Genomic DNA, 288,358 nt, shown 5'->3' with positions numbered 1-288,358 from the left:
GCAATCTCAAAAACAAATGATCTCTGTTTGTTTCCAAGGCAAACCATTGAATATCACGGTAATCCAAACCTATGTCCCAACCAGTAACACTGAAGACGCTGAGGTTGAATGGTTCTATGAAGACCTACAAGACCTTTTAGAACTAACACCCAAAAAGATGTCTTTTTCATTATAGGGGACTGGAATGCAAAAGTAGGAAGTCAAGAAACACCTGGGGTAACAGGCAAATTTGGCCTTGGAATACGGAATGAAGCAGGGCAAAGACTAATAGAGTTTCACCAAGAGAACGCACTGGTCATAGCAAACACCCTCTCCCAAAAACACGGGAGAAGACTCTACACATGGACATCACCAGATGGTCAACACTGAAATCAGATTGATTATATTCTTTGCAGCCAAAGATGGAGAAGCTCTATACAGTCAGCAAAAACAAGACTGGGAGCTGACTGTGGCTCAGATCATGAACTCCTTATTGCCAAATTCAGACTTAAATTGAAGAAAGTGCAGAAAACCACTAGACCTTTCAGGTATGACCTAAATCAAATCCCTTATGATTATACAGTGGAAGTGAGAAATAGATTTAAGGGCCTAGATCTGATAGATAGAGTGCCTGATGAACTATGGAATGAGGTTCATGACATTGTACAGGAGACAGGGATCAAGACCATCCCCATGGAAAAGAAATGCAAAAAAGCAAAATGGCTATCTGGGGAGGCCTTACAAATAGCTGTGAAAAGAAGAGAAGCAAAAAGCAAAGGAGAAAAGGAAAGATATAAGCATCTGAATGCAGAGTTCCAAAGAATAGCAAGGAGAGATAAGACAGCCTTTGTCAGCAATCAATGCAAAGGAATAGAGGAAAACAACAGAATGGGAAAGACTAGAGATCTCTTCAAGAAAATCAGAGATACCAAAGGAACATTTCTTGCAAAGATGGGCTCGATAAAGGACAGAAATGGTATGGACCTAACAGAAGCAGAAGATATTAAGAAGAGGTGGCAAGAAGACATAGAAGAACTGTACAAAAAAGATCTTCATGACCAAGATAATCACGATAGTGTGATCACTCACCTAGAGTCAAACATCCTGGAATGTGAAGTCAAGTGGGCCTTAGAAAGCATCACTATGTACAAAGCTAGTGGAGGTGATGGAATTCCAGTGGAGCTATTTCAAATCCTGAAAGATGATGCTGTGAAAGTGCTGCACTCAATATGCCAACAAATTTGGAAAACTCAGCAGTGGCCACAGGACTAGAAAAGGTCAGTTTTCATTCCAGTTCCAAAGAAAGGCAATGCCAAAGAATGCTCAAACTACTGCACAATTGCACTCATCTCACACGCTAGTAAAGTAATGCTCAAAATTCTCCAAGCCAGGCTTCAGGAATATGTGAATCGTGAACTTCCTGATGTTCAAGTTGGTTTTAGAAAAGGCAGGGGAACCAGAGATCAAATTGCCAACATCTGCTGGATCATGGAAAAAGCAAGAGAGTTCCAGAAAAACATCTATTTCTGCTTTATTGACTATGCCAAAGCCTTTGACTGTGTGGATCACAATAAACTGTGGAAAATTCTGAAAGAGATGGGAATACCAGACCACCTGACTTGCCTCTTGAGAAACCTATATGCAGGTCAGGAAGCAACAGAATTGGACATGGAACAACAGACAGGTTCCAAAAAGGAAAAGGAGTACGTCAAGGCTGTATATTGCCACCCTGCTTATTTAACCTATATGCAGAGTACATCATGAGAAAGGCTGGGCTGGAAGAAGCACAAGCTGGAATCAAGATTTCTGGGAGAAATATCAATAACCTCAGATGTGCAGATGACATCACCCTTATGGCAGAAAGTGAAGAGGAACTAAAAAGCCTCTTGATGAAAGTGAAAGTGGAGAGTGAAAAAGTTGGCTTAAAGCTCAACATTCAGAAAACGAAGATCATGGCATCTGGTCCCATCACTTCACGGGAAATAGATGAGGAAACAGGGGAAACAGTGTCAGACTTTATTTTTTTGGGCTCCAAAATCACTGCAGATGGTGATTGCAGCCATGAAATTAACAGATGCTTACTCCTTGGAAGGAAAGTTATGACCAACCTAGATAGCATATTCAAAAGCAGACATTACTTTGCCAACAAAGGTTTATCTAGTCAAGGCTATGGTTTTTCCTATGGTCATGTATGGATGTGAGAGTTGGACTGTGAAGAAAGCTGATCGCCAAAGAATTGATGCTTTTGAACTGTGGTGTTGGAGAAGACTCTTGAGAGTCCCTTGGACTGCAAGGAGATCCAACCAGTCCATCCTAAAGGAGATCAGTCCTGGGGGTTCATTAGAAGGACTGATGCTGAAGCTGAAACTCCAGTACTTTGGCTACCTCATGTGAAGAGTTGACTCATTGGAAAAGACTCTGATGCTGGGAGGGATTGGGGGCAGGAGGAGAAGGGGACGACAGAGAATGAGATGGCTGGATGGCATCACTGACTCGATGGACATGTTTGAGTGAACTCTGGGAATTTGTGATGGACAGGGAGGCCTGGTGTGCTGTGATTCATGAGGTCGCAAAGAGTTGGACATGACTGAGTGACTGAACTAACTAATGGGACCATGATCTTAGTTTTTTTAATGTTAAGTTTTAAGCCAGCTTTTTCACTCTCCTCTTTCACTTTCATCAAGAGGCTCTTTAGTTCTTCTTCACTTTCTGCCATAAGGGTGGTGTCATCTGCATATCTGAGGTATGATATTTCTCCTGGCAATCTTGATTCCAACTTGTACTTCATCCAACCCAACATTTCACATGATGTTCTCTGCATATAAGTTAAATAAGCAAGGTGATAATATACAGCCTTGATGTTCTCCTTTCCCAATTTGGAACCAGTTCATTGTTCTATTTCTAGTTCTAACTGTTGCATCTTTTTTTTTTTTTAACTGTTGCATCTTGACCTGCATACAGGTTTCAAAGGAGGCCAGTAAGGTGGACTGGTGTCCCATCTCTTGAAGAATTTTCCAGTTTGTTGTGACCCACACAGTCAAGGCTTTAGCAAAGTCAATGAAGCAGTAGTAGATATTTTTCTGGACTTCTCTTGCTTTTTCTATGATCCAACAGATATTGGCAATTTGATCTCTGGTTCATCTGCCTTTTTTAAACTCAACTTGTACATCTGGAAGTTCTTGGTTCATGTACTATTCAAGCCTAGTTTGTAGGATTTTGAGCATTACCTTTCTAGAATGTGAAATGAGTGCAATTGTGTGCTAGTTTGAACATTCTTTGGCAATGCCCTTCTTTGGGATTGGAAAAAAATTGACCTTTTCCAGTCCTGTGGCCACTGCTGTGTTTTCCAAATTTGCTAGCATATTGAGTGCAACACTTTAATAGCATTATCTTTTACAATTAAATGTTTAATAAGAGTTTTGGTAACAAATATTGATGCCTTTGTACTGTGGTATTGGAGAAGACTCTTGAGAGTCCCTTGGACTGCAAGGAGATCCAGCCAGTCCATTCTGAAGGAAATCAGCCCTGGGATTTCTTTGGAAGGAATGATGCTAAAGCTGAAACTCCAGTAGTTTGGCCACCTCATGCGAAGAGTTGACTCATTGGAAAAGACTCTGATGCTGGGAGGGATTGGGGGCAGGAGGAGAAGGGGACGACAGAGGATGAGATGGCTGGATGGCATCACTGACTCTATGCACGTGAGTCTGGGTGAACTCTGGGAGTTGGTGATGGACAGGGAGGCCTGACGTGCTGCGATTCATGGGTCGCAAAGAGTCGGACACGACTGAGCGACTGAACTGAACTGAACTGAACTGATCCTTGTCTTATCTCTGACCTTACACAAAAAATCTTTCAATATTTTATCAACAAATGTGAAGTTGCTAGGTGTTTGTAGTTATCCTTTACTGGATTGTAGAAGATATTTTCTGTTATGAATTCTCTGAGAATTCTGTTTATAATTAGTGAGTGACAAATTTTTTTCAAATATTTGTGTATGTATGAGGTGATCATATAGTTTTTCTTATTTATTCTCTTAATATAGTGAATGATATTGATTGATTTTCATATGATAAGCCAACCTTGTGATTCTGGGATAAACCACCACCTGGATAGTGATGTGTGATCTTTGGAATATATCAATAGATGTTATGTGTTAATATTTAATTCAGTATTCTCTCGTCTGTGTTTTCCATGTTTTCTTGTAGTTTGATTTGATTTTCTTATAATTTTCTAGTCAAATATTGGTATCAGTGTAATTCTAGCCTTATAAAACAAGTTTGGAATTAATTTCCCTTTCTTTTTTCTATTGTCTGGAATTTGCACAAGTTACATGTTATTTCAGTCTTAATTATTGGGGATAATTCACAAATAAAGATTTCTGGACTGAAATTTTTCTTTATGGAAGGTTTAAATTATAGATTCAACTTCATTAATACATATAAAATGATTTAGGCTTTAAATTTCTTCTTATGTCAAAGTTTTTTATTGTGTTTTGCAAGAATGTGACCAATTTACCTAATTTGTTAAATTTACTTGGCAAGATATTCACATACCTTTTATTTTTAGAGTTTCTATAGGATCCACAGTGAGTTGAGAAAGAAGGAGGAGAGGAAGAACAGTTTTTGACATAAATCATCAAAAGATAAATAAGGCAAAAGAAAAAAGCAAAAGTAAACAAATGTGACTTAATTAAATTTAAAGACTTTCATGCAACAAAAGAAACTATTGAAAAAACAAAAAGAAAACCTACTGAATCAGAGAATATATTTGCAAATGATATGACTGATAATGGGTTAATATTCAAAATTTCTAAACAGTTCATATAATTCAATAATAAACAAACAAATAACTCAGTTCAAAAAAACTTAGAAGATCCAAATACACATCTTTCCAAAGAAGATATACATATAGCCAGCAAGTACATGAAAAGATGCTAAACATCACTAATCATCAGAGAAATGCAAATCAAAACCACAATGAGATACCCATCATGCGTGTCAGAATGGCCATCATCAAAAAGACCACAGATATCAATGTTGATGAGGATGTGGAGAAAAGGGAACTCTTGTACACTATCGGTGGACGTGTAAATTGGATTGGTCACTATGAAAAACAGTGTGGAAGCTCCTCAAAAGCTAAAAGTAAAACTACCGTATGATCCAGCAATTCCTCTCCTGGCTATATATCCATAAAAAATTAAAACATTAATTTGAAAAAATACACACACCTCAGTGTTCAGAAGAGCATTATTTACAATAGCTAAGATATAGAAGCAACTTCAACAAAGGAATGGATAAAGAACACACACACAGACACACACTGAACAATTACTCAGCCATAAAAAAGGAAATTTTGCCTTTGGCAACAATATGGATGGATCCAGGGGTATTATACTTAGTGAAATAAGTCAGAGAAAGACAAATACTGTATACTTTCGCTTATATGTGGAATCTAAAAAAAATAAAATGAATAAATATAATAAAACAGAAACTAACTCACTAATATACAAAACAAACTAGTTACCAGTGGTGAGAGGGAAGGGGATAGGGGAAAGACAGGAGTAGGGAATTAAGAGGTATAAAATACTGATTCTACATGTAAGATAAAAAAGCTACAAGAAGATACTGTATGGCATAGAGAATATAGCCAATATTTTATAATAATTTAAATCGTGTATAATCTATAGAAATATTGATTCACTGTGTCATACATCTGAAACTATTATAAATCAACTATACTTAAATCAAAATAAATAAGTAAGCTCCATACTTACTTTTATTTATTTATTTTTTTAAATTTTATTTTATTTTTAAACTTTACAATATTGTATTGGTTTTGCCAAATATCAAAATGAATCCGCCACAGGTATACATGTGTTCCCCATCCTGAACCCTCCTCCCGCATTTTGTTACTGTACATGAAAACCTCAATATTGTTAAAATCAAGTAATCCACATACTTAATTTTTATTGTATCAGATAGCAGAGATGAAATATTAATGTACCTCGAATAAACTATCTAATTTTTTATAAATGTAAGTATAAATAATTTTTATTCTTTAATGGTATGTGCTGATGTGCTCTGGAGAAGGCAATGGCACCCCACTCCAGCATTCTTGCCTGGAAAATCCCATGGACAGAGGAGCCTGGTAGGCTGCAGTCCACAGGGTCCCTAAGAGTCGGACACGACTGAGCGACTTCCCTTTCACTTTCCACTTTCATGCATTGGAGAAGGAAATGGCAACCCACTCCAGTGTTCTTGCCTGGAGAATCCCAGGGATGGAGGAGCCTGGTGGGCTGCTGTCTATGGGGTCACTAAGAGTCGGACACGACTGAAGCGACTTAGCAGCAGCAGCAGCAGCTGATGTGCTTAGTTGTGGCCAACTCTTGGCGACCCCATGGAATGTAACCCACCAGGCTCCTCTGTCCATAGAATTCTCCAGGCAAGAATGGGTAGGTTGCCATTTCCTTCTCCATGTTAATGGTATAAACTGTGTTAAGTAGAAAAAAATATAATTTCTTAAATATACAGATACATTTTAGTTGAATATTTGCTTTATATGAAAATCATAAAAGCAAACCAATTGATAGGTCATAAAATCTCTGCCTTAAATTTTCTATAACTTTTTAAGGGTGTCAAGCACTGTTACAAAATTTTTAAAAATAAGTGAAATCTTCTATTACTTATAGTTTTCTTGGGGAAGGAAAAAAAAATCACATGAAAAAAATCTTAAGCAAACCTTGTTGTCGCTCAGTTGCCCAGTTGTATCTGACTCTTTTGTGACCCCATGGATTGGGATTTTGCAGGCAGGAACACTAGAGTCTCGCCATTTCCTTCTCCAGGGGACCTTCTGGACCCAGGGATCAAACCTGCGTCTCCAGTCCACCTCTCATGCATTGCAGGCAAATTCTTTACCTCTGAGCCACTAGGGAAGCCCCAAGCAAGTTAAAAGCAACATAAATTGCAGTAGAAATTAATATATTGTAGATGAACTAGAAATACAGTTAAGAAGACTGAGTAATAATTAGCATTTTATAGATTACAAAGCATTTTCACCTACGTCTTCTCATACATTTAACCTATCTCCCAAATACAATGACTACTTATCCATGGTGGGCTTTAGCTGTGGTAGGAGGCATGATCCAAAGAATAAAACTCAAGTGGGACCTGTTTTCATGGAGCTTATGAATCATGAGGGAGGCAGAAAATAACTCAAACAGTCAGAATACACAGTGATAAAGTCTGTGATGGTGGCAGTGAGAGGTGATATGAAAAATGAAGGGGACCTAAATCAGATCTGGAAGACAGATGATCAGAGAATTCTTTTCTATAGAAAGAAAACTCTAAGAAGGATGAAGTAAAACCCAGAGGTAGGAAAGGAGAGCTTGTGTGAGATGGGGAAAGGAGAATGTCGTGGCTGGAATATAGACATAAGGGTCTGCTGGCTGTGACGAGGCTGGACATTTTGAGGTCTGTATTGGTACTTTATACTATAGAGTTAGTAAAAGAGTACTACCGATTATTTTAAGTATTTAAGAGATTTATAGGAATGCTAGCAAGCATATTTGATTGTATTAATGGATTGGAGTTCTCAAAGCAGATTTAATTTCTAATTATAAGCTTATTGATAAAAATTCTAAAAGGACTGTTCTACTCATGTTTTGGAGGCACTGCAGAGATTAGCAGAGACCTACCTGGTTCTTCAGAGAAGGCAATGGCAACCCACTCCAGTACTCTTGCCTAGAAAATCCCATGGATAGAGGATCCTGGTAGGCTGCAGTCCATGGGGTCACTAAGAGTCGGACACGACTAAGTGACTTCACTTTCACTTTTCACTTTCATGCATTAGAGAAGGAAATGGCAATCCACTCCAATGTTCTTGCCTGGAGAGTCCCAGGGATGGGGGAGCCTGGTGGCTTGCTGTCTATGGGGTTGCACAGAGTCAGACACGACTGAAGCAACTTAGCAGCAGCAGCAGCAACCTGGTTCTTAATACATATTTGTGAGGTTGAATTATCAGAAATTAATTCTAAATGAATGCCAGAAGTATAAGATGAAACATATCATGCACTGTAGGAAGGCCAAGTGAAACTCAGAATTAGAACCACAGGCAAGTTTGGGGCATGTACCGCATTCCTGTGATTCCCAGGTGGTACTAGTGGTAAAAAATCTGCCTGCCAAGATAGGAGACACAAGAGACAAGGGTTTGATTCTAGGGTCAGAAAGATCCCCTTGAAGAGGAAATGGTAACCCGCTCCAGTATTCTTGCCTGAAAAGTCCCATGGACAGAGGAGTCTGGTGCGCTACAGTCCATGAGGTCACAAAGCCGTGGACACAACTGCGCAACGAAATATTCATGCACCACATTTCAAGAACCCTGTCTCAATCAGTTAACAGGAAGTTAACCAAGAAAGCATTAAAACTTTAATTCCACAAAACAAGACTGAAGTTGGAAAAATTAATAACAGACTAGTACACTTGGACCACACAGGAAGACAGATGTTGAAACAAGGAAGGCTTTCAGATGCTATGCCTCTTTGCAGTGAAACTACACAATCCCCAAACACCTGGGTAAATCCTTTTGTGAGATCCCTTAGGATTCAAAGAGGAATCTGGCTTCTCTCAGTCAAGGGCTTACACTTGGAATGTAGACCTTCTTTCAGCCACAAAATGTGCAAAGGCGTTCTTGATAATTTTCAGTCATGTTGCCAGACCAGAAAACTCTTCTGGGAAAAATGTATTCCCAGGAGCAAAATAATCCCTTCATTAGGCAGCTGTGGGAATTCGCTGCACTTTAGGATCTCATCAAGGTGGAAATTTGGAGGAGCAAGCAGAGTTTTGTGAAAGGAGATGCTTTTCCTGAAAAAGGGAAAGGAGAGCATCGGCCAAGCCCATGTTATATATCCTGTTCATTTACTTTACCTCGTAATCTATTATGTTTTTACATTGCTGAACAGGGCTCACCTGATGCTCCAGGTTCCTTCCTGGAAATTTGTACCAAGGGTCTTCTATTGTCATCCTTGTGGCTCCCAGCATGGGTGCAGTGTCACTATTAACAGGCATTTCATTCCATTCTAAAGACTTACCTTAAATGTTACTTCTGGAATTTGCTGCTGAATTAACGTGTTTCTTCGGTTTAGAAAGCACAACCTATTTGAATACATACAATTTTGGATCTCTAATTTCAGGTCCTGAAGACGATTTTACTAAGTCAAGATAATAAATATTTTCCAAAATTTTATTTTAGCCTCACACCCATGACTTGATAAATCCTTCTCACTTATAGTCACGCAATATTGTGGTTACATCTTCAAAGGAATCAGGATAGTTCTAAAAAGGATAATAAGCTAATGCAGCAGTGGAGATATTGAAGGTCTGGTGTGCATGTGTGCTCAGTCATTAATTGTGTCCAACTCTTTTTTTATGACCGCATAGATTGCAGCCCATCAGGGTCTTCTGTCCATGGAATTTTTCAGGCAAGAATACTGGAGTGGATTGCCATTTCCTTCTCCAGGGGATCTTCCTGACCCAGGGATCAAACCCATGTCCCTTGTGTCTCCTGCATTGGCAGGCAGATTCTTTACTACTAGCACCATCTGGGAAGTCCGAAGGTCTATTACAACCTTTTAATTCCTTCTGAATTGGCTTTCACAATGAGGAGGTTGTAAGCATTCAAGTTGCATAATATCATGAACCCAAATTGGTAAAAGACTGGTGAGTTCATTCCTCTATTGTTGATTGACTTCGTTGTTCCATTTTTAAATCTTTTTAAAGCTCTCTTGTCTATATGGAGGTTCTCAGTGCATCTCCTTTGGCAAGTTACTATTCCTGGACATAGGCGATGTGACCTCAGGAGCACAGTCAAGCATCTTGGCTCAAATTCTCTGAGATTGCTGACCTAATGTTGTTCCTTAGCCTCCCTCCTCCATTGGATCATTCTAGTGTAGAAGCAGCATGGAGTCAGACAGATCAGATCTGAGCCCTAGCTCTGCCACTTTTTAGCAGATAAATTACTTCACCTCTAGGACTTTCAGTTACTTCATCTGTGAAATTAATAATAGCACTATCAGAGTGCCTTGCTGAATACCGAGTAGATTCATTGAGATGTTTGTGAATGCTCTAACAAACTGTTTGGTACAAAATAGACAGTACATATTATTTTTTTCTGTCAATGGCTGAAATCTACAACCTAATATATTTTCTTAATGCTGTCTCTACCTGCCTTGCCTTAAAGAAAACAATCACTCCCCAAAGCCATCACTCAAGTGTTTATTCCTCCTTGTTCTCATGTGGTCAGGTAAGAAGAGGCTATTTTTTAAAAAGAAGAGGTGATTTTCTCACCTGTTTTCTGGCTCTTCCAGACCTTCCTCTTCTACCTTCCCTTGAGGATCTTTCTTTCCATAACTTCACCCTCTCCCTCTCCATTGATTCGTTTCCTTCACCTATGGTTATATTCAAACACTTTTCATCTTAAAAATAATACCTAAACAAATAAAAAGTATCTGCTTTAATTCTGTGCCCCATTGTTATTACTATAACAATCTCTTTCTTGACATAAAAGGCAAGTGAACGTGAAATGAGTAAGTCAGAACTCTTGCTCCGAGTTTGTTCATGGTACTGGAAATAATACATCTCCATTATCAAATTTAGTGCATGATAGTGTGGTTCTGTTTCCTCATTTGTAAACAGGAGATAATAAAAGTTAATTTTTTGCTCATGCAAATCTGATGTGGAACTGGCAGCCTTCCACAGATTTCATGACCAAGGAAGAGAAAGCTTCATCATTCTACGGAAAGTTTTGAAGGACCTAGCCTACCACTAGCTTACATTGCTTATAAGCAATTGTTCACATCCAATTGACCGGAAGTAAGTCACATGTTCCCAAACTAATGGCAAGTACAAGGCAGCTGTGCGTGCTCACTCCTGTTGACGCTTTGTGACCCTATGTACTGTAGCCCACCAGGCTCCTCTCTCCATGGAATTTTACAGGCAAGAACACTCACGTGGGTTGCCATTCCCTACTCCAGGGGAATCTTCCCAACCCAGGGGTTGAACTCGAGTCTCTTGTGTCTCCTTCATTGGCAGGCCGATTCTTTACCACTGCTCTCTCTGGCACATATAAGGAACCTGAAAACACAGTTTTTATGCATTCCCAGGAAGAAAAACTATGGTGAACGTACAGTGTTATCTCTGCCCAACATTAATATCATCTTTTTAGTTACTGTTTCTTTCACTAGAATGTAATTTCCTCGGGGAAATGTACTCAATGTTTCTCTTTTTGCTTCTCTACAGTACATGGCAAGCACTCAGTAAGTGTTTGTGAAATGACAGAGTCATTGACTGAATGAGCAACCCACTGAGAATGAAAGGATGGCTGATGACCTGAAGTTTGTTATTGGTTAAAACTAGAACACAATATCACAGATAGTCCTACTGGAAGACGATTCACTATGGGTCTTTGACATTTCTGTACATCTTGCAAATAGTCATTGGCTGCCTCTTGTTCTAGACTACAATTTCAAGGATGTTCACCTACCAATCTGCCTTAGAAGACAGAGATAATGTCTCCCACTAGAGCTAAGAGGAGTTTTGTTCACAGCCTTTTAAGATGGAGATGATGCTCTGAAACAAAGGACAGATGTAACTATAATTCAGTAAAATAATGTCTAACTCCAAAGCAAAAGGAAAGCATGCTTCAGTTCAGTTCAGTCACTCAGTTGTGTCCGACTCTTTGCGACCCCGTGAATTGCAGTATGCCAGGCCTCCCTGTCCATCACCAACTCCTGGAGTTTACTCAAACTCATATCCATTGAGTCAGTGATACCATCCAGCCATCTCATCCAGCCTGTCGTCCCCTTCTCCTCCTGCCCCCAATCCCTCCCAGCATCAGGGTCTTTTCCAATGAGTCAACTCTTCACATGAGGTAGCCAAAGTATTGGAGTTTCAGCTTTAGCATCAGTCCTTCCAAAGAACACCCAGGGCTGATCTCCTTTAGAATGGACTGGTTGGATCTCCTTGCAGTCCAAGGGACTCTCAAGAGTCTTCTCCAACACCACAGTTCAAAAGCATCAATTCTTCGGCACTCAGCTTTCTTCACAGTCCAACTCTCACATCCATACATGACCACTGGAAAAACCATAGCCTTGACGGACCTTTGTTGGCAAAGTAATGTCTCTGCTTTTGAATATGCTATCTAGGTTGGTCATAACTTTCCTTCCAAGGAGTAAGCATCTTTTAATTTCATGGCTGCAACCACCGTCTGCAGTGATTTTGGGGCCCAAAAAAATACAGTCTGACACTGCTTCCACCGTTTCCCCATCTACTTCCCATGAAGCAATGGGACCAGATGGCGTGATCTTAGTTTTCTGAATGTTGAGCTTTAAGCCAACTTTTTCCCTCTCCTTTTTCATTTTCATCAAGAGGCTTTTTAGTTCCTCTTCACTTTCTGCCATAAGGGTGGTGTCATCTGCATATCTGGAGTTATTGATATTTCTCCCGGCAATCTTGATTCCAGCTTCTTCCAGCCCAGCGTTTCTCATGATGTACTCTGCATAGAAGTTAAATAAGCAGGGTGACAATATACAGCCTTGACGTACTCTTCCTATTCGGAACCCGTCTGCTGTTCCATGTCCGGTTCTAACTGTTGCTTCCTGACCTGCCTGTTACTGCCCTTTATCCAAGATTCGAGTGTCAGGCACCCAAAGCTCAGAATCCCTCTCCCACCAGGCAGCCCGCTGCCCACGCGGGTGTCATTTGGCCCTGTCCACATCACCCTGTGGGAACAGCCTCAGAAAATCAACACCAAAATGCAGATACTCTGGCCACTGCTATTGCTGTGAGTAATAAATAGGCCTTCGCCTCTCACCCAGGAGTCTCAGTTCTTCTAGAAGCATCCATGAAACTGCATCAGGTTAACTTGTTAGTTTGTAAGTAGTGTAAGATCTCAGACCTTTCGGAGTTTTAGACAACTCCTTCCACTAGAAATTTGCATTGTTTTATGTTCATTTCACTTGTAGCTTGCTTTGTTTTGCACGACCTTTGTACATAAAGTGAAGAATCTAGCCCCCCGCCCCCGACAAAATGTTTTGCATATCTTTGCTTGTTTTGGTGCTTGTTTGCAGATAAATGTAAAAGCAGTTTCCTGTATTTATTTACCAAAAAATAGCCATTTTGTTACTGATGTAAAAAAATTGCCATGCTGCTGACAATTATATATTTTTGAAGTCCAGTGAAAGCTGTTGAGGTCATTACTCCCCCTCACTAAAGTTACAAAGATTCCTGTTCACAAAAGGCATTAGCAGACTTTGTGATTAGAATCATCTAACACACAAGAGGGTCTGTTAATCCATGGCATGTTCCAAGGAATTCGGAACATTTCAGAATGTCTTTCCGCCTCCCCTTTGTTCCGGTGGACACAATCTTTGCAAGAGTGCAGGTGTGTTCTTGAGGTGGTTGTACTTGAAGGGAGCAAGCACTGTGCCAGAAGCCAGTGGAAACATTTTCCCAGTTTCCCGTAGGAAAAAATTGAATGGAATGGTAAACCATTTGTGAAGCCAGATGAAAGCAAGGCATTAATGCATGGATTTGTGCCGTTCCTTGTTCTCCGAGACGCCCACTAGTTTGTCTTGCTGTAAATGGCCCACTGGAGTCAAAAGAGAATTCATACACATTTCTTAAGAATCGAATGAGTTTTCCGTTGGCTGACATTGATGAATCCTCAGTCTCTAAAGAGTTCTTCAAACTCGGTTCTTCAACATTGATTCTCTTGGAATCTTATGGAATAACCTGTAGTCTTACTCAGAGTGGAAAAATTCAAGCTGCTTCCTGAAACAGAGGTAGAGGAGTGATGTCCTCTCTAAACCATTGGTAAGGAAGACTAAAAGCACAGTGATTTATGCTTTAGTAATTTGTAATAGAATAATTTCCTCCTGCTTAACAGGAGATTCTTAATGGATTGTTATTTATTCGTTTCTAGCAAGTACACGTTTGTTTTCCTATAGGGATTCATCTCTGAATTTGGTTTTTAAAAACCGATCAAGACTAACACGCTAAGTTGCTTTAGTCATGTCCGACTCTGTGCGACCCCACAGACGGCTGTCCACCAGGCTCCTCTGTCCCTGGGATTCTCCAGGCAAGAATATTGGAGTGGGTTGCCATTTCCTTCTCCAAGGCTAACATATATCTATACTTATATTGATTTGTTCATGGCAGGAACCCATCACAAGCTCTCCTCCAGGTTCTTGCTTTCAGATTTGGACCAGGCTACCAGAAAAGCTGTCTAGTTCCTTACTTAGTGCTAGAAGACAGTAGTACTTTTATGTTACTCAAGCATGAGACTTAGAAAAAAAAATTGCAACATTGTGTTAAGATGTCTAAGTGAAATTCTTTCACTGCTTCTGGCACAGTGCTTGTCCCCTCTGAGGATGACCACCTGAGGAATATACCTTCAAATCTAACAAAGATTACATTCACCAGAACAAAAGGAAGTAGAAAGACATTCTGAAACATTCCAAACTGCTTGGAACAAGACATGTATTAACAGACCCTCTTGTCCAGTAAGTCATTCTAATAACAATGTCTGCTAATGACAGGAAGAGGAACCTCATGTAAAATCAGAATGAGATCAGTGAGTGATCCTTTCCACTCAACTGTTTGTACAAATGCACCCCTTGCAAACTGACTGGACATGGGTATTACTATGTGATAAGGAGTGGGGATGAGGACATTGAGATCTTTTCAGATATTCTACTAAGGCCCAGATAATATAGCCAACTGCTCCCTGGTTGTTTTTGTTCTTTATAGATATAGCTTGAAACAAGCTATTTTGGGGTCTTAATTTGTTTGCTCATACAACTAAGAAACATTTACTGTAGTGTGACAAGAACACCTAGAAAAACAAAAATACCTAGCACCCACTCCAGTCACTTGATTACTCTGCCAGCATAGATGGCTACTGTTGGCATAGGAGTGTCTAGTTGGTTTGGGCTGCTGTAACAGAATACAGCAGATTGGGTAGGTAGTAGACAACAGAAATTGATTTCTCACAGTTCTGGAGGTTGGAAGTCTAAGATCAGGATGCCAGCATAGTTGGGTTCTATTGAGGGTCCTCTTCTTGGTTGCACATGACCATTTCTCACTGTATGCTTACACAGTATTAATAGAAGGAGCACAGGAGCTCTCTGGAGTCTCTTTGTAAGGGTGCTAATCCCATTCAGGAAGCCCCCCCCCCCCCCCACACACACACACTATAATCTAGTCACCTCCCAAAGGTCTTACCTCTTAATACCATCACATCTGGTATTAGGCTTCAGTTTTGGAGGTACACATTCAGTCCCTAGCAAAGATAAGCTAGCAAAGATAATCAAATCTTTACGTGTCTACAGCTACAGAGTGTCTACAGCTACAGACTCTAGAAAATTCTAGGCCCCTCTAGAAAAATTTCATGCTTTCCTACTGATTTTTCTTCTGATTTTCCTTTCCCCTTTTCTTTCCTCAGACCCTCAGGAGCAAAGGGGAGGGATGCCAGGGAATTGTCATCCTGACGACTATGTAGGAAGAATCGCTTTCACTGTCATCCTTGCTGTAGCCCCACTGGTTCAGAAGTCTGCCCTTCACCATGGATCCAGGCTGGACGTGAGAGGACTAGGCTTCTATCTGGTTAAGTGAATGGACATTCCCCTGTCACTTTTATAGGTTCCAGATTTCCCTCTGCCCAGAGATTTGGTAGAGTAAAAGCCCACCTTATATAAATGACTGAAATTCAAGAATTTGCTTTCTGCCTCAAATTCCGTCCTGTTAAAGGTGGGCAGACAGGTCTGTACCAAGTGATAAACCAACCAATGTGTTTCATAGCCAGTTTGACTCAGAGCAGATGGCAGTGCCAGACAGGAGAGATGAAGAGGTTGAACTAACCCCCTCTGGCCTTTGGGTTATATTCAAGTGAAGCTTGTCTTCCCTTCATGATGTTCATTCTAAAGCCAGGTGTCTGCACCTGATTCTAAAACATCAGCTTTGTGAACCTCACCCTTATTTTTACTTTTTAAAAAATTATTATGGTAAAAGTCATACAATATAAAACACACTAGTTTAACCATATTTAACTATACAGTTCATTGGAACTAAGTACATTCATACTGTTGTGCAACTCTCACCATCATCAATCTCCCAAATTTTTTGCTTTTTTATACTGAAACTTGGGCTTCCAGGTAGCACAGTGGTAAAGAGTCCTCCTGCTAATGCAGAAGCCAGAGGAGATGCAGGTTCAATCCCTGGGTCAGGAAGATCCCCTGGAGTAGGAAATGGAAACCCCCTCCAGTATTCTTGCCTGGAAAATTCCATGGACAGAGGAGTCTGGCGGGCAACAATCCATGGGGTCACAAGGAGTTGGACACGACTGAGTGACTTGAGCACGCAAACTGAAGCTCTGTTCCTGTTAAACACTAACTCCCCGCCTGCCTTGCTCTCTTGCTACCCTTTCAACACACTCATTTCTCATTCCGTACTCCTTCAGGGGACATTTTTTTTTTCAGTTTGAATAACTGAACCAGGAATTTCTGTCTAGCATTCAAAGCCAGGAAATCAATTTGGTTTAGGACAAGCTGAACTAGAGTCTGCAGCACTTTTCACTGCTACACTGTGGGTCTGCATTTTCCATTAAAGCACACACCACAGTGGATTTGCCTGTTTAAAAAAATGTTTCCTGGCCAGGCATCCCAACTTGCAGCACCACTGACCTCTGACCAAAGACCTGCAGTCCTTTCCTCTTTGCTTCTGTCTTTTTGATTTCCTCTTCAGTGCCAGTATAACTTACCTAGCAAAGTTGACTTGTCTTGATTTATCTTTACAAAGCAGCAGTAGCAAAGTTAATGACTTAGCCCTGCCCCACCTCATCATAAGCTTTTCCTTGGAGTAGCTCCTATTATACTGGCATAGTTACTATGCCAGGAAGGTAGTAGGTTATGCCAGGAAGTCAGAGTCATGGACGGAGTCATCTGTCACTTTGATGCCAGAGTCACTGCAGGAATCACGTGCTGTTTTTTCTTACTAGCAGTGAAAGTAAAGTGGTCACACTCTATGCTTCAGTATTATTTTAAGAAAAATTCATTACAATCTACAAATCCTTCATATCGAACATGGTCTCATCTACAGAAAAGGTATGATCTGTCTTTGTTGATGCTTCCACCAACATGCTTATTTCTGCAACAACAGGTCTTTTTAAAATAACTTTTTATTTTGTATTGGGGTATACAATGAGAAGAAGAGGTGGCAAGAATACACAGAAGAACTGTACAAAAAAGATCTTCACAACCAAGATAATCACAATGGTGTGATCATTGACCTAGAGCCAGACATCCTGGAATGTGAAGTCAGGTGGGCCTTAGAAAGCATCACTACCAACAAAGCTAGTGGAGGTGATGGCATTCCAGGTGAGCTATTTCAAATCCTGAAAGATGATGCTGTGAAAGTGCTGCACTCAATTTGCCAGCAAATTTGGAAAACTCAGCAGTGGCCACAGGACTGGAAAAGGTAGGTTTTCATTCCAATCCCAGAGAAAGGCAATGCCAAAGAATGCTCAAACTACCGCACAATTGCACTCATCTCACACACTAGTAAAGTAATGCTCACAATTCTCCAAGCCAGGCTTCAGCAACGTGAACTGTGAACTTCCAGATATTCAAGCTGGTTTTAGGAAAGGCAGAAGAACCAGGGATCAAATTGCCAACATCCGCTGGATCATGGAAAAAGCAAGAGAGTTCCAGAAAAACATCTATTTCTGCTTTATTGACTATGCCAAAGCCTTTGACTGTGTGGATCACAATAAACTGTGGAAAATTCTGAAAGAGGTGGGAATACCAGACCACCTGACCTGCCTCTTGGGAAACCTGTATGCAAGTCAGGAAACAACAGTTAGAACTGGACATAGAACGACATACTGGTTCCAAATGGAAAAGGAGTACGTGAAGGCTGTATATTGTCACCCTGTTTATTTAACTTATATGCAGAGTACATCAGAGAAATGCAGGGCTGGAAGAAGCACAAGCTGGAATCAAGATTGCTAGGAGAAATATCAATAACCTCAGATATGCAGATGACACCACCCTTATGGCAGAAAGTGAAGAGGAACTAAAAAGCCTCTTGATGAAAGTGAAAGAGGAGAGTGAAAAAGTTGGCTTAAAGTTCAACATTCAGAAAACGAAGATCATGGCATCCGCTCCCATCACTTCATGGGAAATAGATGGGGAAACAGTGGAAACAGTGTCAGACTTTATTTTTGGGGGCTCCAAAATCACTGCAGATGGTGACTGCAGCCATGAAATTAAAGGACTCTTACTCCTTGGAAGGAAAGTTATGATCAACCTAGATAGCATATTCAAAAGCAGAGACATTACTTTGCCAACAAAGGTTCATCTAGTCAAGGCTATGGTTTTTCCTGTGGTCATGTATGGATGCGAGAGTTGGACTGCGAAGCAAGCTGAGCACTGAAGAATTGATGCTTTTGAACTGTGGTATTGGAGAAGACTCTTGAGAGTCCCTTGGACTGCAAGGAGATCCAACCAGTCCATTCTGAAGGAGATCAGCCCTGGGATTTCTTTGGAAGGAATGATGCTAAAGCTGAAACTCCAGTACTTTGGCCACCTCATGCGAAGAGTTGACTCATTGGAAAAGACTGATGCTGGGAGGGATTGAGGGCAGGAGAAGAAGGGGACGACAGAGGATGAGATAGCTGGATGGCATCACTGACTCTATGGACGTGAGTCTGAGTGAACTCCTGGAGTTGGTGATGGACAGGGAGGCCTGGCCTGCTTCGATTCAGCACTGATCTGAACTGAACTGATACAATGATAACAATGTTTATTGTTAATCAAAATTTATTAACACTGATTACCAATGTTGTGACCGTTTCAGGTGAATGGCGAAGGGACTCAGCCATATACATGTATCCATTCTCCCCCAAACTCCCCTCCCATCCAGGCTGCCACATAACATTGAGCAGAGTTCCCTGTCCCATACAGTAGGTCATTGTTGGTTCAGTTCAGTTCAGTTGCTCAGTTGTGTCCGACTCCTTGCAACCCCATGAATCGAGCTATTTAGATTGGTCATAACTTTTCTTCCAAGGAGTAAACGTCTTTTAATTTCATGGCTGCAGTCACCATCTGCAGTGATTTTGGAGCCCCCAAAAATAAAGTCTGACACTGTTTCCACTGTTTCCCCATCTATTTCCCATGAAGTGATGGGACCGGATGCCATGATCTTCGTTTTCTGAATGTTGAACTTTAAGCCAACTTTTTCACTCTCCTCTTTCACTTTCATCAAGAGGCTTTTTAGTTCCTCTTCACTTTCTGCCATAAGGGTGGTGTCATCTGCATATCTGAGGTTATTGATATTTCTCCCGGCAATCTTGATTCCATCTTGTGCTTCTTCCAGCCCTACGTTTCTCTGATGTACTCTGCATATAGGTTAAATAAGCAGGGTGGCAATATACAGCCTTGACGTACTCCTTTTCCTATTTGGAACCAGTCTGTTGTTCCATGTCCAGTTCTAACTGTTGCTTCCTGACCTGCATACAAATTTCTCAAGAGGCAGGTCAGGTGGTTTGGTATTCCCATCTCTTTCAGAAATTTCCACAGTTTATTGTGATCCACACAAAGGCTTTGGCATAGTCAATAAAGCAGAAGCAGATGTTTTTCTATTGGAAATCGCCAACATTCTTGTTGGTTATCCATTATAAATACAGCAGTATGTGCACATCTATCCCAACCTCCCTAACTGCCTTCCCTCCATCCTTCCCCCAGCAGCTATAAGTTCGTTCTCCAAGTCTGTGAGTCTGTTTCCATTTTCCTACAACAATAGGTCTTAGTTACACTTGTACATCATGATCCTAAAAACTATCATCAAAACTAGTGGAATTTTCAGGGTGTTTAAAGAGTGTTCCAGAATGTAACTATTTCACATAAATCCTGAAACAGATTGGAAACAAACAAGCCCAGATTCAGATATTAGCTCTGCCATTTACTAGTGCTTAGACCTTGGGCAAGCTTCAGATACAATTCCCACATCTGTGAAACGGCGGTGAAGAAAGCAGTCCCAGGGACAAGCAGTGTTGCCTCTCATGCACTATGCTGAGTGTTTTACAGCCATCATGTCGTTTAATCCTCACAACCAGCCTGTGAGTTGCACAGTGCTCATACCCATTTTAGATGGGGGAACACTGAGGCTCCGAAAGGGTAAGTGTCCTCACCGTGTTGATGTGGGGATGAACTGAGGAGAACCACGTGGGGGGCTTCACACACGGGAACATTTACTGCTGCTGCTGCTCCTCATCACTCTGGGTCCCCTTCTCAAATGTGTCCTTTTAATGCTTTAGTCCGATTGTGTGCTCATTTCTTGGAACACACTCTGGTTGATTGTCAGTCTTTTCCTTCCTGTCTCACAGCCATCACTCTATAAGTTTTTCATTTCCCGTTCTTTCTACTTTCCTTAACTTGTTGGAAGTGAGATGATCAGGTCTGTGGAACAAAAAAACGTAACTTGTATTCTTCAGTTTCACATTCTTCAAATTAGAGGCACCTTCTCTCTTAACCGAACATATGGTGAATACTTACGCTGCTGTGTTTTATGTTATTTTGATTTATGGATCCACCAGATAAGTTTCCACTTTAGGCAAACTTTGGAGTTCCCTTGAGTTTTATTATTTATTTTTCTGATTGCTCAAAGTATACAAAATTCAAACACTATAGAAATAATTAAGTTTAAAAAGGAATAAAGTCCTCCTCACCAAAAATTTCAGAGATGGCCACAGTTAACAGAATGAAACATGTCCCTCCATCTTTTTTCTCTCTGCATACTAATCTATTATTTCTATTATTTATTTACACACAAATAGGTATGTATAAATGTATCTCATTCTTTTCAATGACTCTTTAGTATTTTGTTGTATGAATATACCTAATAATTCATGTAATTCTCATACTTTGCCTCTCAGGAAGTCAAGCATCTAAGGAGCACACACCCATACATATATGCACACACAGATGAAATAACTCCCATAAGCCTGTTTCTGCTCCTGGGAAATTCTTTCATTGCTTCTTTGCTATTGAAATACTTTATTTCTAGATGTGTTTTAGTCTATTCCAATCCTGGTACCCTGAGTTGGTACTTCATTAAATGATTAACACTTGGAGCTTGGTGCCTGGATAAATTGAGGGGGAAGGAGCAGAAAGTGAAAATGAAGATACAAAAGAAAAACTTTTACCATTATGGTTGTTTTCTGAATGGTTGTTTTCACAGGGCCCGGATAGTTGCCTGGAGTCAGAATGCAAAAGAATGACCACGAAGAAGCATAAAGTAACTTTTTGGGGTGATTATAAGCATGTTAATTATATGTGTTATATGTGTAGTTATACATTTGTCAAAACTTATCTAACTGCTGGGTTCCCTGATAGCTCAGTTGGTAAATAATCTACCTGCAGTGCAGGAGACTCTGGTTCAATTCCTGGGTGGGAAAATCCCCTGGAGAAGGAAAAGGCTACCCACTCCAGTATTCTTGGGCTTCCCTTGTGGCTCAGCTGGTAAAGAATCTGCCTGCAGTGTGGGAGACCTGCATTTGATCCTTGGGTTGGGAAGATCCCCTGGAGAAGGGAAAGGCTAGCCACTCCAGTATTCTGGCCTGGCGAATTCCATGGATTGTATAGACCATGGGGTAACAAAGAGTCAGACATGATTGAGCGACTTTCACTTATCTAACTATGCTTAAAATGGATGCATTTTTTTTCATGTAAGTTATATCTTAATAAAATTTTGTTTAATGTTATGTGTTATCTATTATTTTCTCATTATCACGGATTCATCTTGTCTTTGTGTTCTGTAACTCTATAAATTATAAAACTTTATAATCTTTTCTGAGTCTCTTCCATCTCCTACTTGGCAGGCAGATTCTTTCCCACTAACTGCACATGCTCAGTCACAGGCATTAGTACACTTATTATATTGCCAATTAGGCAGCATATCCCATTTAAAAGAAGTGTATCTTTCTCTGTTTGGTGGAGAAGTTGTATGTGTTTTTTTCCAGGCTTTATGAATATTTAGAGTTTGGTCTTGGTGATTAACGCTCTGTGACTTTAATTGAGATTAACTTAAATTTATCAATTTATTCAGGAAAAATTGTCAATTTTTCAGTTTCAGTTTTTATTTAGGTTTCCTATTAGAAACATGCTAAGTATCTCTTCTCAAGCTGTTTTATTTGACTCAGGGATTTTTCACTAGCTTTCTTGAGTATTTTCTTAAATATTTCTAACTATTTTATATTTCTTATGCTATTATATGGTTGCATGCTCTTTATGAGAACCTAATGCCTTATGGTCTGATTCTGCATTAGGGTGAGTTGTATAATTATTTCGTTATATATCAGACTGTAATAATAATAGAAATAAAAAGCACAGTGAATGTAATACACTTGAATCATCCTGAAACCATCTTCCCCACAACCCTAGAAAAATTGTCTTCCACACAACCAGTCCCTGGTACTAAAATGGTTGGGGACCACTGGTCTATAAGACCTGAAGAGTTCTTGTCATCAACAAACACTTCAACCTTATCTCTCCCTTTGGCTCTGATGTATTAACTCAGGCCTTATTGTCTTTCGGTTCATACACACGCCAAGTTTTTTCTTAACTCAGGGCTTTTGCACCTACTATTCTCTTTGCCTAAAGAAAATTACTTCCAGATTATTTCATACCTGAACCTTTCTTTTCACTTAGATTATATCTCAAATATCCTCTCCTTAGAAACATCCAGTATAAAGAAATTATACAAACTCTGGTCCCTCTCTAACATATCTACCTTTATTTACACTTGGCACAATCTGATATTATCTTATGTACATGCATAATTTTTCTGTCCCAGTTACCTCCCGACTAGAAGATAAGCTCCATGAGAATAGTCTTGTCCAGGATTTTGCAAAAGTTTTATAGAAATGGTCAGATAGTAAATTTTTGTTTGCAGTATGGGCCATATTGTGTGTATTGCATTTAGATGGGAAGATCCCCTGGAGAAGGAAATGGCAACCCACTCCAGTACTCTCGCCTGGAAAATTCCATGGACGAGAAGCCTGGTAGGCTACAGTCCATGGGGTCGCAAAGAGTTGGACATGACTGAGCGACTTCATTTCACTTCACTTCACTTCACTCTTCCCTTATGGGAAGTCCAGGTGACTCAGTGGTAAAGAATCCGCCTGCCAATGCAGGAGCCACAGGAGACATGGGTTCAATCCCTGGAGCAGGAAGATCCCAAGAGGAAGAAATGGCAACCCACTCCAGTGTCCTTGCTGGAATAGTCCCTTAAACAGAAGAGCCTGGTGAGCTACAGTCCGTGGAATTGCATAGAGTCAGACACAACTGAAGTGACTGAACATGCACGCACTCTGCCCTTATAACATAAAAGAAACTATACACAGTAACCTAAATGAATGGTCATGGCTATGCTCCAATAAAACTTTATTTAAAAAAACAGATAGCAGAACAAATTTGCCTCAGGCACCATATTTGCCAGCTCCTGTCTTATCAGTCTTGTTCTTTGCTTTATCCTCAATGCCTAGAAAAGTATCTGGCTCATAGCAGGTAGTCAATAATATTTATGGAAAGCATGAATGGTCATCAAAATTTTATATTTTGATATACTTAATCTTGCAGAATCTGATGTATTTATCATTTTTACTTTTAATTAATTTCATTTTTTAAAGTATAATTTAAATATATTTTACTTGAAAATTTTTCTTTTTATTCTTAAAATACATACTTTATACTTAATTACAATCAGAGCTCTTTAAATTCAAGTAGGGTTGATTTAAATATTGAATCACAAAGATTCAGGTGTGCAATATAATGATTTAATATGTTTATAGATTATACTCCATTTACAGTTATTATAAAGTGTTGGGTATATTCCCTTTGCTACACAACATATCCTTGTAGCTTATTTATTTCATACACAGAGTTTGTACCTTGTAATCTTTTGGGAGCCGTCTCTGGCATGATGCAGTATCTGAGTGGAGAGAGGACAGCCATTGATTGCACTTAAAGAGACAGTGGGTTGGGAGAAGTCCAGAACTGTCACTGGAGCCAGGACCACCCCAGTCTGTACCACAACCCACGCTGAACACCTACTCCAGCCCATCTGGCCCCAGAACTGCTTCCCTGGAGGGCAAGGGTGCAGGTGCTGGAAGCAGGCATTGCTAGCTCAGACCTGACCCACAGGCTTCTGTTCCAGCAACTTAGGGCCTGACTTTGCCCTCCAGTAGGATGGTGTTGGCCGCTGAACAGAGGAAACGCCAGGGTTCATACCTGGCTCTGGCTCTAGCCCCATCCATCCATCTCCAGCCCCACCTCCTACCAAGTGATAGCTGCCAACTTACCCTAGGGAAAGATATGATTCTAGCTCACTTCAGATACTGTTCTCCCACCAAAGCCCCTAGGCAGACTGTATGGGATACTGCCACACAAGGACACTTCTTTAAGACTGGGAAAGGTAACTCTTTCATCTAATTTCACTGAGGCAGAGAGAATAAGGCAAAAATGAAATGGCAGAGAAATTTGTTTCAAATGAAATAACAAGGAAATAATTCTGAAAAAGCAACTAATGAAACAGATAAATAATTTACCAACTAAAGAGTTCAATCAAGACTTCTAAAAAATGATGCTTCTGTGCTGAGAAAACTTGATAAAAGCATTGTTTAAAAGTGTTTAAGCATCTATCAGTGTTTAGCTGTACAGAATTGTGCAAAATCACTAACACAGTACTTTTGAAAGAAGACAACAATAATAAAATTGTTATTATTATTTGTTAACTATAATAATTAGAGCTTAAAATAGTTTATTATTCTCTTTGTGTTACACTTTGTACTGAGCAATTAACAAATCTATCATTTTATTATAATTTGTTAAAAATTCCTAAGAAATAAGAATTTAATTTGATAGATGCATCCCAGAGCGGATTTCATAATTTTCAAGTAGTGTCTTCTTTCAAGTATTACTCTTATAAATATAGTTGAAATGATCTCTACTCTCATAATTATTGAAGAACAAAAAATAAACTATAAATCAGTACGAAAGTTAACTGTCCTATTGTTGCGATTTTGTAAACGTTAAATATACAAGTGGTCATTAGACTCTATACAGACAGACAACTGAGAGTGCAGTTTGTGGATTATCTGGGTCCATTAAGCCCTCCCTTCCTTTCTTCTTTCTTTCCTTCACTCCATTCTTCCTCCTGACCTCTCTCTCATCCTCCTTCTTTGTCTTCCCCAGTCTCTCTCCTCTCCATCTCTCTCTCTTATTTGGTTGCTGGAACTGATCAGAAGATATAAGCCATGTGAAGGTAATATCGGAAATCTGTCAATATCTTGGTAGTGCAGAATACAGTTGGTAAGCAAAAGAACAGTAAGACCTAATATAAGATTTTATTGGTGTGTATTCCCATTATTTAATATGCATTTCAGTTACCTAAGTTGACTCCCTCTATTCAGAGTGAATGAATAGATATGAATTGGCATCTATTGCCAGAAAGAAAGGAAAGTATATAGTAGTGTAACAAACAAATATGAAAATGATATATTTTATTTAAAATTTTGTTTTACATTTTAATCCTGAAATTTATCAAGACAAAAAATAAAATGCTGTTAGTAGACAAATCTAACCCGGCCAACCTTCTTAATGTGACCAAAAAAAAAAAAAAAAAAAGTGGGTATGAGTAGTATTATTTAGATAAGTTACTAAGGAAGTTTTAAAAAATTCTTTAAAGTAACTTAAGAACATATTATCTCTGCAGATGGTGACTGCAGCCATGAAATTAAAAAATGCTTGCTCCTTGGAAGGAAAGTTATGACTAACCTAGACAGCATATTAAAAAGCAGAGACATTACTTTGCCAACAAAGGTCTGTCTAGTCAAAGCTATGGTTTTTCCAGTAGTCACGTATGGATGTGAGAATTGGACTATAAAGAAAGCTGAGCGCCAAAGAATTGATGCTTTTGAACTGTGGTGTTGGAGAAGACTCTTGAGAGTCCCTTGGACTGCCAGGAGATCCAACCAGCCATCCTAAAAGAAATCAGTCCTGAATATTCATCGGAAGGACTGATGCTGAAGCTGAAACTCCAATACTTTGGCCACCTGATGTGAAGAACTGACTCATTGGAAAAGACCCTGATGCTGGGAAAGATTGAAGGCTGGAGGAGAAGGGGATGACAGAGGATGAGATGGTTGGATGGCATCACTGACTCAATGGACATGAGTTTGAGTAAACCCTGGGGGTTGGTGATGGACAGGGAGGCCTGGCATGCTGCAGTCCATGAGGTCGCAAAAAGTTGGACATGACTGAGTGACTGAACTGAACTGAAGAAAATATAGTTTATTATACAATATTCATATATGTATTTCACAAATTTTTCCTCTAAAGCAATTCTTATACATTTATATGACCAGCAATCCTCCTCCTAGTTGCTTACTTAAGAAAAGTGAAAACTTGTGCTTTCATACAAAAATGTGTATTTGAATATTTATGGTGACTTTATTCATAATTACCAAAAACTAGAAACAACTGAAATGGCTTTCAGTTGGTAAATGACGAATGGATAAAGAAACAGTTATAGCCACAAAACAGAACACCGCTTAGCAATTAAAACAAGTGAGTTTCTAATACACTCAACAACAAATACATTGCAAATGCATTATGCTAAGTGAAAAAGCCAAATTCAAAAGGATAGATATTATATGGTTCCATTTATATGAGAAAAATACAGGGACATAGATTCAATGGAATCTTGATCAGAATCCTGCCACGTTAATTTGTGTGTATCAACAAGCTGATTCTACAGCTTATATGGAGAGGCTAAAGACCCAGCACAGCCAATGTGATACTGAAGGAAAGAAGAAAGAATAACCAAGTCGGAGAACTGACACTATCGGACTTTAAGACTTAACTATAATGCTATGGTAATCAAGACAGTCTGGAATCAGTGATAAAATAGAAAAATAGATCAATGGAACATAATATAGAGCCCAGAAACGGACCCCAGGAATATAGAAAACATCTTAGATGAAGGAGCAAAGGCAATACAATGAGGTGAAGATAGTCTCTTCAACAAATAATTCAGGAGCAAGTTCAAAAAATGAATATAGACACAGACCTTAGACCCTTTACAAAAATTCACTCAAAATGAATCACAAACCTAAATGTAAAATGTTGAGCTGAAAGACTCCTAGTTGATAACATAGAAAAAAATGTTAATAACCTTGGGTATTACCTTCAGGTGAAAACAAAAAAAGACACAACTCATGGAAGAAATAATTGATAAACCAGACTTCATTAAAATTAAAACTTCTGCTCCACAAAAGAAAATGTCAAGAGAATGATAGGTAAGACAAGCCACAGTTGGAGAAAATACATGTGAAAAGCACATAAGATAAAAGACTGTGATTCAAAGTATACATCAATACTTAAAACTCAATACTAAGGGAACAAATATTTAACTGAAAAATTAGCTAAAAACTTTACCAGAAAACTCACCAAAGAAGATGTGCAGATGGTAAATAAGCATATGAAAGATACTCTGCATTATATGTCATCAGGCAAATGCAAATTGAAACACTAATAAAATATTAATAAAATATCACTATTATTATTCAGTCGCTAAGTCGTGTCTGACTCTTTGAGACCCCATGGACTGCAACACACCAGGCTCCCCTGTCCATCACCAACTCCCAGAGCTTGCTCAAGCTTATGTCCATCGAGCTGGTGATGCCATCTTTTCCAGTCCTGTGGCCACTGCTGAGTTTTCCAAATTTGCTGATACACTTAACAGCATCATTTGCTGCATGTAAATTAGCCCCAATAAAACTGAATGATAAAAAGAAATAAGGTAATAAAAGAAGACCTTTCTTTCATATATTATTTATAACTTTGAGAATCAAAGACTATCAGAGTTTTTACTTGTTTAATTTTTGGTACTAACTAATAGTGGAGGACAGAGGAATCTGGTGTGCTGCAGTCCATGGGGTTGCAGAGTCAGACACGACTTAGCTATGGAACAACAAAACAAATGTCTGCAATTTCTAAACTGCTTAGTAACCAGTATAAATTATATTTTAAAAAATAAAATATATTTTCTCAGCCAATATAATGGCATAAAATTTAAAAATGAAGCAGGCAAAAATACTGGAGTGAGGTGCCATTCCCTCCCTCTAAGGGATTTTTCCCAACCCAGGAATCACACTTGGGTCTCCCACATTGCAGATAGGTTCTTTACTATCTGAGCCACCAGGGAAGCTCATATAATGGCATAGAACTCAGAATATGGTCTATTTAGCTAAGATCTGAGGAATAAAATGAAAAAGTATTTCAAACATTAATTATAATAAATAAGTGGTTTTGATTTGTCTTCTCCCAAAGATGAATGTTAATGCTTCCCTCTGTGTATCAGCATTATCCCTCAGGGCTTCTGGTCCTGAATACAATTCGTGGCAGTTCTCCCAGGAGAAACCTCCCCAGAGACACAGCAGAAAGAAAAGCTGAGGAAACTACTTTTAGCAGAGCAGGTTGCTGATGCTTTTTCAATACCAAGTATATTCTGAATCAATAATTCTAACTACAACTGTATACCTTGGCAATATGTACATACATTTGTTATCATCACAGCCACTTGATATAATCACTTTGATTCAGTTTTATCTTCCTACCCCTCGTCCAAGGTAAGGACCATTGGCTACACTTTGCTGGAGCAGCCATGAAGAGATACCCCACGGCCAAGGTAAGAGAAACCCAAGAAAGATGGTAGGTGTTGCAAGAGGGCATCAGAGGGCAGACACAATGAAACCATACTCATAGAAAACTAGTCAATCTAATCACACTAGGACCACAGCCTTGTACAACTCAATGAAACTAAGCCATGCCCATGGGGCCACCCAAGATGGGCGGGTCATGGTGGAGAGATCTGACAGAATGTGGTCCACTTGAGAACGGAATGGCAAACCACTTCAGTATTCTTGCCTTGAGAACCCCATGAACAGTATGAAAAGGCAGAATGATAGGATACTGAAATAGAAACTCCCCAGGTCAGTAGGTGCCCGATATGCTACTGGAGATCAGTGGAGAAATAACTCCAGAAAGAATGAAGGGATGGAGCCAAAGCAAAAAGAATACCCAGCTGTGGATGTGACTGGTGATAGAAGCAAGGTCTGATGCTGTAAAGAGCAATATTGCATAGGAACCTGGAATGTCAGGTCCATGAATCAAGGCAAATTGGAAGTGGTCAAACAAGAGATGGCAAGAGTGAATGTCGACATTCTAGGAATCAGCGAACTAAAATGGACTGGAATGGGTGAATTTAACTCAGATGACCATTATATCTACTACTGCGGGCAGGAATCCCTCAGAAGTAATGGAGTAGCCATCATGGTCAACAAGAGTCCGAAATGCAGTACTTGGATGCAATCTCAAAAATGACAGAATGATCTCTGTTTGTTTCCAAGGCAAACCATTCAATATCACAGTAATCCAAGTCTATGCCCCAACCAGTAATGCTGAAGAAGCTGAAGTTGAACGGTTCTATGAAGACCTACTAGACCTTTTAGAACTAACACCCAAAAAAGATGTCCTTTTCATTATAGGGCACTGGAATGCAAAAGTAGGAAGTCAAGAAACACCTGAAGTAACAGGCAAATTTGACCTTGGAATATGGAATGAAGCAGTGCAAAGACTAATAGAGTTTTGCCAAGAAAATGCACTGGTCATAGCAAACACCCTCTTCCAACAACACAAGAGAAGACTTTATACATGGACATCACCAGATGGTCAACACCGAAACCAGATTGATTATATTCTTTGCAGCCAAAGATGGAGAAGCTCTATACAGTCAGCAAAAACAAGACCAGGAGCTGACTGTGGCTCAGACCATGAACTCCTTATTGCCAAATTCAGACTTAAATTGAAGAAAGTAGGGAAAACCACTAGACCATTCAGGTATGACCTAAATCAAATCCCTTATGATTATACAGTGGAAGTGAGAAATAGATTTAAGGGCCTAGATCTGATAGATAGAGTGCCTGGTGAACTATGGAATGAGGTTCGTGACATTGTATGGGAGACAGGGATCAAGACCATCCCCATGGAAAAGAAATGCAAAAAAGCAAAATGGCTATCTGGGGAGGCCTTACAAATAGCTGTGAAAAGAAGAGAAGTGAAAAGCAAAGGAGAAAAGGAAAGATATAAACATCTGAATGCAGAGTTCCAAAGAATAGCAAGAAGAGATAAGAAAGCCTTCTTTAGCGATCAGTGCAAAGAAAAGAGGAAAACAACAGAATGGGAAAGACTAGAGATCTCTTCAAGAAAATCAGAGATACCAAGGGAACACTTCATGCAAAGATGGGCTCGATAAAGGACAGAAATGGTATGGACCTAACAGAGGCAGAAGATATTAAGAAGAGATGGCAAGAATACACAGAAGAACTGTACAAAAAAGAGCTTCATGACCCAGATAATCATGATGGTGTGATCACTGACCTAGAGCCAGACATCCTGGAAAGTGAAGTCAAGTGGGCCTTAGAAAGCGTCACTAAGAACAAAGCTAGTGGAGGTGATGGAATTCCAGTTGAGCTATTCCAAATCCTGAAAGATGATGCTGTGAAAGTGCTGCACTCAATATGCCAGCAAATTTGGAAAACTCAGCAGTGGTCACAGGACTGGAAAAGGTCAGTTTTCATTCCAATCTCAAAGAAAGGCAATGCCAAAGAATGCTCAAACTACCGCACAATTGCACTCATCTCACATGCTAGTAAAGTAATGCTCAAAATTCTCCAAGCCAGGCTTCAGCAATATGTGAACCATGAACTTCCTGATGTTCAAGCTGGTTTTAGAAAAGGCAGAGGAACCAGAGATCAAATTTCCAACATCCACTGGATCATGGAAAAAGCAAGAGAGTTCCAGAAAAACACCTATTTCTGCTTTATTGACTATGCCAAAGCCTTTGACTGTGTGGATCACAATAAACTGTGGAAAATCCTGAAAGAGATGGGAATACCAGACCACCTGATCTGCCTCTTGAGAAATTTGTATGCAGGTCAGGAAGCAACAGTTAGAACTGGACATGGAACAACAGACTGGTTCCAAATAGGAAAAGGAGTACGTCAAGGCTGTATATTGTCACCCTGCTTATTTAACTTATATGCAGAGTACATCATGAGAAACGCTGGACTGGAAGAAACACAAGCTGGAATCAAGATTGCCGGGAGAAATATCGATAACCTCAGATATGCAGATGACACCCCCCTTATGGCAGAAAGTGAAGAGCAACTAAAAAGCTTCTTGATGAAGGTGAAAGTGGAGAGTGAAAAAGTTGGTGTAAAACTCAACATTCAGAAAACGAAGATCATGGCATCCGGTCCCATCACTTCATGGGAAATAGATGGGGAACAGTGGAAACAGTGTCAGACTTTATTTTTCTGGGCTCCAAAATCACTGCAGATGGTGACTGCAGCCATGAAATTAAAAGACGCTTACTCCTTGGAAGGAAAGTTATGACCAACCTAGATAGCATATTCAAAAGCAGAGACTTTACTTTGCCAACAAAGGTTCATCTAGTCAAGGCTATGGTTTTTCCAGTAGTCATGTATGGATGACTGAGCGCCAGCCAGTCTGAGCGCCAAAGAATTGATGCTTTTGAACTGTGGTGTTGGAGAAGACTCTTGAGAGTCCCTTGGACTGCAAGGAGATCCAACCAGTCCATTCTGAAGTAGATTAGCCCTGGGATTTCTTTGGAAGGAATGATAAAGCTGAAACTCCAGTACTTTGGCCACATCATGTGAAGAGTTGACTCATTGGAAAAGACTCTGATGCTGGGAGGGATTCAGGGCAAGAGGAGAAGGGAACAACAGAGGATGAGATGGCTGGATGGCATCACTGACTCGATGGACGTGAGTCTGAGTGAACTCTGGGAGTTGGTGATGGACAGGGAGGCCAGGCCTGCTGCTGTTCATGGGATCGCAAAGAGTTGGACACAACTGAGTGACTGATCTTATCTGATCTGATCTGATAGTTAAAATTGCTAGTATTGTGGGATTTCTCTCAAGTCATAGAGACTCAGTATAAAACCAGTTGAACCCTAGCTTACACTTTCACAGCATCAATGACTTTTTTGTCTAAATGTTGTGGAGCTGTGGTGGCTCCATGATATTTCTTCAGTCTTCTTTTTATTATACTGGATAGTCCTATTTCTGTTGCAGTGAGAAAATTTTAAATGCTTTGATATCATATGTGGCATGTTTTAATTAAGCATATATTGGCTGTATTGTAAATTTCTTCCAATACCATCAAGGGAAAGAATTTCTGAATAAAATCATTTGTGTCTTCCAAAAAATACAGAGAGCTGTGGTTCTGAGATAATGTTTTTTTTTTTTTTTTTTTTGGGTTCAAACAGGGCTGGGTCTTTATTTTTTTTATTTTTTATTTTTTTTAAATTTTATTTTATTTTTAAACTTTACATAATTGAGATAATGTTTTTAATTCAATAGATATATTTGTCTTCATTAGTACATTTACATTATAATGTCTGACCAGTTGTCAGGTTTTTTTTTTTTTTTTAAGGAAGAGCAAAGCCAACTATGTCTTTAATACATGACACCAAAGCCAGTTTCATAAGTGAGCTGAACTAAGTATCACTTAAATGTAGAACAAGTGCTTACAGATTGATGCAGCATATGGCAGCAGGAAAAAAAAAAATGCCACTTGGCTCATAGTAAGCATCCAGAGGACAAAGGAGTATGACCAATTCATCAGGCATGAACTAGGGCAGTAACCACTTATATTAAAAGTAGCACAGGCATGGTTAGACTGAAAATACGCACAATGCTGCATCACATGAGTATCGAAATGGGAGTCTAAAAATGCAAAATATTGACCTTAAATCATGCCCAACAAGGGGCTCCCTTATAAACAATAGCTTACTGGAGATCCTTTTAACTGTTTCACACCATGTTGCTCATGGCTCTGAATGTTGATTTGCAATGGCTCCTAGAGATCCAGATTTTGTTATCCTAAATTGCTCTTATGAACTGTTAAGATGTTGAAAAAATGTTGCAAAGTAACTCATATGTTTATAATCTTAATTTCTATTTTATATTTCCAGACTCATAGTATGTGAGATAATAATTTAGGTCAATTTTTGTTACCTGTTTCAATTTATTCAATAAGAGTGTCTTTATGATGACAATGAAGAAATGAAAACCCATTTTAGGGATGTTTCACACATCTCATTTTTTTATGGTCACTCAGTAAGAAAGTTCTACTGGAGATTCAGAATGCATGTTATAATGACAAAAAATTAAAGTGATAAAAATAACTAGAAATAATCAATGGACTGACTGAAAATATAGTGGAAATTAACCAAAAAAAAAAAAAAAAAAAACACTTTAGTAACATATTCGGAGAAGGCAATGGCACCCCACTCCAGTACTCTTGCCTGGAAAATCCCATGGATGGAGGAGCCTGGTGGGCTGCAGTCCATGGGGTCGCTAAGAGTGGGACACGACTGCGTGACTTCACTTTCACTTTTCACTTTCATGCATTGGAGAAGGAAATGGCAACCCACTCCAGTGTTCTTGCCTGGAGAATCCCAGGGACGGGGGAGTCTGATGGGCTGCCGTTTATGGGGTCCCACAGAGTCAGACACAACTGAAGTGACTTAGCAGTAGCAGTTAGTAACATATTGGTTAATAAATATCAACTTTTGCAACATGCTGATTGAGACCTTTTTTCTTTCAGCTACTTCATAAAAATATCTTATGGTGGTGTATCTTTCACTAAACAGAATGAAAGCTAACAAGGATCATGCTGGGTTATCTTGAATAGTAACACAAGCTGGAATCAAGATTTCCAGGAGAAATATCAATAACCTCAGATATGCAGATGACACCACCCTTATGGCAGAAAGTGAAGAGCAACTAAAAAGCCTCTTGATGAAAGTGAAAGAGGAGGGTGAAAAAGTTGGCTTAAAGCTCAACGTTCAGAAAACAAAGATCATGGCATCCAGTCCCATCACTTCATGGGAAATAGATGGTGAAACAGTGGAAACAGTGTCAGACTTTATTTTTCTGGGCTCTAAAGTCACTGTATATGGTGACTGCAGCCATGAAATTAAAAGATGCTTACTCCTTGGAAGGAAAGTTATGACCAACCTAGATAGCATATTCAAAAGCAGAGACATTACTTTGCCAACAAAGGTTCGTCTAGTCAAGGTTATGGTTTTTCCTGTGGTCATGTATGGATGTGAGAGTTGGACTGTGAAGAAGGCTGAGCGCCAAAGAATTGATGCTTTTGAACTGTGGTGTTGGAGAAGACTCTTGAGAGTCCCTTGGACTGCAAGGAGATCCAACCAGTCCTTTCTGAAGGAGATCAGCCCTGGGATTTCTTTGGAAGGAATGATGCTAAAGCTGAAACTCCAGTACTTTGGCTACCTCATGTGAAGAGTTGACTCATTGGAAAAGACTCTGATGCTGGGAGGGACTGGGTGCAAGAGGAGAAGGGGATGACAGAGGATGAGATGGCTGGATGGCATCACTGACTCGATGGATGTGAGTCTGAGTGAACTCCAGGAGTTGGTGATGGACAGGGAGGCCTGGTGTGCTGCGATTCATGGGGTCGCAAAGAGCTGGCCACGACTGAGCGACTGATCTGATCTGATCTGAACAAAGAATTTACTTGTTGATTTGTGTAAGAGGTGGCATGTTTATACTCTAGCCAAGTTAAAATGAAATAGCTTTTCCAAACTTTATCTAGGATCAGGGTTTCAGGGTTAAAATTTTGTCGTATACAACAATTTCTCAGCAAAATCTAATAGTTTATTCAGAACACAACACAGAAGGCATGAGAAAGGACTGAAAACCATCCACTAGGTAAATATTTAAGTAGGAGCCAAGTTTACGTCATCGTGGGTGAGGCATATTTCCACGTGGTCTTGGCAACCTTCATGTATGATGTAGGCAAAGAATGACCCCCTAGGAGTCCATGTGGAAGTAGTAGCAGTTTTCTTCTGGAGAAAGACAGCAGTGGGGAACCCAAAATGGAGGAAAAGAGAAACTTATCTTTGTGAACTTGGCTAACAGCAAGGCTCCAACTTAGGTCGTGGATGCGGGAACACTGAAAATAAAACAGAAACCTTGCATTTCAAAGAATTTGGGCAGTTAGAAGGGAGATTGGCAGTTGCCTGCAAAGTGGAGAATAATAAAGGGTGCCAGTGATGAGCTCCAGGCCAGTCTCTCTGTGACAGGTTAATGGGCAAGATGCGATAGGCTGAGTTTATTCTGTACAAAAACTCTGCTTCTATTTGGTGCATAGTCAAGGACATTATGATATAATGAAAAGAGCAGAGACTGTGTAGGCTGAAAACTTGGGCTCAAATTCTGAGTCTTCTATCTATAGATTATGACAAAAGCTGCTGGCTCTTCACCAAAATGTTATCTCTTTTTTTCCCAGACACCCAGTGAGGTTGCATTTCTCAGCTTCTCTCACAATTAATCATATCACACATGACTGGGTTCTAGCTAGTAGAATGACAACAAAAATGATGTTGGTGTGATTTTGACAAAAACAAAGATGCTTAGGAGTTGTCCTCGAGGGTAATTAGGCATTTGCCAGGTGGTCTATCTTAGAGCATGTGCTGTGCACATACTCAAAAAGTAAAAATGGAAGAACCCTCCTGGTTCTCCAGAACTCTGTTCTTATTCAAGAACAAACTGAGTCCATGCTGCTAGTCCTCTTTTCACCATGAAAAGAAAAGAGAGAAGGTTTTTTATGTACTAAAAATGAGCTTCATTAACTAATAAAAGATATTTACAAAATTTCAAGAGTAAGCATCACACTTAATATTTGATGAAAATCAGAAATATTTTTCTCTGCTATCACTTAATTAAAACACTGTAATGGTGCATTTTGCCAGAGCACTAAGACAATAAATGAAAAACATTTTTAAAACCCTGTAAAAGAGAAATTAAAATATGCCAGACATTGTTTAAGGAAATCATAAAATTATCCAGAATGATAGAAATAATAAAATGAAGAAATGAAGAAATTCATTATAATTCTCAAAAAAACAGTCTTAAACTTAGTGTAATCCAAATCCAAATTCCAACAGGATTTTTGAAGGGATTTGACAGGCTGATTCACAATATCATGTAGGAGGTCTTAACTATAAGAATATCCGAGACATTTTTGACAAAGAAGAAAAAAGTGTATTATGAAAGCATATCTAAACAACTTACAGAAATTAAGCTGGCTAGGATCACAATAGGGCTTCCCTGATATCTCAGTTGGTAAAGAATCTACCTGCAGTGTGCGAGACCTGGGTTTGATCCCTGGGTTGGGAAGATTCCCTGGAGAAGGGATAGGCTACCCACTCCAGTATTTTTGGGCTTCCCTAGTGGTTCAGCTGGTAAAGAATCTGCCTGCAATGTGGGAGACCTGGGTTTGATCCCTGGATTGGGAAGATCCCCTGGAGAAGGGAAAGGCTACCCACTCCAGTATTCTGGCCTGGAGAATTCCATGGACTGTATAGTCTATGGGGCAAAGATTTGGACGCAACTGAGCAACTTAATAAAAAAAAGAAGAAAAAAAGGGATCACAATAAGAATAGCATATCAATCAATCAAAACAAAGAATCAAGAAACAGACACATTAATGAATGTAGATTTTGTAAATAATCTACACCAACATTAAAGTTGGTGTTTGTAAACCTCTAAGGAAATGATACATTATTCAATAAATAGGGTTGGAGCAGTTGACTATTAATTCTAAAAAATGGTAAAGTTAAGACTCTACCTCACAGAAATCACAAAATGGTTCTAAATTAATTCAACATATAAGTCTAAGGAGAAGGAAATGGCAACCCACTCCAGTACTCTTGCCTGGAAAATCCCATGGATAGAAAAGCCCGGTAGGCTATAGTCCATGGGGTCACAAAGAGTTGGACACAACTGAGTGACTTCACTTTAACTTCCACTTTCATAAGTCTAAGGCAAATTTTAAGATAATTATGAATAATATATCTATAAGCCTGGAATAAGTGATATCATCACTTAAAAACAAAATATTAAAGATGTAATAAATTTGACTACATCAAAATTAAGGCCTTACTATGATAAATGTGACCGTAAAATTTTTTAAACCAAACAATAGAAAAGGGAAATAAATTTGAAATCTCTATCACAAGAAAATAGTTAATGTCCAGCCATATAAAAACACAACTCTTACAAATTAAAATTTTAATGCTCTACAAAAATAAGGAAAGAATATAAATTGGCGATTCCAACAGGGAAGACCAAACAGCCAGTAAACAAGACACGCAGCCTCATGGGTCAGGGAGGAAATGGGAATTAAAGCAACCACGTGATGCCATTTTTTAAAAAACAATCTAATTAGGGGGAAAATGCTATAATATCAAAAGCTATTGAGCCTAAAGGTGAAAAGAACTCTCCAAAGCTGCTAGTAGTAAATTGGTGCCATCACTTGGGAAAGCAATTTTGTTAGATTTGTTTTTTAATTAGAGGATAATTGCTTTACAATGTTGTGTTTGTTTCTGCTGTATAACAACAAGAATCGGCTATATGCATACATATATCCCCTCCCTCCTACATTTACAACCTCATCCCACTCCTCCAGGTCATCACAGAGCACCAGGCTGAGCTCCCTGTGCTATGCAGCAGCTTCCCACTGGCTATCTACTCCACTCATGGTAGTGTCTACATGCCAGTGCTATTCTTCCAGTTTGTTCCACCATCCTCTTCTCTGCTGTGTCCACAAGTCCATTCTCTATGTCCGTGTCTCTATTCCTGCCCTGCAAATAGGTTCATTGGTACCATTTTTCCAGACTCCATATGTACGCATTAATATACAATATTTGTGCTCACTTTCTGACTTACTTCATTCTATATGACAGATTCTGGGTTCATCCACATCACTGAAAATGACCCAATTTCATTCCTTTTTTTGACCAATATTCATATATATACATACAAACACAAGAACTTCTTGAAGCACATCTCCTACGTCTTGCCACTTCCAGCCCTAGAGATCTCTAGAGAACCATTCTAGTAGTGTGCCTAGAGAGACATGTATGAGGTATTGTTGCAATTTTAAGTAGTTAAAATTGCTTGTTTAAAGAAAGAGAAATAAGCATATATATCAACAAAATGATTATACTCCAACATATTATATCCTTTTTCTGAACTTTTAGCATCTTATGGGAAAATGTTATTTGGATATGGAAATATACATTATCATTTATGTCTTTAAAAAATAATACTATGTACCATTTTTGTATAGAGACATTTGTTTATGCAAATATACAGAAAGGCCTCATAGCGTATATGATATTCATTGATAGTAATGGCTACTTGAGCACTTCCCTGGTGGTCTAGTGGTTAAGAATCCACCATGCAAGGCAGGGGGCTGGATTCAATCCCTAGCCAAGGAACTAAGATCCCACAAGCTGTGGAGCAGCTAAGCCTGTGGGTGGCAACTGCTGAGCCCGCTCTCCAGAGACCAAGTGCCACTGCTAGGGAGTCTGTGCCCCACATGAATGATCCTGCATGACAATGAAGACCTGATGCAGCCAAATAAATAATAATGGTCACCAGAAGGGAAGGGCCTGGACATTAAATGTGATGGTGAAGTAAGACTTGGGGTTAGCATAATATTTTTGCATATATGACAATGAGAATACATTTATGCATTCATTATTAAATGTGTAATATAATAAAACTTAAAAATATTTTGGCATGTTTAGACTCCGCTGGAATGGGTTTCAGGAGCTATCTATATCCAGCAGCTTAGTGTGGCAGACAGAATAATGGTCCCCCCCAAAATGTGCATGTCCTAATCCTTGGAACATGTGCATATGTCACCTCACATTGAAATGGAGACTTTACTGATGTGTTAAAGACCTTGAGTTGTGAAATTATCCTGGAATATCTGGGCGGATCCAATGCCGTCACAAAGGTCCTTATAAGAGGGAGGCAGCAGGGTCAATCAAAAGCTGATGTGACAATGGAAGCAGAGAAAGAGAGATTGGGTGATACCACATTGACTGCAGGCTTTGAAGATGGAGGAAGGGACCACAAGCCAAGGATTGCAGGTGGCCGAGCCTGGTGGGCTACAGTCCATGGGGTCGTAAGAGGTGGACACAACTTAGTGACAATCCAAAAGCTAGAAAAGAAAAGCAACCCGATTCTCCCTCAGAATCTCCAGGGGGAACGCAGACCTGCTGATCCGTTTTGAACTTCTGACTTCTAGATTGGAATGTAATAAACTTTTGCTGCTGCTGCTGCTAAGTCGCTTCAGTTGTGTCCAACTCTGTGAGACTCCATAGACGGCAACCCACCAGGCTCCCCCATCCTGGGATTCTCCAGGCAAGAACACTCCGAATAAACCTTTGAGTTTGTGGCAATTTGTTACTATAGCAATAGGAAACCAACAAGACTAGCTATAACAATAATTTGTGAGTCAGTAAATAGATAAGGCAGGCGACCTTGATTATTAAATAGCTTCTACTTTATTGTTGTTGTTCAGATGCCCAGTTATGTCCAACTCTTTGCGACCCCATGGGCTGCAGCAGGCCAGGCCTCTCTGTCCATCATCATCTCCAGAAGTTTGCCCAAGTTCATGTCCATTGCATCAGTCTCATACAAAACAAGTGTTAATTTCAGGATATGTTTAATAAAAGTTCCTAAATACAGAGATAGTATATCAAAATTCAGATAAAAGAGTAAATATAAATTATTAAAACCAGTGACTATTTTTCATTAAAAATGATGTTTATCACTTTTTTATTCCTGTCAAGGACATTTTTAGTGATGTTATCTTGCTTCTGGGTCAAGTTGTGGATATATTTTTAGTACTGTCTATGAATAATTTCTCAGTTTCAACAAATATATATCTTAATTACCAGCTTGTTCATCTTTTTAATCAGATATTGGTCTTACCTGAGATACAGAGCAAAGGTTTTAGAGCTCTTCCACAGGCAGAAACCAGCCTTATAGACAGGCTGTGACCATTAGAATGCATCTATACCAGAGAGGGAGTTTTTCATCAGCAAACTTTGCAGGTCACTCTAAGCTGCTTTATCTTCTAAAATAATAGAAGAGAAACATATATTTTTAAATTAATTTTTATTGGAGCATAGTTGCTTTACAATGCTGTGTTAGTTTCTATAGCAAAAAAAAAAAAAAAATCAGCTATACACAGACATATCCCCTCCCTTTTGGACTCTTCCTTCACCTTCAGGTCACCAAAAAAACCCTACATTTTTGTAAAATCTATTTTTAGAGTAGTTTAAGATTCACAGCAAAATTGAGAAGAAGGTACAGAGATTTCTCATATACTCTCTGTCTCCACAAAGGCACAGCCTCTCTCGTTATCAACATCCCCCACCACATACTACTGAACATAACAAAGAAGAAACAGACTCACAGATATAGAGAACAGACTAGTGGGTTACCAGTGGGGAGGGAAGAGGGGGGTGCAAGATTGGGACAGGAGTTAAAAGGTACAAACGATTATGTACAAAATAAATAAGCTACAAAGCTGTATTGCACAATGCAGGGAATATAGGCAGTATCTTGTAGTAGCTATAGGTGGAATATAGCATTTAAAAATTATGAATCACTATGTCGTACACCTGTAATTTACATAATATTGTACATCAACTGCACTTCAATTTTAAAAAATGAAAAAGACAATCCCCCATCAGAGTGGTGCCTTTGTTACAGCTGATAAACCTACACAGACACATCATTATTTCCCAAAGTCCACAGGTTACATTGGGGTTCACTACTGGTAGTTTATATCCTAAGGGTTTTGACAGATGGAGAATGTCATATACCCATCATTATAGTATTTTCACTCCTTTAAAAATCCAATAGGCTCTACTTACTTATTCCTCCTTCCACTCGAGCCCCTGGCAACCACTGATCTTTTTACTGTCTCCATAGTTCTGCTGAGTAAAAGTTTTTTAAAAAGACTAACAAAGAGTGTTTTTAAATTCTTGTTTGATTTTCCCTTCTGTTAAAATCAAACTGATCAAACTCATTCACCAATTGCATTTTCCACTGACAGCATTTTTCCATAAAGTTGTCTCCTTATTTATTTTTCAGTGTCAAAAAGCACTTAAAATATCAATGACCCTCTCCAGAACAAGTTCATGGATGAAAGCCCTTGACTGGCTACTGATGGATCAAGTTTATAGTCTACCTCTTAAAAAAAAAAAAAATTATCTCCAAATCCAAGAATTTAAAAAAGACTACTTTTTAGAGAATACTTTGGAAAGTCTAGAGTGAGAGATGCTATTTTGGGGAGAGGAGTGGGATGAGGAGAAAAGAGGTTTAAGATAAACTTTCCCATTGATGGGATTAGTCTATTATCTTGAAATTGAAACATAAGACAAATTGCCCTCCTTTCCACTTCTGCTATTAATGTCATCTTTTCAATTGACAGTGTCTTATGGCTCTTGAGAAAGTTGCTCTGCTAACAGTGTCTCAGGTTATGAGGATGATCGAACACACAGTAGCATGTATGAACCAAGCACTGAGGAAGAATTTTTTTCAATTGGAACCGGTCATATTATTTCCTATTTTCAAGACAATTCAATTTAATCATTTTATGGAGCTCCCTCAAGTAGATGTGATTTTGTCTTTTTCAATAGCCTCAGCATAAGCAGATCAAGATAGAATCTGAAATCGAGAGAATCAGATTTTGAATTACATCTCTGCCAGTTCAGCCTCTTCCCTAGGTTAGTTTCCATACAGTGCTTTCAGATTTGGTTTCCTCATCTATTCAGTGGAAATGGGAATACCTCCTTCACTTGACTGTCATGAGTACTGAGTGAGATAGAAGCCTCTTTGCACCATGTCAGCACATACTAAGGATTCAGTAGACAACAAATGTTCTTGTTTGATTTGTATATTTTAAATCATGGTGATAATCAGGAAAATTTATTGCTATGACTAATAAAATCCATCCACTTCTTTTAAGCCAATTTCTTCTTGCTTAAATCTTTGCAGTCCTAGACTGAACACATACCGTGCAGCTGCTGCTAAGTCGCTTCAGTCGTGTCCGACTCTGTGCGACCCCATAGATGGCAGCCCACCAGGCTCCCCCGTCCCTGGGATTCTCCAGGCAAGAACACTGGAGTGGGTTGCCATTTCCTTCTCCAATGCATGAAAGTGAAAAGTGATGACATCTACTTAATTATGCTAATTGGGCAAGAAGTAATTTAATACATAAGGTCAGGCTAATCCACTTATTGATGGAATGGACTAGAACAATTATGTTGGGTTAGATAATAAATCTGAAGCAGATATCCTTTATATATCACATTTCTCCAGTAATGGAATACCCCAACTTAATTTCTATCAAGACTACAGATTGAGAAAGTAACATTAAATTCTGTTACTTGAGGAACCCTCTGTTCCCTGAGACATTTATCCTCAAAAAGGAGAATGAACCAAAAGGGGCACTATGCTGAAAGGCTCCAGGTTAGAGTGTGGGTCCATGAATAATTAGTCTCATTTATTCATTTAATCAATACGTATATTTTGAACACCTACTAGTCAGGCATAGTTCTAGGAGCTAGAAATAGAATAGAGAATGAAACAAAGTCCAGATAAATGTCTAGGTCATATTCCTGTCTATTAATATCAAAAATAATGCAAGACAGGGTTGACAAGGGGTGCCAGCTTGGTAGTGGGAGTTGGGGAGTCAGAGATAGCCTTTCTGAAAAGATGATAATTGGGCAGAGGTATGAAGGAGTGTGCCATGCAGGTATCTAGGTGTAGAATGTTTCTGGCAAGGATTCTCATACTAACAATACACATTATATCTAGTGGCTTAATGGCAGTGACTAGGTCTCAACTAAAAATCTTCCGGAAAGAGTAAAACAACATTCTGAATTTGTATAATTAATGACTTTAAAAATATTTTTTTCAGTTTTACAATTCAATGACATAACAAAGTCAGCAAGAATGGAATCTTAGAATGTGTATAATTTTCCAGTACTTTGGTAAAACCAGTCCACACTGGTGAGTCTGCAAAGAATCAGATGCAGAGCAATGTCCAATGAGCTGTTTTGTTGACTGAGAGGGAGGTGATTCCAAACTGGAAAACAGGAAAGTGCTTTACCACAGCATGTGGATAAATGAGAAGTACAGTGGTGATGGGCTTCCCAAGTGGCGCTAGTGATAAAGAGCCTGTCTGGGAGTTCTATCCCTGGATCAGGAAGATTCCCTGGAGGAGGGCATGGTAACCCACTCCAGTGTTCTTGCCTGGAGAATCCCATGGACACAGGACTTGCAGGGCTACAATCTATACGGTTTCAGAAGAGTCAGACACAACTGAAGTGACTTAGCGTGTGTGCACCATGGTGACAGGATGCTTGGTGCCAGCCATAAGAGGTGGAATTGTTCTGTTAGAGAAAAATTTCCACGCCAACAAAAAGGCAAAATTCCTAAGTAGTCTCAGCATCCTTAGACAGGAGCCACAGTTGTTCACCAACAGATGTACCTAACACGCGTTCAATGAGAAAAGACACAGATGAACGAACAAACAGCAGCTTCTTCTAAAAAGACAATGATGCAAAAATGCCCTTTCTCGATGCCCAAGCAAACACACAAGTTTATTCCATTTCATATGTCTTGGTCACACACATAATAGGCATTCAGTTCTCAATGCTATAAGACGCTGCATGGTATGAAAATATTACACTTAAAGTAGAAGAAACAATTTAGCCTTACTCACCAAGCAGTTTTATGATGGGGAGTCTTGTTCTGAATCATAAAAAACCTGTCTTAATATTCTCTGCCATCATTTGGCTTGAGAAGACCTCTGTGTCAGTTTCGCCTTGGGCTTAGATCTCATATTTATATGGGTTGCATTTTCAAAAAATGCAGGTGGCTGCCAACATATCTGACACATGCTGATCAAGCAACTATACCTCAAGCAATCTGCTAATGCAAAATTTAATAATGTGATTGCAAAACTTGCACATGTTCATGCTAGAGAAGCTTTTGCCTCTCTGATTCTGTATCTACTTTCCAGGACTGATAACTGTCTTGACCCTTCTCCTCGGTTTCTTCCTATTCAGTATCACAGACTCCTGGGCTTCTTGGGAAGGTTGTCGGAGCTCATTCAGAATAGAGGAGTCATGAAACACATGTCAGATGTTTCATGTTTGCTGTGGATTATCAGTTGCTGAGAGTAGTGCCATACTGTATAAAGCAGAAGCTATGAGGCAATTTTTACATGACAATCACATTATTAAATTTAAAGAGCCAGGCTCTGTGCTACATAAAGAACAAAGTGAGATAAAAAAGTGTTTCTAATCATAGGGTGACTGTAGTGATTTAAACATTTTAATAGATTCTAACTTGTCATTTATATTCTAAATGGAAGTTTAGATAATTGCATTTTAAAAAACTAGAACAGTATAGATTCGAATATAATAAAGATACCGAACTGAAGATGAACGAAAAGATGAACAGAATAAGGACCAGGCTAACATGGTATGAAACTATAAGATCATTACCAATTTCAGATTGTATCCCTCGATCAGATTTCATAGCCATATCACACTAAATGATGAACAAAAGTTATCACGAAGGCAATCTGCCATTAAATGCAGTTTATTATAGACCTGAACATTGTGCTTGAAATTATGGAGTTTCTATAAATTAGCCGAGCATTGGAAAGCCCTGAAATGGATGGGAAAATAGAGAAAGATGGGGGTACAGGACAGATCATCAATTAATGACAACTTGTAAAACTTGAGAGAACCAAAAATTAGTGCTTTTAAAACACTAAAATTTCCCTTCAAATTTAGAGAACTTGAGCACCTGAAGTAAACAAGATGGGACATGTTTGAGTGATCAATTATAGAACACTTCTGATTGCCAAAGCCAAGATATAATTGCACCTGGAGAATTAATTGATCATTAAGACATGGGAAATAGATGGGGAAACAGTGGCAGACTTTATTTTTTTTCTGGGCTCCAAAATCACTGCAGATGGTGACTGCAACCATGAAATTAAAAGACGCTTACTCTTTGGAAGGAAAGTTATGACCAACCTAGGTAGCGTATTCAAAAGCAGAGACATTACTTTGCCAACAAATGTCCATCTAGTCAAGGCTATGGTTTTTCCTGTGGTCATGTATGGATGTGAGAGTTGGACTGTGAAGAAGGCTGAGCGCCGAAGAATTGATGCTTTTGAACTGTGGTGTTGGGGAAGACTCTTGAGGGCCCCTTGGACTGCAAGGAGAGCCAACCAGTCCATTCTGAAGGAGATCAGCCCTGGGATTTCTTTGGAAGGAATGATGCTAAAGCTGAAACTCCAGTACTTTGGCCACCTCATGCAAAGAGTTGACTCATTGGAAAAGACTCTGATGCTGGGAGGGATTGGGGGGCAGGAGAAGAAGGGGATGACAGAGGATGAGATGGCTGGATGGCATCACTGACTCGATGGATGTGAGTCTGAGTGAACTCCGGGAGTTGGTGATGGACAGGGAGGCCTGGTGTGCTGTGGTTCACGGGGTCGCAAAGAGTCGGACACAACTGAGCGACTGAACTGAACTGAACTGAAGACATGTATGATCAATTTATTTCAACATGGATTTTTTTATTCATTGAGGTCCTTGGAATTGTGAAAATCTGTAAATAAAGTCTAGTGTGATTAAGTCCTACAGGATAGAATCAGTTAAATATAGAAGTTGAGAAAATATACTTCTAAACCAACATTTCGTTTTCTGGCAAAGATGGTAAAGTGAATTTTAAACATACAAACACACATACACATCAAACCATTCTTTATGTTTCTTCATTCTATCCATTGGCTTGAATCATTTTTCTTAATTTAATGCTAGTCCATATTTAAAGTGACTTCACAACCCTAGAAGGTTAAGGGTTGGTAACCTAATTTGGTAAGGTCATACCAAATTAGTAGTGCTAAAGGCTTTATCTAGAGCATCTCAATTAATCCTCACCATAACCCTGTAAGACATCACCATATCAGTCCTGTCAGATGGGTTATTCAGTGAAAACACATGTGACCTCAAGAGCGTGATTACTGAGTGTGACAAAGCATGACAAAGCATGTTAGACTGAGCAGATGGCCTCTTGTATCCAGCAAGGAGCCCTCCCTAGACAATAGCATAGCTCTTATTTTTACAGTTCACACCTTGGCAAGGACAGCATGTTTCAGCAGTCAGTTATTTTCTTGACTTTTTTGGAAATGCATAAATTTAAGCACCAATGTTCAAAACATTAAATATAGACCAGGGAAAAATCCAGAAATGTAAACAAGAAAGCCTAAGTTCAAGGAAGGCAGGGATTCACCGATATCTTCCAGATGTCTAGGAGAATACCTGACACATACACGGTAGATACATAATAATATTTGTTTAATAAATGGCCGTATGGATTCAAATATATTGTTTGGATGCAAAGTTTTAGGTTGTGCGTACCCATGTTTGGGGTCAAGGGTCCGTACTTCTCATCAGATTCTCAAAATGGTCTGTGGAATGAGTTATGATCCACAGCTGGAAGAAAGGGATCTATGCATTGTGCAGCAAGTAGGACTAGATGACCTCTAAAGACTTTTCAACTCTAACATTTGACCTCAAAATACTTATATAATGTTAGTATGTTTACACATCAATTGCATCAGTCTTTAAAGCCCAACTTCTACTCATGAGATTGAAATTGCTCTTCTTAGAAAGAAGCTAAAAATTGTATTGAACCAGAGGGGAGCCTGATGGAATTCTAGAAACCTGTGATATAGGGCACCTCCAGAGCTGCTATTAATATTAAAGGAAGCGCTACCCTTCTGTCTTTTTTTCTATCAAGATGAGGCCACCATAAGTGCCTCAGCACAATCCACATGTTGTGAATTTCCAGCAGTGGGAGTAGATTTAATTTATGGCAACCACATTTTCTATTGTTTCATATAACTAATTACGCTACTATGTATACTTTCTAAACAACTAATTAGTGCCTAGAGTCCATAAATATTTGTCTGACTTGTGTTTATATAGAAAGTCTCATATTGTCTTAAAAATATAATAGCAAATCCTCTTTACTTGAAGAATGGATTTGTGGTAATCATAACTTCTAAACCCGACATTTGGGACACAAAGCCAACATTTTTGATCCTTAAATTTATTATTCTAAACCCACATAAAACTCTACAGGAAAACCATATTAAATAATACTTTTGGTATGTGTGTCTTATGGTTCACAGGTAAAGATGAGAAATTATGAATTTTGTATACTTATAGCCTCAGATTATCATCATGTGCCTGATTCCAATTTCAATATTCTATAAAGGTTAAGAAGAAAGAGCAAAAATTCAGGAAGTTGAGATTTCCCTGAAATTTGGATTGAAAAAAAAAAGCAGAATAAAAACCAGGACAAGAGGGAGGTCTGGGAAGGGGATGCGGGCATGGTTATGCTAAATGAGCAAGAATTTCTCTGAATCCTCTGGCTCTAAGTTCACTTCCTCCCTCACAAATCTGTCCTGATCTCCACCGTCTCCTAATCGATTCCCTTCCCTCCTTCTGCATTTTCCCCACTTTGTTCTTAAGGAAATTCTTCTAACATGGGGTAAGGATCTCCATTCACAGTGCAAGCTTGGTACATGCTGTTCAACTAAACAAACTTGATACCATTTTAATCCTATTACGCAGTCCTAGGCTAAAGTTATTACAAAGCTTGTATTATTCCCACAGCGAGCAGAGTGCTATCCTTGAACTTGGAGCTGCATAGAAGAAAATCAGGTGGAACTATTATGTCTCTCTGAGTGCCTCATTATCTCCGCCAAGGAAAAGAATGTTTCCTGACTCTTCTCTGTTGTTCTCCAGCATGAAGCCTGGATCTTGTATTTATTGACACTTTTATAGTTGACCGTCAAGCTGCTTGACAGATTTCAACAGTGATGTTTAACAATGAGAAATAAATCACTCTTCCCTACCAACACTGTGCTGTTGACAGCTCCTGCTCCTCGCTTTCTTAGCTCTATTATTTATTATCATCTCCTAATATAAATAAAGAACCAAAGTGGATTCATATAGTGTTGGCCTATGAACTACATTAGGAAAAGTGTAGCTTACTCAATATCGTTGAAAAATAGAGCAAAACGCTAAGGATAAGAAAATGTCTTTCTCAAAGAATAAGGTTTGAAGCAGATGCTTTTGAGTCATTTTGTATTTACAAATCCTGGCAGATATGGACCAATGTTTATAAATACAGACTTTTCTATGCGATTTATTTTGTCATTTTTCAGAAAATGCAAATATAGTGAACAGGTCAAATTTTACTTCTCTTGTTGTAATATCCAGGTTCTTCCAATTTAATACGTTGTATGTGCTCAGGTTTTGGTCGCTTCAGTTGTGTCTGGCTCTTTGTGACCTCATGGACTGTGGCCTCCCCAGTCATCCCCTCAGGGGATCTTCTCAACCCAGGGATAAAACCCATGTTTCCTGCATCTCCTCCACTGCAGGCAAATTCTTTACCACTGAGCCACCAGGGAAGCCCCAACATATTCTATATGGATATACGAAATATACATGTGTGTATCATTTTTAACTGTTTATTTATATCTAGTTGTATATATCAAATTTACATACATTATTTTAGGGTATTTGTTATTTTTAGAAGACTTACAGAAATGTAAATGCTTAAGACAGTTTAAAACTACATTGAAAACCATAAAAATGTTATTTAAAACTTGAACTGAAGGAAGTGGTCTTTGAAAACAGCAAAAAGCTAAGAGCATTTCAAGTATTTTGAATTTCATCATTCCCTATGATCATAATATTCTGTTAATAAACATATTCATATGGAAGATAATATAATCTAGACTGCACTTGGGCTTCCCCAGTAGTTCAATGGTAAAGCATTTGCCTGCAGGAGACGTGAGTTTGATCCCTGGTTCAGGAAGATGCCCTAGAGAAGGAAATAGCAACCTACTCCAGGATTCTTGCCTGGAGAATCCAGTGGACAGAGGAGACTGGATTCATGATAGAGTCAGATACGACGACTAAATACACACACAGATGGCACTTCAATTCAGTTCAGTCGCTCAGTCACTCTTTGCGACCCCATGGACTGCAGCATGCCAGGCTTCCATGACCATCACCAACTCCCAGAGTTTACTCAAACCCACGTCTGTAGACTCGGTGATGGCATCCAACCATCTCTTCTTCTGTCGTCCCCTTCTCCTCCCACCTTCAATCTTTCCAAGCATCAGGGTCTTTTCCAATGAGTCAGTTCTCATCAGGTGGCCAAAGTATTAGAGTTTTAGCTTCACCATCAGTCCTTCCAATAAATATTCAGGATTGATTTCTTTTAGGATTGACTGATTTGATCTTCTTGCAGTCCAAGGGACTCTCAAGATTGCACTTACACACCAATAAAAATGAAATTAAAATAATGAATTAAAACATTTGATAAAAGCATGGATACCATGGCCTCTGAGCATTTTGCCAGAAGGAACCAGAGAGCTGAAGAAAGTATGTGATTTGAAAATTCATCTAAAATGATCTAAATGTTAAAAAGGAGGAGGAATGTGAGAGACTTGAATGTCATGAAAGAAACTTAAAACTAGCTTGAACTATCAGGTTTTAGCTATGCAGTTTCAGTAAAAAAAAAAAAAAAAAAAATCAGTCAGGTGTGTGTGTTTTTTCTATTCAATGCCAGAGACAATTTATACAAAAGCACTTTGAAAAACTGTATGTCTGTGACTAAACAGAACTTCGCTAATTGTAAAAAATTTTAGACTTTGGAACAGGCTGCTAAGATAAAAAGAGTGGAATTTTCTTCCCTGGATACTGTTAATGCAGAGTAAAGAGTTGTCTGGTCTCCTTCCTGCACAACATTTTAGGGTTCTTTTCATTTTGCCGTTTTATAAAATTTTCTAAGGCTACAGGATTAATACTGGCATTCTGCAAGCTCCCTTGACTTTGAACTTTTATTTCCATTTTCTTTAGCAAGGAAGAATCCAATCTGGGTAGTAAATGATGGCTTCGAGCTTTAGTACTTCAAGATTTTCTCCTACTTCTTGTTTGCTGTAAAATACGTAGCAATGCCTCATAGAAGGAAGCTGTGAGCTTTCTATGGTATTTCTGGAACAAATGAATCTTGCATGCTGTCCTTGGTCCTCCCTTGATTGTTGCCCACATATCAAATCCTGCTTCATCAGAGCATTACATTGATAATCCTCATAAATTCAGTATAACTGTGATGGACAGCCATGTAACCCAAATGTTCATGGGTTCACTGATCATGATGTGGTGAAGCCTAGCCATTGTACTCTCTGCACAGACATGATCTATGGATGTGGTCTCACTAGGTTAATTAACATAAAGCCATTTCACACATTAACCATCATTTTAATGCGGGTCAGAAAAATTTCGAGAATAATGACCTACCTGACTGTGTATTTGGTCAGTTAGATAAGCATGACCATATAATCTATTGTCCAATTTAGGACACTTTTGAAAGCAAAGCAAAGGATGGGGGAGTCATCAGTAACAAGCCTGGGACCACATATATGTAGATGGGGACCATCCTAGGAAACCTGGGGAATGTGGCTGCCCTGCTCTGAATCTGAGCACTAACAAACAAGAATGCTGTCCTGTCTGAGGCACAATATTAGAGAAGTTTATCACTCCTGGTTATTTACTGAAAAGGAAGACTGCTAAGTGGGAAGACATAGAACAAGGGCATCTACCACTTTTCTTGTGCACTATAACCTCTTCAGTATTTTTACAAGATGCATATTATTAAAATTTAATTTCAGTGATGTCTATCTTTTGTACAATGAAGGTATTTGTTTTTATTTTAAGGGTTTTGATTTAGGTGGCTCCAGTTCTAACATTTTGCATAATAACCTCCCTGAACATAGTAGCATAAAGCAGAAGCAATTGTTTCTTATCTCTTCCAATTCTGGTAGTTGACTGGGCATAAAGTAGTTTTTATTCCATGGACTTTCTTGAAGTTGCAGTCAAATGATGTCTGGTTTCATCTCAGAGTCTTCCCTCTTGACATGACAGGTAGTCATTGCTGACTATCAATCAGGACTTCAGATGGGCTTGTCAGCCAGAACCCCTCACAGCCATTAACAATAGAAGATAAATACAGAATAAATACAAAATAAAAAGTTAAAAAGAAAAACATAAAGATGTTCTTGAAAGAGAGAGAGATTCCTGAAGGTGATAAGAGTTCATCTTGCTCAGGAAAACTCACAGAAACAATACAGTAATGCATGAGAGTTGGAACTCATTTTAGTCTGCTCTAGGGTAAACTTTGATTATAACAATGAACTCTAGGTCTTACAAGAACTTGTTTAACCATTTAACTCTTTGGGGGTGCAGAAGAGCATCCTTAAATGTATTGAAATTGATCCCTTTCTCAATAATTCGTGTTATTGAAACTGCACTTGTAGTCATCAGAGTTTAATTTTCAAAGAATAACTTACAATTGTGATCTTCCAAAAGCATTTATGTAAAACACTCATTCTACACACCATACTAAAACTTAAGTGCAAGGTCAGAGTGACAAGAGGAAGGCAAAGTTGATAGAGATGGTGATAAAGATGACACAGCTGGGGAAATGGCTTGAGACATCGCATTAAAACAGCTACTTTGATGTCTCAGGTCAGAGAGGCTCGGAGCAGAGAGAATAGGCTGGAAATCATGGACCCCTAAGACCCACAGGGCTGAATGAGAAAACATGCCTGGAAATGTCTGGTCTGTAAACCCACAGTAATTCTGTCTCACTCCTTGAGGATATATGAAAATAGTTAGAAAAATTTTGTCTTGAAGCCAATTGTTCTGCTTCCTGAATTCTGTCTAATTTGATTCAAATTGTTCACTGATGTTATGAATTTTCCAATGCAGCATTCCCTTTCACCATAAGCTCGGAAAGAAACTATTTGGAAATTAAGTCATAGTGCATTTTTCTTTAACTATTTCAAAATAATGGAAAGATCATCATCTAAATGTAAATACCTGGTCAGATATCTTTCCACTCTATCAGCATTAATTTAAATAAATGCCTGTAAAATTTGTTTGGTCTTCTATTATTGTTTTCAGTATAATAATGTTTGCAATTTTATTTCTGGAATAAATCATTCATGTTTTAATTATAAGCAGTACGTGCGTGTGCATGCGTGCTCAGTCAATTCAGTCATGTCCAGCTCTTTGCCACCCCATGGACCAGAGCCCGCCAAGCTCCTCTTTCCATGGGATTCTCCAGGCAAGAATACTGGAGTGGCTTGCCAAGGGATTGAATCTGCATTTCCTATGTCTTCTGCATTGCAGGTAGACTCTACCTGCTAAACTACCTGGGAAGCCCTGTAAGCAGATATAGTACTGGGGAAAAAGAGCTTCCCAGGTGCCTCAGTGACGAAGGGTCTACTTGTCAATGCAGGAGATGTGGATTTGATCCCTGGGTCAGGAAAGTTTCCTGGAGAAAGAAATGGCAACCCACTCCAATATTCTTTCCTGGGAAATCCCACAGACAGAGAAGCTTGGAGGGCTACAGTCCATAGGGTTGCAAAAGATTCAGACACTACTTACAGACTAAACAACGGCACAACAAGAACTAAGAGGAAAAGTGAGGGTTAGAATTCTGAATCTACAACTTACTAAATGTGTTACTTTGGATAAATTATTTAACTTTTCTGAGTTTCCATTTTTTCACCTATAAAAACAGGATAGTATAGTGTATAGTAGTATTCAAAGTGGTAACTATGGTTCCCTGGTGGCTTAGATGGTAAAGAATCCGCCTGCAATGAGGAAGACCTGGGTTTGATCCCTGGGTTGGGAAGATCCCCTGGAGGAGGGCATGGCAACCCACTCTAGTATTCTTACCTGGAGAATCACATGGACAGAGGAGCCTGGTGGGCTACAGTCCATGGGGTCGCACAGAGTCAGACATGACTGAGTGACTAAGCACAGCACAGTACATTCATGTGGGATCTTACCACAGATCACATCAGAATCAAAAACAATCATATTCTACCCGTAAAATCCGGAGTGGTTTGTTCTTGCAGTGACAAGCAGAAGCCACAGGAATTGTTGTTTTCTGATAAATCTGTAAACTCAAAGCTCTTGTTAACCATTTCCCTATCAGGACACCACTGAGCGACTATCACTCACTTAATCACTATCAGAGACTACACCCACAGATATTTTTTCACACCAAACGTTTAACTCCTGAACTCTAATCACTCAAAATGCTCTCAGAAAATGACTAGTCCTTTGTTCTAAAGATAACCCTCCTTTTTAGAGAAGGAAGAAAGGAAAATTCAAACGTGAAAAGAAAGGACTTCTTTTAAAGAAGTCTATTTAATATGCGATACTTGTGATTCCTAGACTTTCCATAAAGGAAAAAAAAATGAGTTATTTTAGTTACTCTTTGCTCGGATAATATCCAAGAGGGGCAGAGGAAATGATCGAGGTGTCTGATTCTACTTTCCTGTGAGTAGCTTCTGGTTGTTCTGAGGCAATTGAAGCTAATCTCTTTCTACTCTGGTACAATGACTGATAGACCTTTTCATTCAACATAATAGATGGAAGTCATGAATTGATTCAGAATAATATGAAGAACTGTCCATCAATAATTTAGTTATCAATTTTTCCAAGTACATTAGGGCTAGATTTCTGGAACATATTTAGCCTGTGGCAAAGAATGTCATATAGTAATTTGTTTGGAGTAGGGTGGGTCCGAGATCTGAAGTAGAACACAGAAGATACCAAAATGTTCCTTCTGCTTCTTCAAAAAAAAAAAATCCACTTAGAGCAGTATAAATGTAAAGGAGGACACAGGATAAACAGGAGAAAAGGGAAATAAAGACAGCAAATGATCACTAGACAATATTTTAAAGGTTGGAATGTATGAGTTTGCAATGGAATGAATGTTTGATTTTTACCTATGGATCCCTCCATTTCCTTTCCTTAACCGAATCTGGATTCTTTGAGGATATTGCTTTTTCTGCAATTCCGTTCATGTGAAACTCTTTCCTCACTTGTGCCCAGGCACTGCAGTGTCCAAATGCATGGTGAACACCCTGTTAGTTTATCTGGCGGCCCACACTCATTGCTGCTCTCATTTCGTTTCGTTTTCACCTTCATTTGAACCCTCCTCCCTCCGTTAGAGTTCATGATGTTTGATTACACCAAAAGCTAGCTGTATTTCTACTGGTAGTGTTCTACCCGGCCTGGAGGCCATCAGGGAAGATTCGCATTCTCCTGGCTCCTCACTGCAGTTTCCAGGCCTCTGGTGACTGTCCTCATTTCACAGAAGCTCCTTATTTGGACCTCATCCCTCTAGTTTAGTTTAATTGCCCACGTTTCTAGGCTGTTTCTGTTTAACAAGGATATTAGCAGCAGGTTCACTGTTTTCCTCTCTAGACTGGCTCCTTCTGTCATCCAAAGACATCTGACTAGCTCAAGGTTTCTGTATCATAGCTCTCCAATCCACTCTACTATAATGATAGTAATAATTTGTATCTAATTTTATAGCCCAATACAAATATTAGTTCGATCTATAGATGAGAAAACAGATAAAGGTTAATTTTTTTTTTTCATTTGCACAGGAGCTAAGCAAGAGAATTAAATATACATCCAGCTCTGTCTGATCTCAAAAGCTGAGTTTTTGGCAATTGAGTTCTGCTGCCTCCTAGTGATCCTCATCTCGATTCGGGTTTCTTTCCTCAATTCTAAGTTCTTTTAGCATGAATTGCATCATGTCCAATTTGATTCACTTTTGAAATACTGAACTATGAAACCTCCAGTTATAACTACCAACTTCTTGCATTCCATGTCTCACTCTTTCTGACTAAACCCTCCTTTACAAGCTCACCACAACTTTAAATTTCTAGATAACTCCCTGTTTTCTCAATTACCCTGCACCTCCCTCTTTGTCATGCTGAATTCCACTGGTAGAATAATCCAGCTCTCTTTTCAGCGGTTTCCCTCCCTTGCCTTGCCACAACAAGTTTGCCAGCTATACTTTTTCACTCCAGACCCAGGGTGTTGCTGAAAGGGGTATTAACTAATTTTGTGCATATTTAACAGACATGGCAGCCAATATGATAGGATGAAGATATACAACCCAACCTCAAAGAACACATAATCTGGAGGAAAATGGCATGCAAATAGTTAAGCACAATAAATGTTATTTAAACAGTTTGCATTCAGTGAATATAGATAAAGTCCATTTAAATCCAGGAAATAAAAAGTACTGTTGGATGGTTGTCTACGTGAAAATTGAGGTCTCCTAGACAACAGGCAGAACTTTGGGATAGAAGAAGAAAAAACAGTGTGTCCTTTGTCAAAAGTTCTACATTATTTTATTAGTGAATAAAAAAGGGGCAGTTAGGAGGTTCAGTGTTGCAGTTGAAGTATTGGTGAAAATAAGAACTATCACTTCTCTTCTCCTTTTGACAACAATCTTGATTTCCCTTTGGGAATTCACCCTTCCACCTCTCTATGTCTGAGGTTGGCCCAAATACAGTGAATAAGAGAACTTTGGCAAGAGCTACCAAAAAAAGATACTCTCTCTTTAGAACTGAATTTGAGCTCGAGCTACTGCAGACATCTGACCACCATGTAAAGTTTGAGAGTGAAACCAACCTGTCAAAGGCAGCATAAAGTAGAAAGACAGAAAGTCACATCTCTGATGGAACTGTTAGAGACTGAAATTAGGCTACACCTGAAACCAGCTCTACTCCTGGATAAGTTTTCAAGTTCATGAACCATTAAATTTCCATTTTTATTCTCAAGAGATTTGGATTGCATTTTTCCATTACCCGCAACTGGAAAGAACAGATAGACCATACATAATAAGGAAGGTAAATGGAGCCAGACCTAAATAAAATGTATATGTTTCTTGTACATACAAAAAAAAGATCAGAAAAAAGGCTAATAAATTACATTCTTACAAGCAGACTGCCTGTATCTAAATCCCAGATTTGCTGCTCATTCAATGTGTAACTTTGGGCAAGTTACTTAACTTCTCCATACTTTCATAGGTAAAGTGAGAATAACAATAGTTCCCATCTCATAAATTTGTTATGAAGATAGAGGAATCAAACTCTTAGAATGATCTCGGTGCTATTTGTCAGATCGGGATAATCTGAGAAAGGTAAGGCGAGTAGGAGAAGTGGAGAAGAGGAATTGCAGCAGAAAAAGTGAAAATTTACATTTAGAAAAATCAAACAGTGGCATATGGAAAGCAAAAAGAAAGAAAGTGTAAGTGTTAGTCACTCAGTTGTAGTCAACTCTTTGCGACCCGTGGACTGTAGCCAGACAGACTCTTCTGTCCGTGGAATTCTCCAGGCAAGGATACTGGAATCGGTAGCCATTTCCTTCTCCAGAGGATCTTCCTGACCCAGGGACCGTACCTGCGTCTCTTGCATTGCAGGCGGATTCTTCACCATCTGAGCCACCAGGGAAGCCCAAGCTGAAGAAAAATCCAAGATCCCAAACAGGCTGATGTCAAAGAGAGTTTTGGAGGGAGAATGAAGTTTCAAGGTCGGAGGCCTATGAGGGTAAGAGGAATGGGGAAAAAAGATTTTAAGAAGGGAAAAGATTTTCAAAAGGGTTAGAGTAGTTTATAAATTGGTCTTTTACAAATCAAAGAGATGAGGCAACAAAAGTTGTTTTAACAGTACCCTGCTCTAAGCCTGGGCCAAGAAAAACCCCAGCTCATAGCTGGTTTATGTATTCTTTGACAACATCACTGGTTTAAAAGCAAGATAAGACAAGGACAGAAAAGTGGAAGCAAAGTTGAGAAAAGATTGAGGAGCAGGTGGAGGTTTTCAAAGGCTTTCTCGTGTCTAGTGGTAGAGGAGTAAATTGATTTGCATGATAAAGGGATCCTATTTCTTTAAAAAATGGAAACGAACAGTTTCCCTGTTTAGCCGTGGTACTGTCTCCTGTGGGGAAAAGGAGGTGTTTACACATACATGTGTTAAGTGCCAAAACACTGCTGACTGAATAATATATGTACCATCTCATTACTGACTTCAAATCCCATCTCCTGTTGTTCCCATGTATAAAAAAAGGAGAGAAAAAAAAAATACAGTCCACCTCACCTGCTGCTGATTCATAGACACTATCAAGATTTGTAATACGATTAAAATATTTGAGGGAAGTCTATGCATAAAATATCCAGGGTATGACCACCTTTGTGCTCAGTCATGTCCAACTCTGTGGCCCCATGAACTATGGCCTGCCAGGCTCCTCTGTCCATGGAATTCTCCAGGCAAGAAGACTGGAGCAGGTTATGCATGCCACCTGGGAAGCCCATCGAAGGCATGGTCTGTCTGTGTTTGAACAGTAGCAAGAATTACTCAAGATTTTAAAATTAATGACCTACTTACCCAAGTGTAACAACCTATGCAGACAAAGATGTTTTCCACGAATTACCTGACACTAAAAAACTGGAAGCAATCTAAATGCCCATGAATATGGAATGGTTAGATTAATTACAGCATAATAAGTACATTTTTGTGTTGCTTAAATGTGTTACAAGTGTGAATCAATTTCATTATTAGAAAATTTTAATGTCAAATTATATAAAAACTATAATGTGTGATGTAGCTGCTTAAAAGAGTAAGGTGGGTATGTATGCACTTACATGGGAAACATTTATGATATAACATTTTTAAATTTAAAAAAGCTACAAATTATAGTAGAATCTCACTTTTTAAATGAATGATTAAAATTCAACTATTATCGGTGCTATTTGTGTATCCTTAGAGAGAATTATACAAGGTTACATATCAAACTGTTATCAATGGTTATCTATTGAGATTGGCAAACAGAAGATTGTAATTGTTTAACATATAGCTTTTCTATTATCTGGATTTTTAATAATTACATATTTATTTTATTTAGTATAAAACAAAACAATAAACTGTAAATAATCAAATATTTTGAAGGATATTTTAAAAAGCAGCTTTTAAAAAATTATTTTAAATCATGTAAAGAGCTCTTTTTCAAGATCTTGAAATATCATTAGCTTGATGCTTTTTCTGTGAATACAATAAAGGAAAATGAAATCCTTGTATGTGGGAAATAAAGTTATATGTAAGATTCAGAGGAATATAATAAAACTTGTGTAACTGAGAATCAGAATTCATGCTTATTAACTGTCAAGAACATGATCTGGATCTTTGCTACAATCTAGAGACTAAACGAACTAGAATATTTATATGCCACCCCACTATTTCAGTTAAGTTCAGTTCAGTCATTCAGTCATGTCCGACTCTTTGTAACCCCATGGACTGCAGCACGCCAGGCTTCCCTGTATACTACCAACTCCCAGAGCTTACTCAAACTCATGTCCATCGAGTCAGTGATGCCACCCAACCACCTCATCCTCTGTCATCCCCTTCTCCTCCTGCCTTCAATCTTTCCCAGCATCAGGGTCTTTTCCAAGGTGTCAGTTCTTCTCATCAAGCGGCCCAAGTATCGGAGTTTCAGCTTCAGCATCAGTCGTTCCAATGAATATTAAGGACTGATTTCCTTTAGGATTGACTGGTTTAATCTTCTTGCAGTCCAAGCAACTCCCTAGAGTCTTCTCCAACATCATATTTCAAAAGCATCAGTTCTTTGGTGCTCAGCTTTCTTTATAGTCCAACTCTCACATCCATACATGACTACTGGAAAAACCATAGCTTTGACTAGATGGACCTTTGTTGGTAAAGTAATGTCTCTGCTTTTTAATATGCTGTCTAGGTTTGTCATAGCTTTACTTCCAAGGAGCAAACATCATTTAATTTCACAGCTGCAGTCATCATCTGCAGTGATTTTGGAGCACAAAAAAGTAAAGTCTCTCATGGTTTCCGCTGTTTCCCCATATATTTGCCATGAAGTTATGGGACCAGATGCCATTATCTTCGTTTTCTGAATGTTGAGTTTTAAGCCAACTCTTTCACTCTCCTTTTTCATGTTCATCAAGAGGTCGTTTAGTTCTTCTTCGCTTTCTGCCACAAGAGTGGTGTCATCTGCATATCTGAGGTTATTGATATTTCTTCTGGAAATCTTGATTCCAACTTGTGCTTCATCCAGCCTGGCATTTTGCATGATGTACTCTGCATAGAAGTAAAATAAGCAAGGTGACAGTATACAGCCTGATATACTCCTTTCCCAGTTTGGAACCAGTCTATTGTCCCATCTCAAGTTCAGTTGCTTCTTGATCTGCATACAGATTTTTCAGGAGACAGGTAGAGCGGTCTGATATTCCCATCTCTTGAAGAATCTTCCACCATTTGTTGTGATTTACACAAAGGCTTTGGTGTAATCAATAAAGCAGAAGTAGGCGTTTTTCTGGTATTCTCTTGCTTTTTTGATGGTCCAGTGGAAATTGGTAATTTGATCTCTGGTTCCTTTGCCTTTTCTAAATTCAGCTTGAACATCTGGAAGTTCATGATTCACATACAGTTGAAGCCTGGCTTGGAGAATTTTGAGCATTACTTTGCTAGCATGTGAGATGAGTGCAATTGTGCAGTAGTTTGAGCATCCTTTGGCATTGCCTTTCTTTGGGATTGGAATGAAAACTGACTTTTTCCAGTCCCATGACCACTGCTGAGTTTTCCAAATTTGCTGGCATATTGAGTGCAGCACTTTCACAGTGTCATCTTTTAGGATTTGAAATAGCTCAACTGGAATTCCATCACCTCCACTAGCTTTGTTCATAGTGATGCTTCCTAAGGCCCACTTGACTTCACATTCCAGGATGTCTGGCTCTAGGTGACACTCCTCCACTACTTAGCCATCTATCATTTCCTCCTGTTATGCAACCACTGTTTGCAAAATCTAATCTACTGTTTTGCTCTGGAGAATAGATAAAGACAAAAATTTAAATAGTGTCTGTAAGCAGATAATTGCATACATGAATTCTTTAATATGGTATTTATTATTTATTTTTAAATAAATTTTTAAAGAGACTGTTTTCTCCTGCTAAAGTCCAAATGAGTTGCCTTTTCATTACTTATCAAATTGGTAATTCTTCCAGCAATGTTTATGGAATGCATTGATATTAGTAAAAGTCTGTATTTTCATAGCAAATCAATACAGGAAGTCTAAATAATTATGGTAGTATTATAATAAAAAATTTCTCTTTATGATTATAGCTTTAGTCAGAGTTCTGTTTAATTATTAGACTATTTCCTTACTTCTGACTCTCCTTCCGAAGGGCTTAAAATTCAACAGATGTGACATATAAAGTGAAAATTCATAAAGAATTATAAACAAAATAAAATATTTTGTCAGTTACTTTATTCTTTTTGACTCTGGGGTGAACTTGTCAGAAAGTTTTATTTAAAAAGAATTATGGGGTAAATTATTTTGTTCTAAGCTGTTAATATTTTTTACATTCAAAATCATTTTTATCTATAGAAGAGCTTCCAAAATATTTTTAGTGAATATTATCTTCATAAATATAGATATTTCCTTCAGAAAATGAAGATGAGACACTAAAGTACAGAGCAGTAAATGATATATAGTGAAATTTTATGACATAGATTTTTTGACTAATGCATTTTGCAATATAATGTGTTTGTATATTTATACAGCTTGACCAAGTTGCAATAATGAAACTTCCTTGGGATTGAGAATGAGGGTTCCATTTATTGTCAAAAAAGGAAGCTTATGTTAGTAATAAAAGCATGCTGTCCAAATAATCACCTCAAATTATAGAGAATTAAATTGGTTGTGATGCAACATTGGGGAAAAAACTGGTAAAAAAAATCTGATTATAGTTTGAGTGTTGTTTTGATGCCAGAGAGTATTTTTTTCCTCTATTGCAACATTATTATACTGTGACTATAAGGAAAAATATTAGAAAGGAGTATCATAAATATTAGTCTTTTTGTTTCTTCTCAATAGAGAACTTACTCTATGTTTTGAAAATGGTCCACTTTTGAATCTTTGTTTTCTCTTGAATATAGAAATTAAGAAGGCAATAAGGTTGTCAGATTTAACACAAGATGCCCAGCTAAATTTAAATTTCACATATACAGAAAATAAATTTTCAGTAAAAGTATGCTCAACAAGGATAAGCCTCCAAATTTGCTACCCTAGAAGACAAGATCTTGCTTTCCCAGTCTCCTATGGAGTCAGGATGTGACACAGAATGGTCCTGTGACCTAAGATTAATCAATTAGATGCACTAGATCGACCAGATCTTGAATCAGAAGAAGCAGGCACAGTGGGGACTCCATTTAGTCACTGGCCTGGCGGAAGCCACAGCAGCAGTGTCAAGTTTCCATGGTAACAAGGACACTTGTGATGCAGTGGTGCCCAGCAATGAAATCTTTGGCATACTGTGTCCAGTAGCAGCGGCAGAAACAACAGTATCTCCACTGGTCTGATTCAAGGGCGTGGTTTGGCTCCTTAGCGTCTCTTCTTCCAAAACATTACCAAGTTCAATTCTTTGGAATTCTTGATGATTATTTGATCTATCCAACATCCTTTCAAACCTAGATAGCATATTGGAAAGCAGAGACATTGCTTTGCCAACAAAGGTCTGTCTAGTCAAAGCTATGGTTTTTCCAGTAGTCATGTATGGATGTGAGAGTTGGACTATAAAGAAAGCTGAGTGCTGAAGAATTGATGCTTTTGAACTGTGGTGTTGGAGAAGACTCTTGAGTGTCCTTTGAGCTGAAAAGAGATCCAACCAGTCAATCCTAAAGGAAATCAGTCCTGGGTGTTCATTGGAAGGACTTATGCTGATGCTGAAGCTGAAGCTTCAATACTTTGGCCACCTGATGCAGAGAACTGACTTGTTGGAAAAGACCCTGATGCTGGGAAAGATTGAAAGCAGGAGAAGAAGGGGACAACAGTGGATGAGATGGTTGGATGGCATCATGGACTTGATGGACATGAGTTTGAGCAAGCTCCAGGAGTTGGTGATGGACAGGGAGGCCTGGTGTGCTACAGTCCATGGGGTCGCAAAGAGTCGGACATGACTGAGCAACTGAACTGAACCGAACTGAACATCCTTTCAACAAATTCCTTTTCTGTTGAAATAGTCCAGAATCACTTTTGTTCTTATATAAAAAGTGAAAGTCATTCATTCAGTCATGGCTGACTATTTATGACCCCATGGACTGTATAGTCCCCATGGAATTCTCCAGGCCAGAATACTGGAGTGGGTAGCCTTTCCCTTCTCCAGGGGATCTTCCCAACCTAGGGATCAAACCTGCATTGCAGGTGGATTCTTTACCAGCTGAGCCATCAGGGAAGTATAAGAGAGTGATTTGTGGAGGGAGAAAAAAAAGAATGTAAGCCTTCAAACACAATACATTTCCAGTCATTCTCTTGAAGACAGTAAAATCTTCACTCCCAAGAACAACAGAGCAGTGTGAGAACGTAGGTGCTGGAGCAATGGCCCCTGGGTCCACAGCCCAACTCTGCCACTTACTACCTAAGGAACATTGAGCATGTTGCTTATTTTTTCTGTGGTTCAGAAAAGTTTGTTTCCACACCTGTAAAATGAGCACAGGAATGGTTTCCATCTTATAGAATTGTCTTAAATTTCAAATGGTTAATATTTAGAACAGGTACTTGTATATAATGGGGCTTCTCTGATGACTCAAATAGTAAAGAGTTGCCTGCAATGCAGGAGATCCTGATTCAGTTCCTGGGTTGAGAAGATCCCCTGGAGAAGAAAATAGCAACCCATTCCAGTATTCTTGCCTGGGAAATCTCATAGACAGAGCAGCCTGGTGGGCTACAGTCCATGGGGATGCAAATAGTCAAACACGACTGAGTGACTAACACCTACACTTTAATTTTCACTGGTATATAAAAAGCACTATATACATGTCTAAAAAACAACAACAGCAGCAAAAACCCAATCACCATTCACAATTTTGAGCTGTATTCAGGGGCAAAAACAGTCAATCATAGTTAGCATATTGACTCTCTCCTCCAGGTGCTAGAAAAGGGCTTCAGAGGAGACTTTCATGTGATAAACTATTTCATTACTCATACATGTTTGAACAAGCAAAACAGTCTTAATATTAGTACCAGACCTCTAGCATCATGATAAAAAACTAGTGAGGTAGGTGGTCTTAGTTGAAAGTGAAATAGGTGAGATTTAAGAGGAAGTATAAAAACATATATAAAAACATCCATATACCAACAACATCACCCCCTACCCCCCACCGCCAGCTTGCTGTGGTTTTAGAGAGTTATTATCAATGGGCTAAACAGAAAAGGTGCATTTGGAGTGATCGAATAGCTAAAAAATCAATAGCAGATCATAAAGGAGAATGGATTTGATTAATTAATTGATATTATAGGTCCTGGAGTTACATCATACAGGACGTGGAATTTTTAGTACAGTCCATGATGAGAAGCAAGAGAGGGGAATTTTATCACCTCTTGATGAAAAGAGAGGGATGTGTGAGTTGAGGTCAAGAGCGGGACAGAACAATAGACCAAATGTCAGGAATCTGAATGGGTATGAGAAAGGAGACGGTGGGAGAATGACATCTCCAACTGACAAATGGCCCTTTATTGACTCATTTAACAAATACTTATTAAGTGCCTCCCCTCTACCAGACATAATTTTATCTAGACTCTGAGACAAAAAAATAAGGCATAAAATATATCATTAATGAGATAAGGTTAAGCTTAGAGTCAGTGCTGATTCTGCTTGTATTTCCTTAATCAATGGGCTGAAAAGGCAATAGACACCAAAAATCATTTGGCACAAACTAGAATCTTGCCTGGAAAATCCCAGGGATGGGGTGGGGCGGGGGGGGGGGTGCTGGTGGGCTGCAGTCCATGGGGTCGCTAAGAGTTGGACACGACTGAGTGACTTCACTTTCATTTTTCACTTTGATGCGCTGGAGAAGGAAATGGCAACCCACTCCAGTGTTCTTGCCTGGAGAATCCCAGGGACAGGGGAGCCTGGTGAGCTGCCGTCTATGGGGTTGCACAGAGTTGGACATGACTAAAGTGACTTAGCAGCAGCAGCAGAATCAAAAGGAACCACAGAAATAGATAGCATTTATTCCAAAGCCAGAAACATGTGTAAGAAATGGAAACAGATTTCTTTTCTTGGCAATTAGTTCTGGAAATTCTTTTAAGAAAATACTGAATGTATTCTTTAAAAACTATGTTGATAAACATTTTGGCAGGATGGGGAGGTCCCAGGGGACATAGTCAAGAGAACAGAAACACAGGTAGTACATTCTTTGTAGGGCTCCATTAAACTTAGTACACTGCCCAGTACCCAGGATAAAAATTATTCTTCTGAGTGTTTGGTAAACTGATTTTGCTTTAAGCTCTCCAACTTATTAATGGTTGAATTTAAGCGGGATGTCAAAACAACTTTCACAGTTTTTCAAATACTCCATTTAGGGCAGAGGGGTCTGTAATTGCACAGATTTAGGCCATGTTGTTATAATTTCTTTGAAAATTCTTATTTATCTTCAATTTTTTGGCTTAGTTGGTGTCCCTAACATTAGACCTCTAGCAAAAAGTAAATAAAGCAATCCATTCACATAATTTTAACGGCTCAAAATTCCTCCTTAAAGAGAAGTTGAGAAGTACCTTGTCACTGAGAAAGGTGGTAATGAACAACCTTCTTACCAATGTTCACATTTTAAGAAATACCTGTGTTTGGTGACAACAAAAATTGGAAGATGAATTTAGAATCCAGAAATGAAGAGATTATTGCATCAGATCAAACCTGACAAGAATTATTTTGGTATTTATTGTATGTCAAGCACCGTTTTAGCATCTCTCAAATGCACTACCTTAATTTTCAGAAGAATATTGTTAGTGTTAATCTTACTTCTCAGATAAAGAAGCAGGTTATAAAAATATTATTTGGGGGAGCAAAAGTACCATAAAGCTAGAATAGCGTATTCTAATCCTACAGATTTGGGTACCAAAATACAATGAGTTTGTTACTTAAAGTCATTCATCAAATCCAAATATAAAGCTGATCTTCTGCTCCATTATTTTTGGAATACTCACAGTTCCTTAAGCTTTCTAGAGCACTTGTATTTTTAAAAGTGATAAATCACCCACTGCATTTGGAGGGAAGATCACGCTACTTAATACATGTGGGACACTTGGAACCGTGCCTGACAAAGATAGGCACTCAGTAAATAGCACAAACTGTTACTATTCATAATATTAATGCCAGAGTTTGAGCTTCTAACAATACGAAAACACTTGGGGATGGGAGAAAGATATCTGGAACAAGACACTAAACAAATGGTCAGGATAATGTGGTTTAAAATTTGACCCTGAAATAAGCCGCTATCTAGACCAAATTTTTTCTGTTAAATCAAGCAGCATTTATTAAGCGTCTACCTGAAGTACAGCATTATGTCAGGTACTCTGGGGAACATAGAAATGAATGAAACAGTCAGTGTAAAACAAAGCATAAAGGGACAAGGCCCATGTGAAAGTAATTCATTACCATGGCAATACAGAACAAATCCTTTCAAATAAGGCTGTGAGCAAGAAGTAGCATCTGAGGCAGATAATCAACACGGAAGCTATTCAAAGAAAACGAATATCTCAAACACAGGGACAGCATGAGCAAAGGCATAGAACAAGAAAAGAACAGGACTCATTCATTATCCATTCACTCATTCACCAAATTATTATGAGCCAGACACTGTCTGAGGTCCTAGAGACATAGAAATGAATTAAAAAAAAAAAAAAAAAAACCACTTCCTATACTTAAAGGCTTTGTCATCAATTGGGAGAATACAGGGAAGCAAGTAAGAGTCACACATTATTAGAGATACCATAAAAAAAAATATATAATAAGGGCAACTAGGCAGGAATATCTGGTTACAGAGGCAAGTTTATAGAGTTTTAAATACTTCACAGGAAAGTGTCTGACCAGTCGGTAGTGGTTTATGGCAAAAAGGGAACAATTACTGAAACTAAACAAGAAGTGATGTCTCGTAGGGATAAAAAATAAACCACCTACCTAACTAAAGATTTCTGATAATCCCAGGTAGTCTAGAGTCTGCAACTCAATGACCACAAAAATATAGAGGTATGACTAGATAGAAGTTAAAATGAGACAGCTACATGAAGCTGGTGTACCCAGAGATATGCCACAGTCGATGTAAGATCCAGGTAAACTGCAGCCACAAAGAAAGTGACTTCCAGTCTCAGATTTGGCTCTGGGTAGACTGGAGTTGAAAAGAAAAATGTCTTCCTTAAAAGTCATAAACCACTGGGTGATATTCATGTGACACAAATTTCATGAATGTGGCCCAAAAAACTGAAAGTCAAAAGTTTAGCCTGGAGTAGATTCAGGTTGACAATCCTCACAGGTTGCTATTAAATAGCTCGCCAGATATCATTTTTATTATTGTTGCCAGTGACAAGTCGGCTGTCAAGTTAGTCACCACTTTTTGCAGACACTGGGATGCACCACAAGCCTGATCAGAATAAGCATTGTTCAATTCCCAAGGAAACAATTCATAGAAAAACCACAAGTGTAGAGTATACATCTTGCATAAATGTACTTGGCAGCCCTCAAAATTTCTTTTCTACTTTATAGTTTCTTTGGTACTTTTTATAGTCTTGTTTGTCTTTGAGGTTCTCAATTTCACTGCAGAAAATCTATATATAGACTTCTTTTTTCTTATTCTACTTGGGTTCATTTGGGTCCTTAAATATAAATTGTGATGCTTTTTTTTTTTTTTAAATTCTGAGAAAAATCTCAGCCATTCTTTCTTCCCATGTTGCTTTCCCCGACTCATTCTTTTCTTTTGTTCAGAATATTCTTTTTCTTCTATTTTTTATTTCTCTCACTCTCTCTTTAATTTGCTTTATTTTATCTTTCTATGTTAGATTTTGTGTAGTATCTTAAGATCATCCTCCAATTCCCTAATTTTTTCCTCGGTTTTGTCTAATCTTCAATTTAGCATGCTTAACAAATTTTTTCAATTTTTCCAATTATTTATTTATAAAAGTACTTTCTTGGTATTTGCTTTGTTAATTTTTATGGCCCCTTTTAATTTCACCATACTTGAAATTCTTAAATATATCAAGTATATCCTGTATCTAAGAATTTTAATACTTTTGTCTGATTTTCAGTTTGAATATCTGCTAATCTTGCTTATGGTGACTTGTTTCTCATGTGTTTAGTGAATTTACAAATTGTGAGCTTATGTTTCTTCTATATTTGTTGAAATTTTTAAGATCTACTATTGTAGATAGATAAAATATTTGAAATGCTAAGATAAAATAATGTTCAATGTAAAAATTTGTATCCAAAGAAACTATCTCCCAATATCAAGCCTGAAATAAAGAGGTTTTCCAAAAATTGGTAAATAAAAACTGAACAAGATTACCTCAAAGATGCTTCACTAAGAATCTTCAAAGAATGAATGAATGAAGAAGGATGATCAAAGAAGGTCAAATATTCCACTCATATTATGAGCCAAAAAAAGAAATGCTAAACTTGAGTAAATTGAACAAGTAGGCTATACAAAACAATAATAGAAATGTTCAATATGTGGGACAAATTTTTAGATGATAATGTCATGAATTGAGAGAAGCATCATTTGGGATACAGAATTTTAAGTTCTTTTTATTGATTGACAGGATGGTGAAAAATATTAGTTGACTATAGAAATTTGCCTAAAGTTGACTATAGAATGGAGAAAAGGAAAGATATAAACATCTGAATGCAGTGTTCCAAAGAATAGCAAGAAGACATAAGAAAGCCTTCTTCAGCGATCAATGCAAAGAAATAGAGGGAAACAACAGAATGGGAAAGACTAGAGATCTCTTCAAGAAAATCAGAGATACCAAAGGAACATTTCATACAAAGATGGGCTCAATAAAGGACAGAAATGGTATGGACCTAACAGAAGCAGAAGATATTAAGAAGAGATGGCAAGAATACACAGAAGAACTGTACAAAAAAGAGCTTCATGACCCAGATAATCACGATGGTGTGATCACTCACCTAGAGTCAAACATCCTGGAATGTGAAGTCAAGTGGGCCTTAGAAAGCATCACTACCAACAAAGCTAGTGGAGGTGATAGAATTCCAGTTGAGCTATTCCAAATCCTGAAAGATGATGCTGTGAAAGTGCTGCACTCAATATGCCAGCAAATTTGGAAAACTCAGCAGTGGCCACAGGACTGGAAAAGTTCAGTTTTCATTCCAATCCCAAAGAAAGGCAATGCCAAAGAATGCTCAAAGTACCGCACAGTTGCACTCATCTCACACGCTAGTAAAGTAATGCTCAAAATTCTCCAAGCCAGGCTTCAGCAATATGTGAACCATGAACTTCCTGATGTTTAAGCTGGTTTTAAAAAAGGCAGAGGAACCAGAGATCAAATTGCCAACGTCTGCTGGATCATGGAAAAAGCAAGAAAGTTCCAGAAAAACATCTATTTCTGCTTTATTGACTATGCCAAAGCCTTTGACTGTGTGGATCACAATAAACTGTGGAAAATTCTGAAAGAGATGGGAATACCAGATCACCTGACCTACCTCTTGAGAAATTTGTATGCAGGTCAGGAAGCAACAGTTAGAACTGGACATGGAACAACAGACTAGTTCCAAATAGGAAAAGGAGTATGTCAAGGCTGTATATTGTCACCCTGTTTATTTAACTTCTATGCAGAGTACATCATGAGAAACGCTGGACTGGAAGAAACACAAGCTAGCATCAAGATTGCTGGGAGAAATATCAATAACCTCAGCTATGCAGATGACACCACCCTTATGGTAGAAAGGGAAGAGGAACTAAAAAGCCTCTTGATGAAAGTGAAAGTGGAGAGTGAGAAAGTTGTCTTAAAGCTCAACATTCAGAAAACGAAGATCATGGCATCTGGTCCCATCACTTCGTGGGAAATAGATGGGGAAACAGTGTAAGACTTTATTTTTCTGGGCTCCAAAATCACTGCAGATGGTGACTGCAGCCATGAAATTAAAAGACACTTACTCCTTGAAAAGAAAGTTATGACCAACCTAGATAGCATATTCAAAAGCTGAGACATTACTTTGCCAACAAATGTTCGTCTAGTCAAGGTTATGGTTTTTCAAGAATTGATGCTTTTGAACTGTGGTGTTGGAGAAGACTCTTGAGAGTCCCTTGGACTACAGGGAGTTCCAACCAGTCCATTCTGAAGGAGATCAGCCCTGGGATTTCTTTGGAAGGAATGATGCTAAAGCTGAAACTCCAGTAGTTTGGCCACCTCATGCGAAGAGTTGACTCATTGGAAAAGACTCTGATGCTGGGAGGGATTGGGGGCAGGAGGAGAAGGGGACGACAGAGGATGAGATGGCTGGATGGCATCACTGACTCGATGGACGTGAGTCTGAGTAAACTCCAGGAGTTGGTGATGGACAGGAAGGCCTGGTGCAGTTCATGGGGTTGCAAAGAGTCAGACACGACTGAGCGACTGGTCTGATCTGATCTGATATAAATTTGCTAACTATATCAGCAAATATTAAAAGAATAAAATTACAAAAGTGTAACTCTCAAATTAGCAGAAAGAACAAAATTGGAGAAAAAAGAATTTTAAAAACACAGAAAGAAACAAATAGAATGCACTAAATAAAATGGAAGAAATAAAACCTAAGACCTCAATAAACATAACCAATTTGAATAGACTAACTTCTCCAGGAAAAAAAAAATAATAATTGTGAAACTAGACTGTTAAAAACACAAGATATATTCTACTTAAAAGAAATGCTCCTGAAACATCAAGATACAGTTTTCAGTAAATTTCTAACATAAAAATATATACAAGTGCTAACCAAAGAAAGCTGACATGACAAAAACAAACATATAGATGCGAGAAACAGAAGAAAGAGCCCAGAAATAAACCCACAGGCCTACGGTCAATTAATCTCCAGCAAAGGAGACACGAATATACCATGGAAGAAAGACAGTCTCTTCAACAAATGGTGTTGGGACACCAGGATAGCCTCATGTAAATCAAAGAAATTAGAATCTTCCCTCACACCATATATGGAAATAAACTAAAAAAAAATGGCTTAAAGACTTAAAGATAAGATTCAAGAGCCAGAATCCCTGGTTTGAGTTTGAATTTCTGCCACTTGGTAGCTTTGTAATATGGAGCTACTTATTTTTCTAAGAAAAGTAAATTATATACCTATATCCCTGATAGCTCAGTTGTTAAAGAATCTACCTGCAATGCAGGAGACCCGGGTTCAATTCCTGGGTCGGGAAGATCTACTGGAGAAGGGATAGGCTACCCACTCCAGCATTCTTGGGCTTCCCTGGTGGCCCAGCTGGTGAAGAATCCACCTGCAATGTGGGAGACCTGGGTTTGATCCCTGGGTTGGGAAGATCCCCTGGAGAAGAGAAATGCTACCCACTCCTGTATTCTGGCCTGGAGAATTCCATGGACTGTATAGTCCATGGGGTCGCAAAGATTCAGACACGACTGAGAAACCCTCACTTTCAAGAAATGTTCAGTTTACAAAAGTTAGATTATCTTTTCACTTTCCATATTTCATCATTCATAAAGTGCACCTTTTTTCAAATTTTAACATCTTAAAAATTGACATCTTATAATCACTGGTGTCTCAGCATCACTGTCACCGATGTTGAAATTGTGATGTGTCTATCATTGGCTGTGAATCTACAAACACGACTGTTTAATTCCTGGTAATACGACTAATTGCAACCCCTTGATGTTTTGGTAAGTAAACCAAACAAGAATCTTTTGCGGAAGGAATATAAACTCTTACTGGCATCTAAAAATTTAGATGGAATTGACACTGTAATTAAGAATATTAATTCTTATGAATATTCTGAGTATCTAATGTACAGCATAGTCACTAGAGGCTATTATAGTGTACTTGAAATTTGCTAACAGGGTAGATTGTAAGTGTTCTCACTGAATACAAGCAAACAGGGCTTCAGTGGTAAAGAATCTGCCTGCCAATGCAGGAGACAACAGTTTGATCCCCAGTCCGGGAAGATCCCACTTGCCCCCTGGCAACTAAGCCCCTCTACAACTACTGAACCTGTACTCTAGAGCCTGGGAGCCAAAACTAATGAAGCCCTGTGCCCTGGATCCCTTCTCTGCAACAAGAGAAATCATCACAGTGAGAAGCCCATGCTCGCTGCATCTAGAGAAAGCCTGTGTGCAGCAACAAAGACCCAGGACAGCCAAAAATATATAAATAAATAAAATCATTTAAAAAATAAAGTGGGAAGAGAGATGATTTTTTAAAAAGCAAGCAAACAAAAAAAGTTAAAAGGTTAGTATGTGAAGTGAAAGATGTGTTAATTAACTTGATTGCAGTCGTTTCCCAATGTATATCAAATCATCCCATTGTACCCTTCAAATATATTACAATTTTAATTGTCAATTATGCCTCCATAAAGCTGGTGGGAAGATCCTAATCTAATCCTCACCTGCCCTCCTGACCTGATATGTCATCCTAGGTATGAGCTGCACGGGGCATCCATCGCCTCCATCCAATATACACTTTACATTCTTTGCCTCAAACACCCTGAAGTCATTGCAGCCCCAGGCCTTAATACTGGTTGTTGATTCTGCTTAGAATTTCATCCCCCACAAATTCCTGCAATTGCTTCTTCCTACTCTTTAGGTTTTCAGTGAAATTATATTTCCTCTGAGAAAATATCCATGGTCACATGATCCAAAATAACCCCCACTCCACTTCTCTATTTTATCTTGCCCTCATGTTCGTGTTTCTATGTCACTTGCTTCTGTTTAAATTTGTTTGTTAAATGTCTGCTTCTCCCCCTAGCCCACATAGACACTTAAATTGGGTATAACTCCAAGAGGGCAGTGTTCTTACCCATCTTTGCAACTGCAGCTTCGGTTCTAAATTTGTTCCTGGCTTCCAGTGGGATCTTTAGCTTGAACAAGTGAATGATCACAGCCACCTAATGCAGTGGGTAATGGCGTTCTTGTTTTACAATTGGAAATTCAGGCTTGGAACACTTGGCTCAAACACTCAGCTGTTAAGTAAACAAGATTCCAAATCCAGGCCTGTTGTTCACAACACTTGACTCTCCTCCTAGGCCAGGATGTGACTCTTCTTAAGCAACAGGAAATTGAGGAGACATTCCACTCCAATGCATAGTGGGAGTCTATTAAGATATTTGCAACTCAAGATCCTTGGTTAGTAGGAGAAACAAAAGATAGTTTTAAGACATTTTTTCATGTGATTTCCATTTGGCACAACTTGCCTTTTGCACGTTTGTAATATTCTTCCCTCTTCTCTTTGGCTAACTTCTACTTCTCCTTCACGCCCCTCTTTGATGCCATCTCCTCTTGGATATATATTCTGACTTTTTAGACCTGGGCTGGATGCCCATATTATGGTCACCTAGAGCACCTTGGAAATGAATCATCTTATTACCCTGTATGTAATTAACTGTTTACTTGCCCAAAGTCCTCGAAGGGACTTGGTCTTGATCACCGCTATCGTACACCTGCTACTGTGTCTAGCATATACGGTCTGTGTGCAAAACTTACTCAGTTGAATACGTCATGGTCCTTCAATGGCAATGGGAAGAAAAAAACTGTCCACACTTTTAGCAAAATAATCACAATTCCATCCATAAATATTTACTATTCTGGTCACTGAGGTTACGAAAGGGGACAAGGCAAGCTGCCATCTTGGAATGTGCTGAAAATCAACCAAATATATAGTGTCTACACTGTATCATCTGCGTCTGCATGCATGCTCAGTCATGTCTGACTCTTTGTGACCCCATAGACTGTAGCCCCGCCAGGTGCCTTTGTCTATGGGATTATCCTGGCATGAATACTGGAGTAGGTTGCCATTTCTTCCTCCAAGGGATCTTCCTGATCCAGGGATCAAACCCGCGTCTCCAGCTTCTCCTGCATTGGCAGGCAGATTCTTCGCCACTGAGCCACTTGAGGAGTCCACACTATATAGTACATTATGTCAAATGGTGATGAGCCCTATGGAGAAAAATAATCTAAGAGCAGCAGGCAGTAGCCCACAGTCGCTACTTTGCACACTGTGATGGTATCCTCAAGTGGGGAAGACTAAGTAAGCAAGTATCCGAGTGAGAAAAAATCCAGTCAAAGAAAAGGATGAGCAAAGGTCCTGATATGAGAGAGGACCTGGTAAGTTTCCCAACTGCATGGCTGAAGGGGAACATTTACAGGAGAAAAAAAAAAAATCATAGGAAATGAGGTTAAAAAAGTAGCCCAGTCATGCGGTGGCTTTTAGCCATCAGGTATTGTTCCAAACGCAATAGAAGCCATTGGAGAAGTATCTCTTGGGTGCTTGACAAAGCAAATTGGGACACACTGACCTTTTCTACCCCACTGGGGTATCTTTTGGTTGAATTTCCTGAGGAAGTCATTCTTCTAGCTGCTTCACCCTCTAGCAAGCCCGTATGTCTTCCTGTCCAGATTGTTCTAGATTTTTCCCAGTTACCACTGCTTATTCTTCTTCCAGATAATTCATGGACAGTCTCCGGTGGGGGAAAAATTTTGAACATCTTATTGTTGGGGACATGTGGGTCACATCTGGATGTAATGGATTCCAATGGTTGAACTATAATAAGATCCTCAGTTAATATTTGTTGCTTGGGTTTATCTTCTCTCAGCTAAGGCTACCATTTTGTTTCTCTGCCTGATAAGTCATACTTTCAACGTCTCAAGTTGTAGCACATTATGGCAGCACACCTCTGGGAATGAAGTCACCTGGGAACTAAGTCTTCTGTTTGATACGCGAGATTTTGTGGGGAGTGTTAATTAAGCAACTTCCCTCAAGCAGGTGGTTTGTTGGAATGTCACTGAGTTTGTTCTTTCATTACTAAGTTGTGTTGTGTGGGAGCACACACACACTGTTACACAATCAAAACCAAGAAGCTATAGGGTTTTGCGAATTTGATGCTACAATGTTAAGATAATAATTTTTTTTTGCTTTTCAATTGTATGGGATTACTGTATTAATCTCTATGAAACCTTGTAATAAAGGATTACAATACTTAAGAATATGTAAGAAAAGACAATGAATTCCCCGGGAATAACATGGCACCGCATTGACCAGCACAATTTACTGACAAAATGTGAATTGAAAAGTCATAAGTAAGTAAAGAGTGCCACAGCATGGTTATAGTACCTATTTCATATAAGCTTGACCAAAACATTTTTTGAAGCTAAAATAGGATTACTTTGTTGCTATTAAAATTTCTTCCATAACTGCACATTAAAATAAAAAATTTAAATCTATCAGTTGTTTAGCTTAAAGATTCTCTTAAAATAGACACATATGATGATTTGTTATTATTAATTAAAGGCCAAAAGTCACCCTACTGGTAAATGGATGAGCGGTACTAATATGAATAGGAGAATGTGGCTCAGACGGTAAAGCGTCTGTCTACAATGCGGGAGACCTGGGTTCTATCCCTGGGTTGGGAAGATCCCCTGCAGAAGGAAATAGCAATCCACTCCAAGACTATTGTCTGGAAAATCCCATGGACAGAGGAGCCTGGTAGGCTACAGTCCATGGGATCCCAAAGAGTTGGACATGACTGAGCAACTTCACTCACTCACTCACTCAATTTTACTTTTATCTGATTTCAAGTTCTATGCTTTCAATAATCTATGATGTAAGCAAATGCCTGTATAACCTAAAAGATATCCTCCACCTCACCCCATCACCACTGCAATAACTAATGATCTTGGCTTCACAGGCCTACAGGATCAATTACTACACATATTTTTCAGAAATCACAATACCTCAAATAGGACTTACCAGGTTGGAGGGACTTTATAGTAATCTTGTCAAACAGAATAGATAGGTAGTAATATTCATTTTTCTTCAACCAAGGAGAATAAAATTCAAACTCTATAGGTACTAATGTTTATATGGCCTTAAGTGACAGAAATCAGAGTGGGGTTTCTGGCTTGCAGTCAGTACATTTGGATGATTATGAGAACACGTGGGGTCAGAGGTTAGGAGACCAGGACTGCAAGCTAATCTCTATCTGATTAGTTGTACAGTGGTAAGCAAGTCACTTAAATCCATGAGTTTCTAGTTCTTTTTTTGTAAATAAATCAATCCTACTCCCCTTGCTTGTCTTTAGAGACTCTCTTATCAATCAAATGAAATAGTATATTAAACACCTTTTACAGACTGTGAAGAACTATGCATGTTAGCTGTTTTATTATTTTCTTTCTACCACCACAACATAAGAATGCTTCAATAACGTGGTGAAGTTTAATCACTGTTTTTCAAAATAAACCGATAACTGTAACCTAAGCTAAAATGTCCATTTTAAATTACTCATTCAACATTAAGATTTTTATACCAGTCTGGAAAAATGCATAATCATCCAATTCTTACTGATAGCCTATCATTTAGGGATGCAATGTTATTGGCTTAGTAAAGAGTCTGCACTAAGTACAGCATATGTATTACATGTAGTAAAACAGATCTGGAGTTACAGAAGGTGAGCTAATAATTGTGATAGTAATTCTGATATTAGATAAACCTTCAAAAAATCCAAACACTGTACACAAAGCAGATTAATCTAACTCATATCTCACAGGACCTAACATGGTAATAAATTTAGATTTTTGCTCTTTAAAATTGGCTAGAAGACCATCCGGAGAAGGCAATGGCACCCCACTCCAGTACTCTTGCCTGGAAAATCCCATGGACGGAGGAACCTGGTGGGCTGCCGTCCGTGGGGTCGCTAAGAGTCGGACACGACTGAGCGACTTCACTTTCACTTTTCCCTTTCATGCATTGGAGAAGGAAATGGCAACCCACTCCAGTGTTCTTGCCTGGAGAATCCCAGGGACGGGGGAGCCTGGTGGGCTGCCGTCTATGGGGTCGCACGGGGTCGGACACGACTGAATCGACTTAGCAGCAGCAGCAGAAGACCATCTCCTTGAGCAGCAGGTGACAGCAGTAATTTCATAAAAGTTTCTTGAAAGTGTTGCCAAGGAGCCAAGGGGTATATTTCCTTTATGTGGTTCAGACCTGTTCAAATTCTGTAACTCCAGGTTATCTGTTTTTATTCATATCATTAGTTATTAGTCATACAATGAGTTCAAGCAAGTTCTGAAATAAGGTTATCTACATCCTTTTATATTACAACATTGTTATAAAATTAACATAACGGCTTTGAAGAGCATTTCCACATTCACAAAACAATGTAAGAAATTCTGGCTTTTACAACTCTGTTGTTGTACAGTCACTGAGTCATCTAAAGACACTCATCTATAGGGGAGTGCTACAGTGCTGATAAGCACAGGCCACAGGCCGTGCGGGTGAAGGAAAGCACACAGAGGAGAAATGGGTCTTTTTCGCCCTTAGGATGAAGGCCAGGAAAAAAGTTGAGAGCAATTAGCACCTGGAAAAGCTAGGATTTTGCAGAAATTCCAAGCCCAGGGACAATATGTATAAAGGCATGGTTGAGAATGTGTTAAAAATGGGAAGGTGATTCTCTGAGTTGGGTAGATCATCCACTTATATGTTTTCATTATGTCTTTCTCATTAATCCATTTTATTCCTGGGTATCTTTAAATTATCTACAGTAGCAAACAAAATGAACAAATCTACCACCTTGGTAGAATCATTTTTTAAAATATGTGTTACACTATTGTAATCCAATTACATAATATTACATAATGTTATCATGTTTTCTACGGGCAGGATATGCTCTGAAGTTCTATTTCTCATTAGAGAAATGTAACTATATTTGCATTAACAGACCTATTGATGTGCCAGTGTTAGTCACTCAACCGCGTCGGACTCTTTGCAACCCCACGGACTGTACCCCACCAGGCTCCTCTGTCCATGGGATTCCCAGGCAATACTGGATTGGGTTGCCAAGCCCTCCTCCAGGGACCTTTCCTAGCCAGAGATCCAACCCAGGTCTCCCGCATTGCAGGCGGATTCTTTATAGTATGAAGACGCGCTAATGTAGAACAATTTTGGAGGAATGCTTCCATCTAGTGGTCAAACTGAAAATTTCAGTCAGTTCAGTCGCTGAGTCATGATGGACTCTGCGACCCCATGGACTGCAGCACGCAGGGCCTCCCTGTTCATCACCATCCCCGGGAGCTTGCTCAAACTCATGTGTATTGAGTCGGTGATGCCATCCAACTATCTCATCCTCTGTCGTCCCCTTCTCCTCCTGCTTTCAATCTTTCCCAGCATCAGGGTCTTTTCAAATGAGTCAGTTCTTTACATTAGGTGCCTCCAGCACCATAGTTCAAAAGCATCAATTCTTCGGCACTCAGCTTTCTTGATAGTCCAACTCTCACATCCATACATGACCACTGGAAAAACCGTAGCCTTGACTAGACGGACCTTTGTTGGCAAAGTAATGTCTCTGCTTTTGAATATGCTGTCTAGGTTGGTCATAGCTTTTCTTCCAAGGAGTAAGCGTCTCTTAATTTCAAGGCTGCAGTCACCATCTGCAGTGATTTTGGAGCCCCCCAAAATAAAGTCTGTCATGGTTTCCATTTTTCCCAATTTATTTGCCATGAATTGATTCACTTACATGCAAATATATTTCTCAGTGTTTCTTATGAGTTTTATATACTGATCAAATATCTTGTTATTCATTAATATTTAATAATTTCTTATTTATTTTCAGTTATTGAGGGTGCTAACAATTAAGCCTTGTACCTGGTCTCTTGATTCTCGAGGAAATATCTTCTGTAAAGAAAAAATAAGTCGTCAAAGAAGACCTTGTATTTGTTAAAGGTTTGTTGTTGTCAATTCTTAATTAATTTTAATTGGAGGATAATTGCTTTACAATGTTGTGATGGTTTTTGCTATACATCAACATGAATCAGCAACAGGTATACATGCGTCCCCTCCATCCTGAACCCCGCTCCCACCTCCCTCCCTACCCCATCTGTCTGGGTTGTCCCAGAGCACTGGCTTTGGGTGCTCTGCTTCATGTATCGAAATTGCACTGGTCATCTATTTTACATATGGTAATGTACACATTTCAGTGCTGTTCTTTCAAATCATCCATTCTTGCCTTCTCCAGTGAGTCCAAATCTTAATTTGGACTCCCTTGCTGCCATGAATGTAGGACCATCGGAACGATTTTTCTAAATTCCATATATATGCGTTAATGTGCAGTATTTGTCCTTCTCTTTCTGACTTACTTCACTCTGAATAATAGACTCCAGGTTCATCCACCTCATTAGAACTGACTCAAATGTGTTCCTTTTTATAGCTGAGTAATATTCCATTGTGTAAATGTACCACAACTTCCTTATCTATTCATCTGCTGATGGACATCTAGGTTTGCTTCCGTGTCCTAGCTATTGTAAATACTGTTGCAATGAATGTTGGGATACATGTGCCTCTTTCAATTCTGGTTTCCTCAGGGTGTATGCCCAGCAGGAGGATTGCTGGGTCAGATGGCAGTTCTATTCCCAGTTTTTAAAGAAATCTCCACACTGTTCTCCATAGTGGCTGTACCGGTTTGCATTCCTACCAATGTAAGACGGTTCCCTTTTCTCCACACTCCCTCCAGCATTTATTGCTTGCAGTCTTTTTGATGTGACCAGTGTGAGATGGTATCTCATTGTGGTTTTGATTTGCATTTCTCTGATAATGAGTGATGTTGAGCATCTTTTCACATGTTTGTTAGCCATCTGCGTGTCTTCTTTGGAGAAATGTCTATTTAGGTCTTTTGCCCACTTTTTGATTGGGTTGTTCTTTTTTCTGGAATTGAGCTGCATGTGTTGCTTGTACATTTTGGAGATTAATTAAAATTTTTATACACCCTTTATCATTTGATACTCATAGTCATCTTATGAGAATATAAAAGTATTTAATTTTATTCCCCCTTTTATAGATGAGCAAACAAAAACGTAACAGAGTAAGAAATTTACCCCAAGGGCGTCATGCAAAAAACTGACTCATATCAGGACAATTCAGTTTGAATGTTTCATTTTCTTGATGCATTACAGACTTGTTTCATCATTAACTCTCTTGGTAAAGCTGTGAATCCTTTATGTGATGTGAATCATATTGATTTTGTAAGTCTGGAATTTGGAAGATGTGAAGTATTGTAATGTAACGTATTAGTCGGTATAGGCTACTTAATCCAGCATAATGACTCCTAGATCTCAGGAATTTCACACAAGAAAGTAGTATTTCTCATCTTGATTCAGCAATAACTTGTATCACATCTGCTTGCAATTCACCAGGGAAATGAATGGGAGCAAATTACCGGTTTGAGGAGGATAACTTTCTACCACAGGAGCTCTACTCCATTTTCTCATTTATTAATGGGTATATAAAGTAAGGCTCTTGGATCATTGGGCTTGCAAAGCATTACTGTGTTTTTGCTATTATTTCTGTTTTGTTTTGTTCCCATAAAGGACTTCAAGATCACAGAATTGTTTTCATCTTAATCCTTAGTTCATGGCATTTTTATGATTGGTCCATGTACGCATGTATGTGTCCAAGTCACTTCAATCATGTCCGACTCTGTGCGGCTCTATGGACTGTAACCTGCCAGCTCCTCTGTCCTTGGGAGTCTCCAGGCAAGAATACCGGAGTGGGTTGCCATGCCCTCCTCCAGGGGATCTTCCCCACCCAGGGAGTGAACCCACATCTCTTATGTTTCCTGCATTAGCAGGTGGCTACCACTAGTGCCACCTGGGAAGCCCGGTCCATGTATAGTTCTCTTCTAATATGTATATGTGCCTGCGTGCGTGTGTGTTTATCTAATATGTATATGTGCCTGCGTGCGTGTGTGTTTATCTAATATGTACATGTGCCTGCGTGTGTGTGTTTATCTAATATGTACATGTGCCTGCGTGTGTGTATTTATCTAATATGTACATGTGCCTGCGTGTGTGTATTTATCTAATATGTACATGTGCCTGCGTGTGTGTATTTATCTAATATGTATATATGCCTGTGTGTGTGTGTATTTATCTAATATGTACATATGCCTGCGTGTGTGTATTTATCTAATATGTATATATGCCTGTGTGTGTGTATTTATCTAATATGTACATGTGCCTATGTGTGTGTATTTATCTAATATGTATATATGCCCGCATGTGTGTTTATCTAATATGTATATATGCCTGTGTGTGTTTATCTAATATGTACATGTGCCTGCGTGTGTGTTTATCTAATATGTACATGTGCCTGCGTGTGTGTTTATCTAATATGTACATGTGCCTGCGTGTGTGTGTTTATCTAATATGTACATGTGCCTGCGTGTGTGTATTTATCTAATATGTACATGTGCCTGCGTGTGTGTATTTATCTAATATGTATATATGCCTGCGTGTGTGTGTTTATCTAATATATATATATGCCCGCGAGTGTATTTATCTAATATGTATATATGCCCGCGTGTGTGTGTTTATCTAATATGCATATATGCCCGCGTGTGTGTGTTAATCTAATATGTATATATGCCCGCGTGTGTGTGTTTATCTAATATGTATATATGCCCACGTGTGTGTGTTTATCTAATATGTATATATGCCCACGTGTGTGTGTTTATCTAATATGTATATATGCCTGCGTCTGTATTTATCTAATATGTATATATGCCCGCGTGTGTGTGTTTATCTAATATGTATATATGCCTGTGTGTGTGTGTATTTATCTAATATGTACATGTGCCTGTGTGTGTGTATTTATCTAATATGTATATATGCCTGTGTGTGTTTATCTAATATGTACATGTGCCTGCGTGTGTGTATTTATCTAATATGTACATATGCCCGCGTGTGTGTGTTTATCTAATATGTATATATGCCCGTGTGTGTTTATCTAATATGTACATGTGCCTGCGTGTGTGTATTTATCTAATATGTACATATGCCCGCGTGTGTGTGTTTATCTAATATGTATATATGCCCGTGTGTGTTTATCTAATATGTACATATGCCTGCGTGTGTGTATTTATCTAATATGTATATATGCCCGCGTGTGTGTGTTTATCTAATATGCATATATGCCCGCGTGTGTATTTATCTACTATGTATATATGCCCGCGTGTGTGTTTATCTAATATGCATATATGCCCGCGTGTGTGTGTTTATCTAATATGTATATATGCCCGCGTGTGTGTGTTTATCTAGTATGTATATATGCCTGCGTCTGTATTTATCTAATATGTATATATGCCCGCATGTGTGTTTATCTAATATGTATATATGCCTGTGTGTGTGTGTATTTATCTAATATGTACATGTGCCTGTGTGTGTGTATTTATCTAATATGTACATATGCCTGCGTGTGTGTATTTATCTAATATGTATATATGCCCGCGTGTGTGTGTTTATCTAATATGTATATACGCCCGCGTGTGTATTTATCTAATATGTATATATGCCCGCGTGTGTGTGTTTATCTAATATGCATATATGCCTGCGTGTGTGTGTTTATCTAATATGCATATATGCCCGCGTGTGTGTGTTTATCTAATATGCATATATGCCCGCGTGTGTGTGTTTATCTAATATGTATATATGCCCGCGTGTGTGTGTTTATCTAGTATGTATATATGCCTGCGTCTGTATTTATCTAATATGTATATATGCCCGCGTGTGTGTGTTTATCTAATATGTATATATGCCTGTGTGTGTGTGTATTTATCTAATATGTACATGTGCCTGTGTGTGTGTATTTATCTAATATGTACATATGCCTGCGTGTGTGTATTTATCTAATATGTATATATGCCCGCGTGTGTGTGTTTATCTAATATGTATATACGCCCGCGTGTGTATTTATCTAATATGCATATACGCCCGCGTGTGTGTGTTTATCTAATATGCATATATGCCCGCGTGTGTGTGTTTATCTAATATGCATATATGCCCGCGTGTGTGTGTTTATCTAATATGCATATATGCCCGCGTGTGTGTGTTTATCTAATATGTATATATGCCCGCGTGTGTGTGTTTATCTAGTATGTATATATGCCTGCGTCTGTATTTATCTAATATGTATATATGCCCGCGTGTGTGTGTTTATCTAATATGTATATACGCCCACGTGTGTATTTATCTAATATGTATATATGCCCGCGTGTGTGTGTTTATCTAATATGCATATATGCCCGCGTGTGTGTGTTTATCTAATATGTATATATGCCCGCGTGTGTGTGTTTATCTAATATGTATATATGCCCGCGTGTGTGTGTTTATCTAATATGTATATATGCCTGCGTCTGTATTTATCTAATATGTATATATGCCCGCATGTGTGTTTATCTAATATGTATATATGCCTGTGTGTGTGTGTATTTATCTAATATGTATGTATGCCTGTGTGTGTTTATCTAATATGTACATGTGCCCACGTGTGTGTATTTATCTAATATGTACATATGCCTGCATGTGTGTATTTATCTAATATGTATATATGCCCGCGTGTGTGTTTATCTAATATGCATATATGCCCGCGTGTGTGTGTTTATCTAATATGCATATATGCCCACGTGTGTGTGTTAATCTAATATGTATATATGCCCGCGTGTGTGTGTTTATCTAATATGTATATATGCCCGCATGTGTGTGTTTATCTAATATGTATATATGCCTGCATCTGTATTTATCTAATATGTATATATGCCTGCATGTGTGTTTATCTAATATGTATATATGCCTGTGTGTGTGTGTTTAATAATGTAATAAGCACCTCTGGACATAACAGCGAACAGGAAATTTCAGACTTTGGCAGTAAGTTACATCTAGTTGTGTGGTCCCCACTCCGTCCACCTGCTGATCAACACACACCCACTAAGCCAGGAGTGAGTTACCTCATAGCTGACAAATGGGCCAAGCTCAGTCTCATCTCTGCACCTCAGTTCATGCAGTGACTCAGACTTAGAACCTTCCCCTAACTTCTCATGGCTTCATGAACCCACCTGTAAATGCCGAAGTCCATATTCTTCTTGCCCTTCCCAAAACGTACATGATAACTAGCACATAATTCAGAAATCCTAAAGGTATTTCATATTTGTTTCTTTTTTCACTCAACAAAAATATCATAAATTCCTTAATGACAAGGGTCTTCATTTCATATGTGTCCTTCAAAATGAATTTATTTTGTTTACCATGCATTATCCCATCAGCAAAAAATACTGTGCCAATCCCTAAAATGTGCTCTCCCAGGTACAGTCACCAGACAAAATAAGTGGTGTGATTACTCTTTTAAAAATAAGTAGCCTTTAAACACTTCTGATCATTATTGTTGTTGTTTAGTTGCTGAGTCCTATCCAACTCTTTTGGGACCCCATGGACTGTAGCCCACCAGGCTCCTCTGTCCATGGGATTCTCCAGGCAAGAATACTGGAGTGGGTTGCCATTTCCTCCTTCAGGGGATCTTCCCAACCCAAGGATCGAACCTGGGTCTCCTGCATTGGCAGATGGATTCTTCCTCACTGAGGAAGCCCATGAAAACACACAGACCATGACTAACACAAATTATGCCCATTGAATGAGGAAGTTGTATGAGTTTGGATGGCCCATTTGAAATGGGCAAGTTTGAAATGTCAGGAAGCAGTATGATCAGGCTTCCTTGGGTTGTGTTTCAGACAGGTAGAACATGTGAGGCAGGCACGCTTTTGGCCTTGTTAGTGTTCCCACCCCGCCCCCACCCCCAGCACCGATTCAGGAGTCCTCTCACTTGTAAATACATCAAGGTTTTGATGCATTTACAGTGGGGGAGGGGTGGGTTTTAGCACCTCTAGTAGGGGTAGGTTATTATTTGATCCGAACCAATATTTCTCTCTTTCTGTTTTTTCAAACCAGTATTTTTTGACTTTCCAATCTCATTTTTCGTTTTCTGAGACCAATAACTTGGCTTTTCTAGCCAATTTTTCTTAAGTTATCATTTGAGGACATAGCCTTTCAGACCATGACAGAGATCTGGCCGCTGATGGTTCCTTGAAAGGCAGCAATCCTGTAGAAAGGTTAGCAAGGTGGTTTCCTCTAGCTTCCGGAAAGTCAAGTGTAGAATGCCCCAGAATCTCACTAAGAGCTAAAATGGCAGGTAATAGTATCATATTCAATAATTCCTGGCCACAAAGGCCATTTTAAATTTTATTTCTGCTGGAAGTAAGGAAGACATGTTACTTCCACGACATTCCAAAATCATGAACTACTTCAAAATATGTCCACTGTCAGTGAAAATATTGGCAATTTTGCCCTTGGTTAAAGTACAAACTCATGTAAGAGTATATAATTCATCCTGTTGGGTCAACATGGTCATAGGTAAGTATGCTGCCTCAACAACATCAACAGGATTGCAATAGCATATCCAGCACAATATTTGCCACTGTAACCCTTTAAATAGAACCATCATGTAAACCTGTGGCGGATTCATTTTGATATTTGGCAAAACTAATACAATTATGTAAAGTTTAAAAAATAAAATAAAAATAAATAGAACCATCAGTGAACCATGAGAAGTCAGTGTTACTCAGAGACTTTTCCTGCAGATGATCCCAAGGAGTCTGGAGGAGATCTGTCAGCATTAAGTAGATATAGATAAGGATGCTGATACTTTCCGTTTCAACCTAACGCTTCCAAATACATTCTGGTTTTCATTTTCATATTTGTTGAGAATTTCATTCTTCCTCTGAGATGAGAAACCTGGCTTCCGTTACATTGAGCTCATTTAATTAATCTCCAGGCATGTAACCCATTCACACCGTGAGTGCTCTTCCTCTACCTGGATGTCTTCTGACACTGTGCTTATTCTGATGTCTCACTTTGATTCATGGTGGCCCCATGACCATCACCATCTCTGCCTACCTGTCTCTGCCCCACCTGATGGCTTTAGGATGAAATAGTCTAAGAATTAGAAAGAGAGGAGGAGGAAAAGGAAGAGGAGCAATTGCCAACCTTTTTAATGAAGGTTTTCAATATCAGAATAAAGCACTTGTGTCTAAAGTTGTCTCTTTCAGAGAAATGAAATATGTATCTAGGTATACACACACACACACACTTACACATGCACACACACTAAACTTTATCTTAGTGTTTTTATTATGTAACACACACACAAAAAAAGTTACCTAAAATTTGTCAGCCTGTACTGGGTGAAGTAAAGTAGGATCCTGGCCAAGAACATGACCAACAAGCAGATGCTTATGTCAAAAAGCAAAGAACTAAGCCAAAATTACTGGTGCATGTGGACAGTTTGCAGGAAGACAGAGGACATCTCATTTATCAGTCATTCATTGAGTCAGAGATAGGATGAAAAAACACACTTATAGATTTAATTTGCCATCAAAGTGTGTTTTTATAAAATCAGAACTCTAGCAAATTTATAAATGAACAAATTCTTAACACTGAACGAGTTAAGGAGCCTCTGTAATGGCATTTAAGAAACTGAAAGCCTGTGAATGAAGACAAAGCAAGGATCCTAGATCATTCCAGTTTTATAATCACTAGTCTTTAAAGTTTCCATCTAATTAATTTCTTGGAAGCACCATCAGTTATGATATAAATTCCATGAGGTCAAGGGTATGGGACACCAGCTCAGACATTAGTAACCTTGGACAAGTCTCTTAAGCTCTCTGGTGGCAGTTTGATCGCTAAGTTGTGTCCAACTCTTGCGATCCCATGGACTGTAGCCCGCCAGGCTCCTCTGTCCATTGGATTCTCCAGGCAAGAATACTGGAGTAAGTTAGCCATTTCCTTCTTCAGGGAATCTTCCCGACCCAGGAATTGAATTCACGTCTCCTGCATTGCAGGCAGATTCTTTACCGACTGAGCTACAAGGGAAGCTTTCTGGTCTTGTTATTTCCCAGGGGGTATTTAGAAAGATAAATGAAATACAAACAGTATTGCCACATCTTGAAAAAAAATAGGTGAAGATTAATTTTTTACATTTCCCACTCTGTTCTGGGCACATTGGTCTTTTTCTTATTCCTGGAATATGCTTGGTGCTCTACCTGAGAGCATATGCATCTGCTATCCCCTCTGCTGGCTATGTTCTTCCCTTAAATATCCACAGGTCCTGCCCACTCATTCTTGCCTGGGAAATCCCATGGATGGAGGAGGCTGGCGGGCTACAGTCAATGAGGCTGCAAAAGAGTTGGACACAACTTAGCGACTAAACAGCAACAACAGCCATCTCACTGTGATCTTCCCTAGGGCTAACATTCTAGGAACTTATTTGTACAGATTATTGTTGGTCCTCTCCATTAGAAAGTAAGGTCCTTAGAAGTGTGAAAGTGATTGAAGCTGGGTCTCCTGCGTTGCAGGCAGTCTTTGCCGCCTGAGCCACCAGGGAAGCCCAAGGTTCTTGGAGGTAGGCACTTTGGTCATTGTTACCCAATGCTGTGTCCCCAGACCCTGCAACACGCCTGTTGGCCTGTAGAGGGCACTCATTTGCCATGTGCATGGATCAACCAATGAATGCACTCTCAGGGGTTCCCTTCCTGTCACATCTTGTCTTTCCTCACAGGTAGAAATGTGAATGGAAGGTGAGAGGGAAAAAGACACATGAACAGAGAGATTAAAGAATGGTAGACTCAGAGCAAGAAGAGGAAGCCCTTCTATTTGGGATACTAACTCTGAACCTTAGTGGTTCAATAGTAACAAACCACAGTCATGCAATACAGACTGTCCCTAAGACAAGTCTTACAGATCCAGCACTTGTCACTTTCCTGGGTTTTTCTCTGAGGTAACTGCTGTCTGTCGCACAAATGGGATAGTATCAGCAAAGTAAACTAGAAGGGGTTACATTTTTCCCCCTATATTCTGAATAAATATACACCATTTGCTCAAAAACACATACTTTCTCTTCTAAGAAAAATCACCATGATTTAAAATGTTGTTTCACATTTGAGTTTAAGGTTAACAATTTTTGGGTCTGAAAGCCATGAATCTGAGCATCTGTCATAGCCACAGTGCAATAGTTCATTAAAGATAACAAACAAAAACTCAGTTACCTCTTGCTCATTTGTAACAGATGTATTTATTTCATGTATGCATATATAAATAAAAACTAGTGTTGTCTCATGGCATGAATAAATCCAGTCAGTGAATTACACTCACACACAATACAAAGTCTTTTAAAGATTGAACTGTTAAATATTCTAAAAAAGGAACCACCTTTTAAAAAAGAGGACACACAGATAGTTGGTGAGGAATGTCTAAAAAATACAGTATATGTCCCTACATTTGCATCAGGAAATTCATACTGAAATTCATAATAGAAAATGTAGCTGAGCTATATTTTTACAAAATTGACATCATCTGTCAATCTAGCAAAGTTTTACAAGTATTGTTCTCATGCAGCTAAGTAACTGCAACTTTGAGTATCAACCAGTCTCTTAAGATCAGTGCTAATACCTGTCCTGGGCTTTTAAATCCAGTTGTCGTGGAATTTCAAACTGCCTCCACATCAGAAATTGCTACCCTTTCCAGTACACAAACTATGCTGTGGGTTTGCTTAGAAACTCCTTGTTGAAGAATCTTCTTGCCTCAACACTACTGAGGGAAACAGAGCAACGAGACGGATTCTGCCTTCTATATTCGATGCTTTCGACTATAGCATTCTTTATTACCTGCAAATAGAGGCAAAAGATGTATAATTAGTGTTATTCGGAACTCACTGAAACAGTTGTTTGGGCAAGATATACGTATCTCTATCTCTCTCTCTCTATGCATCATCTATCTATTACTTATCATCTATCTACCACTTATCATCTATCTATCTATCTATAAATGAGTCAAGTCTGAGAAGTTTACAACATCAGAGCTCCTCCCACCCAGAGCTGGTGTGGCCCACTCGGCCTTGGAGGTGTGTACACAGTAGGGTTTCCCCATTTCCTCACCCAATCTCCATGGGCAAGCTGGGAGAAGAGAAATGCGTGACTTGGGTGATGCTAACCTACATTAATCTTCTGTGACTTATGTGAAACCCACTGGGGAAGGGCCCTCTGTTCTCTAATGGTAACTTTAAACAGTCATATTCTAGGAAGAGAGATTTATCATGGGAATGTGACACCTTTATTTGCTTTGTGATTTTTAATTTTATATGTGTTTTTCCCAGAAGACAATTATATATATAATTTTAATTTAATTTTAGCATTATTTTATAATTTTACAATTTAATTGTAATTTTATAATTATAATTAACGTTTACAATTTAATTATAATTTTACAATCTATATATAATTATATATATAATTGTCTACTGAAAGAGATGAGTTCAAATGTTACTGAGTCTTTTAAGTAAAGCAGATATCCACTAACCCCATCCTTCCCATGAGTGAGGGAAATATAATTCTACAGAAACAGAAGAAGGGGCTTCAGGTCTATGATGGAGACCTTGCTAGAGGGCCTCCAGGCACAGGGACTTCTTGGCTGTGGATATCAAGGGAAATTAACTTATATCCCCCAGCCATTTGTTCTTCTTTAAAATGGAAATAATAGCATTAATCTGGGCTTTGTGGTGGGAACTGGAGATCATTTATTAATGCCTGGCACATAGGAAACATTTCACAACTAGCATCTATTAATTGTTGGTATTTTCACTAACCATACATGAGAAAATTTAGGAGCTTTACCTTAGGTGGAAGGCTGTAATATTTACTAGAAATAAACCCACAATAAATAGCCAATAGCAGATTTTTTATGGTAAAAGTCAGCAAATCAATTACACTATCAAATGTGCCCAACTATGTCTCCTTTTAATTAATCTCACTGTCATTCTAGAAATCACGTCAGCAAGTTTTCAGTTAGTCTGTCCTTCTGAAAAGAGCACCAAAGCAACATGAGACATACCAACCCTCATTGCAGAGAACCCAAGTAAAACTGAAAATCAACTATTTACTTCCCAAATAACTAAAAACCTTTAAAATATATAAAAGATCACTTGGGACATTACAATGACTGCAGTCAACCCCTTTACAATGAACTCATGAATACAAAAAAAAACATATCAATGTTTGATCAAAAACAACAATATGAATATCACAAATTAGTGGGTTTATCATAGTTGGAATCTGGCAGATACTTTTAATAAAGGGTCATTATTATCAAGGAAAATGGATATCCACATTTATAACTGAAAAACCTAAATCATATGCAATTAGAATGTGCAATCCGAACCACTAGGTGGCACATTAACACTGCTGCTGCTGCTAAGTCGCTTCAGTCGTGTCCGACTCTGTGCGATCCCATAGACGGCAGCCCACCAGGCTCCCCTGTCCCTGGGATTCTCCAGGCAAGAATACTGGAGTGGGTTGCCATTTCCTTCTCCAATGCACAAAAGTGAAAAGTGAAAGTGAAATCGCTCAGTTGTGCCCGACTCTTAGCGACCCCATGGACTGCAGCCTACCAGGCTCCTCCATCCATGGGATTTTCCAGGCAAGAGTACTAGAGTGGGTTGCCGTTGCCTTCTCCGCATTAACACTATGAAACCATTAACCAGGATTTTCAGACTACTGCAGAAAATACTCATTGGTTGTGATGTATCAACAGGAATGGCTGAGCTTACTACTACATCAGTGGCTAAATTCAAACCTTTTGGCATGATTCGTGGTACAATTAGACATGTTCAAAGAGGCATTATGTTATAATTGAGCCTTTCTATTTTCTTATTAGACTAGGAGTAATTATAAATAGTAGAACAGTCACTCAATCATGTCCGACTCTTTGCAATCCCATGGACTGTAGCCCGCCAGGCTCCTCTGTCCATGGAATTCTCCAGGCAAGAATACTGGAGTGGGTTGCCATTTCCTTCTCTAAGGGATCTTCCCCACCCAGGGATAGAACCCGGGTGTCCTGCATTGCAGGGCTCTTTACCATCTGAGTCACCAGGAAAGCCCCTGTTGTAAATAGTATTTACACCCTTTTTTTTTTTTTTCATTCCCCTCTGAAAGTCACTGAAACTCCAAATCCTTCCCATCAGAGTCATTCAAGCAATGATCCTCCTCCATCCCCATCACCTATCCCCAAATAAGACATGGGTCATCTTTCTGGTATCATTTAATGGTCTCCCAATCTGCCAGATCCTTTAAATATTTGGCAATAAAGGCAAAAAGAAAACATGCAAAATGTCATCACTCCCCAAAAGGAACAAACTCAGAGACATGAGATTGGAAGCACTCCACAAGTAAGCACTGAATTCTCAGAATAGAAAGTTTAAAATGAGCCTTAAAAGAAAGTTATAGTGTATTCTGCAAGAGAAATAAGACTTCTAAATATAACAAAAGGCAAGAGGATAGTCTGGCCTAAATTACTGTGGATTTGCTGGTTGATGCCTACCTTCTGAATGGAAACTGAAGTGTTATGAAAGCAAAGGTCTTAATTGGTCTTCTCATTTTTCATTCCAGCACTTAGAACACGGAAGGGAAAGAGTAAATATTTGTAAGATTAATGACTGTCCAGAAGGCACTCACTGGAGATCAAATTAAACAGGATAAAGCTCAACCCGTGGGGACAATGAGACTTGAGCTGAGATGAAGGACAAGCAGCATTTGATACGTGGAGTGGAAAGACCAGGTCTTCTCAGTAAAAGGATAGTTCCACAAAGAGGCTGAGGGCATGTACAGGAAATACCTGGGAAGCAGGCTGGCTGGGAGGGAGGCTGTGTGTGGAGTAACTAGGAAATAAGGCTGCCTGCGAGACAGATGGTTCAAAAGTGAGGAAACAATGAGGAAGAAAACAAACAAACCTTTGGCCCCATCTCAGCCCCTCAGCAAAACTGTGTGTCTTCCAGAAATCAGCCACAATAATCCATGACTCAGTTGTCTCACATAGGAATAAAAATACCTACCTCATAGGCCAGCTCTGAGTGCTCAATATTTGAAAAGGATGGATCTGGTTTATATCAAGCACTCAAAACTTATCCTTATTCTTTTCATGTTGTGCATTATTTATCCTTAGTTCCTAAAACAGTGCCCGGCACAGTAGATACTCAATAAATATGTGTTGAATTAATAAATAAATAAGAGGTAAAAAAGATTATAGGTAGCATTAAAAGTAAATGAATTTGGGCCTACTATTTAAGGCCATGATAACCGACAAGGACCCAGTATACAGCACAGGGAACTAGACTCAATATTTTGTAGTAACCTAAAGGGAAAAGAACATGAAAAGGGATATACAGATACAGATATAGATATAGATAACTGAATCAGCGTGCTATATACTTGAAACTAACTTGAACTTTAACATTGTAAATCAGCTATGTGTGCATGCTTGCTAAATCGTTTCAGTTGTGCAGTCTGACTCTGTTCAGTCTCTCGGATTGTAGCCCACCAGGCTCCTCTGTCCATGGAATTCTCCAGCAAGAATACTGGAGTGCGTAGCCATTCCTTTCTCCAGGGAAATCAGCTATACTTCAATTTAAAAACAAAGAAATACCTGGAGATATCACACTTCTAAAAGGCTATGATATATAATAAGCTTCTAAATTATTTTGTTAAAGATAAAAACTTTAACTTGTACCTAAATACTCTTAACATGATGATGAAATATCAACAAATAAAGGAGTAGATACAAATACTTATGGATATATGTTTTTCTTCATTTTGAGTGAAAAGTGAAAGTTGCTCAGTTGTGTCCAACTCTTTGCGACCCCATGGACTATACAGTCCATGGAGTTCTCCAGGCAAGAATACTAGAGTGGGTAGACTTTCCCTTCTCCAGGAGATCTTCCCAACCCAGGGATCGAACCCAGGTCTCCTGCATTGCTGATGGATTCTTTACTAGCTGAGTCACCAGGGAAGCCCTTTCTTCATTTTAGTTAACACCTAATATTTAATACTTTACAGGATCATTGGAGACAGAATTTTAAAAGCTCATGATTATGCAGCATTGGTGTATATTGAATATACTGTCACTGTTTTTATAGTATGCCTGCTAAATTAATACATTGAATGAGTGTAACTGTGTAACAGTAATTTTCCTGGGATAACTGAATCACCACGTCTTTGGAAAAGAAACCTCGGAAGGTGTGTTACCTCCAGATCAAGGTGGAAGTTTATGGGTAGAGCATGTAACCACATTACCTTGGTCAGTATGCATTTCATGGAGTTACTCCATGGTCAGGCATCTGCCTCCAGAGTCCTGTATCCTGACACTCGCTACCCCCTTCTCCTATCATATTAAACTCTTCAACAGTTTCAGCCAGTAAGTCGATGACATTTTCCTAATGAATTGTGGACATTTCATTACGTATTTACTTTGGTACTGGCCATTGTGATCAGTATCTCTGGAGGATACAAGGTAAATAAAGCAAGGCATTGCTTTTAAAAGGTTTAAATGTATAGTTAAAAGCAGAAGATAAATATGAACATGGATAAAAATTAACATCATTATCATATTACCCATTTCAGTTTATTGAGTGTCTCATGCATGCTAAGCTCTTAAATTATATTCTTTTACTTAATCCTCATCCCGATATTGTAAAATACACATCACTGTTTCCATTTACAAATGAGGAAAATAAAATTTGGAAAAGTTAACCAACAAGCCCAAGGTCACACAGCAAAAATTTGAGCACCAAATTTGGTCTGACTCCAAAGCCTCTGCATTTTCCACATACCACCTGTTTGCCAGTGTAAGTCACTATATGTTAGGTTTCCTTAAAAAAAAAAAAAAGACCCCAAAAATTGATATGCTGCCACTGTAAAAGCACTTGAGCAATGTTCAGTGAAAAAGAATTTGGGAGGACTGAGTAAGTGCAGAAGCCTGACGCTAACGAGAAACCCAGCCTGCTGTCACAAAGTGAAAAGAAACAGCAGCTTCTTAAGATGAACTGGAATTTAGCTTCAGTGAGGCTGGCCCACGGAGATCTCTGGGAAATGAAGCAACAGAAGCACAGAGCTGTCAGAGACAGGTTGGTCTTTTCAGAGTCAAGGTTTAAGTCGGAATGTGAATTAAAGATGAAAATTCGCCTGAAGTCACAGTGGCCGTGGCCACAAAGTTGAAAACTGCCTCCGTGGGACAGGCAGTCAGATGTCTGTGCATTAGAAGAGTTTGTATACACAGTGTCCACAGCTGGTGAGCAACTCTGACAGTCAATGGCAAGTAAGCACGTGCTGTGTTGCTGTGTGAATTAGTCACTTACTCTCATCAAATGGTGTGGGAGCGAGTGACTTAGCTCATGACTGAACCTAATGACCTAACAGCCTACCTCAGAGTCCGGCTCTTCTTTATTTCTCATCCCTTATCAGGAGTCAGCAAACTGAAATGGACTGGAATGGGTGAATTTAACTCAGATGACCATTATATCTACTACTGCAGGCAGGAATCCCTCAGAAGAAATGGAGTAGCCATTATGGTCAACAAAAGAGTCAGAAATGCAGTACTTGGATGCAATCTCAAAAACGACAGAATGATCTCTGTTCATTTCCAAGGCAAACCATTCAATATCACAGTAATCCAAGTCTATGCCCCGACCAGTAATGCTGAAGAAGCTGAAGTTGAACGGTTCTATGAAGACCTACAAGACCTTTTAGAACTAACACCCAAAAAAAGATGTCCTTTTCATTATAGGGGACTGGAATACAAAAGAAGGAAGTCAAGAAACACCTGAAGTAACAGGCAAATTTGGCCTTGGAATACGGAATGAAGCAGGGCAAAGACTAATAGAGTTTTGCCAAGAAAATGCACTGGTCATAATAAACACCCTCTTCCAAAAACACAAGAGAAGACTCTATACATGGACATCACCAGATGGTCAACACCAAAATCAGATTGATTATATTCTTTGCAGCCAAAGATGGAGAAGCTCTATACACTCAGCAAAAATAAGACCAGGAGCTGACTGTGGTTCAGATCATGAACTCCTTATTGCCAAATTCAGACTTAAATTGAAGAAAGTAGGGAAAACCACTAGACCATTCAGGTATGACCTAAATCAAATCCCTTATGATTATACAGTGGAAGTGAGAAATAGATATAAGGGCCTAGATCTGACAGATAGAGTGCCTGATGAACTATGGAATGAGGTTCATGACATTGTACAGGAGACAGGGATCAAGACCATCCCCATGGAAAAGAAATGCAAAACAGCAAAATGGCTGCCTGGGGAGGCCTTACAAATAGCTGTGAAAAGAAGAGAAGAGAAAAGCAAAGGAGAAAAGCAAAGACATAAGCATCTGAATGCAGAGTTCCAAAGAATAGCAAGAAGAGATAAGAAAGCCTTCCTCAGCGATCAATGAAAGAAATAGAGGAAAACAACAGAATGGGAAAGACTAGAGATCTCTTCAAGAAAATCAGAGATACCAAAGGAACATTTCATGCAAAGATGGGCTCGATAAAGGACAGAAATGGTATGGACCTAACAGAAGCAGAAGATATTAAGAAGAGATGGCAAGAATACACAGAAGAACTGTACAAAAAAGAGCTTCACGACCCAGATAATCACCATGGTGTGATCACTGACCTAGAGCCAGACATCCTGGAATGTGAAGTCAAGTGGGCCTTGGAAAGCATCACTATGAACAAAGCTAGTGGAGATGATAGAATTCCAGTTGAGCTATTCCAAATCCTGAAAGATGATGCTGTGAAAGTGCTGCACTCAATATGCCAGCAAATTTGGAAAACTCAGCAGTGGCCACAGGACTGGAAAAGGTCAGTTTTCATTCCAATCCCAAAAAAAGGCAATGCCAAAGAATGCTTGAACTACCACACAATTGTACTCATCTCACAGGCTAATAAAGTAATGCTCAAAATTCTCCAAGCCAGGCTTCAGCAATATGTGGACTGTGAACTTCCTGATGTTCAAGCTGGTTTTAGAAAAGGCAGAGGAACCAGAGATCAAATTGCCAACATCCGCTGGATCATGGAAAAAGCAAGAGAGTTCCAGAAAACCATCTATTTCTGCTTTATTGACTATGCCAAAGTCTTTGACTGTGTGGATCACAATAAACTGTGGAAAATTCTGAAAGAGATGGGAATACCAGACCACCTGATCTGCCTCTTGAGAAATTTGTATGCAGGTCAGGAAGCAACAGTTAGAACTGGACATGGAACAACAGACTGGTTCCAAATAGGAAAAGGAGTTCGTCAAGGCTGTATATTGTCACCCTGCTTATTTAACTTCTGTGCAGAGTACATCATGAGAAACGCTGGACTGGAAGAAACACAAGCTGGAATCAAGATTGCCGGGAGAAATGTCAATAACCTCAGATATGCAGATGACATCACGCTTATGGCAGAAAGTGAAGAGGAACTAAAAAGCCTCTTGATGAAAGGGAAATTGTAGAGTGAAAAAGTTGGCTTAAAGCTCAACATTCAGAAAACGAAGATCATGGCATCCGGTCCCATCACTTCATGGGAAATAGATGGGGAAACACTGGAAACAGTATCAGACTTTATTTTTCTGGCCTCTAAAGTCACTGCAGATGGTGACTGCAGCCATGAAATTAAAAGACACTTGCTCCTTGGAAGGAAAGTTATGACCAACCTAGATAGCATATTCAAAAGCAGAGACATTCCTTTGCCAACAAAGGTCCGTCTATTCAAGGCTATGGTTTTTCCTGTGGTTATGTATGGATGTGAGAGTTGGACTGTGAAGAAGGCTGAGCGCTGAAGAATTGATGCTTTTGAACTGTGGTGTTGGAGAAGACTCTTGAGAGTCCCTTGGACTGCAAAGAGATCCAACCAGTCCATTCTGAAGGAGATCAGTCCTGGGATTTCTTTGGAAGGAATGATGCTAAAGCTGAAACTCCAGTACTTTGGCCACCTCATGCAAAGAGTTGACTCATTGGAAAAGACTCTGATGCTGGGAGAGATTGTGGGCAAGAGGAGAAGGGGATGACAGAGGATGAGATGGCTGGATGGCATCACTGACTCGATGGACGTGAGTCTGAGTGAACTTCGGGAATTGGTGATGGACAGGGAGGCCTGGCATGCTGCGATTCATGGGGTCGCAAAGAGTTGGACATGACTGAGCAACTGATCGATCTAATCAAGAAGCTTTGATTCTGATAAAATATACTTTCCTGGCTAAAAACAAGCAGAGATAAATGTCAGTGAAACCTAGAAGTCTTACCTGGGTATGAGGCTCATACACACATATACACACCCAAGAAAAATCTCAGTGGTTATATAATTTAAGAGGGAAGCCTAAATTCGTTCATTCAAAAATACATGCATTTACTGCCTAGGCTGCTATTACCAGTACGGACTTATTTATATTCTTACTTTTCATCATTTGCATGGTCTTGACATATATCCATCATGGTGCAGGATATAGACACACATAGGTAGAGTTCCCACTTATTAAGCAGCTTCTGCTTGTAGGGAACTGTTTGTTCATCCATCACCTGACTGAGGGACTTCCCTGGTGGACCAGTGGTTAAGACACTGCCTTCCAAGGCCAGGGGCATGGGTTCAATCCTGGCTTGGAGAGCTAAGATCAATAATATCAATAACCTCAGATGTGCAGATGACACCACCCTTATGACAGAAAGTGAAGAAGAACTAAAGAGCCTCTTGATGAAAGTGAAAGAGGAAAGTGAAAAAGTTGGCTTAAAGCTCAACATTCAGAAAACTAAGATCATGGCATCCGGTCCCATCACTTCATGGCAAATAGATGGGGAAACAGTGGAAACAGTGTCAGACTTTATTTTTCTGGGCTCCAAAATCACTGCAGATGGTTACTGCAGCCATGAAATCAAAAGATGCTTGCTCTTTGGAAGAAAAGTTATGACCAACCTAGACAGCTTATTGAAAAGCAGAGACATTACTTTGTCAACAAAGGTCCGTCTAGTCAAAGCTATGATTTTTCTAGTGGTCATGTATGAATGTGAAAGTTGGACTGTGAAGAAGGCTAAGCACAGAAGAATTGATGCTTTTGAACTGTGGTGTTGGAGAAGACTCTTGAGAGTCCCTTGGACTGCAAGGAATTCCAACCAGTCCATCCTAAAGGAAACCAGTCCTGAATATTCATTGGAAAGACTGATGCTGAAGCTGAAACTCTAATACTTTGGCCACCTGATGCAAAGAGCTAACTCATTGGAAAAGACCCTGATGCTCGGGAGGATTGAAGGCAGGAGGAGAAGGGGAACACAGAGGATGAGATGGTTGGATGATATCACTGACTCAATGGACATGGGTTTGGGTGGACTCTGGGAGTTGGTGATGGACAAGGAGGCCTGGTGTGCTGCGGTTCATGGAGTCACAAAGAATCGGACACGACTGAGCGACTGAACTGAACTGAACTGAACTGAACACCTGACTGAAAATTCACTACCGCCACCATGATAGGTACTGTTACACTTGTTTCAGAGATGAGGAAATTGAGGCTTAAGAAGTTTAAGTAGCTTATTCAAAGTCATAAAAATAGCCCATCTAAGAGCTAAACATGATATAAAGTCCATGATCTTGCTTCTACTTACTGTGTTAGGTGAGTTCTTAGAAGTAATTAAAACCTGCTTAATTGAATGGCTTGTGAAAAATCTGTGTTTGATGAGCTCTAAGTCAGGACAGTTATTTTGGGATTCAGTCTAGTTTTGTTTAGGCATTAACATTTTCACCTATGTGTCAAACAAAGATGAATTCTTCATACTTTGAAGAATGTTTGTAAAATATATAAACAGAACTATATCACTCCCTAGCTTAGTGAGTTTTATATAAACCAGAACTGAAAACAATGAGAAAAATGAAGTTGTGTAAATTATATACACCTATATGTATATATATTTCATATATATACACATGAATATATACATATATGTCGATATAAAGATATACTTGTATGTTTGTGTCAGTTCAGTTCAGTTGCTCAGTCGTGTCCGACTCTTTGCGACCCCATGAATCGCAGCACGCCAGGTTGCCCTGTCCATCACCAACTCCCGGAGTTCACTCAAACTCATGTCCATCGAGTCGGTGATGCCATCCAGCCATCTCATCCTCTGTCGTCCCCTTTTCCTCCTGCCCCCAATCCCTCCCAGCATCAGAGTCTTTTCCAATGAGTCAATTCTTCTCATGAGGTGGCCAAAGTACTGGAGTTTCAGCTTCAGCATCATTCCCTCCAAAGAAATCCCAGGGCTGATCTCCTTCATAATGGACTGGTTGGATCTCCTTGCAGTCCAAGGGACTCTCAAGAATCTTCTCCAACATCCACAGTTCAAAAGCATCAACTCTTTGGCACTCAGCTTTGTGTATATATCCTTTAATTTTCCCAAGTCCAATGGGTATTTATACATTCCTATAATCTACTTTTTTAATCCATTTTAGGACAACTGACCAAGTTTAATACATTTCATCTCCGTGAGAAGACAATATAATTATTTGTTTACTGGCTTCATACTGGAAAAATAGGATTATTGCTTTATTAACCCTTAGTTCTTTTTTTAACAGTGTGAGGTTTTATAAAACACAACTGCATTCTGAGAATATCTGTTTGCTCCCTAAAATCATAGGTTAAAATGTTGATTTTCTTCTATTATTCTTTAAATTTTCACTATCACCACAGAAGCAATGTAGCAAATTTCAGATTTTCACTGCACAATAAGGCAAAAGAAAAGAAAGAAATCCGCTTAGAAGATGATATGTACTATAAATGTTGCTATTCATGTTTTACCTGAACTATCACATGTTATTCACAAATGAACACTGACAAGAAACACTTTGGAGTTGCAGAAACTGAAGGTTATTGGGAAATTTTCATACGTTTAAAAAAATTAAAGATATTGATTAATAAATATATTATGGTATAACTGTTACAACTGCACACAATTGATCATTACTAGTTTCAGACCAAACTAAACAAACTAGATGTGCCAGAATTCTATTAGATCACACAAATCTAATGAAATCTCATATGCACAGAGGACTCATTCTCAATGGTACATTCTTTTACTCCATTCGTACGATCTCCAAAAGGACTGGCAAATCAGGTGTGAGGCCTTTTCTTCTCCATTTAATTTTTCTTTCTTTTTCTTTTATGCTTTTTTCTAATGTACAAAATCCAAGGAGACTCATGAACTTGGGCTTTTACCACTGATCATCATTTGTCAGACACTATGATGTGGAACCACAAGCCATCATGAATCCAATTACACAACAGTGGTCCTAAGTGGTGAGTTAGCAACTAAAGAATTTTACACAGATACAGAATCTTAGCAACAGATATACTAGTGATAGGAATAACACTAAACAGAATGAGTTGTTTTAATGTTTGTGGAACAAGGCACACTTGATATCTCCAGGGCTAAACTTGGAGAAACTGCTACTTCGGGAGACAGTTCCAAGATCCACAAAAATAAAAAGACATTTAAAGGCATGAGTCTATTCATTAAAATTCATGCTATTTTTGCAGATTAATTGCACTTCCGGTAGCACTCGCTTCTCTACTCATATTTCCATCATATCACTTTTCTTTCAACTTATAGTTTACTTTATCATATGATAAACCTACTAGATACTTTGGGAAAGAAGCTGAGGATCAACTAATCCTTCAAACAATAGCATAAAATGTGGGCTCTGCCAATTTGGAGGCACTGGGTTCCCTCTTTGTGAATTTTATGGGGTTCTTCTGGAGATTAATTTACAAAAATGAAAATGGCAAATTTTGGGGTGATATCATTCATAAAAGTTATTTTTAATGAATTAAAATGGGGTATTGCTATGTTCATGTGATATGGAAATATTTGACATTGTCAATGATCATAAGAGATACTTACATCAATGTTGTTCAGGGTATTGAAGTACATGAGATCATGCAGCCTTTTAAATGCTTGATTGGGATATTGAAAGTTGAAGGTCGAAAACGGTGATTCAGGGTCATCAAAAATATCAAAATCAGCTATTTCTTTCTCTTCATTAGTTTCTCTTGGAACACCTAAATATAAGAAGAATTTCAAATGATGTTATTTCGAAAACCACAAATTATCTCTAGAGTCCAGGGCACAAAACATTCAAATAGCCATAAACAACCTTGGGAGCCCCTTAGGGGTCATATAATCCTGAGTGTACACTATGAGGCCTCTGCTCACATACCCTGGACTTGACCACTTCTGTGTACTCTGACTGGGCATCTTCCAATTGCCAGTACCTGCATCTCTGCGCCTAAGGGCTTTCTGCTGCTACTGTGTAGTCTGACTAAGTAGTGTCTGACTCTTTTGCAACCCCACAGACTGCGGCCCACCAGTCTCCTCTGTCCATGGGATTTCCCAGGCAAGAATACTAGAGTGGGTTACCGTTTCTTTCTCCAGGGGATCTTCCCAACTCAGGGATCAAACCTGTGTCTCCTGCTTGGCAGGTAGACTCTTTACCACTGAGCCGCCTGGGAAGCCCTGAAGGCTTTCTACCACTCCCTGTAACTGCTGCTTTGCTCATTAGCAGCAGGCTGGAAGTTCCAGTCAATAATACTCTGTCCCAGGAAGCAGTCAACCAAAGACTCTATGGTATTGGCATATAAATTCCTTGGTTCCCTTGCCACTTGCTGTGTAAGTGGAAAGCATGATCTGACTAGACTCTATTTCATTTCCTAGAGTTTCCCAGCAGGACCAGGTTCTCCTATGGTAGCAGGCTTACTAACACATCTTTTGTTATCTGGCTTTCTTCCTTTTATCAGTTCTCAGCTCTCTTACTAAAGTTTCCTACTTCACCCAAATAAACTATTTGCATGTAAACCCTTTGCTTGGAATTTGCTTCTGGTAGAACCCAAACCCAGACATTAATTAACTGTCTTCATGTCACAAGAATCCCCTCCACAGCCTGTTTTTGAGAATTAATAGTGATAGAAAATTCAAAATTTCCTATGCTTTATGTATTTCACTGTTAAATAACTAAAAATTCCAGCTAATTCTTCCTTCTTTTGTGTTGATGTATGACTCAGGAGAGCCTCCACCTCTATTGACCTTTTCTCTGACTTCGTCCACTATCTAGAAAAAGATCACTTTCCTCCCCATAGTCTCAAATCTTCCATGACTATTTTTTCATCTTTTCTTTAACAGCTACATTTTCTAGTCTGAAAATAATATAACTTTGAGGCATTTAGTATCTTGCCGGTCAATCTCTAGCTCTCCTTTTGTTAATCAGTATCTCCCAGGATATAGAAGAGTCCATAGACTCCTTTGGATGCGGCAAAACAAAATGCCAGTGCCTTGAAATTAATTCTCTTTTTCTAAAGGAATGCAACATGGTGACCTGAAATTACTATCCATATTGTACTGCTAGATTTCATGAATTTTTATGGTCAGTTAACATTCCCACAAATTTTGCATGATTTGTTCTGAAACAAGGCCTCCCTTACAACAGTAGCAATCAAAATATTTAAAAATGCCTATGACAAGGGCACTGATCCATCAGAACAAATATAACCTGAGATTGTGGAATAAAGCCCCAGAGGTTTATCAAGCTAGTTAATCACCCTTCAGTTTCTGGATTGTGAAGAACTCAGGAGACTCTGGGGTGAGAACGAGGGGAAGTGCTTGGGGTCTCAGGATGGTAGCCTTTTATCAAGGTAAAGGAAGTGTTCGATGTTGTAACAGCTGGTATGGCAGTGCCAGCATGAAGCACCTTAATGTCACTCTTACGCTTTATCAGCTTTCTGCCTTACAGACTATAACTCCCGATGTACCTGGAGCCTTGTACTTTCTGAAGTTGATGTTGGCCAGAACAAAGTGAATGATAGTCGGGCAATCTTTCTCGACATCAGGATTCTTGGGTTTAAAAACATAGCATTCCTTCAGTCCTTCTCGATCGAATACGTAAGGATCAATCTTTGGAAAGGGGAGCTTGTTCATTTTAGCCCACTTTTCTGCAAGTAGAAGTTCCTATGGAAGAGAGGGAAAGATCATTTGTTCAGCTGGTCCGCTCATCATTCACTACTCATTAGCTATCTCCTATGTGTTAGTATGTTCCTTGCTAAAGATGAGTAACGATCTTGTTCTTAAGAAACTTATCAATCTCAAAAAATACAAAATTATTCCATAAACAAACTTATGATCATTTTTTTAGTTCTTTATATAAGGCTAGTTCCATAGGCAGCATTGGAAAAATTATTAATGAACTGAACTGACTGAAATTACACTGACGCAATTGCTCGAGATTCTGGGCAGGCTTTCCTGGTGGCTGAGTGGTAAAGACTCTGCCTGCAAGGCAGGAGGCTCAGGGAAGATACCCGGAGTAAGAAATGGCTACTCACTCCAGTATTCCTGCCTGGGAAATCCCATGAATCACAAGAGTTGGACACAACTGAGCGACTAAACAACAACAACAACAATGGGTTCTGGGCATTTACAAGCCATGTGAATATTTTTTAACCCTTCAAAGTTAAAAAAATCTGTGAGGCAGAATGAAGACCATTCTGTTACTGAATTTTTACCTGCATTTTCTCCACAAAACTGATTAAAAATGAATACATCTTACGAATGCAAAAACATTTGAGCTGCTCTGAATTAGCTTCTTTTTTTTTTTTTTTGCTTCTCTTTATGAAAAGAAGCTGTTCTGTTGACATGTAACATGACCAAGAAGTACATGTTTGCTGTTGACTATTCAGGTTTTGGGCTTCCCTTGTGGCTCAGCCGGTAAAGTGTCTGCCTACAATGCAGGAGACCCGGGTTCGATCCCTGGGTCGGGAAGTTCCCCTGGAGAAGGAAATGGCAGCCCACACCAAGTATTCTTGCCTGGAAAATCCCATGGACGGAGGAGCCTGGTAGGCTACAGTCCATGGGGTCACAAAGAATCAGACACGACTGAGCGACTTCACTTCACCTCACTGAGGTTTTAGGCTTGTTTTTGCATCAAGGATGACTAACACAGAAGGTAAGCACAAAAAATAACTAATTCAAACTGGAGAACATAAATCAATAGAGAGAGGTGCAGTGAATAGAGCTTATTTCTATTGAAATGCAGCTTAAAGGAAGAGGGGACAAGTAATAAACAGACTGTGGTAGCGGGGAAAGCGCAGACTCTGGGGCCAGACTGCCAGAGTTAAAGTGCACGCTCGGGGACCTTGGCCATGTTCCCTGAGGCCTCTACACTCAATACCCTCAACTATAAAGTAAAGATGGTCAAGATAATCCATATCTCATAAGACTGCTATTAGAATTAAATCAATTAACCTGAGTGCAATAGTCAGTAGCATGCCTGTCACATTACTTTCTATACACGTTTGCCAAATAAAAGTCAGTAAAGAGAGGAAAAGATATGGAAGGTGGAAAAGTGAAGAAAGAAAAGAAGAAGGAAGAGAGAGAGCAGCACTATTAGGGAAATCCCTAAAGAGCAGAAGTTTTTGAGAAATGATCACTACCCTCTTAAGTTTTTTTAACTTCTTTGTCATCACATTGATTCCTTCAATGATAATCATTAGTCGTCAGTCTAAGCTCTGTGCTAGGAGGTGGGGACATAATGGTGAGTAAAACTCTTGTTCTTACAGGATGTACGTAGCCTGGTGGATGAGAGACAGTAATTAAACAACCTTTAGGTTTAAAACTGCGGCAAATGCTATGAGTAAAGTATTTATTTGCCGTGAGATTTTGCAGCATACCTGGAGTATTTCCTCACAGTGCAAATTAGTTCACTCGACATTATGACTGAGTACCTATGTTCCAGGCATAAGAGAGGAGCTATCCTTGAATACTTAGGGATCGTAACTTAAGGGGGAAGATAAAGAATAGATATGATAGTGCAGTATGAAAGAGAGAGGGAACGTGACGGATGGCTTCACACCTGGGCTGTGCAGCCTGAAAGGCCCAGCCTATCTTGACTTGCAAGCTGGGTGATCTGAGACAAACCGCTTAGCGCAATAGCTCCATATGGAAGAAATGGTTTTATGTAAAAAAAAAAAAAAATGCAGTGATGCTCCGCTAGTGGCACCATAGGGGTCATAAGTAACAACCAACACACTTGGACTGGGTTGGGTACTGTCTTTGAAGTAGCAGACTCCCAATCCCATTCTGGGGCTTCCCAGGTGGCTCAGCGGCAAAGAAGCTGCCAGTTCGGGAGCTGCAGGAGACAAGGGTTCGATCCCTGGATCAGGATGATCCCCTGGAGAAGGAAATGGCAACCCACTCCAGTATTCTTCCCTGGAAAATCCCATGGACAGAGGAGCCTGGAGGGCTGTAGTCCATCAGGTCACAAAGAGTCAGGCATGACTTAGTGACCGAGCACACACACACAATCCCCGTTTATCTACATTTCAGCTGTTTCTTATCTCAGCAACTTACTTGTAAATAAATGAGCTATAAAATAAAGTTGATACTATCATCTTCCTGAGCATTGCTGTGAGGATTAAGCGAGATCATATATTTATATAAACTCAGTAATTTATATTTAAGAAAAGTATTTATTTATATGTGAGTTTTCCCCCATAAATTATTTTTTAATTGGATGAAAATTGCTTTACAGTTGTGTTAACCTAGTTAAGAAAATAGTTATTTTAAAATAGCACCTTAAATTTAGGAAAAAAAAATGCTTTTCATTGAGCATTCACTGTTCCTGATGCTTCTGAAGTGTGAACATTAAGCTGATCGACTCTCTCAATGCCATTTACTGAGGAATAAAAATCTGGGAAAACAGATTTATATTAAAACATTTGTTCCATAAACTGTCAAGCTAAATGTGATTATATTTCACTTAAAATTCCATATGTACACAGGGACAATTGCGTGTTTGAAACTTGAGAAAACTTATCTCTAAATCCTTTATCTTCCTGTTCAGCTGAATTATTCAGGCTGTTATTTCTTGTCTAGCACTGTTCACAGTTATTCATTAACAATTATTCAACATCAAAATAAAACCAAAAGTTCACACTGTGGAGCTGCATGGGAACAAGGGAAAGGAAGGGCTCTCCAGTGTTTGCAAACATGACTCAAGGGTGTAACCAACGACGTGTGAGCGTGCAGAGAAAGAGAAGGGGATTGCCTGAGGTAAGAGACCAAGCTATTTTTAGATAGATATTTTATGCAGGAATCAGGAAGTGATGGAAACTTTCCCTTTCCTTATATGAGCCTGATGTGGAAAGGATTAAAACCTGATGACTATAAGGCAGTGATTACAGGATGGAAAAACCGTCTGCTCTCCTCCCATGTCTCATTTTACTGTTTGTAAAGGCTGAGAAACAGTGACGCAGCTATGAGTGGAACAGACGAGTTCGAAAAGAATATTTTGAAAGAATGCAGTGAGAAAAAAAAATCGCTATTGCACAAATTACAGCAGAACTGAGTTCTAACCATCCATTTTGGTTACTGCTTGACACCTCAGATTTCCATAGACTAATTCATGATAAATTTACATAGTATTAACTAAAATGATTTTCTGTGAAGATAAAAATTTGAAGGTATCCTTCAAAGTGATACTTTGTAGGATGTTTATACTCATTTAAGAGGACTAAAACACTTTGAAAGATAGGAAAAACAATCTGAATAATATAAAAATACGTACAAACTATAGTGTGAATGGCATATATATGCCATTTTATTTATTTATACATGTAGATAAATATATACTTTATATTTATTATATTATATTATATTATATTACCTTTTCTCCAGAGGAAATGAGGTTTTTTCCTCTGTATACCTAGGGCATGTGTTTTCTCATTATTTAAAATCTATTTTTAGATTGGATAGAGGAGTATAACTGTGTAAATAAATTTACAGAATTCTAGGAATTTTTTTTTTTTTTTTTTTTTGGAGAAGGCAATGGCACCCCACTCCAGTACTCTTGCCTGGGAAATCCCATGGACGGAGGAGCCTGGTGGGCTGCAGTCCATGGGGTCACGAAGAGTCAGACACGACTGAGCGACTTCGCTTTCACTTTTCACTTTCATGCATTGGAGAAGGAAATGGCAACCCACTCCAGTGTTCTTGCCTGGAGAATCCCAGGGACTGGGGAGCCTAGTGGGCTGCCGTCTATGGGGTTGCACAGAGTCGGACACGACTGAAGCGACTTAGCAGCAGCAGGAAATTTTTAAAGGAACTAACGTAAGATACAATGGATAAAAACAACAATTTAGAATTCATTATTTTGTGGTTATGATCATTCTCACTTCCAAAAAAAAGTGTTAGGTCCCAAGAGCTTTACAGTGCAATAGGCACAAAAATAATTTTCTATATCTAATAGTGTACAGAGCACTTTACATTTCTCCTTAGTTCTTCTTCGCTGAGAAGGTACTATACATTCACAAAAATATGTAAGGAGAAATTAACGTTGAGTATATTTCCTCATGACAAGGCCTCTAAGCCCCCATGACCAAACAGGTTTAGTGGGTTGAATGGTGGGCCTCCAAAAGATAAGTCTATGCTTTAAGCCCCCAGGACCTGTGAATGCAGCCTCATTAGGAGAAGAGGTTTTTGCAAGTGTAATTAAGTTAAGGGTCTGAAGATGAGATCATTGTGGACTAGCTGGGTGGGCCATAAAATCCAACAATGAATATTCTTATGAAAACACACACACACGCAGAGGAGAAGGCTATAGGAAGACAAAGGCTGAGACTGGAGTTATGTAGCCACAAACCAAGGAAAGCCTGGAACTCCTGGAAACTGGAAAAGACAAGGAAGAATCCTCCTGTAGAGCTTTAGGAGGGAGTGTGGCCCTGAGGACACCTTGATCTTGACTTCTGGTCTCCAGAACTGTGAGAGAAGAATACATTTCTGTTGTTTGTGGCAATTTGCTGCTGCTGCTAAGTTGCTTCAATCGTGTCCAACTCTATAACCCCAGAAAATGACCTTAAGCAGTAAGCCTACAAAGGCTACACTCAATAACATGCACTTCCCTTCATCAGCCATGTTGGACTGATGCCCATAGAGCTAACACGTGAACTAGTTTGGCCATGATGGTTTGACCCAACTTAACAATCTAAGTACAATGTATACAGAGGTTCTAAACCAAGGAGCATGCCATAATGTCAACAAATAAATCAGGTTAGCGTTGAAAAATACAGATTCTTTTTTGTATTATTTGTGGTGGTAGTTTAATCGCTAAATTGTGTCTGACTCTTGTGACCCCATGGACTGTTGCCCTAAGGGCTCTTCTGTCAATGGGATTTTCCAGGCAAGAATACTGGAGTGGGTTGCTATTTCCTTCTTCAGGGGATCTTCCCAAACCAGGGTTTGAAAAATCCAGGTCTCCTGCATTGCAGATGGATTCTTTCGGAATAAAGGAAGCACTTTTTTGTGGGTAAATGAAATGTTGACCTTGATAAAGTTAATTTAGATACATTACTTCTATAATTTGTAAAGACTAGCTACTTTCTAATTTCCTTTTGATTCTCTTGTCCTTGCCCCCTTCCCTCATTGCTTCCTTCTCTCCTTTTCTCCTTCTTTCTCTCTTTCCTTTTATTTTTAAGAGGATGAACTCATTGTTCTGGCTTCCAGCCACTAAGCATTTAGAAGGGCACTGAAATACAGCTAGATTCATGCCCAATATATGGCAGCATAATATAAAGTAACATAATTGATGGAATAACAATCCAAATCCATTACTCTACATAAAACTTTATAAGCTAAAGGAAAAAAATCTAGAATGGTAAACTCTAAACTTCCCTGTATTCCTTGCTTATTCCTCAAAACATCCAAAGCTTTTCCCCCCCTCCTTTAAATTCAACCTATTTATTTTGAAGACTTGACTGTGAAGGTACTGGATTATTTTTATGACCAATATGAAGAACAAACCTTATTAAAATTTATCTTGGATAAACCCTACAGGTAAACTATATTTGCATGGCATATATCTGTTATTAAATGATTAACAAAAAGAACTTGATAAATTGAAACCCAAAATTATTTTTCTTAAATCAATTAATCACAGTATTTAGAGTTATGAGGTTCTGTATATTTGGACCATTATTAGAGGAGTGTGTAGCCACTAATCTATAAAAAACAAAATCCTTCATTATCACTGACATTGACGTCATGAACTTTCTAGGCTAGTTATAAAGTAGATATAATATGAACTGTGTTGCCTTTATCAAAAGGCATGATATCCATCATTCTATATCTCCCTGACAAAATCTGAGATTTAACTATATTTATGAAATTAAACATAGTTACCGGCTCCAAATTTTTGCTCAGGATTTATGCTCTACTCTTAACTTCAAATGGTGTCCAATAAGAAATAGGACACTTGTTGTCGTCATTGCTGTTTAGTCATTAAGTTGTGTCTGACTCTTCGCAGCCCCATGGACTGTAGCCCACCAGGCTCCTCTGTCCATCAGATTTTCCAGGCAAGAACACTGGAGTAAGTTCCATTTCCTTCTTCAAGGGATCTTCCCGACCCAGGGACTGAACTCATATCTCCTTCATTGGCAAGCAGATTCTTTACCACCGAGCCACCAGACAAGCCACCCAAATAGAAAAATATTCATTATTTAATCACCTTAAAAAACCTTATTGCATACATTCAGGTATTGCATTGGAACTTCCCTGCTATCAAAAACTTTTATGTACAATTCAATTTTTATGGCTCAGGAGTAAAGAATCTGCCTGTAGTGCAGGAGACACAGAATACCCAAGTTCAGTCCTTGGGTTGGGAAGATCCCTGGAGGAGGGCATGGCAACCCACTCCAATATTCTTGCCTGGAGACTCCCATGAACAGAGGAGTCTGGAAGGCTAGTTCATAGGGTCACAAAGAGTTGGATATGACTGAAGAAACTTAGTACATATCATACCTATAATAAGTATTTCCACTTTAGTATTAATAGTACAATATTTTTTATTAATTTAAAAATTATATTTGATAACCTTTTAAGTCCATATTGAAATGCATATTATTATAATGACAATCTATATAACAATACTCATAAGTTTAAAAAATCATTTTAAATATTCCAAGTGAGACTTAAAAATTCATTTCACTCACTGTGAATTTTCTGAAGTCCATTTTTGGAGGAAAATGTATCATATATAATATATTGCAATTTCTTTTATATTAAGTCTCTGAAAATACAGTTCATTATTTCTAGAATGATAGGCTTCATGCTACACCAAACCAATAGTTAAAGGATATATTCACATAGGAGGAAGAGGGTAAGGTGTAGGGAATTGACAAAATAATTCTAAAGCACATCTATGAGCATAAACAGCTGTAATATTTTTCCATGCCAGTAAAGCCATGTAAAACAAGGATTTGCCTGTACAATCTAATATAGTAATATAAACTGCTGCAGCTTTTTTGGAAAGTGATCTGGAAATGTTTATTAAAGAATCTCAACATATATATATCTAAGAATCCAAGTAAGGGAATAATAAAAAGTATGATTAACAATTCATGTGCAAAGATGACAATTAGAAGAAAGAATTGACAAGACAGCAATAATCTAAAAGTTGAAAACAGAACACTGATAATAAATTCTCGCTTATTCATATATAGAGATATCATTCTGTGTTTAAAATTATGTTCTAAAAATATTGAATGGCATGGGGAAATGCTTACAATGTAACTTTAAGAAGAAAGAAGCAGATTGCAAAAATATATAACCCTGGTGTTGATACACACACATATGCACATATGTATGCACACATGCAGTGAAGAGAGAAAAAAATAAAAACAAAATATCAACAGCTATTGTCTATGAATAGCAGAAGCACTTGATGTATTTTTATGAGTATTCTTTTTAATTAGAAATAGTGAGTTCTTTTCAGAGGTACAACATAATATTCTAAAACCTTCTAATATCAGTTCATTAAGGTGGTGGAGCTCTGATTCATGTATAAAATGAAGACTTTGACATTTTACACTTCCACTGGTGAAATGAATAATCAGGTTCTTCCACCTCCAGAATGAGCTCCTAAATTATCACAGTGGAGTCATGCACTGAAACTCACCTCCCCACTGCTGCTCATCCATCATCAAACCCTGCTCTTGTTTCCACAGCCACCCTCCCTGGTGCGTACTTCACTGTCCTACACTTACATTACAGTAAATCCCTCTTAATTTTAACCTTTTGCTCTCCATCCTCCAATTCATCCTATTTTCCGTTATCAGATTAATCATTCTAAAATTCCAGTTTCATGAAGTCATTTGTCTGCTGGAAATCCTTCACTGATTTTCCATTTGCTATCATCCAACCATAAATTCTTCTTTAAAGCCCTCCTAGAATCATGCCTTAAAATGACTTAAAATCTATCACTTTAATCAGACCACTCCTCAGATGTGCTCATTGCCATTTCTGTGCCATTTTCATCCTATCTCACTGATTTCCCTGCTTATCTACTCCAGAACACACCAGTCTATTTTCGAATGGATCTCCTATAACACACACAGTTGTTGTTGCTTAGCTGCTAAGTCAGGTCCAGCTCTTTTGCAATGTCATGGCCTGTAGCCCGCCAGGCTCCTCTGTCCATGGGATTTTCCGGGCAAGAACACTAGAGTGGGTTGCCATTTCCTTCTCCAGGGGGGTCTTATGGAATCAGATTCTTCCTGAACCATTGGCAGGTGGATTCTTTACCACTGAGCCACCAAGGAAGCCCAATACACACAGTTGTATAAGTTTACATAATATGCATAGTTATATAAACCCAAATAACTATTTAACAAGAAAATTTGTCAGTTAGAAGTCTCCCCCTCCCCGCCAAAAGCTAAAATGTTTTAGACATCAAGAACCATGTTTTACCAGTAACTGCTGCACACAGCACAGAAAAAAGAATATACATCGTATATATAAAGCCAGGCAGCTAGTGAAGTGAAAAGAGTGTTAGATTCTCATCCTGGATCCTTGGAATGTAGTCCACCTTGACCATTACTTACCTAGTATTTCCCCAGCCAGATCCTGGGTTATGTTCCTTTTTTTTTTTTTTTTTAGGTAGACCATTTTTAAAGTCTCTGTTGAACTTGTTACAATATTGCTTCTGTTTTATGTTTGGTTTTTGGCCTGAGGCATGCGGGATCTTAGTTCCCCAACCAGGGATGGAACCCATGCCCCATGCATTAGAAGGCAAAGTCTTAATCACTGGGCCACTGGGGAAGTCCCCTGGGCTACGTTCTTTTCACCCATTGTCGTTGTTTGGTCACTCAGTCATATCCGACTTTTCTATGACCCCCATGGGCTGTAGTCTGTCCTCTGTCCATGGGATTTTCCAAGCAAGAATACTGGAGTGGGTTGCCATTTCCTACTCCAGGGGAATCTTCCCAACCCAGGGAGTGAACCCATGTCTCCTGCATTGCAAGCAGATTCTTAATGGCTTAATGGGGAAGACCTTTCACCCACTATCTTATTTAACTTCTTGGCATGATGAGATTTCTTATCTCATCAATCCTTGTTTCCTTCTCTGAATATTACTAACTGCCTCAAAAAAAGGTGAAATATGAAAGCACTTTTAAAATATGAGATTTATATATGTTAAAGAGTTATTATAACCATTATTGGGTCTCGAGAACATCTTAATTATGTACAATAGAAATGAAAACATGTCCAAGAACCTGGGTCATCACTAACTCTTCCTGGTTGGGAGACCGTGAAACGTTTCACTTAATCTTGTGAGTACCTGTTTCTTAATCTATGAAACGGAGATAGTAACTTCATCTCTATTATAATATTTCATTCATTCACCCATAAAACATATCCTGCTGCTGCTGCTGCTGCTAAGTCGCTTCAGTCGTGTCCGACCCTGTGCGACCCCATAGACGGCAGCCCACCAGGCTCCCCCGTCCCTGGGATTCTCCAGGCAAGAACACTGGAGTGGGTTGCCATTTTCTTCTCCAATGCATGAAAGTGAAAAGTGAAAGTGAAGTTGCTCAGTCGTGTCTGACTCTTGGCGACCCCATGGACTGCAGCCCACCAGGGTCCTCCGTCCATGGGGTTTTCCAGGCAAGAGTGCTGGAGTGGGATGTCATCGCCTTCTCCGAAACATATCCTACAGGCAAGAGTGCTGGAGTGGGATGTCATCGCCTTCTCCGAAACATATCCTACATACCATAATTTGGGCTAGCACCTATACAGCAATTAGAACCAAGTGATTAAAACAAAACACAAATATACACAAACACACACACAAGTTAACGTTCTAGTCTCCAACGAGTTCACAGAGAGTTCACAGAGAGTTGAAGTAAACAAATACAGACAGAACAACATGAAAATTGCTGTGTTAGGAGAAATTACTAAGCCTTTCATACTAAAACTATACTTGTGGAGGCCAAGAAAGGTAATACTTAGGCTATATTGAAAGGAAGTTTGAAGTCAGGGGGACAGACAACATTCATGTCTCACTTAGATGCTGCCCGGCAATCTTTCCACATGACCCTAGTTAGAAATTTTCCTTGTGTCTTCAGACAGGCAGACTTGTTATCCTTGTACCCCTGGCTCTACCTCCTCTCTACTCAAAAGATAGTGCTGACTCCGAATTCCTCTAAAAGTTAGAAGTCATTACATGAGTGCTTTCCTACTGCCCATCTCTGTGCCTACAACTAACCTCCAATCCACAACCACAATACCCCCTTCTGTCTTGTCCCAATATGGATGTATCTAGACTCCTCTCCATCTGTATTTTTGTGTCTCCCTTCCACTCCCCATCCCTACAATCTCCCAGGGATGTGATTCTGTTGTATACGTCATCTCTCCATCTCCCACAACATTGCTTCATTCACAAGTCCTAGACATCAAAACATTTAAACACACTCAAGTATTTCCAACCCACCCCTCCACATACATGCAATTTTCCTATTCCCCACATCCTCCTGCAGATATAGTCCATTTCCTTTTTCCTGGAATGGTTTACAGGATTGTCTCCATTTTCTTAACTTCCACTTAACCTTCAAATCACTGCAGTATGACATCTGCTCTCTCGGCCCTATTGAAACTGCTCTTATCCACTTAACCAAAGACATCTTGTTGTTAAATATCTTCAGTTAGTTTTATAATACTGCATACTTCCTTCATTTTTGTCCTTTTCCCCAGATACTGCTGTTGAATCATCAAGATACTATTTCATGTCCTCTTCTCTCCTCATGTTATACATTCCCCATGTATGGCTTTGAAAAATCAAGTAAAAGTTGCTCAGTTGTGTCTGACTCTTTGCGATCCCATGGACTAAACAGTCTATGGAATTCTCCAGGCCAGAACAGAATACTTGAGCAGGTAGCCTTTCCCTTCTCCAGGGGATCTTCCCAACCCAGGGATCAAACCCAGGTCTCCCACATTACAGTCAGATTCTTTATCAGCTGAGCCACCAGGGAAGCCCAAGAATGCTGGAGTAGGTAGCCTATCCCTTCTCCAGGGGATCTTCCCGACACAGGGATGGAACCGGGGTCTCCTGCATTGCAGGCAGATTCTTTACCAACTGAGCTACCAGGGAAGCCCATGCATTACTTTACTTGGCTTTACTTGTCTTTTACCTGCTAACTCTCAAATTTCAGGCTATTCGCTTCCTCAACTTCAGATGTATTGCCTTGTTCTTGTCCTGCTCAGGACTGTGAACGTGAATGAGGCTTGGGAAATCAATTAAAACCTTTGTTAAGTGGAAAAGTGATTAAATCACATCTGTGTTTTAGAAATATAACTCATAATAAAGTAGAAAATAGGCTAAAGGGACAAGAAATCGTGGTCCAGAAGATGAAGAGAGCTACAAGACATGCAAAAGAATGTGGCAGATGATGGAATGCTATATAAATTCTCCTTACCTTGAACGGAGGACTGGAGTCACTTGGTCTTGCAGAAAAGTCAAAGGAGATGATGAGATCAACTCCCCTCTGAGGTCTCAGGATCAAAGGGTATGGAAGGTTAAATGTGAGGCCACTGTCCACCACATGAATCTTTTTACTTTTGACATCCAAAGGCTCATATATCTGCTCAAATTCATCAGGATCTTTAAAAAGGAAAGAAACGAACAGAATAGATTAAATGATCACTTAACATTATTTAGAATTTAAAACTATTTGTTATGTAAACATGTGAGAAGAATTTCATATGGTTAGACCCTCAGGCCTTGGAGACTTCATCTGTAATATCAGAGTAAAAGATTCTATCAGTAAGAATGCTGTGAGGAATTCTTTAAGATTTTTTTTTTTTTTTTGATGTGGACCATTTTTAAAATCTTTATTGAATTTGTTACAGTATTGTTTCTGTTTTAATTTTTGGTTTTTTGGTCATGAGACATGTGAGATCTTAACTCCCGGACCAGGGATCAAACCCGTGCCCCCTGAGTCTTAACCACTCGAGTGCCAGGGAAGTCTCTGCTATGAGAATTAAGTGGGACAAAATATTGAAAATGCAATCAAGGCTCAGGCCCTAGGAGTAAGTTTAAGCTGTGTACCGTGAGCCCTGTCCTAGGATTACTTACATTACATAGGTTTTTACAGGTTTAAAAACACTTCCTCAGGCATTATCTTGTTTAAGACTTAGAACAGACATGTGAGATAGAGGATACTATAAATGGAGGATGAAATACATGAAATTCATCTCTAAAGTGGCATAACTAGGGAGTGGCAGAGTCTGAAGGATCCCACAAGCATCTCTCTAGGTGATGGAAGTCCAGGAGAATAGTCCAATCAATTGAGCAAACACACATTGTCTGCTGCTCTTTAGGCACTCCTTAAGTGCTGAACAAGAGACACAAACTCTGCTCCAATAGAGCACACTGCTGGTAAATCAGTAAACAAATATATTAAAAGATGGTTCAGGCACTGATAAAAGGAATGAAAAAAATAATAGAGGGTAATAGGAATGGGGGGGTGCTGCTTCTCTGGTGAATCAATGGTAAAGAATCCACCTGCCAATGCAGGAGACATGGGTTTGATCCCTGATTCAGGGAGATCCCCTGAAGAAGGAAATGGCTACGCACTCCAGTATTCTTGCCTAGGAAATCCCATGCAGAGCAGAGCCTGGTGGGCTATAGGCCATGGGCTGCAAAACCATGGATACGACTTAGTGACTGAATAACAACCACAACAAGAGTAGGATAGGGAAGAACCTCAGGTAGATGGTCAGGAGAGACCTCCCTGAGAAGGAGACTTTAAAACCAGATTCAGGGACTTTCCTGCTAGTCCAGCAGTTAAGAATCTGCCTTCCAATGCAGGGGACATGGGTTCAATTCCTGCAGTTAAGAACCTGCTTTCCAATGCAGGGGACATGGGTTCAATCCCCGGTCTGGGAACTAAGATCCCACAAGCCATGGGGCAGCAAAGCCTGCACCTCAAGCATTGGCAGGTGGCTTCTTTACCATTAGGGCCACCTGGGAAGCCCCTTTGTTATATTACATATATATTATCAAACCCAACTTTAACATCTATCCCTCTGAAATTTTTATTGTTTAACAATTTTATAAGGTAAAAAATTGTGAGTCTGTGTAAGTTCTAAAATATTTTACTGATAAGCTGGAAAATTTTTATTTGTGTATTTTTATTCCTCCTAAAAGCAGCTTTATTTGAGTGTATATAATATATCGTATAGTAGTAGTGCTCTGTCGCTTAGCTATGTCTGACTCTTTGCAACTTCATGGACTGCAGCCCTCCAGGCTCCTCTGTCCATGTGATTTCCCAGGCAAGAATACTGGAGTGGGTTGCCATTTCCTTCTTCACGGGACCTTCCTGAGCCAGGGATCGAATCCGTGCCTCCTGCATTGCAGGCAGATTCTTTACCACTGAGCCTTCTGGGAAGCCCATATATTAGTAATTTCATATATAAGATTTACCAGAAGACAAAGGAAATATCATTTATATCATTTTAAAGATAAGGATATGAGGCCCTAATAGGTCCAGTTTAACATAGTAAGAATCAAGATTCAAAGCCTGGTCCACGAAGTCTAAACCCTAAACACACTGTCACACTGTCACTTCAGAAAGTGAGTGGCACAGCCAAAGACTAAAGAATTTTGAAATGGGTAATTTAAAAACGCAACAAGTGCAATGTACAGAGGTAATCTACACATGCATCTATCAATCATGAAAACCACATTGATATGCATATTTCACGATAAGCATAAAAAGTTAAAAACATTAATGGGAATATTTGTTTACAGTGCAGTGATTTTCCCTAATAAAGAAACTACAATGATAATTCACAAATAATTTTTTGGGTTTCATAAAATGATGCTTTAAATTTCAGCTAAAAGGTTAACTAGTAACAGACTATTTCTCTCTTATTCTATTTGATTTGCTCCCTCTCATCATGAAACTGATAGTCTCCTTTTTCCTCTTTTAAATCCAAGATTACATTTGAGAGAAAAAGCTTTATGTAGACCAACTCACAGCTCTGGCATGTAGCTAACCACCATGATTCCAACTATCCACCTAAACTGACAGGAAACAATATTTCTTAACTGTGTTGTAAAAAATACTGTTTTGCAAGATATTACCAGATATTCTATGTAACAAGAGTTGCATGATTAAATCAGTTTGAGAAATGCAAGATTCAACAACTTAAAGTAACAGCAAATTATAATGTGTGTTCCCTATATTCTTTACTATGCTTTGGACTAACAGCACTTTTAAGAGGAGATGCTACTTAATCCGGACAATAACTCTCTAAGACAGTTAACAACTACTATTTTAAAGTCAGCCTTTGGGGTAAACAGTAAGGACTATTGCACACTCACTAACCAACAGGTTCATCGGGATCAGGGCGCTGGTTTTTAGTTTCACTCTACTTTTCTCTTGTTGTTTACTGAGGTTATGCTAGTAATGGCACAGGACTGTCCAGCTAATAATGGCACAACTGGGATTCAAATACAGCTGCCGCTGCTGCTGCTGCTAAGTCGCTTCAGTCGTCTCCGACTCCGTGCCACCCCACAGACGGCAGCCCACCAGGCTCCCCCGTCCCTAGGATTCTCCAGGCAAGAACACTGGAGTGGGTTGCCATTTCCTTCTCCACAGATATAGCAAGTCTGCTTTTAAAGTACTATACTTGAGCAGTCTTTAAGTAGGACCTCTCAAACTCATTAGAGCATCCCATTGCATTGTGAAGAGGGATGTGGAGTTGTTAGTTTTACCAAACTTATTTGAACTTGATCCCTGTTTATTACCATCCACTAAAATGTTACAGAAAGTTTGATAAGTGCCCCTATGAAAGAACATCCTCCCATAAATTAAAGCATACACGGTTTCCAAACCCGTGAATGAGGGAATCAGGTTCTTTGATAGGTATGGAAACGTGCTCTGTTTTATAATCATGAACCATTTCCTTAAAGAGATTCTGCTATGGAAATTTTATCATGGTCATTTTACAAATACATCAACTGATTCCATTTATAATGCACAAATATTTGGATGTTTGTGTTTTGAACCCTTCCCTAGATGAACTCATGTCTTGATTTCTTATTCCAGATGGCGTGTGTTGCAGAAAATAACATAAACACAAAAGTAAACAGGAAAGAAGTCACGTAACTAATGATCAGCTTATCCAAAATTAGTTTCCACAGGTATACAACTACTGTGAAGTAAACAAATGAAGGGAATTTTATCATCTGATGTCTCTTGTTTTCAAAAGAGGGACTGCAAGGTGAAGTAATAAGCACAAAAATAGCACACTAATTTTTTCTCATTTTAGGTTGATTGTTTTAAGATGTTCTAATTTTAATCTGTTTAAACAAAATAGTAAAGCAAATGTGCAATTTTCCCGACATAATATACAGATAAGATAAAAAACTCTAAATATAAGATAAAAGAGGAATAACCTTAATGTTTTAATTAAATTGTGGTGTTTTAATTGTATACTAGATAAAACTTTTAATGAAGACTTTATGAATCAAGTTGAATACCATTTATGGTGAACCTTGTAACTTTTCATTCCAAACATACAGTCATTCTAAAACTTGGAAATAACCAGAAGGAGATAAATGGAGTCCATCTTGGTAAAAGTTTTATCTGAAAAAGGACTAATCAATTTAGTACATTCAGTCTAAAATGTAGTCATTTTTAATAATGCTGGTTTATAAACAATAAATTTGAATGAACTTGTCATTTATCTGACTGGATTTTTGACTAGTCAACATTCTGTATACATTTTTTCAGTCAGATAAATACAAAATAACAAGTATAATTTGATGAGATATACACTGACAATATTTAAAGTTCCTTCCAAAGTTCATTACTTTAAAATAATTTTGGGCTTCCCTGGTGGTTCAGACGGTAAAGAATCTGCCTGCCATGCAAGAGACCCAGGTTTGATCCCTAGGTCAGGAAAACATCCTAGAGAAGGGAATGGTTACCCACTCCAGTATTCTTGCCTGGAGAATTCCATGGACTACAGCGAGCTACAGTCCATGAAGTTGTAGAGTCAGACACAACTGAGCTACTAACACTTTAATAATTTTAGGTTAGAACAAATCAAAATTTCCCCCCAAAATAAATATTTAGTCTATTTAATATCATATTTTAATTGCAATATTAAAATATGTAATATCATATTTTAGGATGAAAAGAAGAAAGAGGAAAATGAAGAACAATCTGAAATAAGGTAAGCATAATGAAAGAGGTACACTTCCTAAGGGTACCAAATTTATCTAATAAAAATGTAGGATGTCCAGTTAAATTTGAATTTCAGATAAATAGCAAATGATTTTTATACAAGAATGTCCCAAATGTTACAAAGGAGCGTACTTATTCTCTCTATATATATATATACATATGAATTGAAATTCAAATTTAACTGAGCACTGTGCTTTACCTAGGAACCCTAACACTTCCAAATCTACTGTGAAATCACCAGGAAGTTGTTAAAATGTTGAGTGCAGAGCCTGTGCTGTGTAAACCACGGAAAGATCAAAGTAGTAACATAAAACAGATGTAATAAGTACACACAAGGAAACTTCCATTTTTACATCAGCAAGACAATGACTAATAAAACCAAAGGCTATGAGGAAGGGGGTGAGCAGAAGGGAAAGGCTTCTGAGCAATGTCAAGAGGCCTTTTCAAGTGTCCCAATTCCAGTTCAGTTGAGCAATTCTAGGCAAACATGATGCTGTCTCCTTTAATCTTCCTTTGCTATGGAGTAAAATACTAATGCTTCTTTCTGGTTCTAAATACTCTGTGAGGCTAAGTTTTGTTTTTTTTTTTTTTAAGCCCATCATCTCTCATCTATAAAGCCTAAGTTTCTAAAGAAGATGCATTTAACTGGTATTGCAATCAGATCAGATCAGTCGCTCAGTCGTGTCCAACTCTTTGCGACCCCATGAATTGCAGCACGCCAGGCCTCCCTGTCCATCACCAACTCCCGGGGTTCACTCAGACTCACGTCCATCGAGTCAGTGATGCCATCCAGCCATCTCATCCTCTGTCATCCCCTTCTCCTCCTGCCCCAAATCCCTCCCAGCATCAGAGTCTTTTCCAGTGAGTCAACTCTTCGCATGAGGTGGCCAAAGTACTGGAGTTTCAGCTTTAGCATCATTCCTTCCAAAGAAATCCCAGGGCTGATCTCCTTCAGAATGGACTGGTTGGATCTCTTTGCAGTCCAAGGGACGCTCAAGAGTCTTCTCCAACACCACAGTTCAAAAGCATCAATTCTTCGGCGCTCAGCCTTCTTCACAGTCCAACTCTCACAACCATACGTGACCATAGGAAAAACCATAGCCTTGACTAGATGAACCTTTGTTGGCAGAGTAATGTCTCTGCTTTTGAATATGTTATCTAGGCTGGTCATAACTTTCCTTCCAAGGAGTAAGCATCTTTTAATTTCATGGCTGCAATCACCATCTGCAGTGATTTTGGAGCCCAGAAAAATAAAGTCTGACACTGTTTCCACTGTTTCCCCATCTATTTCCCATGAAGTGGTAGGATCGGATGCCATGATCTTTGTTTTCTGAATGTTGAGCTTTAAGCCAACTTTTTCACTCTCCATTTTCACTTTCATCAAGAGGCAATAGCAATAAGTAAAAACACACACACACAATTAACATCACTGATTGTACAGTCAAGGGTTTTTATTTTGGATGAATTTAAAAAAGACACTGACTTTAACACAAATATTCATAGACCCATTATAGTTCATATGAAAGGGTTTGCATGGCAGGTTTATAATCAGATATATCTCATATCCTAGACTTTGATGCCACAAACATAAGGCAAAATATAGTGAGTTTCCACTTCTCTTGTTTAAAAACAGTGGTAAATTTTGCTTCTGCAGTTTCCCTTAAACTCAAGCAACAAACAAACAGCATTACCTAAACAAAAAGATCTAAAGCCATGTTCTAATTTTGACAAATATAGGTAGAATACTTCAACAAAGAGTAGCAGGAAGATTTTTGGAAATTTTTCCATTTACATTTTCATAGCCTTCTGTCAATGTTCTTAGGCAGAAATGATTGAAAAATGACACTTGGGCAGTTAAGAGAAACAAGATGGCATGATGAAGTAGAAAAAGTTTACGATGACAGGAGCATTATAAGAAAGATGATTATGTAGTCATTAGCTACCAAGGCAAATTTAACTTTTAATTTGGAACACCCATGGAAATGAAGAATCGAGGGAGGTATTCTCTAGTTTGGCTAACTGACAATCCTGAAAGTGAGTGGGTTCTTGATGAGATTCTTAAGGGACCTTAAGAAAGTTACCCAATCTTTCAGAGAACTGGAGGGACACATTCAATAGCCTGTTAATACATGATATTTCTTTTTCTCTGACTTTACTTCACTCTGTATAATAGGAACTCTATGGGGTCCAGAAGAGGACCTACGTGCAGGGCAGCAATGGAGACGCAGAGAGAACAGGCTGGTGGACACTGTGGGTGAAGGAAGGAGAGAGACGAATGGAGAGGGTTAACACTGAAACATATATTACCATACGTAACACAGATAGCCAGTGGGAATTTGATGCATGAAGTTGGAACTCAAACCAGGTGCTCCGTGACAAGCTAGAGCGATGAGATGTGGTGGGGGGAGGGAGGGAGGTTCAAGAGGGAGCGGACATATGTATACCTATGGCTGATTCATGTTGACAGTTCGGCAGGAACTAAAACAAAATTGTAAAGCAATTGTCTTCCAATTAAAAATAAATTTTAAAAAATTCGATAGGCGGAGGGACGCTGCAAATAGGTAAATTCGGCTGACTCTCACCCCTAGGGGGCAGGCAGTACTGCTCTGCACTCCCAGGGGCGGGGGGCGGGGAGGACTTCGTACGTAAGATTCCCTCCCAGCTCTGGGTCTGCTGAGACTTACTCCCTTTGCCAAGGAGAGACACCCACATGAGATTTGACGGAGGAAATGAGACAGAGACTGCGTTTGTGCTATTTCTACTGCCAAGCACTGTTGTGGGGGCGTTTGTGGGGGTGATTCTGAAGTGTTTTTGGAATCATTCCTAGATGCTTAGCCTGGAGCTTGCTCCTCCACGCCTCAGAACAGTTTTGTAAGCACTCAATTCCGTTCTTTAAACCCCTTTCGCTTAAACAAGCGAGAGGGTTTCCTGTTTCCAGTGAGTGACCCTTGACCAACACAGAGAAGCAAAGTCCCTCTCAATATTTCAATGAAAATTATTTATGCTGACACAACGATGCTGTTTCCTGTCCAGTGTATTTTTTTCTGCCAAAAAAACAATAATTCATGGTCCTTCCCCCATTAAAAAGAAAAGAAAGTGAACTCGTTCTGTTGTGTCCGACTTTTTGCAACCCCATGGACTGTAGCCTGCCAGGCTCCTTCATCCATGGGATTCTCCAGGCAAGAATACTGGAGTGGGTTGCCATTCCTTCTCCAGTGGCTCATCTGGATCCAGGGATCAAACCTGAGTCTCCCACATTGCAGGCAAACTCCTTACCATCTGAGCCACCAGGGAATTCCCTCCCCTCATTACATGAATGTTTTAAAATTGGATTATAAATGAGTTACTAGTAACAATAATTAAAATGCTCCTCCCCAGAAAAGGAAGAACAATCTCTTGAATTAGCTTCTGTGGGTTACACTTTGTGTACCTACCTGCGACAGCGGCATCCAATTCGTCTTCATCCAGGGACTCTTGCATGGTAAAGTCTCTCAAAGGAGACATTGGATAGGATGTATTGAGATTCAAGCCCAGCATGAAGTTGTGCACCTTCCCGGCACGTCCTTCTCTGGTATTGAACAAAGCTGAGTCACTCACCAAGGCCATGAGCATACGTTGGACCCAACTTGCTTGATTATCATTTTGGTATTCCCTTTCTGCTTCTTCATGTTCAGTGCCTAAGGAAAAAGATCATTATACATTGTCTAAAATCCATAAAAATGAAAAAAGATCTTTGGTCATGGAGTGTTAACATTAGGGGAATGCAGGCTCTCAGTTCCCCGACCAGGGATCAAACCCATGCCCCCTTGCAGTGGAAGCACAGAGTCTTAACCACTGAAATGCCAAGCAAATCCCTCCAGTTTTTGATTCAACAAATGTTTATTCATGTAAATTAATACAGTCAATATTTCAGTTAATCATTTTTGTTCTTAAATTGTTCTTACCTTTACCAACTTCCCTGGTGGCTCAGACAGTAAAAAGCTTCTGCCTACAATGCGGGAGATCCAGGTTTGACCCCTGGGTCGGGAAGATCCTCTGGAGAAGGAAATGGCAACCCACTCCAGTACTCTTGCCTGGAAAATCCCATGGATGGAGAAGCCTGGTAGGCTACAATCCATGGGGTCGCAAAGAGTCAGACACGACTGAGTGACTTCACTTTTCTTTTTTTCTACCCTTTACCTCTAGTCAGTTTGCTGCTGCTGCTGCTGCTAAGTTGCTTCAGTCGTGTCCGACTCTGTGTGACCCCATGGACTGCAGCCCACCAGGCTTCTCCGTCTGTGGGATTCTCCAGGCAAGAATACTGGAGTGGGTTGCCATTTCCTTCTCCAAATAGTCAGTCTAAAGGCTATATTCTTGGCAGTGTTACTTGTCTTATTCTTTGATTTCCAGAGAAACTTCTATTTTTCTATTTTTTTCCCTTTCCCCCATTCTTTTCTTTTCTTGGCTATGGCTATGCATAAGAGGGAATATCCATAGTAGCTAATCCCCTTTCTTTCCCAAGTTTCCTTCCCTGTCATGTTTAATAAACATCCAGAAATCATGCAAACTGAGAGCAGACAATTGAAGGATTCAACATATATTTGCTTCTCTATAAACACCCTCTGAAATGTCATTGCATTCTTGCTTATAAAGTTTGGGGTTTAAAAGTCTGTAATTTAAATTTATGTTTTCAAATGGCTTAGAATTTGACAATCTTCCCAAAGAAGCAGTTTTCAATGACTTTTTCCTTAAACTCGATGCACTCGTGACTACTACTGGGAAGCCATATTGTGTCATTATTTAGAGCACTGGTTCCAGAATCAGACTGCCCAGATTCCAATCCTCTCTCCACTGTTTACTAGTTAATTGACCCTTTTCAGTATTCATTTCCTCATCAGTAAACCTCATTGGGTTGTTATGAGGATAAATTAAGTTAATGCATTCATGCAAATTTCTTAGAAAAGTGCCTGGCCTACGTTAAATTCTCAGTAAACACTAGTCGGTAGGAGAAGTAGTAGCAGCAGCATCGTAATCATCATCATCAATATTCTTCATTCATAACTCAAATCTAAGAACATTGTATGGTAGAGGATAATCCCTTTACCTAGAACACTCCTGTTCAGATTTCTGGGAACTTTGAATATAAATATACATGCATAAATAAATCCATACATGTGTGTGTGTGTGTACTGAGAGAGGAAAAAGAGAATCTTTATTCAAACTTCATAATTTTCAATAAATGTTAACTAAACATACATAAAACCATAATATCTTCAAAAGATTAGCTTAACTGAGCTCAGTAAGTAAAGGGCTCTTTCTCTCCATAACCAATCCAGATTGACTGCATAGTCATGAAAAAACAAATATACACTCTTTTCTACTCCCACACTTTTCTAATGCCAAATATGACAAAGAAAATCTTTCACTAGAACAAATCAAGCTTTAAAAAAATGATTTATATCTTTAGTTACACAGGATATGAATAAGATACTCAATTATTTTCCAAAGATTTGGTGCTTCCTCTTCTTTTCCTTTTTCATCATCACTATTGTTGCTATTAAATTTATCTCACTTCTATACCAGCAATGGATCTACCTTCCATATGACATATTTGGAAATGGCAACAAGATAACATAAATGATATATTTTGCTTATTAGCTTTAATACTAATAGTAAATTTCTATTTATTAGAATTTAATTTAATTTTATTTATTTAATAATTTAAATTTAAAATATTTTTATTTTAAATTTATTTAAATTTAAATTTATTTAAAAAATTTAAAATTTAAAAAATAAATTTAATTAAAATAAATTTCACAATTTAAAGCCCTTTGTGTGCATTTGCTAGTTTTATAATTGCAGCAATTCTGTAAAGAGGAGGCAAAATGATGCCAATACAGATTTGAAAAAACTGAACCTGAAAATGCCTAAAAATCATGTTCAAAGTCACTTGACTAAATACAAAGAAGCCCTAAGAGAAGAAGACAAGCTACAGACTGGGAAAAAATATTTGCAAAAGACCCATCTGATAATGGGGTAGTACCCAAAATGTACAAAGAACTTTTTAAAACTCAACAATAAGAAAACAAACATCCTGACTTAAAAATGGGCAAAAGACCTTAACATACACCTTGCCAAAAAAGACCTACAGGGGACTTCCCTTGCAGTCCAATGGTCAGGACTTCATCCTCTGATGCAGGGGGTGCAGGTTCAATCCCTGGTCAGGTAACTAAGATACCACATACCTCCAGGCCAAAAAACCAAACAGGAAATAAAGCAATATTGTAACAAATTCAATAAAGATTTTAAAACCGGTCCACACACACAAAAAAATCTTTAAAGACATATAGATGACAAGTACATTTATGAAAAGATGTTTCATCACACATCATCAGGGAGATGCAAATGAAACCGAGATGACACTACACACCTATTAGAAATGTCAAAATCCAAAACAGACAACACCAGATGCTGGTTAGAATTTGAAACAACAGGACACTCAAATACTGATGGTGGAAAAGCAAAATGGTACGACCTCTTTGGAAGTTTCTTACAAAACTTAATTATACTTGTATCACATGATACCGCAAATCATTCTCCTTCATTTTTACCCAAAGGAGTTGAAAACTTATATGCACATAAAAATCTGAACATGGAGTTTTATAACAGTGCCATTCATAACTGCCCAAATTTGAAAGCCACCAAGATATTCTTAATGCATTTGAGAAGGAAATGGCAATCCACTCCAGTGTTCTTGCCTGGAGAATCCCAGGGACGGGGGAGCCTGCTGGGCTGCCGTCTATGGGGTCGCACAGAGTCAGACACGACTGAAGTGACTTAGCAGCAGCAGCAGCGAGATATTCTTCAGTAGGTGAATGGATAAACTGTGTAATAATACCCAGACAATGAAATACTATTCAATGCTAAAGAGAAATGAAGCCATGAAAAGACATGGAGGAAACTTAAATGCATAGGAAAAGGAGTACGTCAAGGCTGTATATAGTCACCCTGCTTATTTAACTTATATGCAGAGTACATCATGAGAAAACTGGGCTGGAAGAAGCACAAGCTGGAATCAAGATATCCGGGAGAAATATCAACAACCTCAGATATGCAGATGACACCACCCTTATGGCAGAAAGTGAAGAGGAACTAAAAAGCCTCTTGATGAAAGTGAAAATGGAGAGTGAAAAAGTTGGCTTCAAGCTCAACATTCAGAAAACGAAGATCATGGCATCTGGTCCCATCACTTCATGGGAAATGGAGAAACAGTGGAAACAGTGTCAGACTTTATTTTTCTGGGCTCCAAAATCACTGCAGATGGTGACTGCAGCCATGAAATTAAAAGATGCTTACTCCTTGGAAGGAAAGTTATGACCAGCCTAGATAGCATATTCAAAAGCAGAGACATTACTTTGCCAACAAAGGTCCGTCTAGTCAAGGCTATGGTTTTTCCAGTGGTCATGTATGGATGTTGAGAGTTGGACTGTGAAGAAGGCTGAGCGCCGAAGAATTGATGCTTTTGAACTGTGGTATTGGAGAAGACTCTTGAGAGTCCGTTGGACTGCAAGGAGATCCAACCAGTCCATTCTGAAGGAGATCAGCCCTGGGATTTCTTTGGAAGGAATGATGCTAAAGCTGAAACTCCAGTACTTTGGCCACCTCATGCAAAGAGTTGACTCATTGGAAAAGACTCTGATGCAGGGAGGGATTGGGGACAGGAGGAGAAGGGGACGACAGAGGATGAGATGGCTGGATGGCATCACCAGCTCGATGGACGTGAGTCTCAGTGAACTCCGTGAGTTGGTGATGGACAGGGAGGCCTGGCATGCTGCGATTCATGGGGTCACAAAGAGTCGGACACGACTGAGCAACTGAACTGAACTGAAGACAAGGAAGCCAATCTGAAAAGTTTATCCATAGCATGATTCCAACTAGATGACATTCCAGAAAGGCAAAATGATGGAGACAGTAAAAAGATGGGATTGCCAGGGGGGTGGGGGATGGGAAGCAGAGGGATGACACTATAATGTTAGATATGTGTCATTATACATTTGTGAAAACCTGAACACACAATATCAAGAGTGAACCCGAAAGCTTAGATTTTGGGTGATAATGATGTGTCAGTATAGGTTCATTGACTGTAATAAATGTACCTCTCTAGTACAGGATGTTGAAAGTGGTGGAGGTGATGTGTGTGGATACAGGGAATATATGGGAATTGTCTCTACTTTTTGCTCAATTTTGCTGTGAGTCTAAAACTATTCTAATAAATAAAGGTTATTTAAAAAGAAAAAAGAATATTAAGAGCTAATAAGAAGTCCTCAAAAACACCCTAAATACCATTCTCCAATGTTGGCTGGTATTGAAACCAAAGCAGCCATATTCAGAGGGTCCTTGAGCTTCTCAGCTTTAAGATAATCTGCCAGTACTGGTAGAGGTGATCAAATGTACTGATGATTTTGGCCATTTACCTAATAATCAATAAACCATTATTAATCTACTTGATGGTCCCAACATCAATACAGAATTAATTCTGTAAGTGGTAGGCATATGCTGTCCATCATTTTTTCTATCCCCCTTCATTAAAAGGAAATTCAAAATAGAAGGAAAAAGACCCGAACAACTGACAAATAACAGCCTGGCTCTGAAAAGAGAACTTTAATTTCAGTGTTGATTCAGCAAAGATAAAACAGCCTCTTCTAATAGCCTTACCTTAGCTGATGGAGTAATTAAGTTTTGGACAAAAAAGTATTTAATCTCTTTTAAAATCTAGATGATTTTATTCAAACTATAACAGGACATGTTCATCTAGTTGTTGTAAAATCTTCTTGTTTTGTTTTGTTTTTTGGTTTTTGAGCTATTGGGAACATTTGCCCAAATGGCTCTGTCCAAATGTAAAATCATTCCATTTTACCATAACAATTGCAACAAATATGCCAGATCTTTTCCAGAGCTCTTCCCTGACTCCACACGGACTACCGTGATCCACACAAGGTGAAAACTGCCTTGTCAAGGTGTAAAAGAACCTGTTTATACAACAAAGCGATACATGAAACACAAAGTTCTCAATAAATCTACTCCATCACTGATCCCCTTTGAGAGAGAAGTTTGGCAATGGGATATAAAGCTCAGGAATGGAGTGAGAACTTAATTTTTCAAATGTTACTTAATAATAAGATTTTAAAGGATGAAACTTTACTTAGTAAAGCTACATAAAAATGTTCCCACATCACCATTTCTATGCTTAGAAACCTAGTGCTCTAATCAGATTTGACACAGAATTTGGTATTTCTGTTGTGCCATCTCAGTTTGTTCTCTGTTCAACTGATAAAATTTTTGAGGTATATAAAATAAATGGAATAAGGCATACTTACATGTTGCATATTTTATTGCATATATGGCATTGATTCTGTCTGTATTGAAAGCTACAATTCTATCACTCCGTGCCTTAAGCAGAGACTACCATTAGTATCTTGAGTGAGAAAATCAGACAAAACATTCATAGTCTTTCCTAATGCAGTTCTTCCAGAGGAGTTTCCAGCTCTCTTACCTTTGGGTCCTTGTGATTCGTCATCACTGTCTGAGCTATCATTACTCACAATATGCTTTGCTGTAATATTTTCTGCGGAAAGAAAACAAAACAATGAAAGAATCTCAGGTGTCAAGACTCACAGTGAAATTTACTATAAGGAAGTACTCTCAGCAAGGCCACAGTGAGCTCTACTAGACTTATCAGTGTAAATCTAGATCAATGTAGTAAATTTAAATGTATTAGATTTATGAGTATTTTTCATACATATATTTTCTACATATCAGAAATAGCCAGTTTGGATAAAATGGAATTATAAAAAGTCAGATGCTTTTTACAAGGGCAACAAAAATTGAAACAATCCAAGGAACAAAGTATATAAAAGACAAAATATAGTAGCAAGTGGTTAAGTGTGAGAGTTTGGTATCACACCACCAGAGGGATGGTACGGGGAGGGAGGAGGGAGGGGCTTCAGGATGGGGAACACGTGTATACCTGTGGCGGATTCATGTTGATGTATGGCAAAACCAATACAATATTGTAAAGTAATTAACCTCCAATTATAATAAATAAATTTATATGAAAAAAAAAACAAATTTCTCATTGGAAAACAAAATGTCCCAGAGCACAAAAAAATAGTTTAGAATTTATTCATATGTGATTTAAAGGGGAGAATTTTTGTTTGTATTAATTCTTACAGGAAGAACAGCTTGATTATAGAATTCTTATTACCCAAAAGATACATTTTTCTTTAATTAAATATGTGAAAATGACGTTTATGATAGTCAGTATAGGGTAAAGCCAAAATCTACAATGGGCTACAACGGTTTTACTAAGATGAATGAAGTTACTAATATGAGGGGACTTTTTACTAAATACTAATGAATATTATCTACTGAAATGTGTGTTTTGGTTTCAATTTGTGCTTCTTCAGAATGTATTAAGAGAACAGTTACAAAAACTAAAATAGAAACCATAAAGCCTTAAAGATAAGAGTAAAATTTAGCATTATACCTAGCTCTCTTTTTTCAAGTAAAAAAGTACCCAAATTATGGAATACACAGACCATTTTATAATCATCATTTATAGAAAAATTAAACTTTGAGAGAACATTTATTTTACATGAAATCCTTTTCTGTAGAGTGACTTTTTTTTTTCCTTCTATTAGTCAATAGAATTTTTATTTTTTTGACTGACTTCAAATTTATAGTTTTCAGTGATAGAACCATTTGGGCTTTTAAACTCAGAAAAATGTAGGTATAACATTTGGTTTGCTCATATTACACTCCAATTGACCTTAAAATCTTTCTTTGAAAGAGAAAAATGAAACTAAAACCACCTCTGAGCATCCCTTTAAGAGGCAGAGTTTAGCTGGCCAATGGATGAAAGGGTCACCAGGAGTCCTGAGATTCCCCTCAATCACTCACCTCTCTGGTCTCATTCCTGGAAACCCTTCCCTAATCTGAGGTAACATGCATCCTGCCGGCCGGGGGTTCTCAGGACACAATATTCCCCTTAATTCTGACACACAGTGAAAGTAAAAAAGCTGCCAACCACTGGTCTCAAAGGGGACATCTAACAAAAAAGCATATTCTCAAGAATATTGAGTATAAACATTCTCCTTTTCCTCAGCCTTCAGCTATTGTCTCATCCAGCCTCAGATGTGTTGTTTCAGTCCTATTCTCTTCCTGTCTTAGGAAGAAAAAGCAACAAACCATGGGTTTATCTGGATTATTCAAGAAAGAGCAAGAGAAGCAAGCCTCACAAAAGGCAGCAATTCTGTTCTTTTTCTCTCCTTTTTATCTCTTGACTGAAATCTTCACATAGCTTAGAGAAGAATTTATTATACCCACAAAATTAAAGGTGAGAACAGGATATTCATCTGGGATACAGTGTTCATTAAAATAAGTCACTGTTCAGAGCATTTCAGCATTAAACACTTTGCCTTGCAGTTACCCTTAGGAGCATGTGGCTCTGTGGTTAAGGTCAGACATCGCTCCAAGTTCCACCAACCTTGGCTGCTTGTTCCCTGCATGATGCTCAGAAGACAGGAGCAAGTTAAAGGACAAAGTGCCTCTTTGGTTGTTTTTATTTTTATTCTAAAGTCTTTGACTCTAGGGATATCATAAGATCAGTTTCACATTATTTATTAAGAATTACACCCAAAATATTAAGGACTATAGAAAATTGCTACACTTTATATATATATATATATATATATATCTCACATATTGAAAATCAACTCTTGCAGGAAGAGTGACTTCACACTTTTTAAAAGTCAAGTTGGGGTACATCAATTAAAGTTATAATTGCATTTGTGTTTTGCATATAGAGCTTAATTAAATCAGCTGTCATTGTCTGCAATAACTAAGGACAGTTTATTAGAAAAAAAATCCTACAATAAGTTGTTAACATGCAAGTATTTTTCAAAGAGATTGTTGAAAAAGTCATTTATGTTGTTCTGTTAACTCTGAAATAGATGTGGGCTACTTCAGAGGCACAGAAGAGGAGATAGAGAGGTACTTTGTTGATCTCCAGGATCCTTCTCCCCAGACCCTGCTGGGCTGGCCCCAAATTCAAATTCAGAATTCCCCTGACCCTTCCTACTTCCAGTCAAAATAGTCATAACAAAAATTCGGTGTTGACTACGATACAGATGGCACGGCACTTGAGAGATCCTGAATGTATGCTTTGTGTAAATCAAATTTATTCATTAAAGATAACATGTTTCTATGGCATTAATATTATAACAAATGAAAACTACTGGTCCTCAATTGAGTTTGTCTACTTTTTACAAGTTGTATAAAAATTACTTTTAATTTATTATGGGCTCATGAGTTAGATTTGAAGAAAATTATTAGCAGTAGTTTATTAGCTGTGATTTGAAATATTTTTTTCATGTTTTTGGTATGAATTAGCTATAAGAAGTTAACAGAATTCTAATGAGGTAGTATTGAAGAGGTAAATAAACTATCAAGCTTGAATTTAAGTATCATATTGTGTTCAACTGTTGATGAATCTAATCGTCCAAAAGCTGCCCTTATTCATAAAAGGAGAACAGATCCCCCTAGACTTACGATGGAGTTACATCATCCCAATAAGCCTACTGTAAGGGGAAAATTTTGCCAGATGCATCAGGCATTTTTTTTTTTTAATTTTTTTTACTTTACAATATTGTATTGGTTTTGCCATACATCAACATGCATCTGCCACGAGTGTACACATGCTCCACATCCTGGAGAGGGAGAGGGGGATGATTTGGGAGAATGGCATTAAAACATGTATAATATCATATAAGAAATGAATCACCAGTCCAGGTTCGATGCAGGATACAGGAAGCCTGGGGCTGGTGCACTGGGATGACCCAGAGGGATGGTATGGGGAGGGAAGTGGGAGGGGGGTTCAGGCATGCATTTAATACATCTAATCTACTAAACACCACAACTTAGTCTAGCCTACCTTAAACATGCTCAGAAACTTACATTTAGCCTACAGTTGGGCAAAATCATCTACCACAAAGTCCACTTTATAATAAATGTTGAAGAGCTCACATAATTTATAGAATGCTATACTGAAAGCAAAAAACAGAATGCTTGATAGGGTGCAGATGGTTTTAAGTATATGGGTTGTTTACCATTGTGATTGCATGGCTGACATGCCTGGGAGTGGCAGCTTGCTATTGGGAAGGAGTATCGTACTCCCAATCTTATCGCTAGCCTGAAAAAGGTCAGAACTCAAAATCTGAAGTATGGTTTCTACTGAGTAATGTCACTTTTGCACTGTCATACAGTTAAAAACTTGTCAGTTGAACCATAGTAAGTCAGGGACCACTTGTATTCTCTAATACGAATAGTATGTTTTGATATATAATAACTAAAAGGAATAAAGATGCTCTAGTAAAACTGATTCCACTGTAGATATATACACTGGAATACTACTCAGCCATAAAAAGGAATGCGTTTGAGTCAGTTCTAATGAGGGAGACAAACCTAGAGCCTATTATACAGAGTGAAGTAAATCAGAAAGAGAAATATAAATATCATATACATAGATCATACAAATATACGGAATCTAGAAAGATGCTACTGATGAATTTCTTTTCAGGGCAGCAATGGAGAAACAGGCATAGAAAACAGACCTAAGGACACGGGGAAGGGGAGGGGAGGAGGGAGAGGGTAAGATGTATGGAGAGAGTAACATGGAAACTTACATTACCATATGTAAAACAGATAGCCAATGGGAATATGCCATATGACTCAGGAAACTCAAACAGGGCTCTGTGACAATCTAGCGGGGTGGGGTGAGGAGGGAAATGCAAGGTACATGGGTGTACCTATGGCTGATTTTTGTTGATGTATGACAGAAAACCACAAAATTTTGTAAAGCAAATATCCTTCAATTAAAAAAAGTAAGGGGCAAAAAAAAAAAAAAAAAAAGGATTCTCAGGAATCAGTAGTTTCTATGAACTCCACAACCTCAATGTCAAAACAATAGTTAAGAGGTAAAAGCATATATTTTTAGCAAATAATTATGTTGATTCATCTAAAATATTGATAGCATTAGAATAATTACAATTTTATGAAGATTTAACTTTATATGTATGTGTTAATGAAGTTTATCAGTATAGTATAATTATGATCAATGCAAGCATGTTTTTACAATACCTAGTTCTTCTTCCATTGTGGAACCTTTACTTTGTGATCCAGAAACTCCCAAGACTCTGTTGAACAATATAGAAAAGGCACTACCCCAGACACCTAAAGAAGAGCAAACACAGAATATGACTTAGAATGTACCAAGATTCAAAACAGTCAAACAAACTCATGGTAGATTGGGATCACTTACCCATTAAGAAATGCAAGGGGTTTTCTTCGTATTTCTTTACAACTGTTCCCATAAAAAATTTGCTTCCAAATAAGTCAGGCGCCATAAAAGTACCATATTTAGCCATGCCAATCTCAAATGGACTAAATTCAACCCAATCTGAAATGATTTTTAAAAATGCAATCCATTACTAGAAAAATACTACAGAGATATACACACAGATTACTCCAACACTGGCATAATTATTCTCATTCATTTAAAATATTTTTAAAAATTAACAACTATCTATCATATATATGAGAGTGAAAAGTGTTAGTCACTCAATTGTGTCTGACTCTCTGCAACTCCATGGACTGTAGCCTGCCAGGTTCCTTTGTCCATGAGATTCTCCAGGCAGGAATACTGGAGTGGGGAGCCATTCCCTTCTCCAGGGGATCTTCATCACCCAAGGATTGAGCCTGGGTCTCCTACATTGCAGGCAGATTCTTTACCGTCTGAGTCATCACGGGAGGAGAAGGGGGTGACAGACGATGAGATGGTGGATGGCATCATTGACACAATGGACATGAGTCTGAACAAACTCCAGGAAATAGTGAAGGACGGGGAAATCTGGCATGCTGCAATCCATGGGGCAGCAAAGAGTCAGACACGTCTTAGCGACTGAACAGCAACGAACAACCATGTGTATGACATATAGAAATTGGGGAGGAAGCTCACAGATGAATAAGATGAGAACACAAAAGGATTCCTTACTTTGCACAAATTGAATATCCTTTGGCATTTAAAAACTCAGACATCTATTATAAAGTCCATCTTAATTAGACAGTTTTAAAACTGCTGACTCAGATGTTTAAAATACATGGAGGAGACAAAAGAAATTAAACTCTTTCTGATAATGGAAGCAGACTATAAAAATGGAAGAAAGTGGTGTCTAACATTTGCCTTTTCTTCATCTTTCCTTAATTTTGCTTATTAACCATTATTTTAACTCAAAAGATTACAAAGCAAAGCTTTTATATTGTATATATTCAGAAATGCATAGGAATAGAGCCAACAGAGTTTATTTTCTCAGAGCAGAGGCGCTGCAGCCAGAAACTTGGGCTCAAATTCTGTTCTGTTGTTTATTAACTATGAAGCTTTGGGTAGATTACATGTGTTCTCTGTGTCTTAGTTTCTTAATCTGTAAAATGCTAATAAAATCAGTAGATAGTTTGCAAGATTTTGGGAAGGAACCAATGAGTTAAGAAACTTAAAGAACTTAGAAGAGGACATAGTACATTTTAATCACTCAGAAAATAGTAGCCACTATTATATTTCATGTATTCCTGTGGTTATAACTATGTCTAAAAATCATCTGAATCTTAATATATCCAAACAGAATTCCTAGCTCTGAATCCCACTTCCTTGTCAGTCTCTCAATCTTGCCCTTCTTTGTAAATGGTACTTCTTTTCATATATTCATACCACCATCCATACTATCCTTACCACAGTTTAGAATAACTTTTTTAGAGTTTAGATTTTTTTTGATGTGGAAAAAGTTTAAAGTCTTTATTGAATTTATTACAAGATTGCTAAATGTTGCTTTTTTGGCCACAAGGCATGTGTGATCTCAGCTCCCCAACAAGATGGCAAACTCACACCCCCTGCATTGGAAGGCGATCACTTAACTACTGGACTGCCAGAGAAATCTGGCAGGATTTTTCTTGATGGTCCTTTTTCTCTTATATCTCAAAGAGAAAAAAATCAAGTTCTGTAGGCTCTATCATCAGATGTGGTTAGAAACTGGCTAGTGATCCACTTGTTCACCAAGACCATACTGGTATAAGCTGCCATACTCTCCCCTGGATCCTCACAATAGCCTCTTAAAACATCTTCTCTATTCCCCTACTATCTTTTAGATACCCTGTTGCCAGAATGAATTTTTAAAGATACAAATCACAGCATACTAATGCCAGTTGAAAACTTTCCAATGGCTTCTTATTTACTGAAATAGAAACACGGTCGAGAAATGTTCATGATGGTCTGGCTCATGCTCCCTGACTGACCCATGTCCTAAACAATCTTCTAGCACATTTTGTCTTGCTTATTCCACTTCAGCCACATACCTTCTTAATTTTCTCCAAGAGACCAAGCTCATTCCCACCTTGCAGCCCTTATGCTCACTATTTCCTTCTGTAATCATAAGGCTTGCTCCTTTTTACCCTTTAGTTCAAAGTCTTTGTTGACCATTTTCTATGGAATCCAACTACCATGCATCCCTGCCTAACCCCAAACCCTCTGTCCTCCTTTTTCATCTGTTTTCCCCTTTCTAAAATTTTTGCGTCTTTAACCCCTTATCCAACAATCTAAAATCCAAATAACTCCAAAATTCACATTGGATTTAGCTATTGGATTTTGCAATTCCTTTGCTATTCATTCGATGGTAAAATTTGCCCTGAACTCATTTAGTAGAAAACCAGTCTTAATCTTTATATGAGGCTTAATCTTTACATATCCCACTCAATGTGAATATCAATACATCCCACTGGAGAAATCACTATTTGATTATAAGACCCCAGTCAGACATTGTGGAATATATATTATAAGCACATATAATATGTAGTGTAAGTATATTTTATAACTTCAAAATCTAAAGTATTCTGAATTTTAAAACATCTGTCCTCAAAGTTGTGGGAAAAAAATCATGGATATGTATGTTTTTATTATTTACTCAATAATATAGAACGTTCTACTTTTGTAAAACAAGTTATAAACCACAATTGTGATGAGAACACAATGCAATTCAATTCACATCAAAGCCAAATGGCACATATACCCTTCATGACAAAGTGGTATGTTTTATAATGATTTACATAGAGTTAGTGAGACATGACTAGCAATGAATCAGAGACCATTAGGAAACTTTATGTATCACCACAAGTAAATTCTTATCTGTGAGTTTCACACCCTTATCCACAGTACTGAAACAAAGATTTCCTGGTTCCTACTTCTCCAGCAATCTCGTCTTGTTTAATGCTGTGGTTTTGGGCACACAGTAAAGAGAGACATTTTTGAGAGGCAGATTTGCTCTCTGATCCTTACTGAAGAAGTCACCATGGTATTTTGACTACTATTTCTCTGCTGCTGATCTAGTACATTTCAAACTTGAACTTCTCTCATGAACCTCCATCTGTTCGTCTCCAGCTCCCTGCTGTGCATTTATACTTGAGGATGCTGTCATCACATCCCACTACACTTGCCTGGAAAGGAATTCATCACCTTTCTTCCTGGTCTAGCTCACCTGTTTCTATAAACCATGCTATCACAGCCCAGAAAAAAAACTCTTAACTGAAATCACTCCTATACCCACTCACATCAAATCCATCCATCCATCACACATTACACTGGTAATATTTAAGCTTTTCACATGCATCTTCTCCTCTCTTTCCTTATCAGTATCTCCCTAGTTCTAAGCCCTTATTTACAAAAACATAGTAATACCACGGCTGTTAGTTTCTTTCTGTGCCAAGCTACCCATATGAACTATTAAAATACCTTTTTTTTTTTTTCAAAAACACAACTTAAATAGCTTCCTACCAAAAATCATTAAATGTTTCCCCTTATCATAATTGAATAGAAACATTTCTATCTGGAAGTCAAATCTTTCTATATAGCTTGACACTAATGGTTTTTCCAAATATACCATCCACTCTTCACCAGTTCATACATTAACCAAATCTAGTGTCTTTTTACTGCTCGCTGAAACATACCTTTGGCTTCCCTTCTGAGCATTTTCTTATACTGTTTTACACAAAGATGATGTTTCACCCCCAATTGGTAGATCTTTCCAAGTTCAACTTGAACCTGAGTTCTACCACCTTTATGAAGTCTTTCTTACAACTACACTAAATCTCTAATATCTTACATTTTATGTCAGGTCTATATACTCTAACAGACAACAGCATTTTATGTGTATTTTTCTTGCCAATAGGAATGGAATTTTCTTGAGGAAGAAAATTCTATGTTTTTCATCTGTATGGAATTTTCTTGAGGAAGAAAATTCTATGTTTTTCTTCTGTAATGTCTGTTAAGGGACTTAACATGATGTGAAGTTGTAAATTATGCTCAGTAATTGAAATTCACTGACAACGCAAATTAAAGTTTGAAATCCTATCAGAAATGTAGTGAAGTAGAGGAGTCAAAAATATGTAACCAATTAAACAACTAACGTTTATTTGTTTAAAGTCTTCAAAAGGTTAAAGTGTTTAAAACTTTTCTAAGAGAGAAGAAAAACATTCTCTAGTATTATTGAAATAAAGTTTATAAAACTTCTGTAAGCTAAGATAACAGGGATCTTTGACTTTTTATAATATAATTCAAATAATATTTTAACTTTTTTCCTGAATAGCCGATCCATTTTAATCCAAGCAAATTTTAATGGCATAAAGTATAGACATGTCTCTCTCTCTTTTTTTTCCCCACAACTCAAGCTCTTTGAACATTCATAACATGCCCCTTTGAATGTCTTATCTGCGTACAAAATCCACATAACTAATGCTTCATGGTTTTGTCCAACTCTGTTGGAAGAAACCACTTGAACCTCCTTATCATAGAAGCTTAACAATGAAGGTTAATGGGGCTTCTCTTATCTCGGTAACGATATCTCAGTTAGGCAGCTGGCCCAAATCAGGCACATTCATGTTGAAAGACTACTAATTGAACATAAAGTAGCCTTTTCTTACTCTAGATGAATCAAAAATATTCACTTGCTAAAATATTATTGTGAAGTCAAGTGGGCCTTAGAAAGCACCACTACCAACAAAGCTAGTGGAGGTGATGGAATTCCAGTTGAGCTATTCCAAATCCTGAAAGATGATGCTGTGAAAGTGCTGCACTCAATATGCCAGCAAATTTGGAAAACTCAGCAGTGGCCACAGGACTGGAAAAGGTCAGTTTTCATTCCAATCCCAAAGAAAGGCAATGCCAAAGAATGCTCAAACTACCGAACAATTGCACTCGTTTCACACGCTAGTAAAGTAATGCTCAAAATTCTCCAAGCCAGTCTTCAGCAATATGTGAACTGTGAACTTCCAGATGTTCAAGCTGGTTTTAGAAAAGGCAGAGAAACCAGAGACCAAATTGCCAACATCTGCTGGATCATCGAAAAAGCAAGATTGTTCCAGAAAAACATCTACTTCTGCTTTATTGACTATGCCAAAGCCTTTGACTGTGTGGATCACAATAAACTGTGGAAAATTCTGAAAGAGATGGGAATACCAGACCACCTGACCTGCCTCTTTAGAAACATGTATGCAGGTCAGGAGGCAACAGTTAGAACTGGACATGGAACAACAGACTGGTTCCAAATAGGAAAAGGAGTACGTCAAGGCTGTACATTGTCACCCTGCTTATTTAACTTAGATGCAGAGTACACCATGAGAAATGCTGGGCTGAAAGAAGCACAAGCTGGAATCAAGATTGCCAGGAGAAACATCAATAACCTCAGATATGCAGATGACACCACCCTTATGGCAGAAAGTGAAGAGGAACTGAAAAGCCTCTTGATGAAAGTGAAAGAGGAGAGTGAAAAATTTGGCTTAAAGCTCAACATTCAGAAAACAAAGATCATGGCATCTGGTCCCATCCCTTCATGGGAAATAGATGGGGAAACAGTGAAAACAATGTCAGACTTTATCTTTTTGGGCTCCAAAATCACTGCAGATGGTGATTGCAGCCATGAAATTAAAAGACGCTTACTCCTTGGAAAGAAAGTTATGACCAACCTAGATAGCATATTGAAAAGCAGAGACATTACTTTGCCAACAAAGGTCCATTTAGTCAAGGCTATGGTTTTTCCAGTGGTCATGTATGGATGTGAGAGTTGGACTGTGAAGAAAGCTGAGCGCCGAAGAACTGATGCTTTTGAACTGTGGTGTTGGAGAAGACTCTTGAGAGTCCCTTGGACTGCAAGGAGATCCAACCAGTCCATTCTAAAGGAGATCAGCCCTGGGTGTTCTAATGGAAGGAATGAGGCTAAAGCTGAAACTCCAGTACTTTGGCCACCTCATGCGAAGAGTTGACTCACTGGAAAAGACTCTGATGCTGGGAGAGATTGGGGGCAGGAGGAGAAGGGGACGACAGAGGATGAGATAGCTGGATGGCATCACTGACTCGATGGACAAGAGTTTGAGTGGACTCTGGGAGTTGATGATGGGCAAGGAGGCCTGGCATGCTGCGATTCATTGGGTCGCAAAGAGTCGGACACAACTGAGTGACTGAACTGAACTGAAAATATTATTCATTCTTTAATTATTTTACCGAGATTTTCTCTTGAGAACAGCCACTGACTGGAAGTATAGAATAAAAAGAGTCAACTGTGAAAATGCCCTAAGAATCATAACAGTAATAACAAAACTATTATACTTTAATATGTTTTTTTTACACATTCAGTATTATCCATATCTCATTCAATTGTCTTAGTAGCTCTGTAAGATAAACTGATTTATTAATATCCTTTTTAATAATGAAAATAAGAATCAGAGAGAATAATAGACCCACTTAAGGTGTATATTTACTAAACAATTTCCAAGCATTCCAAGACTTCAAAAGGCACCAGCTAAAGGAAAACAAACAAACAAAACAACAACAACAACAAAAACAATTTATCATGCCCTTTTCTTTTCATATATGATAGAACGTGAATCAAGAGAAGTTCTAGATACACAAGCTGGATTTAGAAACAGCAAAGGAACCGGAGGTCAAATTTCCAACATCTGTTGGATCATAGAAAAAACAAGAGAATTATAGAAAAACACAAACTGCTGCTTCGTTGACTACACTAAAGCCTTTGATTGTGTGGATCACAAAAACCATGGAAAATTCTTAAAGATACCAGACCACTTTACCTGCCTCCTGAGAAACTTGTATGCAGGTCAAGAAGCAACAGTTAGAACCAGACAGAGAACAACAGACTGGTTCCAAATTGGGAAAGGGGTACATCAAGGCTGTATATTGTCACCCTGCTTATTTAACTTCTATGCAGAGTACATCATGGAAAATGATGGGCTGGATGAAGCACAAGCTGGAATCAAGATTGCCAGGAGAAGTATCAATAAACTCAAAACGCAGATGACATCACTCTAATGGCAGAAAGCAAAGAGGAACTGAAGAACCTCTTGATGAAGAGGAAAGAGAGAGTAAAAAAACTGGCTTAAACTCAATATTCAAAAAACTAAAATCATGGCATCTGGTCCCATCACTTCATGGCAAGTAGATGGGGAAACAGTGGAAACAGTGTCAGACTTTATTTTTTTGGGCTCCAAAATCACTGCAGATGGTGACTGCAGCCATGAAATTAAAAGATGCTTGCTCCTTGGAAGAAAAACTATGACAAACCTAGATAGCATATTAAAAAGCAGAGACATTACTTTGCCAACAAAGGTCCATCTTAGTCAAAGCTATGGTTTTTCCAGTGGTCACGTATGGATGTGAGAGTTGAACCATACAGAAGGCTGAGTGCTGAAGAACTGATGCTTTTGAACTGTGGTGTTGGAGAAGACTCTTGAGAGTCCCTTGGACTGCAAGGAGATCCAACCAGTCCATCCTAATGGAAATCAACCCTGAATATTATTCATTGGAAGCACTGATGCTGAAGCTGAAGCTCCAATACTTTGGCCACCTGATATGAAGAGCCAACTCACTGAAAAAGACCCTGATACTGGGAAAGATTGAAGGCAGGAGGAGAAGGGGACAAAAGAGGACGAGATGGTTGGATGGCATCACTGACTCAACGGACATGAGTTTGAGAAAGTTCCGGGAGACAGTGAAGGACAGGGAGTACTGGCATGCTGCAGTCCACGGGGTTGTAAAAAGTTGGACATGACTGTCAACTGACAACAACAATGATCTCTTTCACAAAATGTGGTTCCTTATTACTGCTGAGTATGCCATGATTATCTTAGAATCCTAGGATATCCTAGAATAAAATTGAATGTCTTAATCTCCATCTGACAACTAAATTTGCTTTCATATACAAATTCCATTCATCTTTAAAATCCAGACCTCTAACTTTTTTTCATACAGTTCTCACAGAAGATTCCAAATTGTTAAGATTTACTGAAACTTCATTTGGGCTTACAATTAAGTTCTTCACGTACTTTATCTCATTTATTTAGCAAAAACTATGAGAATGTCATCTTCACTGTAACAGATGAGGAAACAGGCTAAAAAATATCATAATTTGGCCAAGGAAACAGTGCATAGTAGCATTCCGCTCTTATTTTGCCTTAACTTCTCTAATAACTGTTGTAAATTTCTCAAACAGATTACTAGGTCTTACAGGAAAAGGAGAACATACTGTGGAGGGAAAGAGAGTTCATACTTCATGCCCTGAGCACTACATTCTACATCATCAGCAATCAGAGAAATCAATATTTTCATAAAAGGAACAAAGTATTTTAAGACTACTTACTTTGTATGTGGCAATCATTGAATCTTTCTGAAATTTTGTTTTTTCTTCTTTGAAGCAATGCTAAATATATCTCCCTCCCTCCCTAGGTTATAGTTAATATTGAATAAGATAATAAATATGATAAGTGCTTTCTGAACAATATGCATGAGAAATATTTTAGTCAAGACAATTGATAAACACTTGTTGAATGAGTGATTTCCAGGTGTACTGCTTTTATAAACTATTCCAAATCTTGCTTGAGGGTAGTCAGTTGAAGAAAAAGTGAGACTTGGAAAAAATGCAAAAGAATTCTAGATATAAATCTAGAATTAAGTTCATTCCATTTACAATGATTTTTTTTAAGCTCATGATGTCCCTAATGTCACTGAGGTACTTTTCCTAAAAATATAATGAACCCTCCCAGCCACAGTCATAGATGCCACCACACTGCAACCAGGACTGACAGTGGCCTCCAGAAAGAAGCAGAGCATCATGTATTTTGAGAGCACTCACCCAGAAGCAGAGCTACAGAAGAAATAAATGTTTATATCTGAGACTTAACAGAATGAGGCACTTTATTCACCCTCTATCACAAATATAGACTGGTACTTTTAAGGTGCTAAATTATAAAAATTAGAATAAAGTTTTAAATGATAAAATATGTCATGTAACCCAAATTAATGAACAGACAAGCAGCAAGCAACAAGATATGCACTGCCTAAAACAGGCAGGCTATTTTGTTAAAAATCCTTGACAAATGGATAATTAAGATTGAATATTGACTACATTCATGATTTACTTTTTTATATCTCCTTTCCCACTGATTTGAATGAACATATATTAGTAACTAGTTTCATAGGATATCTCTACAACCAGAAAATTATCTAGTGTAAAATATTCTTAGATTTTCAAATGTTTTTATGTTACAGAAAGTATATTAAAATAAGCAACTAAAATTGTTTATGATCTTCCTCTAAAGAAAATCATTAAGAACCACAGTTCTGAGTTTCCAGGAAATGTTTTGCAAGAGGAAATTCCATACCTGCAAACATCAGCTCTGAGACATCGGGTTTGACATGGAGACAGGTGAAAAGCGGCAGAGGACACTGCCCAGTATTGACTTTTTCCTTCAAACTACTCAGGGTAGTGTTCATTCTCTGTCCACAGAAGAAAGGAAAGGTTTTACATATATAAACGGTTACAGATAAGAAAAAAAAAATCTACATCAAATAGTGCTTCCAACCAAGACCCTTAAAACTTTTATGATAAAAATTAGCCTTATTATTATCTAGAAATCTCTAATCCTGAAAAAAATAAAAGCTCACTGGAAGTAATTATCTTCATTCTAAAAAACAGCCATAACTCTGGGGACTATGTTGACATTTGAGCTGGAAAATGATTTGGCAGTGATAGAGCCCAGAAGGAAGTCAGTCCTCAGATTCTCTGGCACAGGCTCCACCCGCCTACTTTATCTTCTGATAAAATATCACCCTATGATCATGTGTCAAATGTGTTTCTTCCATGTGATTCATTCCTTTTGTTCTGGCTTTCTCCAGGCAACCTCCATTCTTCCTCTGCCACTTAAATATTACTTGTCTTCACCTCTTTATCTAAAAATATTGCTACTTGGGCAGATGAGCAGTTGAGGGTTAAAATATGTAGCTTTCTAAAGAAAAAGAATACAAAAGTATTTCCCTATACATCAAAACTGCCACATGGGGAGTTCCCTGGAAGTCCAGGGGTTAGGACTCCTCACTCAAACTGCTGAGAGTGTGGGTTCTGTCCCTGGTTGGGGAATGAAGATCCCAAAAGCCAAGCAGCACAGCCCACCACAACAACAACAACATATAACTGACACACACAGCTAGAATAAATTAGTAGGCACAATTGCAGCATGAAATGTAGACGAGTTACATCTGGCAGGGAGTATGTACTCAGTGCATGTTTACAGGGTAATGGGAGTCAACTGACTTTTACAAAAATGCATCACATTTTGTTTTATTTTAAAACATGATATACATGGTCTTCTTGTATTAAAAGGATTGTAGACTGAGACAGAGCTTACATTGTGAATTAGTGTTTCTCCTATTAACATCCCGAAGATATCAGTAAAGGTGACAGGTTGTCCAGAACTTTTTTTCCTCCATAAAGACTCAACATATCTTTTAATTTTCTGTGGTGTGAGAAGTAAAAGAGGGTTGTGGCTGACATTTTTCATTAGCTCTTTGTTAATCTCCTCTGGCCCTTTCTCTGGAAAATCAGGGTGAGAATATAAGGTCGACATATACCTGTAAAGAAAATAAAAGATACTCAGTAAGGATAAAGGGCATCACATAGTAAGTAGTCTTCAAAGAAAGCAGGCATCTCTGCTATCAGAAAAAGAAAGAATACTGGAAGTAGTTGATTAACTGATCTTCTGATTGAAGCTGCTGCTGCTGCTAAGTCGCTTCAGTCGTGTCTGACTCTGTGTGACCCCAGAGACGGCAGCCCACCAGGCTCCCCTGTCCTTGGGATTCTCCAGGCAAGAACACTGGAGTGGGTTGCCATTTCCTTCTCCAATGCATGAAAGTGAAAAGTGAAAGTGAAGCCGCTCAGTCGTGTCAGACTCTTAGTGACCCCATGGACTGCAGTCTACCAGGCTCCTCCGTCCATGGGATTTTCCAGGCAAGAGTAGCAGAGTGGGTTGCCATTGCCTTGTCCATCTGGTTGAAGATATTAACTCATTTAAGAAAAGAATGCATCAATCAGAAAATAGCTGGTCTACAATAGACGTAAAGGGGAAGTCTCAGAGGAAACACTGGACTTCCCTTGCATAGTCCAGAGGAGAGAATGCCAACTGGGCCAACTCTCCACTCTCTATTCTCCAGGAATGGGCATCCTTATCTGACCATCAGACACTGATGACACAACACATTGAGAGCCTTGTGAATAAATGGGACTTTTCTGGATATAATGGGCTTTCCTGGTGGCTCAGACAGTAAAGAACCCGCCTGTAGTGCAGGAAATCTGGCTTTGATCCCTGGGTCAGGAAGATGCTTTGGAGAAGGAAATGGCAGCCCACTCATTCTTGCCTGGAGAATTCCATGGACAGAGGAGCCTGGTGGGCTATAGTCTATGGGTTCCCAAAGAGTTGATCACGACTGAGAGATTAACACTTCACTTTTTTTTTCCAGTATATAATACTAGTCAAACAATCTGATAATTTCACTTTTCATGGTGATTATCTATAGGTAGAGAATGTGCTATCCAGACTATTGTGAATGCCTAATTCTCCTGATACATGTGGTTTTTGTTTTAATTGTCCATTGGCCAACAAGACAAAAATCCCAAGTCTTGCCAACTGTAAGTCTCGGAATTTTTGAGCATACAAATCTAATGGTGAAATCCTAGAGAGAATAGCGCTGTCAGGTAAATGCTTTCTTATGAAGATTCTGGCACCAGCCATTTGGCCACTTAAGGTGATGCTGGAAATCAACATGTAGCTTAGTATTTGATAACTGAGATGATAAATGAAGTTACAGTTTTCCTGGAAACCAGTATCTTTACTACCGTAGCTCTCATACTAAATATTAATTATTAGTTTTCTTGTCTCCCTTAATTAGTTGTGATCACCATCAGGGAAAGCTTTACTCATTTATATCTGTTTTTATCTCAATGATTAGCCAATGCCTAGTATATGACAAGCATGCTTGTTTTGAACTGTTGAACTGAGAGCACAAAATAATGAAATATTCCACCACTTCATCCAACCAAAGAGAATATAGTGAATATATATAAATCTCCTGTTTCCTTATATTCAAGTCAAATTGCCACCACAATGATTTATTTTCCCTTCATACAGAGGAGAAAACTAACTCTGGTATGTTCTAGGCCTGAGCAGGCTAATTGCTCATCAGACTTGTGATAGCTTTCAATTCTTCTGTTTTAAAGATAAGCAGAGGATTGATAAATTTAATGTTCACAGTTCCCCAGTTAGTAACAGAAGAATTCAAATTTAAATTTTTCCTCTCCCCTGATAGGTTTTATTTCTTAAAAAGTCTTTAAAATGATTTCAGGTCTTAGAGACCAAATGATTCCCACTACATATTGAATTGGAATTTTTTGCTGGATTCAGAGTTATTTAGAAACAAACTGAGATTAACCATAATTTAACAAATGGAGAGTGATTATAGACTGAAAATGGAACATATGCTCTGCAAAAAATTAAAAATTCTTAAAACAGCTTTATTACACAAACATTTCTTAACATTAATGTTAAGGATTCTTAACATTTCTCATAACATGCAATAGTATCACTGACTCAATGGACATGAATCCGAGCAAAATCCAGGAGATAGTGAAGGGCATGGGAGCCTGGCATGCTGCAGTCCATGGGGTCACAAAGAATCAGACACAACTTAGAGACTGAACACAACGACAAAGATTAAGTAAAACAGGCTTACTCTGAACTCAAGCCTGGTATAATTAACAAATATCTACTAAAAATATAGCTGACGTTGCTAGAAAGATGGAGAGTCCATTCATTTCTATAGCTACTCCAAGGTCTACTACATGATTCATCTATATAAACTAAGATCCAATTCTGGACCTCATCATACTTTTCAATAAATTCACATATTGGTGTAATGATATTGGTTTATATTTAAAGATACAATAAAAATGGAAAAACAAAAATTATCTTTGAGTCTCTAAGTGATCAGTTCTGGAACTATTCAGAATGTGTTTCATCCTTTATGACAACATTGAGAAATTTTTTATTGGTCTCACTTATTATTAAGAATAAGTTCTACATCCATGGACCACTGGCTTGCCCTTAACTTATAAAAAATGTATATTATGTAACTATGCATTGTTTGGATTTAGCCTTGAATTCTAGAAAACTTAAACCTAAGCCTATATCTCATGCCTCCCAAAGCTACAGGTTATAGCATGAATTTTTAATTTAATTTATAGTTCTATACATATATACATACAACACACACATACTGATACTTTTTTCCCACTTCTATCTTTATGGTATGAAATCCAGTTTTACTTTACTTGTAAACTACATTAAATCATTTCCTTAATGAAGCAGGATTAAAAACAAGGAAAAGGAAAAGAATCTACATAATGTCAGTAGAAATCAACTCAGTCACAGAATAATTTTTTTAAAGGTAGGTGAAAAGGAAACAATATGATAATTCTGCTATTGGAAGTTGTTTTTAACAGTTCAGCAGAAAGATGTAATTACTCAAATCTCATTTACATTACTTAAGACTTCTCTATATTTAGTTGATCTTTTAGTGAATTAATGCATGATTTTAACAAGCGCCTCATAAATTTCCTCCAGAAAAACCTGGAGCCTCCTCTTTTTTTGTTCCTTCCTCCCAATGTTAGCCACTGGATCTAGATTGAAAATCCTTCCTCTTAGGTTAAGGGATTGCTCAAAATCTAGGACTTTGTGCCACAATTTCAGACATAGGTCTTTATAAGAGGTCAAACGTATATGGACGTCAGCTCAATTCTCTGTTTTTGCTCCGTGTAGAATGGCTGCAGTCCATTTTCTGCTATCTAAAGGTTGAAGTTATCTCATTCACATAGGGAGTCTCTTTCCCCTTTCTTTATTCCTCTCTCATGAGAAGGTTGGCTCAAGTATACAAGTCCCATAGAGAGACAGAAAGACCTAGAACACCTCAACCATTTGCACTGGAGCTGATTTCTCTGCTTGTTCAGTATTTATAAGCCAATTTCCCTTAGAATTAACAACTGTGAATTGGATAGTGAATTGGAACTGTGAATCATTGTGGTGACATCTATGACTTGAATTTTTGCTTTGGTGATGGCTAAAAATGGAATAGAGGTCAATGGCCAATTTTCCTAAAATAACTTTTTTTTTTAACTTTTGTATTCATCTTTATGTTTTTCAACATATTTATATGATGGTGGAACACCTCATTCTCTCCATATGAATGCCTTTTAGACTAAATACAAATTAAAAAAACAAACTTAAAATTATTCCAGAGAGCAAGGAATTCTCACCTCAATTCCTGATGCCAAATCAGAGTCAATGTTTTAAAATATTAGTGCCTGGTGCCTCAGGATCTTTCTAATCATAATCTTCAGGGATAAAGATTTAGAATTTCTATGCTTAAAAAAGTTCCAGAAGTAATTCTCATATGTAACTAATGCTGCTCATGTCTTGACAAGGCCCTCGACACTGTGAAGCAAATATCCTGAAACCCTAAAGAAAGTCTTAGATTAATTTTCCCCCAAAATGCAATTACTTATGCAAATCTTCATCTAGTCATTAAATATGGGACGAGTGGGAGAGGTTCATTGGCATACAAAATAAGCATATTCCCCATCTCAAACAACATATTTTTCTAACATAATTTTCATCTTTTAGTCTACCATTTCTTATGGGTCAACTTCTATTAAAATTGGCTCATTTTTCAATGTCCCACAAATTCTTCAGACTGTTAAACTGAAAGTTTTCATTCTTGAATTTCATTTTATAGCTTCAAATCAGGTCTTAATGGTCTATAGATACAGAACTGTTCTCATTTTTCCTTTCAATGATAATGACATACAAATACAGCAGTCAATATCCAATAGTCTAGCAATCCCACTACTGGGCATATACCCAGAGAAAATCATAACTCCAAAAGACATGGTTCACTGAAGCATTATTCACAACAGCCAGGAGTGAGTGAGTGAAGTTGCTTAGTCGTGTCCGACTCTTTGCGACCCTGTGGACTGTAGCCCACCAGGCTCCTCCACCCATGGGATTCTCCAGGCAAGAATACTGGAGTGGGTTGCCATTTCCTTCTCCAGGGGATCTTCCCGAACCAGGGATCGAACCCTGGGTCGATCCCATTGCAAGGTCTCCTGCATTGCAGGCAGACGCTTAAACCTCTGAGCCACCAAGGAAGTCAACCTAAATGAGCCAGGACACGGAAGCAACCTAAATATTCATCAACAGAGGAATGAGTAAAGAAGATGAAGCATACATATACAATGGAATATTATTCAAACTATAAAAAGGAATGAAATTGGGTCTTTTGTAGAGACATGGATGGACCACCTGGAGATTGTCACACAGAGTGAAGTAAGTCAAAAAGAGAAAAACAAGTATCGTATATTAATGCATATATGTGGAATCTAAAGAAATGGTATTGAAGATCTTATTTGTAGACCAGAAATAAAGATACAGACATAGAGAGGAAACATACAGACACCAAGCGAGGGAAGGAAAGGTTGGGATAAATCGGGAGATTGGGATTGACATACACACATTATTGATAGCATGCATAAAATAGATAACCCATGAGAGCCTACTGTGTAGCACAGGGAACTCTACTCAATACTCAGGGTTGACCTAAATAGGAAAGAAATCCAAAAATAAAAAGAGGGGATATATGTATACGAATTGGTGATTCACTTTTCTGTACAGCAAAACTAACACAACATTGTAAAGCAACTCTGCTCCAATAAAAATTAATTTATTAATAAAAAAAAGGAGAAAAAAATCAACAGCCCTTTGATACTCCAGATGAACAGCTGTGCTGAGGGAGAGCACTGTGTTCACTGAGTAACAGCACACTGGCTCACTGTCACCAGTTCACTCAGGCCAGTTCTCCTGGTTGGCTAATGCTTCTATTTAATGAATAACAACCATCATCCAAAAATCATTTCAGAAATAATTACTATAGAGGTAGCAGCAATTACAAGAGAAGCTTTTGTCTTACATAAAGTTCTCTTCAGAAAACATTACATATGTCTTACATAAAGTTCTCTTCATAAAGCTCTCTCACAGAAAACATTATGGGAGGTCCCAGCCTTCTCCAGGTATTCCTGTATTACCTAACTTGTGCCAGGGAATGGTCATGTATCAGCAGAATATAAAAACTTACACAAGAGTATAATTTGTTTTTCCAAGTTTTTCCGAATCCTTTCATTTGAACTGTCTACCTTCTTACCTATACTTTTCAAAAGAAAACTGTTAATATGAATCATCCTGACCACTTTTTTTTTTGTCTCAAGAAGTATGTCTTCTCCATGGTTGACAGCTGTTTATCTTGTCCCTATCCTGTCTCTGCCCAGATCTTTCTATCCATGATCCATCTGTTTATTTATCTTTCATCTATCCCTCTACACTATTTCCTTTATCTCAGACTTCTACATAAACACTCTAGTCTCTTATTTTCTGAAAACAAAACAAAAACATTTCCTGGGTCCTATATTCCCCTTCTTGAAATAGTAAAAGGTTCCTATTAAGGTTCACATTTCCACCTTTTTTCCTTTCATATTCTATTCATTTCTTATTGGTAATTTCATGATCAAAGGTGCCCTTCATTTACCTTATCTACTTTAATTTTTGCTAAAACCATGAAAACTCTAAACCCAGTTCTAAGCAAAGCTTCTCACAGATTTTTGCTCTATTAAAATATACACTATTTGTGAAGCACGCCCCGTCCTTGACTACTTTGCACTGTCTGTTATTGCTTGTTTTCTTCTTCTTCTTTTTTTGGCCCACTAACTTTTTGGATGTTTTGGAGATCTACAAATGGAATGACTGATGATAATAACTGAAGTGGCAGAAGGTTGTGAAATTACTAAGGGAAGATGCGTAAATGTAATAGAACAAAAGGGAAGTCCTGGAGAAAAGCTAATTTAAAGGGGAAAAGTAGTAGAAGCAGAAAAAACAACAGTGAAGAGAGAGCAATCAGAGAGGATGGCGGGGAGCAAGCTAGGTGGGATCTGAAGGAGGGACAATTCAGTGTGTGAAATGTCTCAACTCCCAACCTCATCTTCCAAGACTCCCTGCAAAAGTCAAGGAAAATAACTTCAAAAGACCATTATATCTGGAAATTATGTGGTCTCCAGGTAAAAAAGGATTGTAAGAATTTTAGGAGTGCATGCATGTGCATGCTCAGTTACTTTATTCATGTCTGACTCTTTGTGACCCTGTGGACTGCAACCCACCAGGCTCCTCTGGCCATGGGATTCTCCAGGCAAGAATACTGGAGTGGGTTGCCATGCCCTTCTCTGGGGAATCTTCCCAACCTAGGAACCCACATCTCCTGTGTCTCCTCCACTGCAGATAGATTCTTTACCTATTGAGCCATCTGGGAAGGCCTTAGGAGTACATGGCCTTTAAGGAAACAGAATAAATAAAAGAAAGCTAATCTGAGGAAATCAGACACTAATGGATAGAGCAGAAATGCTGTACATATGAAACAGTGACCTACAATATTTAAATGATTGGGTGGTAATATTTAAAATTCCCTTGATTATTCTTTATTCAGAACCCTGAAAGTATTTTAGATGTGTCCCTTAATGTATAACCAAAGCAATGACTGAAGCTCTAATTAAGCCCAAATATACACCATTACACCCTGCAAATACCACTGAAGGTCTGGTCTTTCTCTATTAGATGACTTTAAGAAGACATGTTTCTTGCAATGTATTAGTCAGTGCTGGACCAAAGGGATATAAAAAAAATAATGATTAGATAAATAAAATTATCTGAAGAGTAATAATAAAATGCTTGAGTAGGTGAAGTTAATCTAAGGGTCCAAGTTTTTCCATCATATTCATATTACTCATTAAACAGGCAGGTGCCTGCTCTTTCCTTCAAGGGAAGGAATAATGATGGGCTACACCCTTCTTTCAAAAGAGATAAATCATGTTGAGGGGACAGACAAAATAGATGGCAATCATGGTTTTAGGTTCCTGTTTTTCAGCTAAAGAATCTGGTTCAAAATATTTAAGAAACTATAGATTCTTTAAATGTGACTCTCTAGGTAGAATAGACAGATGTACAAGAGAAGGTTACGGTTGAGTTGAAAGAATCCAGAATAGGGGGTGGAAACCCTGAGCTTCTATGTTGGCTCTGCTATGATTTGGACAAATCACTTGACTTCTGAGTCATATTTTCTTTGCTTGAAAAGCGAAGAAGCTCATAGCCAACTCACGGGATGAGAAGATACAGAAATCTTAAAATACAGACATATATAATATATATTGTAATTATATAATATATACCTATATATATTATATAATATATAATAATATATAATATAATTATATAATATACACTTATATAATACTTATGTTATATAATTACATACAATATAATATTATAAAAGATAAGTTTTACCACAGGCTGAATGACTAAAAGGCCTTGTAAACCATTCTGTAATAGGTGATACTTTTATTTGAGACAGCTAAGCAAGACACTTGATTTTCAATGTGATTGTGTGAGGTAAGCACACCAAAAGGTACATAGTATCATCTTTGAAAATGTTTTACAAATATATTTTTGAAAAGGCAGACCTACAGTACACAAATATTTACAAATATTATACATACTGATGCCTTAACTCCATCCAAATTTAGTTGAACTTAGATATATTTAAAGGATTAATTTCATAATTAGTCAGATATAAATCACTGAAATTTATTGCATTTATTCATTCAAAAGTTGTTTTCCTTCTTCTGTATACTAATGTATCTTGCATTTCACTCTATTTGCCCTAAAGAAGAAAATGAATACCTAGTGAATCATGTAGACTTAGACATGATCACTGCGAGATTACAAATCAGTAAATTATAGGAAGATTAAATTAATTATGGGTGGAGTACATTATTCCACTTATGAGGTTTTCTATAGAATTATTTCAATTGATCTATTTTTTGTTTTAGGTTTAACTATTATTACATTTTAAGTCACAAATGGCTTTAAAGGGAGCCAACTTATGATGAGAGTCATCAATAGGTATGAATTTGTCTTAAAAATATTTTTAAGAAACAAATTTCTGCATCAAGCTGGAATATTTCAGTAATTTGAAGTTAATGTCAACTTTTAAAACACTCTTTTCTGGTTTCAGGTAGATAAATGCCAAGCATTTAGGATGATAAAACCAAGATGTAAAATGTATACTAACCATGTGGATCCAGAAAGACCAGCAATGTAGGTAGCACAGTCCAAAATCCCTGACTCATACAGTGCCTTCATCACACCAGAGAATCCTACCATGGCTCGAAATCCCCCACCTGAGCCCAGTATGGCCACCACAGGCACCTGGAATGATGAAACACAGGGTTATTTATCAAATAAAATCGTAAACTATGTCATGCTCATTTTCATTTGACATGTCCCACATTTGGTAATAAGGGATTTTAAGTTCACTCATATTTTGATATTATCTAACTGTTAAATATAAAATAATGTTTAAGAAAATCAAGAATTAATGTCTATTAGAAAGCAGACATTATTAAAATGGCCACCTAATCCTATTTGAAAACAATAATAACAACAGCAGCAGTCCTTTATATTTGCTTGACTCTTTGCAGTTTGGGGCTTGCTTTGGGGTGTACTTTTTGTTTTAATTGATCCTTTCAAAATTGCTGTAAATGAGCAAAACAGTATTTGGTCATTTTGCAGATGGAAGTTCTGAAAGGATGCTATTACTTATATAAGATCCATTAGCTGGTAATCTATAGTTAAGTAAGCACCTTGCCTTCTTGGTCCAGAATTCTTAGCGATCCTTTATGCTGACCCACTTCAAAAAATATGCTATTATTTAAGCCATCAAAAAGAACGTAATCATCTTAAAGACATATACAATTTATTTCTTCATCTTTAATTCATTCATCAATCTGATTAAGTGGCCTTTGTGTTTCAGGCATCCCCACAGTGGATCTGGGGAATACGGTTAATTTAAGTGAGGCAGAAATAGTAATTATGACAAGAACAACAAAAAAAGGAATAGATGACATTCATTGAGCTCTTATTATCTGGTTGGAATTGTTCTCAACATTTTGTAGACATTGCCTTATTTAATCCTCACAAAATCCCTATGAGATTTCTATTTTACAAGTGAGGAAACCCACGCCTTGAAAACTTGTGTTAAGAGTCATGCAACCAATAAGTAGCAGAGTTGAGTCAAGAGTCATACACTCAGTGTGGCAGCATGCCTTAAAGTCAAGTGCTACAGGCTGGCAGCACATCAGGTCCAGAAGGTGTGGTCAGTTCCAATCAGAAGGACTGGAGTGGTGGAGAAAGCTTCACAGACAAAGAAACCTGAGCTTGATGCTAAAGATGCAAAATTATTCCATAGGGAGGGATAAAGACAAGAGAGAAGGCTGTTCTGGGGAATGGGAAGAGCATAGGCCAATGAAGAGTACTTGCAGCGAAACAGAGAGGCATAGACTGTCTGTAACATGACTGAAATACAAGAGCGTTTATTTGGAAAACTTGTGTAGAGTCATGCAACCAATAAGTAGCATGGTTGAGTCAAGAGTCATACCCTCGGCTCTGATACCATGCCTTATCTCACGTGTGCATAGCTTTCAGGGGGCCCACAAAGTCAAAAGTCTTTTCACAATAACAAGAAGATCTTACTTTCCTTCTTTCAATCTCATTTTCTCATGAATGTAAAATGGAATTTTCCAGAGACTATATGATATTAGATATAGCAATAGTTTGAATTTAAAAACACATGTATACCTGTGGCGGATTCATTTTGATATTTGGCAAAACTAATACAATTATGTAAAGTTTAAAAATAAAATTAAATTAAAAAAAAAAAGGTTATGCTTTGCTGAAGGCTCAGATGATGGTTTGCAATTACTTAGTAATAAAGCATTTTTAACCAAAAAAATAAAAAAAATAAAAACACATATGAGAATAACCTGCATTGAGTTTCAAGCACTTAAATCCTAAAGCTTGGGTGTTCACTCACCAGTGGGATAAATATAGATATTCGTGACACCATTTTTTGAGAACTAAAAGGACCAAAAAGGTTATAGAATTCTTACATATAGAAAGGGAAGTCTATAGGGGTTAGGTCTTACTGGAGGTAGAACAGTGAATGGCAGGACAACCAGAACGGATTTCCTAATCCAGGGCTCTTCTGCACTACTTGGTGGCTATCAAATTTCAAGCCAATTGAAGCCCTCATTCATGAAAACACAGTGCAATGAAGCAATTGAAATGGCTTTGAACCTGTGTATACTTAGATGAACAGAATGCTCTGAAACATAGTTTTTAAATTGTAAATAAAGTAAAATATATAAGTTCTGAAAAACTTACATGGAGAGGGATGAAAGCTAAGATAGGAAACTAAAGTGGGTTATAAAGTGGGTGAATGGAGTATAATACAGTATTAAGAGTAGTTGTAAGGATGCCAGTTAGAAATTAGGAGAAGGGATTTGAGTTAGGCCTTGAATGAAGGGCTGAGTTTATAGGTACTATAATAATAATGATAATAATAAAACGATTTACTGTTACTATGTGCCAAACACTAGATAACTTCCCTGGTGGCTCAGAAGTAAAGCGTCTACCCGCAATGTGGGAGACCTGGGTTTAATCCCTGGGTCAGGAAGATCCCCTGGAGAAGGAAATGGCAACCCACTCCAGTACTCTTGCCTGCAAAATCCCATGGATGGAGAAGCCTGGTAGGCTATAGTCCATGGGGTTGCAAAGAGTTGGACAAGACTGAGTGACTTCACTAGAATAGCCACAAATAAGAAAAGGTATGTGATTCTGAGATGAAAAGATCAGTCTTAGTAGTAGGACTATACTAGGGAGCTAGGAAAAAAAGATTATGAAAGACTTTAAAGGGAAAAAAATGTCAGCGTTGATATTTTAGAAGGAGGAAGACTATTTACATTCAAAAATTATGTGGGGGCTTTTAAGTCTGTTGATTTGGTTACTTGGCAACACTGTGTTATTGAAAATAACATTAAGCCCAATACAAATAAGGTAGTTCGGAGTAAAAGTAACAGGTAACACTATTTCATTTCAACATATAATACAAAACCTACAATATTGTTCAAAGAGAAATTTCATAAGAGAAGTTGGAAAATTGAATGTAAACCTCTTTAATCCTAAGAAAACAATTCCCCAGATGTCCTTCTTCACATGCCAGGAGCCCAACACATACTTATGGATGACAATCTTATGTTAGGAATTTTCTGAAAACAGCCACTTATTAAACTGGGACTCATGTAACTCAGTTTTCATCATTGCTTTACAGTAACCCTAAAGAGGTTTTCAGGTCAGAAATTTGGATTGCTATCATTTGAAAGAAAATGCCATATTATTTGTGTATAAAAATTAAATAATGAAATAATTGAACTGTACAGACTACAATTTACAACTTTATTTATTGTACATGAATTACTATGTTTTGTGCATCATTTAATTTTTGCAATTCTATGAGATATATCTTATTGCCATTTTAAAGATAAAGGCATTGAAACACAAGAAACATTGCTTTTCCACTGTCATAAAGCCAGAAAGTGGTGTCCTGTGGATTTAAAGCTGGGTTTGTCAGATTCTGAAGTTTTAAATTCACTGTGCTCCACCGGAAATAATCCCCCATAACTACAGGGACCTTAGCAAAGGAAATCCTCTTTGAAAAAATTTGGGGGTAGGATTAATAAAATTTTTGCTACTGGTATATTCTGGATTCCATAAGTCATACAGAATATGCATTTTTAAAATATAAAATTAAAAATTTTATTAACTATAAATAGAAAGGAAATTTAGACTTACGAAGAAAATTTATTTCATTTAATCTTGTGTGTGTGTGTGCTCAGTTGTGTCTGAGTCTTTACAACCCATGGACTGTATGTAGCCCACCAGGCTCCTCTGTCCATGAAATTCTCCAGGCAAGAATACTGGAGTGGGTTGCCATTTCCTACTCCAGGAGATCTTGCTGATTCAAATATCAAACTTGTGTCTCTTGTAGCTCCTACACTGGCAGCCGGATTCTTTACCAACTGTGCCACCTAGGAAACCTCCTCAAAAGGAGATTATTATTATTTTCATGTCTCAAATGAGGAGGTACTTAAGTGCACACATTATACCATATCTGCATCCATATTGCTGATAATCAGAATGTGAGATGCAGAGTCAAGGACACATAATTCATGCTCTTTCCTTTTCCCCATTATTCAAAAAGAAAAGAGTAATCCTTGTTGAGAGAAACCATTTGGTATTTAGCTAAATTACTTTCTTTTTTTTTTTTTTTTTTTTTTTTGCCGTGGCTCATTGCTGCTGGGATCTTTCTGACCAGGGATTGAACCTGCACCCTCAACAGTGAAAGCACACAGTCCACCAGGGAATTCCCTAAGTTACATTTCAGATTTATGCATCACTTCAGATGCCAGCACAATTTTATGTAACGAATAAAGACTAACTTTGGATGTTTTAATAGTGGTAGTCATTCTGAAATAACTTGCAAAGAATAATGGGGGACTTATAAGGTGCAGATGTTAGTCCTGGCTCTAAGTCTAAAAAAATGAAACAAATAAAAGTTGCTGTGAGGTTTTAGGTTATATTTAGACTTAATTGCACCGATATTTGTGTATAAATGGTATCAATGAATATTTCTCATACTTCTGTCATACGATTACAGGAAATGAATTTTATTTACCAGAATCCCTGTGTTTTGATTAAATTATTCTCATGCATCGGCTTGCGGATATTATTAATTTCCTCCTTTGCAAAATAAAATTTGAAAATGCTCAAAGATTTTTTTTTTATGTTTTAATAGATTTTAAGTTCCAACAATTTATATAAGACTTTTGCCTTCTTGGTTCCTGTATTAGTCAGAGTTCTCCAAAGAAACGGAACCAGTTGTAGGTAGGTAGGTAGGAAGGTAATCTATCTATCTATGTATGAAAGCGACTCACACAATTATGAAGAATGACAAGTCCAGATTTGCAGTTGTAGTCCAAATGCCAATAGGTAAGGAACCAAGAGAGCTGATGACTCAGGTGAAGCCCAAGTCTGTTGGAGAATTCTCTCTTGCTTGGTAAGGTTGATCCTTTTGTTCTATTTAGGCCTTCAACTGATTGGATGGGGCCCACCCACATTATAGATGACAACTTGATTATTCAAATTTCACTGACTTAAAGATCAATCAAGGGACTTCCCTGGTGGTGCAGTGGCTAAGACTTCATGCTCCCAATGCATGGGGCTCAGGTTTGATACCTGATCAGGGAACTAGTTCCCACATGCTGTGACCAAGAATTCTTATACAGCAACTAAAGATCCCATGTGCTACAAGTCATACCTGGGCAGCCAAATACAGAAATAAATACTAATCAAATAAAAAAACATCCTCCACACTGATGAAAATTGACTATCACAAGTCCACCCCTTCTCAACTCAGCAGCTATATGCATCCCTTTAACCATACTTAATCTCCAAATAAAGACAACATGATATAGATATCCTACCTAACATGATATAGATATCCTGTGTGCAAATGGAAATGCACTAATCCTTTCCCCAGAAAAGAATGCAAAGTCCTTAGATATGCTTATTCTTCTCCTTGATACCTCATAACTTAAATATGAATCTGTTTTTACAATTCTGTGTGTGCATGCACATATACACATTCATAATAAATTAAGGAAGAAATATTCATGGCAAATACAATCTCATTTCAGGCATCTGGTATTTATAACTACCTCCTATTACTATCCATTCTGTATTTTCTTTGCCTTCAACTAGCACCTCAGCTGGTGGGTGATCTAACCTTCATTTTGGAAAGTTCTGGGTCATTAGCAGTCCTTCCTGGATTGGGTTCTTAGAGTTTTCCATTGATGTAACTCAGGGCATTGTAATACTAACAGACGGACACCATAGAGGATCTCTTGTATCTCAGATATACTCTTCCTTACCACATCATCAGTTCAGTTCAGTTCAGTCGCTCAGTCGTGTCCCACTCTTTGTGACCCCCATGAATCACAGCACGCCAGGCATCCCTGTCCATCACCAACTCCGGAGTTCAATCCCTCTTTAATAGTCAGGGATCAATCACCCCCACCAGGATAGTAGTTCCCTTCTTTACCTACTGAGTAAAGAGGCGCCCACAAAGGTCAGGGAGCAGCCTTAAATTATACTTCAGTGGAAATTACCTGCTGAGTGAAGAGGCGCCCACCAAGGTCAGGGAGCAGCCTTAAATTATACTTCAGTGGAATCACTGTTGCACTTTCGGTAGAAGCATCCCTTCCTCAGAATTAAGACCTCTAAGTCAGAAGAGTATAAGGTCATGCAGACAGGAAACAAATATTTTGCCAGTGGGTCCCTAGGGGTAATAGCGAGTCCAACCACTTCCACTCTTGGAGTCATGAATCCTGGGGATAAATAGCACCAATTCTGGATGCTGATTCAGAGGATTTAAACCTCCCAGAAAACCATATTCCAGGTCTGCAAGGTACTGCCACTGAGCTGGCACTATAACTGAGTCTTCAAAAGGTATTCTACCATTCCATCAAACTAGCTACTTCATGACGGTGGAGAAGATGATAAAGCAGGTAAATTCCGTGACGTGGTTCATTGCCATACTTCATTTGCTGAGAGGCAATTTCCTTGATCAGAAGCAATGCTGTATGGAATATTATGACACTAAATAAGGCATTTTGTATGTCTACAGATGGAAGTTTTGGCAAAATTCTTGAGTACAGGGAAGGCAAATTTGAATCCAGAGTAAGTGTTTATTCAGGTAAACACAAAACATTGCTCTTTCTGTGATGGCAGCAGTCTGGTGTAATCAATCTGCCACTGACGACCCATAGGAATGATGCCATGCTGGGGACTCAGTGTTGGTCTCTGCTGCTGGCCAACTGAGTACTTAGCAGCTGCTGTAGCCAGTTCAGCCTTGGCAGATGGAAGTCCACACTGCTGAATCCAAGCATAACCTCCATCCCTGCCATGATGGGCACTTTTTTCATGATCTTACTGGGTGATGACAGGGGTGACTTGTGAAAGAAACTGACTGGTATCCACAGAACAGTTCATCTTACATACTTCATTAATAAAATCCTTCTCTGCTAAGGCCACTCTTTGGTGGGCATAGACCTAGGACACAGCTATTTTCCATCCAGAAGAAAGATCAATTCATACACCTCCTGTACAATCTTTTCCTTTTTTGTCATCAGTTTTCTAACTGTGTTCTTTTAAAGTCCCTAACCAAGCAGCCCAAGAATTGGCCACAGGCCATGTATCAGTATATAATTTCATGTCTGGCCATTTCCCCACCCAAGCAAAATGAAAGACTAGGTGCCTCTTATAACTCTGCCCTCTGGGAAGATTTCCCTTCACAACTTTCCTTCAAGGGTATCCCAGAAAGGGACTGGGGTCCTTCAGCTGTCCTCTTTCAGGTGGTACCGAAACCTTGTGCAAAATCACCTGTGACAAGAAACAAGTGTTCTTTCCTCTTGTCAACTGACTCCCTTATGAGGCTCTGGATGCAGGATGGAAAGAGAGGTTAGGGTAACAAAAGTGGGACACATGGGCAATTGGGCCACTTCTTAATGGAATTTATGTGTATCTTCAGGGCCTGGTCAGCCTGATTTCATATATAAAACTTCCATAGTATGATGGAGTGCATCTGTGCAAACCCAACTTTATGGCTGGGTGGATCAGATAACATGAGTCAGCTGAGGTCACATGATAACTTGGTCACCTATAGTTAAGCATGCAATCTCTACTAAGGCCCAGTAAGTAGGCCAAAAGCTACTTTTCCGAAGGATAGTAGTTAATTAAAGAGGATGGCAAGGTCTTGTACCCAGGGTGCCTGTGCTGCAATCCACCTACAAGTACCTACCCCAGCCTGCAAAGAGCATTCCTATCTGCCACACACACTTCAAGCAGCAACAGATCTGAATGGTCAGATGGCCCCTGGGGCAGAGCAGCTCACAACTTAACTGAGTCCTATTGTAAAGCTTTCTCTTGTTTTGGAGCCCATTCAAAACTAGCTAAGGGGAGTTCCAACTGATTGTCCAACCATGTTTATGACTAAAAGGAATAAGAATTGACACAGGAAAGTGCTATTGTCATAATGAAGATGGAAGCGAGAGGAAGAATATTCTTAATGAAGGAAATCGAATAAACAAAGAAATAAAAATTCTTATTGAAAACCCAAGATTGATTTTTATTACCGCCTTCTTTGAAATTATTTGGCTTTTTCTCCCCCTCTGTCACTACACAGTCTCTTCTTTCTCTAGTTTTTCACTTAATTTATCTGACAAACTTAAGTACATAATAGTAGTCTAGATAACAGAATATATTACTTAAGGATTACTTATACTCCTATTTTCATACAAAGCTATCTGTCTGTGTATTCCTTATACTCTGCCTTGAGAAGAAACATTTCCATCTTTATTCTTCCATAAAAGTTGGAGCAAAATTTCCTTCTCTCATTTCTCTGCTATATTAATTTCAAATCTGAGTCCCCTAACCAGTTCTTGCTCTCTTTATAGTCAGTTATGTAGGGACATGAAAACTGTTAAGTAGCATTTCTCTTCAAATAAGAGACCCTAATCTGGAAACTTCATCTGATTAAAAGCTATTTTGGAACAAGAACATTTAAAAGAACTGGCCTTTAAATAATCCAAATATGACAAAAATTCCCACACACGGTGTCACAGATCTTACTCACAGGAAAGACCTCAGCTCTTTTTATTTATGGAGGAATTATATTCATCAGAGACACTGTTCCAATAACAAGCTCACTTATCAGATTTTAATTCCACAAAAACAAACTTGAAAGAGAAAGGGATGATTTGAAGAAATTACTTTTGGGGAATACATAAAGCCTGGAGAAATGGCAGCTGATCGCAATGGCTGCAGACATGAGAGCATTTAAACCACTTCAGTCTGGACAAAGAGTTATGCTTTTTAGAAACTTTTCATCCAAATGACTAAAATCAATACATTTTAGAACTTTTTATTATCAAGGATAATTGTTTTTTTTAAGTCTTAGTGCTGAGGAGAAGAAACTCTTGGGTTACTTGAAACATTAACTATTTGACTTATTCAAGTGGCTCGGATATTAAAGAATCCGCCTGCAATGCAGGTTCAATCCCTGGGTTGGGAAGATCCCCTGGAGGAGGGCATGGTAACACACTCCAATATTCTTTCCTGGAGAATCTCCACGGACAGATGAGCCCAGCGGGCTACAGTCCATGGACACGCAAAGAGTCAGACACAACTGTATGAATAAACACAGCATTATCCAAGTAGGAAAGCTAAGTTTTTATTGACTTTGACATTGCCCTGGGGTGTTACATAACAACAATACCCACATATTGGTTTAATAGGTACTATTGTATTAAGTACAAGAACATTTAAAAGAATTGGCCTTTAAATAATCCAAATACGACAAAAATTCCCACACACAAAGTGTCACAGATCTTACTCACAGGAAAGACCTCAGCCCTTTTTATTTATGGAGGAATTATATTCATCAGGCCTTCCCTGGTGGCTCAGATGGTAAAGCATCTGCCTACAATGTGGGAGACCCGGGTTTGATCCCTGGGTTGGGAAGATCCCCTGGAGAAGGAAATGGCAACTTACTCCAGTATTCTTGCCTGGAAAATCCCATGGACAGAGGAGCTTGGTTGGCTACTGTCCATGGACTCGCAAAGAGTCAGACATGACTGCACGAATAAACACAGCATTATCCAAGTAGGAAAGCTAAGGTTTTATTGAATTTGACATTGCCCTGGAGTGTTATGTAACAGCAATACCCACATATTGGTTTAATAGCTACTATTGTATTAAGTGCTACTACAGTATTAAGTAATCAAGATGTGCCTTACACATTCTTTGGGCTGCTTTATAAGACTTTATACTCATCCTTTTAGTTGAATAAGAGACATCGTCTCTATTTCACAAGTGAAACACAGGGAAGAAGCAAGGGACCCAAATTCCTTCTGCCAAAATGCATTCTACATTTTAAGTCAACATTGGTATCCTAAACTGGATGCCGCAAAATATTTGTGAAAACTGGGAACAAGACAGGCACCATCTCTGCATCAATATTGAGTAGGACTATTCTGTCTTAGACAAACTGCTATAGTAGTCTGCTCCTTTTACCTTCAGGAGGCCAACTAGCCAGTACTGAATCGAAGGTGAAGATCTTGGCAGGGAGCAAGGGAAATGGGAGCTTAAGAGGCCCTTGGCCCAGGAAAAACACAAAATAGGAAAATGATACTTGTGTTATGGGAATGGGTGGTGCTGAATACATCTAAGTGGATGATTTCTGCCAAAAAGTCTCAACTAAAACATCAAAAGTTTTAATTCTAGGAATGACTACCAAAAACATGAGTTTAATATTTTTGAAGACTAGCCCAGAGAAAAGCATAATTACTTCATTCTCCATCTGCTGCAGAAAAGTCAATATGTATGAATAGTATGCCAAATTTCACTTTCCCAGAAAGACTCCTTTTCACAACAGGAGTGCCTAGGAGATGAGGCAGCAACTTTCCTTTTGAAAAGGAAAACCTGTGACCAAAGGCCACTGGACTTTTGTGGCAACATGCCCCATAGACTTTCAATTCAACCCTTCAAACTGCGATCTTTTCATCCAAACCTGTCTCCTCCCCAGTCTGTGTTAGTCACTCAGTCGCGTCTGACTCTGTGAGAGTTGGACTGTACCTCTCTCCATGGGATTCTCCAGGCAAGAATACTGGAGTGGGCTGCCATTCCCTTCTCCAGGGAATCTTCCCAACCCAGGGATTGAACCCACATCTCCTGAAGCTCCTGCCTCAGAAGGTGGGTTCTTCACCAATAGGACCACCTGAGAAACCCCCTCCTCCCCAATAACCTGATCAAATATTCCTCAGTTATGAGCCCCTGCTCTCTCTCTCTAGTGAACCCATCTCCTGGCTGAAATGCCAAACCACTGCCCACATTTGTGCCCTGACTCTTACTGTTCCTGATGAATTTGAGGTTCTTGATGTCTCACTGTGAAAGAAATCAGCAAGAGACAAACTGATAGGTCGGAAGTGGATTTATTTAGAGAAAAATATACTCCACCGAGTATGAGCCATCTCAGAAAGCTAGAGAGCACTGAAAAATCGTGCGGTTAGTTTTAACGGGCTGAGTAATCAGCCTAATCAGTGGGAGGAATATTCCAATTATCTGCGGGAAGGGGCAGAGATTTCCAGGAATGATGCCATGGTTCACTTTTTGGCCTCTGATGGTTAGCCTCAGAACTGTCATGGCGCTGGTGGGTGTATCATTTAGTTAACTATTATAATGAGCATATAATAAGGCTCAAGGTCCGCTGGAAGTCGAGTATGTGACTACCTTGAACCTAGTTGGTTCTTTTTTGTCGTACCTTATGGCTATGTCATTCTTTTAAAGGTCGTGCCTTGCCCCTTTCCTTCCTGTTTTAATTACAACGCCACGTTTACTGAGGGTCTACTGCAAGCTAGGAGCTGAGCTGGTGCTGGGCATATAAAGGTGAATAACACAGACACTGCTCTGCTCCTCATGAAAATTATATTCTAATGGAAAAAAAACAGACATTAAATGAATATTTGTACAAGTATTTTAAAAGTTCAATTGCAGGAAATCCAGAGAAGATAATGTACATACCTGTGCTATAAAAGAACATGACTGAGAGACCTAACTTGGACCCAGGGGGAGAGACAGAAGGATGGAGGAGCGAATGACAAAGATTGCTTGAGTCACACGTGTTCTGATTCAAGAATGAGAGGCTGTAAGTTCACTGAAAAGGGGATGGGATGGAGGGAGAGGGGATGGGGGCAGACAGAAGCAACAGTGTTCACACGAGAATGCAAACTGGGAAAGGGTTCTTCGAGATTTGGAGCCAAGAGGTACTCGGTGGAGGGGCTGGAGGGGATTTGGGATGAACTAGCAGCACGTGGGTGTCTAACCACCTAGATCAGCAGCGAAGTCCACACTTGGCTGTATGCTTTACTTCGCAGGTGGCGCTAGTGGTAAAGAAGCCACCTGCCAACGCAGGAGACATAAGACACACAGGTTAGATCCTGGATTGGGAAGATCCCCTGGAGGAAGGCACAGCAACCCACTCCAGGATTCTTGCCTGGGAAATCCCATGGACAGAGGAGCCCGGTGAGCTACAGTTCACAGGGTTGCAAAGAGGTGGACACGACTGAAGTGACTTGGCACGCACAGCAACATGTGAAGCTGGAAAGATGCTTTGAGGCCAGTCCTAAGAGCAGGGGAAGGATTTTAGGCTTGAGTTTGATAAAATCAGATTTGTGTTTTGGAAAGATCGCTGAGACTTCAGTGTGAACAAAAAATGGAAAGGAGGAGGACAAGCATCAGCAGAACTATAAAAAGGAGAGGATTTGATGTTCGGATTCAAATATGCTGAGTGTGAGATGTGAAGAATACAAGTGAATGAATCAGTAAAAGGAGGTACCAATATTCAGGTCTGAAGATCACAAGGGAGGTTCTAAGTCACTGAGAAACATGAAGGTTCTAAGTCACTGAGAAACAACACCATCTCAGCCCAAAGGTGTTGGGTGACACATGGAAGAGAGAGAAAATTCTTAAGTGTGCGGAATGAAGAGAAAAGGGGCTTGGCACGGAGTCTTGAAGAACTCATAAATAATGTGCAGAGGAAGAAGATCTGGTAAAGGGAACCAAATAGGCATGATGAAAATAAAGAGAAGACGGTAGACATATTGATGCCAAGGGGAGAAAGGGTGAGAACACTTGGGAGACTGGCATTGACACACAGACCCTATTGATACTACGTATAAAATAGGTAACTAATGAGAACTTACTGAACGGAACCAGGGTCTCCTGCATGGCAGGCAGATTCTTTACCATCTGAGCCACCAGGGAAGCCCAAATAGCAGAGGGAACTCTACTTAATGCACTGTGGTGACTTGAATGGGAAGGAAGCCCAAAAGGAGGGGATAGATGTGTATGTATGGCTGATTCATTTTGCTGTACAGTAAAAACTAACACAACATTGTAAAGCGTCTATGCTCTGACAAAACACTAATTTTTATAAAAGAGAGAAGATAGTAAGTGAAGGAGAGTGATTGTTTCAAATAGCAGAAAACATGAGTCATTTGCAGCTATCGAATTAGGTTTAAGACAGAGCCAGAAGATCCTTTTGCATGTGTTCCTTGGTACTGGGGACAAGTGGAGCAGCTGCAGGAGAATCATGAGGGCAGACGCCTGAGGAAAGCAAGGAAGTAGAATGAGACTGTGTAGGAAACTGTGAAAAAGTTTGTGACGATAAGGAGAGAAGCAGAGCGGAAAAGAGAAGGGAATGTCCATTCCAGGGGATTTTTCTGGTTCTGTTTTTTTTTTTTTTTTTTCTAAATGTATCAGAGTTTAGAGCATGATTATGTTTTTATAGGAAAAGTTCACGGAGGGGTCGAGGCCGACAACAGAGGCGGGGAGTGGTCCTGCGAAGACTGGAAAGTCGCTATGTTGGGATTCCTAATCGGGGTTTGCCATCCCTATCTGTGGTGTGAGGTGACTGAATTGGAAAGAAAAGGTGTGGTTTCTTCTACTGAACTCAGAGGGAAGTGGCAAAGGCTAAACCCGGGCTATGGAATATGTCAGTCCTCTGGCAAGAAATGAAAGATTTATCATCTCATGACTTTAATTTCCCAGATTAGCAGGCTAGTCTATCCGTTGTGAGGGAGCCAGAGGGTGGATAAGCAGCTGGGAATAAGAAACAATCTCATTCCATTTGCAAATAAATGGAAAGCAGCAAGGTGAGGAAGCACTGAGACAGCCAGAAAGGGTCTCGCAAATGAAGCTGAGAGCCATGAATTAACAGCGGGACCCATTTCCATCACTTTTTTTCTGCTTAAATGTCTTTCTCCCCAGCGAGGCTTTAAACCTCGCCAAGGAAAGTGACTGTTTGGTATTAACCATTTCAGCTTTGTTCACCTTCATTTCCTAGCACAGTGTCTCAACAAATGACAAATGGCAGAAATGAAAACTAACTTGAAATATCATTTCTCTGCTCCAAGGATATAACAGTGTGGGACAAGGCAGGGGACAAAAAGAAGGTGTGGAACTGCTGAAGAAAGGCAGAAAACAAAATCATAAAGACATCCCAGGAAACCAGAAACTCCTGAGTAATATGTAGTCAAGGATGTGTCTTCAAGGACTTATTCACTGAGCAATGAAAAGGGAAAAAAGTGAAGTCACTCAGTTGTGTCTGACTCTTTGCAACCCCACAGACTATAGCCTACTAGGCTCCTCCATCTGTGGGATTTCCCAGGCAAGAATGCTGAAGTGGGTTGCCATTTCCTTCTCCAGGGGATCTGCCCAACCCAGGGATCGAACCCAGGTCTCCCACATTGTAGGCAGATGCTCTACCGTCTGAGCCACCAGGGCCATCACGCTAACTGAGACAATAGACAACCACGAGATGAAGGACTGAAGAGAATTCTCTCATTTTTTCTTAAATAGAAATATCCATGGAGGTTGTGCTCCTCCTCCAAGCTTCCTTTTAGCAAAAACTCCCCATCAGCAACATCTTATCTTATAGTTTGCTCCTATCATAGCAAAGCCATTTCAGCATCAGCAGACCAGCTTTTGACCCCGATATTCACCTAGAAACACAGGTAGATACTCTGTTATCACATATGGAACAGGTACACATCTGGTCCCCTTACTCAGAATTTCTCTCTCATTTCCAATTGCATTTGGTCCTTAATTTACAATAATCTTGAATCCCTGGTCTGTGAGTACGTGCATGGGGATAACTATGCATGCTTATAGATATATATTGACTTATGCATTTAATAGGGGCTTTCTTAATAGCTCAGTTGGTAAAGAATCCGCCTGCAATGCAGGAAACCCCAGTTCGATTCCTGGGTCAAGAAGGTCCCCTGGAGAAGGAAAAAGCTACTCACTCCAATATTCTTGGGCTTCCCTTGTGTTTCAGCTGGTAAAGAATCCACCTGCAATGCAGGAGACCTGGGTTCGATCCCTGGGTTGGGAAGATCTGCTGGAGAAGGGAAAGGCTACCCACTCCAGTGTTCTGGCCTGGAGAATTCCATGGACTATACAGTCCATGGGGTCTCAAAGAGTCAGACACAACTGAGCGACTTCCACTTTCATGCATTTAATATCTTTCTAAAAGTAAATTATATTCATCTCAAATATTCAATTAACAGAAAAGCTCAATGCAATAAGTAAAAACTATTACCTGATATGCCATTAAGAAGAAATTCCATTATCATCATTTGATGAGCATCACTACGGCACTTTTTTAAATGTTGTTTCATTGAGGTATGATTGACATATCTTATAACTGCTTTAGGTGTACAACATAATGATTTGTTATTTGTATATATTGTGAAATTATCACCACAATAAGTCTAGCTAATATTCATCCCTATACATAGTCATAAAATTTTTTCTTGTGATAAAAACTTTTAATATCTACCCTTAGCAACTTTAAAATATATAATACAGAATTATTAACCATGGCAGGAATTTATTTTTAGATTTCATAAAGAAGAATAGACCAATAGATGGATGGATGGGTGGATGGACGGATGGATAGGTAGATAGGTAGGTAGGCACGTAGATACATACATACATACATATATACTTACATACATAAATCAGAGAAGGGATAAGTAGATAAGCAGACAAAACTGGATTATATAATATGTTACTGAATAAAATAAATGGCATTTACTTTGCTGGAATTTAAGGGAAGAAAAAGGAGTTAAAGTACAATTGAAGGATTGTACTTTCAATATTCGTTGACAAACTTTTTAAATTTTCACATCTCTCTATAATTAGAATCATGAAAAATATTCACATGTGGAGATCATTGTTTTAACTACCTGGCCAACTTTGGATATCTTTTCACTCCCTGCTATGAAATAGTAATAATTTGAAACATTTCCTTTTATCTCCCCTATTCATGTCTTTTAAGAAAAAAAATTTTGTTTATTGTTGTCATTAAGATTTATAACATTTTGTTCTGGTTCAGTAATGACAATTTCCACAATTATTTAATCTTAGTTTGTATTAAAATGAATTCAATGACCCGTTTACAGGTTAAACTTTTCCTACAAATGAAATGAACATCTTGTTTGTGCATCAGTATGCCTATGCTTCTTTTAAAAATTACATCTGATAAATACTATGAAATATGGGCAGTCCTTGTGATTATCTTCCTCGAAGAGTTTCCATTTATGAAATACTCACCTTACCTTAGAAAGATAAAGAAATAATACTCAGTCTCAATATCTTTACATTTGAGAGGAATTTGAGAGAGAGCACAAACAAAATTGTTATTAAATTGCAAAAACATTTTGAAAAATTTCCAACTCACATCACGTGTAGAATGCAAGCCTTCACTATTCTTTGGACCCAGCAGTTTCTTCATGTTTTCCTTTATGTTTTCCTTTCTCTGTTGTCTGAAAGCTTTCTCCTGGTCACACAGAGCCATACTAAACCGGAGGTCTGGGGATGAACTGCGTATAAAACAGAGATAATAAACTAATGTCCTCAAGTCTATAGCCTTGTTATACATCATCCAGTTCCCACAAGCCCCGTAACTACACTGATATATTCTCACTTCTTCCCTCAGCCGTTTCCTAGGACGGGATCTGAAATGAAACTATAAAATGATGCTACTGTATCTTATCACAGCAACATCCAAGGGACACTCCTCAGTTTTATCTCCTCTTCTGTTCCTCACAGGTAACCCCTACCTTAAACTTGCTCTTTCTTTTTCTGATGTACTTATTTATAATTTTACATTATACATTTAGGTCTAAATAATATAGAGTCATTTTATAGGTTTTTAATATTTTGTGTAAATGCTATCAACCAGGTGTATTCTGCAAATCACTTTTTCCATTGAACTTTTTTTGAGGATTCATTTGTGTTTATAAGTAGAACAAATTCAAATATCTTCACTACTCTGAGGCATTTTCATTATGTGATTATTGCACAATATATGTATCCATAAGTATTGGTGTTATGTCCATTTTTTTAACTACTACAAGCAGTATTACCACAAACATGTGGCAAAGTTTCCTGTAAGACACGCTCTTTAGAAAGAACACTGCATTAAATTGTCCCAATAGATACATTTATAAAATACTTGGCACCCCACTCCAGTACTCTTGCCTGGAAAATCCCATGGACGGAGGAGCGTGGTGGGCTGCAGTACACGGGGTCGCTAAGAGTCAGACATGACTGAGCGACTTCACTTTCACTTTCCTCTTAAGAAGGAAATGGCAACCCACTCCAGTGTTCTTGCCTGGAGAATCCCAGGGACTGGGGAGCCTGGTGGCCTGCTGTCTACGGGTTCGCACAGAGTCGGACACGACTGAAGTGACTTAGCAGCAGTAGCAGCAAGTAAAAAAGTGATTAGAAATATTTCAACCATTACCAAAATTAGCAAGCAGGTACTTAAATCCAGGACTTCTCATTCTACAACTCATGTTCCTTGTAATATACTATACTGATCATTATCTTACATTAAGCACAAGAAGCATGATTTTTAAAAGATCTACAAATAAAGCAATAAACATAGATGTTTAGAAGATATCAGTATGAAAATATGTAAAAGAAAATTGAAAACATTTTGAATAATTTGGCAAATATAATAACAGAAGTATGGTTCATATCTCCTGTACCATCTTTAAGCTCTCTAATTAATTTCTTTCCTGATTTTATTTTTTATTTAATTGAAGACTTTCCATAAAAATTGAATTTTTCTTTAAAGAGCATTTCATTTTAGAATCAAGACAAATTAACACGTAAAACTAGAGTTTGATTAAAGTTTATTGTAGATATATAGTAAATTGCTTCTAGATCTATGTATACTATTTAGCTGCAGTTTTTTTCCTACATTATTTTTGATAATTCTGCTTTGCTAAAGCTGCTGCTGCTGCTGCTAAGTCGCGTCAGTCGTGTCCGACTCTGTGCAACCCCATAGACAGCAGCCCACCAGGCTCCCCCGTCCCTGGGATTCTCCAGGCAAGAACACTGGAGTAGGTTGCCATTTCCTTCTCCAATGCATGAAAGTGAAAAGTGAAAGTGAAGTTGCTCAGTAGTGTTTGACTCTTGGCGACCCCATGGACTGCAGCCTACCAGGCTCCTCCGTCCATGGGATTTTCCAGGCAAGATAGTGTCCTAATTACACCAATGGAGATCATTTCCCATTACTTTCATGGTCGAGAAACAAAAATATTTCTAATCTCATGCCAAAATATATCACTTACAAGCGAGAATCGATGTAATGCAAAATAACAGAAGCAAAAAAGCTGGACTGTCCTTTGATATATCCTGATATATACTGAAGGGCAACAGTAACTTATGCAATAATTTTCTAAGTTGAATCAATATTATCCAGGGATCAAAATAAGAAAAATATATAAACCCAATGTCAATGTATCCATACTCATTCATTTAGCAAATTATAAGATATAAAATGTTACACTAATTCTGTGGTGTCCATGTAAATAAAGTGTGTATTAGTAACTTTGGTAAAAACCCACTTCAAAGACATGCAGAGAGCTTGAGGAAGGCAGCATCTATTGACCTCAGTCTTAGATCAGAGATGAACTTATTCTCAAGGCCCCTGACTCCCCTAAGGCTCACCATTTGAAAATAAGTAAATTGAATTTCCAACATTCATTACTGGAGGCCACTTTGAAAGCGCAACACACATTGTGGAACTTAATCATTTGTTTTCCAGCTGATCATTATGAACAAAGGCAGTCTCAATTTTCAGTGTTTCCTCTTACAGTTTTCTGTGTATGATCACTTTCATGTTTTTTAATATCCATCTGAATCAACCAGGAAAAATCAGCCTCCATAGCTGTATTTATTTATATGGGAATAGATATTTAACTTGATGGAGGGCCCTTTCTAAAGGCTCTTCTTCTGACAATTATGATTTAACCACCAAATTACTGGAAACTTAAGCAAAGAATATTAGTTTTTTTTTTTTTTTTTTTTACTGCTGTAACTATTAGGAGAGAGCTAAAGAAAAGCAAAGTACATTTAGTGTGCATTTTTGATACTCAAAGCTGTCAGAATTACTTTGCATATTAAAAGCATAATGTTGAACAATTAAAATCTGTGGATCACTCACAATATTTTCCATCCAATGAAATAAATGCACTTACCAAACTTCAAGAGACATTTCCAGAATCATTTCAGTGACCTAGAACAGATAAATTAGTCAGTTAGGTCATAAAATGGATGTGTGTTATTTATAATGCAAACAAAGTCAAAATAGTTTTTGAGTGACAGATGACTTTTAACCTAAAACTGTATTAAAAATAAAAGTACCATAGCTCTATTAAGATCCTAAATTACAGGTGTATTTCAATAAATAATTTCTTGCTGTTTTTTTGATGAGATAAGCCTACTTTATAATCATTTTTTCCTTTTCCTTTTTGGCTGTGCCATGGGGTATGTGGGATCACAGTTCCCTGAACAGGGATCCACCCCACTGTAGGGCATGAACCCTCGTCCCTACAGTGGAAGGGCAGGGTCTTCACCACTGGACCACCAGAGAAGTCTTATACATGATTTTAACAAGCATAAGAATTGCCTTGATAGAGTTGTTATCCTCTTTCATCAAAAAAAGCAGTGCATTTAAAAATCATTTTTCAAAAATCATAAAAATTTCCTAAGATTTAAAACTACAGAGATGTGTACAATTATTTAGGGGCTATCCCCAGGCCTCAAAATCAGGGGCCAAAATTAAAGAAAATCTGGATGAAAAGTCACATTTGCACATTTGTGACAAATGTATGCTGTAGTAAACCAAAAACAGAATGCCTGTGGGGTGGACAGCAAGACTAGGGGCCAGCCAACTGTGGTCAGTGTAAGCAACATCTGAAATTGGGATGTGGGGCTCAAGTTTTTATTTTTTCAATATTGTGTGAACCAACCAAACTTATGGGAGGACTCAATCCTTCCAACAGGCCGATTTGGGTTTAATGAAGAAAAGAATGACTAACATCCACAGAGAAAAGGGGTATTAGAAAATGTCTTCCCAGAGACTATAAATATATTGCATAGAAAGATCTTCTCAATGTTATCCCTGCCATTAGTGATAAACGATGTAACTTTAGATTGTTACAAGAAGCAAATAAGAAAATGTTTCAAGGTTTGCTGCACAATTGTAAAATGGTGCTATTATTTTTATTACATCAGATACCTTAAGAAAATTGTTTGAATGAATGTGTTGAATACCTTCAAATAGAACAGAACTGGACTGGAATGCAAAAGTAGGAAGTCAAGAAACACCTGGAGTAACAGGCAAATTTGGCCTTGGAATAAGGAATGAGGCAGGGCAAAGACTAATAGAGCTTTGCCAAGAAAATGCATAAAAGAGGGTCATAAAAAACACCCTCTTCCAACAACACAAGAGAAGACTCTACACATGGACATCACCAGATGGTCAACACCAAAATCAGATTGATTATATTCTTTGCAGCCAAAGATGGAGAAGCTATATACAGTCAGCAAAAGCAAGACCAGGAGCTGACTGTGGTTCAGATCATGAACTCCTTATTGCCAAATTCAGACTTAAATTGAAGAAAGTAGGGAAAACCACTAGACCATTCAGGTATGACCTAAATCAAATCCCTTATGATTATACAGTGGAAGTGAGAAATAGATTTAAGGGCCTAGATCTGATAGATAGAGTGCCTGATGAACTATGGAATGAGGTTCGTGACATTGTACAGGAGACAGGGATCAAGACCATCCCCATGGAAGAGAAATGCAAAAAAGCAAAATGGTTGTCTGGGGAGGCCTTACAAATAGCTGTGAAAAGAAGAGAAGTGAAAAGCAAAGGAGAAAAGGAAAGATATAAGCATCTGAATGCAGAGTTCCAAAGAATAGCAAGGAGAGATAAGAAAGCCTTCTTCAGCGATCAATGCAAAGAAATAGAGGAAAACAACAGAATGGGAAAGACTAGAGATCTCTTCAAGAAAATTAGAGATACCTAGGGAACATTTCATGCAAAGATGGGCTCGATAAAGGACAGAAATGGTATGGACCTAACAGAGGCAGAAGATATTAAGAAGAGATGGCAAGAATACACAGAAGAACTGTACAAAAAAGATCTTCACGACCCAGATAATCACAATGGTGTGATCACTGACCTAGAGCCAGACATCCTGGAAAGTGAAGTCAAGTGGGCCTTGGAAAGCATCACTATGAACAAAGCTAGTGGAGGTGATGGAAGTCCAGTTGAGCTGTTTCAAATCCCGAAGGATGATGCTGTGAAAGTGCTGCACTCAATGTGCCAGCAAATTTGGAAAACTCAGCAGTGGTCACAGGACTGGAAAAGGTCAGTTTTCATTCCAATCCCAAAAAAAGGCAATGCCAAGAATGCTCAAACTACTGCACAATTGCACTCATCTCACATGCTAGTAAAGTAATGCTCAAAATTCTCCAAGCCAGGCTTCAGCAATATGTGAACCGTGAACTTCCTGATGTTCAAGCTGGTTTTAGAAAAGGCAGAGGAACCAGAGATCAAATTGTCAACATCCACTGGATCATGGAAAAAGCAAGAGAGTTCCAGAAAACCATCTATTTCTGCTTTATTGACTATGCCAAAGCCTTTGACTGTGTGGATCACAATCAACTGTGGAAAATTCTGAAAGAGATGGGAATACCAGACCACCTGATCTGCCTCTTGAGAAATTTGTATGCAGGTCAGGAAGCAACAGTTAGAACTGGACATGGAACAACAGACTGGTTCCAAATAGGAAAAGGAGTATGTCAAGGCTGTATATTGTCACCCTGCTTATTTAACTTATATGCAGAGTACATCATGAGAAACGCTGGACTGGAAGAAACACAAGCTGGAATCAAGATTGCCAGGAGAAATATCAGTAACCTCAGATATGCAGATGACACCACCCTTTTGGCAGAAAGTGAAGAGGAACTAAAAAGCCTCTTGATGAAAGTGAAAGTAGAGAGTGAAAAAGTTGGCTTAAAGCTCATCATTCAGAAAACAAAGATCATGGCATCTGGTCCTATCACTTCATGGGAAATAGATGGGGAAACAGTGGAAACAGTGTCAGACTTTATTTTGGGGGGCTCCAAAATCACTGCAGATGGTGACTGCAGCCATGAAATTAAAAGACGCTTACTCCTTGGAAGGAAAGTTATGACCAACCTAGATAGCATATTCAAAAGCAGCTGACATTACTTTGCCAACAAAGGTTCGTCTAGTCAAGGCTATGGTTTTTCCTGTGGTCATGTGAAAGTTGGACTGTGAAGAAGGCTGAGGGCTGAAGAATTGATGCTTTTGAACTGTGGTGTTGGAGAAGACTCTTGAGAGTTCCTTGGACTGCAAGGAGATCCAACCAGTCCATTCTGAAGGAGATTAGCCCTGGGATTTCTTTGGAAGGAATGATGCTAAAGCTGAAACTCCAGTACTTTGGCCACATCATGCGAAGAGTTGACTCATTGGAAAAGACTGTGATGCTGGGAGGGATTGGGGGCAAGAGGAGAAGGGGATGACAGAGGATGAGATGGCTGGATGGCATCACTGACTCGATGGACGTGAGTCTGGGTGAACTCAGGGAGTTAGTGATGGACAGGGAGTCCTGGCATGCTGCGATTCATGGGGTCACAAAGAGTCGGACACGACTCAGCAACTGAACTGAACTGAGGATATGCCTCTTAACCTGGGAAGAGGACATTTTTTGAGCCAGCATAAAATGCTGCAGATTATTGACTTTTTTTTTTTTAAGTTTCAGGAGATGGAATAAAACAAACTAGATGGAGCTTTCCAAATGTTAAAATAATCTTATGGGTAATTCTCAGTACTGAATTTTATGAGTAAGAAAAAGGCATGGAAATAAAATCTGTACAAAAAATTGCCTCTCCCACTAGATTGTAAGCTCTGTCTTAAGTAGGTCTCTATTACAAGTTCATTGCACGGTGTTTGGCATACAACATACAATCAATAAGTATCTGTTGAATTACTGTGCATGTGTGTGTGGAAGAGCAGCATATGAGGTATCATTTCCTGTCAAGAAATATTTCATTGCTACTAGAGGAAAAAATCATAGGCTGGTCCCACCCACACAGCAGTTCTCATAAGGAATTCTATGAATATTCAGTATTACTTTGAAGTTGATAAAATAATCAAGAATCCCAGTACAAATGAAATTATTCATGCCTAGATAAATTATAATTCAGTTTTAAGTCAAAAAGGTGATTGGCTTCTAAACAATTTATGTAATTGCTATGCATTCTATCAAGGAAAGCACTGCTCAGACCACATTTCAGCACATTTCCATTTCTACATTTCAAATGGAATCTTTCCCAAAGAGGGGCTTGGAAAACATTTTACACTGAGTGAGGTTACTTTCAAATATTCAGTAAGAAAAACAAGTGGATAAAACACGGTCTGCTTGTTTAAAAAAAAAATACATGAAAACTGGTATTAAAATGAGACTAGACTTACTGTTTTTATCTACAAAGGGCAAAAGCCCCAAGAAAGAATGGAAATTAAAAGAACAAGATTACAATATGGAGTTTTCTAACTCATGGAAAAATCCTAAGTTGGAATGGGCTTTCTATTTCAATATGCCACCTCATGACAGAAAGTGGGAAAAAGCTGGCTTCTCAACTGCTCTCAGAAGCTCTCTAAATATTTTACATTTAAAAACATCTGATGTCTGAATATATCTAATGCCTACTTGTCCCAACAATAATAAAAGGAAAATTAACTGCTATGTTTATCATATTTGTTTTCTCCATGAGAATGTCCCTTCTACATCCAAATGCAACCTTTCTTGGCTAAGACACTCGTGATCCTAGACAGACAGATAAGACTCTTCAAATGAAGGCAGGAGGAGAGAAGAGAAGATGTGATTTTTCTGAAATTTGGAGTATTATAGAAGGTGCTGCCATGGTTCTTGTCACATGGATTCAGGTCCTTACTTCCATGTGTTGCCCCAGAGGACCACCCACAACCTGGAGGAAAATTTAAATTCCCCTACTTGATGCTCTATGTTCAGACATGCTATGAAGATGGACATTCACAATCTCTCTGCATCGTTCACCTGGAACGTATCATTACAGATAAAAGAGCCACAAAAATATGTACTTCCTGTGAGGCATTAAACAACTGTTGAAAACTCCTTCCCACACATCACATGAAGCAGTTCTGCATCACCCTCTTCCAGGTTGCTTGCAGTATCAAGGCTACTAAAAGGGAGGTGGTCAAATCTCCCTGGGCTCCTCAATCCCAAAATACACTTAGCCAGGACAATGAGGAGAAGTCCACCTCTTCTAGGAATTACTAATATAAAAAGCAGGCTGTCCTCACTGCATATTCTAGGGATAAACAACAATCTCTTCCTTGAATTTCACAGTGCAAAACAGTTTTCGAGGCTTAAAATGGAAGATGTTCCGTTGGGGCAGGCAGGTAGGGGAACTATAGGCGAGAAACTATTTTTCTAAAGCCATTTCAGACTTAAAAATAATTTTCAAAGTATCTAACCCACTAATTCTCTTGCAAACTTCCGAGGGTTATTTTGAAATAATAAAGTGAATAAAATCAGCACTGTGCCCAGCATTAAGAAAGTCTTTTAGAATTATTTCCAAAAGATGCACACAGTCAAATAAGTTTTAACTTGAAAATCTATCGTATTAGTAAAGAGCTCTTCAAATATGCCATACCATCACTTATTATAACACTCCAATATTCACAAGCTTTACTTTCAATAAAACTGATTTTGAATTCTGATCCTTCCTAACTCAATTTACCCATTCCCCACTTGTTAGAAACAAAGAGCAGCTTATTACCATATTGACTCAATAATCATTACATCTTTCGGGAGAATTACATGATATTTACCTGACCTATGCAAGATAACAACAAAAAAAATTATATCAACAAATAAGGGTCATTTTTACAAAGAATCATGTTTACATAAACTGTTACTTCATCCTATGAAGAAGGAATCAGATGTGGATGTAAAAATGTAGGCAATCCAGGTACAGAGGGGAAATTATAATCTCACCAATACAAGTCACATCTAAATAAATTTTGCATGTTTAAAATTGAATGATATGCTGCTAAAATCATCTTTTAAAAATACATATGATTTTTTGATGTCACTGCAAACTAACATTTTTTAATTGAGATGTAATTCCATATACCATTATATTAGTGTCAGGTATATAACAATGATTTGGTGTCTGTATATATTGCCATAGGATCACCACAGTAAGTCTTGCTAACAAATACAGCTTCTTAATAAAATTAAATTTGCATTCACTACCAGGAATCATATAATCTATTACCCAAGAATTCAGGGCAGTTGTACCTCCCAAAATATCCCAGGCAGTCTTAAAAGATTTGAAAGACAAAAAAAAAAATACACTATTACTTCTGTAGCCATGTTTCACTTTATCACAGAGTTTTCCTGTTTACTTTTGACAACAGTCTCTTTTTCCATAAAGTCCCTTTTTTTTAACATGGAGATTGGAAATTCAGAAAGAACGGTGTAACCATTAGCTATCATACAATAAATCAGACTTCTTACAGCACTACTATGAAACCAAAATACTACCTCTTTTTCAAATGGGAATGTCTCATGCTCTTAAGTTTTTCTCTTTTTTAAACTTCATTTACTTTCATTATGCTCGTCTGAGCACTTTCCAGGTTTCCTGTATTTCCCACATTCATTTATCCATTCATTCAAAAATGAAAGTATCTGATGCCTGTCAGGTCAGATAAGTAACATTAAACATACTGAAAGTGTTCTAGTCCTTGATGGAACTTCGGTCCAGAAGAGGATCCCAAGGATGCAAGGGCACACTCAGGTGCCCCGAAGTTTAAAAGTTATAAATTGTAGAAGTATCAAAATAGATTCACCTAAGTTTTCACTGCTAGTACGCCAAAATACAAATGCGTTCTCTCATAAAGTCAGGAATTGTTTGACCTATGTCTGAACTCTGCCCTGTGTTAATACAATGGCATTCACATCTTAGCTGAAGATCTCCCAAATTTCTCATGAAATTATATATATCTCTTGCTTTCCCTCCAAAGTCTGCTCTGTCTCATTCACTGTGCTAAATCGTAGTCTTTGCCGTCACATATCAATACATACTTTTCCAATGCAATCATTCTGATACTAACTCACCATCAAAACTACCTTTTCTTAATTTTGTCACTATCTTTTCTATAGGACTGTCTCATTCATTTTCAAGTCGCAATCAGGAAAGCACAATAACCAAAGAAAACATTCAGTCAAAGTTAAGATACCACAGAAACCATGAGATATGGCTATTTTAAAACAATAACACTAACTTCCAAATAAATATGTCCAACTGAAACACCATACAGTAGGAAATCCAAGACTACCTTCCTCAGAGTATTGGCCCAAGATAAAGATTCATCTAGAAAATTAAAAAAAAAGTGTAATTTTTACCCATCTAACTTCAAAACCTTAGTATGTTCATGATTTTATTGAAGTGGGTGATTTTGCTTACACAAAACATATTGAATTCAGAAGAAACCCTATCTTTCCACTTAAAAATGGGATATTGCAACAAATGTCACACTTGATATACAACCAGTCCATTCTAAAGGAGATCAGCCCTGGGATTTCTTTGGAAGGAATGATGCTAAAGCTGAAACTCCAGTACTTTGGCCACCTCACGCGAAGAGATGACTCATTGGAAAAGACTCTGATTCTGGGAGGGATTGGGGGCAGGAGGAAAAGGGGAAGACAGAGGATGAGATGGTTGGATGGCATCACCGACTCGATGGACGTGAGTTTGAGTGAACTCCAGGAGATGTGATGGACAGGGAGGCCTGGCGTGCTGTGATTCTTGGGGTCGCAAAGAGTCGGACATGACTGAGTGACTGAACTGAACTGAACTGAACTGAACTGAATGGGTGACTAGAGCATTTTTGATTCTGAACTGGGTTGAAACAATGATCACTAAATGTACAGTCTCTACCTGTATATAAAGAAGTTCATTTCGGTCAGTAAGTTCAAATCAGCAAGTGTTAAGAGTTAAGTCAGGTTCATGAAGCACTCAACAAATACTTCAATCCAGCCAGTATAATTATAATGAGAATATTTAATATTTATTTGGTGCTTAGTGAGCCAGGCACTGCTCTAAAACTTTCCATCTATTAACTCATTTAACCATAACCACAACCTTTAGAGGTAGGTACTACATATAACTCTACTTCACAAATAGAAATACACGGCTAAAAGAAAAAAAAAAATTCATCCGACATCACAGAGTGAATAAGTAGCCAAATCATGATTCCAACCCAGACAGCTGTCTGTCTGACTCTGAGCCTAGGGTCTGAGAAGCTGCACGTCTCACCAAGACAACTCTGACTCTCTCCAAACTTATGATTCCAACAAGCACAGCCTAACCCAGATTTTATGAATGTTAGCTGGGAAACAAAACTGTGGGGCTCAAATTAGTTTTCTCCTCAAAAAAAAAAAAAAAAAAAAGAGAGAGAGAGCATTCTAAAATTGAATTGAATGATAAATCATAGTCTCAGGAAAAGCTGAAAAACTTCCTGCTTTCCAACTTCAGTTGATTCTCACTGTCACTGAGCAATCATTCAATTCTCCTTTTCCTGACACATTAAAGCTAATGCCACATGTATCATTTGCTCATGTCACCCTGTATTCCTCATATCTATACCTGCCACTTTCAACAGAGCTAGTCTGTTAAAGCTATATCAACTTCTGTTTTCAATATCAAACATTCTATATCTCTATGTACCAACTTTTGACTTAGTAATACTTCTGAGGAAAAAGCCAAATCCTGTTTGCTCTAAATTCCCCCATGATCTGGTCAAAAACCTTCCATGACTCACTGATATCAGTAAGATACTACTCGAATTTCAGCATCTCGAATTTGAGCCCTGCTAAGGCTTGATCTCCAGGTACCTATTCTTCCTTCACACATGAATGCTCTGCCCACCCCCACACCCCCACCGGCACTCATCTAGACGCCATTTCCTGAACATGCTTGTCCTTTCTAGTCCTGGAACTATGAGCAAAGGCTCAGGGCTCTTCTCTCCACCAGAATGGCCTTCTGACCTTTCAGTGACCCAACTGCATCCTGCCCTTAAGAGCAAGCCCCCACTACTGACCCACAAGGGTCCACTGTGACCACAGGCCCGTCCTCATTTCCAGCCGGCCACCCTCCCTGCGACTCTTTGTGCTCCAGCCACGCTCTCCCTCTCGCTGTTCTCAAGAAGTCAGGCAAACTTCTGCTTCAAGACCTTCCCACTCCAAGCGCCTTCTGCTTTCAGATAGCATCACAGATGCTATTCTTAGTCACATTTTTGGAACTGCATTTGCAACCCTCTTCACAGACATACGCCTACTCCCCTCTCCTCCTTCCTTGATTTATTTAGCTCTCTGTCCAACATAGGTATCCTTTACTTATTTATCTTACTAGGTATTGGGTTAGGCAAAAAGTTCATTCGGGTTTTCTGTACGCTGTTATGGGACTAACCTAAACAAAATTTTTGGCCAATCCAATAGAATGTGAGTTCCAGGAGGGGAAGGATTCCTGTTTGTTTGTGTATCGCTGAATAAGTAGTACCTAAAGACTGTTCACACAGTAGGTGCTCCATTGTTATTTGCAAAATGTATAAATGGATGAACGATTCCTCCGTATAATTCTCATTGTCTACACTGTCTACATGATTTATTTGGTACTTGCAATTATAATTCATAAATCCTGAACTCTAGTTACTGATGTGCTGAAGTGTGCTTAGGGATTAAACAGGCTGTTGTCTGCAGTCTGTTTTATTTTTTAGTTAGAAATTTATTTATTTTTTAATTGAAGGATAATTGCTTTACAGAACTGTGTTGGCTTCTGCCACACATCAACATGAATCAGCAATAGGTATACATATGTCCCATCCCTCTTGACCTGCAGTTTGTTTTCAAATGCATCAAGATGGAGACTTTCCTGGATGCTCAGTGGTCAGAACACCATAGTTTCACTGCTGAGAGGCTGGATTTGATCCCCAGTCAGGGAACTAAGATCTCACAAGCCTTATTATGGCCACTATATATATATATATATATATATATATATATACACACACATACATACACATACATAAGTATGTATCAAGATGGTTTGATGGATGGACCAGATACAAAAATATGTGAAAAGCAAATAGCATAAAATGTTAATTGTAGAATCCAGGTAGCATTTATATGGGTATCCAATGTAAAAATATTTCAACGTTGCATATGCTTGGAAATTTTGATAAGAAAATTTAAAGAAAACAATAATACCTGTGAAAGGCCTTTTTTGGCTATATAAACTCCACTGCCCACCAACTGTTCTCTATCACACCCCTCTATTTTATTTTCCCCAGAGTATTTATCACTGGCTGATGTTATGTTGATTATCCTTTTGCTTCCTGGTGCCTATTTACTTTTCCCCTCAACATGCAAGCTCCCTGGGAACCATCATTCACCATGTCCTCTGCTGTCTGCCTATCACCTGGAATATTCCCTGGAACACAATCAGTGTTGAACAAATCAATCAGTGAATAGATGTGTCATGAGACTGCTTATTCTATTACTTATCAGCCTACCATGAATGTTTACTCCTTCTCCAAACAGACTATTAGTTCCTTGAAAATGAAATTTTTGATAGCTTTCCTGATATTAAACAAAGTTTAGGTACACTGTAAAGACTCAGATTCTCATATTAAAAAATAAGCTACGGCTAGGTAAATACTTCAAAGATGCCTAAAAAAGATTTTTTTAATTATTACTTTATCATTTCATTAGATATCATTATTGCATTATCATTAGATTTTAATTATTACATTATCATTCTCCATATCTGTAAATGGGAAGCATTGGAAACTTCTGGGTAAAAACAGTCAAATGATAAACAAGACATTCTTTCTAGGGCATAGAAATTCATGAATTAAAAAGTATCTAGAAATAAGTTAATGGAGGGACTTTCCCTGGTGGTCCAGTGGTTGAGACTCGATGCTTCCAATGCAGCAGGTGCAGGCTCCAGCCCTGGACTGGGAAGATTCCATATGCCTCAGAGCAACTAAGCCTATGAGCCACAGCTACTGAGGCTGTGCCATAGAGCCCACGCTCCTAGAGCCCACGCTCAGCAACAAGAGAAGCCCTGACAATGAGAAGCCTGCACATCAGAATTAGAGACTAGCCCCTGCTCGCTGCAACTAGAGAAAAGCTAGCTGGCAGCAACAAAGACCCAGTGCTGCCAAAAATAAATAAATTTTAAGAAATAAATTAATTAATTAAAAAAAAGAACTCTCATTCAGATTGAAACTACAAAGGACTCTTGAGAATGGTGTAATGAAAAAAAAGTTGCTTTGCCAACTGTTTTTTCAAGCACGGTAAAGAAAATAATTATATAAGCTACTCAAAATTCAGGAATGCACAAAGTCTTTTTCAGAGCCCGGCAGCCACACACCTGAGCATAGGAAATGACAGGAGAGGTAATGCATGTTTTCCTACAATTTCCTCTCTTAAAATCAATCTTTGAGTCATAGACTGAAGAGCAGAAAAAAACGTTCCATTTTGGAAAGGCCCATTGTGCTTACAAAGCCCTCAACAAGGGTCTGTTGAGAACTGACCTTAGTAACATGCCCAGGTAATGTTAGCCTTTAACCACCTCTAACTCTCTACCCAGTGCCTCCCAGCATGTACTTGCCAAGCTCTGTAACTTGTCATGCCTCAGCTTGCTTTCTTTTTTCAAGACTCCATGCCTTTGCAGTTTCTACTAGGAACTAGAATGCTCATAACTTCTTCTCTGCCTACTGAAATTCAGCTCTTTTCAAACATTTATATACTGCTTAATAGGCACACTCACATGTATGAGGCACTAAATACTATATGTATGGATGGCTAATCTATGTGAGTATTATCTATATTTCTATAATCAATTATTCTTATATATTTTATATGTGGGTTCGATCCTCCCAGGGTTGGGCAGATCCCTTGGAGTAGGAAATGGCCCCTCCCTCCAGTATTCTTGCCTGTAAAATTCCATAGGCAAAGGAGCCTGGTGGGCTACAGTCCATGGGGCCTCAGAGAGTTGGACATGACTGAGCACATTTTAAATGTAATGTTATATACATAATGCATAAACTAATAGATAATCATATTTCATACAAAATTATATAAATATAAGTAATGCTCAAAATTCTCCAAGCCAGGCTTCAGCAATACGTGAACAGTGAACTTCCAGATGTTCAAGCTGGTTTTAGAAAAGGCAGAGGAACCAGAGATCAAATTGCCAACATCCGCTGGATCATCGAAAAAGCAAGAGAGTTTCAGAAAAATATCTATTTCTGTTTTATTGACTATGCCAAAGCCTTTGACTGTGTGGATCACAATAAACTGTGGAAAATTCTGAAAGAGATGGGAATACCAGACCATCTGACCTGTCTCTTGAGAAACCAGTATGCAGGTCAGGAAGCAACAGTTAGAACTGGACATGGAACAACAGACTGGTTCCAAATAGGAAAAGGACTACATCAAAGCTGTATATTGTCACCCTGCTTATTTAACTTATATGCAGAGTACATTATGAGAAACGCTGGGCTGGAAGAAGCACAAGCTGGAATCAAGATTTCCAGGAGAAATCTCAATAACCTCAGATATGCAGACGACACAATCCTTATGGCAGAAATTGAAGAGGAACTAAGAAGCCTCTTGATGAAAGTGAAGGAGGAGAGTGAAAAAGTTGGCTTAAAGCTCAACATTCAGAAAACTAAGATCATGGCATCTGGTCCCATCACTTAATGGCAAATAGATGGGGAAAGAGTGGAAACAGTGTCAAACTTTATTTTTCGGAGATCCAAACTCACTGCAGATGGTGATTGCAGCCAATTAAAAGATGCTTACTCCTTGGAAGGAAAGTTATGACCAACCTGGATAGCATATTCAAAAGCAGAGACATTACTTTGCCAACTAAGGTCCGTCTAGTCAAGGCTATGGTTTTTCCATTAGTCATGTATGGATGTGAGAGTTGGACTGTGAAGAAAGCTGAGCACCAAATAATTGATGCTTTTGAACTGTGGTGTTGGAGAAGACTCTTGAGAGTCCCTTGGACTGCAAGGAGATCCAACCAGTCCATCCTAAAGGAGATCAGTCCTGGGTGTTCATTAGAAGGACTGATGCTGAAGCTGAAACTCCAATACTTTGGCCACCTCATGCGAAGAGTTGACTTATTGGAAAAGAGTCTGATGCTGGGAGATATTGGGGGCAGGAGGAGAAGGGGACAACAGAGGATGAGATGGCTGGATGGCATCATCGATTTGATGGACATGAGTTTGAGTGAACTCCAGGAGTTGGTGATGGACAGGGAGGCCTGGCTTGCTGTGATTCATGGGGTCACAAAGAGTCGGGCACAACTGAGCGACTGAACTGAACTGAATAATTATATCAGAGTATATTTAAATGTAATATGCATTACAATATATTTGCTATATTACATATAAATTATATAGATATATATAAATAGAATTAACTCATTTAATCATAGCAATTCTCCTATGAGATATTATCTCCACTTTGCATGCTCAGTCACTCAGTCATGTCCAACTCTTGAGACCCCATGGACTGTAGCCCACCATGCTCCTCTGGGCATTGAATTTTCCAGGCAAGAATACTGGAGTGGATTGCCATTTCCTCCTCGAGGGATCTCCACTTCACAGGTGAGTAAATCGAGATTCAGAGAAGCTAAGTGATTTTACCAGGATGAAACAGATGGTAAGAAACAAAGGTGGGATTTAAACACCAAACAAGCTGGCTTCAAATGACAAAGTGTTAACAGCTATGTTCACTGTTTGACCTGCTCAAAATCACCTACTGATACGGATCCACACCTGGCCTCCTCTCATAACACACTCTTTATTCTGTCTTCCCACTGCACCCTGTATATACCTCACTGATACTTTATCTTGCTGTGTGGTGGTTTCTTTTCATCACATATATCTCCCTATACCCATTTGCTTTCCCAACCTCTACCTCACCTCTGCCCCAGATGAAGATAATTGAGGGAAAAGCTTCCTGTATGTTATTCTCCTTTAGATGCCTTGACCACAACACAGTGATGGGTAGACTCCAGTAAACACTTGAAAGAGGAATGAATGAAATAACTTTAAAATGTGGCCAGTGTATCTCTTGGCACTGGACAGAAAACATATAGAAGACATGCTTCCTGGAGCAGCTAAAGGGATCAGTGGGGAGTGTGTGACTGCAGTGCTCATAAGGCACCAGGGTTCCTCTGACTACAAGAACTGATCATGTAGTCCTCAGGGCTTAAGTCAGTTCTTAGGCATGCATGACCACTATTCTAAATTCCTGGCCTACAGGATGTTAGTTTGAAGAGGTTAAAAGATTCAGTCCCAATGAACAACATGTAATTATCATGGAGGTTCATGAAGAAAGAGATAATTCAGGATGGTAACTGTTAGGAAAGGAGGTAAGATTAAGAGATACGTACATTTAGGTGAGAGGAGAGAGATTTGGAAAATCATTTGAAGGGACAAAAACACTGAGCTGTACCCAACAAGAATAAATTAATGCATTGACACTTTCTGAATCCTGGTCTACCAGTTGCTTACATTTCTCATTGTAAAATGCTTGTTTCCTGTAAAAAGAATCTAATGTTTGCTCAGTGTAAATAATTTTTCTAGAGTTTTATTATTCTCAAAAAAATTATTGAAATCTCAAAAATGCAGCACACCTAAGAAAAAAAGAAAGGAAGGAAGGGAAGGATTTCCAAACATTAAACTCCAACTTTCCAGATTAACTAGACTTTATCTGATATAAGGTTGAAAAATAATTCTGTTGTGTTGCTTACTTGATTGAAAATAAAAGGAACCTGTTTCTTCTCTCCCACTTTCATAGAAGATATGGGAAACGTTGTCGTCCCAAGAGTTTCATCCATAACATAATTGGCATCCATTAAAGTGATCTGTAGAGAGTTAAAAATAGAGCACAGGTATCAAATTTTTCCAGGATCTTTGGAAATTATATCTAAAATCTCCACCACACTTTAAAAAAATGAAAAATTTCAAGTAATATTTAATAGTCATTTGAAATCCTAAATATTCTACTAGTAATAATACTTTGTCTTTTCTGAGTTTCTAACATAATCATTCATGTTTTCACTTTTGTGACTGACCTGTTCATTATCACATTTTGAAAAATGAAATTTCTCCCCTGTCAGAGGAAATGCTATTTTGGAATATGAGAAAGAAGTTAATGTAGAAAACTCATGCAACGGTTGGAAAAGATCTATGTGAACTTATTTTAAAGCTAAGTATTTCAAATTTAAGCTAATAAAGTTAACTTATTTTGACATCCTAATCAATTGGCAATATTTTATCTTTTGTACTCGGATCCTCCCTTTTAAAACAGAAAGAATGTTTTCTCCAAAGTGCAATTGATTGGCATGGTTTAGTCAGTAAATCACTCTGACTCCTGTGACCCCATGGACTGTAGCAAAGTACATGGTGAGGATTAAAGACTCTGCTGCTGCTGCTGCTAAGTCGCCCCAGTCGTGTCCGACTCTGTGTGACCCCATAGACGGAAGCCCACCAGGCTCCCCCGTCCCTGGGATTCTCCAGGCAAGAACACTGGAGTGGGTTGCCATCTCCTTCTCCAATGCATGAAAGTGAAAAGTGAAAAGGAAGTTGCTCAGTCATGTCCCACTCTCAGCGACCCCATGGACTATAGCCTACCAGGCTCCTCCATCCATGGGATCCTCCAGGCAAGAGTACTGGAGTCGGGTGCCATTGCCTTCTCCGATTAAAGACTCTAGCCCCACCTAACTTCTGCATTTGGACACTCACATACCTTGATGTGTAGCAGCTAGAAGCTCATCTACCATATACTGCACAGCTGTATTCCAACTACCTAACCAAGAAGGATGAAGGCAGTGAGAGGAAAAATTTGATGCTTTCAAGCTCAACTTGAAGATAACCGCCCCCCCCCCTCCAGTGACTCACTTGACCCCCACTGACCCACTATCCCCCAATGACTCACTTACCTCCAAAATATTTTCCTGATTAGGATCCAAAATAAATTCAAAGGTCTCATTCCACACAGGGTTTATGTCATTATTGAAGTGTCTTGTTCTCTTCCTGCTGTCGGGGGTTGAAGAGATGAAAAGTTCCACATAGGGGTCTGGAGTGTCAACTGTAGACATTAAACACAAGTGAAAAGGAAGCAAAAATGTGATTAAATTCTGATTTGTTTTTATTGACATGTGTTAGGTTATTTTCAATGAATCTACAATTACATATTTGAAATGTCTGAGACCAAATAATATATAATGGAAGAACATTGTAGGTTATATGCTTTCTAAATATTATGCCCCTGTACTTCCTAACAGTCCTTTGAGAGGGAATCATTTATTAGGAGACCTATTTAGAATTCCTCGGACTGCCTAGAGGTCATGGTCACTGCAATCAACATCTCAGTCCAACTGCAGACAATGATAACAATCTCATTTAGCTAACCACAACATAACCTCTACCCCAGGACTACAATGGTGACAAGATTATGAGCTCAGGATCATCATGATTGTTTGTATTAGAAAAATTACCCAACTACGTTATTTGCCAAACCAAATAATGAAGCCAGTGTGACATAAATACTGTTTAAGGTTATAAGGCTGCCTTGGATGGTTGTACAAATTGTACACTGAAAAACTCTAACAGGAGGCATTTACAATAGTAGTCAATACATATTTCTGTATTTATTATGGGGGTACTCAATCAGATGGAAGTGAGTATATCAAGGAAGTGACAGCTTTTTCAGTTGCATGCAAAGACCCACTGAGTCAGGACATGATATGAGTACCATTTTAAACTGAGAGAAATAACTGTAATGAACTGTTTAAATTTCCTCCCTCTCTCTATATATATTTAATAGCTAGGCAACTGACCCTGTGCGTGGAAATATTGATCATTCTCTCTTTAGTGGCTCCTCTGAATCCTCATCTTACACTACTGCACTTTTCTTACAAGACTGTGAACAACGTCTTCAGAATCTAACAACTATCACAATGTTTAAGGTCCCCTAACTTAAGGACTCAACTTTTCTCTTTAACACATCCTTTCCTGTGTGGCCATTATAACTCAAGACCACAAAAACCAGCCATCGAGTGATGACTGACAGGATTTCTGCTGAGCACTTCACACGCGGGAGTCTCATTCTAATCTCACAAAACAGCACTATAAAGTACTTTTAGTGTTGAGGCAACAAGAAATGAGAAGTGTTAATATCACACAGCTAGTAAGTATCAGAGCAAGATGCGACTGCAACGGTCATTCTCTCAATGACATCATGCTCTTAAATGCTAAAGATGTGATCATAATGGGTGGCTTGCCAAGGAAAGAGGAGCTGGAAAGGAGTTTTGGAGAAGAAGAAGGGAGACAGGAGAAAGGAAAGAGAGGGAGAGTGGAAACAGAGAGGGTAAGGGTGGAAAGAAAGAGACAGAGGTGCAAAAGTTCACACAAAAAAAGATGCAAACATTGAAAACAAAGGAAAAGCAAAAACAATAGTTCTTAAATGACTGGCTTTCAAAGAATAATTTTTGGAATAATTTTTTAAAATATACTTTGTCCTTTTACAATAGTTATGGTCAAATAATGTAATTGATGCCCATCACAGTTCTTCTCTGTGGTTATCAGACTTTTTAAGTGGGCTTTTTGTTTTAACTGTTAAGTTAGAAGATCTACAAAAGAAGAATAAGCATTTGGGATTGTCATTTAGTTAATTTTTCCACTTGAAGTTTATGTATCATTAGTCAAGGGCAACTGAGTCTTAGACTGAGAGTATAAGATAAATGCCTAGGGTTTTGATTAAATACACAAAACTTTGACCCTCATTCCATAAGACCCATAATCAGATCAATAGAGAGAATGGGGATCTGCATTTTTAAACAATTACTCAGTTGATCTGAGGAGATCATGTCTGTTCACACTTTTGATATCTTTCTTTTAGACAGAAGGAAATAGCTAGTTATTTTCATTGAATTTATGTATTTCTTCATATTGAGATATGATTGATATGTAATATTGTGTAAGGTACACAATGTATTGGTTTAGAACATTTATATATAGCAATTTCTAACTTGACGCTTTTCTCTCTCGACAGGTCAATGGCAGACAAATTAGAAGACTAACAGAAGACTAGGCAGGAAGGATGGCAAGAGAAAATGGGCCAAACAAGAGAAGGACATGCTACAAGGGGATTCAACTCACTCCTCAACCAAGAGATGACTGTTCCTTTTCCTTAACCACGCTTCTGCCATGTCACCAGTGCTCAGGGCTGCAAACCACAAATAAAACTACATATTTAGAATAGCAAGTAGAGGACTTCCTTAGTGGTCCAGTGGTTGAAAATCCACCTACCAATGCAGCGAATACAGGTTTGATCACTGGTCTGTGAAGATTCCACATGCCGTGGGGCAAATAAGCCCATGAACCACAACTCCTGGGCCTGTGTTCTAGAGTCCAGGCGTCATAACTAATGAGTCCGAGAGCCACGATTATTGAAGCCCCTGATCCTAGAGCCTGTGCTCCACAACAAGAGAACCATCTGCAATGGGAATTCCATGCACTGCAATTAGACGGTAGTCCTACTGGCCACGACTAGAGAAAGCCCACATGCAGCAAAGAAGACCCAGAGCAGCCAAAAATAACTAAATAAAATTATTAGAATCGCATGAGGTGGAAGAGTATAAAGAAAAACACCTTTCCTTTTCTGAGTAGAAGTAAATACATACTCTTAAAGAGAATATGCAATGCCACTTCACATTAAATGTACAAAAACGTAGCCCTTCCTCATCCCGTAAATTTAGTTTTTTGTGGGACTAATGCTCTTTCCCCCCCAACCCGCCCCAAAATATTAGAAATGAAGAAGAGAATGGCAACCCACTCCAGTATTCTTGCCTGGGAAACCTCACGGACAGAGGAGTCTGGCGGGCTACAGTCCCTGGGGGCGTCAAGACTCAGACCCAACTTAGAGACTTAACAACAACAAGAAAATATTGGAAAACAAAAAAACAAGCAAAAGCTAATCTTGGAAAACAAAAAGTATGCCAGGAAGGGGAAGTAAACATGGTATACATCATTCACTCATTCAACAAATATTTGGGTGCCTACTGAACGCCAGGGACTGCCCTTCAAGAAGCGGTTTGAGGGAGTCAAACACGAAGGCGCAGATTTGAAATGTGGAAGTGAGTCAGATGCTAAGAGCCTAATTTTAGAGGCAAGGAAGACAAGCAGATACACTAACCTAGTGACTAGTAACTCAGTCACCCAGGTGGTTACACGCACATAATGTTAAATCGTAGGTGGAGAAATGGCCTTATGAGGTTTGATCTTTATTTGAATCTTTGAAAAAGAGAAGGGACAGGTTTTCTCCAGTCAAATAAGAAAGAAAAAGTAGAAAGTGAAGTTCTTTGTGAGGAACTAGATAGAGGAAGGAAGCAGCAAATTGAAGTGGCATGAATCAACCAGCGATATTACCATCTTCTCATTTTGGACTCTCATTGGGTCATATGCTTTTCCAGATTCTAACTCTTGCAAAATAATTAAGAAATCCCATACAACATGATGCCAGCCCTGTGTTTATATGTCAGAACATGGACAGATTTTTTTTTTTTAATCTTTTGGCCATGCCACATGGCGTGAGGAATTTAGTTCCCCGGTCTGGAAGTGACCCATACCTCTTGCACTGGCAGTGCAGTTTTAACCACTGGACAAGGGAAGTCCAATGGACAGTTTTTAAAAAAGAAAAAATTGAAATCTGGTGCAAAGCTGTCATTTTAGATTCTTATTTTTACTTTTGAATACAGTCAATACTCTAAAAGTTTTTGTCAAGACTGGTGGTTTTTCTAGTTTTGCTTCATTAATAAGACACATCGAAGAGGAGACATCAAAGGTTGCTAGACAGTGGAAAACCACTGACAGCTGCAAACCGTGATACTGCAATCTGCACCATTGCTTATCTCTGCAAGTTAAGAAACAGCTGTATCAGTGGTGGGCAACACAGGATGAAAGGAAGTTTTAAGAAGCTATTTTAAAATTGGATTAAGAGAATTACATATCTCAGCTCACTTTAAAAAAAACATAATCTATAATCTTCATTGGCAGGAAGCTCTGAAAGGGGACATCAGTCCATTTTTGACAGCAAAACGTAGCCCATACTTCAGAGTAATTCCTAGAAATGCATTAAGGGGAGAAAAAGTCAAACACGTGAAAAAAAAAAAAACTTTATTTCATGCCTTTGTGAATTAATGCCTATCAGATTAACAGGGTGTTGAGCCACTGATTCAGCTTCACCTTGATTAGCTCCAATGAAAGAGGTGGTAAAGATGCAATGCGTGGGCACAGACTTTCTTACATCGTTTCCTTTTGTTTGAATCGTGACTAACAGAAATGTTGGCGGTGTGAGATACAGATCTTTTTTGCTCCCATAAAGATGACATGAAACTACACGCATCAGAAATAACTTCAGAATTCCCGGGTTGTAAAACTTCTCATAAACTTCAGTAGTTGAAGGAGTGCCCGCCTAAAGTCATAACAAGGCCATCTGTCATTTCAGCTTTGTCTGAGTCATATATTATGACTCATCACAGAAGCTGGTGGCAGCTTCCAAACTCCTAGTTTGATCTTAAATATGCTCCATTTGCTTTCTCATATCCACTTTGCTCAGTAGCACCTTAAACCCTTTGCTTCAAATAAAGATGACTCGTGCTGTACTTAGTTGCTTCAGTCATGTCCTACTCTTTGCAATCCCGTGGACTGTAGTCCACCAGGCTCCCCTGTCCATGGGATTTCCCAGGCACGAATACTGGATTTGACTGCCATGCCCTCTTCCAGGGGATCTTCCTGATCTAGGGATCAAACCTGAGTGTCCAGAGTCTCCTGCATTGCAGGTGGATTCTTTACTGCTGAGCCACTGGTAAAGCCCAAAGATGCCCCATAATGTTACAATTCATGTGATATACGCAACAAACAAACAAACAAAAAACAAAGGAAAAGTCCCCCCACCAAATCTACAGTAAAATATCCCATTCTGGGGACTTCCCTGGTGGTCCAGTGGTTAAGAATTCACTTTTCAATGCAGAGGACTCAGGTTGGATATCTGGCCAAGGAACTAAGATCCTACATGCCTCTGAGCAACGAAGCCCATGAGCTGCAATTGGAGCCTACACGCCACATCTGAGAGTCTGTGCCCCACAATGAAAGATCCTGCATGATGCAGCAAAAGGGCCAAGTGCTACATCTAAGACCCAAGGCAGCCAGATAAATTAAAAAAAAAAAAAAACCCATTCTGAATAGCTGCAATCCACTGACAATGAGCTTAAAGTAGTGTTTCCCAAAACACAGTCCACTAAAGTATCTCCACAGAATCACCTGGAGTGTTAAAATGCAGACACCTTGCATTTTCAGTCTTCAGCATGGACCTGGAAATCTGCATTTTAACAACTTTATCAGATGATACTTAGGCACACAAGTTTGAAAAGTGGGGTTTAAAGTACATTATGACAATCATATATCACTGGCTTCCCTGGTGGCTCAGATAGTAAAGAATCCACCTGCAATGCAGGAGACCCGGGTTTGGCTCCTGGGGCAGGAAGATCCCCTGGAGAAGGAAATGGCAACCCATTCCAGTATTCTTGCCTGGAGAATTCCATGGACAGAGGAGCCTGGTGGGCTATAGTCTATGGGGTTGCAAAGAGTCGAACACGACTGAGCAGATAGCACACACATGACAATCAAATAAAGAACAATGGTTTAATAACACCCACAGAAAAGTAGGAACATTTTGGCACTGAGAAGTCAACAAGCTCACCAGACTTCGTCATGGAGTTATTCTGCCTGTAGACTATATTAAGCACAATAAATTAATTCATGTCTGTTTCTCTCTAGCCATTAAACACATTTTCAAGTGACCAAATGAAAACAAATCCAAGAATAAAGTACATGAGGGTGTGTGAGCTGGCAATCTATTTAAGGTGATGGACTAATATTCAGGTGTTCTACTTCAGTTGCCACCAAAGTATGAATGCCATAGTAAGACCAAAAATTAAATAATAATTTGTTGAAAAAATGCCTCTAAATACTATCTTCCAATGGGGTCACTCCTTTAAATATTTATGATTTAGGAATAATAATTAGATGGAGAACTTAAAGCTTTTAAACTTAAAGGTTTAAAAACATAAATGTTTTATGATGCCAACCTTTTCACTATTTCCACATTTTTTGTTGTTCAATTGCTAAGTCACGTCTGACTCTTTGCAACCCCATGGACGGCACCACACCAGAGGAGTGGTGCTCTCTGTGCACACACAAGGGAGTACAGGCTCCTCTATACTTCACTACCTCCCAGAGGTTGTTCAGATTAATGTCCATCGAGTTGGTGATGCTATCTAACCTTCTCATCCTCTCCCGACCCCCTCTCCTTCTGCCCTCAATCTTTCCCAACACCAGGATCTTTTCCAAAGAGTCAGCTCTTCACATCAGATGGCCAAAGTATTGGAGCTTCAGCAACAATCCTTTCAAGGGATATCCAGGGTTGATTTCCTTTAGGATTGACTGCTTTGATCTCCTTGCTGTCCAAGGGACTCTCAAGAGTCTTCTCCAACACCACAGTTTGAATGCATCAATTCGGGGCTCAGGCTTCTTCTGCGCTCCCTGCACCAAGCCAGCTCATTTACTAACATAAACCCTGGGAAAGTGATGGTTAGCTCCACTATAAACATATGAATTTCAGTAACAGTTTAGTTCCTTTCTTAATGTAGTATTTTTATTGAAGTATAAGATAGATGCAGAAAAATTATTAATAGATGATTTTAATCATACAGTTTGCTGAATTTTCATAAAAGGAATTCATCCATGATACCACCACCCGGATCGAGATACAGAACAATATCAGCACTCCAAAAGCCTTCCCCATCTCCTCCAGAAGGGTGACCATTACATTGTCACTAGAGAATATTTTTACTTGTATTTGTATCCTTATATAAATAGAATCAAGAACAGTATGTACTCCTGTACTTATCAGTCTGGCTTACTCTGCTCACCATTAAGTTTGTGAGATTCATCCGTATCGACACATTCATTCATTCCTAGAGTAAACTGTTTTACTGTCTGAGCATTTCATAAAATGTTTATCCATTCCACCGTTAGTGGGCGTTGGATTGTTTCTACTTTGGGCTATTACTAATGGTGCTGCTATGAACAGTCTTGGACGAGACATTTGGTGCACACATTTTTATGTTTCTGACGTGAAATTCCTAAGAATGCAATTCCTTGGATGTGGAATTATTATGCCTTTGCACATCCTGGTGTTAATACTCACATGGCAGAAATCCTTCTCCATATTTAATAGTCACTTTTGTCATTTTAAACATCCGGTGGACATGTAACAATATCTCACTGTAGATTAAATTCACACATCTTGCATGACTATCTGAGGTTGAATAATTCTTTATGTGTTTCTATCGGTCTGTTGGATATGTTCTTAAGTAAAAGACATACTCAAAATCTTGTCCAATAAACTTGGCATTATTAATTAGAAATGCTGCCTTTAACCCTATTACTACAATAAAAACATTTCATTAATCAAGAGGTTGAATAAGTGTTGATGGACTTACAGACTGTCTGCTGTATTCATTTAAGCTTGTAGCAACTCCAATTAGTATTATTACAGTTTATAATAAATAATAGTTTTATCATAAATTATGATAATTATCATTGCATTTTAAGTAATTTATTATACTGTAAATTATTATTATTATTTTATTTCAGCACTTAAAAAATGTCATTCTGTTACCTCATGGCTCCGATCTGGTCTGTTGAGGAATTTACTTTCAGTTTTTTGCTTTTCTCTTGTTCAGTTGCCCAGTCGTGTCTGACTCTTTGCGACCCCATGGACTGCAGCACGCCAGGCTTCCTTGTCCTTCACCACCTCCCAGAGTTTGTTCAAACTCATGTCCGTTGAGTCGTGATACTACCTAACCATCTTATCCTCTGTCTCCCCTTTCTCCTCCTGCTGTCAATCTTTTCCAGCATCAGGGTCTTTTCCAATAAGTCAGCTCTTGCTATTCTGAATATGTCTTTTCCCCTCTGGATGTTTTTAGGATGTTTTTTCTTTGCCTTTAGTTTTCAACAGTTTTAATGCAATATGCATAATATCCGATTTTTTTGTATTTACCCTTGAGTTTATAACAGCGTTTTTATCAGTTATAGAAAATTCTCAGCCATTATATCTTCAAATATTATTTCTGCCCCATTCTCTTTCTCTTCCCCAGAGATTTTTAAATCATACCCCAGATATTCATTATACTTTAAACTATATTTTATTTCACATTTTGTTCTCTGTATTTTAGTCTGGATACTTTCTACTGGCCTATTCAGTTTACTAATTCTCTCTCTTCAACTTCCTTCAGTTCAGTTCAGTTCAGTCGCTCAGTCATGTCCGACTCTTTGCAACCCCATGAATTGCAGCATGTCAGGCCTTCCTGTCCATCACCAACTCCCGGAGTTCACCCAAACTCATGTCCATCAAGTCGGTGATGCCATCCAGCCATCTCATCCTCTGTCGTCCCCTTCTCCTCCTGCCCCCAATCTCTCCCAGCATCAGAGTCCTTTCCAATGAGTCAACTCTTCACATGAGGTGGCCAAAGTATTGGAGTTTCAGCTTTAGCATCAGTCCTTCCAAAGAACACCCAGGACTGATCTCCTTTAGGATGGACTGGTTGGATCTCCTTGCAGTCCAAGGGACTCTCAAAAGTCTTCTCCAACACCACAGTTCAAAAGCATCCATTCTTCGGTGCTCAGCTTTCTTCACAGCCCAACTCTCACATCCATACATGACCACTGGAAAAACCATAGCCTTGACTAGATGGACCTTTGTTGGCAATCATCAGGAAGGCATTATCTTGAACATCTGGGGATATGTGCAGCCTACAACCCAGGATTTTTAAAGGTCAGTCTACTTCTTATCCATTCTCATCCAAAATCTCTCAACTGAGGGCCTGGGGCGTTTCCTTGGCCCCTTTTATTTGGCAGTTCTAATACCCATTTTTCTTTTCCTCTTAGCACTATGATACTGCCAACAACACTGCTTTGCTTTTCTCATATTTTGTGTTGGCTTCTTAGCCTGTTGCCTTGCATAAATTACAAATTTGGCTCCTATACATGGTGCAGGTGCTGACTTCCATGCTTCTCTATGCTTCTCTTCTCTCGGGGATCTTGTCCGTCAAATTCTAACTGACTTGGTGCTGAAATCCAGCTTTCATATCCCCACGTCCTTTGAGATTGCAAAGTTCTAGTGGACTCCCTGCTTCTTCACTACGTGGCCACGCCTCACGTCCTCATCACCCCTACACCCACTGAGGTTCCACAGTGGATTGAGCGGGAAGTGGCTAGCAGAATACTGGACCTAATTCAGTGACTTCTCCTCTCACTGAGATCTTAGTCCCGCAAATCCTAGTTGACTCAGCGGCTTTTCAATCTTTCAGACATTTAAAAAATTAATTTAATCTGTGTTTTCTAAATTGCTCTTAGGAAAAAGGAATGCTCCACTGTTAGTTACTTCAGCATAGTCCAATGTTCATTTAACTATTAACTTGAACAAACATATAACTAATCCCTATTCTTTTTTATTTCCATCCTCCACGTGGTTGTTCAAACATTTACTGCTTTTCTTGAGTCGCCTACCCTACTCACTATTTCTCATCTCAGAAAACAACTCGGGTTCACACTTCACTAGGAAAACAAGAAGGAGAAGATTAAATGTTCTCTTCTAGTTTCTCTTCCCCATCCCTCACAATTTAAAAAATATATTTATAATAGGAAATTGTATTTATTCATACTTAAATTCTTCCCTGATGTCTTAGAAGAATAAGTTTCCATATACTCTTTTCTCAGTTTCAGACTACTCCACCTCCTTTCAGAGATTTCTCATTTATTTATCTCCAACCCCAAATGTAATCTGTATATATTTGCTTGGGCATGGTTACTTCCTTTCAACCTATAAATATAAACAAACATCGATTATTCTAAAAAACAAACACAACTTTAATTGATTCTGCCAGTTCCTCAAGATCTTTCCTCTCTTCCATCAAAGTTTTTTGGAAAAATAATACAGTTTATATTTACTGCTTCTAAGTCCCATTACCCATAAACTCCTAACCTATTATGCTCTGCCTTATTTTATTACCATCATCAGTCTATTCTCTCTCATTTCACAATTTTATTGAGATGTAATTGGCAAATGACACTGTGTAAGTTAGAGGCATACAGTGTGATTATTTGCTACACATACCTACCTGCCAAATGATTATCACAGCTGAGGTAGTTAACACCTCCATTTCCTAACATAATTGCCTTTTCTTTTTTATGGTAAGAACATTCAAGATCTACTTTCCTAGCTAATTTCAGGAGCATAATACACATTTGTTTGTTTAATTTTAGATTCATTTATTTATTTGACTGTGCCAGGTCTTAGTTTTGGCACATGGGATCTAGTTCCCTGACCAGGGAAGGAACTCAAGTCCCCAGCATTGGGGGCGCAGAGTCTTAGGCACTGGACTACCAGGGAAGTCCCAGAAACAAAGTACAATGCTATTAGCTACACTCAGCATGCTGTACATTATAGCCCCAGAACTTATTCTTCTTATAACTGGAAGTGTGTACTTTTTAACAAACATCTCTCTATGTCCACCTCCTCCTCTCATTAACCCCTGAGAGTCACCATGCCCCTATCATAACTTCAATGTAAAATTCAGTAGGTTTTTTTTTTGTCTCAATTTTCATTTGATTTGGCATATATGCAATGCCCTTTACGCAATTATCTTCTTTTGTGTTCAAAACATCTTTTTTTTTCCTTCTGATTCCCTAAATACATCTCTGTTTCCTCATTGTATCTGAAATCTTTTACCCCCAGTTTAGTTAGAAACTAACCCCAGTGGTAAGAAATCTTACCACTAAACTATGGACTTTCTCGTCATTGGTCTTACAAATCTCCATTAGAATGTTTTAGAAGAAAGTGAACTCTAAAACATTTAGTGTTAACGTAGTCAAAAACATTTGAAAAGGAATTATCACAGCTACTTATACAGTTTTGGGGGTTTTTTTGTGGCCCTATCACACAGCATGTGGGATCTTAGGTCCCTGACCAGGAAGCAAACCCATGTCCCCTGTAGCAGATGGACAGAGTTCTCACCCCTGGACCCCCAGGGAAGTCCTATTCAGTCTTAAGAATACTCATTGTGCACCCTTCAAGTCACACGGCACATATCAATCCTATAGTATAACTATTCTCAGATCCTCTAAAGCCAATCATCTTCAGGTTTAAATGGCAGTCGTCATACATTCCTCCTTGCAGCCTTGAGGAAATGACAAATACAAGATTCTTCATTACACACCCATATATCATCCATTGCTAAGTAGTCCATTTTGAATTTTTTTTCCCTAAATGCAAAAGGAAAGAAAAAACAAAGCAAAAGAAAACCAAAAAAACTAAAATAAAAATGTGTTCTTTTCCCCAAATTTCTTATTTTATTAATAGTACCATCATTTCTAGCTGTTTGAGCCAGAAACATGAGAGTCATTCTCTTTTCCTCACAGCTCCTGTTTCCAACTTTTACCTATTTCACCTTTAACATGCTGGCTCCTCAGTTCCTCTTGAAATGTCACCTACCCAGTTCAACTAAGTCACCTGGACTAGTCACAGAATTGTGTCTGTTGCTTGTCAACCCACATCCAAGCCACTCTCCATAATACTGCCATACTTGTCTTGGTGAAACACTTGTGACCTTCAGTGCAAGCCTAACCACTGTGATAACAGGCCTACAAGGGCCTCCCCCACTGGACCCCAGGTTTCTTTCTGGTCAGTGACCCTCCTCCAACAGGCACTAGAACATTCAGGCCATGGAGCATCTCTGGAATCCACACATTTCAAACACGCTGCACAGTCACATTGATGGCAGAAGCATCTGTTCTATCCAAGAGAACATTGCTTCTCTTTTACTTAAGCATATCATTGTGTTTTCATTGGACAGTTTAGCTGATAGCTAAACACTAGTCATTTATAACTAAATGTTATTCACGTCTTTGTCCTTGTCCTAAGACTATCCAAGATAAGGGTCTAAAGACGGTACATTTAAAAGATGCATGGAATGAGATGTTCTCTCTATGCTTCCCTTATCTAGTTCATAAGTCAACTTCTATTTTCCTCTCGGGTTACATCGGGCACTGCCAATCGTGTCTCCTGGTGGCCTCATCTTCATAAAATAAAAATAATTCCACATAATCTTTAACTAGCTCTCAGCAATACTGCAGAAGTGGTGACCTTTATTATAGGCACAACCATCTCTCCTCTCTAACTTCTTTCCACTCTTTGTTAGTATGTTTCATACTTCCTAGTACTTTGTCCTACCCCATTTATTTGTATTTTAATACACAAATATCAGTGTCATTTATTTTCTTCCAAGTGCATTTGAATTTAACTTTTATTTCCAATTAGTAAACACAAATATAAATGAATAAATAAGAAAATCTCCAAATCCCAGAGTGCCTTCCTTAATAACTCAAAACATAGGGCAAAGTGCTAAGGGTTTATGAGTAGCAGCCCCTACTCCCTCCAGAATGAGCTCAAAATTAGAATTGTTATGGCTATAGGTGCAACCCCTGCAAATTGCTGGAAATGCAGAAGCTGGAAAAGTTAGTGAAGAATTCGATGTGGTTTAGTAAAACAGATCTTTGACAGTGATTCTATATAAATTGGGGAGAGACGTGCAAAACCCTTATAATTAAGGCAGCATTGTCTGGAACTCAAATAATTATAGAATGCTTTTTCTTCATTTTAAATTATGAAGCCATTTTATTTAACACTGTTTGGGGATCCCTTTATCAGGCAGAGTCTCCAATTTGAATACCTCCTATTTTTCACTTTCCTTTTTTCTCACAGCCTCTGATCTTGCATGGTGTCTTCTCAGTGTCACATGTTTCCTTTTGAAATGAATATGAAACTATCAGAATGTACCATCAGCCAAATTGATGTCAGAAAGAAAGCCCAATAACATCTACTCACAATTGACTTGGTACATTTTGTACTAACAAATGACTTACTAGAGTAACGAAGCAAGCTACCATCTGGTGTATAGCAAAAATGACTTATTGTAAAGAATGCTGGTGTTGATGAAAGAACAAAGATACATGGAAAATGACCCAAAGAAAGCTAAACATAGATCTAAAACAGAACATCAAGTTTTGTTGTTGCCTGCATTGCCCTCTTAATTAAATCTCTATGATACCCTTTTGGAAGAAAACAAAAATACTTCTGTTATCAATATTTCTGCTTGGAACGTTTTAAAGATTCACAAACTAGGGATGTTTCTTGGAATTCCTTTAGGTTGGAGAGTAAATCTCTAGAAATTCTTCTGTAGTATTATAAATCATATTAATATATTTATATCATTAATTTTAGCTATGTGGATTTATCAATATATTATATGTATATAGAATTCCACTCTATGCAAGAATAATTCTTTTTCATTAAAACAGGAGTTCTTAACTTTGACATTACTGACATTTGAGGGGTAGATAATCCTTTGCTCTGGGGCACTGTCTGTGACCTATAACCACTAGAAACCAGCAGGATCTCCCAACTGTGACAACTAAAAATGTCTCCAGGGACTTCCCTGATGGTCTGATGGTTAAGACTTCATGCTTCCAATGCAAGGGGTGCAGGTTTGATCCCTGGTCAGGGAACTAGTATCCTACATGCCTCACAGGGTGGCCAAATAAATTAAAAAATAAAATAAAAAATAAATCAAGACAAAAATGTCTCCAGACATTTTCCAATGTGCCTGGGGCTAAAACTAATCACCACTTTAGAACCATTGCACTAGAGGGCATTATCCCTGCTATCTGATATTTATTCTTGGGATAAATCATTAGAAATTAGCCAAATTCCCTAAGTAGTGTAATTCAATGGGCTATGTCAATCCCATTTTTAAAATATTTTCTTATATTTTTTCCAAATTGAAATATCCCACATCCATATCCATTCCAGACATTAAAACTCCACTTAAGTTATAAAACCCATCTCTACCTCTATTCAAGCTGTAAAGTCTTCTCAGAAGCTTACTGTCAACACTTTTCAAAATTAGTAATACTGTGTAATCTAAACACACAATCTCTGAGCTATTTACACTCATTTCATCCTCCCAACTAGGTTATAAATAGCTCAAAGGCAAAGCTGCTGCACGAATAGACATCAGCATGAGACAGGCTTGAGTACTAGCCCCAAAAAAGAACAGCTGTGTGATTCGGGGTTATTCATTTAATGTCTTTAAACAAATCCCTACATTGGTAAAATTAACAACATCACATATCTCACAGTGCTACAGAAATGAGTATATGAAATATAAAATCCTAAGAACTCTGCTTAGCATTTTTGTTTATTCATTTAACAAACACATTGCATACATTATGCATCAAGCACTTTTCCAAGTGTTTCACAATCGCATTTAATCCTCATTAAAAAAAGTCTAGGAGGCAGGAAGGATAAATTAGTTTAAGGTTAACATAAACACACTACCATTAACATACATAAAATAAATAACCAACAAGGACCTCCTATATAGCACAGGGAACACTTTGTAATTACCAATAAAGGAAAAAAATCTGAAATAATCATATATATATGTGTGTGTGTGTGTGTGTGTGTGCGTGTGCACATAATTGATTCAGCACGCACTGATGACATTAACAATGCTGGGATAAGCACTGGGTTATGTGTAACATTTCTTTTCCAAAGTTGAAATTTCAGAACTGTTACTTCATTTTGCATCTGGAGGTTTAGATTACACTTTGAACACAAACTTAAAATAATTTTGTCTAAGATTTTATCTAAAATATTTATGAAAAACGTGCTGATGCAGCAAATGAGGAGTGAGAAGGTAAAAGTGCTTCCAAAGAGTAGTAAAATCTACAAAACCCCTCATACCAGATCTCAGTGAACTGTAACTGGTCATTTCAATCTCTGCATCATACAATTTTCTTTTTAAGAAAAAAGTTAAAATATTAAATATACTAAAATAATATATATGATAAGTGACTTCCCATAAATTTTAGACCAGCAGAGCCATGCTCTTTGAAATGAAAACTTTAACAGTATGCTTTTCTTTGGAAATTTAAGAAACATTTAACCTGTTTTCTAATTTAATTCCACTAGATATTAATCACAGCAGTTCAATATATTAATAGAAGTGGCATTTGATTTTGGACAAAGAGTGTCTACTTAGCACATAAGAAGGTTATCATCCCTCAGCTGTAAAAATGGTTTTAAAAATTAGGGTTTTTTTCCTTTAACTTTAGAAAATTAAAGATACTTTGTAGAACACTGAGATGTTAAATAGCACGTATGAAAAACATAAAAAGTTTTTTAAGATGAAGAAGCTCAAGTATAAGATATATATACAATAAAGAACTAAGGAGGGAATCCCCGGAAGACTAGGTGAGTAGGACCCATTCCTGATAGGTCTTACAAAATAAGAAGAGAACACATGGGTTGTGTCGCTACTACTACTGGTAATGTACTCTTCACCTTGACGGGAACCTGCTAATAAATTATCTCACAAAAGCGTGGCTGCCAAAAATACCACTGGAATATAGCTCCATTTATCTTATTGAATAAACGTGGTGAAATCCACCAAGGATCCACTGATGTTAACAAAATATCACAAAATAGTATCATTCACTACATTTACCTAAAACACACAAATATATACCTGTAAACAAACAAAAAAAATCCACTGAAATTTAGATAGAGAGGAAAAAGACTAACCATACTCACAAAACCATTTGACAACTTAATAAATTGCATGACATTCTAATTAAGTTCTAAACAGCAAGGCCTTTCTAATATATTTCTATTTTCCTACCACATAGAAAATACTAGATAAGAGATAAGAGACAGATGTGTGTATTCCAGAATACTTTGCTTATCTTGGAATTATTTTGCATAAAAAGCCCACTGGGAAATATTTCAGAATTTTTAGAGTCATGGGTGGATACTCAGAAATATTACAAAAATATTTAGTAAACCAAAATTCATGTTCAATCACAACTGATTTTAGGGAAAAGTTTGATTCAGAAGAGACGACAACAGCAGTGCCATTTATAAAAAGAAGTATTTGCAATTCCATAATTAATCCAAGAAAAGGTTAATTATGTTATAAATCAGTCCAAGGTGTTACACGTTTGAAACCTATGAGAATTTTGGATAGCTATGGATAAAAATATCAGAAGTATTTATAATCTGCAAAAATGCAGTGTGAAATTGTTTTTTTAATTCTCTCTCTAGTGAGGCAAAAAAGGAAGCAATATCAAAGAAGAAAGGTATAGTTATACATATTTATGCATTTTATTCATTCATCCAAAATCCTCTGAGATCTTCCAGACTCAATCACTTATTTTCTAAAAAGTAAGAAATAGGCCCCTGCCTTACAAGTACATGTGACAAGTATTTTGTGGGAAGGGGTTGTTTTTGTTTCACTGGGGGGCCATGCCATGTGGCTTGTAGAATCTTAGTTCCCAGGCCAGGGATTGAAGCCTGGTCCCCTGCAGTGGAAGCACAGAGTCCTAATCACTGGACCACCAGGGAATTTCTGCATGTGATAAGTGTTAAACAGAGGCCTGGACAGCTGTCGAGGCAGCAAAGGAGTGAATTGTGCCCAAGATTATCAACAAGACAGTGAAAGCACATTCCACCATTTCTCTTGAGCTGAAAAAGGAAAAAAAAAAAGCAGAAAAATTCTGTAAAGCAATTATCCTTCAATCAAAAAAAAAAAAAAGACCAGAGTGTTGGCGGGGGGTGGGGAGGTGGAGTGGCAGGTGGCAAGGATCCAATCATCTGCTCAACACAGAAATTCAGAATGGAAATTTCCTGTTTCCAAGATGAAAAACTGAAAATTATGTCAAGTGCACAATCTACCTAATAGAAAATTCTTTGATTCATATAAAGATTATATATAAGAAATTAATGTCTTCTTACATGCATATCCAAAATCATTTTAACAATAATATATAATGTTCATTGAGTAATTACTATGCATGAGGCATGTAAATGTATCACATGTATCAACATCTCTAAGATGAGAAAAAAAAGAGGAAACTTGCCTGAAGACACAAGACTAATGAGTAGCATTTTGCCCCGAAGACCACGTTCTTTCATAAATACATCCTGCCTCCTCCCTGGAGATTCTGATCACTGTGGAACTCAAGGACAGCTAGAGGAAGGGACTTTCCTGGGGGTCCAGTGGTTAAGAATCCATGCTTCCACTATCAGAGGTCTGAGGTCAAGCCCTGGTTTGGGAACCAAGATCCCTTATAGTCATGAACTAAGATCCCCTAAGGTGTGGCCAAAAAAAATTTTTTTTAATGGCTACAGGAGAGGATAATGTATTTTCATAGTAATTTCTACATTTCCCTTGCTTCTAATGAAGATTCTCAAAAGATTGAATAGGTGATGTTTCTCTACATACAGACCCAACACCACGCCTCTCAGCCCAACATTCACAAATAGGAAGGATGAGTTCTGACTGCCTTTCCCAGGGAATTATTAACACTTTGTGTTGGGAGTCACATCCTTTGAAGAAGTTTAATCCTCTGGATAGTCTAGAGGTGACGGGATTCAGACTGCTGCTCTGGAGAGACAAGACTGGAGTTAAGAGGGCTACCTGTCCTAAAGTTCAAATGAGTTTCAATTTTCTGCAGTTTCTACAAGAGTTGAAAAGTCATGCTTCTGCTGTTCTGTGCACAGCGTGATGACTATGGGATGGTCACGGAGCCTGGTCTGTAAGTACTGTAACCCTGAGCACAGGAGTAGAATCTCTCTCTCGTGTGGCTTGTGATCACCAGGAAGACTACTCTGAGACATATCCTAGTGCCTGTCCAAGTGGAAAGCCCGGATCCATGCAAACAACATTTAGCTGAAGGTTTGATACCAATGACGGCAGCCACCAAGGCTTATGGCAGGCCCCACTCCTAATTTAAAGGCAACTCGAAGTGCCTGAGGGCTTCTCTGGTGACTCAGGGGGTAAAGAATCCACCTGCAATGCAAGAGACCTGGATTTGAACTCTGAGTCAAGAAGATCCTCTGGAGAAGGGCATGACTACCCACTCCAGTATTCTTGCCTGGAGAATCCCACGAGTAGAGGAACCTGGTGAGCTACAGTCCATGGGGTCGCAAAGAGTCGAACACAATGGAGAAACTAAGCACTAAGTGACTAAAACACCTGAAGGACCCTGAGGAGGGGGAGATCACCCTTAATCCCCTACCTAATCTGTGAGCCAGGGGCTCAGAGCCAAAGTTAATGTGATTTAGAAAAATCATAAGAGATGAAATTTTATGGACTTGATTAGCGTGGAGAATAGTTGTTTGGCTACACAGAGATGTGTGAACTCTCAGAGTAATTACTCCATGGGACTGAAAACCATAAAAAGCAGCACAGAATGATTCAAAAGGAATTGAGCGCTTGCAAACAATTAGCACCTGATGCCTATTTTACATATGAATAGGTGTACACAAACTTCTGCGATTGGTTCAAACCATCTTAAAGCCGCTCCACTTGCATGCCCCAGTTCACAAGCCCTGCATCAGTACCATTGTTGATTGGTCCTCAACTCCACGCCACCCCAGAAAGTAGGAGTAAAGCCACAGTGTGTGTGTTTTCTCTCTCCACAAGACGCCCAAGGGGTACAAACCCAACATTCTTCCTGAATCCCCACAAGAAGTCAGGTGGTCCAGAATATTTTAAAAGTCTTCCATTCCCTTTGAATCACCATGTTTTTATACATTCTTTGACAATAAGTGAAAGATGACAATTGCAACTTCTTTTGTGAAGAACAGCCAAGTTTTCAGTAATGATAAGCTTTTATCCAAACTTCTTGCAGTCAACACACTTCGAGTACACATCTCAGTCAAAGCTCTTTGCAGAGAGAGAAATAGTATTTCACAATGTTACAGCAATGCGAAGCAGAGTACCTAAATTTACCCTGACTGTGTTCTTAGAAATGTCCTAAATAAAATCACAGATTACTAAGTGGAGGGAGCATTAAACCATATTAAAGTATTTATAGAGAATATATTTGTGTATATGAAAGGAAAAGTATATTTGTGTATATGACAGGGAGAGTATATTTATGTACATGAGAGAAAGAGTGCACTATATTTGTACAGGTATACAGTACCTTCCATACGTTCGGTCATTTCACTTTAAGTGTGTACTCTGATCTTCATTTCTGCTTTATTGACTATGCCAAGGCCTTTGACTGTGTGGATCACAATCAACTGTGGAAAATTCTGAAAGAGATAGGAATACCAGACCACCTGACCTGCTTCTTGAGAAACCTGTATACAGGTCACGAAGCAACAGTTAGAACTGGACATGGAACAGCAGACTGGTTCCAAATAGGAAAAGGAGTACATCAAGGCTGTATATTCTCACCCTGCTTATTATAACTTATGCAGAGTACATCATGAGAAATGCTGGGTTGGAGGAAGCACAAGCTGGAATCAAGATTTCCGGGAGAAATATCAATAATATCAGATAAGCAGATGACACCACCATTATATAAGAAAGTGAAGAAGAACTAAAGAGCCTCTTGATGAAAGTGAAGGAGGACAGTGAAAAAGTTGGCTTAAAGCTCAACATTCAGAAAACTAAGATCACAGCATCTGGTCCCATCACTTCATGGCAAACAGATGGGGAAACAGTGGAAACAGTGACTGACTTTATTTTTCTGGGCTCCAAAATCACTGCAGATGGTGATTGCAGCCATGAAATTAAAAGACGCTTGCTCCTTGGAAGGAAAGTTAGAGACATATTAAAAAGCAGAGACATTACTTTGCCAACAAAAGTCCATCTAGTCAAGGCTATGGTTTTTCCAGTAGTCATGTATGGATGTGAGAGTTGGACTGTGAAGAAAGCTGAGTGCCAAAGAATTGATGATTTTGAACTGTGGTGGGACTCTTGAGAGTCCCTTAGACTGCAAGGAGATCCAACCAGTCCATCCTAAAGGAGATCAGTCCTGGGTGTTCACAGGAAGGACTGATGTTGAAGCTCAAACTCCAATACGTTGGCCACCTGATGCAGAGAGCTGACTCATTTGAAAAGACCCTGATCCTGGTAAAGATTGAAGGCAGGAGGAGAAGGGGACAACAGAGGATGAGATGGTTGGATGGCATCACCGACACAATGGACATGGGTTTGGGTGGACTCCGGGAGTTGGTGATGGACAGCGAGGCCTGGCGTACTGCAGTTCATGGGGTCACAAAGAGTCGGACACGACTGAGCAACTGAACTGAACTGAACTGACCTTTGAAATGGTAAAAATAGATGCCTTACTCTCTTCATTGTTTTCATCTAGAATGATCATGCAATTATATTATAAATTTCAGAATTTCATAATATAATTGTGGTGGACGTTTAAGATCTTTGTGTTTATTTCTATCATTTTTCTCAAGGAATATATTGAGGCATGTAATTAATCCTTTATAGGAGTTTAAAAAATAAAATGTACTAAAGTGTTCATGGTTATTTTGTTTAAGAAAAGGCAAATCAGCAGACACCCCAAAACATTAGAATCTTTGTCCATTTTGGAATACTTAAAGTTTCAATGTTGTTTCTTTTCTCTGAGCTTTTAAGCACTGTGGACTCGGGATGTGTGTGTGTTCGTCACTCAGTTTTGTTTGATTCTTTGCGACCCCATGGACTGTAGCCCACCAGGCTCCTCTGTCCATGGGGATTTTCCAGGCAGAAATACTGGAATGGGTTGCCATGCCCTCCTTCAGGGGATCTTCCTGATCCAGGGATCAAACCCCCGTCTCCTACATTTCCTGCACTGCAAGTGTATTCTTTACCCACTGAACCACCTGAGAAGCCTCAGACTCAGACTAAGCAAATATAAAAGAAATTGCCTAGACCTTGCTTCCCCAAGGTGGTGCAAGGTTAAAGTGTCTGCCTGCAATGTGGGAGACTTAGGTTCGATCCCTGGGTCAGGAAGATCCCCTGAAGAAGGAAATGGCAACCCACTCCAGTTTTCTCACCTGGAGAATCCCCTGGACGGAGGAGCTTGGTGGGCTACAGTCCACGGGTCGAAAAGAGTTGGACACGACTGAGCGACTTCACTTTGCCTCCCCAAATGCAGTCTATAGATGGGCAATGTCTGCATCATTTGTGTGTTAGAATCTACTCCCCAGATCTTCTGAATCAGAATCTGCATTTTGGACGATATCCCCTGATATAGCCACATTAAAGTTTGAGAAGCAAACTTTATCCCACATTCATAGCCACATTAAAGTTTGAGAAGCACTATCTGGAGAGATTAGGTTAGCCTCAGATCTGCTATTTAAAAATGAAGAATTTGATGCAGATCTTGTTGAGTTTATTTATTTATCTGAAATAAATACACTTTACCCATAGACAAAGACACCATGAAAAATTCAGGGGTGGGATCCTTAAAAAAAAAAAAAAAAAGAACCTTGAAAAGTTTCCTTAAAATATTAAGCAGGAAGAATTTGTAAAAATTGGTTTAAATACAATGAGTTCACAATTCACCCAAGTATTTTTATTTTCTTCATAGAGTTTAAATGTTGGCATTAAGCTTTGTTGTCTCCTGAATGCTGAAAGAAGATCTATCTGCATTTCTATAGCTGTCCTAAGAAGCCCTAATGTTTATGATGCTAATTTTGTAAAGAGTTCAGCATCCAAGGAGACAAGAATTCTCAGTACATGTGCATAATTAGGATATTAAAAATGTTGAGCACCGATAAGGTATTTTATTGTTTCAAGAACACTATGATATTTATTATCTGATATCACCCTTAGGGATTTCATCTTAGTCAGTGATTTCATCGACCTAGTTCTGAATTCAAGCCTCCATTATCACCTGTTATCATCCATGATCTGTTTTCCCCAACTTCTTTAAAGGAACAGAAATTCAATGCAGGAGCTACGGCATTTGTGCCAGCGATCTTATTTGGTTATAAAATGAGATTTGTGGCCAGGGCTGTGTGCTTTGTTTCATGTATGCACGAAGGAAACTAAATAACCAGCTGAAATTGTACCGTTGCCGCGCTCATTCTACAGATATATATCTTCTGTTAGAAGAGGAAAGAGCAATGCAAAATACAGACTTTAATATAGTATTTAATATAATGTTAACTAATCCAACCAACGTTTGGCACTGGCACAACCGACTGGCTCCTGGTCAGGTCAAATTAATGCAAACTACTTTTTTAAAAATAAGTCTATGGTGAGTCACCAACTCAATGGACATGAATTTGAGCAAATTCCAGGAGACAGTGGAGCACAGAGGAGGCTGGCGTGCTGCAGCCCATATGGTCACAAAGAGTTGGACATGACTTAGCAACTGAGCAACACATGGTGAGTCTTCAAACCACCTCTTCATATGGCGTGAGCATCAGAAGGCAGGGAAAGGCTGGCCCTGAAGCCCTGGGTACTAATGATACATTTGAACAAACTGAGATTAACAGCAATGTCTGGGAAGGGGCTGTCTTTTCCTTGGCTGGCCCAGTGCTCTGAGGTTAAAAAAAATTTTAAAAAGGAAAAGAGTGAGATGTTATGATTCAGATGTCAGCTCTTACTCCTCTCAAGAGAGACTGTGGGGTGCTCCTGATGCTGTGATGATGTTTTAGCAACATGGGATGGTATTCCAAAAAGAAGCTAGTTAGAATAGGAGGGCTTTACAAGGGACAAAATAAAAAATAGATACAATCTTAGTATTAGATTTTCTAAAAAAATCAGACATAGGTATTTTGTTAGGTGTCAGCTATTTGATTCAAGTGGCATCCTTGATTCAGCTGCCACACGCACAGGAAAACCTGAAAAACCCAACAGCAATCGGTCATGCTTCTCTACCAACATGCAAACCTATATGGAAATTTGCCTTTTTAAATAAATGTAGACACTATCAACAGCAGAGATGGGCCTAGTTTCTGTCATCCTTTGCAGATATTAGTACATTTTTTATGGTTCTCTCCTTGGCTACCTTTAAAGAACTTCTATGCACAAACACGCCAAACTCTGTTTACTAGGTCATTTGTATGGATCAAGCTCACCAAGCAACGCCATCAAGACTCTTAAGTGACAGCTCAGGCCGGCCCATGCCTTTTCTCACAATAATCACCTACAACTTCTCAAAAATAGTTTGGCACGGTGTATTGTCCCTCTACTTTTTCTTACCAATCTTATTATTGAATTTATTTCTCTAAGACTCTCTTTCTGTAAGCTCATCAAAGTGACATCACGGGGTGGCAACAATTCCTCCCCCTCAAATAAAGATTATAACTCAAGCAAGATAAAGTCAAATGACAAATGCTGTTTAAAAATGTTAAGAGACTCTCACAACACAATCCTTTCTCCAGTAGTGATTAATGTCAGGTGACTATTCTTTTCATGGGTGCTTCACTTTAAAAAAGAAGCTTTGGGGAATTCCCTGGTGGTCCAGCGGTTAGGACTCGATGCTTTCACTGCTGTGGGCCTGGGTTCAACCACTGGTCAGGGAACTAAGATCCCACAAGGCACCAGGCATGGCCAGCAAATAAATACGTAAATAAATAAATAATAAGCTTTCTGGAATTCAGGAGTGCAACCTGTGCTGTACACACTATGGGGATCTAAAACATACTATTTTGCGAGATGAATTAATGTCCAATGTTTATTTTTGAATAATATTAGCAATATCAACTCAAGTAGGTTTAAAACGACATTTGTGACATTACTCTCTTTCCAGTCCTGACTACAATAAATGTGTGCGTGTGTGCTTAGTCGCTCAGTCGTGTCCGACTCTTGCAACCCCACAGGCCATAGCCTGCCAGGCTCCTCTGTCAAGGGGATTCTCCAGGCAAGAATACTGGAGTGGGTTGCCATTTCCTTCTCCAGAACTACAATAAATCAGCACTGCCAAAGTTCCTGAGGATTATGGAGAAAGTACTGATGGCTAAGAAATCAGATCCATACTAGTTGAAGAGATTCAGAGTAGAATTTAAACTGCTGGTGACCTCACCTCAAGCATAATAAAGATCCTTGTCTCTCTAAGACAGAGTTCTGCACCGATATAACAGAAAAGGATGCTGCTACTTTATATGTATGTGCTCAGTCGTGTCTGACTCTTTGCAAACCCAAGGACTGTAGCCCTCCAGGATCCTCTGTCCATGGCATTTTCCAGGCAAGAATATGGGAATGGGTTGCCAGTTCCTACTCCATGGTAAGTAGTTCCTACTTCCCGACCCAGGGACTGAACCCACGTCTCTTGTGTCTCCTTCTTTGGCAGGTGAATTTTTTACCACTGAGCCACCCGGGAAGCCCATACTACTTTGAATAAGAGATAACTAAAATTTTTAAAGTCAAATTAGGTCAGTAACTTGCATGGCTGATGAGTCACTGACATAGCCTTTAGTCGAATTATAAATGGCTTTTCTAACTAATAGTACATCTAGAGTTGTAAGGCATGTGCTTTTCTCAAGGTCACAGGGTTACCAGATTTTAAATATGGCATCTGATTTGGCTTCTTTTTCACAAATACCTTTCTTCTGGTGAACTCTCATTGAATTGATGAGAATTCAAAGTAGTATAAAAAGCAAAAGAAGAATAACAATAAAAACATTGGCAGAGGCATGATTAATTGAAGTGTATCACTGTATGAGATAAAATTTAGAAAATAAATCCCTGATCAGATTAGATGTAAAGAAATTGTCCTTGTTCCATTATGTCTCCTGAGAAGCATTGCTCATCAGATCCCGCCTCCTGGTCACCCCCTGATTTCCAACTTTTACTAACTTCCTGGACACTCTTCTTCAATCACTGAAGGCTTGAGCTCAAATTCTCCATTCCTTAGTATTTAACCTCTCTCTCTCTCTCGTGGCCCATTTTCATTGTGATTTCAACAAGCTCAAGTCACTCCTATTTTTAAATATAAAAAGCATGTTCTACAGTCACCTCAAATATATTTAACATACTCTGGCAAGATCATTTTTCTTAACTTTTTAGTTCATGTTGGAGTATAGCCGACCAACAGTCTTGTGATAGTTGCAGGTGGGCAGCGAAAGGACTCGGCCACACTTATACATGTATCGATTCTCCCCCAAACCCCCTCCCATCCTGGCTGCCACATAACCTCCAGCAGAGTTCCCTGTGTTATGCAGTAGGACCTTGTTTGTATCCATCTTAAATATAGCAGTGCGCCCATGTCCCTCCCAAATTCCTTAACTATCTTTTCCCGCCATCCTTCCCCCCTCCCCCAGCAACCATAAGCAGAACAAATATATTTTAAAATAAAGGGCGAATCACGTGACTTGTGACTCAAATGCCATCAAGTTCTTCCTGCTGCATTTCTGATAAAATTGCAGGCTTGTTGAATTAGTCTCATTCTCCTTCACCTTTGCTGTGTGTCCAACAGCTCACGACCTCACAAGTACTCTGCCCTTCTCTCACCCTTGAATATGCTATTTTCTCTGCCTGAGACTCTCCGTGCTCTCAGCACTAGATCCTCCTCCTTCAAGTACCAGTTTAAATGCCATTTCAGCAGGAAAGACTTCCCTGTTATCCAGACTGATTAATGGCAATCTCCATTCTTTCCTCAGAACCCGTTCTGAGATGTAGATTGCCATTTCCATATTTTAGCAATAATCTACAACTAACTTTACCCATTTCAGCATCACAGTACTTATTCATTTTTCTTTGTATTCCCACATCCATGACTCCCAGTCATTTGAATGGTAAGATTAACCAGGAAAACTGCATTTTAAAACATAGAGAAGGATACTGCCAACAAGTTAACTCAAAATTATCCTCAGGCTTTTGTTCACATCATTTCAAACTGTCCCACACCAGTTTCTATAGCTATTTTCACACATAAAAAACACAACTTAAAGGAGTAAGAATTAGATAAACTGCATTGTAAAAAAAATCCCATAGGCACAATATCTCACAGACGCAGGTAATTTAAATTCTTGACTCAGTCCTCTTTCTAAAGGAGAATACAAATGTCTTTGAAATCCGAAACTCTGTATGTCATAGGACAGTCATTTTATCTGACTCCAAGTATTCACAACTTTGGCCACCTGACGTGAAGAGCTGACTCAATGGAAAAGACCCTGATGCTGGGAAAGATTGAGGGCAGGAGGAGAAGGGGATGACAGAGGATGAGATGGTTGGATGGCATCACCGACTCAATGGACATGGGTTTGGGTAGACTCCAGGAGTTGGTGATGGGCAGGGAATTAGTGATGCAGTTCACGGGGCTGCAAAGAGTCGGACACGAATGAGCGACTGAACTGAACTCGCAACTGATGTAAAGTCAACTTAGAACACTATTCCAACAGATAAAAGAGCATTATAGAACCATTCGAAATGTTATCATTCAAAGCTGTAGACAAAGATAATTACATCTGAAGAAGGGACAGCCCCAGGCTTGTCAAGGAACTCAAGCCACTGAAGAGTGAATCATATTTATGTATTTTCAACAGAAGAGCAAATAAGAGAACTTACGCATGTCACCAAAGGTTCCCTTTGTCACTTTTGTGGCACGCAGCACCACTACTGTGAACTTGTGGGAATAATGGTGCTCCACCTGGAAGAAAATAAACGATAATGAATTTAAAACAAGCCTGAAATATAAGATTCAAGCAAATTGTTCTCATTGCTTCCTTGAGACAAATCGAAAATATTCCAGTTGAAAGGAAGTAACATGCATACCAGAAACATTATTTGATCTTGAGGTTCTTTCTTTTTTGATCCTCTCCTCTCTGTAGCACAGACGACTGAGATGTTTAGATCATGCTTTAAAATGTCCCTATAGCCTGACTGCTAGAACAGCTTTGCAGTCCCTACTTTACAGGGTTTATCAAGCCCTGAGGAAAAATGTAAATAAGGACTGCAGGCTTTCTGGGTGTACAATCAGGCTTTGTACTGGGTGATAAGTAAGACCTGCCTTAGAAAGGTGAAGTCCAGAGGAAGATGTTTGCATTATCTAAATTTGCTTGTTTTTATTGTTACTGTTCAATAAAACTCTTTTTTCTGATATAACATTTCCAGAGCAGTTTTCAAAATTCTTTGGATCTAAAACAATAACCAGCAGACTACTTAATTTTAACATATCTGTTAAAACCATACATGACAATGTCAAAAGTTTCTATTAGCTTAATAGCTTGTATGCACATAGGAAATATTAAGAGGTAGAAGACTTCATTAAACACTTTATTAAACACCTAACTGGAAATTAGTTCTCAAATAACTCTACTCACCAAAGCAGAATGGGAAAGCAGGAATTTACAAAATTCTCTGAGCAACTGTAAAGATTACAGTCTTTATCTAAAGTTCAAGAATTTTTGTTTTAGGAGAGACTCACATTTATAAGTTATTACTGTGTATGTTGGGAGAAGGTAATGGCACCCCACTCCAGTACTCTTGCCTGGAAAATCCCATGGATGGAGGAGCCTGGTAGGCTGCAGTCCATGGGGTCGTGAAGAGTCAGACACGACTGAGCGACATCACTTTCACTTTCCACTTAAGAAGGAAATGGCAACCCACTCCAGTGTTCTTGCCTGGAGAATCCCATGGACGGAGAAGCCTGGTAGGCTGCAGTCCATGGGGTTGCACAGAGTCAGACACGACTGAAGCGACTTAGCAGCAGCAGCAGCAGCAACTGTGTATGTTCGTGTGTGTGTGCACGCGCGTGCGTGCACGCGTGCGTGCACGCGTGTTCAGTCATAGCCAATTCTTTGTGACCCCATGGACTGTAGCTCACCAGGCTTCTTTTTCCATGGGATTTCCCAGACAAGAATACTGGAGTGGGTTGCCATTCCCGACCCAGGGATCGAACCCATGTCTCCTGCGTTGGCAGGCGGATTCTTTACCACTGACCCACCTTTGAAACCCAAGTTACTCCTACTTTTCATAATTTAATAGACTTGCTAAACTGGTTGAAAAGTCCGTAACTAATTAAAAGAAGCTAAGAAACTGACAATACTGAGAAGTGGGAACGCATGTATACCTGTGGTGGATTCATTTTGATATTTGGCAAAACTAATACAATTATGTAAAGTTTAAAAATAAAGTAAAATTTAAAAAAAAATTAAAGCAAGGAGGCAGAAAAAAAATTAAAGAATAAATTCAAAAGAACCAGCAGTAGTGAAATATAGAAGTAAATGTTACAAAGTATTCAACAATTTCTGAAGTTATCACTCTATCAACAGAGTAATTTATGTTCAGATTTATAACAGCATCAAGATGAGATGAAGTCATGAATAAGCATATCTTGTTTAAAAAGACAGAAGCATATAAAATCTTTCAAGATAATTCTTATTCAAGATTATTGTCAAAGAGAAATACCTTCCATATTCAGAAGAGCTCTGAAGAGCCAAAGTTATTCCACATAAATGAAATTATCACTCATAAAAAAATGAATCCCTAAAAACAGGCATATTGTCTTATACTACTACCAAAAATCACACACACTCCTCCCACCAAACAAAAAAAAAGAGAGAAAGAGAGAGAAAGAGAATCGAAGGAATTCCCTGGTGGTCCATGGGTTAGAACTTCGTGCTTAGACTGCATATCGTAGAACTTTTAATACCACAAGATTTTTCAAATGTCTAAAACCTTTCCTGTAAGATAAAAATGATTATCAATACTCATCTATTATTTAACACAATTTTTGAAATTGCTGCAAATGTACTCATGTCAAATGTTTATTAATAACATGTGCAAAGAGATGATATTGTTATTATAAGGATTCATTGAGAATGAACCATATGTTAAATATTCTAATAGATGCAAATTCTGTTTCCCAATAATCCTACAAAATAGATGCTACTATATATATTTACAGATGAGTAAGTGAGATTCTGAGATATTAAGTAATTCCCAGTATCTCACAGACAATAAAAGCTAAAATTGAATTAGAAACCAGTCTTCCTGTCCCCAGTGTCTTTATTCTTTCTATATTCCTTTACTTATAGAGAATAATAATACCAACACCGATTCCTGATAGTAAAAAAGGGCTACTTCCATTTATTAAAGTTTTATAGATAGTTACAATCTAGTCTATTATATCTGAAGTTAATCTAAAGTCTCTCTAGTAATTGGGTAATTTTCTCTATCATTCAACTCTCCATTTTAATCTGTTTTTATTTCCATTAGCCTCAATTCTATCTTACTAACTACAATCAGAACTTGTATATACGAACTTGCACACTGCTCACAGAAGATAAGGAGCAATCACTTTCTTGGTTTTTACGTTAATTTTGAAGGCATCACAAATCTTCAGATGACCAGTAAATTAATGGTCACACCTTCAAAACAAGAGTGTCAAAAGTATGCTCTTTTTAAGTGCTGTAAAGAGCCATGTTTCCTGGGGCCAGTATCACATACAATTTCAAACTAGTATGGACTAGGCTAGCTTCTAACTTGGATAAGAGACTTTTGATTACGTCTCAGGAATGATGCCAGAGGAAATAATGTTATTGAATACAAAACCAGTGTTCCCTGTGGTGCGGTGGGAACCTAATGACTCAGCACGGTACTTACTTGGTAGTTGACAAAAGAGAGGCCATATTTCAAGTAAGACGTCAAATATAAGCTCAATGCCCTGACTCAGTCACCAAGATTAAGCCTTGCCTTCAGGTCTTGGATTACCTTACTCCGAGTGTCTTTCCTTATGCAAAATCTTTTTCATATTGAAAATCATGACCCGCCTCCCCGGCTCTTTTTTTTCCCCACAACTACAATTTCCAAGTCATCATGAAAACTGCTACTGCATTAAATTCATTCTGGAGAATTATACTGACATCTGTAACTAAAATGATTGGGAAAAAGAACTAATCAATTTATATAAAATCAATTTGATGATTATCCTAATCTGTTGAAAGTTCTACTGTTACAAAGAAGAACCAAAGAACAATCATGAAACAAATCTGATGGAAGAAAAGGTAGATTCTGCACACATTTTTTTTTCTGTTCAACTGCCATTGCCTAATTTTAACTCATATTAAAACTAAAGGCTGTTAGGATGATAAGGACTACAGAATCTCAATACTGAACACAGAGATTGTGATCACCATAATCAGCCACAGGCAACTTCAGACAGATCTCAGCAATTTTGAGAAGAATCGTTGCATTGATGTCATCCAAGAGTCAAGATGCTTGTTTAGATAAAATACTTATTTTAAATGTCACATTCTAGTGTGATTTCATTCTAATACATTTAAGAGACACCTTGTAAACTATTCTTCCACATTTTTTAAAGAAAAGAGCAATCAGTTTATTTAAAATCAACAGTTCTATCTAAACTTGCTTTAAGAACTATTAGTCATGGATTGGCTGTATGTACAAATTACCCTAATGTCCAAAACACCAAATTTGGCAACAAAATATAACTTTAGCAGACATCATTAAGAAAAATTAGAATCAGAAATATGACTTGTGCACAGAGTTGGACATGACTGAAGCGACTTAGCAGCAGCTGCAGCAGCAGCAGCTTTTCTAGCCTTTGTGACTTCAGTCAACAAAAGCCTGGACTCTGTCAATCTTTGCTGCAATTATGCCAGACTAAAGGCTCAAGCCCCTTCGTGAAGATGCATGTACCCTAGTTTAAAACTTCCCCAATTTTGCAGTTTTGGAAACACTATTTTGGGAAAGAAGCCTGCCATTGTCCTTACTTGCTGCAAATAGTAAATCCTTCCTTCTCTTGATCTTTTGCTTGTGTCTTTTGGTTGAACATTCACCCAGTTTTCAGGTAACAATAATCCTGAAAAAAAATCTACACTCTCCTAGGAGTAATTATGGCTAAGGTAAGGCCTGTGAAGTATAGATACACCTTTGCCCTACTGGAGGGGCTCACTAGAACACAAGAGGCAGCATGTGCACTTGAAAAGTTCTCCCCGTAAGTCCTTAAAGTCCTCTGGGTGTCAGATACTTATTTGGTTTAGAATTACTGACCTAGGTGATATGTCATATTCATTCAAATCTAAGATGTCTTTGCACTGATGACTTTCAGAGGTGAACTTTAAGTCTAGTAGACCCAACAGACTTGAAAATATGAATATATTTACAGATACTATTTTGGATAATATACCCTTTTTTAAGGGACTTGTTAAAAACCTTTGTCTTACTTCTTTCCCTCAAGCATTAATTGTAAAGTGATTAATATCTAAGAGACACAGGCAAAAGTCAGAAGGTTTTCACAATATAGTGTTTTGCACTTTCCATCTTCATTTTCTACCCCTGCAGTGCTATGATTTATAAGAAATATATATATATTTGGTTATTCAGATAATCAAATATACATATATCATCATAACAATTTTATAATTATATAATTATGCATTTTATAATCATAGAATTGAGTTGAATTCTTGGTCACTCTGCTAGTATCCAAGAATTGTTTGTTGATGTGGAGAACCCTTCACACACATGTTGGAACTAGGTCCAGGAACCCCTTGTAGCCTCGGTTTCCTCATCTGTAAAATGGCAACTATAATATTACCAACTACATGGGGTTTCTCAAGGGTCCCCTGTTACAAACACAGATTCCAACATTAGAATTTCACACGGGGCAATATTGAATGTCAAGTTTGGGGGATAGTTTTACCATCTGTGGAAATCTTTTAAGATGAGGTGATTATCTTCTTGGAATTATCCAGAGGCACAATGGATTTAGAGTAAAAGGAAGACATTAAATTTCACTTGTGATGGTGGCAGACTAAATAATCTGAGTTACCACTTCCCACAGAAAATAAATACAAACGGAATGAGGTTTTACAGGGTAAGTAAGCATTTTCCTAAAAGTGACTATGATGTTTAATTTCATTTGTCAACTTGGCCACAAAGTGCCCAGATTAAACATCATTTCTGTGTGTGTCTATGAGGGTGTCTGCGGATAAGATGAGTACTTGAATCACTGGAGTTGGGAAAGGAAATTGCCATCTCCATTGTGGTTGGCATCATCCAATCCGTTGAGGGCCTGAAAAGAATAAAAGGAAGAATTTGCCCTTTTTTCCCCTATCTCACTGCTTGAGCTCATTTTATCTCCTGTCTTGAACTGAATTACACTGCTGTCTGTCCTGGATCTCCAGTTTTCTGATGGTAGATATGGGACTTTTCAGTCTCCATAACCTCATAAGACAATTCTTCACAATATATCTCCATGGCTAGATCAATCTGGTATAGTCTGAATGTTTGTGTCCCCCCAAAATACATGTTGACATTTTAAACCCTCAAAGATGACAGTATTAGAAGACGGGACGTTTGAGAAGGAAAAAAAAAAAACAAACAAACATGAACGGTTAAGTGCTTTTATGAAAGAACTGAGAGAGATGCTTTGCCACGTCCACAAAGTGGACGCTGCAGCTACAAACCAGGCCCTCATCAAATACAACCATGCTCACGTCTCAATCTTGGACTTCTCAGATTCCATAAATGTGAGCAATAAGTTTCTATTGTTTATAAGCCAACCAGTCCGTAGTACTGTTCAGTGCCTTGTTATAAGTTGCTCAGTCGTGTCCAGCTCTTTGCAATCCCATGGACTGTAGCCTGCCAGGCTTCTCTGTCCATGGCGAGTCTCCAGGTAAGAATATTAGAATACTACAGTGGGTTGGAGTGGAAGACTAGAGTGGAATACTGGAGTGGGGTGCCATTGCCTTCTCCTAACCTGAAACGGGGATTTCCTTTATCCCAGACTGCTGGCTTCTCAAGAAGCTTGATGGAAACCAATGAAATTCTGAAGAATTATTTCTAGAGATGATTTTTCATTATAATGATGTTCAGCAAAATCAAAGGTCATTAGGAACACGAGGAGGTATCACACCAAGACAACAAACCAGCACAATTAATTAACAGACACAGAAATAGTTCTCTCCATGAAACAGTGAAACTACGCTTACCATGTTTAAGGAAATTGAAGTCAAACTTCAGTATGATTTAAAAAAAAAAAAAAAGGCTCAGAAGTTTTGAAAAAGAACCAAATCAAAATTCAAGAATTAAGAAGTAAACCCGGTGACTTTCCAGGGATCCCCAGCCTGTGCTCTATGGTGAAGAAGCAGAGATACGGACATTATTTTAAATGCACATACTTTTGCCTCAAATGAAAGGCTTGTGGCAGGGAACGGCTGGTATCAGAAAAACAGCAGAAGCTTGTCATTAACCGTCCTCTTTCTCACTTTGCTAGAATTTGTTAGTGCTCACCAAAAATATGCTCTTGCCATAAACCTCCTTGTTCCTTGTGCGCTGTTCTGGTATTTCTGTAATGATTTTTTCACCTTTATATTTCTGATTTCCCAGCAGCAGTATCTCACCTCTTGCTGCCCCCTGGAAATATCTTACCTCATTAAGTCTGTAAAGAATACTTATGTACATAACAATTTATTATTTATAAAGCCCTGTGGAACAGACATACAGGTACTATTCATACTGCATGCGAAGCAGCTAAAAGCTTAAGTGCTCAAGAGCACGTAACTGAAGTCTGGAATTGCCACTAAAACAGTAGTTCTTTGATGACCTACTCAGTGGTTTCCCCCACCCCCCATGTTACCATAATAATCTAGAATAATAGCTTTGTACTTTTTTGGTAACATTTCCAGTCATCCTACAATGACCTTTTTCAAAGGTCCCTGTATTTTAGCAGGCAGTCAGGCTCGAATACCCAGGTGGTTGACCTCAGTGTGGACACAACCTCAGATTTCCGTGGATGTGGGGCCCTGGCCCTCCATTGCTAATAGGTGGTGGGAAGAGCTCTGGATTTTTTTCACTCCAGTGAAGTGACTCATCCCTTCAGAGTAAAAAGATGGAATTTTTTTTAATAAATATTTTATTAGACCTGTGGACATTGCATTCTGCCATAGATGTGTTACTCCACTTTCTCCTCCATTCTTAAAAGTTGGCACCAATGGAAACGAGAACTTGCTGTATCAGCCCACAGGATTCTCCAACATGTCCCTGCATCACAGGTATGGTGAAGATGAATCCAATCTTCACTGCCTTGAGGCAGCTGAAACTGCGTTGGCCCATCTGGCACCCTTCACTACGAGTAAGTTGGCTTAGCTTTCCACATCTTTCCTTTTTAATAAAATTGTTCTGTGTTGAGTGCACTCACCTATATATTGTGAAAAGTATCTTTCTGTGAAAACTAAAGCAGGACATTTTGTCACAAAAGCAATTTACACATAGACACACACGTGCATAGTTGTTTGTTTTTTTAAACACATAACAAAAACAAGCATGAATAATACCAGAAAGCTCTTAGGATCCTCTGTATTGAAAAGGGCTATACAATCACAGGGAACTCTGCTCATGTTATGTGGCAGCTTGGATGGGAGGGGAGTTTGAGCGGAGAATGGATGCATGTGTATGTATGGCTGTGTCCCTTTGCTGTCCACCTGAAACTATCATAATATTGTTATATAACTGGCTATATTCCAATATACAATACAAAGTTTTTTAAAAAGAAAAGGGCTATACCTTGGAATGTTGATGGAGTGTCCAATTCTGATGCTGGGGAAGGTCAAGAAAAATGTGATACAGGTGTGTGGCTTTGGCACATTTCATCACATTAGGGTGCCATATAGGTAATTATTGGGCTTCCCTGGTGGCTCCAACAGCAAAAAATACACCTGCAATATGGGAGACCTGGGTTCGATCCCTAGGTCAGGAAGATCCCCTGGAGAAGGGAATGGCAACCCACTCCAGTATGCTTGCCTGGAGAATTCCATGGACAGAGGAGCCTGGTGGGCTACAGTCCACAGAGTCACAAAGAGACACAACTGAGTGAGAGAGAGAGAGAGAATTATTATGACCTACATATTTGGCTATAGTTAACAAAATCTGCAAGGAAAGATGACGGAAATGAGCCTTAAAATATTCAGATACAGTTTGATTTTAAATATTTTATCCCTTGTTTAAAAAAAAAGAGAAACTAAATGGCCAGGTAATACGGTCAACTGCCATGAGACCTGTGGGACTGCACAGGCGTTGATGAGGTGAATGGTCAAATGAGGTAGAAAAGCGAAGGTCATTTGAAATAATGTTTTTCAAAACGTATTATCCTCCAACCATACCTAACTTCTTTCTATTCCTAATGGCATGTACTTTCTTACCTCCAGACTACTTACTTCACACATGCCCTTTCCAATCCAGTCATTTTCTCACTCTTTTCCTAACCTTCAGGTCTGCGCTTACATGTCACTTTCTCAGGGAATTCCAGAAGATTCCTGTTATTAGTTATTCACGTTGTATATCCCCAGAGTAATCTTCATCATCTCCTATCAGAGTCATTACGATTATTATAGATTGTTTGTCTGCCAGATATAAGCTCAATTTGGACACGACTAAGTGACTGAGTTTTGGGCTCCAAAATCACGGCAGATGGTGATCGCAGCCATGAAATTAAAAGATGCTCACTCCTTGGAAGGAAAGTTATGATCAACCTAGACAGCATATTGAAAAGCAGAGACATTACTTTGCCAACAAAGGTCCATCTAGTCAAGGCTATGGTTTTTCCAGTGGTCATGTATGGAAGTGAGAGTTGGACTGTGAAGAAAGCTGAGAGCTGAAGAATTGATGCTTTTGAACTATGGTGTTAGAGAAGACTCTTGAGAGTCCCTTAGACTTCAAGGAGATCCAAGCAGTCCATTCTAAAGGAGATCGGTCCTGGGTGTTCTTTGGAAGGAATGATGCTAAAGCTGAAACTCCAGTACTTTGGCCACCTCATGCAAAGAGTTGACTCATTGGAAAAGACTCTGATGCTGGGAGGGATTGGGAACAGGAGGAGAAGGGGACGACAGAGGATGAGATGGCTGGATGGCATCACCGACTCGATGGACCTGAGTTTGAGTGAACTCCGGGAGTTGGTGATGGACAGGGAGGCCTGGCTTGCTGCAATTCATGGGGTCACAAAGAGTTGGACACGGCTGAGCAACTGAACTGAATTGAATTGACTGAGCACTAATATAGCACTATAAGCTCGATTCAGGGATTATTTTGATTCCCAGTGCCTACTGACCGGGACTAGAACACAATGGGCATTCAATAAGTTATGATAAAGGAAATTCCCTGGCAGTTCAGTGTTTAGAACTCCACACTCTCATTGCCAAGGGCCTAGGCTCAATTCCTGGTCTGGGAACTAAGATCCTACAAGCTGCAACCAAAAAAATAAAAATTAAAAAATAAAATAAATGATGGTAAGTGCTCAGAAAAAAAAATTAAAATACATTTGGAGTCAGTCAATGTCCAAATGTTAAGATTTAGAATTATAATTGGTCTTCGTCCCAAGCTCAGGGTTATACACTTTAACCTTATCTTTCTTCTCAGTTTCAAGTGCCAAAGTGTTCATGTCAACACTTTGATTGCATTCTCTGAGTTACAGAAATTATCCATATATCTTGAGATGGTAGAGTGAGGAAAAAAACTAATTTGCACAAAAAATATAGAAATGTCATCATTATGAAAAACCAGTTAAAAAGAACTTACCTTCATTGTTTAAATTCATCTACAAAAAACCATAATGGTGGAAGGAATGTAGGATATTGTTTCAGAAAACAAAGATTATCTCAAATTAAACCTTGATTATATGCTTTTTACAAGAACTACACATTAAATATAAGGAAAATGTAAATTGAAAGTGAAAGGATGCACTTATCAAAGAAACTAAAAGGGATTATTTTAATAAAAGACAAAGTAAAAATTCAGTCTCTAATAATGAGATTAAAAGACCTATTAAATGATAAAATATCAATTAAACAGAGATATATACAATTCAAAACTTATATGCATTAATAATATATCTTAAAAATTCATAAAGCAAAAGTTGAATATGAAACACATTGTTGTATATGGAACCTTTACCAGAATAGACAATGTGCGAGAGCATCTCATGTAAAAACTGAAACAGCAAAAATTATAGAGTATATTCTCTGAACAGAAAGGAATGAGATTATAAATTAATGACAAAGAGAAACAAAAAAATTACCAAATGTTTGAAAATTAAGAAATAAATGTTTAATCTATGTGTCAAAAAATAAATCATAATAAAATTTAGAAAATTCTTTTAATTGAACAATTATGAAAATAAAATATTTTAAAACTTGTAAGCTATACCTAAAATAGATGGTCTACAATCAGTAAAGTGGAAAAATAAATGAATATTAAAAATTAAAAAGGAAGAAATAAAATGAGTTATTCATCGATAGCAGGAATGTACAAGTTAAAAATCTAAAAGAACCTACAAACTATTAGAATTAATAAAGAAATTTAGTAAGTTCACTGCATCTGCAAAAACTGTTTCCATATAAATGCAACATTGGTATTTTAGTTTCTAGTTGAACATTAGTTTAACGTTAGTTTCATGCATTGAGGGCTCCCCTAGTGGCTCAGACAGTAAAGAACCTGCCTGCAATGCAGGAGACCCAAGTTCGATCCCTGGATCTGGAAGACCCCCTGGAAAAGGGAATGGCAACCCACTCCAATATTCTTGCCTGGAAAATACCACAGACAGAAGAGCCTGGTGGGCTACAGTCCATAATGTCGCACAGAGTTGGACATGACTGAGAGACTAACGCTTCATGCATTGTAAATAGATTGGAAGATTCAATATTATTATCATGTCATCTCTCCCCTAAATTACCTACAAAATAATTTCAGTTCTAATAAAAATCCAAGCATTTGTGTGTGTGTGTGTACGTGAGTTGACAGAGTGATTTCAAAACTTATATGGAAATGCAGAAGCCTAAAAAAAGACAAGGAATCTCAAAGAAGAAAAGGTTGGAGGATTTACACTACCATTTCAAAGCCACAGACATTAAAGTAGATTGATATTGGAGCAAACAAACACCAATAGAACTGAAAAGAAACCAAATCATACATTGCCCGATTAGCAAAGGTACCATTGCCATTTAGTGAGGGCACGACGGTAATCAGTGGACTAGATAAGTAGTTTGCAGTATACTGTATTCAGGGCTTCCCAGGTGGCGCTAGTGGTAAAGAACCCACCTGCCAATGCAGGAGACTTAAGAGACATAAGTTCGATCCCTGGGTCAGGAAGATCCCCTGAAGGAGGGCATGGCAACCCACTCCAGTATTCTTGCCTGGAGAATCCCCATGGACTGATAAGCCTAGTGAGTTACCATTCACAGGGTTGCAAAGAGTCAGACACGAATGAATAGACTTGGCACACATGAGCACAGGATTCAAATAATGAGATACTACATGGCAATGTAAAAGTGTGGAATTCTGCTACTCACAACAGCATGAATGAATCTCACAGACAAAGAGTGGAATGCAGGCATCTAATGAGGGTCAAGAATAGGAAAACTGATCTTTGGTAATAAAAGACAAATAGCTGGTTAGTTTTGTGGAGCTTACGGACTGGAAGGGACATGAGCAACTCTTTCAGGGTACTTATAATGCATACCTTTATCTGGATGATGGTTTCATGGGTGAAATACATGTGCAAAAATCCATCAAGCTGAACAATTAAAATTTATGCACTTTATATATTATATGTTTCAGTTCTTTAAAAAAAATCAAACATTAAAAGAAGCTTGCAAAAAAATAAAACCTTTTCAGGAGTTTTAAGAAGAAGAGAATGACTAGCAGAGATGGGAGTGAGGGGTACTTGAAGAATCTATTTAATTCAGCAGCAAAGAGGTCCTTAGTGATGAGACCCTTTTGTGAAGTAGAAAAGCTGAATACAGTTTTCAATGATTCAAGTTGTGAATGGAAGAAAGAACTACAAAAAGTTACAGTATAGTAATCCTTGCTATCCAAGCAGGGAGAGAGAGGATGGCAGCTTGTGAGGCTTTGGGTAAGAGAAGAGCGGTTCAATTTAAATAGAAATGAGGCTTTGTATTATTCCTTAATATCCATAAAAACTATTTCTAGTCCATGTAAATCTAATTGGATCTCAAGTGCTAAACTTAGCAAAGAAAATGTTTTCTCCTCTGCTTCTATGATCAGAAGAGAGAGTACACTTCTAATGGAATTTGGAAAGTTCCACCCTAAAATCTGAAATACTCAACATTTTACTAAAATTACCCAACCATAAAAGACTTTGTTTAAATATATCTTGGGCTTCCCAGGTGGTGCTGGTGGTAAAAAATCTGCCTGCCAATGTAGGAGATATGGGAGGTGTAGGTTCAATCCCTGGGTTGGGAAGACCTCCTGGAATAGGAAATGGCAACTCACTCCATTACTCTTGCCTGGAAAATCCCATGGACAGAGGAGCCTGGTGGGCTATAGTGCATAGGGTCACAAAGAGTCAGACATGACTGAGAGATTGAGCACACACAATATATCTAACTAAAGGACAGTTTACAAAATTAATTACCTTGAAAATGCATACCAAAGTATAGTCCTTAATGCAATAATTATTTTCTCTCTCTGTCATTTCATATGAAGAGTGCAGGTTGACATTTGCTAAGTGAGAACTACACAGTGTCTGACTTTATTTTTCTGGGCTCCAAAATCACTGTAGATGGTGATTGCAGCCATGAAATTAAAAGATGCTTACTCCTTGGAAAAAAAGTTATGACCAACCTAGACAGCATATTAAAAAGCAGAGACATTACTTTGCCGACAAAAGTCCATCTAGTCAAGGCTATGGTTTTTTCCAGTGGTCACATATGGATGTGAGAGTTGGACTATAAAGAAAGCTGAGCGCCGAAGAATTGATGCTTTTGAACTGTGGTGTTGGAGAAGACTCTTGAGAGTCCCTTGGACTGCAAGGAGATCCAACCAGTCCATTCTAAAGGAGATCAGTCCTGGGTGTTCATTGGAAGGACTGATGTTGAAGCTGAAACTCCAATACTTTGGCCACCTGATGTGAAGAGCTGACTCATTGGAAAAGACCTTGATGCTCAGAAGGATTGAAGGCAGGAGGAGAAAGGGATGACAGAGGATGAGATGGTTGGATGGCATCACTGACTCAATGGACATGGGTTTGGGTGGACTCTGGGAGTTGGTGATGGACAGGGAGGCCTGGTGTGCTGTGGTTCATGGGGTCGCAGAGTCGGACACGACCGAGCAACTGAACTGAACTGAACTGAACTACACTTTTTATTGTTTCATGAACATTCAATACTATTTCAGATGTTTTGGCATTTTCCCTTCCAAATCCCTTTTTTCTGGAAACTTACAGTGATAAAAAGAAGAGATGAGTTAGTTTTATTACAGATTCTACCTTATTTGAACCACAGTAAGTTTACATAATTTTCATCTAAAAATGTTAGACTTTTCATAGATTTTTATATTTTTGTCGACTTAAAAGAAAGCTGCAAGTTAAGTTTTATTTGGGGCAAAATGAGGATTGCAATGCAGGAGACAGAACCTCAGATAGCTCTAAGAATCTGCTCCAAAGAGGTCAGTATATATGTGATTTCGGTGAAGGGTGAGTACATGCAATCAAGCACATATTTTCCAGAAGGTTTCTACTAGTCTTTTGAAGGTGTTGTTAGTCACAAGGAGCAGTTGTCACCATGAAGGATTTTAATGCTTTTCTAGACATGGAAGATGTAAGAATCAGGCTCATAAAATGGGCTCCTGAAAATATCTATCTAAAGACCTATTCTGCCAGTTCCCCACCCCCGCTCCCCACCTCCAGCACATTTATACTCACTACCTGCTTCATTTATACTCTCTACCTTGAACTCCTTTCAGGGGGTAGTTGAAGGTCTCAGCAGAAGCACATGATTTAATACTTGTAAAGGTAGGTAGATGGCAAGTGCCCATGGCAAATGCCAATTTGTAACTGACACTTAACAAGCAACATCACCGATACTCATGCACAAAAGTATGTCTGACCCCCTCCCAGAAGAATATATAAGCAGTAAATGACTTACTATAATGTGTTGATAAGGATCTATAAATGACATGTTGGTTTCAATCACGAGAAATCTCTTCACACTTCAAAAGTCTTCTTTGGCACTCTAGCTTCTTTAAAACCTACAAAATAAACAGTCCTTATTGTTAAGCCTTTTCTTAGATGCATTTACAAGATTTAAATGATGATAGATGTGACTCTTAGGAAGTAAATTCTACCCAAGGGGACTTGTGCGGATTGAGCTCCCAAATTGTTTATACGTGTGGGTATACACACATCACTTAAAAAGGATAAACATATTCTGCTATTACTGCTTACTTTCCATATTTGTTCAAATTTATTCTGTGAGTAATTATTAGGAAACTCCAGGATTATTTTTTTTTTGCATTTGCCAAGTACTTCATGAGAAATTTATGGAAATTGTGGAAAATTAAAATTATTTTTGTACTATTTATAATCAAAAAGCCACATGCTATCATTTATTTTCTTAATTGGATCAGTACTACAGACATTCACAATTTTAAAAAAGGAATGCTTTTCATTTTAGCTATGTGTTAAGTTTTAAAAACACATTCATGTTAAATTTCAACTTTTAATGCTGATTATTTTAAAGAAATGATTCGTTCATTCTAACGTACCAGTTTAATTTGAAAGCAGTTAAATGAAATTTTAAGTGATTAAAAATAGTGCTGGACAAAATGATGGAAACAAGCAAGTGAAACTACAGAATAACTGGGAACTTGATCTCAGTAAAGGAGCAACTATAGAGGGTGAGGAGGCATGAATTTAGAATTTAGAGTTCCAGGCAGGCCGTTTGAGGAACTGCGAGAAAACACTGGCTGGTGAATGGTGAGCAAGAGTAAAAGTGGCTCATGGTGAGTTTGGACGTACGGGGAGGAGCAGATCATGCAAGGCCATGGAAGCAACAGCTATTCACCTAGATAGAGCTCACCCACCCTCCAGGACTCAGCTTAAATGTCGTCTCCACTGAGAAGACTTTCATGATGTTCAGAATAGGTTTGGTTTGCCTGTTCCCGGTTTCATTTGTACCTTGTACTTCTTTTTCAAGTCTTTGATTCCACTTACACAGTGTCTGCCTTTTCTGAGAGAACTAAAGACGCGTAAAGTCGGTGACCATATTTATCTTGTTTATAGAGTTATCCATCCCTATTGCCTAGTGCTGTGCCTAAAATATAGTAGGTTGAGGATAATATTTGTTGGATAGATGGGTGGATGGATGGACAAATATTACATAATTTCAGGTTTATGTATGAAGGAAATTCACAGAATAGTACTGGTACTCTCTTTTGATGCCCCTCTTTTTCATTCCTAACTATTCTTAATGTAAAAGGATGTTAAATATCCATCTCTAATTTTAAAAGAAAAAAATCGGAACAAGTGAAATCCCAGAAGGAGTGAGACTAGTACTCAAAATGTTTACAGGAAATTTGTTGCTGGTGCCCAAAGTTTGGTTTCAGCAACTTTATTTCCTCTTTCCATTTCTAGCAACTCCATTCATAACCCCTGTGCTTACCACCTAACTCTTCACCACTTCTGTCATTACTGTATCCTGCATCAGGACCTAGATAGAGGCTCTCTCCATATTAAAGCCAAAAATAGGCAACATGCATACAATAGCTAACTGCCCAGGTCTATGGATTTTCCAGTAGTCGTGTACAGACGTAGAGTCAACCATAAAGAAGACTGAGCACCGAAGAACTGATGCTTTCAAATTATGGTGCTGGGGAAGACTCTTTAGAGTCCATTGATCAGCAAGGAGATCAAACCAGTCAATCCTAAAGAAAATAAACCCTGAATATTCATTGGAAGGACTGATGCTGAAGCTGAAGCTTCAATACTTTGGCCACCTGATGTGAAGAGCTGACTCATTGGAAAAGACCCTGATGCTGGGAAAGATTGAAAGCAGGAGGAGAAGGGGACAACAGAGGATGAGATGGTTGGATGGCATCACTGACTCAATGGACATGAGTTTGAGCAAACTGTGGGAGACGGTGAAGGACAGGGAAGCCCAGTGTGCTACAGTCCACGGGGTCATAAAGAGTCGGACAGGACTTAGCAACTGAACGATATAAGATATTATATTGGGGAAATCTGGGTAATGAATATATGGAAATGGAAATTTTTGCTGGTTTTTTTTTTTCTGCTGTTTCTTAACTTAGATTATTTCAAAATAAAAAATATATCTTAAAAGTCCACTATATGTGAATAGGTGCAATTTATACATACAATTTTCATTCCAAACTTAAAGAAGCAACATCAGTCATATGGGAAAACTGTTGGGTAAGGTTCAGTTTCTTCCGAAAAAAATCATTGGTTATTATTGCCAGACAGAGATGACATTTTCAGTTCCAGTTACAAATAGGCACCCATTCATCCTTTTACTTCCCTACACTGTTAATAGTAGCAATAGATATCTTCAGTTTCTGTGGAATACAGCATTTCTGTCCACCTAGCCACATTAAACACTGAGAAAGTGCCACCCCCCACCACCACCCCTTGCAACTAGCACAGCCTGGAAACATTATTGCAACCAGTTTGCATAACCACTGTCATGAATGCTCATAAAACAGCTGTTTGGAGAAGGGTTGGGGGGAGGGTTGTTTTTACTAATTAAGCTGAATAACCAATCTTGGTGAGTGTACAGTCTTTTAAGTCTGAAGCAACAAATATGAAGCTCATAGTTTCTTTTATTCTTTTACCTCCCTCCCTTCCCTGTAATTAGATACTTCCTGAACACTAATGAGGGGGAAATGCAGATACACTTTTCAACACACACTTGCCTGTGCGATGTAACTGTTGGCTTTCAGTGAATGCTTCATAGTGTGTGGTCTATCCAAAACCCTGTTAGTCATGTTGGCAGGAGAGATGGACTGCCCTTGGGAAGGTGGAAAAAAAAAAAAAAACCAAAACCCACAGACTAGAAGGTTTTGTCATTCTCTTTCCCCACCTATTGGCTTCTCTGGCGGTTCAGGCAGTAAAGAATCTGCACCATGCAGGAGACCCAGGTTCAGTCCCTGGGTGGGGAAGATCCCCTGGAGATGGAAATGGTAACCCACTCCAGTATTATTGCCCGGAGAATTTCATGGACAGACAAGTTTGGCAGGCCACAGTTCATGGGATCGCAAAGTCAGACACAGGACTGACTAACATTTTTCCCTGCCTAGAATTATGGGAAACAGGAAAACAAGGGATTATCACGGACATGTGAAGGTGAACTGAAGGTGTTAGTCACTCAGTCGTGTCCGACTCTTTGGGAACCCCATGGACTGTAGCCCTCCAGGCTCCCCTGTCCCTGGAATCCTTCAGGCAAGAATACTGGAGTGCATAGCCATTTACTTCTCCAGGGAAACTTCCTGACCCAGGGATCAAACCCATGTCTCCTGCATTGCAGGTGGATTCTTTACTGTCTTAGCACCAGGGAAGCCCAATCATGGACACACTTCAGAGATATTGCAGGTTTGGTTCCAGACCACCGCAACAAAGGGAATATTTCAATAAAACTAAGCACAAAAATGCTTTGGTTTCCCAGTGCATATTAAAGTTATATTTAAACTGTAATGTAGTCTATTAAGTCTGCAGTAGCATTGTGTCTAAAGAACAATGTACAAACCTTAATTTAAAATACTTTATTGCTCACTAGCATCTCAGCCTTTCAATTCAGTTTAGTTGCTCGGTCATGTCAGACTCTTTGCGACATCATGGACTGCAGCACACAAGGCTTCCCTGTCCTTCACCAACTCCGGAAATTGCTCAAACTCATGTCCACCAAGTCGATGATGACATCCAACCATCTCAGCCTGTGTCATCCCCTCCTCCTCCTGCCTTCAATCAGTCCCAGCATCAGGGTATTTTCTAACAAGCCAGTTCTTCACATCAGGGGGCCAAAGTATTGGAGGTTCAGCTTCAGTATCAGTCCTTCCAGTGAATATTCAGGACTGATTTCCTTTAGGATTGACTGGTTTGATCTCCTTGCAGTCCAAGGGACTCTCAGTCTTCTCCAACACCACAGTTCAAAAGCATCAATTATTTGGCACTCAGCCTTCTTTACAGTCCAGCTCTCATCCATACATGACTACTGGAAAAACCATAGCTTTGACTAGATGGACCTTTGTTGGCAAAGTAATGTCTCTGCTTTTTAATATGCTGTCTAGCTTGGTCATAGCTTTTCTTCCAAGGAGCTAACATCTTTTAATTTCATGGTTTCAGTCACCATCTGCAGTGATTTTAGAGCCCAAGAAAATAAAGTCTCTCACTGTTGCCATTGTTTCCCCATCTATTTGCCATGAAGTGATGGGACCAGATGCCAAGATCTTAGTTTTTTGAATGCTGAGTTTTAAGTCAGCTTTCTTACTTTCCTCTTTCCCCTTCATCAACAGGCTCTTCAGTTCCTTTTCTCTTTCTGCCATTAGGGTCTTATCATCTGCATATTTGAGTTTATTGATATTTCTCCTGGCAATCTTGATTCCAACTAGTGCTTCATCCAGCCCAGCGTTTCACATGAGGTACTCTGCATGTAAGTTGAATAAACAGGGTGACAATATACAGCCTTGACATACTCCTTTCCCAATTTGGAACCAGTCTGTTGTTCTGTGTCTGGTTCTAACAGTTGCTTCTTGACTTGCATACAAGTTTCTCAGGAGGCAGGTAAAGAGGTCTGGTATTTCCCTCTCTTAAAGAATTTTCCACAGTTTGTTGTGATCCACACGATCAAAAGCTGTAGCATAGTCAGTGAAGCAGAAGTAGATTTTTTCTGGAATTCTCTTGCATTTTCTATGATCCAGTGGATGTTGGCAATTTGATCTTTGGTTCCTCTAGCTTTTCTAAAATCAGCTTGAACATCTGGAAGTTCTCTCTTCATGTACTATTGACACCTGGCTTGGAGAATTTTGAACATTATTTTGCTAATGTGTGAGACGAGTACAATGTGCGGTAGATTGAGCATTCTTTGGCATTGCCTTTCTTTGGGATTGGAATGAAAACTGACCTCTCCCAGTCCTGTGGCCGCTGCTGAGTTTTCCTAATTTGCTGGCATATTGAGTGCAACACTTTTACAACATCATCACTGAGGATTTGAAATAGCTCAGGTGGAATTCTATCACCTCCACTAGCTTTGTTCATAGTGATGCTTCCTAAGGCCCACTTGACTCTGCGTTCCAGGATGTCTGGCTCTAGGTGAGTGATCACAGCATCATGGCTATCTTTGTCATTAAGGTCTTTTTTGTATAGTTCTTCTGTGTATTCTTGTCACCTCTTCTTAATTTTTTCTGTTCTGTTAGGTCTATAACATTTCTGTCCTTTATTGTGCCCGTCTTTGCATAAAATGTTCCCTTGGTATCTCTAATTTTCTTGATGAGATCTCCAGTCTTTCCCATTCTGTTGTTTTCCTCTATTTCTTTACATTGATTGCTGAGGAAGGCTTTCTTATCTTTCCTTGCTATTCTTAAACTCTGCATTCAGATGGACATATCTTTCCTTTTCTCCTTTGCCTTTAGCTTCTCTCCTTTTCTCAGCTATTTGTAAGGCCTCCTCAGACAATCATTTTGCCTTTTTGCATTACTTTTTCTTGGGGATGGTCTTGATCCCTGCCTCCTGTACAATGTCACGAACCTTTGTCCATAGTTCTTCAGGCACTCTGTCAGATATAATCCCTTGAATCTATTTGTCACTTCCACTGTATAATCATAAGGGATATGATTTAGATCACACCTGAATGGTCTAGTGGTTTTCCCTACTTTCTTCAATTTAAGTCTGAATTCGGCAATAAGGAATTCATGACCTGAGCCACAGTCAGCTCCTGGTCTTGTTTTTGCTGACTGTATAGAGCTTCTCCATCTTTGTCTGAAAAGAATATAATAAAATCTGGCTTCGGTATTGACCAGCTGGTGATGGCCACGTGTAGAGTTGTCTCTTGTATTGTTGGAAGAGGGTGTTTGCTATGACCAGTGCATTCTCTTGGCAGAACTCTGTTAGCTTTTACCCTGACTCATTTTGTACGCCAAGGCCAAACTTGCCTGTTACTCCAGGTATATCTTGAATTCCTACTTTTGCATTCCAGTCCCCTATGATGAGAGTGAAAGTCACTTAGTCGTGTCCAACTCTTTGTGACCCTGTGGACTATACAGTTCATGGAATTTTCCAGGCCAGAATACTGGAGTGGGTAGTCTTTCCCTTCTCCAGGGTATCTTCCCAATCCAGGGATCAAACCCAGGTCTCCCACATTGCAGGTGGATTCTTTCCCAGCTAAGCCACAAGGGAAGCCCAAGAATACTGGAGTGGGTAGCCTATCCCTTCTCCAGTGGATACTCCCAAACCAGGAATCGAACCAGGGTCTCCTGCATTGCAGGTGGATTCTTTACCAACTGAGCTAGAAGGACATCTTTTTCTGTGTTTGCTCTAGAAGGTCTTGTGGGTTATCATAGAATCATTCAACTTCAGCTTCTTCAGCACTAGTGGTTGGGGCACATACTTTGATTACTGTGATATTGAATAGTTTGCCTTTAGTGAGTCATAGTCTTTTGCTGGTGGAGAGTCCCACCTCAATGTTGATGGCTGCGGACTGACCAGGACGGTGGTTTCTGAAGGCTGGGCTGACTATGGCAATTTCCTGTGTGTGTGTAGCAGTTACTTAGAATGAGACAACAGTGGAGTTTGCTGCATCAATTAATTCTTCCTCAAAGCAAAAGTTCTCTGTAGCATGCAATGTCATTGGAGAGCATTTTACCCAGAGGAGGACTTCTTTCAAAATTGGAGTCAGTCCTCTCAAACCTTGCTACTGCTTTATCAACTAAGTTTATGTAATATCTTAATTGTTTTACTGTCATTTCAACAGTCTTCACAGCATCCTCACAAGGAATAGATTCAACCTTAAGAAAACACTTTGCTCATCCATAAGAAGCAACTCCTCATCCTTTCGAGTTTTATCAATCAGACTGTAGCAATTCAGTCACATCTTCAGGCTCCCTTCTGGTTGTAGTTCTAGTTCTCTCAGCATTTCCACCACAGTTATTTACTCCACTGAAATCTTGAACCCCTTAAAGTCATCCTTGAGGGTTGGAATCAACTTCTTATAAACTTCTGTGAATGTTGATATTGCGACCTCTTTCCATGAATCACAAATGTTCTTCACGGCATCCAGAATGGAGAATCCTTAATAAGGTTTTCAGTTGACTTTGCCCAGACCAATCAGAGGCAGCAACTGCCATATAAAATTTACTTCTTAAAGAACAAGACTTGAGTCAAACGGATGTTGTGTCAAGAGGCATGAAAACAACATTAATTTCATCTCTATCTGACCTCTTGGGTAATAACTGCATTGCCAATGAACAGTAGTAATATTTTGAAAGGCCTTTGTTTCGAGAAGTAGGTCTCAATAGTAGGCTTAAAATATCCAATAAATCATGTTGTAAACAGATATGTTGTCATCCAGGCTTTGTTGTTCCATTTATAGAGCACAGCAGAGTAGATTCTGAAGGGCCCTAGGCTTTTTGGAATGGTAAATGAGCATTGGCTTCAACTTAAAATCACCAGATGCATTTAGTCCCTAACTGTAAAATCAGCCTATCCTTTGAAACTTTAAAGCCAGTCAATGACTTCTCCTCTCTAGCTATTGAAGTCCTAAATAGCATCTTCTTCCAATAGAAGGTCGTTTCATCTCCACTGAAAATCCATTGTTTAGCCACCTTCAGTGATTATCTTAGCTAGATCCTTTGGATAATTTACTGTAGCTTCTACTTGAGTACTTCCTGCCTCACCTTGCACATGTCTTCCTTACTGAAACCTCAAGAACCAAGCTCTGTTAGATTCAAACTTTTCTTCTGCAGTGTCCTCACCTCTCTCAATCCTCATAAAACTGAAGAGAATTAGAGCCCTGCTCACCATTAGGCTTTGGTTGAATTAAATTTTGTAGTTAATTGGATCTTTCATCCAGATCACTGAAACTTTCTCCATATCAGCAGTAAGGCTGTTTTGCTTTCTTCAGCAGTAAGGCTGTTTTGCTTTCTTACCATTCATGTGCTCACTAGAGTAGCATTTTTAATTTCCTCAAGGACTTTTCCTGTGCATTTCACAACTTGAGCTAACTCTGGCACAGGAGGCCTAGTTTCTGGCCCATCTCAACTTTCAACATGCCTTCCTCACTAAGCTTAACCTTATTTCTAGTGTTTTATTTAAAGTGAGAGACATGTGACTTTTCCTTTCATGTGAACACTTAAAGACCATGGTTCAGTTCAGTTCAGTCGCTCAGTCGTGTCCGACTCTTTGCGACCCCATGAATTGCAGCACACCAGGCCTCCCTGTCCATCACCAACTCCCGGAGTTCACTCAGACTCAAGTCCATTGAGTCAGTGATGCCATCTAGCCATCTCATCCTCTGTCGTCCCATTCTCCTCCTGACCCCAATCCCTCCCAGCATCAGAGTCTTTTCCAATGAGTCAACTCTTCGCATGAGGTGGCCAAAGTGCTGGAGTTTCAGCTTTAGCATCATTCCTTCCAAAGAAATCCCAGGGCTGATCTCCTTCAGAATGGACTGGTTGGATCTCCTTGCAGTCCAAGGGACTCTCAAGAGTCTTCTCCAACACCACAGTTCAAAAGCATCAATTCTTCAGCGCTCAGCCTTCTTCACAGTCCAACTCTCACATCCATACATGACCACTGGAAAAACCATAGCCTTGACTAGACAGACCTTTGTTGGCAAAGTAATGTCTCTGCTTTTGAATATGCTATCTAGGTTGGTCATAACTTTCCTTCCAAGGAGTAAGCGTCTTTTAATTTCATGGCTGCAGTCACCATCTGCAGTGATTTTGGAGCCCCCAAAAATAAAGTCTGACACTGTTTCCACTGTTTCCCCATATATTTCCCATGAAGTGATGGGATTGGATGCCATGAACTTCGTTTTCTGAACGTTGAGTTTTAAGCCAACTTTTTCACTCTCCTCTTTCACTTTCATCAAGAGGCTTTTTAGTTCCTCTTCTCTTTCTGCCATAAGGGTGGTGTCATCTGCATATCTGAGGTTACTGATACTTCTCCCGGCAATCTTGATTCCAGCTTGTGTTTCTTCCAGTCCAGCGTTTCTCATGATGTACTCTGGTAGGGCCTATTAATTGGTCTAATTTCAAGACTGTTGTGTCTTAGGGACTAAAGAGACCTGATGAGAGGGACAGAGGTGGGGAGCAGACAGCGGATAGAGTATTCAGAACACACACAATATTGACTAAGTTTACTGTCCTATATGACTGCAGTTTGTGGAGCCTCCACACAATTATAGTAGTTTCTTTATCTGTAACATGGGAGAAATGGTTCCCACACCTCACAGAGGCAATGGGAGGATGAATTGAAGGTATGTATGTCAATAATTATGCACAGTACCTAGGAAGTCATAAGTATACAAACTTGTCATTTGTTAGTATTAGTTATGAAACTGATGCTTTCTCCCAAATTCCGAGATATATTTGGCTCTATGAAGATTTTTAAGAAAGTCAAGTAGGCAAATTTGGTGAACATCTTTTCTATAAAGACTGTGTATTTGTCATACTCAACAATGAGGTTTAATGGAGATTAAAAAGTATTGCTATTTCTGATCCATCAAATTATATATATGTATATGCGACTGTGGTGGAGAGATCTGACAGAATGTGGTCCACTGGAGAAGGGAATGGCAAACCACTTCAGTATTCTTGCCTTGAGAACCCCATGACAGTATGAAAAGGAAAAATGATAGGACACTGAAGAGAAACTCCCCAGGTCAGTAGGTGCCCAATATGCTACTGGAGATCAGTGGAGAAATAACTCCAGAAAGAATGAGGGGATGGAGCCAAAGCAAAAAGAATACCCAGCTGTGGATGTGACTGGTGATAGAAGCAAGGTCCGATGCTGCAAAGAGCAATATTGCATAGGAACCTGGAATGTCAGGTCCATGAATGAAGGCAAATTGGAAGTGGTCAAACAAGGGATGGCAAGAGTGAATGTTGACATTCTAGCAATCAGTGAACTGAAATGGACTGGAGTGGGTGAATTTAACTCAGATGACCATTATATCTACTACTGCAGGCAGGAATCCCTCAGAAGAAATGGAGTAGTCATTATGGTCAACAAAAGAGTCTGAAATGAAGTACTTGGATGCAATCTCAAAAACGACAATATGATCTCTGTTTGTTTCCAAGGCAAACCATTCATTATCACAGTAATCCAAGTCTATGCCCCAACCAGTATCGCTGGAGAAGCTGAAGTTAAACAGTTCTATGAAGACCTACAAGACCCTTTAGAACTAACACCCAAAAAAGATGTCCTTTTCATTATAGGGGACTGGATTGCAAAAGTAGGAAGTCAAGAAACACCTGGAGTAACAGGCAAATTTGTCCTTGGAATACAGAATGAAGCAGGGCAAAGACTAATAGAGTTTTGCCAAGAAAATGCACTGGTAATAGCAAACTTCCTCTTCCAACAACACAAGAGAAGACTCTATACATGGACATCACCAGATGGTCAACACCAAAATCAGATTGATTATATTCTTTGCAGCCAAAGATGGAGAAGCTCTATACACTCAGCAAAAATAAGACCAGGAGCTGACTGTGGCTCAGATCATGAACTCCTTATTGCCAAATTCAGACTTAAATTGAACAAAGTAGGGAAAACCACTAGACCATTCAGGTATGACCTAAATCAAATCCCTTATGATTATACAGCAGAAGTGAGAAATAGATTTAAGGGCCTAGATCTGATAGATAGAGTGCCTGATGAGCTATGGAATGAGGTTCATGACATTGTACAGGAGACAGGGATCAAGACCATCCCCAGGGAAAAGAAATGCAAAAGAGCAAAATGGCTTTCTGGGGAGGCCTTAAAAATAGCTGTGAAAAGAAGAGAAGTGAAAAGCAAAGGAGAAAAGGAAAGATATAAGCATCTGAATGCAGAGTTCCAAAGAATAGCAAGAAGAGATAAGAAAGCCTTCTTCAGCGATCAATGCAAAGAAATAGAGGAAAACAACAGAATGGGAAAGACTAGAGATCTCTTCAAGAAAATCAGAGATACCAAAGGAACATTTCATGCAAAGATGAGCTCAAAAAAGGACAGAAATGGTATGGACCTAACAGAAGCAGAAGATATTAAGAAGAGATGGCAAGAATACACAGAAGAACTGTACAAAAAAGATCTTCATGATCCAGATAATCACGATGGTGTGATCACTGACCTAGAGCCAGACATCCTGGAATGTGAGTCAAGTGGGCCTTAGAAGGCATCACTACGAACAAAGCTAGTGGAGGTGATAGAATTCCAGTTGAGCTATTCCAAATCCTGAAAGAAGATGCTGTGAAAGTGCTGCACTCAATATGCCAGCAAATTTGGAAAATGCAGTAGTGGCCACAGGACTGGAAAAGTTCAGTTTTCATTCCAATCCCAAAGAAAGACAATGCCAAAGAATGCTCAAACTACCGCACAATTGCACTCATCTCACACGCCAGTAAAGTAATGCTCAAAATTCTCCAAGCCAAGCTTCAGCAATATGTGAACCATGAACTTCCTGATGTTCAAGCTGGTTTTAGAAAGGGCAGAGGAACCAGAGATCAAATTGCCAACATCCTCTGGATCATGGAAAAAGCAAGAGAGTTCCAGAAAACCATCTATTTCTGCTTTATTGACTATGCCAAAGCCTTTGACTGTGTGGATCACAATCAACTGTGGAAAATTCTGAAAGAGATGGGAATACCAGACCACCTGATCTGCCTCTTGAGAAATTTGTATGCAGGTCAGGAAGCAACAGTTAGAACTGGACATGGAACAACAGACTGGTTCCAAATAGGAAAAGGAGTACGTCAAGGCTGTATATTGTCACCCTGTTTATTTAACTTATATGCAGAGTACATCATGAGAAACACTGGACTGGAAGAAGCACAAGCTGGAATCAAGATTGCCGGGAGAAGTATCAGTAACCTCAGCTATGCAGACGACACCACCCTTATGGCAGAAAGTGAAGAGGAACTAAAAGGCCTCTTGATGAAAGTGAAAGTGGAGAGTGAAAAAGTTGGCTTAAAGCCCAACATTCAGAAAATGAAGATCATGGCATCTGGTCCCATCACTTCATGGGAAATAGATGGGGAAACAGTGGAAACTGTTTCAGACTTTATTTTTGAGGGCTCCAAAATCACTGCAGATGGTGACTGCAGCCATGAAATTAAAAGACGCTTACTCCTTGGAAGGAAAGTTATGACTAATCTAGATAGCATATTCAAAAGCAGCTGACATTACTTTGCCAACAAAGGTTCGTCTAGTCAAGGTTATGTTTTTTCCTGTGGTCATGTATGGATGTGAGAGTTGGACTGTGAAGAAGGCTGAGCGCCAAAGAATTGATGCTTTTGAACTGTGGTGTTGGAGAAGACTCTTGAGAGTCCCTTGGACTGCAAGGAGATGCAACCAGTCCATTCTGAAGGAGATCAGCCCTGGGATTTCTTTGGAAGGAATGATGCTAAAGCTGAAACTCCAGTACTTTGGCCATCTCATGCAAAGAGTTGACTCATTGGAAAAGACTCTGATGCTGGGAGGGATTGGGGGCAAGAGGAGAAGGGGACGACAGAGGATGAGATGGCTGGGCGGCATCACTGACTTGATGGAGGTGAGTCTGAGTGAACTCCGGGAGTTGGTGATGGACAGGGAGGCCTGGCGTGCTGCGATTCATGGGGTCGCAAAGAGTCAGACACGACTGAGCGACTGATCTGATCTGATCTGATATGCAACTTCACTTTCACTTTTCACTTTCATTGGAGAAAGAAATGGCAACCCACTCCAGTGTTCTCGCCTGGAGAATCCCAGGGACAGGGCAGACTGGTGGGCTGCCATCTATGGGGTCGCACAGAGTCAGACACAACTGAAGTGACTTAGCAGCAGCAGCATATGCGTACATATATGTGTGTGTGTGTGTGTGTGTGTGTGTGTGTGTGTGTGTGTATAACTTTGATTTATCTGCTTCCAAATTCAAAGCTTTCTCAATTATTCTGGATATAGAAACATGTTCTAAAAGCAGTAAGGGTAGTTCATTACTGTTTCCATCATCATCCATAAATATAAATACACACACACACACACACAGTTACTAAGACATCAGTAAAGTTTTAAATCCTTAAATTATTTTGCTGTTGCTTTTCTAAAACCTAGGCTAAGAAAAGAGTTAGACATCACCAACAAGCACAGAAGAATGAAGCTGCTGCTACTGCTGCTAAGTCGCTTCAGTCGTGTCTGACTCTTAGCAACCCCATGGACTGCAGCCCACCAGGCTCCTCTGTCCATGGGATTTTCCAGGCAAGAACACTGGAGTGGGTTGCCATTTCCTTCTTCAATGCATGAAAGTGAAAAGTGAAAGTGAAGTCACTCATTCATGTCCGACTCTTAACGACCCCATGGACTGCAGCCTACCAGGCTCCTCTGTCCGTGGGATTTTCCAGGCAAGAGTACTGGAGTGGGGTGCCATTGCTCTCTCTGGAAGAATGAAGAAACAATAAGAATTAACTAAATGAGCTGCTTTAAATTAGAACTGTCTCTCAGGCTGTGTATGTGTGCTAAGTCACTACACACACATACACACAGAAGTCGCTCAGTCATGTCCGACTCTTTGCAACCCCATGGATTGTAGCCCAACAGGCTCCTCGGTCCGTGGGATATTCCAGGCATGAATACTGGAGTGGGTTGCCATTTCCTTCTCCAGCTAAGTCAGTAAGCCATGTTCAATTCTTTGCAACCCTATGGAATGTAGCCCACCAGACTTCTCTGTCTGTGGGATTTTCCAGACAAGAATTCTGGAGAGGGTTACCATTTCCTTCTCCAGTGATCTTCCCAATCCAGGGATCAAACCTCAGTCTCCTGTATTCCTTGCATTGGCAGGCAGATTCCTTACCACTGAGCCACTTGGGAAGCCTGTCTCTTAGGCTGAACCCTAATTTTAATACAAGGACTTCCCTGATGGTACGTTGGATAATGGTCTGCCTGCTAATGCAGAGAACACAGGTTCAGTTCCTGGTCCAGGGAGATTCCACATGCGCTGGAACAACGAAGCCCATGCACCACAACTACTGAAGTCCATACGCCTAGAGCCTGTGCTCTGCGACGAGAGAAGCCACTGCAAGAAGGCCTCGCACCACAGGTAGAGAGTGTCCCCTGCACCCTCGACAAGAGAAAGCCTGTGCAGCGACAAAGACACAGTGCAACCCAAAATCAAATACACACACACACACACACACAATCTGTTAAAATAACTGTCCCATTTCCATGGAAATGGAAAAGCATGCCACCAGATACAAAGGTACAGATTAATGAGCTGGGCCTGTTTCTCAAGCCAGGAAACCAAGACTATGGTTTGTGCCTGTTGGGCTCCCTCACTGATGTTCATCCACAATATTCCTTTTGAATTGACTTTTTCCACTCTGTTTTTATTCCTAGACCACTGACACTGCTTCTTTGTCTCTCAAAATTTCATTATTGAAAGTTCACTGTTTATTCAGACAAGTTTATATGGAAAATCTCCTAGAGTTTCAGAACAGAGAAAGATTTATGTGGTTTAAAACAGACAAGGCTTGCTGGAGAAGGCAAAAATCTGAGCTGATATTTGAAACCAGGAAAGGGCGCAGATGTCTAGAAAGGGGACGATGAAAACATGTGCTGTGGGAAAAGGTCATGAATAGCAAGCTACAGCCACAGTAGAGATGCCCATCCCATCTCAGGCTCTCATCAGTGCTACCCAGCCACCCCAAAATGCCGCCTGAAACCTTCCTACCACTCCCACCACATACCTTCTTGGGCTTGCCATGCATGGTCTGTGAGATCTTAGTTCCTGGATCAAGGACTCAAACCCGGGGCCCTTGGCAGTGTAAGCACAGAGTTTTAACCACTGGACTACCAGGGACTCCCTCCCCCACATGCCTTCAGTACAGCAGAGTCTCTGCCTGTCCTTCAGGATTCTGCATAAACTCACTCTTGGAAGTAAAGCGTCTCTTTTATCTACATGGTTAGGACCCTGTATTTCTCCTAGATATCTCTTACCACAGCATTATGTACTCTACTGCCATGATTTAGAGGGTATGTCTCCTCAAGCTGTGAGCAACAAGAGGGAAATTCTGTCTCATTCTCCCCGTATTTATTCTTGTTGGACCTCAAGTGATCACTAAACTAATATTTATTAAGGGATGAATGACCAAACTTGGGGATCTGCATGGAGTACAGGGGAAAACTGATTAAACCATAGATGAGGTTCTGCCTTGAATAACAGTTAAGGAGAAGTAGAACCTAATTATAGAAAGAACCTGGAATGACAAGCTGGAAAATATCTCAGCAATTACTAATTTAAATACTTAATCTTCAAAGATCACATTAAACATTTGCTAGATGCCAGTGATGCTGTGCTAAGTGGTTTATATATATCCTCTTGTTTTATCTTCATGATAAGAGAGGGATTGCTATTGCCATTTTAGAAATAAAGGGTGAGTGTTTAAAATCAGTTTTAAAATCACTGACAACTCAAACTGAGGCAGATGGGCCCCCGTATACTCTACAAGAGAATACTGACTTCCAGAAAGACTAAGAAATGTTTCCCAGCTCATCCGGCTGACAAATGTCGAGCTGCCCCTAGAATCCTGACCCTCTAACTCATACCAAGTTCTCTTTCCACATCATTCTGCCATTCTACAGAAGAACCCACAGCACAGGCAGAGAAAGGGGACACAGTGGAAGTGACACTCTGCATTTGTTTGCTAGGGCTCCTGGAATAAAACACCACAAGCTGCATGGCTTAAACAACAGAAGTTTATGTTCTGACAGTTTTAGAGGCCAGAAGACTGAGAGCAAAATGCCAGCACGCGTGGGGTTTATGGCTTTGCTGTGTCTTAGTTGCAGGACGTGAGAGTCTCTAGCTGTAGCTCTGGCTTCTCTTGTGGTGCAGGGGCTCTAGACCACAAGGGATCAATACTCGCAGTACACAGGTTTACTTGCCCCACAGCATGTGGGCTCTTAGCTCGCTAACCAGAGATTGAACCCATGACCCCTGCACTGGAAGGTGATATCTTAACCACTGGACCACCAGGGCAGTCCCAGGCTTGGCTTCTTCTGATGCCTTTCTTCTTAGTTTGAAGATGCCAGCTTCTTCCTGAATCCACACATGGTCTTTCCTCTGTACCCATGTTCCCCTGGTGTCTCTTTGAGCGTCCAAATCTTTGCAACCCCATAAACCATAGTCCACCAGGCTCCTCTGTCCATGGAATTCTCCAGGCAAGAATACCGGAGTGGGTTGCCATACCCTTCTCCAGGGGATCTTCCCAATGCAGGGATCAAATCCAGGTCTCTTGCATTGCATGCAGATTCTTTACCGTCTCAGCCACCAGGGAAGCCCCTTCTTACAATACCAGTCAGTTTGATGAGGGCCCATCCTGAGGGCGTCCTTTAACTCTGTCATCTCTTTAAAGACTTAATCTCCAAAAGCAGTCACATTCTCAGGGCCAGGGTGGGGGTGGTTAGGACTTTAACATATGAATGGGGAGGAGCACAAATTAGTCTATCACAGTTCTGTAATATAAATGCAACAGATAAACAAATAAGCATACAATTGCTAATGGAGAAGGGTGGCATTTGAGAAGGGAGGAGTAACCAGCAGAAAGGTCCCTAGAGTAACTAGAGAGGTGCCTAGTTTAGGTCATAAAATAGGCACCTAAATAGGACTGTGAGGAGATAAAGGAGAGAGAGCACAACACTGTTTAGATAGACCAGCCTCCCTCATCTGGTTATTTTGAAAGCATACCCCATACGTGCACATGTGCGCACGTGTGCATGTACGCACACACACACATACACACACACACACAGTGTACTTCAGTGAGACACAATGCATAATGTAGTTTATTTCACCCTTTCATGATTGGGAAATACAAAACTATTTTAAGGACCAGAGAACCGGCTAGCCCAGTTTCACACGCTGCGTTACAAAAAAGCAATAATGTCTCCTCACAGTTTGCTGTTATTTTTCCATTGTTTCACCTCTTTGGTGGCAAAAAATAAGGAGCCACTCGGGCTCTATTTTAAGATCACAAAAAAGAAGCAGTCATAATCACCACCTAGACAGACCTTGTGCACATTTGTAAGCTGAGGTCTAAAGATATAAACAAACCTAGAGTTCACCCAGTTACAGAACAGCTGAACTCATGTTGCACTCTCAAGCTGGGGCCCTTTCTTTACACCCTTTCAGCATCCCTTCCTCTCCTTTCCCTCCACTCCCCCGAAACACTCAGGCTAAAAAGATAATAGAGCCCAAATTAGAAGAGCATTTGTATACAACTTAGCTTGACCACTATTTTAAGTTGCTAAGCTATTTTTTGGTGGTGTGAAGCAGGCTTAAGATATGAATCTGAAGGAAAGGAATAACTGAGTTTCTCTCTGTGATTGGTTAAATAAAGCTGGAAAAGAGCCATTTTCACCTTTTATCCTTTTTTAGATTTGAATCATAGTTATTAGACGCTGACTTCCAAATCCTACATGGATGGTTTTTAAAAATTCCTCTTCTCACAATGGACCTAGAGTCTATCATACAGAGTGAAGTAAGTCAGAAAGAGAAAAACATCATATATTAATATATATATATGGAATCTAGAAAAATTGTACAGATCAATGTATTTGCAGGCAAGGAACAGAGACTCGGATGTAGACAACGGGTGTGTGGACACAGAGAGGAAAGGGGAGGACGGGCTGAACTGAGTAGCACTGACATATATATACACTACCAGGGGTGAAATAGACAGCTAGTGGGAACCTGCTTTGTAGCACAGAGAGCTCAACTCAGTCCTCGGTAATGATCTTAAGTTGTGGGATGAGGGGAGGTGGAGGGTGGGAAGGAAGCTTAGGAGGGAAGAAACACCTGTGTACATATAGCTGATTCACTTTGATGTATAACAGAAACTAATATCATATTGTAAAGCAATTATATTCCAAAAATAAAATATGAAAAAAAAAGTTTAAAAAATTTTTCTTCCCCACACAGAATGCTATGGAATAATGTCTCACTGACACTGAACAAACTATATTATGCTCATTTTCAGAAAATATTCCACCTTTATATAAAAGAAACCTATCATGGAGAGGAATCAGTATTAATGCTTCTTATGATGCTGAAGCTGAAACTCCAGTACTTTGGCCACCTCATGTGAAGAGCTGACTCATTGGAAAAGACTCTGATGCTGGGAGGGATTGGGGGCAGGAGGAGAAGGGGATGACAGAGGATGAGATGGCTGGATGGCATCACTGACTCGATGGATATGAGTCTGAGTGAACTCCAGGAGTTGGTGATGGACAGGGAGGCCTGGCGTGCTGCGATTCATGGGTCGCAAAGAGTCGGACACGACTGAGCGACTGAACTGAACTGAACTATACCTAACAATGTGGCACAAAATGCCAGGAAAAGGAATGGATTTTGAAAAGTGCATTTATTTCTACAATTTTCTCTCTCCAGACCAGACGGTTTGCAAATATGTCCCCCTAGAGTGTATCTGTGTTTTGTTGAGGGCTCCACTCCCTCTTTAATTGCTGCCTCTTTTTATGACGTACTCAAGATTGCCACAGCAGGGAAAGCCATATCTTTTTCTAAAGAAAACAGTCCAGGGAAAACCCCCAGGAAAACCGTCATGCTGGCTTCAGTGTTTCATGAAAGCCATTTTATTACTGGATGAGTTATAACATTCTGGAGAAGTTTTACTTTTCAACTCACACTGTAACTATTTAAAGTAGCCACTGAGGTTGATCTCATAATTAAAAGTGGGATGCTGACTATGATCTCGAAGTGGAAAAAAAATGAAAGAAAAAAATAGCAGGAGTTGTGGAAGATCAAAGGCCGGGTATACCCGCCCATCTCATGGGATACTGGGAAGCTAAACCATGAAGCATGACATGAGCGTTCTACAAATCCTGGATTGTGTAACATTATGAATTCAAGTTCATCATTCTGTTTTCAGGTTGTAAGAAGTTTTAGAAGGGGTTTCTGGATACAGTGAATGACAATTCGCTTTTGAAATAATCCAGAAATTTAGTCTTTTGCAGGATTAAGAACTCTGTTCATAGAAAGTGTGCATTTGAGGAGGAGTTCTCAGGAGCCCTTAATATGTTTTGTGTCTTGGATCTCTCTGGCAGTCTGATGAAGCCTACAGACCCCATGATATAGTCTGACACTGAAAAATTCTTAAAATGAAAACACTGGGTTACAAAGGAAACCAATTATACTGAAATACATGGACTCTATGCAGTGTAGTAGACCTCTTAAATGGTATTTATGTATGTTTTGAAGGCTTGCGTTTTCTCTTGCTACCTTTGTGGAATACACCCATGTAATTCTAAAGTTCAATGTAAAATTTTTTAAGACAGAAGAACTTACAGAATGATAAGGGGTAAAACAATAGAAAACTAAATTGCTTTTGTTCTCCCTCTGCTAGCACTATAATAAACATGCAAAGCCAACCTGAATATTTAGGGGTTACATATAATAAGCACATGGAGAAAGAAATGGCAACCGCCTCCAGTATTCTTGCATGAAAAAGGCCATGGGCAGAGGAGACTGGAGGGCTGCAGTCCATGGGGTCACAAAGAGTCAGACATGTCTGAGCGACTAACACACACACACACATGTAATAAGCAGAAATAAATGCACTTTTCAAAACCCATTCCTTTTCCTGGCATTTTGTGCCACGTTGTTAGGTATAGTTAAGGTTGAAATGAACTAGAAATACTCATTTGCTCCAAATTATGAAGTTTACATTTCCTCAACCTTTGATCAACAGCAGAGAACAGAGACAAGAACATTAATAAAACCTGTCAGAATGTTTCAGCTGAGCTTCCGCCCATGAAATATAATGCCTCAATGGGTTTGCGAAAATGCAAGATTACCAAAAGCAAAGTTACACTCTTCCCTTCGTTTTGGACAGGAAGAAGTTTGATAACTATACCACAGCCTAAGGACATATGGGCAGCACCAGGAATAAAGTCCAGGATGACTTTCCAACACATGTTAGACACATGTCATTGAAACAGGGAGGGAAGGAGGACAAAGAGGCATCTCCTGAGTGCCAGGCAGTGTGTCTGAGAAACATCTGAGCCAGAAGCACACTCAAGTTCATCTGATCACAAACAGCTTCCTCTCCATACCTCCCTGCCCAGCCTGACACACACAGATTCACTGCTTCCATTCATGGAAGCACCTGGCCATCAACAGTATAAAATTAGAGCACTTCAATAAAAGTACTTATGAAAAATGGCTATTGAATCAAAAATTTATTACAAGATTTTTTTAAACTTTGAGGAAATACAAGAGTCAGTATTTCTTTTTTTAATAACCTTTATAAAACTTTTTATTTCATATTGGGGTATAGCTGATGAACAGCATTGTGATAGTTCACGGTGAACAGCAGAGGGACTCAGCCATATATATACATGTGTCCATTCTCTCTCCAACTCCCATCGATCCAGGCTGCCTCATGACATTGAGCAGAGTTCCCTGTGCTGTCCAGTAGATGCTTGTTGGTTATCCACTCTAAATACAGCAGTGTGTACATAAAAAGACCCTTCTTTTCAACGGTGGATTACAATCACTAAATGTTTCAGCTCTCTTTACATTGCACAGTTATATTCTTTGCAGCCAAAGATGGAGAAGCTCTATACATTCAGCAAAAATAAGACCAGGAGCTGACTGTGGCTCAGATCATGAACTCCTTATTGCCAAATTCAGACTGAAATTGAAGAAAGTAGGGAAAACCACTAGACCATTCAGGTATGACCTAAATCAAATCCCTTATGATTATACAGTGGAAGTGAGAAATAGATTTAAGGGCCTAGATCTGATAGACAGAGTGCCTGATGAACTATGGAATGAGGTTCGTGACATTGTACAGGAGACAGGGATCAAGACCATTCCCAGGGAAAAGAAATGCAAAAAAGCAAAATGGCTTTCTGGGGAGGCCTTACAAATAGCTGTGAAAAGAAAAGAAGCGAAAAGCAAAGGAGAAAAGGAAAGATATAAACATCTGAATGCAGAGTTCCAAAGAATAGCAAGAAGAGATAAGAAAGCCTTCTTCAGCGATCAATGCAAAGAAATAGAGGAAAACAACAGAATGGGAAAGACTAGAGATCTCTTCAAGAAAATCAGAGATACCAAAGGAACATTTCATGCAAAGATGGGCTCCATAAAGGACAGAAATGGTATGGACCTAACAGAAGCAGGAGATATTAAGAAGAGATGGCAAGAATACACAGAAGAACTGTACAAAAAAGATCTTCACGACCCAGATAATCACGATGGTGTGATCACTGACCTAGAGCCAGACATCCTGGAATGTGAAGTCAAGTGGGCCTTAGAAAGCATCACTACGAACAAAGCTAGTGGAGGTGATAGAATTCCAGTTGAGCTATTCCAAATCCTGAAAGATGATGCTGTGAAAGTGCTGCACTCAATATGCCAGCACATTTGAAAAACTCAGCAGTGGCCACAGGACTGGAAAAGGTCAGTTTTCATTCCAATCCCAAAGAAAGACAATGCCAAAGAATGCTCAAACTACCACACAATTGCACTCATCTCACACACTAGTAAAGTAATGCTCACAATTCTCCAAGCCAAGCTTCAGCAATATGTGAACCGTGAACTTCCTGATGTTCAAGCTGGTTTTAGAAAGGGCAGAGGAACCAGAGATCAAATTGCCAACATCCGCTGGATCATGGAAAAAGCAAGAGAGTTCCAGAAAAACATCTATTTCTGCTTTATTGACTATGCCAAAGCCTTTGTGTGGATCACAGTAAACTGGAAAATTCTGAAAGAGATGGGAATACCAGACCACCTGATCTGCCTCTTGAGAAATTTGTATGCAGGTCAGGAAGCAACAGTTAGAACTGGACATGGAACAACAGACTGGTTCCAAATAGGAAAAGGAGTACGTCAAGGCTGTATATTGTCACCCTGTTTATTTAACTTATATGCAGAGTACATCATGAGAAACGCTGGATTGGAAGAAACACAAGCTGGAATCAAGATTGCCGGGAGAAATATCAATAACCTCAGATATGCAGATGACACCACCCTTATGGCAGAAAGTGAAGAGGAACTCAAAAGCCTCTTGATGAAGGTGAAAGTGGAGAGTGAAAAAGTGGGCTTAAAGCTCAACATTCAGAAAACAAAGATCATGGCATCTGGTCCCATCACTTCATGGGAAATAGATGGGGAAATAGTGTCAGACTTTATTTTTCTGGGCTCCAAAATCACTGCAGACGGTGACTGCAGCCATGAAATTAAAAGACGCTTACTCCTTGGAAGGAAAGTTATGACCAACCTAGATAGCATATTCAAAAGCAGAGACATTACTTTGCCAACAAAGGTTCGTCTAGTCAAGGCTATGGTTTTTCCTGTGGTCGTGTATGGATGTGAGAGTTGGACTGTGAAGAAGGCTGAGCGCCGAAGAATTGATGCTTTTGAACTGTGGTGTTGGAGAAGACTCTTGAGAGTCCCTTGGACTGCAAGGAGATCCAACCAGTCCATTCTGAAGGAGATCAGCCCTGGGATTTCTTTGGAAGGAATGATGCTAAAGCTGAAACTCCAGTACTTTGACCACCTCATGTGAAGAGTTGACTCATTGGAAAAGACTCTGATACTGGGAGGGATTGGGGGCAAGAGGAGACGGGGACGGCAGAGGATGAGATGGCTGAATGGCATCACCGACTCGATGGACATGGGTTTGTGTAGACTCTGGGAGTTGGTGATGGACAGGGAGGCCTGGTGTGCTGCGATTCATGGGGTAGCAAAGAATCGGACATGACTGAGAGACTGATTTGATCTTATCTGAATGGTTCCAAGTCTATAACCACTGTCTTCTAGGGAGCACTGAGGTGGCCTTAGGAGCTTGCAGGAGTTGAGGAGTAAGATATAAACCATACACAAGAACCCAGCTAGACATCCAAGAAAGGTTGGCAAGGCAACAGTTAAACTTTTAGAACTTAACAATCTGTCAACTAGGAAGGAAAAGGAGCCCAGCAGGATGGCTCCTGGAAATAGGTAAAGGCACTGAGGGTCACTGAAGTATAGAACCAGGCCTACCAGTTGGCTAAGCCCAGAGTCCAAGAGTTTAAAAGAACAAAGATTCAGTCCTTGCCAATCAGATGCTGGAAATCAAGCTAATTTATGACTACTCCCTACTAGTTAATAATTACCCTAGAAAAAAGGATGTGTCTTCTACAAGCTCATGAATTTCTATGTATTTTTGTTTTCGGTGTTTTGTTTTATTTGCTTTGTGTATTTGGTGGTTTATTTTAAGGATTTCTAGATATTCTTTCACTCTTTAAAGATTTCACTCTTTCTAGATTTCTTTCACTCCCGCTGAAACAAAACAAAACAAACCTCTCCAGAAAAACTTAAGCCATTCTGGCTTCTCTAGGTTTGCTCCTGGCATTTAAACACAGCTGGAGATAAACCACGGAACCTGGCAAACTGGTTTTTAATCTTAGGTTCACTTTCTCAAATCTCAGAGCGGCTCTCACGACTCCACAGCATCTCTCTAAATTGTTCTGGTGCCCTGTATGCCAACACTAGAAAGACTTTCTTCTCCCCCTTCAAGTCTCTCACATGACCCCACCCTCACTCTTGGCTGTGACCTCATTTCCCTTCACTGAAAAAACAGAAGGCAGCAGGCTGAAGTTCCCCATCTTCCCACCAGAGACTCTGCAAACTCCTCTGCCCAGGCACTCGGGTTCTTCTACTCCCCGTCATGAAGGAGGCAGAGTTCCTCCTCCTGTTGCGACCCATGGGTGGCTTCTAGACACCAAATCCCTCTATCTTCCTCAGGTGCTTCCCCCTAATGGCCATGCGTTTCTTTTCTAAGTTATCAAACTTTACTTTCTACTAGATCAGCTGATTGGCAAACTTGGCTAGTCTCCCCGCTGACTTCACATTCCTTTTGCCTTCATGTTTCCATTTTTTTAAAAATAGTAGGAATACACCACTTGCTTTAACGACTAGAAAAACAATGATGGTTACTATTAAAATATCCATAAATTACCAAATAAAGCTGAAAAAAAATCCCTTCCAACCTGTTTTCCAGTGTCGAAGATTGCCTTCTCTCTGGGTGTTTTTCCACCCTCTTTTTCCATCAGTGAACATGCCTGGGGTCTCTCAAAAGACAAACTCCCACTTTCTACATCAGTACCAAAGATGCCCCAACATAACTCCTCAGGGTTCTGCCAAGAGTGTGTCTCCATTTTCACGTTGTGTTTCGTGGACAGATTTCTCGAAAGGGCCATTTGCTCCCAGTGTATCTATTCATGTCCTCAGAGTCCTCACCTCCCATCCCCTCCACCATGTTATCGAATCCCCACCACTCCACTGGAACTGCTCTTATTACCACCACTAATGACTTCCAAGTTTTCAAATGTGGTTGTCAACTGTCCTATCCTGTTTCTCTGGAACCACTTTGCTTTTTTGGTTCCATAAAATCATCCTAACTCCTGGTTTTCCATCAGATTTCTTGGTTGTTCCTTTGCAGGCTTATTTGCAAATGCTGTTCTCTGTCTGAAGCTCCCATCTGAGCCTCACCACCCTCAATCCCTTCCCCTTTCATGCCTGGCTTCTCAACCCTCACATCCCAGTTTAAATTTTACCTCCCCAGGAAACCTTTCCTTCACCTCCCCAGGTTAGCCTGTACTAATAAAGTCCATTTGCTCCTCTTATTATTTGCTTAATTATTATCTCTCTCCTCCAAGAAGGAATTAACTCTTTATTCAGGTATGTTATAAACGTAGCACAGTGCCTAGCATGTAGTTAGTATTAATTAAAACATACTGAATTCGTGAAGGAAAAAATGTGCATAGCCCAGAGATCAAACATTCCTGGATAATACTAGCATCTGCCTTTTTATTTCCTTGACCCAGCAGGTAAAATTCTTAAGTGAAAAAGTGAGTACAGACTATCTAACATGCTTTCTCTAATACCTCTTCTTCTCTGAAGAATTTAAAAAGGTATATGTTTCCTACTCTTTTCTTAGGCATGTTACATATATTAATGAATGCATGTGCGTGCTAAGTCACTTCAGTCCTGTCCGACTCTTTGCCACCCCATGGTCTGTAGCCCACCAGGCTCCAGCTCTTCCCTGGAATTCTCCAGGGAAGAATACTGGAATGGGTTGCCATGACCTCCTCCAGGGGATTTTCCCAACCCAGGGATCAAATCATATTCATGAACAGTATCTAGAAATTCTTTTCTTCACAGAAACTTATAATTTCTACAAGAGTGCTCTTTTCATTGTGACAATAGCTCATAAGGTATTAATCAACCAAACCAATTTATCAATTTAACACATAATTTAAGCAGACAGTAAAATTTTCTGCAAACACTGAATGAGTCTCAAAAAACTGGTTCTTTTATTGCTTTTCACTGACAACAGAGGGGTCATTAGTGATAAAAATAAGAAAAAATCTCATATAAACATTGTGAACTTTTATATATTTTAAATATAAACCCCTGATTGTCACTGCCTCAAAAAATAAGTACCACACATCTTAATATTTTGCAACTAAATTTTTAATTAAGAAATCTTTTTAAATTAGAATTTTTGCTGTGAGAAATCATCCTAAAATATGTTAAGAGCATACTTATCAATGATATAATGATATTCTGAAGTTATATTTGAACATGAATTCCCATTACACACTGAAAGCAATGATTTTGAAAACTATTCCATGAACTACAGAAATGCCCTAGCATTGTCTCTTTGAGATCTAAGTTCATATAACCTCAGCCAGTTTTAAACTCGTCTGCCACTTCTTCATGACAGTTGCATGGAAAGGAAGTTGATACCTGTTTGAGGTAGATAATAACAGGGATTGATGGATACTAAGAAATCTTAATTACAAATGCAGGAATCTAGTATGTCCTCAAAACCATATGCATCTTTAGATATTTTCCTCCAGGATGCTGCTGCTGCTGCTGCTAAGTCGCTTCAGTCGTGTCCAACTCCGTGCAACCCCATAGACGACAGCCCACCAGGCTCCCTTGTCCCTGGGATTCTCCAGGCAAGAACACTGGAGTGGGTTACCATTTCCTTCTCCAATGCATGAAAGGGAAAAGTGAAAGTGAAGTCACTCAGTCGTGTCTGACTCTTCGCGACCCCATGGACTGCAGCCTACAAGGCTCCTCCATCCATGGGATTTTCCAGGCAAGAGTACTGGAGTGGGGTGCCATTGTTACTTAATTGCTCTAAATTACTTTCCTTACTGGACAGATGGCGCTAGTGGTAAAGAATCTGCCTGCCAATGCAGGAGACACAAGAGACATGAGTTTGATCCCTGGGTTGGGAAGAACCCCTGGAGAAGGAAATGGCAACTCCCTCCAGTATTCTTGCCTGGAAAATTCCATGGATAGAGGAGCCTGGAAGGCTACAGTCCATGGGGTTGCAAAGAGTTGGACGCAACTGAGCACATGTACACACATGCACTTTTCTTACTACTCACATAATACTGCATCAGCTACATATAAAAAGACCACAAAATGGACTACCTTTTTGTCTCAAGAAATAAACAATGAGAGCCTGGGGACAATTCTGGTGTTCCAGAGGTTAAGACTCCACGCTTCCACTGCTGGAGGCATCAGTTCGATTCCTGATTGGGGAATAAGATCCAGCATGCCAAGAAGAGGCTGAAGAAAACTTACAGGCACCAGTTATCTCCCCTTAAACAATCCCAGGCAGACACTGTCTCTTCTACAATTACAGATGCAAGAATCTCGCAAGAATACATAAAGGGTCTAACATCTCAAGTTACTGCTGAGGTACGGCACTCATCTTGTTGAAGCTGTGGACATAAAAGTATGGGGCAAATAGGAAGTGTGTCAGTTTACTGACCAAAATTCAGAAGCTACCTGCTGACCTAATGTATCAAGTGGCACAGTTTCATCTAGCAGTCAAACATGACCTACTGTGTATTACTTATGACGGAGTTTTATATATATGTGTAATAAGCCACTCTATAACTAAAGTTGATTTTTACTCCAGAAAAAAAAAAAAAATTTTAGTTTAGGTAAGCTACTGAGTTGTTTGGAAAGGTAAAATAATTGTTTTTCATACAAATGATAAATCCAAAGTCAGAGTAACTATTTTGATACAAATGCTTTAAGCTAACCACCAATATTAATGAGGCCAAAAGAACCATAGGCTCTGCAGGTTGTACTCAGAATATTCTAAAAAATGCTCTATTACTAAATAAAAGCAAAACCTTTGGTAGAATTCGTGTTTTTTGTACAATTCATAATATGTCTATTTTGTATTTTGGGGTTAAACTTCACATACCTTATTTTCTTAAAGTAGCATATATCTCTATACAATGCTAAATAGTTACAAAGTAAGAAATTCTAAATTATATAATACTTCTTGAGACTTTCCTGGCAGTCCAGTGGTTAAGCCTCTGTGCTTTCAATGCAAGGGGTGCAAGTTCAATCTCTAGTCAGGAAAATAAGATCCCACATGCCCTGCAGTGCCTCAGGCAAAAATAAATTAATTAATTAATTGGGGGGAAAAAAGGAAAAAAAATTTTAATTAAAAAGGAGCTAATTCAACAAATAAATAAATCATATACTACTTCTTCAATCATTCTTAAATGTTTATGCAACTTCCTCTATTATGTCAATCAGTAATCTTATAATCCCATGATAAGAACAGAATAGTTAACAGGGGAACTGTTGGCATGTGTACTTTCTAGTTCTTCCCCTATAATTTTTCTGACATTAACACAAACAGGAAGAGGTTGACAGTCTTCAATAACATGCATCAAAACTGGAAATATAAACCAATCAATTAGTCAATTGAAGCATACAAAATACATCAAAATAAAAATCCTAAGACTTGGATACTAAATAAGCTAGAGCAAGTCCCCAACATATGAACTAGTTCTAGTCCAAGAGCGTATTCGTAAGTCCGACAAAGGTAGCCTAGGTACCCAGTCAACACAAGCGACTATATAGTGCTGTACTGTAAGGGTTTATAGTAATACTTGTCACACAAATAATATATACATAAAAAACCAACACAAAAGATAAAGAACACATTTTAAATCTTACAGTACAGTACTTTGAAATGTACAGTAGTATGGTATAACAGCTGGCATACAGGGGATGCAACATATGTTCACATCTTTGAAAGTTTACAACTTGAAGGTTTGTATATAAGGGACTTACGGTATTTAACTGTCCACTCACACCTCTTTCACATTTGTAAAATGTGAATATCTGCTCTGCTAACTTACATGGTTATTGTGTGAACAAAGTTCTTAAGTAATCTCTTTACAAACCACAAAACGCTATGCAAACAAAAGGTATTATTGTCCCTCTGATATTTTGTTTCAAACTAGGTAATCAGAAAACAGACTGTAAATTAAATAAAATGAAAAACAAAACTCAGTGTTATAAAAATGAGTTTTTCATATTATGGAAGACTGAAATCACACATATTATGGATATTTGTTTTCTAACTCAAAACGAACTATTACCTAAAATGCATAAACTTCCCTGCAGACTTCAGAAGTCAAGCAAATGAGGAAGATTAAGGAAAAGGGCGCAGTTGATTTACAAGTGCACTCTCCTCCCTATAAAAAGGGAAAGCAAGGGAAATGAGTGCAACGTGGTCCCAGTCCTTCATCTTTGACTCAGTGGTTATTAAACTCTGACAGGGATCACTTACAGACGATTGCTGAGTTTCACTAAAGCTATTTCAACTCATTCAATAAGCAATCAAACTGGTGGTGCAGCTTCATAAATCGGCTTATGGAGAGCACTGAATTATTTAAGCTTATTTTATATTTGTATGATGGAGAAATAAATTATATTTTCAAAGAATGGTCTAAGGGTGGACCAGGAATCGAAGAGAATCCCCAAAAAAGTGAGAACCACACACTGGCAAAGGTAGCAAAATTTGGGCGCATCTCTCTTTCTCAGGTGTGTGGCAGCACCAAAAGACAGCAACAAAATCGGCTCTGTGGTACTGGTTTTTTTGGAAAGAACTCCAGAACCAACTCTTTGGTTCTCCCAACTGTCACTGCCCTAGTGGCCAAGGAGCAGAAGATCAATAGCTAAAGCTTAAATTCACTGTCTCTAAGTTGGTTCTTGACAAACACGGACACCATTTTTCTTACAAAGCCTTTAGAAAGAGTCATCTGTAACCCTTAGTCCTGTCTCCATCTTCTCTGCATTAAGCAAGTCCGGACGTTCCTAAAGCTGTGGGAGATTCTACAAAAGTTTTGGCCCTCTTCTCGGAAACCTCTTCTACTTCCCTGATTTTGTAGAAAATGACAGTCTATGAGAATAAAAATAACTTGCTTTCATTTTTCTATGCATCTCACCCACTTTCTACGAAAAGTTATCAGGAAACAATATGAACAATCCTCTAAACTTGAAAAAAGCAATGTTTACAGAATTTCTATTTCCATTTCAAAATTTGGCTCTTAATGTTAAGACCCCTAACACTCTTCAAAATTATTGAGGACCTGAAAGGGCCTTTCGTTATATAAGTTATATCCATTGATATTTACCATATTAGACATTAAAATTGAAAAAAAGATTTAAAAATCACATTAAAAGAGGCAATTCATAAACACAGAGACAGAAGAGGCTGTCATGAAAACTGTTCAACCTTATTTCTGAAAGAAATGGAAATTTAAACAAGATACCATTTTCATATAACAATTGTCTCAGTTTTTTGATTTGCTGTTATTTGTTCTGTTTGTATATTAACATCATGTTGGCTTAGGGAAATTATACTCTTATTCTATTTATACATGGATACAATATTTATCAACAGAAAATTGGCAAAAATAATAACTAGCACTCCACAATATTTTGCTGAATATTTTTTAAATCCTCTAGATACTCAATAAATATTATTATTAACCTTTTAGAGTTGACAAAAGAACATTCTGATAAAGCATTTGACTTAACGATCTCACCTGTACTTAGGAGAACTTTTAATAGAACTTGAAAAATACATTTTAAGAATCTATCCAGGACTTCCCTGGTGGCACAGGAGATAAGAATCCACCTACCAGCGCAGGGGAGACTGGTTTGATCCCTGTCCAGAAGATTCCACATGCCACAGAGCAACTAAGCCGGTGCGCCATGACTGCTGAAGCCCCAGTGCAGCAACTACCGAGCCCTCATGCTCCAGAGCCTGTGCTCCACAAGAGAAGCCACGCCAACGAGAAGCCCAACCGCTGCAACGAAGAGTAGCCCCTGCTCGCTGCAACTAGAGAAAGCTGGCACACAGCAATGCACACCCAGCACAACCGAAAATAAATAAATAAATAAAATTTTAAAAAATCTATCCAAATGAAATAAACAAACGTTTGTATTGAGAGGTCCTAAGTGAAACACTATTAATAACAGCAGAAAATTTTCATCCATGTAAAGATCTAGCAATTTATAATCAGCCAATACAGAATTTCCACTGACAAAAAATTAGACCTTAGAACCATACTCTCTGGCTCAGGGCTAGATTGCCATTGCTTGCATAGTGCCTGACACATGGGAGGGCTCAGTAATATTTGTTTATTATATGAATGAATAGTAAAGAAAAACCAAAGACTATAAAAATGTCTTGAGAGAAAATTTCATGATTGAGGAGGAGCATGTTACAAAACAGCATGAACAGCGCATTAAATTAATTAAACGTGGAGGTCATTAGACTCAGGTGACCCTGATCCCACCACAACCTGCATCAGCAAACCAAAATTTAAGCCAGTAAATGCCTCAAAGTTACAAAATCAAAAACTAAGGACAATCATTCAGAAATAGCCAACTAAGCTTTATAGTGTCAGTGAAGCATTCCTAACCACTTCTGGTTGGGCACTGCCTCATGCCAATCACTTTTTCCTCAAATAAACTCAAAAAATTTTAATATGCCTCAGTTTATCTTTTAACAAGTGCGATCACAATTTTGTGAAATCTACATATGGATGAATGTATTATAGAAAAATGTCTAGAAATATGAAGAGATGTATATAGTTGAATTCCTTGTGTCTATGCTGATGCATGCTAGTTACTCAATAAATATTTCTGATTGAATAAATGACATTTTAAAAGTAGTTACCCCTTAGGGGGACTATATGTACAGTTTTCCTTTTCCTCTTTGCAATTTCTATATTTGACAAGATTTAACCAGTAAGCGTGAATTATCTTTGTAATAAATAAGAATATGATAAAACATAATTATGCTGGGAAATGTCATTAGGAATTTTGGAGCAAAAGTAGCAAATATAGACATCCTACAATCTAATAAAAAAAAATAACATGTATCTCACTTCCCTATTATGTTTTACTGATTGCATTTGGCAATAAGAAATATCAGATGTTACAGAAAAATGGCAAGCTTAAGATTGTACAGCTACTATTGGGGTGGAGTCTAGAATGTAGGTCATTTGATTTCCAGGCAAGTAGTTTTTCTATTACACCAATTATTTAGAGTTCTGAAACACTAACTGAATAAATGCAATATTCACTATAAGGCAGTTCTTATAAGTGAAATAATTTGCTAATTATTTTATACTGTCCTAAGAAATACTATGTTTTCACATGACATGAATCATTTGGAGAATCTGAAATTCCTAAAGGTGTTTAAAAATTTGTGCATTTTAGAGGAACATATGTCATTATTCAGGGAAGGGGTCTATAGCTTTCATAAGATTTGTAAAAGGGTCTGTGAAAATAAAAAAGAAGTTGAAAATGACTAAAGCTTAACTCTGCAAGCAAGAGGAAGAAAAAAACTAATGGTAAATAAAAGGCATAAGAGAGGAAAAGGAACCATAGCTAATTCTGAATTCCTCTTTTTTATTCCTGGAACATATTTTTTTAATATGCAAACAATTTGGTTTTTATGACTTTGCTTTCTAAGCAGACACTAGGAATGATACTGATGGGTTAAAAACACAGGCAAATTACCTCTGTGGGATGAGCTTTATCAGGTACTGTTAGCAAGAAGCTGATAAATGTAAAATGTAAAAAAAAAAAAAAAAAGAAATTAACATTGCAAGTCACTTTCAAGATATTTTTCATTCATGTTTAATTGAGAAAAGGAAAATTATTAAATAGATTTCTTAGTTTCTTGTCCCATGAAATGTGCTTCCCCTACAGGAAGTTTGTGAAGCAGTTTTGAGCAAATGCAGATTAAACACTTCTCTGTGCATTTCACAATTATTGCTTAAATGAAAATTTAACTCTTCCTTTGCACAATGAAAGAACCAAATACCTGTTGTTTAATCCCAATATTCAACTTGATCGGCAAGGTTTAGAGATATCTGGAATATAATTTTAAAACTCTTAAGCAAGATTTGTTTCATTACTCTTCCCTGCAAACATCTCTTAGGCCACAGTTTCAAATTTGTGCAACAAACAGAAATAAAACAAAACAGAAATTCCCTTTGAATCCAAAAGGTTATACATGCAAATATCATAGCTTGAAATTGACATACACCCAAATGGTCTGCCTCCAGCGTGCTCCACCTCCCTTAGATGAATACGTGCTTACGTCATCAACCAACCTGAAGACCATTTCTTGTTTTACTTTTTGAGGTCATTTCTAAGACTAAAATGAGTACAATATAGGAGACTTAAATAAGTTAAACTACTATCATTTCAAATCCAAGTGGCTTTTTTATTCTTTTTTTAAGGAATGCTTTCAATACGAAATTACTAAAATAGTTTCACACTCAAAACTTAACTTTCTTATTTGAGCAAATCTTTTCCACATCTAGCTCCAAGCTCTGCCCTCTTGGCATGTCCAATAACTTAGAAGGACGAATCAGAAGGCCAGTCATTGTACAATCAGTTTTTCAATGTTGTCTGTCTTTTCGCACAACACTGCTACACATTAAATACCCAGGTACGCTTTGCATAAGTAACCGAAATGACCGTTTATCAATTAAACCTTAAATGAATCGATAAATTCCTTCGCTAAAGATCCTCAGGGCTGTCAAACAGCAGGTTGCTTGAGTGTGGGTATTGGCCACCACCTCACGTGGAGCTCTAGCTAGAGTCACCTCGCCTCGGTTCTGAACGTTAGCTTTCTTTCCGGGCTGTAAAAGAAGGAAACGCCTTATCTTGGACTCCACAGTGCATCTAGCCCCCGGAAAGCAAACTGGCATTTGTTAGAAGGAAATTAAGGTCCCCCGATCTGTGTCTCATTGCAAAAGGCAGAGGACATGCAGACTTTCGAGAGAGCGATGACTCCTAGTCTTCCCTCCGTCCCTCCTTCCTTCCAAGCAAGGTAGAAACTAAAAGTTAGCGAGAGTGGGAGAGAGACCTGGAGCTAGCGGGGGTGGGGGTGGGGGAAGAGTAAATAGATTGCTTACAGTTCCCAGAGTTACAGTGAGATCCTTCGGGCTCCTTTACGCCTCTAGTTTTCTGTCGGGATCCTTTCTTAGCCCGGGACCACAGAGAAGTTCAAGTCTTATCCTTGGTAGGAGGGGCTAAAATGTGGGCTGGTTTCCTTTCGTCTTTGCAGATGCGTTAAGGTGGAATTAAAGAGGAAGGGAGGGAAAGCGCTGTTCTTGGAGAAGCTAACATCTTAAATGTCAATGTTTACTGTTTAGAACTAGGAGGCTGAAGTCAAACATCATGCACAAGTAAAATGTAAGTTAACCAGTTCTAAATGTCATGGATGCTGTGTATGTGTGTGTATGTTTGAATATACTTCTTGTCCTTAAGTAGCTACTGCTTCCTCCTTTTTTTTCTAAACAAGAACTCAATTGAAAAGATGAATATCAGGATGGGGAACACATGTATACCTGTGGCGGATTCATTTTGATATTTGGCAAAACTAATACAATTATGTAAAGTTTAAAAATAAAATAAAATTAGAAAAAAAAGAAAAGAAAAGATGAATAACCCAGAGCATTTTTTTTTCCTCTTTACAAAGGCAAAGTTTATAACGAACCTAAAATATAGGCTACACATTTTGGAGATGAACTATTAAACCACTTAAAAAATGAAATCCATTTAAATATTTCCTCCCCAAACACCAAAGGCCAGTTAATAACCACGTGCTTGTAAATTTAAGATTAAAGACATACCAAAGAATGTAATACATATGTTGAGATTTAGGGGGAAAAAAATCAAATCAGGTTAAATCAAAAATATGCAAAGTAAATTCAAATACCTGATGTCACTGTAACAAAGGTATATAGATTAAATTTATCCATATTCTGTAAGAATCAATTAGTGCCTTTAAAGACTGACCTATTCATTTAGTATATCTTGCTTTTCAAACACAGGATCTTCTAATTTGGTCTTTTTTTAATTTATTTTTAATTGGAGGATAATTGCTTTACAGTGCTGTGTTGGTTTCTGCCGTACAACAGTGTGAATCAGCCATAAGTACACATATGTCCCCTCCCTCTTGAAACTTGCTCCCACCGGCTACTGCATCCCACCCCTGGAGGTTGTCACAGAATACCACGTTGAGCTCCTTCTGTTATACAGCAATTTGCTGTTAGCTATCTATTTTATATATGGTAGTATATATGTTGGAGAAGGCAATGGCACCCCACTCTAGTACTCTTGCCTGGAAAATCCCATGGACGGAGGAGCCTGGTAGGCTGCAGTCCATGGGGTCGCACAGAGTCGGACACGACTGAGCGACTTCACTTTCACTTTTCACTTTCATGCATTGGAGAAGGAAATGGCAACCCACTCCAGTGTTCTTGCCTGGAGAATCCCAGGGACTGAGGAGCCTGGTGGGCTGCCGTCTATGGGGTCGCACAGGGTCGGACACGACTGACGCGACTTGGCAGTATATATGTTTCAGGGCTATTCTCTCAGTTTATCGCACCTTGTCCTTCCCCACTGTGTCCATAAGCTTGTTCTCTATGTCTGTATCTCTACTGCGTCCCCGCAGACAGGTTCATCAGCACCATTTCTCTAGATTCCATATAGGCGTTAGTGTATGAATTTTGTTTTTCTCTTTCTGACTTACTTCACTCTGTATAACAAGCTCTAGGTTTTATCTTTCATATTGAGCACACTCTTTTAAAACATTTTCAAAGACTATAACTTCCACAGATGCCATCATTAAATTTTCTGGAAAATTATTTGCTTTCTGTAGCCCAAGATCCAACTTCTTTTTGTCTTGATTTTCTCCCATAAATTCAAACTGCTATATCATCAATCTCTCCTTCCTAAAAAAAAAAAAGTCTGTGGTGTCTCTAAAAGTCAAGATTTTTTTCTTTCCAAAGAAGATTCTAAATTTCTGAAGGTTAAGTATGCTAAGTAGAGGAACAAAGAGCACACTACTATTTTTTTTTTTTTTACCTTTTTCCCAAGGTAACAAAAAAGAGTATGTTTTGCATGGCAGACATCCTAAGACTCATTTTTTTTTTAAATTTTATTTTATTTTTAAACTTTACAATATTATATTAGTTTTGCCAAATATCGAAATGAATCCGCCACAGGTATACATTTGTTCCCCATCCTGAACCCTCCTCCCTCCTCCCTCCCCATACCATCCCTCTGGGTCGTCCCAGTGCACTAGCCCCAAGCATCCAGTATCGTGCATTGAACCTGGACTGGCGACTCGTTTCATACATGATATTATACATGCTTCAATGCCATTCTCCCAAATCTTCCCACCCTCTGCCTCTCCAACAGAGTCCATAAGACTGTTCTATACATCAGTGTCTCTTTTGCTGTCTCGTACACAGGGTTATTGTTACCATCTTTCTAAATTCCATATATATGCGTTAGTATACTGTATTGGTGTTTTTTCTTCCTAAGACTCTTGTGAAGAAAGACTCCTTTGAAAAACAGCTTCACCATGCTCAAATCAGTTTGGTAATAAAAAATTGTACCTCAGTATTTGGAGGGGATAACAGTGTGTAACCTGTTAAAGATAAAAGTTTTGATTCTGTTGTTCAGTCTCTTAGTCGTGTCCAACTCTTTGCAACCCACGGACTCCAGCGCACCAGGCTTCCCTGTCCTTCACCATCTCCCGGGGTTTGCTCAAACTCATGTCCACTAAGTCGATGATGCCATCCAACCATCCTGTCTTCTGTCATCCCCTTCTCGTCCTGCCTTCAATCTTTCCCAGCATCAGGGTCTTTTCTAATGAGTCAGCTCTTCGCATCAAGTGGCCGAAGTATTAGAGCTTCAGCATCAGTCCTTCCAATGAATATTCAGGACTGATTTCTTTTAGGATGGACTGTTTTGATCTCCTTGCAGTCCAAGGAACTCTCAAGAATCTTCTGCAACACCACAGTTTGAAAGCATCAATTCTTTGGCACTCAGCCTTCTTTATGGTCCAATTCTCACATCCATACATCTTTAAAAGCATTTAATCAAAAAAAGTTTTGATTAAATGCTTTTAAAGAGAATTCCAGGGTATGTTATGATTAGGGTTAAAACATATGGGGAGGACTTCCTTGGTGGTCCAGTGGTTGAAATGCCATGCTTCCACTGCAGAGGGCATGGTTTTGATCCCTTGTTGGGGAGCTTCCACATACTACACAGTACGGCAAAAGAAGCAAACAAAATGTGTGGGCAAATGAAGCGACTGACAAAGAATTAATCTCAAAAATAAACAAGCAGCTCATGCAGCTCAATTCCAGAAAAATAAACGACCCAATCAAAAAATGGGCCAAAGAACTAAACAGACATTTCTCCAAAGAAGACATACAGATGACTAACAAACACATGAAAAGATGCTCAACATTACTCATTATCAGAGAAATGCAAATCAAAACCACAATGAGGTACCATCTCACGCCAGTCAGAATGGCTGCTATCAAAAAGTCTACAAACAATAAATGCTGGAGAGGGTGTGGAGAAAAGGGAACCCTCTTACACCGTTGGTGGGAATGCAAACTAGTACAGCCACTATGGAGAACAGTGTGATGTATGTGTTGATGTATGGCAAAACCAATACAATATTGTAAAGTAAAAAATGATAATAATAATAAAAACTTTTAAAAAAGAACAGTGTGGAGATTCCTTAAAAAACTGGAAATAGAACCGCCATATGACCCAGCAATCCCACTGCTGGGCATATACACCAAGGAAACCAGAATTGAAAGAGACACATGTACCCCAATGTTCATCGCAGCACTGTTTACAATAGCTAGGACATGGAAGCAACCTAGATGTCCAGTGGCAGACGAATGAATAAGAAAGCTGTGGTACATATACACAATGGAATATTACTCAGCTATTAAAAAGAATGCATTTGAATCAGTTCTAATGAGGTAGATGAAACTGGAGCCTATTATACAAAGTGAAGTAAGCCAGAAAGAAAAATACCAATACAGTATATTAACATATATGTATGGAATTTAGAAAGATGGTAATGATGACCCTATATGCGAGACAGCAAAAGAGACACAGATGTAAAGAACAGACTTTTGGACTCTGTGGGAGAAGGCATGGGTGGGATGATGTGAGAGAATAGCATTGAAACATGTATATTACCATATGTGAAATAGGTCGCCAGTCCAGGTCTGATGCATGAGACAGGGTGCTCAGGGCCGGTGCACTGGGATGACCCTGAGGGATGGGATGGGGAGGGAAGTGGGAGGGGGTTTCAGGATGGGGAACAGATGTACACCCATGGCTGATTCATGTCAAAGGGCAAAAACCACTATAATATTATAAAGTAATTAACCTCCAATTAAAGTACATAAATTAATTTTTTTAAATGTATGGGCAGATGTTTGCCTCTTTCCACCCTTACTAAATCAGGCTGACTTAACTCCATCCTTATAGTGAATAATCTACTGCAGGTATGTCTCTTCCTCTCTGGAATGCATGTCGGATCACCTCGCATTGCCCACATTCTATTCAGTTTGGCTCCCTACCTATGATCTCATTGTTTGCATGGACTCCTTGATGAATGATGCCTATTCAAATTGGCTGTCCTTGCTTTGTCCTAGTTCCTCCAAAAATGTTTCCAACATTAGCCTACTAGTTCCAAGAATCTCCACCTTAGGTAATACAGTCCCTGCTTTCATAGCCTGTCTCAATATATAGGATGAATTAGGTGTGAAGACTGTTATTCATCCTATGTCCTGGGCCTGCCCATCAAGAAGATTTGTTAGAAGGAATATAGGTGGGCCCATCTGAAACTGAGCAATATTGTATGTAGCAGCCTCTTTAAGTCCAATCCCACCTTATGCATTATTACTAGTCTTTAAGTTTCAGATCCTTTACCATTAGTTATGAAAATTTTGAAAAATTTAGACAGAAGATAATAAGGTAATTTAATCACTAGATAAGTAAGCAAAAAGAACAGCCTAAGAACTTGCTGAATTAACTACAAGAAAGTAGTTACTTATCAAAATCCATGGCTTAAAAGCAGAAAAGAAGACTGATGTTTCATGACTGATTTTTCTTCCTATATGTGCAGTTGCTTTCTATTCTCTTTTTCACGACTTCTACTTCACCTTTCCTATATTCTAAGCACATGAAAATGATCAGTCTCCCATGACCTTGGACTTGAGGAATAAGGTACTATTTGATAGTTTAATCCGTACATCCAGTGCAAATTATTGCCAACACGGGCTGCTTTTAGAGAGACCTGAGTAGAGGACTCTAATACAGATTGCAGATAGAACAAAGAAGGTTCTAAGTGGTCACCAGTGAACCAATTTACTTATAATAATATGTCCCTCTCGTATACTGCTTCACTTGGGTGTTCTAGTCCATAATGCAACAATAGTGAGAGTAAAACAATAAATTGGTATTGTCACTGTTTGTGAATATAATTAATGAGTCATTCCTCTCTTTATGCATTAACAAAATCAAGTTAATAAGACACCCCAATCAAAGAAAATGGAAGTAATTCTCACTTGTGAATTTTTTTGTCATCCAGCTAATTAACTCTCATCTTTCATTCAGACTGCCACAGAAACTAATCTCCTAGCACAACTTTCTCTACTAAAATAATCCTACTTATTCTGTCAGGCTTACCTCAATTATACCTTGTCTGAAAACTTTCTCTACCCACTCACCTTTCCAGCAGAATTATTCTTTCAATTTCAAGATGAACACTTATTAAAGCACTGATAAATTTGTATCACACTTGGCTGTCCAAGAAAAAATATTTTATGCTCCACGATGGTAAGAAACAAACCTTAATTTTAGAAAACCCTTTTTCCACACAAAGTCTATAACATATTAGGAGCTCAAAGGATGTTTGTTGAATTTGTTATTGGTGATATTAGGTTCAAAGACGTCTTAAACCTAACACCCAATTAGCACCCTACTTGTCACTGCCGTTTGCATCATTATTAAAGAAGAAAATGTTAATTTTTTTAATGCCTCTACACAGTTGTTGTTATTTAGTTGCTAAGTCATGTCTGATTCTTTGTGACCCCACAGACTGTAACTGACCAGGCTCCTCTGTTCATGGGACTTTCCAGGCAAGAGTACTAGAGTGGGTTGCCATTTCCTTCTCCAGGGATCTTCCTGATCCAGGGATCAAACCTGTGTCTCCTATACTGGCAGGCATTGGCAGGCAGATTCTTTACCACTGATCCACCAGGGAAGCCCTGTGTCCCCCACCCCACCCCCCGAACACACACACACTAATAAAATTCCTGGAAATATGAAGATAATCAGAGAGAAGGGTGAAATGAACCCTAATTAAAATATATTTACAATTAATTTAAAAATTAGATATCATGGGAGTTCTCTGGTTGCCTAGTGGTTAGAATTCTGAGCTTTCACCACCATGGTCTGGGTTTAGTCCCTGGTCAGGGAACCGAGACTTTGCATGGTGCAGCCAAAATAAACCAGTATTTTAAAAAATACATAAAAATTAAATGTCATGATGAAAGCACAGATCTAGGGAAAGTATATTTATGAACAATAAGAACTCTATTTTAATAGCTAAATACCTACTAGGGGTTATCATCTCAGAGAAGGCGATGGCACCCCACTCCAGTACCCTTGCCTGGAAAATCCCATGGACGGAGGAGCCTGGTAGGCTGCAGTCCATGGGGTCGCTAAGAGTCAGACACGACTGAGCGACTTCACTTTCACTTTTCCCTTTCATGCATTGGAGAAGGAAATGGCAACCCACTCCAGTGTTCTTGCCTGGAGAATCCCAGGGACGGAGGAGCCTGGTGGGCTGCCATCTATGGGGTCGCACAGAGTCGGACACGACTGAAGTGACTTAGCAGCAGGGATTATCATCTATACTTTAAATGTACATTTACTGTACCCATGTTTGCATCAATATTTTGACCTAAAAAATGGAAGTGATATTTTTCTCTCAATTACTATTTTTTTAATTGAACATGTGAGAGAGATTATTACTACTTTATGAAACTTTTTCCTCCTCAATGGTTTTTTTTAAAATATATTCAGAGGACTATACCAAATAATAGTATAGCATTACCAACACAATAGACATGAGTTTGAGTAAACTCTGGGAGATGGGGGAGGACAGGGAAGCTTGACAGGCTACAGTCCATGTGGTTGCAGAGTCGGGCACGACTCAACAACTGAATGACAACAACAGCAATCCCAAATAAAGCAGTAGTCATATCACTGTTGCTCCGTGTCTAGAGCCAATGCTGGGCCACCTACTTTATCACTACATTTGCAGTATCATTAACCACTGTATTGAATTAGGCATTATTGTCCTTATTTAGAGCCCTAAGCACACAAAATCAGTAGTGAAGCCAGGATTTCAATCCAAGTCTGCAAAAGAGACACTGATGTATAGAACAGTTTTATGGACTCTGTGGGAGAGGGAGAGGGTGGGAAGATTTGGGAAAATGGCATTGAAACATGTAAAATATCATGTAAGAAATGAGTTGCCAGTCCAGGTTCGATGCACAATACTGGATGCTTGGGTCTAGTGCACTGGGATGACCCAGAGGGATGGTATGGGGAGGGAGGAGGGAGGAGGGTTCAGGATGGGGAACACATGTATACCTGTGGCGGATTCATTTTGATATTTGGCAAAACTAATACAATTATGTAAAGTTTAAAAAAAAAAATCCAAGTCTGTCTGACAATTATTTCAGCATATCATGCCATCTCTTATAGCAAGTATTGTTTGACCATGTTTTCAGCCTATTCCAAGTCAGTGAAATCCCTGACTTACAAATTTATGTTGTACAAATGGAGTCATATTTTCAGTGATTAATATAACTTAATACACAGTAGAACCATGTTCAGGAACTTTTGACAAAACCAAGTGGTCCTAATTCATTTTACTTACTGTGGCAATAATGTACAAGCTATTTTCTTCTCTTCAAGATCCCACTAAATTTGGTAAAGTAAGCTTATGTCTAATTTCAGCCATTCTGTCAGAATGGGCACAAACCCAATCACACAGCTCAGAAACTGACTTGCAGACACTTTATAGGGATTTAAACATTCTTGTGCCTTTGGAATTTAAAGGTACTGGCAGTCATACAAGAGGTTGAATCCATGTCTTTTGCTTTGAAGGCAATCTTGATTAGAAAGAATTACTGCTAAGCAAATGTCCAGCGTTCCTCAATTAACTGAGCTCTGATGATGTCAGTAGAGGGTTTCCATTAGAGAATGGTAATAGCATTTCTATATTTATGTTTATAAAACCAGTGACTAAGCATCTCAAAAGCACTTTTGCTATTTGACTTTTTAAATATATTGTCAAGACCAACATTTTCTCTTTGGAAAAATATGTTTTCATTCATTCTTTATATATAAAGAATGAATATATATATATACAGTCATTCTCTGATTAGAAACACAACAAAGATAACTCTTGATCCTCACCCAAATAACAAAAATAGTCACATAACAAATTTTAATTTCATTACATTTATAATTTAGTCTTAAAGTCCAGTTAGTCCCAAGTTTATTTTTTCAGATAGAGTAAAATTTGATCATTTATAACCACAATAACAAAAATCCAGCAGTTATTTAAAAAAAAGTTCTGCTAATCTAACTCATTCCAAATTAACAAAATGATCCAACTATTTTCTACATATAGACAGGACTATTAAAGAAAACAGTGCTGATTCAACAAACTTAAACATTCCCTAATTAATACCTTACTGAAGTATTTTTGCTTTCCTGAAAATAGCAGTGGTCCAATAATTGAATTAAAAATAAAATTTTAGACTAATATCCTAAACAGTTGTATGTCCATTGTCACTTATAAATTGCTAAATTTAAAGAAAGCATTGAAATATCAGATAATGTTTTCCTTTATCACTAAAATAGGAAGAAAGAAGAAGGTATGACTATTTTGCTATAAATAATAGTTCTAGAAAAAACATTCTCCTTTTCATTTGGCTCTCTAGATAGTTCTATTTACTTTCTTTAACAGCCATTCTGCTATTTGTAATAAACCCATGACTTAAGTTATATATCATCATTATTTTAGAATGTTCCACCAACTCTCATACATCATTCTCTTTGGATTTAATGTGTGTTTAGTAAACAGCATCAGTTCACCCAGTTAATATGATTCATTCATTTGGTCCCTCATTCACAACAGTTTTTAAATGTCCGTGCTAGGAAATCCTTTACAAATTTTGTAATACACTTAGGGAAGCAAAAATTAAACTCAGTAAGCACAGAATTACTACTGAAGCGGCCAAGTCACTTCATCCCTTGAAAATAAGACTCGTTTACCCTGCCTCTATGCCAAGATTGGGCCTGAGAATTCCTGGAAACATAACCCAGCTTTACCAAGGGCTCCATACAGCCAGTCCCCAAAGGTCTTGCCTACTCACCCTGTACCTAGCATATGGTTAGGCACTGGAGAGAGCGAACAATGTCCATGTTTTCATAGAGGTTACATCCTAGTGCAGGCAGGAGACAAGGAGCAAGATAAACATGATAATGACAAAAAAAAAAAATAAAAACATGTCCAGAAAAGGCTGCTCTGAGGATACGTTTTTACTTGAAAGATGAGAATACACCAACCAACCATGGAACCATGTGAGAGGAAAGTTTCAGACAGAACCAACAAGTACAACCATAGAAACCTGTATTGTCACATGAACCATGAAAGACATATATGACCCAAAGCAATTACGAGTGTCTTGAACAGGAAATACGACAGTAAGGAAGAGACAAGAAAGCACTAAATCAAATCTGAAATCCAAACTGGGCCATGAAACTAGGATTGGATTTTGGTGGGTCGCTGTGATCAATTTAAGCAGCAAAGGTAAGGGAAGAATTAACAATTGAGAGGAAGTATAAAGGCAATTCTAAGAAAGGAGAAGAGCTTGTGAAGAGAGCAGTTCAGAAATGTACACTGAGGCTCAGACTTTAAAACTTCATGAAAAACCAGATGGAGGAATTTAGACATTTTCCTGTGACGAAGAAGAAACTTCCTGGACTTCTCAGGTGGCGTAGTGGATAAGACTCCACCTGCCAATGCAGGGCACACAGCGGGGCCAAGTTTTGATCCTTGGTCCAGGAAAATTCCACGTGCTGAGGGGTAACTAAGCCCAAGCTTGAGGGCCTGCAATCCGTGACCACTGAGCCCAGGCGCCCTAGAGCCTGTGCTCGGCAAAAGAGAGGCCACCTCAATAAGAAGCCCATGCACCATAAGGAAGAATAGCCTCCCCCCAACCCCACCGCTTGCCACAACTAGAGAAAGCCCTCATGAAAGCAATGAAGACCTAGCACAGTCCAAAATGAATTAATTAAAAAAAGAAAGAAAGAAACCTCCCCAGGTATCACCGAAGTAGAAGAAGGGGGATAATTTAGGAGTTTGGGATTAATATGTACGTGAGTCTCAGTGAACTCCGGGAGTTGGTGATGGACAGGGAGGCCTGGCCTGCTGCGATTCATGGGGTCGCAAAGAGTCGGACACGACTGAGCGACTGATCTGATCTGACTACCACATATAAATAGGTAACCAGCAAGCACCTACTATATAGCACAGGGAACTATCCTCAATATTTTGCAATAATCTATAAGGGAAAAAATAGGAAAAAGAGTAGGTATACATGTATAACTGAATCACTTTACTGTACACTTGAAACTAGCCAAGAAGCTGTCAATCAACTATACTTCAACAACAAAAAATATTTTTTATAAAGAGAATAAATGAATGTGGCAAATTTGAAAAAAAGAAACTTCTCAGCTATTAAATGATGGAAGTGGTTAGTTACACTATTTTGTTTTGAATTTGGTAGTTGATTGTCAGAGACGGGTGTTGGTTTCTTGGCCTAGTAAGGGAATGACATTATTAACCTGGTATTTAGGAAGATAGTAGCAGAGACTGAAGAATGGAGACTGTAATGTGGGGAGGGGAAACCCAGAATTATTACTGTGTCAAAAAGGAATGGTCAACTCCCAAGGGAGGAGAATTATCAAAATGGGAAAGACTAGGTTGAGGCAATCTGACAAAACTCAGCTACAGGAATAAAGCAAGCCATTTGATCTGAGAAGATAATCTGTATCAGATGGATGATTCAGACACTCAATCTAGAGACTTAATGACTTATACGTGGTATGTATTTAATAGTGTTTTATTAAGAATTAAGCAATGAGTCGGACACAACTGAGCGACTGAAGATATAATCTCCAAATTGCCTCTTACTTCATATATTTATGTCTGAACAAGTTAAGTCAGTTTATTCTTAGTTTTGCCATCTGAAAGTTGTGAAAAACAATTTAGAGGAAAAGGAGATTTAGGATTATAAAATGTATCCTCTGCTTTTAAGTCCTCAGAGGGGCAGACATGATTGCTTAAAGAAGAAACTCTTCTTTAAGACCCCATTGTACTGAGGTCTTCTGATGGAGTGTAAACTCTGAGATTAAGGGGGGTCTTTGCAGCATTACCCCAACCTTGTAAAGTAGATTTACCCAAAATTGAACATCAAAGTTTGACCAAACCTTTGACCTCAAATTCCGTATCTATAGCCATTTCCCATTGCTTGTTCACATTTGATTAATAGCATCACTGACTCAGTGGACACGAAGTTGAGCAAACTCTGGGAGACAGTGGAGGACAGAGGAGCCTGGCATGCTGCAGTCCATGGGGTCACAAAAGAGTCGGACACAACTTAAGAGGCTGAACAACAACAAATTCACAGATAAATTAATTGAGCCTTAGAAGTCAAAGAAAAACTCCCAAATAAATAGGAGATGGGAACATTTCTGAGTTTTTGTCTACAGCTGCTTGCTTTGTTCCCTGATAACTTTTTTTTTTTTAATTCACATTAGAAAGGTAACAATTCCATTGTTGAACATTTAGAAAAATGTATGTGCCATCCTTTTTTGTTTATCCCTCATGATTGCGGATAGTTTGTTCTTTTTATTCCAAGTCATGATTTTGTGTTCCTTTAATAAAGAATCTTTTAAGAAGTAAAAGCAACCATCATAAAGCATGGAGATTACTACTGTGGACTCCCCACTTTCCTCCATGCCTTTTCCCAATTATGTTTGAAAAGCGCAAATTCTTGTAGGGAATTATGAAAGGGAACGAACATGAAGACAAGGTAGAAGGGATCCAGGTGATTTGCGTATTTACAGAGAATTGGTAACCCCATGCCTCAGATAAAGAGCAGGTAACAAGACTTCTGCAGAATGGCTACCTGGCCATATGGTAGAAGATAATTTGTGTAGGATTGCTGGTTCAAAGACTCCATTTAGAATTAAGGACTTAGTGCCTTACACATAGTAAGTAATAGATATTATTACATAGTCGTACACAGGTAATACACAGTGATGCACAATAGTATGCATTTGATCATGTATTTTTAGATTTCATCTTTAAATTTACACACATCACGAATTAATTCTTAAACAAAAAAGCCAGTTTATTCTTAGTGGGGACCAACTTTACCGTGTGAAAAAGAGAAAAACAGGACTTCCCTGGCGGTCCAGTAATTAAGACTCCACCCTCCCAGGGCTTCCATTGCAGGGGGCATGGGTTCGATCCCTGGTCTGGTAACTAAGATGCCACATGCCATGTGGCACCACCAAAAAAAGAAATGAGAAAAACAATTTGAGGAAGCATGAAGAGATTGGGGATTACAAAATGCACGGTGACGGGGTTAACGGACTATATCTGCAGGAGTTCACACAGAGCCATGAAAACAATTCTTAGATTTAAAGGCATGCTGGGCTTATCATGGATGATGAGAATATGACAAAAGCTGAAGATTCTATTTAAAAGTTTGGAACTTTACAATATCCACAGGACATTTGCACAAACTTGGAGAATTTTAAGAGGAAATAAGTTTCAACAGTACTTGAAATTAAATGTCCTAGCCAGATGGCAACTGGGAACAGTTTAACTTTGACTAGAAAAATAGAAGAAACATGGTATTTCTTACATCCTGGCTTATAGAAGTCATAGCCACTGGCCTAGTTATACAGAAGAAAAAAAAATAGAAATCATACACCCTAACACCCAGAGTTAACAAGGGTTAACATTTGTTGTCTTATCATTCTGGTTTTTTATTCTATGCATGTACATATGCTTTTCCATACCATTACACTGTATACATTGTTTTATTTATATTTCTCCCTATTCACAGCGTGTTGGAAATATTTAACATGCCAATTTTTAACAATTGTATAGAATTACAATATATGGTACACTAGAATTTTTTAAAGGATAAGTATTTTAGAATATACTGTTTCCAACTTTTCACTGTTATAAACAATGCTTTGATAAATTTTTTGTAACTAAAACTCAATTGAAATCCAGAATTAACCGAAGAGGCAAGCTTTGATTTGAGAAGCAATGGGAAATTTACCATTCGCATGTTTCCTTGTGGAGAACACTCTAGATCAGGCAGATGGGTGTCCACCATCCTCTATATTCAAAGGCATCTAAGTGGAAAGGAAGCACTAAACGCTAGAACTGGAAGAATGGACTTGAGAAGAGAATCGCAGCTATTTATCGAGGGTCCAGAAGACATACTGATGATCTGTCATTCATGTTCAGCTGCACTGTGACAAGGTGTTATCCATATTAATTAATAATTAATAATATTCCCATATAAATGAAAGACTAAGGCACAGTTTCCCTAAGTTGCCCAAGCTTAAGTTAGTAAGTGTTAGAGCAGAGATCCAGATTCAAGTCTTCCTGATTTCAAAGTCCATGGCTTTTTTAATTGCTTTTTTTTTCTTTCTTTTAAGGTGCATAACTTAAAACAAGTTTGACCAACACTGTACAAAGGCAAGATTTTAGCTAATAATAATAGCATTTATTCTGCTCTAAAATATGTAAGAAATGATGACAGAAGCAGGAAGTTCAAATTTCTGGAAATACTCTTCTTGGTGGGCTAGTAGAGGCATGCTTGTATGTTCCTCTCCAGGTGAAGACTAAACACACAGACCTTCTTAAGCCTGCTTTATATAGAGACAAAAATTACATTCATGTTTCCAAAGCTCTTTTCCACCAGATGAACTATTTTAGTTAAGAATAAAAGGAAAGTGAAAATATAATGTCGATAAACATTTTCAGAGATGCTCACTCACTGAATCTTTATTTTCCCTAAACATTTTCAATATAAATTAATATATATGCAGCTATTATAGGTGTCTGTTTCTTAGAAAAATGCTACAAGTCACGGAAGTCTTAAAATAAGAGGTTTTAAGTTTCTGTTCCTATTCTGGGGTTACTTTTCAGCACCCTTAAATGAAAGTATGATGACTCATCAGGATTGTGTTGTGTCCTAGGGAATATTTACAAATCTAGTAGCTTTCAAACAAAAGAAAACTCAGAAACATCTGCTCTCTTCCAATGAATAAGCAACTAATGTTGCTTTCTGGGTAAAAGAGGTTAATCCCCTGGTTGATGTTGTTGTTAGTGGCTCAGTCATATTTGATTCTTTGCAACCCCATGGCCTGGGACCCCATAGCCCTCCAGGCCCATCTGCCCGTGGGATTTCCCAGACAAGAATACTGGAGTGGGTTGTCTTTCCTTCTGCAGGGGATCTTCCAGACCTGCACTCCCTGCATTGGTGGGCAGATTTTTCTATCACTGAGCCACCAGGGAAGCCCCAAGCCAAAGACACAGCTGTGGACCTAAGGTATATGTCAAACCCTTAAGTGACTTGGGTATGTTTGATTCACAAGTAAAGGCAACACTGGTTTTTATCCTGTCTCTCTGGTAGGTAGAGTGGAGGCATACACAAATTCAGTTTTTGGGCCATTGTGAATAAGACATGTTATAGCTTTGTGAACTACATAACTAGAAAAATCATATACACCAACATGTTAACTGTCCTTTCACAGGAATGAAAAGCCTTACCACTTACTGTGAGATTATATGGTCTTTGAATTTTGGTGTTAAGGACTTTCCTGGCCATCCAGTGTCTAGGACTCCATGCTTGCACTGCATGGGGTGTGAGTTCAGTCCCTGGTTAGGGAACTGAAATCCTGCATGCTGTGGCGTGTGGCAAAAAAGAATTCAATAGAAAAATGATTAATAAAATAAATTTTTAAAAATTTTAGCATTAAAAATAGCAATCCAAATTTTTATTGGGGCTGTTGCTTTGTTTTGTTTTTTGGAGGGGAGAGGGAAGTAATTTTTGATCCCTGATATCCAAAGGTCTGAGAACCAAAATTTTGAACCCTTTCCAGAAAGGCTAGAAAATCTTGCTTTCTTAAAATGCTTCCAGCAGTACAAACATTTACAATCTCACAATGAGTGTTGTCATCAAGAAAGAAGGCTTCCCAGGCTGCATAAATGTGATAAATCATCATACCAAACTTCTTGCTTTTTCTGTAGTTAATACAATCTACCTTATCTGGTAGACATGTTTTCCCAGAGGCACATATAGATATATACACTTTCACTCATTTTCCTTCCAAAGCTTTCTCCAATAGGATCCAATAAGATCACGATCACTGTGGTACACAAATCTTTTACCACTTTTCTTCAATGGCTCCCCACTTCCTTTGGGATGCTACCCATTCTCTTTAACACCATCTCAGAATATCTTGACCCAATAATCATCATCTGTTTCTCATATTTGCATGAATATGTGATATTTATTTTCCTCTTTCTGACTTCACCCTGTCTCTACAAATCAGTCAATTTCATTCCTTTTCATGGCTGAGTAGTATTCCATTGTATATATGTACCACCTCTTCTTTATCCATGCATCTGTCAACGGGCATTTAGATTACTCCTATGTCCTGAGTATTGTAAATAGTGCTACTGTGAACACTGGGGTGCACATGCCTTTCTTAATTATGGTTTTCTCAGGGTATATGACCGGTAATGGGATTTCTGAGTCATAACAATAGTTCTATTTGTAGGTTTTTTTGTTTGTTTTTTCCATGGCTATATAGACTTCTTGTGTTCAAAGAATATCTCATACTCATGACTGTCTAATTATCATACCATGTATTCCATTTCTTTTTCATCATCTCTGTCATGCTGGCATCTAGTTAACGTCAATGTTCAATTTAAACATTACTTTTTCCAAAAAGATTTTACCAGGTCAACACTTCCCCTTCTTCTGCCCAGACAAACCAGGTTTTTCCCCTTTTCTTTCTATTTTCCCAGCAAGTCTCCATCTGAAAACTTCAAGTTATTTATGCAATCCCTACATTCCCTATAGTTTCATGCTCTGGACTATACTCTTGGGGAGCAAAGGAACTGTCTATTTTGTGCTGTGCTGTAAAACCAATGAAAAAGTCAGCTTTCATTCCAGTCCAAAAGAAAGGCAATGCCAAAGAATGCTCAAACTACCACACAATTGCACTCATCTCACACACTAGTAAAGTAATACTCAAAATTCTCCAAGCCAGGCTTCAACGGTATGTGAACCATGAACTTCCAGATGTTCAAGCTGGATTTAGAAAAGGCAGAGGAACCAGAGATCAAATTGGCATCATCCGTTAGATCATCAAAAAGCAAGAGTTCCAGAAAAACATGTACTTTTGCTTTATTGACTATGCCAAAGTCTTTGACTGTGTGGATCACAACAAACTGTGGAAAAGTCTTCAAGAGATGGGAATACCAGACCACCTGACCTGCCTCTTGAGAAATCTGTATGCAGGTCAGGAAGCAACAGTTAGACTGGTTCCAAATAGGGAAAGGAGTATGTCAAGGCTGTATATTGTCACCCTGCTTATTTGACTTATATGCAGAGTACATCATGAGAAGCGCTGGGCTGGTAGAAGCACAAGCTGGAATCAAGATTACCAGGACAAATATCGATAACCTCAGATATGCAAATGACAGAAAGTCATCTTATGGCAGAAAGTGAAGAAGAACTAAAGAGCCTCTTGATGAAAGTGAAAGAGGAGAGTGAAAAAAAGTTGGCTTAAAACTCAACATTCAGAAAAATAAGATCATGGCATCTGGTCCCATAACTTCATGGCAAATAGATGGGGAAACAATGGAAACAGTGAGAGACTTTATTTTGGGGGGCTCCAGAATCACTGCAGATGGTGACTGCAGCCATGAAATTAAAAGACACTTGCTCCTTGGAAGAAAAGTTATGACCAATCTAGACAGCATATTAAAAAGCAGAGACATTACTTTGCCAACAAAGGTTCGTCTAGTCAAAGCTGTGGTTTTTCTAGTAGTCATGTATGGATGTGAGAGTTGGACTATAAAGAAAGCTGAGCACCAAAGAATTGATGCTTTTGAACTGTGGTGTTGGAGAAGACTCTTGAGAGTCCCTTGGACTGCAAGGAGATCCAACCAGTCCATCCTAAAGGAAATCAGTCCTGAATATTCATTGGAAAGACTGTTGCTGAAGCTGAAACTCCAATACTTTGGCCACCTGATGCGAAGAATTGACTCATTTGAGAAGATCCTGATGCTGGGAAAGACTGAAGGCAGGAGGAAAAGGCGACAACAGAGGATGAGATGGTTGGATGGCATCACCAACTCAATGGACGTGAGTTTGGGTAAACTCCGGGAGTTGGTGATAGACAGGGAGGCCTGGCATGCTGCAGTCCATGGGGTTGCTAAGAGTCAGACACAACTAAGCGACTGAGCTGACTGATAGAACCAATTTAAAGCATGATACCTAAATAAGTTGATATTAACTTATTAGGTTAACTCAATAATTTATTAACTCTATAAATATTTTCAATGAATGAATTATCTCTGCTTAGCTTTCTAAGCTCTTTTGTCAGATTATTTTCTATTCTATTAGTTTCAATAACTGATCTTAATTCAGTCAAGAGACAATGTGATAAATCAGTGTCCCACTTTTCAAGGTTCTACTGCTCTGCATTTAATATATGATAATAGCATGTTTTCCTGTAGCATTTCTTCTTTGTGTTACCAAATTCTGTGTTATGCTTCCCCAATTCTGGTTTAATTTCTTTAAGATAAGATGCAATGAATACAGGACCATAAATAACACAAGCTAGTATGCTTCTATTTCTCATATTAAGGTTCTAGAATGAAGTCTTAAGCCTGCAACATAGCTCGACTGGATGATTGATGACAGTAGGGCTTCTTTGTGATTTCTGAGGGTGTGATATGGTGAAATGGTTGAAAGTAAACAGAAAAAGTGTTTTGTCAAATAATTACTGCGGAGGAAAAGGAAACCACAATAGAACTATCATAACTATGGATTAAGTTGTCATTTAAATTTAAATATTAATAAATTTTAAAAATTTAAATGTTGTTTAAATTTTAAAAAAGAAAAAATGGTAGGCGGTTGTGTGGAACAAGGCTTACTGAAGAGAAGAAGCAATTGCAAACATTTTCAGGCCTTGCAAACTAAAAAAATTCACTATTGTGTGTAAAACCTGGGAAAGATTTCTGATTATATACTTGTTTTTAAACATATTTGTTCATTCAGATAATGGTCACTTTCAGGACCATCATTCTGAAATAAAAAGAGGGAAGGAAGGGGAGGGGAATGTAAAAGAAGGAAACTGCCTCAATTCACAAGAAACTTACAAATTTAGGGGACAATGACCTTCAAAATCACCTAAGAAAATTCTCGTCAATTCGAAGATGAGGAACTTAGAGATGAATTGTGCTCTAATTTACATTCACCCAGTCCATGATATTTAAAGAGATCATTTTGTTGTTTAGTCACTAAGTCATATCCAACACTTTTGTGACCCTGTGGACTATAGACTCCCCCAGGCTCTTCTGTCCATGGGATTTTCCAGGCAAGAATATTGAAGTTTGTTGCCATTTCCTTCTCCAGGAGATCTTCCTGACTCAGGGATCAAACCTGCATCTCCTGCATTGTAGGCAAATTCTTTACCACTGAGCCACTGGGGAAGCCCAAGTGAACCATTAGGATACCTTAAAAATGTAATGAATTTTAAGCAGCCCTTAGCACATTCCTAAAATTGGATTCTATTCCAAATTCCCTAATGCTCTTAAGAGCCATAGGCTCATATTCCTAGAGTTAAATTTGTAAGAACTCTCTCCATGTTATCCTACATTTAATGAGATTCTGTCATTTTTTCCCCTACTCAGTATCTCTTATATTATTCTTTTCCTTTCTAGTTCTACAGCTTCAATTCTAATTCTCCATAATTCCTCATGTGGAAGATCTGTGATAAGGACCAACTGATCTCTCTGTTGGGTCAGCCTGTACAAAGTAGCCAAAGCAATGAAAATAATTATCTCAAAGATCATTTCCATCATAGCATATTACATGTTACTGTATCACTTAAAATCTTAAATAGTTCTCCATTGCCTAGTAAAGTGAAAACATTCATAGCAATCAGGAACTATCTGCACCCGGACAGAAAATTCCCCTTCTTGCACATATGTCTGTGAGTTCATCACCATCCTTGCTGTGATCTTGGGCTAACTGGATAAGATGAGCACAGCAGTGGAAAGAACCCAGACACGGTTTCCCAGCCTTGCCCATCATCAGGTGTATGACCTTGCTGCTGCCTTTTATTTGCTCTGAGCTGCAGTTTGTAAATGATTTCACACTCTACCACATTGACTTGCTGTGAGAATTAACAGACATAATGAAAATATGAGATTTTTGGATGGCATCACTGGATCGATGAACATTAGTTCTAGCAAACTTTAGGAGATACTGAAGGACAGGGAAACCTGCAGTCCATGGGGTCGCAAAGAGTCGCATGTGAACAACAGCAACACAGATTGAGCACCTGACATGTATTAAACACACTCACTTTTCATAGCTACGGTCTTATATATCTGCCCCGCCTGATTTCACAAAGGATTTAAATAAGCCATCATCTACTCATTTTTAAATTCATTTATTTAACCAAACATACTGAACATTTCCTTGTGCCAGACATTATGTCAGTTATTTGTAATATAAAGAATAAAATGTAATCCCTCACCCTGAAAAAACTCACATAGTATCAAAATGTAAAAATATAAATATAAAGCAATGCCCTGTGTGAGAATAATAGTTCATTGTTCATTGGTAGATCCCTGAGGGTAGAATCTTAAGCTCAATTTGAAAGTTGAGGGACTTCCCTGGTGGTGCAGTGGTAAAGAATTCACCTTGCAATGCAGGGACTCAGGCTTGATCCCTTAGGTCAGGGAACTAAGATCACACGCATCACACATACCCAGAGCGACTAAGCCCAAATGCTAGTACTACTGAGCCTGTGTGCTCTGAAGCCGGTGAGACACAACTAGAGTCCATGCATTGCAGCAAAAGATCCTGCATGCCATAACTAAGACACGATGCAGCCAAATGAATAAATAAATAAATGCTTAAAATTTTGAAATTTGGGTCAAGAGAATGGGACACCTGATTCAATCAATAGGCAAAAATGAGTTAATATTATGAAGGCAAAGAGAGAACGAAAGGCTGTCAGAGGTATGTGGGTAGATTACTGTGACAATGTGGTTGTCAGTGTGGTTATTATTATTATAAAGATCTCCACCAGAAAACACTGCCTCAGATCCAAGTTAACTTCTGGTTCCTTACTTACAGCGAACTGTACTGAATTCTATCTTTGCCCAGTTTTATCTGTGACTGAATCCCACACCTACCCCCGTACCCAGCTCTGGACACGTTCTCTCTGAACTGGTTCTCTGCTTCTGTATACCTCAGAATCTTGGTTTAAGTTCCTGAGATCCTTCCTCACAGGGTCCTTACCATGCTTGCTTAGCCATTTGTTTCTTGTCTACTCCTTCTTGGCCACGTTGGCCTCCCAGGGTTTTGGAATTAGTCTGTCTGCTGAAATTTTTCCACCAGACTGGGTTCATTTCAGCCACACATCCCTCAGAGTATGTGTGTGGCTCCTTCTTGACATCAGGTCTTTGCTTAAATATCACATCTTCAAGGGGCCCTCCCCTACTCACCTCCCTTCCCCATCCCCAGATTTTAAAAAGAACCTCAAACTCAGTCTCTTTCATAGTATTCACTTTAATTTCTGCATTGCAATTGTTATCTGGTATTTTTTCCCATGTGTTGACTATCTGTTTCTGACTCTTTCCACTAAGATGTAAGTTCCATGAGGTTTAAAGCCATGTCTGTTTTTCTCCCTGTTGTTTACATTCACAGTTCAGTTCAGTCGCTCAGTCATGTCCGACTCTTTGCAACCCCATGAACTGCAGCACGCCAGGCCTCCCTGTCCATCACCAACTGCCAGAGTCTACCCAAACCCATGTCCATTGAGTCGGTGACGCCATCCAGCCATCTCATCCTCTGTCGTCCCCTTCTCTTCCTACACTCACTGCCCAGACCATTTTTTGGAACATAGTAAATTATCAGTAAATATAAGATTAATGAATGGATGAATGAATATCTGTATCAGCTGACCATAAATTCCTGCTCTCCAGATTCTCAAGGCCAGTAAGATTCCTTTGCTTTCAGTTAACTTCTAGTTTTCTCTTATGATCTACCCCACTGGTTGCCATACAAGTCACTAGATCCACATAAGCCTATAATTGAAGATCATCCATTATTTTACCCATCTCAATCCTTAACTCATACTTTATTAAATTAGCAATTTGACCCCTCTACTTTAGCCAACAACATTTAGTTGTCATCATTCAGCCAAACTTACTAATGTTTATCCTCGTCCCTTAACACAAGTCACTATCTTAGCTTTAGAATATGAATTTATTTTCAATGTCACTGAAGACCAAAATAAAGTAATCATGTTTGCAAAGGTTGTTGTGGAGCACAGCTTAGCTCTTTCACCCCACCAACAGCTTAGACTGTGACACTGAAGTGCTGGATCCGCTGCTTTGGCGTTCATGGAATTGTCACAGAGTTGGACTGTGCTTGCTCAGTGGGTCAGCTCCAGATGGCTGTGCTTGTGGGTCTCATTGCTTCAGCACCAAAACATCAAATGTCCACTGTTCTTAGTTTTCTTTTACTTGTTATTACAGAAAGTCCATTCTTTCCTCAATAGGCAGAGAAGGCAATGGCACCCCACTCTTGCCTGGAGAATACCATGGACGGAGGAGCTTGGTGGGCTGCAGTCCATGGGGTCGCTAAGAGTCAGACACGACTGAGCGACTTCACTTTCACTTTTCACTTTCATGCATTGGAGAAGGAAATGGCAACCCACTCCAGTGTTCTTGCCTGGAGAATCCCAAGGACGGGGGAGCCTGGTGGGTCACACATAGTCAGACATGACTGAAGCGACAGCAGCAGCAGCAGGTGCTTTTTCAATGTATCTTGTTTACAGTTTTGTAATTTATTTTCCCATAATTTTTAGGAGGCAAAAACACCCCAGATTTAGAAGAATCAGTGATATGTTTATGACAGATAAGTGGTGAAAAGTAACGTGTTACTGTATAAGACCCCAACTCAGCCAGGGCTTAGCTATAGAGGAACAAAGGAGGAGCTCACTTCAATCATATTAAGAGGCAGAAGATGAGAAAGAGGTAAGTCTCAAAGTCAGAGACAGATTAGCAACATTTTTTGCTGGAGGCTGAGCTAACAAACTATTATTTTAGTGCTTATTATGTTTTCCTTGATTTGGTTCCAGAGTCTGAAGCAGAGCCAAGCAGTGCCCGTAGGTGTCAAAAAAGTCCAGCTATAAAGTTTGGAAAAAGGAAATGAGAAGGAGACAGGCAAGATATTATCCTCTTGGGTGCATCCTCTGGTTGGATCATACTCATTTGATCCCTATATTTATGAGGTCCATTTGCTCTTCTCTATTCCCACTTACATACACATATATGGTGCTGTACTCCTTTTCTTATGAGCCTGATCTTAACCTTGAATATTCTCATTGGATCAGAATTTAATTTTAGTTATATTAACTCAAGATGGTATTTTCTTATTAGAAATTTAAGAGAATTTCTTGTAATTCTGAAAGCACTGAAAATTTATTCATCTACCATTGGTTTCCTTATAGAATCATAATCCTTCATCATTGCTGTTGTTCAGTTGCTCAGTGGTGTCTGACGCTTTGCAACCCCGTGGACTGCAGCATGCCAGGCTTCCCTATCCTTCACCATCTCCCAGAGCTTGCTCAAACTCATGCCATCCGACCATTTCATCCTCTGTCGTCCCCTTCTCCTTCTGCTTTCAGTCTTTCCCAGCATCACGGTCTTTTCTAATAAGTTGGTTCGTTGCATCAGATGGCCAAAGGATTGGAGCTTCAGCTTCAGCAACAGTCCTTCCAATGAATATTCAGGGTTGATTTCCTTTAGGATGGACTGGTTTGATCTCCTTGCAGTCCAAGGGACTCTCAGGAGTCTTCTCCAACGGCACAGTTCAAAAGCATCAATTCTTCAGTGCTCAGCTTTCTTTATGGTCCAACTCTCACATCCATACATGACTACTGGAAAAACCATAGCTTTGACTAGACAGACCTTTGTTGGCAAAGTAATGTCTCTGCTTTTTAATATGCTGTCTAGGTCGATCATAGCTTTTCTTCATATAAGCTGCCAATAATTCAGTTGATTGAATATTAAGAGCTTAACTATATAGACCAGGCTTCCCAGGTGGCACTAGTGGTAAAGAATCCAACAGCCAATGCAGAAGACACTACTCACAGGAGCTTGAACCTACTGTGAACTGCACCTATGAGGGATCTAGAATGCGTGCTCCACATGAAAATCATCCCAGGAGCATTGCCTTCATTCTCCAGTCGATAGAAAAATTGTCTTCTGTGAAACCAATCCCTGGTGCCTAGAGGGTTGGGCACCACTGATTTAGATGACTTTCATCTCTTTTACATTAGTTTGTGTAAGAGGTAAAGTACTGTCCCGGAATTTAGCTAAACTTATTTTCAATTATGGGCTTCTCTCATAGTTCAGTCAGTAAAGAATCTGTCTGCAACGCAGGAGACTCGGGTTTGATTCCTGGGTCCAGGACTCCAGTATTCTTGCCTGGAGACTCCCATGACAGCGGAGCCTAGCAGGCTATAGTCCATGGGATCGCAAGAGTCAGAGATGACTTAGCAAGTAATCCAGAACCACCATTTTCTGTTATAGTTCTATTTTTCATATTGATTCATACTCAAGTCTCTTCTTTTTGGGTTCATTCTTTCCCTGTAGAATTTTGACCTCAGTCTCCCTTGAGGAGCTATAAATTATTTATCTTGGAATCTTTTAAAAATTCTTGTGGCTCAAAAGATTTCAGTAGTAAGACTCTTTTCATCACTATGAGGCAATCTGTCAGCGAAAGCAGCGTAATCTTCACATTGCTAGGCTGCCACCCTGTATTTTCTCTCTTAACAAAACAAAAATGTATTTGTGGATTACCACAGCCCTTTTAATTCCCTTTTTTGTAAAATTTATTCATGCATTCAATAAGCCTTATTCAAACCTTTATTACATACCAGTAACCAAGGAGGAATATTGAAGTAAAGGATGACTCAATACTTTCCTTCCAAAAGCTTGTAATCTAGTTGGGGATATAAAAATACATACACGCATTAAAAAAAAAAGTAATGACAATAATAATAACAGTAGCAATAACATTCTTATGGAGATTTACCATCGTTAGGGAACATTCTCTTATTTGATCCTATAATCCTGTGAAATGGATGATATTACCCTGCCCATTTTACATATGAGGAAACCAAAGCCTTTGCCGCTAAAACAGAAACATTTAAGACAATTATCTATGTATTCATCTAAAAATAAGAATAATAGCTTCATTAATAAGAGCATTGATATATTTTAGGGATAAATAAGATTCTCCAGCCAAAAAAAAAATTAGCAGCAAGAGTAGCATTATTGGATATTTTTGCAAATTTCTGTACTGTCTGGCTGAAGAGAGGATGTCTAGATTCTTATACTGTCCCTGGTCTGTCCATTGCAGTATATTGCTTCAGTTAAAGTGTACAAAGAAAATCCAGCTGCACTCAGATATGCCACTGGGAAAGAGAAATATTTTAATAGCTCTTTAACAATTACCTGTGGGCTTCCCCGGTGGTGTAGTGATTAAGAATCCACTTGCCAGTGCAGGGGATTTGGGGTCGATCCCTGCTCTGGAAAGATTCCACATGCCAAGGAGCAACTAAGCCCTTCTGCTACAACTACTGAACCCACTCTCTAGGGCGCATGCTCTTGCAAGAAGAGAAGCCACCACAGTGAGAAGCCCGTGCACTGCAACTAGAGAATAGCCCTGCTCACCATAACTAGAGAAATCTCATGTGCAGCAACAAAGACCCAGCACAGCCCAAATGAAATTAAACAAACAATTACCTTTGCTGCCACTCCACAATTTAATATTCTTAAATGTGAGTTGAAATGTGGACTCTGAAACCAAATATCAATAAACTTTTTGTACTTTTTCTTATGTTCAAATTCATTGGCTTGTCTTATGCTTGAATAGATTTTTTTACTCATGCATGATTTTGTGGCAAATGTGTTTGTCTTTGCAAAATATTGGTTGATTGAGTCACATACTCTTTAAAACATTGGCACACTTCATTATAGAAAATGAAAGGTCACATTTGTTAATATTACTACCTATCTCATCAGAAAAGCATTTAGGTATTTGGAAACTGTCAAGCTCACAGTGCTGGATATAAGTTTTCCAAAATTCTGATTTTCATATGAAACTTCAAATGTTATTGTCAACAAACATTGTTAGCTGTTTTCCTTGAAATGACAGTCTCACTTCATTCATTTTTGAGAGTGAATGCCAAAAATTAAAGTCAAAATAACCATAATCTGTCAGTCAGTGGACCTTTCAATTAAAAATGGTAGTTTCTAAAAAAATGTGACTATTTTAGTTCAAAGCTCAGACAACTGTACACAAGCTTTTTCCTTGAAACACCATCATATTCAGGGAAAAGAACTGTTTTATGTATTCTGTTTGTATCACACAGAATATTAAAAAGCAATATACTCAAAAGTTGAGGTTTATTCATAACAAAATTACTGTATTTTACTACTTCATAAAGGGCATTTTTAAACAATGCTGGCTTTTTTTTTTTTAAACTGAGATTGTATGGTAGTAAAGGATTCAGTGATTATAATGAGTAGTAGTACTAGCGGTGAAGAGTACAGTGACTTCTAATAATGGTTAAATAGGGCTTCCTTGGCGGCTCAGCAGTAAAGAATCCACCAGCCATGCACTGGATGCTGGTTAGATCCCTGGGTCAGGAAGATCCCCTGGAGAAGGAAATGGCAACCCACTTCAGTCTTCTTGCCCAAGAAATCCCATGGACAGAGGAGCCTGGCAGGTTTCAGTCCAGGGGGTTGCAAAAGAGTCAGACCCAACTTATGACTAAACACAATGATTAAATGAATAATGGGCAATTAACACCCTAGCATTGTTATGAAAATGTTTCTCCCTGTGGACTTCTTAATGGGATTTGGGGACCCCTAAGTACTGTTGCTGTAGAACATCTGATAATAGCTGAGGTTTATGGACTTTTCCTACATGCCAGGACCTATTCTAAACACTGAGTTATTTTAAATCTGGATGTGACGTCATTTTTACTTCAGTGAGAATTTTAAATGTGTCAAAGTGGAAGAATATAATACTTTTTAACAAAACACATCCAGTAAATGCTCTCAGTAACTCTTTTCCCATACATTTCATTGAGAAAATGGGCATACAGCACTGTGTAAGTTTGAAGTGTATGGCAAAATGATTTGACTCACATACATCCCAAAATGATTATCACGAAAAATGTGGAGAATATTCATCATCTCATGTGGATTCAAAATTAAAGAAATAGAAAAAATACAGGTTTTTTTCCCTTGTGATGAGAACTCTTAGGATTTATCTGCTCCCCTAAATATTATATAACATACAGTAGTGTTAATAATATTTATCATGTTGTACATTACATCCATAGTACTTGTTTATCTTATAACTGGAAGTTTATACCTTTTGACCACCTCCATCCAATTCTCCCACCTCCTACCCGCAACCTTTGGTAATTATGTGTTCAGTTGTGTCCAACTCTTCGCAACCCCATGGACTGCAGCCCACCAGGCTCCTCTGTCCACAGGATTTCCCAGGCAAGAATACTAGAGTGGGTTTCCATTTCCTCCTCCAGGGGTTCTTCCTGACCCAGGGATTAAACCCATGTCTTCTGTATCTCCTGCATTAACAGGCATATATCTGATCTATTTATCTATGAGTTTTGTTTGTTCTTGCCTTACAATTGACCTATAACACTATATTTGATCCTAGTACGCAACATAGTGATTC

General features: G+C 38.8%; 1 protein-coding gene across 1 annotated transcript; it reads right to left on the bottom strand.

Annotated features, from left to right (window-relative positions):
* Positions 1–87,002: 87,002 nt before the first annotated feature.
* On the bottom strand, positions 87,003–261,335 carry PLA2G4A (phospholipase A2 group IVA). Its single transcript, XM_027565600.1, has 18 exons — positions 261,227–261,335; positions 227,859–227,961; positions 213,523–213,604; positions 186,964–187,112; positions 185,773–185,886; positions 171,051–171,088; positions 168,239–168,380; positions 152,054–152,190; positions 143,188–143,410; positions 142,165–142,279; positions 132,716–132,853; positions 132,535–132,627; positions 127,892–127,963; positions 121,794–122,036; positions 113,578–113,762; positions 101,599–101,794; positions 99,698–99,855; positions 87,003–87,613 (listed from the first exon to the last, which is right to left on the bottom strand). The coding sequence occupies exons 2-18, from the start codon at positions 227,889–227,891 to the stop codon at positions 87,482–87,484; spliced, it is 2,250 nt and encodes a 749-aa protein (XP_027421401.1). The 5' UTR covers positions 227,892–227,961; positions 261,227–261,335; the 3' UTR covers positions 87,003–87,481.
* Between the last annotated feature and the right edge of the window lie 27,023 nt (positions 261,336–288,358).

This window comes from Bos indicus x Bos taurus, chromosome 16, assembly GCF_003369695.1.
Source record: "Bos indicus x Bos taurus breed Angus x Brahman F1 hybrid chromosome 16, Bos_hybrid_MaternalHap_v2.0, whole genome shotgun sequence".
Taxonomy (NCBI): domain Eukaryota; kingdom Metazoa; phylum Chordata; class Mammalia; order Artiodactyla; family Bovidae; genus Bos; species Bos indicus x Bos taurus.
This window is presented reverse-complemented; position numbering and strand designations above follow the sequence as displayed.

Coding starts and splice junctions, on each gene's coding strand:
- PLA2G4A (XM_027565600.1), bottom strand. CDS start 227,891: ATGTCATTTATAGATCCTTATCAACACATTATA. Junction 152,191..168,238: donor GCTTGCATTCTACACGTGAT/GTGAGTTGGAAA, acceptor TCATCATTCCAG/GTGCCTGTGGTGGCCATACT. Junction 87,614..99,697: donor ATACCCTGAACAACATTGAT/GTAAGTATCTCT, acceptor CTCTATTTGCAG/GTAATAAAGAATGCTATAGT.